Below are 223,494 nucleotides of genomic sequence, written 5' to 3'. Positions count from 1 at the left end.
TTCATAAAATTCAGGCGGCTTTCGATGGTTTTCAGTCGAGTGAGTATCCGAATCCAAACGTGCGGACGCGAATCTGTCCGCACGTCTTTCATTTCAAAATCTCCTTTAACAGTGGAATGTCCAGATAAACTGCTGATCCCGACCTCTTCTGAAACTTCTCTGTTCTCTCACAACGTCCTGGGTCAACAGAGGCTTAAATTTGGAAGTTTTCAGCTCGAAACAGGCCGACGACGGCGGCTCGGAGCGCGGCGCGCCTCCTCCGGCTCCATGGGTTAAAATTTTCACCGAAAACCAGCTGAATTTCTCGAATGGTGTCCACTCGGATGTGCCTTACAGTTTCTGAAAAAATTTGATCAAGCAAAGCGGCAGTCTCTGAGCCATTCCTAAACAATGAAAAAATAGACGGGAGGGGTGGACCACTCCTCACTCAAAGCCTGCCCACAGGCGAATGACGCAACCGACAGGCGTGAAAAAACTCTCGCATCCCCACAAGGGTTCAAGCTTGTCTGATGTAATCGCACGTGATTCAAATCCATATAGTTTTTGAAAAAAATAATAAGGTCGGATACTTTTCTAATAGACCTCTTATATTTTTATTAGGTTATCAAACTTATAAACATTGTTTTCTTTTCTTTCTTTTTAAAACTTTTTTCTTCATACATTTTTTCTTCACATCTTTTCTTTCTTTTGGCTGGAGCTATCCCTGGTCCTTACAGACTCACAGGTCCATAGGGTGGCTGCTTATCTCCGGTTTTGAAGGCATAAAGCTGTTTTGCAGAAATATTTTAATTTTCAAATCATGCTGTTGAGATGTGTTTTCACTGTAAAATGAAAGAGCATACTTTTTCAAAATTGTATAAAGACACCTGATTTTTCTTTTGGATTTGATGTCAAATTAAGAAAAACAAACAAAAAAACATAAAATCCTAACGGTGAGTATTTCTTTTTTTATGCACTGCACTTTATGGATTATTTATCAGTATATTTCTTTTGCTTTGTCTTTGTACAGCTGGACAAATTGGGTGAATGTAGCAGAAGCAGATCTTTATCAGCAACCAACATCTTAAAGTACGAAAGGTGAGAACACGCGGGTTTGACTGGAGCAGGTGTGCGTAGGAGTCGAACAGAGAGCCTCCTCATAGAAAGTTCATGAATAACATGAAAAGCCTGTAAGGTGCATGTAGATGACACACACAGTCAGCTGGAAAAGTCAGCTTGGCACAGGTGCAAACACTCACACACTAGCCAGTCAACAAAATCCTGTGCACACGCGCACGTAGTGGAGTTTGCACATGTTCTGCAGAATCTGTGTGAGTGCACATCTCACGTGTGCAACCACATTTGATTGAACATGAAAAGGAGAGAGATTTGAGAAGTAGATAACAAACGACAGGAGTGATGACAACAACATTGTAGAATAAAGGTCTCAAACTGGTGGTGCAAGGGCCAGACAGGGCCAGAAATTTTGTATTGTATTATGTCACACTTACCATGTATCATTAATAAAATATGGTCTGAGTAAAATGTACTGATAAATAAGGAGCATGGATAGAAAAAGTGGAGGAAGTACTCTGAGGAGCTGATGAACAAAGAAAATAAGAGGGAGACAAGGTTTGATCATGTGAAGAGAGTGAATCATAAAGTGTGACTGATTCAGTTTTCTTTTGTATGTCGAATTAGAAAAGGTGTGCGCTTGTATATTATGGTAAATTGATGTTTCATCTGTGAAATGACAAAGCACACCTGAATATGCCAGACATATTGTTTTTCGGCAGCCAGTCAGACAGCAGAATTTAATTGAATCTTTATTTAACCAGGTTACTCCCATTGAGATCAAGACCTCTTTTACAAGGGAGACCTAGACAATGATAAAGTTTCCAATTCACCTAACCTGCATGTCTTTTAAATGTGGGAGGAAGCCGAAGCACCCGGAGGAAACCCACAAAAACACGAGAACATGCAAACTCCACACAGAAAGACCACAGGTGGGAATTGAACCCATGACCTTCTTGCTGTGAGGCAACAGTACTAACCACTAAGCCACTGTGCTGCCAGAAAGACCTGTTAAGTGGATTTTTCAATTTCAGTAATTGTCAACATTTATAAATTGTACCATCACAAACTAGCTGTGGACTACATTTTCTATAGTGCTTTTCCATCTGATGCAGATGCTCAAAGGGCTTTATAATGATACCTCACACACACATACACACACACTGATGTTAGTGTTCTGCCATGTGAGGCACTCAACTGCACACTGGGAGCAACTTGGGGAATGGCACCGTGGATCCTCTAGACACAACCCTACCTACCATCTACCATCTTCTGAGCCCCCACAATCCCGAAAAGGACACCAGTCTGACACAGGTTACTTCTCCAGCTAAGGCTGGTACCCATTTATAGCTGGGTGGACTAAGACAATACAGGCTAAGTATCTTGTCCAAAGACAAAGACAAGTAGCATGAGCGGGATTCAAAACCAGGTCTATATATTGGCAGGTCAGCTTCTTAACCAATGAGCTACCTGCTCAACGGTGAGGGGGGAGCATGATCTCTGCAATTAACATATATATTTCAATAAACATTACATTTCTCAGCATCCACTGAAATCACACTGCTGATATTTAAAGATACAGTGGGTAGGATTTAGTGCCATCTAGTTGTGAGGTTGCAAATTGCACAATACCATTGCCAGTCATGGTTTTGGCTTCTTTGGAGATGGGAGTTTGTGCTCCCTTGCATTCTCCTGTAATAAGAAATATGTATAATGCTCTATCTCATAAAAATTAGGGGTTTCAAACATGCTAGCCTGCACTAGCAACCAGTAGACAGAGTATATGGGAAAACCACAGATTTGTCTTCTTTTTACTTCAGTCTTCGGGCAGCACTACAAAATGCAAAAAGCAGTATAGGTACGTCAATTTTGGGCTTCTGTATCAATATGGCGGTGCAACATGGTGGCCTCCATGAGGGGGCCCCACTCTCATGTAGATACAAAGAGCTCATTCTGAGCTGATGAAAACATATCAGTTTATTCTAGCAGGTAATTAATCTTATAATAATTGCTGGTACACATCTGTGTGTCTGTCTCTGGACTACTTCTCAGCTGTCACTGGGCCAGTCTGCTCAAAACAGGGGTGGAGCAGTGCAACTTCATTATCATTGCAATCTGCCTGCAAACCTAAAGGTTATTGGGGTCTGAAAAAATAAACAAAACACTTTTTTCCCATAGGACCCCGCTCAACCAAATTTGGTAAGCAGGTTTGGCTCTGTGATGCCAGGTACATGCCTGAATTAGGTTCAGATCGGGCCGGAACCCTAAAAGTTTTTGGGGTCTGAATAAACACAATTTTTTCCTATGGGATCTAGCTTGGCCAGATTTGCTATGCGGTTTCGCCTGGGTGTTGCCAGGTACATCCCTGAATTAGGTCCCGATCGGGCTGGAATCTTGAAAGTCATTGGGGTCAGAAAAATACACCTCATACATTGTATGGTCAAAACACAAACAGTATTTACCCGTAAATCTGGGGTGCTTATCCACAATATCATGAGTGCCAGTTTCTGCCGACTGTGCCAAACATTACTTCTTTCTACATTTTTACAAATCACAGATGTATTTTACAAGAAACTGGTCTGTTTTCACCATTTTTTTTTTTCTTAAGAACACCGGCTGAACCTAATCACAGGTTTCTCCGACTTACACACTAATGAACAGTGGTTCAGAATACTATATTGTATTTATGCTAGTCAATGCCCCTAAATCCTACACACTGTAGCTTTAAACGTTTTTGATATTTGAGTGTTTTGGACATTATATAGCCAGTGTGATCCATCATAAATACCAGATGGTGGCTGAAGTGGCACCTTTGGAGGAGAGAACCAAGCCAGCTGGGTTGTGTTTGAGACCAGGCTGCTGCTCCATCTCATCCAAAACTCTGAGCCACCGGTAACATCAGGACAGGTGGTGTAACCAAAGACAGGACGTACAAAGAAAATAAAGATCCATCAACATCTGGTATATGAGAAAAATAATACAATAATTAATAAATTATAAGTTACAAATCTGTTGAAAACTATGATTTGAAGATGGAAAAAGTCTGTCTGCAGACAGTGGAAGCAGACATCGTTCTGAAACGCCAGCTGCACCTCTCATGGCCTGAGAATCAGAACAGTTCAGCCCACTTTACCCTTACTGTGCTCCACTTTCCGGATGAGCTCTCTTTAGTCCAGTTCCCTGGACTGGTCCTCCCCCTGTTTAATCCACGTCTTCGGGCCATGCCAACAGCACCTCTTTGACGATGACTGGACAGAGCCTAGGCTACGTTAGCCCACTTGTGAACCCAGGTGTGGCTTGTCCAGCTTCAGCCCAAACGATGATGGACCGACTGTGCCGACGCTGTCCGTGGTCCTGGTCTCTTTCAGCCGGATGCAGTCCTCCCTGACACAGGCACGAAGGGACCACCGAGTCAGTGTAATACTCGTATGAATTTGGAGTTGTAGTAGCATAAACAGGCCGACCATGACAGCAGCGCCGGCTTTAAATAAAAAAGTGGATAAACAAAATAGCCACTCCAATGTTGAGCAGAATCACCATGACAACCAGGATAGAGCTGTGGGCCTGCGTGGGAGAGAAGGAGAGGAAGGGGAAATTATCAATAAGGACTCTCTCTTTCTCGCTCGCATACACACACACACACACACACACACACACACACACACACACACACACACAAAAGCTCACATGAATATGTTTTCATACACATGACAGGATTTGATTTGAAAAATAGTCATCATCCCGCTGTTCCACATCTTTTCTGCTGCAGATGCATCACATTATATTTAACACAGTTAGCCTCTCTAAATGCTTTGCTCCAATAGAAATGTGCATCCATTTATTCATCCATCTGTCCATCATGCATCCATCAATCTGTCTCTTCATCCATCACCCAGCTATGCAGCAAGCCATGTGTCTGTGCATTAGCTGTCTATGTACCTGTCTATCCATCATCCATCAATCAAAGCATTCATCTGTCCATCACCCATCTATGCATCCATCAATCTGTCCCTGTATCCATCCATCCATCCATCCATCCATCCATCCATCCATCCATCTGTGCATTATCCATCTAAGTGCCCATCCATTTGTCCATCCAGCACTCTGTCCATCACTGATGTTCCCATCCATCCAGTCATTCCTCTATCTGTCAATCAGTCACTGTCCATCAATCAGTCAGCCATCACTGATCTATGAATCAATCATCCATTTGTCCCTCCATCCATCATCTTTCTATACACCTATCCATCTGTTCATATGTCTGTCCATCATCCATCTTTGCATCCATCAATTTGTGCATCATCCATCTATGTACCCATCCATCTGTCCATCCAGCCATCTACACATCATCCGATTGTTCTGTCTGAGTTATTTTCATTAGTCACTTCCTCCAAACCATCAACATGTCTATTAGACCCCATTCCTAATGCTTCGATCTTAAATATGATCAATCTATCTTTATAGCGCCTTGGGGTGACTGTTTGTTGTGATTTGGCGCTATATAAATAAAATTGATTTGATTTGATTTTGATTTATTAGTTGGCTATGTACCACAGGCTTTTAAGGTGGCAGTAATTAAACCATTACTTAAAAAGCCATCACTTGACCCAGCCGTATCTTAGTTAATTATAGGCCAATCTCCAACCTTCCTTTTCTCTCAAAAATTCTTGAAAGGGTAGTTGTAAAACAGCTAACTGATCATCTGCAGAGGAATGGTCTATTTGAAGAGTTTCAGTCAGGTTTCAGAATTCATCATAGTACAGAAACATCATTAGTGAAGGTTACAAATGATCTTCTTATGGCCTCAGACAGTGGACTCATCTCTGTGCTTGTTCTGTTAGACCTCAGTGCTGCTTTTGATACTGTTGACCATAAAATTTTATTACAGAGATTAGAGCATGCCATAGGTATTAAAGGCACTGTGCTGCTTGGTTTGAATCATATTTATCTAATAGATTACAATTTGTTCATGTAAATGGGGAGTCTTCTTCACGGACTAAGGTTAATTATGGAGTTCCACAAGGTTCTGTGCTAGGACCAATTTTATTCACTTTATACATGCTTCCCTTAGGCAGTATTATTAGAAAGCATTGCTTAAATTTTCATTGTTACGCAGATGATACCCAGCTTTATCTATCCATGAAGCCAGAGGACACACACCAATTGGTTAAACTGCAGGAATGTCTTACAGACATAAAGACATGGATGACCTCTAATTTCCTGCTTTTAAATTCAGATAAATCTGAAGTTATTGTACTTGGCCCCACAAATCTTAGAAACATGGTGTCTAACCAGATCCTTACTCTGGATGGCATTACCCTGACCTCTAGTAATACTGAGAGAAATCTTGATCGTCATTTTTGATCAGGATACGTCCTTCAATGCGCATATTAAGCAAATATGTAGGACTGCTTTTTTGCATTTGCGCAATATCTCTAAAATTAGAAAGGTCTTATGTCAGAGTGATGCTAAAAAGCTAATTCATGCATTTATTTCTTGTAGGCTGGACTATTGTAATTCATTATTATCAGGTTGTCCTAAAAGTACCCTGAAAAGCCTTCAGTTAATTCAAAATGCTGCAGCTAGAGTACTGACAGGGACTAGAAGGAGAGAGCATATCTCACCCATATTGGCCTCTCTTCATTGGCTCCGTTAATTCCAGAATATAATTTAAAATTCTTCTTCTTACTTGTAAGGTTTTGAATAATCAGGTCCCATCTTATCTTAGGGACCTCATACTACCATATCACCCCAATAGAGCGCTTCGCTCTCAGACTGCAGGCTTACTTGTAGTTCCTAGGGTTTGTAAGAGTAGAATGGGAGGCAGAGCCTTCAGCTTTCAGGCTCCTCTCCTGTGCAACCAGCTCCCAATTTGGATCAGGGAGACAGCCACCCTCTCTACTTTTAAGATTAAGCTTAAAACTTTCCTTTTTGAAAAAGCTTATAGTTAGGGCTGGATCAGGTGACCCTGAACCATCCCTTAGTTATGCTGCTATAGACTTAGACTGCTGGGGGGTTCCCATGATGCACTGAGTGTTTCTTTTTATTCACCTCTTTTTGCTCTGTATGCACCACTCTGCATTTAATCATTAGTGATCGATCTCTGCTCCCCTCCACAGCATGTCTTTTTCCTGGTTCTCTCCCTCAGCCCCAACCAGTCCCAGCAGAAGACTGCCCCTCCCTGAGCCTGGTTCTGCTGGAGGTTTCTTCCTGTTAAAAGGGAGTTTTTCCTTCCCACTGTCGCCAAGTGCTTCCTCATAGGGGGTCGTTTTGACCGTTGGGGTTTTTATGTAATTATTGTATGGCTTTTGCCTTACAATATAAAACACCTTGGGGCAACTGTTTGTTGTGATTTGGCGCTATAGAAATAAAATTGATGTGATTTGATTTGATCCAGCTATGCATCCATCCATCTGCCTGTCCATTCATCTGTCCATCTATGCATCCCTCCATCTATCTGCCTATCCATTCAACTATGCATCCATCCATCCATCTGCCTGCCCATTGTCCATTCATCTGTCCATCTATGCATCCATTCTTCCATCTGCCTGTCCCTTCATCTGTCCAGCTATACATCCCTCCATCTATCTGCCTATCCATTCATCTATGCATCCATCCATCCATCTGCCTGTCCATTCATCTGTCCATCTATGCATCCCTCCATCTTTCTGCCTGTCCATTCATCTGTCCAGCTATGCATCCATCCATCCATCCATCTGCCTGTCCATTCATCTGTCCACCTATGCATCCATCCCTCCATCTATCTGCCTGTCTATTCATCTGTCCAGCTATGCATCCATCCATCCATCCATCTGCCTGTCCATTCATCTGTCTATCTAAGCATCCATCCCTCCATCTATCTGCCTGTCTATTCATCTGTCAAGCTATGCATCCATCTATCCATCTGCCTGTCCATTCATCTGTCCTGATCTCCGGGACTACCCTCCCGGAGATCAGGACACTCTACACCAGCCGCTGCCTTAGACGAGTGTACAACACCCTTCGGGACAGTTACCATCCTGCACATGACCTATTCCACCTGTTACCTTCAGGGAGAAGATACAGGTCCACACGTGCTAGAACCTCTAGAATGGCCTGCAGTCTGTATTCCCAGGCCATGAGGCTGCTAAACCTGCAGTCTCTCCCTCCCCTTCCTTCTCTGTCATCGCCCGCCATCACTACACGTCACATCCCACCATTACAATAACTGTGAATTGGTCTTTGCATTGCTGCAGCAGCCACTCGACACTCCCCAACATCCCTGTTTACTGGGACCCCCCCCCCCCCCCCCCCCGTTACATATACGCACTTTACTCTGTTCTACTGTGCACTAAGATGCTGAACTGTCTCTCTGTGCCTTACTTAATAATGAAGGTTTACAAACATATTCATACCCACGAATAAGTTATTATGTCATGAATAAGCTACTATGCCGTTGTTTGAGGCTCCATCGAAATTTCGTGTCATTTATAACTGTTGTTATTATGGCAATGACAATAAAGTATTGAATAAAGTATTGAATTGTCTATCTAAGCATCCATTCATCCATCTGCCTGTCCATTCATCTGTCCATCTATGCATCCATCATCCATCTGCCTGTCCATTCATCTGTCCAGCTATGCATCCATCCATCCATCTGCCTGTCCATTCATCTGTCCATCTATGCATCCATCCATCCATCTGGCTCCCCATTCATCTATCCATCTATGCATCCATTCTTCCATCTGCCTGCCCATTGTCCATTCATCTGTCCATCTATGCATCCCTCCATCTTTCTGCCTGTCCATTCATATGTCCATCTATGCATCCATCATCCATCTGCCTGCCCATTGTCCATTCATCTGTCCATCTATGAATCCCTCCATATTTCTGCCTGTCCATTCATCTGTCCAGCTATGCATCCATCCATCCATCCATCTGCCTGTCCATTCATCTGTCCATCTATGCATCCCTCCATCTATCTGCCTGTCTATTCATCTGTATGTCTGCATGTCATAGGTATTAAAGGCATTGCGCTGCGGTGGTTTGAATCATATTTGTCTAATAGATTACAGTTTGTTCATGTAAATGGGGAATCTTCTTCACAGACTAAAGTTAATTATGGAGTTCCACAAGGTTCTGTGCTAGGACCAATTTTATTCACTTTATACATGCTTCCCTTGGGCAGTATTATTAGACGGTATTGCTTAAATTTTCATTGTTACGCAGATGATACCCAGCTTTATCTATCCATGAAGCCAGAGGATACGCACCAATTAGCTAAACTGCAGGATTGTCTTACAGACATAAAGACATGGATGACCTCTAATTTCCTGCTTTTAAACTCAGATAAAACTGAAGTTATTGTACTTGGCCCCACAAATCTTAGAAGCATGGTGTCTAACCAGATCGTTACTCTGGATGGCATTTCCCTGATCTCTGGTAATACTGTGAGAAATCTTGGAGTTATTTTTGATCAGGATATGTCATTCAAAGCGCATATTAAACAAATATGTAGGACTGCCTTTTTGCATTTACGCAATATCTCTAAAATCAGAAAGGTCTTGTCTCAGAGTGATGCTGAAAAACTAATTCATGCATTTTTTTCCTCTAGGCTGGACTATTGTAATTCATTATTATCAGGTTGTCCTAAAAGTTCCCTAAAAAGCCTTCAGTTGGTTCAGAATGCTGCAGCTAGAGTACTGACGGGGACTAGCAGGAGAGAGCATATCTCACCCGTGTTGGCCTCCCTTCATTGGCTTCCTGTTAATGCTAGAATAGAATTTAAAATTCTTCTTCTTACTTATAAGGTTTTGAATAATCAGGTCCCATCTTATCTTAGGGACCTCATAGTACCATATTACCCCATTAGAGCGCTTCGCTCTCAGACTGCGGGCTTACTTGTAGTTCCTAGGGTTTGTAAGAGTAGAATGGGAGGCAGAGCCTTCAGCTTTCAGGCTCCTCTCCTGTGGAACCAGCTCCCAATTCAGATCAGGGAGACAGATACCCTCTCTACTTTTAAGATTAGGCTTAAAACTTTCCTTTTCGCTAAGGCTTATAGTTAGGGCTGGATCGGGTGACCCTGGACCATCCCTTGGTTATGTTGCTTTAGACGTAGACTGTGTTTCATAATTATTGTATGGCCTTGCCTTGCAATGTGGAGCGCCTTGGGGCAACTGTTTGTTGTGATTTGGCGCTATACAAGAAAAAAGTTGATTGATTGATTGATTGATTGATTGATCTGTCCAGCTATGCATCCATCCATCCATCCATCTGCCTGTCCATTCATCTGTCTAGCTAAGCATCCATTCATCCATCTGCCTGTCCATTCATCTGTCCATCTATGCATCCATCCATCCATCTGCCTGTCCATTCATCTGTCTATCTAAGCATCCATTCATCCATCTGCCTGTCCATTCATCTGTCCATCTATGCATCCATCCATCCATCTTGCTCCCCATTCATCTATCCATCTATGCATCCATTCTTCCATCTGCCTGTCCATTCATCTGTCCAGCTATGCATCCATCCATCCATCTGCCTGTCCATTCATCTGTCCATCTATGCATCCATCCATCCATCTGGCTCCCCATTCATCTATCCATCTATGCATCCATTCTTTCATCTGCCTGCCCATTGTCCATTCATCTGTCCATCTATGCATCCCTCCATCTTTCTGCCTGTCCATTCATATGTCCATCTATGCATCCATCATCCATCTGCCTGCCCATTGTCCATTCATCTGTCCATCTATGCATCCCTCCATATTTCTGCCTGTCCATTCATCTGTCCAGCTATGCATCCATCCGTCCATCTGCCTGTCCATTCATCTGTCCATCTATGCATCCCTCCATCTTTCTGCCTGTCCATTCATCTCTCCAGCAATGCATCCATCCATCCATCCATACATCCATACATACATACATCCATCTGCCTGTCCATTCATCTGTCCATCTATGCATCCCTCCATCTATCTGCCTGTCTATTCATCTGTCCAGCTATGCATCCATCCATCCATCCATCCATCTGCCTGTCCATTCATCTGTCTATCTAAGCATCCATTCATCCATCTGCCTGTCCATTCATCTCTCCATCTATGCATCCACCCATCCATCTGCCTGTCCATTCATCTGTCCATCTATGCATCCACCCATCCATCTTGCTCCCCATTCATCTATCCATCTATGCATCCATTCTTCCATCTGCCTGTCCATTCATATGTCCATCTATGCATCCATCATCCATCTGCCTGTCCATTCATTTGTCCATCTATGCATCCATCCATCCATCCATCCATCCATCCATCTGCCTGTCCAATCCAGTCACTGGGGTCTTCAGCATGACACAGCTGTGTGATGGATCATGCACAGAGAAAAACACCACATGGTGAAAATGTAGCTGGTGTTCCCTCACAATGCAAATTATACTCCTCATCTCTGGACCTCTAAGTAACTGTTCATTTGACATAACCAGTTTTACAGTTTCACGATAAAGTGGTATAGCAAAGGATTTTCTTAAAAAGAAGACCTGAAAGTTAGGTTACAATTTCCCAGAAGGCAGATGGAAGATGCAAACCTAGATTTGATGTGCTGTTGTGTGAAAATCGTTTTTTTTTTTTTTTGGCTCACTCCATTACGAAACTGTGAGTGGCGAATTAAAATGCAAAACTGTACACAATCTGTCCAGTGGCACCCACAGAAGAGTATAACTAATTCAAGGTAGTCTAGGAGTCTTGGTGGCTTCCCTCACTAGTCGTCTTCTTGCATGCACATTCAGTTTTTGGGACCTGCCTACCTGACACAGATTTACCATACAGTACCATATTGTTTGTATTTCTTAATAATTGGTGTAAATAAAGTTCAGGACACATTCAGTCAATTAAAAATGTTTATGTATCCATCCCATGGTTTTACTTATGCAACCCACCATTTTGGCTTTTATTTTGTAATTTAATTCATGTCATGTTGTTGAGATTAGTTTTCACTGTCGGGTTAAAGAGCTTCATTATAGAAATTTGTATATACAGAAACCTGATTCATTTTTATTTTTTAATTTTCTGTCATTTCAAAATTAAAATATGTAATAGGGCACTACTACAACTACTACTACTACTACTACTACTACTACTACTAACCTACTACAGTATGTTTGTATTCTAATCAGCATTTGTCCACCTGCTGACTTTACAAAAATGCTGTTAGTGTTGTCGGTATAAATAAAGGAGGTTGCATCTTTAAGTACATGCATTATTATTATTATGATTACGTCTGCCAAGGATGTAATAAAATCATCTGCGTTTACTTATTTGTCTGTCTGTCTGTCTTTTAGCAAGATTATGTCAAAATTACTAGAGGGATTTTGACAAAAGTTTCACCACAGATAGATATTAGGTCATGGAAGAAGAATCCATTAAATTTTGGAGGTGATCCAGATCCAGATCCGGATTCGGGATCAAGTTACACTTTGTATAGGCTTTGAAGGATTACTGTTTGCAAGATTCTGTCAAAACTACTCCACGGATTTTGACAAAATTTTCAACACAGATACATATTAGGCCATGGAAGACTCCATTAAATTTTGGAGGTAATCTGGATCCGGATCTGGATTCTGGATCAAGATTTCACTGTATATCGGCTTTGAAGAATTACATCAAAACTCCTTCACAGATTCTTACCAGATTTGCACCACAGATAGATATTAGGACACAGAAGACTCCACTGAATGTTGGAGGTGATCTGGATCTGGATTGGCAGACGTCAGAAATCTCTGATTGCTCTTGTTTTTAACATTACTATTATTAGTAATCTAAAATTGATCAACTGATCATTGTAATAATATGCAAATGTGCGTTTTCCTCCTCCACTGTATCTGTGAGGTGTTTCCTCATTATTCATGCTTGTGTCATCATTTCAACTTATAATGCAACTTTGCATGAAACTCACCATATAAACTGGTCTAGACTGATCTGGACGAGGAGACGGTGATGGCGTGCATCTCCTGGTGTGCGATCAGCCACCGCCGCCGTGTGTTTATGGGAGTGTGATAGTATCTGCGTATGTTGTGAACCTGTCTGACACAAAGCTCACGTCTCTGCAGCTGCAAACACACGCAGCCCACCTCCACCCATCCTCCGCCTCCCTGTCACCGACACACGCCCACCGATTGGCCACCGTTGATGCAAGGCATAAGCTGTTCCCTAGCAACAGAGTGATGGTTAACCAATAGGGGGCCTTCTGGTGAGGAAGGGGTGAGTTTGGCAATCTGCTGTTACTAAGGTGCAGAGAGGAACGCCGGGGTGTTCTCGCGCTCTCTCTCCCTGTGTATCAGTGCATGTGCAGGTCTTCATGCAACAGCGGCGGCAGCAGTGACTAAACTACAAAATAACCAACTCCACGCCTTGTGCCAAAGTCATCAAGCATTTGAAGTGGACGGGTCGTGTGAGTGTTAATCAGTCTGCACACAATTCTGCATTCTAATACACTCATTTTGTGGAATCACTTGCTGCTGATTTTCCCAGCGGTTTCATTAGCTAATGCTGCTGGCGCTTTATCACCCAGGATTAATGCGGCTGGTTCGTCCACGGGCCTAAATCAGGACACAGCCAAAAAAATTATATTATAACAGCATAATCCCCTCACATTGCTCATGGTACAAAATCTATTTCTTTCTTTCACAAGGTTAAACCTCGTGTCTGTCTCCCAGGATTATCTTAATATGCAGGATAAAGTTGTGTTATGTCACCAGGGATGGGTTGTATCCCCATGACAGGAACCAGCAAATCCTTTTAGTCAAATCAATGTGTAGCAGAGACATGAAGGATATGATAAATGTTCAACGATATGGTAACACAGTGTGTGTGTGTGTGTGTGTGTGTGTGTGTGTGTGTGTGTGTGTGTGTGTGTGTGGTGTGTGTGTGTGTGTGTGTGTGTGTGTGTGTGTGTGTGTGTGTGTGTGTGTGTGTGTGTGTGTATGTGCGTGTGTAAAAAAAAATTGTGGAAAAACTATGAGGTATTTGAGAATTTTGATACAATTTGTAAATGGGCCGCATTTATTTTGCACTTTTCCATTTGGATCAGAAGCCCAAACTGCTTTACACTGATGCCTCACATTCACACTCACTGATGTCAGGATTCTGCCATATGAGGTGCTCACCACACATCAGGAGCAACGGGGGGGGATTAAAGTAGACCTGCTTTGGACCAAAAGTCACTTATATTTACAGACAAGATCCTTCTGAATGTAGTAAAGTAAATCTGCAAGCCCAGATCTGTCATTCAACGGAGAAATCTTTGTTTAAAAAAATGACAAATTTGTTGGGAAAGTGTAGTGACACGGACCCACAACAGGGGGCATAAATGAACGGACAATAGAGGAAGTTAAATGTGAACACTTTACTGTTGTGAATGACACAACCACACACAGCAGATTATAGAATAAATACAAGTCAATGAATAAAGGTGTCGTGTGGGCAGGCTCGACGATAGGAGACGTCCGTCTGGAGATGAACCGGAACCACACGATTTCCACCGCCACCGAACCTGAAGGATACTGGAGCCGCCAGGTCCCGAAGTCCCCAGGTGGCCACCGTCTCAGCGTGTCAGATCTGGTACTGCTGGCGGAGAGCAAAGACAGTCAAGTGTAGGTGTGTGTACACCCCGTAACAATAACGGTGGGAATTCCACCTCCACCTCTAACACACACTCGTGCAGCGTCTGAGTACCACTTATCTGGTGGGAAGTAGAACAAAACAGTCGCGACCCACGCCGGTCCTCTGGGTAGACAGCTGCAACAAAGTAGCTCTTGCAATCAATCAGTATAGTATGCAGGCAGAGAAAGTTACCTCTCAAAGAAGTACGATATCTCGGCGACGTGGTGGAGGTGTCATCCTGCTTTTATCCAGGGTAAAGTGCAGATGATGGGTGACAGCTGTCATAGTTGATGAATGACAGCTGTCACCTCGGCTGTTCCTGTACAGCGGCAGCGCCCCCTCGTGCCTGAAGCCCGCATTTCAGGCAGGGCGCCCTCTGGTGGTGGGCCAGCAGTACCTCCTCTTCTGGCGGCCCACACAACAAAATTTACAGCTAAAATTTGTCCCTCCACAAAACTGTCATCACATCCAGGACATTGCCGTGACATAAGAGAGAAGACACTATCCCAGCATGCATTACGCCTCGTAGTACCATATTACCCCATTAGAGCGCTTCGCTCTCAGACTGCGGGCTTACTTGTAGTTCCTAGGGTTTGTAAGAGTAGAATGGGAGGCAGAGCCTTCAGCTTTCAGGCTCCTCTCCTGTGGAACCAGCTCCCAATTCAGATCAGGGAGACAGATACCCTCTCTACTTTTAAGATTAGGCTTAAAACTTTCCTTTTCGCTAAGGCTTATAGTTAGGGCTGGATCGGGTGACCCTGGACCATCCCTTGGTTATGTTGCTTTAGACGTAGACTGTGTTTCATAATTATTGTATGGCCTTGCCTTGCAATGTGGAGCGCCTTGGGGCAACTGTTTGTTGTGATTTGGCGCTATACAAGAAAAAAGTTGATTGATTGATTGATTGATTACGCGCACCGGGACGGATATAGCAGTGTAAACTGTCATTTGTGGATTTACGTCAGTTTGCATCTCTTACAAAAGCACCTTTTTATTGTCTTATACGGAAGGATCGACTTTTTTTAAAACTTCATATTGTCTTGCAGTACGTTTGGTGAGTATACATTTCTTTTATTTTTTAGCCTACCGCTGTTTCAAGGTTGTTTATGATTGTTTTGCCTTTAGACGAGATCTATATTCAATCATATTTCAACCATAAAAACAATTATTGGTGAGTTTTATAGTATCTTGCTCTAAGACTGAGTGTTTGTGGACTGGATAAAAATGATATTTTCGGGACTTTTTGCAATGTAAGTAGGATCTGCATGATCAATGCAGCTGCAGTATGAGTGAATGGACGGAGGCACTCCATGCAAGCCAATATTTTATCACAGGGCAGGGCTGCATTAGCCAGCCCGCTCACATGCTGTGCTAGCGAGCGGGCTGGCGCAGAAAGGGTCGGGGAAGAACGTCGCCCGCTGTTGATGTCACTGCTGATCTGAGCATGCAGAGCTGTATCTCGCTTTCATTGCAGCTTACGTTTGCATGTTGAAACCAGGATGTGTACGAGGTCTGTGAGAAAACTAGCCGACCTTTTTATTTTTTTCAAAAACCTTATGGATTTGAATCACGTGTGATTGCATCAGCCAACCTTGAACCTTAGTGCGCATGCGTGAGTTTTGTCCCGCATGTCGGTTGCGTCATTCGCCTGTGAGCAGCCTTTGTATGAGGAGTGGTGCTGTGCACTCGGCAGATTTTTGTTGCAAGGAAAATGGCGGAACGATTGGAGCAACGCCATTGCATCAAATTTTGCCAGAAACTTGGCGACAGCCAAGTGGAAACCATTCGAAAAATAAAGACAGCTTTCGGGGATGAAGCTATGAGCGCCACACAAATTAAGGAGTGGTACAACCGGTTTAAAGATGGACGCGTAACGGTGGAGAGCGAGCCGCGCTCCGGCCGACCATCGACGTGCCGAAATGAGGAGAGCATTTCCAAAGTGAACGCTGTGGTGATGCGGGACCATCGAGTGGCCATCCGAGAAATTGCAGAGGAAGTGGACATTAGTACTTTTTTGGCACATTCCATCATGACAGAAGATTTGGGCACGAAGCGAGTGGCTGCGAAATTCGTGCCGAGGTTGCTGATGGCGGACCAAAAGCACCTCCGTGTTGAAGTCTCACAGGACATGCTGGACTCCATTCACACTGATCCCAGCTTTATGGACACTATTATCACCAGTGATGAGTCCTGGGTGTACGGGTACGACCCGGAAACCAAATTCCAGTCATCACAGTGGAAGCATTCCACGTCGCCACGACCGAAGAAGGCGCGCCAAGTGCGCAGCAATGTGAAGGTAATGCTGACTGTTTTTTTTTTTACTCCTGCGGTGTGGTACACCATGAGTACGCACCACAGGGTCAAACAATAACAAAGGAGTATTACAGGGATGTCCTCCGTCGCCTCCGTAATGCTGTACGGCGCAAGAGACCGGAGTTGTGGGCCACAGGAAATTGGCGCCTCCACCACGACAATGCTCCAGCACATTCCTCGAACTTAATTCAGACTTTTTTGTCTCAAAACCAAACTCCTGTGGTTCCACAGGCTCCATACTCTCCTGACATGGCCCCTTGCGACTTCTGGCTGTTCCCAAAAATTAAAACACCATTAAAAGGAAAGCATTTTGAGACGAGAGAGGACATCATGGCTGCAAGGACGGCGGAGCTGCGCTCCATCCCAAAAGAGGCTTTTTTGGAATGCTTCCAACAGTGGCGACACCGCTGGGAGAAGTGTGTGGAGTCCCAAGGAGACTACTTCGAGGGTGATTAGGTTTCCAACCATCCAGGTAAGCCAGTTTTTTCCCACGGCCAAAGGTCGGATACTTTCCTAACAGACCTCGTATAACAGATAACAGATAACAGATAAAATCAATTTCAATTGAGAAATAGCTAATATTGCATTCACTCAACGCGTGGGATCGGACTGAAGGCACTAGCGCTCTGTCTGCGGCTCGGATGAGCATGCGCAGAATAAGGGGCCCCAGACGGTTAAACATCAAAGCTCAACCTTAGAGACTGGGCTAAGAGTGAGCCATACAAACCACACGAACTTTTCACTGGATGTTGGTAAAAACCCAAATAATCTATACATACAAAGAAATCAACCCATAGATGTACATAATGTCAAATAACAGGAAAAAGTATTGAACACCTTAAGAAAGGGAGGTGCAAAAACACATGGAAAGCCAAGCCACCAGCTGAAATCTATCAGTAATTAGAAAGCAATCCTGCCCTTTGTCAGTGCAAATTAATGTTAGCTTGTTCCATTCCAACCATAAACCGGCCAAGACCAGGTGCTGCTAAGAAGATTGCTGACAGAGGAGTGAAAGGAATTATCAGGAGGATTGTCCAAGAGCCAAGGATCACTTGTGGAGAGCTTCAGAAAGACCTGGAATTAGCAGGTACAATGATTTCAAAGAAAACAATGAGTAATGCACTGAGCCACCATGGGCTGTCTGTACGCCAACATGCAAGACTCCAATGATGAAGAAAAAGCAAAGTTAAAGTTTGCTGCACAACATTCAGACAAGCTTCTGGAATACTGTGAGAATATTGTCTGGACAGTTGAGACCAAAACTGAACTCTTTGGACGTCATAATATACACCACGTTTGGTGATCAAATGGCCCCAAAAACACCAGACCAAGAGGTTTCTGTGAAGGCTCTCAGTTGTCCAGGTGCTTTCCATAGTAGAGAAGCTTGAATCTTCAACTGGACTGTGTAGCTTGACGCGAGGACGTTTCACTTCAAATCACAGAAGCTTCCTCAGCTAAAATTCTTGCTCTGGTAGTCTGACTTCTGTCTTGACCCTTGTAGAGAAGAACAACCAGAAGCCACAAAAGCTGGAGTTTTAAACCTAACCAGACCCCTCCTACCGAGAGGCAGACTGCTATTGGCTAGTGACTAAACAATTGCTTTAATTAGCATCTATTGTGCACTAGTTAGCACCCTCCTAATGACAGGGTAACTGTCCCTCCTAACTATGGGACTGACGGCTCTCCTGACGGCTCTCCCGATGACGTGAATGACTCATTACCATGAACAAAAGCCTGAAACTGCTTTGACCTGAGTACTCCATTGTAAACAGGGGACAAAGCGTGTCTCAGACCCCCTCCCCAGTTAAGGCTGGGTTTCAACTGTCCTTAATCCCCCCAGTTGCATATGAGCAGCTCATATGGCAGAAACCTGACATCGGTGAGTGTGAATGTGAGGCATCAGTGTTTGAGAGAGGGGTGAAGGAGGCATTGTATGTGAAACTTGTATGTATAACTTCTTATTATTACACATAACTTAATTTCTGTACTTATTTGTTTTGGTTTCTTTGCATGTGTGGATTATTTGGGTTGTTACTGACATCTGGTGAAAATTTCATGTCAATAGCACGTTTAGAAATATATTTACAGAGAAAAATGGTAACATGTTTAATGCTTAATTTAACCACTGTAGTGTGTTTCTGTCAGCCCAGTCTCACGTTTTTTTGTTTTTTTATTCGTGCTCCTGTGACAAAATTAGTCACATTTTTGTGACGGAGCTTTTTTTTAACTCATTATCACTAACCCCACCCCCAACCCTAACCTTAACCATAACCTAATCTTACTCCTCCCCCACACCCTAACCATAACCACCCGATCCCCCGCTTCACTTTTAATTTGGTGCAGCCATCATGGAATGAATGAGAATGAATTTGTGCTGCCATGACGAAAATGGGGCGCTTTTCGTCACAATATCATGAACCAATAGATTAATGTATATTTCGTGCTGCTGAAGCACGACTTGCCGTGAGACCAGGTTGGTTTCTGTATGTCTTTGGACAAGATAACTCAAAAACAAATGGACAGATTTCCTTCAAATACAGTGCAAATATAAATTGGACAGATAGCTAGAGGTGATTAGATTTTGGAGCAGTTGATCACAGGTCAAAGGCCAAGGTCCAAAAACATCTTTTTTGTATATATCATCAAACAAGAAGCCCGGATAGATGATCTAAAGCATATACTGACAAGCAAAATATTTGTGATTGATTGTGTGAATGGCTTCATAACAAACTCACACAGAAATCTTATGATGATGTCATACTTAGCCATTTTTAAGCCTTCTACAGGGCCATGGGGGGGACTTTAGGTGGAAGGTGAATGGAAAAAATTAAGGTATCATTGCAAATTCAGGAATTTGCAATGGTACCTGATAATGTGTGTGTGTGGGGGGGGGGCACTGCTTTTGCCTGTAGGCAGCCTTCGTAAGGATCTTCAGGCAAAATCCTGCAATCAATGAAACCATGTGAAAAATTACATTTTTCACCCTTGGGGGTCCCTAGGAGCCTATGTGGATTTGGTCAAAAAGTCCAAATTACTATGTCTAGACAGTCTTTCAGACATTGTCTCTAAAAATGCATGAAACATTTTTTCAGAAAATCATGAGATGGCGCATCGTGCACCACGCTAAAATCTTGATATTATAAACTTTTGTCTAAAGGATGAATAAAAACCAGTCAAGAGTTTTTGTAAACATGAAAGGCTTTTATCTCCTGAAATGATTTAAAATTACCCCCATCAACTCCATGTAATCATAAAAGCATAAAGTGATTAAATTAATTTATGGCTGTGTTGAGGTGAGTCTTCGAGGCAGCACTCACTCACTCGCTCACTGAGGCAGGTTCATAATCTCCTCACATAGTCCCGTGTATCCTGTGACCTGAACCAGAGACCCCCTGAACCGAGTGGTCTGAGATCACTTCCAAACTGTGTGCAGCCAGATTAAATAATAATAAAAAGCCTCAGTGATCCCAGAACAGAACACCAAATCTGTGCCCGACTCGACATCACACGGTGTTTGCAGCAGGATGGTGGAGCAGAGCTGCATCAACCCACAGACTGGATATAGGCCCAACTGCAATTTCAATTTCAATTTATTTAGCTTATATCGCGCCAAATCACAACAAAGTTTCTTCAAGGCACTTCACACAAGTAAGGTCTACCCTTACCAACCCCCAGAGCAAGAACACAGGTGACAGTGGTAAGAAAAAACTCCCTCTGAGGAAGAAACCACAAGCAGACCAGACTCAGAGAGGTGATCCTCTGCTTAGGCCATTCTACCAAAAAGATTTACAATATAGAACACAACACAACAACAATTGATGAGAGTCCATGCAGGCGTCCAGTCCACTAAGTTGGGGGTGAGGTGGTCATCGAGCCGCTTGTTGGATCTGTTCCTGCAGCAGAGTCGGTTCCACATCCGTTACAGAAATCATCTAATCCAGCATGTGGATCCAGCTGCATCTCGGACAAAGAGAAAAAGAAAACAGCATCAATTGGCCAGAAAAACTACACTTAAGGTGTAATTAGAACCTCATAATATGAAGATAACCTCCAGTCTTACGTCCAACTAAAGGCTGCTAATGGCCATATTTCCTCACATATTTAGTCCAAGCTTTCTCAATTCTGCTCCTCAGGACTCTGAGTATTGCATATTTTCCATTTGTCCCTCATCTTCTCAGAGCAGATCAGGTGTGTTCAGCCAATCAACAACTTCCTGAACCCTGGAACACATGTGATTTGGCTCTTGATGTGAAGTTAGAGCAGGAAGAAACTGAAAATCATAATACGTCAAGGCCTGAGAACCAAGACTGGGATCCACTGTTTTGTTTTGTTTTTTACATTTCAGACAAAGTGTGGACAATTTCCTGAGATAGTTTGACTCATGTGGAAAGGTGTCAACCTTCAGCTAAACCCCTGAAGGTGGGACTTGGTCAAGTTCCAAGCAGACCATGGTCAGTAAATAATTTCTTTTGGCTTCTCTCTTTTTGTCCGTAGCAGGTCCAATATCAGAACCAGAAATCTTTTACTGTCATCACGTAGAGTACAAAGAAATAGGTCAGCAGTCTTAACTGTGCATTCAGACACTAAATAAATAAATAAAAATAAAAATAAACACAGCAATACATGTCTATATATATATATGTGTGTGTGTGTGTGTGTGTGTGTGTGTGTGTGTGTGTATGTGTGTGTATGTATATGAGATAGCACGATACGTCACATATTATATTATATTATACATATCATATTATATAGAAACATAAGGCAGACACGTATCCACATGTTGATATGTTGATATGGCACAGGTTTTACACCAGATGCCCTTCCTGACACAGTTCCAGATGTACATGGTGAATAGGGCACAGGTGGCCTTGAATCAGAACCTTCTGTTCTGGTAGCTAGTGCAGTAACTGCTTGCCCCACACTATACTTCATGTACGGTGAAAACACAAATTAAACTAACGGATCCAATATCTGATGTATATGTGACATCTGTCAAAAGTACAGTGCAGACTGAGTCTCGGGTTTACACGGACTACAGACAAGCGTCAGTTAATTTTTTATTTTTTTCTTGGAGCAACTTATGCAAACCCACAACAACATAAAGAGATGTTCAATACACAGTATTTGTTGAAGTACTTGAGGCATTTACATCAGTCTGCCTTATGTTATGTAGTTAACTTGTCAGGAATATATCAGTTGTGTCAAGAGAAAACTCTGATATTAACAGTCTCTTGAATTTCTGACCAGTGAGGAGTCAGTGTCTTCACACATGGATTTTTTTTGGTAGGTTTGGTTCAACTAGACATATTTCCATCTGATAGAAAAGAAGGTAAAGTAAATCCTTTGCAGGCCATGTGGTCATTCGGGCTGGTACTTATCTCTGAAGCAAATAAGAATCTACAACTCCCCCTGGAGGGGACTTTCTTGCGTCGCAGGTTACTTCCCTAGCTGAGGTTGTTACCCATTTACAGCTAGAGGGACAGGGACGATGCAAATGAAGTGTTTTGTCCAAAGTAACAAACAGGTAAGCAGTCATACCTGGAATAGAATCAAGTCCAGCTCCTATGTCACACAGCCCCCTACCCTCCTCTGCTGTGTGAAAGCAAACCAAACCAAAAGTGCAAAGCAGTAACACTTTGAACCTCATTCTATTCTGGTTCCAAACGAACACACTATAGGTACCAGTACCTGTAGTATAGCTACAGTACCAAACGTTTTTGTTATGCCAAACTGGACTTCATGGTTTTCTACAGGCGAAGGTTCCAATCTCAGTCTAGTTCCATTTACATTTCTGAGCCCAGTGGGACATGTGGTAAGTACAAGTGACAACAGACCGCCAGTTGCAAGAATACTGCACTGCATGGTCTATCATTGGATACATCCCTTTTACATCACACATTAGCTGTTTGCTTGCTGTATGCAGATGGTTGGCTACTTCACACCCATCCAAAAAGACAACAATCAATAAAACAATGACACCATGTTCTCATGATGAGGCACAAAATGTTAAGGTGCACTGACACTAGCTGCACGCACTTGCACACATGTCATCATGATGATCCCACCCACTGTGATCCCAGCTGCACGCTGTACTTTGTTCCACCACATGCCACATGATCTATGCTGGATGCTGCGTATATAAAATAATTACTTCGTAGGAGATTAATAATTTATTTCTGCAAGTTGTCTATTGAAAATGGCTCTAATTGATTCCTGAATCACAGAGGACCGCTCTAGCAGCGCCATTCGCACGTGTGCACTGAATGAGCTGGAGAAAGCATTTGGAGCTGACTAAAAAGGTAATTACTTGTCATGTTTACGTTGTCATGGCTTCGTAAAACAGTTGCATGTTCTTTCCTTCTTGTCTGCAGCTGTTAAAGTATGTTTATGATAGATTTAACATTTTGTTATAATCATTCACACGAGCGGCGCTCTGATGCGATCCGCTGATGCGATCTGCTGATGCAACCACTTGCTCTGTTCACATCTTTACTCCACTTGGCGAGCTGCACATCATGTTGGAGAGCAGATTGCACCACATAGCATGACATTTATGTGTGAAGGGTTTTTTGAACATTTCAAAATTCTCTTTGCACAATTACACGCATTGGCGCCCCTCTCACATTCAGTCTGCACCTGTTAAAGACAACTTGATTCTCCTGCCCTACTTGAAATGAATCATGGTAAGGACCCCAATGAAGAGAAACACAAAGTAGGAGGGTTTGAACAGCAGATGAAGACAGGAGTCTGGAATGGTAGCAATGTTTGATAATGTGGAGTCCAAAAACACTCTCAAAAAGGGGGAAAAAACCAGAGGTTGAGAACAATAGCAAGGTCAGCAAAATAGAGTCGGTAAACACAGAGACTTGAAATGTGAGAAAGCAGGGTAGAACCTCATATAATCTGGCAACTATGAGATACCTTCACAGAGCATTTCAGAGGACATCAATCATTTACACTCGGGAGTGTGCAAATATGCAAACATGGAGGTCAACAATCCAGAAGTCAAAACTAAGACAGGGAGATCATCAGAATAAGAGCAGTAAGGGTAAACACGACTAAGTTACACTGAGAGAAACAACTCAGAGTGACTATGAACCAGAGAGGAAAACATTACTGGAGCCAAATCCTAAACCACAATATTACTAAGGTAGGCATTACTGAGGCACAGCAACAGAGAAAAATGTGGGGAGGTCAGGAGTGATATCAAGATGCATGGTGCTTTTTCCGCTGAAACTGGTGGACACACACACCGTAACCAGAACTAGAACTAGTCTCAGTCCAGATCAGGTGTAAGTCTTCCTAGTTCTAGTTGCTGTTGCATTGGAAAATAACCCTCAAGGAAGATGTAAGTGGACAACAGATTAGAGCAACAGTAAGTTTGTAGGAAAAGAAGCTCACAGATGATATTTGGATCAGACTCAAATGAACCCAAACAAGTTTTCACTTGTGCAGCTTTAATTTTTAATTTTGAGTGTGGCTCTTACCGCGTTGCCTTTGATCTGTGAGAGGCTGCGGTCCTGTTGGTCTGGTGTGATGGGGGAGGACCTCAGAGGGGGAGAGAGGGTGAGGTCCCGACGTAAAGGTCGTGAATCCATCTTTTCCCCTGATCGAATGGTGTCCAGCTTGTGCATCGAATCTTTACCCCCCTCCCTCCCATCACGGTTCTTATGCCTTTGTCGCTGCACGTTGTGCAAGCGTGCCTCACTGTGGGCATGTGCATGTGTGTGCCCGTGCCTCTCCTCACCATGCCCATGGGGCTTGCGGGTACTGGAGTCTCTGGGCTGTAAAGGTTTCATCTCCATCTCATAGTTGCTAGTTTTCTCCTCATCCTGCTCCAGTAGCCAGCCTCCCCTGCCGTGCATGCCCTTGTGCCTGGATGTCCAAGTGGCAGCTGAGGAGGACTCTGCCCACCTGTCCCCCCTTGCCTGCCTGTGATTGGATGAACTGTGCTCCCTACACTTGTGATTGGAGGAGCTGTGTTTATGCTCATTTGTCCGGTTTGCTCCTCGTTCACTTGCACCCCCCCCACTTTTTGACAGCATCCCTCTCTGCTTGTCCTCACTCCAGCTATTAGCCTGGGAATGCTCCCCCTTCCCTCCTTCTCCACCTTTTCCTCCCCCACCCGCCTCCATCAACACCTGGATCTCTGTCTGCCCTCCTCTTCCTCCTCCACCTTTCTCACTCCTTTCTCCTCCCTCCTTTCCCCGGTCTCCATGGTCTACGGCGCTCTGTCGGTGGAAGCGGGCGCTCTTGGTGCGCTGGGACGGTCGGGTGGGTGGAGGCGGCGTGTGTGGTGGTGACGATGAAGGAGGACTGAGGTCAGGGGTGGCAGCATCATTAGAGGGGTCATCAGACGCCCCACTCTTTACGTAAAGGTCAGGGCTGTCAGTTGTGCCGGCACTACTTGACACCCCTTCACCCTCCACCTCACTGGACACCTGACGCTTTGGACGCTGTACCTCCATCCCTGAAAAACAATAAGAAGAAAGAAATATATAAGACTAAGGAAGTGGAGTGCGTACGGAGTTAATCCCATTAAGGGCCGTGTCACACCTATCTCACGGAACAGTTATGTCTGACTTGGTTTATGTTTCCACCACCGACAGAACCCATTTGTCTGGCAGACAGAACATGTAAATATTGATGACGTGCGTACACTGTCGCGCGGCCTCTCCCTTCCACACAGAGGCCAAACAGAGTAATTTAACATTTTTTAAATTTTATTTTATTTTTGTCTTGGTGGATCATGGGATTTATTTTCATCGCATGCAGAATGCTGAAGAATCAACTGTGATAAATGCTGACATGAATGAATGAGGCGCTGTGACTCTTTCAGCTTTTAAAATAAGTTAATTTTCTTGTTGTGGCACAAAGCTTCGGCGTTCTCTGGTTCAGGCTGAGAAACGCACAAAACACAGAGAGACCTCTTTAAAAACAGTACATTTATTCAGCCAAGACAAGGAATTAAAGTATTTTCAGATGTCGTTTTCCAAAATCAGGATGATTTATGTGGATACGTTTTCATCAGGCTGTGATGATGAATCCAACTGAAACAAACAGGTCAGATTAAGACTTTATATTTGCTCCATGTGTGAATGGTTTTAATATTTGTAACAGTATGAACTGCTCGCATGAGGACTGCAGCTTTCAGTTGTTCAGCCACTCAATGGACAGCATCGATGGACATATTTCTGCTTATGAGTAACTAACAAGAAGCGTGGCAACAATCACATAACTTACCTACAACTTATGTCCTGCGTATGCAGAACTTATGAGTCATACGCTGGCGGCGTTGAAAATATTGTGCATGCCCAAAATTTTTCGACATAGCTACTCACTGTATTATGATGTATATCAGCATGCTTAAATAAGCTCTTAACATAAACAAAATTTACCCATAACTTATTAGAAGTGCACTAGCGTATGCCAGCGTTTTTAATACGGTCGGCATACGCTGGCTCAAATGTCAAGGTGTGACAGGGGTGTGAAGCCTGAAGCTGTTGCTGGCATTAGACAGTCAACACTAAGTGTTGAGCACCAAACTACCTGGAGTGGGACTAGCTCAATGCAGCTGCAAGGTTAGTTTCTGCTTTCTATTTTCATTAACCTGGAAATACCCTATATATCTGATTTGGAGTAATGCATGATACAGGATTCATGCAGATGCAGCCTACATGAGTAGAAGCATGTTAAACCTCAAAGTCCTTCCTCATCCTGCTTTTAATCATCACTTAAACTGTTTCAGCTGAATTTACAGTTTACTTGTTCTCCTTTAGGCAGCATTTTCTTTCACTAGTTTGGGAGGTCCTTATATTCTGAACTGATTTGTGTATGAAAAATACTACATTATCATCTATGGCCACAAGATGGTAGCGTGTACACATAAGACTAGCTGTTCCTGTATACTGAATGAGGTACTATGATTCACACTCTGGAGCAGAAGGAGGAGGAGGAGGACAAGCAGGAGAAGAAGATTGAGAAGGAGGAGAAGAAGAAGGACAAAGAGAAGGAGAACGAGGAGGAGGAGAAGAAGCAGAAGAAAAGAAAAGCAAAAAGAGGAGGAGAAGAAGAAGGGGAAAGATGAGGAGGAGAACAAAAAGAAGAAGGAGCAGAAGAAGAAGCTCAGAAGGTTGGCAAGGTTAGACTTTACCCATGTGAACCGCTTTGGGGCAGCTTTGTTGTGACTTTGTGCTATGTACGGCGCATTCGGAAAGTATTCACAGCCCTTCACTTTTTCCAGTTTTTATGTTACAATCTAATTCCAAAATGGATGAAATTCTTTTTTTCCCTAAACATTCTACACACAATACCACACAATGACAGTATGAAAAAAGTTTTGAGATTTTTGCAAATTCATAAAAAAAACCCAAGTAAAAAATAACGCGTACATAAGTATTCACAGCCTTTACTGTGAAGCTCAAAACTGAGCTCAGGTGCCTCCTGTTTTCACTGATCATCCTTGAGATGTTTCTACAGCTTCATTGGAGTCCACCTAAGGTAAATTCAGTTGATTGGACATGATTTGGAAAAACACACACCTGTCTACATATAAGGTCCCACAGTTGACAGTCAGAGCACAAACCAAGCATGAAGTCAAAGGAATTGTCTGTAGACCTAAGAGACAGGACTGTCTGGAGGCACAAATCTGGGGAAGGGTACAGAAACATTTCTGCTGCTTTGAAGGTCCCAAAGAGCACAGTAGCCTCCATCATCGGGAAATGGAAGAAGTTCGGATACACCTGGACTCTTCCTAGAGCTGGCCGCACATCTAAACAGAGCGATTGGGGGAGAAGGACTTTAGTCAGGGAGGTGACCAAGAACCTGGTGGTCAATCTGTCAGAGCTCCAGCATTCCTCTGTGGAGAGAGGAGAACCTTCCAGAAGGACAACCATCTCTGCAGCAATCCACCAATCAGGCCTGTATGGTAGAGTGGCCAGATGGAAGCTACTTCTTAGTAAAAGGCACATGGCAGCCCACCTGGAGTTTGACAAAAGGCACCTGAAGGACTCTCAGACCAGGAGAAACAACATTCTCTGGTCTGATGAGACAAGGATTGAACTCTTTGGTGTGAATGCCAGGTGTCATGTTTGGAGGAAACCAGGCACCATCCCTACAGTGAAGAATGGTGGTGGCAGCATCATGCTGTGGGGATGCCCCCTGGACGCCTCGCTGGAGAGAGGTGTTCCGGGCACGTCCCATCGGGAGGAGGCCCCGGGGAAGACCCAGAACACGCTGGAGGGACTACATCTCTCCACTGGCTTGGGAACACCTCGGGTTCCCCCAGAGGAGCTGGTGGAGGTGTGTGTGGATCGGGAGGTCTGGGCGGCTTTGCTTGAGCTGCTGCCCCCGTGACCCGACTCCGGATAAAACAGAAGAAAATGGATGGATGGATGGATGGATGGATGGATGGATGGATGGAAGAAGAAGCAGCAGCTCTGCAGACCCACGGAGCACACCACAGCAGAGCAACCACAGCCACGGAGCACACCACAGCAGAGCAACCACACCCACGATGATGAGTGGGACTGTTTGCTAACTGTCTTCCACACAAACACCGAGATGATGTCCAATGAAATCCTTCTTAGACGTCTCGCTTTCGGCTCCTGTTGCTTAATATAACTAAAAAGAAAATGCAGCAGCAAATCCAACCTGGCAATGTTCCCGTTGCTCTACAGCAAATAAAACACATCCTACGTTAATGCTGGAATCATTTCAGCTCTCGTTGTATGACAAAGAGGACCACAGAGAGCAGACTAGATGGCAACATAACATTCGCTGTCACCTCAGGTGTCTGTGGGAGTGTACAGTGCACACTGCGTGTGCGTGTCTGTGTGGCGTGCTGCATGTTGTCGTGGGATGGCAACCTGCAGCGCTTTACAGCTCTGAGTGATACAAACAGGAACACAAAGCTGGAGGGTGGCTGGCACTGACCTTTATCACAGCACCCCCAACCCTGCACATGCACACATGTATGTGTTTTTCTTCATGCATGTGTGCACATGTGCACGTGTGCATGCATACATACAAATCCCCTTGCGTGTGCGTGTTTGGTGGTGCTGGTGCATGCTCACCGTTTCCTGGGTGCTGGAAGGAAGGAGAGAACTGCTTGGCGGTGACCCTGGCCATGCGACTCTCCTCCTGGGCTTTCTGCGCAGCTCCGACCGCTGCTTCTGCTTTACCCTGCGCGTGAGTCGTCCTAACAGGCACAAGACAATAAGCAGGATATTAGAAATGAATGAAAGGCATCAGAGGGACGATGCACACACTATGCACACCCTGCACACTCTGCACAACATGCACACCTTGCACACCCTGCCCACTCTGCACAGCGTGCACACTCTGCATCGTTCATGTTACTTGCAAGCTTTGAAGTTTGCGTAGAGTTTGATTCCAAAAACCCGTGTTGTTTCTTAGAATCCTCCAACTTTTTGTTGAAAGGCAACACAATGTCCTGTGTTCATTATTCTGTCTCTCCCAAACTGGACTCGTTTAAGTGGAACCTCAGAGAGAACGACTGAAAATCACTGAGACCTCACACTGCATTGAATGAGGAGATATTCTGTGTAGGCGAAAAACACAGAAAATTATAAATGATGACATGAATGATGAAGATGATTGGTATAAATGATGTCATGATGAAGTCATGAACAAACATGACTTCATCATGACATCACGTATACCAATCAATCACAAATAGCTTGTTGAGCAATATAAACGTCAGATCATCTCTAGCTCCATTGGTTGTGGAGATATAGCAGAAAATGTTTTTCTCAACATGTTTTTGTTGACCTTGACCTTTGTCTGATCCTCACCTTTTTTTGGAAGACACACACACAGGACACATTTACTCATGATACAATAGGAAGAACATTCAAAATGTGACAATATCAAAGTGAACGCAATATAAAAAAACATGACCCAAAGTTCTGTGCACAAAACTAAACGAGCTATGAAACCTTCTGCCCCGTAGTTTTAGATTATCATTTAGGTTTACTAATTATTAATTATTACACAGGTCCCCTGAACTCATCTGACTGTTCCTTTTATTCCAATAAAATGGGTTATAAATAAATAAATAAGAGTTAAACACTGCCGTACACTCTCCTCTCAGTATCTTTGATAACCTACTAAAATTCAAACTTCTTTGAAGTTTCATCTTTGTGACATCATGAAGTCATATCTGGGACTATGGATGAGAGGCTACGACTGGTCAACAATCAAGGTCAGAGGTCAAATTTCCAGCCCCATACTAATATACAGGAAATCTGCAGATTTTGTGGAAATTAGTTCAGATATTGTTTATTGCAAACATGATTTTATCAACACACCTAATCATGGTACTTTTCAATCAATCAATCAATCAATTTTTTTATATAGCGCCAAATCACAACAAACAGTTGCCCCAAGGCGCTTTATATTGTAAGGCAAGGCCATATAATAATTATGTAAATCCCCAACGGTCAAAACGACCCCCTGTGAGCAAGCACTTGGCTACAGTGGGAAGGAAAAACTCCCTTTTAACAGGAAGAAACCTCCAGCAGAACCAGGCTCAGGGAGGGACAGTCTTCTGCTGGGACTGGTTGGGGCTGAGGGAGAGAACCAGGAAAAAGACATGCTGTGGAGGGGAGCAGAGATCAATCACTAATGATTAAATGCAGAGTGGTGCATACAGAGCAAAAAGAGAAAGAAACAGTGCATCATGGGAACCCCCCAGCAGTCTACGTCTATAGCAGCATAACTAAGGGATGGTTCAGGGTCACCTGATCCAGCCCTAACTATAAGCTTTAGCAAAAAGGAAAGTTTTAAGCCTAATCTTAAAAGTAGAGAGGGTGTCTGTCTCCTTGATCTGAATTGGGAGCTGGTTCCACAGGAGAGGAGCCTGAAAGCTGAAGGCTCTGCCTCCCATTCTACTCTTACAAACCCTAGGAACTACAAGTAAGCCAGCAGTCTGAGAGCGAAGCGCTCTATTGGGGTGATATGGTACTACGAGGTCCCTAAGATAAGATGGGACCTGATTATTCAAAACCTTATAAGTAAGAAGAAGAATTTTAAATTCTATTCTAGAATTAACAGGAAGCCAATGAAGAGAGGCCATCTGGGTGAGATATGCTCTCTCCTTCTAGTCCCCGTCAGTACTCTAGCTGCAGCATTTTGAATTAACTGAAGGCTTTTTAGGGAACTTTTAGGACAACCTGATAATAATGAATTACAATAGTCCAGCCTAGAGGAAATAAATGCATGAATTAGTTTTTCAGCATCACTCTGAGACAAGACCTTTCTGATTTTAGAGATATTGCGTAAATGCAAAAAAGCAGTCCCACATATTTGTTTAATATGCGCTTTGAATGACATATCCTGATCAAAAATGACTCCAAGATTTCTCACAGTATTACTAAAGGTCAGGGTAATGCCATCCAGAGTAAGGATCTGGTTAGACACCATGTTTCTAAGATTTGTGGGGCCAAGTACAATAACTTCAGTTTTGATCCAACTGGATTACTCATTATTATTCGTCATTTCTTATTGGCAGTACGATGCTGTAACAGCATGCTGAATTACCTCACAGGATGTAATACTTAAGTATTGTCCTTAGAATGTCGAAAAAAGAAACATCCCCTGAAAATGGCTTTGAGTTCTACTCTATTTTTATTATTATTATTATTTGATGAGCTGCCATAAAAATATCCTGACACTGTGAAAGATAAAACAACAACTATACATCAACATGGGCAATGCATCATGACATCACAATGGCATGATGATGTCACAATGATGTCTTTTTGATGTCATACGTTCTTTTGCTTTGAAGCTACTGTTGCACTTCAGTGATTAAATAATGAACTGGTGGACTTGATTTCTTAGCACAAGCTCTATTTTTGACAACCTGACAAGCGAAGGTCAAGGAGGATACATGCAGACTTTAGTATGTTGTTGATAGTAGAGAAGCTTGAATGTTGTTGATGATGACTCAAGGATTCCATCAAGCTGTTTTTCTCCAGCGGCAGTAGCAGGGTACTGTTTTCACTGGGGTGTGCACGACTGTGGACAAGATAACTCAAAAACGGCTGGATGGATTTTCTTCAGACTTGGTGTGAATATTACTTGGCTATCAGTTAAAGGCCATAGGTCAAGGTCAAGGAAAACCTGGTATTTGAAAAAACACCTGTGTATCTCAACATTCATAAAGCTTAGATGGATCAGATGTAGTGGGAATATGACTTGGATAAATATCTAGAGGGGATGAGATCTTGGAGTAGTTTGGTCAAAGCTCAAGGTCAAGGAAAACATGGTCTCTGTACATTTGCATGGATCGCTTCATTCCTTTGTGTGTCTGTTTTTCCGAGGGTCTGCAAACACATCACACACTTGCTCCTGTTCCACCAGCCACATGACTGCACCCCTGAACGACAATGTAGCAGGAACAGATGAAGCAGTGAAGGTGTGAGGCTTTTTCTCTGTTCTGTCTGACCAGAAGTCTGACCTCTGACCTGTAGTCCTCTGACCTCTGTGTCAGATCTTAGTCTTCTGATTTTTTTTTCTTTTGTTTCTTCCTCTGTGAAAAGCTGCTTTTATTATTTTTCCCCTCGTTCTCACTTTCTTTCTTGCATCAAACAGATCTTTCCTCTCATATGCGGCGTTGAACACTGTCTTCCCTGTGTCGCTGACCAGTAACGGTCTTGATGCAGCGCTGCACGTCAATGCTCATTGATTTTTCTGCTCTCTGCTCCGACATGCATGGCGAGAGGACACTGTCTCTGTGCTTCATGGGACATGAAATGAAATAAAGGTAAAAAGATGAATTGATGTGATGGCTTCAGGGTTGTATTTTTTTATTTTATTTTATTTGCAAATTACATTTTATTTCATTTTATTACATATTGCAGCTTTTTAACAGCTTTATACTGTAAAATTTACAGTATTTTCTGCAAAGATATTTATATATTTTTAGTGTATTTTTACAGAACTATTCTGGCAATCACAGCTACCGTTTTTTTTTTGTTTGTTTATTTGTTTTTTGTTTTTTCCAGTAAAACATAATTTTATTTTGTCATTTATTTATATATCTTACAGTGTAAGTATGTTGTGACTATGGACAAATTGGTATTGACTCCTATAGATAAAGCACCTAATGTGTGTGTGTGTGTGTGTGTGTGTGTGTGTGTGTGTGTGTGTGTGTGTGTGTGTGTGTGTGTGTGTGTGTGTGTGTGTGTGTGTGTGTGTGTGTGTGTGTGTGTGTGTAGCGCACAGTAAGTCCCTTTGGCTGCTCCCCTGTTTGCACTCAGTGTCGCCACAGCAAATCCGAGGTGGTGTGGAATAAAAGCATTAATTGTTCTAAATCAATACAATACAGAACATGAAACAATAAAATGGAAAAAAAAAAATCAAAACATATAATAAATATCAACTCTCTTAGGAAACAGTAAAAGTTTGATAGTTTTAGTCCAACTAGACAGAAAGAGCACTTTTATTTAGAGCCGAAAACACCGCGTGGATGTGCTGATTCTAATAGTCTGCTTACTTTTTTCTTTTCTTAATGAAAAACTTTACTCTTTAATAATTACTGTGTTTGTGATTGATGATGGCTTTTTTAATGGACTGATTAAATAAAACTGAAAATAAATAGTATAACTCACACAGATGTGATGATTTTTTTAAAAAAATGCCAGTTTTGTTTATATAATCCAAAAATCATGTGTGAATCTCAAAGATCTTTAAATATAATATGTGTCCTCCATCATCTTCAGAAGAATCACGTTGTAAATAAAGAGGGAGAGGACACGGATGAGGGAGAACACTGACCAACATAAGAACCAACAGGAGGAGAAAGATGGATGTTCAGCAAGAGGACTAAAGGAGGTGAGGAGAGGAAGTGAGGGAGTCCAATCCTGATCTCTAAGCTCCTCCTTCATCTCCGTCATTACGCGGGAGCGGCTAATGACCACGAACACAGCCTTCCGGCTTGGATCTCTGCTCCTCATGTGCTTTTAGCCTCACTGATTAAAGAGGGTCATGGGATTGCACTGAGTGGCTCTGTCCACAGAGTACGATGACTCAGTCATATGTTTATCTGCTGCTAATCACAGGTAATCAAGCACACGTCCAACAACACACACATGCACTGGTAAAGTGCCATTGAGCAGAACACAGCCTCACGGTTCTATCCTGTAGCCGTTGCCGACCTCTAACCTCTCTGGGTCCCGAGTCAGAACGCGGGTGCTGACTCACTCTTGAGATTGTCTTCTTCAGCACCATCGTTTGGTTCCAACAATCTGCAGGATTTATCCTGAGACTGGTTCACCTCTCAGGGCTTCTCTGGCTGATCTGAGACAAAGCCAGTGAGACAGGCAGCGGATGTCCTGAACTACGCCGAATCTGGGTGAGCGGTTTCTGCAGCTCTGTCAGGTGCTGATTCGACCGCACAAATGAGGCAATGAAAGTGAGTCCTCATGAAGTCCCATGACCACTGAAGGTATCTGAAAGCCCTGACTGGCATCAAGATTCTGAACATTACCAAATGTTTCGTGCTACATGTAGTGAAAGAAGAAGTTGGAGGCGGAGGAGGTGATGGCTTTTAACCCAGCGGCTGTGAAGGTGGACGAAGGCTCCAACAGGAAAGACATTCAACGATTTGGAAATGTTCATGAGTTATCTAAAGAATACTGTCTGGAAGTGTTTTTTTCAAAGGTGAAAATAACTGTGTATTTTTTTATTTCAATATATGAAAGCATTATTTGCTGTTGTTTTTTAAATAACTTTCAACATTTTTAAATAGTCTGATTACTTGTACATACAATATGTTAATTTTCCTTTATTTCTGAAAACACATTGAATTCTGTCTTTAAAAATCAGGAGTTGTGATCATTTTAACAGGGACTGCAGATGGCTACAGTCAGGAGGTGGAGGTGGACTGATGGTCTGCTTTGGCAGTCAGGACCAAGGCCAGTTCCACAGTGTGGAGGATTCAGCTACATGCACTCTTGGACTTGCGTTGACCTTAATTTGAAAATTCCTCACATACCCCTACGGGATGACATGCACGCTCCCGTGCTCCCAGAAGATTTGAGAACTGCTGTCCTGCATCCACCTGTGATTCTGGCTGCTGTGCTCCATTTGGATCCCTAGTTGGTGTGATGCTCGTCCCTACACTATATTCAATATGATCATTTTCCTGTCAAAATTCTGCTGTACGTCATCAATCTGTAAAATAAGAATAAAAATAGCTGCAGTTATGGCACCAGAACATGCACTTCTTAAAACAACATGGTCCTCGACACCTCCTCACCCCCACCCCACCACCCGCCCCATCACAAGAGTATCAATATGCATACGGGACTGCAGCTCCAAAGGCAATGAATTTATTCCATTTCTGAGTTCTGAAGTCAAAAATATCACTGCAGAGAAGCTCAGCACACTTGTGTTAACATCAAAAATCAGTTTTTACCCGTCGCTGTCAGCAGGCTCTCATTTACATTCAACGGAGCGCCACCGCTGTCAAAGTCTTCACGGGTCCAGACAGCGGCGCTTTGTTTGGTTCACCCGCACCATAACATCCGTAAGTCTCCTTTCTCCTTCACCTTAATCCTCTTCTCCTTGTGTCATTGATCTCAATTAGAATGTGCAGCTTTAACGCAAGCAGTCAACTTCTCCAACAAATCAGAAAACGCCATCAGAGAATTAGAAAGTTTTTTGTTTTTGTTTTTCATGTTTAATAAATTCAGTGTACTGTAAACTACATTTTTTTCACACAGAATCTACTGTTTTATGATGATATTCTGTGTTTTGTCACTATGGAGCATGTGCACAACATCACTGGAAGAGGTATGGCTTGTGTTTCTCGTTACGTTAGCATTTTAAGTGCTACTGTTATACGACCTTTCAGTGATTCGATTAGATTAGATAGAACTTTATTAATCCCTTGGGAAGACTCCCTCTGGGAAATTGAGGTTCCAGCAACATTGTATAGCAGCACACAGGGTAAAAAGCACACAGAGCGTCAAAAGTGAAAATACTGCTCACTACTGGTTTACTGGCTACTACTGTTCCTGTCCTTCCCGTCCTCTGTCTTCCTGCTACTCCTCCTCCCCCTGAGTGAGGAGGAGTGATGTGGCTGTCCTAAGATCATCAAAGCTTCACACAGTGGTGTTTCCGGTCATTCTGGTACCACAGGCTAGATCTCATGATGTGTACATATATCTTTATATGTGTATAAAGTGAACAGTCCATTTGCAAATGTTATCTGGGTGGAAACAGGCTGGTAGCTTGGACTAGGACACAGGTGGTAGGTCACTATGCAGAAAGGCAGTTGTCTTTCTGCCGCCTAATTCTGTTTTTTTCTCTCTGTGTTCGAGGTGCAGCTCCATCCAGAAATGGGAGTGGGTGTCTTCTTCTGCAGGCCTCCCGTCCTGTGCACCAGCATGGGCTCCTGGAATTTCCTGTATGTTTGTGTTGTCAATTGTGTCTGTAGCATGGCTCAAGCAGAAGGTCACCCCTTTGAGTCCGGTCTGCATGAGGTTTCTTCCTCAATATGATCAGAGGGCATTTTTCCTTACCACTGTTGCCTGTGTGCTTGCTTTAGGGGTTGGTAAGGTTAGACCTCACTTGTGTGATGCGCCTTGAGGCAGCTTTATTGTGATTTGGCACAATATAAATTAAATCAATTGAAATTGAAAGGCAATCTGAAGGGCAACAGCATCCATGAGGGTAGCTGCAAACACAGAGTCCAGAGACACGAGCAGAAGGTCAAAACACTGTTTTAAATCATACCAAACAGACAAGTCAGTAAGTGGCAGGCAAGGATGAAAAAACACAAGGAGCCAGAGTGGGTCGACAACTGGGGAACAAACACAAGCATTGAACTCGAGAGAGCAGGCATGAAAGGGAGACAATCTGGCACTGGAGTGAAAGGATGTGATAGCTCTGAGGGGTCAGATCTGCATAATTTCAACAAGTTGAGACTATGGCCTGCTTCTGTAGTCGTGTCCATAAAAATCCTAGAGGGATATGCTTTCCAAACTTAATACCCATTACTATATTGGATGATGTTTAAATTGAGGATGGCCCAGTGGTTGTTCCGGCAATAGCAAAGATTTCGTGTCTGCTAGCTACAACGCACGTGGAATGTCTCAAACCTAAACCTACTTCTAGGCATCTTATATATGCTACTTAACTCTGGAACCACCCCTAAACCCAAACAGCTCAACTGTCAACCCCACTGAGGTCCTTAGACTGGGTCTCATTAACATAAGATCACTGTCCTCAAAATCACTGTTGATTAATGATCTAATTATTGATCATTATTTAGATATGATTGGGCTATGTGAAACCTGGCCTTAAACCTAAAACTGTCCACCCCTCAAATGAGGCCTGCCCACCAGCATATACATTTAGTCACGTCCCTCATGATGCAAAGCAAGGCAGGGATGTTGCTCTTATTCATAAATATAGGTTTAGCTTATTAGCTGTTGGGGGTTACAAATATAACTCATTTGAGCATCTGATTCTCTGCTCTGCTCAGGATATTACACATTGCCAAGGTCAGAAGAATAAAAATCAGTTGTATTACTTTGTCACTGTATATAGGGCTCCTAGTCCATATTCTGAATTCTTAGATGAATTCGGTGCGTTCATCTCTAACTTGTCAACTAGTGTAGATAACATTCTGATCATTGGTGACTAACGTTCATATAAATGCAAATCATTTATGGAAATTGTGGATGCATTGGGATTTCGACAGTGCATTCGGGATTCGACGCACATTAATGGAAATACCCTGGATCTGGTTCTCGCATGTGGTATTGCTGTCACGAATATATTGACATCATGCCTCTTACATCAGTGGTGTCTGATCACTCACTTATTAAGTTTACAGTTTCGCTGCTGTGTTTAGTGGACCTTATATACAACCTTATATATCATTACGGCGAGGCATCAACTCCTCAACTAAGACTGAACTCAAAGCTAGACTGCCTGATGTCTTAGCTTCAGATTTGACAAATACCCAGTCAGTAGACAGACTTGTGGATAGTTTAAACTCAGTGCTCAAAACTACACTCGACATGATTGCACCACCTGTGTTAAAACCGCGCCCCCCCAAATCACAGTCACCTTGGTTCAATGATTATCTGCGTGACCTCAAGCATAAAGCAAGAGGTCTAGAACGGAAATGGCGTTGTTCAAAATTAGAAGTATTCCACCTTGCGTGGCGTGATGCTATCTTAGACTATAATTAATGCATTATTGGCTACAAAATGGACTTACTACTCTGATTTGATCAACAAAAACAAGTATAACTCAAAGTTCTAGTTGGACAAAGTGGCAACACTTATTCATGGACAACCACCTGTAGTTCGCTCTCCTTTTACAGCACAAGATTTCCTGGATTACTTTGGGAAGAAAATAGAAGACATTAGGTTAAACATATCCCAGCATGCCTTAATCCAGCCACTACACCCTGCTATTGAGGTGGGCGCCATTAGAGAGGTATTACCTAGATTTACAGAATTTGATAGTATCTCTCTAGACATGCTGACGAATCTCGTAATGTCAACAAAAAGCACAACCTGTTTATTTGATCCTATACCAACAAAACTGTTTAAGGACCTGTGGCCCACTCTTTGGTCAAATGTGCTGGAAATTATTAATCTTTCTTTAACTTCTGGATCTGTTCCTAAATGTTGCAAATCTGCAGTGATTAAACCATTACTTAAGAAAAGTAATCTTGACCGTAGTGTATTGAAAAACTATCGGCCGATATCAAATCTATAATTTTTCTCTAAAATTCTGAAAAAAGTGATGTCACGGCAGCTCGTAGACTATCTTACTGAGAATAATCTCTTTGAGCCTGTTATGTGTCGGACGCAGCCCGGAGAACCGACCAGCGTTTGAAGGACCCAATATAAAATAAGCAGAGCACGGTACAAAGGATAACAGAGTTTAATGAACATAACAGTGCTGTGAAAAATATAAAAGTGCACGGTCTGGCGTGGCGGATTTGCGGTGTGCTCCCAGCAGCACAAAACGGTCCGGAGCCAGAACTGGTTCGGACCCAAGGACCCCGCCGACAGCCCCCAGGTGGCCGCGACAAACCGAGTCTGTGAAAGAAGGAATCATTATGTGAGTCCACACTCAACACACAGAGGGACCGCTCAAAGGTGCACAAACAGCAAACACTTCCTGGCTTAATTACTAATCAGCTTCCCACCCTGCAGGCATAGAACATCCAGTTCACAAACTCACTGCAGCGGAAGCTGATTTAAACGACCAACATACAGCTCAATATAATAAGGTGTGAGGGACACCACATTTACTGACTGTATAAATGTTAGTCACAAAATCTAACGTACCTCAGGAAGTGTGCTGACGAGCGTGAGACCTCACCCTCTCCTCTTTCACAGACCATGCATCAAACCTGGACGTTCTCTGCATCCACTGATGATGAGATGGCTCCCGAGACGACGATCTCACCCGTCTGGTCACAAGGTCGAGTCTCTGGCAAATACACACTGTGTACTCCAGTCTTAAATGCCACCATGTTCCAATCCATGTAGATGCACCACAGCTGTGAGTCCTGACGAGCCGCAGGTGATCAGGGTGAGGTCCTGATAAACTCAGCTACACAGCCACTCAGTCCCAAATGCAAGCCACCTGGAAGGAAAAACAAAAGACAGAAACAAAAAGGCAGCCAGGCCCCCCAGCCATACAACAGAGCCACTGCAGTCTGCTTTTAGAAAATATCATTCCACAGAGACAGCTCTCACTAAAGTGATGAATGATCTTCTGCTTACAATGGATTCGGACACCACTACGGTTCTGTTGCTGTTAGATCTCAGTGCTGCATTTGATACAGTGGATCATCATATTCTACTTGATAGGGTGGAAAATCATTTTGGGATTACTGGGAGTGCGCTTGCATGGCTGACGTCATACTTGACCAGTCGTTCTCACTGTGTTTTTGAACAGTAATACTACCTCTAACCTTAGTGACATGAAATTTGGGGTTCCACAGGGGTCTGTCTTAGGCCCCCTGCTTTTCTCACTTTATTTAGCACCCCTTGGGCACATACTGTGGCGTTCTGGGATTACCTTTCACTGCTATGCAGATGATACTCCGTTATACATGCCGATAACTGACAGTAATCTCGTTCACATGAAATCCTTAGAAGATTGCCTTGCAGCAGTGAGAAGTTGGATGTCTAGAAACTTCCTACTTTTAAACTCTGATAAGACTGAAATGATGGTTCTTGGTCCAGTGAGACATCGGCATCAATTTGACCAGTTAACACTCAGCCTAGGCTCGTGTGTCATACGTCACACTGACAAAGTGAGGAACCTTGGGGTAATTTTTGATCCTTCGTTGTCCTTTGGCCTCCATATTAGAAATATTACTAGGACTGCTTTCTTCCACCTGCGAAATATAGCAAAGATTCATCCCATCCTGTCTATGGCTGATCCTGAGACCCTGATCCATGCATTTATCTCTTCCAGATTGGACTACTGCAATGTTCTATTTTCTGGTTTACCGCAATCTAGCATTAGGGGTCTCCAATTGGTTCAAAATGCTGCAGCCAGACTTTTGACACGAAGCAGAAAGTTCGACCACATTACACCCATTTTGGCATCTCTTCACTGGCTTCCTGTCCCATTGAGATCAGATTTTAAGGTTCTGCTACTAACCTATAAAATTATTCATGGACTGGCACCTCCCTACCTAGCTGACCTAATTAAACCTTACGTACCGGCCCGGGCTTTACGTTCTCAGGGTGCAGGACTACTTTGTGTCCCTAAGGTGAATAAGAAGTCTGCGGGTCACAGAGCTTTCTCTTATCGTGCACCTGTTCTGTGGAATGATCTCCCTGCGTCAATAAAACAGTCAGATTCTGTGGAGACTTTCAAGTCCAGACTTAAGACTTATTATTTATTTCTTATTTTTATTTCTTATTCACTTATTTTCCCTTTCATATGACTAGCATGCTGGTACAGTTTTGTTTTACACTTTTTACTCTTTTAATTCATGTTATTAGTAATTGGAGCGGGCTGCGGCCTCAACTTTACCTAAATTCTGGGTCTTTTAGTGAAGTTTAGGGTTAGTGGCCGGCGATCACCTTAGTATTTCTCTGTTTTTGTTGTTGTTTAATGCTGGCAAATTATACAGTATTTTTTGTCTTTCTGATGCCTGATTCTGTTTTTTCTCTCTGTTTAAGGTGCAGCTATATCCAGAGATGGGAGTTGTATTTGTGTTGGCGAGCCTCCTGTCCTGTGCACCAACAGCATTTCTTGTATATTCGTCTGTGAATTGTTCTGTAATTTATGTCTGTATCATGGCCCAAGCAGAGGGTCACCCCTTTGAGTCTGGTCTGCTTGAGGTGTCTTCCTCAGAGGGAGTTTTTCCTTACCACTGTTGCTCTGGGGGTTGGTAAGGTTAGACCTTACCTGTGTGAAGCGCTTTGAGGCAACTCTGTTGTGATTTAGCACTATATAAATTAAAATAAATTGAAAATTGAAATTGAAATTAAAGAGTGTATTACTTCGTTACCCGGGAAATTAGTGTAACAATACAGGGGACAATTTATTAAAGTCAAAACACAAGGTAAACACTAGAAATATAAGAGATGAGAAATGTAGATGAGAAAAAAATACAAATCCAGAGATCGCCCATTCATTGCAAATCTGCCCTTTCCCCTTCTAGCGAGTGTCCTTGGCGACCACCTAGGTTGCTTATGCCTGCAAACTGTCAATATCTTCTGGTCCGTGCATTTTTGCTCAAATATTCATGGAGACATCAAATAACTGAGTAACGAGGAGGTGCCACACCCGAACTCTTCCAACCATTTAGCATGCATGCAGTGCTGTGTAGTGATACATGGCATTAAGGGTGTGTCGAGTCTGATCCATGTCACTGGTTTTACTTGTTTAAAGATGGAATCAGCATGGAGATGTTACCTGGACAGAGCGATCTCGGCCTTCTGTCGGGCGATGTCTGCTGCCTTCTGCGCTCCCTCTACAGCTCGGTCCACCTTCTCCCGGATCTTACTGGCTCGGAGGGGTATCAGGTTTTTCCTTTTCCCGCTCACCAGAATGTTCTGCTTGTACTTCCCTTCTTCTTTTGTGCCATCAGGAAACGTGGTGCAGCCGTAGCCATGACGTTTGTTGCTAAGCCACTCCCCCTCGTACTGCAGCCCGTCGGATCGCCGACTTACACCAAATCCTGTCCGCTTATCGTTCTTCCACTCTCCAGAGTAGGTCTCTGTCGTTGTGGCATCCACGTCATCATCGACCACGACCAGCTCTGCATCTGCATCACCGAGACTGAAATGGTGAAAAGTTCAGATAGACTCAGTGTTACAGTGATAAAAATACGGAGGACAGCTGAAGGAGGAAGTGGACTAAAGACAGTCGTACATTTAAAGACCTTCAACATTCCGATTTGCAGATTAGCACTCTTTCAACCTTCATTTTACTCATCAAATTCAGTGACGTCAGATTTTTGCATTCTCTAAAGTCAGGCCAGAAATCTGTACGGCTCCAACGAGTCCCGCTACAATGAACAGGTGACACATAAGTAAAACCTAATTATGTTCCCAGATGCTCAAAACCGAATCAAGTCTAAAAATCTGTGTACACACAAAACCCACAAATGGTAGATTAACAAAGTTATGTCACCAATGGACACATGATTGAGATTGATTTTGGAAGCTGTTGGTCGGGAGGTTAAAGCAGCGGGCTTGTGACCAGAGTACCCATGGTCTGATTCCCTGTCAGAGAGACAACTCACTAATCCAATGCTAACAATTGTAACACAATGCTAATTTTATCACATAACACGAGATGCTAATGGGCTAACGTTAGCATGATATCTTGCTAATATCACATAATGTGATGCTAACAGGTGTCACCTAACATAAGATGCTAACAGGCCAACATTAGTATGAGCTCAGTGCCTCCGCTGTGACCAACAGGATTTATAATATGCTGAAGAAGGAAAAAATAACATACTAGTGGCAGCTGAGAACCCAAGCGAGGGAGCACCTTAAGACAGTGATTCATGATGGATTTAATTGTTTGGGAGTGTTAGATATATTTGTGTGTTTAATTATTGTTTCTTTCTGTTTTGGTATTAAAGTAGTTATTTACTGAGCATTGTATCCTTAGTTTCATATACTTTTCTCTGTTATCTGCTGGAATGTGCATGTTGAACTGGAACCAATTTCATCACTTAGGACAAAGACATTCAGATAACATTATAAATGATAAATGTCCCGTTATTGCGCGGGTCGGTAGCAGGGGGTGGGACGTCCCTCGAATGCCCACGGGGACCAATAACGGAAGGATTTTGTGAAATAAAGTCCACCTTTGTTACACCCATGGAGTGTTTTATAAAACTGTTTTTATCCATTGTTCTTGGTTCTGAAAGGACGGAGAGAAGTTCTTCAGAAACCAGGCCTGATTTTCATTGTGACTTTGAATAAATTTAAAAGTGCGAAATAGTTTGCGTTTGTACTTTGTGAGGGATAAAATTACAGAAAGAGCCGGGGAAAATAACAGGAGTCTTGAAAACTGACTAGTGCACGCTAACGGGTCGTTGTTACCATTAAAACCCACTAGTGGTGATACAGGTTCACATAATGCTAATGGGCTAACAGTGTGAAATCTAGCTAGCATCACATAGCCCTATGCTAATAAACAGGGATGCACATATCTTGTACTCATGGTGCTCATGTGTGCAAAAAGTGTTGATGCACAACAGACAGAGGGAAACACTTCCTACAATCTGTCATTACTTTCCTCCTATGAAGTGCGTCCTTTGTGTTTTCTGCTGTGCATCACTTATTTTTAGTGTGCACAAGCACCATGAGTACCAGTTATGTGCATGCCTGCTACACTCAACAAAAATATAAACGCAAGACTTTTGGTTTTGCTCACATTTTGTATGAGATGAACTCAAAGATCTAAAACTTTTTCCACATACACAATATCACCATTTCCCTCAAATATTGTTCACAAACCAGTCTAAATCTGTGATAGTGAGCACTTCTTCTTTGCTGAGATAATCCATCCCACCTCACAGGTGTGCCATATCAAGATGCTGATTAGACACCATGATTAGTGCACAGGTGTGCCTTAGACTGCCCACAATAAAAGGCCACTCTGAAAGGTGCAGTTTTATCACACAGCACAATGCCACAGATGTCGCAAGATTTGAGGGAGCGTGCAATTGGCATGCTGACAGCAGGAATGTCAACCAGAGCTGTTGCTCGTGTATTGAATGTTCATTTCTCTACCATAAGCCGTCTCCAAAGGCGTTTCAGAGAATTTGGCAGTACATCCAACCAGCCTCACAACCGCAGACCACGTGTAACCACACCAGCCCAGGACCTCCACATCCAGCATGTTCACCTCCAAGATCGTCTGAGACCAGCCACTCGGACAGCTGCTGAAACAACTGGTTTGCATAACCAAAGAATTTCTGCACAAACTGTCAGAAACCGTCTCAGGGAAGCTCATCTGCATGCTCGTCGTCCTCTTGAGTTCATCTCATACAAAATGGGAGCAAAACCAAAAGTGTTGCGTTTATATTTTGTTGAGTGTAATAAATGTCTCGTAACGTGATGTTAACAGCATTCACATAATGCAAGATGCTAACAAACAAATGCTAGCATGATATCTTGCTAGCATCACATAACATGATGCTAGCAGGCATCACATAATGTAAGATGCTAACAGGTTAAATGTTAGCATGGGCTCGTGCCTCCATTGTGACCATCAGGATTAAAAACATGCTTCAAAAACACATACTTAAAGTTACAACATACATGTTGCCTGAATAAATATCTTTGGAGATGAATTGTGGTATAGATGTCCAACAAATAAACATCAAGACAAAATACTTAGCTGTTCAACAAATCAGTAAAGTGTCCTTTTCAGTTAAGCCACTTCGGCCTGAATTCCAATCCAATTTAAAGACACTTAAGTCGGACAAATCCTTGTTCTCATTTGGTTTGGTCATCTCTGTCCTTGCTTGTCCTCTGCTTTCATCCCTGCACTCGCTTTAGTCCACATCTCATAATCAATCTTAAAGGGACGCTTTGGGCTGAATCCTCCCTAATCAATTGGGAAACAGTCAATAAATTATTATAAATGTTGGGGGACAAGACTTGGTTGAAAATTTGATTTGCAAGAAGACATTCGTAGATTTCGTTGGATCATTTAGTTGCTTTTGTTAAGATGTTTTAATGTTTCCACCTGACATTTGGCAGGACGTGCCCCAACCTGTCCACTCACTGATTCATGGTCCTACCTGATGGTGGAGTTGATATCTGAAGCCGCAGAAGACACCGTACTCATTCCAGCCTCGCTCCTGAATGAGCTCTGTTTGGATCTCTGAGAGGCCAACGAGCTCCTGGACTCTGACTTCCTCAGCTTGAGCCCAGACAGGATGGACCTCCGGAACAGGCCGCCCTTCCTCTTCCCCTTCAGGAGCTCAGCTTCGCTGTGAGCTGTCAGTACGAAGCCTCCGCGAGAACCCGCGGGGCTGCTCCCGCTGCTGCCCGTGCTGCACATGGACACGCTGGTGGTCAGGGTGCCAGGAGCAGAAGGAGGGACTGGATTCACCACCACAGTCCGGTCTAACAACGCAGTGCCATTGCTGTGGTCTGAACCGGAGCGCAGAGAGTTTATGGAGGTGCGGAGCGGGGAACGGATGACGGCCGCCATGCCGTAGGGGACGCTCTGACGAACACCGTAACCGTGCCGCATTCCACCGACCCACTGGCCCTGAAAGGTTCCTACAAAGACATCAAAGACAACTTTTAGGTTTAGTTTCCTGCGTTTACAGAAAAAATACAACAGACAATCCTTGGTTTGTACACGGCACAACGTCGGGATCCGATTATGTTGGTGTTGTGTGTGTGTGTGTATCTGTATAACCTCTAAGGGCAAAGTTGCATTATTGCAGGTATCATGTACAGATCTCTTACAGACACTCAAGCTGGTCTCCCCTGGCCAATTTCTGCTCCCAGTTTGTGCCCCAACTTCAAAAATGAGGAAATCAAGCCCAAAGTATGATAATAGCAGTCAATTCCTGTTTCAAACTATTGTGTACTGATCATAGTATGTATGTATATTATGTTGGCTACACCAGAATACGTACGCGGCCCATGACTTGTGGCAATGCACCCTAATCACTTTCAACAAAGCTAAAATGTTAACCTCTCAAAACCTCTCAGCTCCTGTCACCATGTACTCGTATTCTACCCGCATCATCTCCTTCTATACCACATAGATATCACAGGCGTGAATGAAATGGTAAATGGTAAATGGACTGCATTTATATAGCGCTTTTCCATCTGCATCAGACGCTCAAAGCGCTTTACGCCTCACATTCACTTCGATGTCAGGGTGCTGCCATACAAGACACTCACTACACACCAGGAGCAATAGGGGATTAAAGGCCTTGCCCAAGGGCCCTTAGTGATATTCCAGTCAGGTGGGGATTTGAACCCATGATCTTCTGGACTCAAGCCCAACACCTTAACCACTAGACCATCACCTCCCCAATAGATATCTAGAGCTATCTCTGATATCTATGCTGTTGCCCAGTGACATGCAGAGCCGTGCACGTAGTGGAGCTGACGCATGCCTCGTGGCACCACACACACACACACGCACGATTGTTACCCGGTCCAGTCAGTAAAATTGCTCACCGCTCGCACCAACACAGAAAACAATTTCAGGCTTGAATTGTAGCCTGGCATCAAATAACTGAGCAGCCAAGTCCACATTCAAGCAGAAATTAATTATTTCAAGATGCATAAACAATATAAAACTGAAGAGATCTGTAAAATTTATGTAAAACACATGCATTATCCCGTATGCAGAAATTACATCCAGTTATTTATGTTTTGTGTATCACAATGTGTCTGCAAATCACAGTTTTTTTATGTTTGAAACATTACTGATCGTTCAGTGTTGTGCAACACTACATTTGCCAGAGATTATGTCTGATTTCAGGCTCTAATTGAGTGTCCCTTTATTTTGGCTCCAAAGAAGTCACAATTAGGTGACAAATATCAGCAATGAGAGAAAACACTGGAACAGGATCTCCAAAAAATCCCATGTGACACTGATCTGTATTTCCCCCAACACTGGATTCCAGTGTTCACTTTCAGAACTCTGCATAGTCAGATACGTCCTTGTATTAGTGAAAATTAACCTGGAGGGCTGGGCTCATCACATTTCGCATTCCACCGGGTGCCTGCCTGGACTTCTTCAAAGGAAGAAGCTCAGATGACTTAAAAGGTTACCTGCACTGGTTCACACAGGAAGAACCCACCCCCACCCCTTCTGCATAACCCCAGACGTGGGCTTTGTAAATAAACAAAAACTGACAAACAAGCTCATTTCAAGCTTCATGTAAGTTCAAGCACACCTGCTCCTCATTTCCATCATCCATCCAGCATCCAACAGGTGGCAAACAGGTCGAAAGGATATGAAATAAGAAAAACTAAGTTGCTTTTTGGATTCATCTGCTGCATCAAACCACTAACCATTGTGTGCTTTGTTTTGATGAGGTACCAGATGATACCATTTATTGTTGACGGATGTAACAGAATCAATCGGCATTTATTATTATTTGTCTGTCTGTTAGCAGGATTACGTCAAAACTATTCCACGGATTTTGATGAAATTTCACCACAGATACATATTAGGCCAAAGAAGACTCCATTAATTTTGGAGGTGATCTGGATCTAGATCCAGAATCTGGATCAAGTTTCACTTTATACTTTATACTTTGAAGGATTACGTCAAAGGTACTTTATGGATTCTCACCAAATTTGCACCATATACAGATATTAGGGCCTGGAAGACTCCACTGAATTTTGGAGGTGATCCAGATCCGGATTGGCGGGCGTCAGATATCTGTGATTGCTCTTGTTTTGATATAGTGTTAAGCTGGATGTGATGACTTCATTCATTCATTCTTCACTCATTGCGTTATAAGTAGAAAGATAGCTATTCAGCTGAGATCTTTGCCCTCTTAAGATTATTTGGACTTGTTACTGAAATACAGTGAGAGATCATTTATTTGGGGGTCAAAAGTCAAAAATGGCATTTTTTTTTCTTATTTACAACAGAAATGTGAACATTGATCAAATAAACACAGGCAAGCTGGAGAATTCGATCCCAAAAATGTGCTCTGTGGTCTCAGACATTAGTGAGATCTGAGTAGAGGATGAATATTGATGTTTTAGCCGTTGCCATGGTAACGCTTCAGCTTGTGATAATTGTTTTAATTATGGCCTCTAAAAACGTGATTCTTGCAAATAAACTGAGAGCAAAATGAAAACCAACTGTGACAGCCCTGACAGCCACAGACACACAGCCAGACATGCAAAAGTATCATCAATGAGAATATTTTTATTTCATTTATTTATGTTGACCGAGTCGGGCGGGTGAATATTTTGGATCAGGTCACCTTGACACCGGAGTGTCATACTGAGACTCCAATAGGAGCTCTGCTCCTTTCTGAGATATTATGTGTGGAATTTTGATCATGATAATAATAAAGTCAAGCAGTGTGGAGTGGGCGTGGCTTTTGTTATTGACCCACCCACTCTTGTTCATTCATGTTTCTGTTCTTCTCTCCGGCCTCTCTGCTGTACACTCCTTACATGAAAAGTGGGCCACGTGAGAGCGTGTGTGCGTTTCTGTCATTCCCACACACACACACACGTGTTCCAGTAGGAGTGGATCTGCTCCATCCCGCCCGCCTGTACCTCTGATGTAACAGCACTCTGATTCATTCTGTAGCGTGCACATTCACACTGACCAAACTACATGACCATATAAGGACTGCAGCCGCATCCTCCAGACCAACCTCAAATGCCCACAACCGTCTCCCTGGTGGGCTCTAGTGTCACGAAGTGCTGAATGAAGCAGATCTCGTAATCTAGTCTGTTATTTACATTCATTCAAAGACTGCCAAACACACGCACACACACACACGCACACACATGCACGCCGCCTCTTGTCCTCCTGCACAAACAAACTAAAGTGGCTTCAAAGACAGCAAGTCAGCACATCTGCTCAGGACTTTGTAATCATGTCAGAGCACATCTGTGCCACCATGTGACCATATGATCAAAGCAAACACAAACACACGTGCACCAGCGATATATAAAATCTGGAAGGAACGTGTTTCTCGGGATTTTCCCAATAATTTCTCCAAGACTAATGATTCGACATATTATAACAGATAAATTATATCAGAGATCATAAAGTACATTTATTATCAACTTATGTTTCACGAGTACTACAACTAAAGAAACCTAAATAAATTTCCTGAAATACATATTTTAAGTCTTTTTATTTGGGTGTACTTTAGCTAGATTACAGTGAATTTAGCTTCAATTCATTGGCTTTCAGTTCATTTGAGGTAAGACTTTAAAGTTTTATTGTTTACTTATAAAAATTTAAATGGACCAGCACACTCCTCGCTTGTCGACCTGATGTACTGACCCCTGCTCTGTGCTCTCAGAATGCCGGACTGTCATGTGTTCCAAAGGTAAAGAAAAAGTCAGCAGGTCACAGAGGTTTGTTTTGTGGAACAACCTGCCAGCAGAGAGAAGACACGCCTGTTCTCACAGACATACAACTAATAATCAATAAATAATAATAATAATGTATAAATATCAATGGATTGGTGAATCAAATACAGTATGTATTTTTTTTTTAGTCTAATTCATTTTCTGGGGTTATCTGTTTGAAATTGAGAGTAACTGATTTTACAACCCCAAATCAGAAAAAAGATGATAGGGATTTTTTTTTTTTTTTTTTAATAAAGGCAGTGATTCTTACATTTACTTTGACTTTTATTTCAATACAGAAGGCATCAACCCAAAATAATTCATGGTTTGTGTGGCCATTATGAGTAACCATACTGCAAGGAGACACGTGAGGGAAGTCACCAAGACAACTCTGAAGGAGTTACAGTATAGGCTTCTGTAGCTGTGCTGCATTACCACTCATAGAGGTTCAGGATGACTTGGTACAGAGGAGGATGCTCTTAAAAAGAACATGTGAAATTTCAGCTCTAGTTTGCCAGAAGACACATGAAAAACCCGAGCCTAGATTTGATGTTTGATCCTGTTTTGTAATCCTTCTCTCCTCCAACCCAACATGAAGATGTGAACGGGGATGTAACAGGAAAATGTTGCACCATTCCCAGTTTCTCCACTCACATCCACAGAAGCCTAGAACTCCTTTAGAAATGCCTGGGTGGCTTCCCTCACCAGTCTCCTTCCAGCATGTGATCACTCTGTTTTTGAGACCTGTCTGCGTGACACAGATTTACTGTATAGGACCACACTGTTTGTATCACTCAATGAAGTTCAAGACCTATTCAGTGACTTCAGTGGATTCATCACTTGACTTGTTAGTTACAAATAAATGGCTGTAAAAGCGATGATTCAATTCTCCTATTTAGAATAAATTGCCCCCTCCCAACTTTTGTAATGTGTTTCAGGTCTTAAATTCTGCAGTGGATATATATTAACATATGAAATGAAGTTGACCAAAGAAAACATGACATATCTTGGGTTCATACTGTATGCAATGAAATACAAGTCGAAATAAAAGATCACTGCTGTTTCTTTATTTATTTTGTATTTATTTATTTTTGCATTTTCCATATTATTCCAGCTTTTTATTTGGGGCTATACAACATAAGTTTTGTTTTTATCTCACTTCGACTTCAGCAACATGGATGTATTTTTTTTTTTTGTTAAAACACTTTGAACAAATAAAGCACTGTTATGATTATTATTACATATTATTATTATTATTCTATGTACAGGATACTGTTTCTTTCAGTAATAAAATATAACCATCAGATCACTATTTCTACCATAAAACCATCACACCTTGTTTGGAAAAAAATAAACAAAGAGAATAAGCCTCGACCTTTGCCCTTGTGGTCTAACTTATATTCCAGTCAGATTTCAGTGTTTCCTATAAATTGCTCTGAGCTACAGTGCAGCTGTGGAGAAAGAGTTAACATGAAAAGATCAAAGCGGCGGAAACATCAGAGAGCCACAGCGATCTGATCACGAGCCAACCTCCAGGCTGAATTCATAATTACGTCTTTAACAAATGTGCGCATCTGTTCCGTTTCTAGGTTAAAATCTGTTTGTGTTCGATCCGTCTGTATTTCACTGTCAGGGAACAACAAGCCTGAAAATTCTGATGATTTTACTCCACTGCCCCTGTTGTTGTTCTTATTGTTACAGAATGAGAGCAATACATTTACATCTTCTATGACGAGGCTTCGCTTTTTTTTTGTTTTGTTTTACAGAATATAAGAAACTACTTTATCCAATCCAATACAGCTTTATTTATGTAGCACTTTAAAATCACCCACAGGGTCCAAAGTGCTGTACAATAAGACAATAAAATACATAAAAAATAACTCAATAAATACATTAAAATACAAAATGCATTTAAAATGCACACAGCTCACAGGCATAGCATTTCACTTAGTTTTAAAAGCCAATAAAAAGAGATGAGTTTTTAAAAGTGATTTCAAATGCATAAGTGATGAAGCCTGTTTAATACGCACTGACTTTATGACTCAAATGATTAACTTCTGATTCACAGCAGTGATACTTAAAAATATGAGTAAAACTGAGTTAAAACAGGTTTGTTTTCAAATGATTAATATAATATTTCTCCATGTGAATGATGTGGAGGGTTTGCAACAAAGCTGCTTTTTTAAAATAGAGATTAATCTAATGGGGAAAGGTGTGAACCTTCACTTCACAAACACACTTTAGCAATGACCCCCCTCCCCACACACACAAACAAAATTACAACTTCACAATCTCACATATGGTGCATCCGGAAAGTATTCATAGCACTTCAGTCCCCTCAAAATTCTACTCACAACATCCCATAATGACAACATGAAAAAAGTTAAAAAATTTTTTTTGCAAATTTAGTAAAAATTGTAAAGACTAATAAATCACATGTACATAAGTATTCACAGCCTTTGCTCAATACTTTGTTGATGCACCTTTGGCAGCAATTACAGCCTCAAGTCTTCTTGAATATGATGCCACAAGCTTGGTGCACCTATCTTTGGGCAGTTTGATCCATTCCTCTGTGCAGCACCTCAAGCTCCATCAGGTTGGATGGACAGCGTCGGTGCACAGACATTTTTAGATCTCTCCAGAGATGCTCAATCAGATTCAGGTCTGGGCTCTGGCTGGGTCACTCAAGGACATTCACAGAATTGTCCTGAAGCCACTCCTTTGATATCTTGGCTGTGTGTTTAGGGTCATTGTCCTGCTGAAAGATGAACCGTCGCCCCAGTCTGAGGTCAAGAGCGCTCTGGAGCAGGTTTTCATCCAGGATGTCTCTGTACATTGCTGCATTCATCTTTCCCTCAATCCTGACTAGTGTCCCAGTTCCTGCTGCTGAAAAACATCCCCACAGCATGATGCTGCCACCACCATGCTTCACTGTAGGGATGGTGCCTGGTTTCTTCCAAACATGACGCCAGAGTTCAATCTTTGTCTCATCAGACCAGAGAATTTTGTTTCACCTGGTCTGAGAGTCCTTCGAGTACCTTTTGTCAAACTCCAGGTGGACTGCCATGTGCCTTTTACTAAGGAGCAGTGTTGCTACAGTTACTTTGAAAAAGTAATCCAATTACTGATTACTGATTACTCCGATCACTGATTGGTTAATTCATTATACGCGTCTCCCCCTCCCCCCATGTCTTCTTCCCACATGGATTCACCCCTGACTTGCTGTTTGAGCAGGAAGAATGGATAACATTTATTTATGCAGAAAACATGACCAGATTGACAGGTAAGAAGTTTTATCAGCATTTTTATGTCATGTTGTCCTTTAGGTGCATTTCGGTGGGAAAAAAAAGCGTTAGCATTTGCACATCGCAGATCAGCTGTTTTTAACAAGGACACACAGAATGGCACAGAGTTTTAGGGCCCTGTCCCACTGGGGAGAGGATTAATTGCGCATGAATTGAGTACACAAATTGTGGGCGTTCATTGTCGTCGACAACAAAAATGGCCAAAAATGACAAATGTCCCAGTATGAATTATGGATATATTAATAATATATAGCGAATATATGATGAACACGGTTATATCACGATTGTATAATGCATGTAGTGAGGAAACGGATCCGACGCATCGCGATCATCACGGCAGTATTATGGATGTATTGTGAATGCATCGCGCCCGTGTTTGCATGTGCACGGCATCTGCATTGCCGTCATAAATGAAGCACACTCGGGCCATCGGCATCACTATTCACACCAACAATACAGGCTCTGGAGCAAGTACTGGACTTGGACAAGTTGACTGGAGTAAAGAAGCAGTGAACAGGGCGAGTGGTGACATCGGCGGATCACATCAGAGCGCAGCTCGTCTGAACGATTATAGCAAGTTAAATCTGTTATAAACATAGGAATAAATACTGTAACAGCTGCAGACGAAGGAAAAAAACACGCAACTGTTTTATCAAGCTGTGACAATGTAAACAAGTCAAATAATTACCTTTTTAGACGGCTCAAAATGCTTTCTGCAGCTGGAGCTGTTCTTGTGCACGTGCATGCGTGCACGAACGGCTCCAGCTGCAGTTTCCTCTGTGATTCAGGAGGTGATTAGAGCTGTTTTCAACAGCCAATTTGCAGAATAAAATGATTAATCCGCCACTAAATAATTATTTTATATATGCAGCATCCAGCGCAGAGCGCGTAGCAGCCGACAGAACAAAGAACGGCTTCCAGCTGTGAACACAGCGCATCTGATTTGCATCCACCACAAATAAAATGCAAAGCAGATGTAATAAAAACACTTTATTTGTGGCTGCATGCAGTCGCTACAACTTATTTTAGTCCGTGATGTGGACATGATGGACACGCAAAATATCCGTTTTACACACTGTCCCAGTCCGCTGCCAAGCCGCAAATCCCTGTCAGTTGCGGATATCAGCAGATGATGGCGAATATACAGCAAATAGACTGAGTATGTACTGTGTATGTATGGAGTATGTATGGAGTATGTAAGGCGGATGTCATCCGCAGCCAAAATTTTGTGCAGCTCAAAAATTCTGGCAACGGAAAAACGTGTCTCTGCGGATAATTGCGGACGTGTGCGGGTGTCGGCCGACTCATACAAGCATGTTTCACGCATATTGTGGATATTAAGCGAATATGAGCCAATTTTGTGCGCAATCCATATGCAAATCCTCCTAAACGCCAGTGGGACAGGGCCCTTAAAGAAGAAAAAAAAGCGGAAATGCATTACTAAGTAACGCGTTACTGACATCTGTCAGGTTTCAGCCTGGATCTGGGGTTTTGATCCCATTTTTGCCTCCTCTCTTTTTCTCATTGTCTGCTCCAGCTTTGATTTATTAGTTGTTTTTGGTCATTTGTTTATTTTCTGTGCTGTTTTGCTCTGTCACTTTGTTTCTTTGTTACTTTTAATACTGTTGCCATCGTTTAGCTCCATTCTAGTTTGTTCTACTAGGTCATGTTTTCATTGTTTATCATCAGTTGATCACTGGTTTATTTTGTTCATCTCATTTCTGATTTTATCAGTTATGTTGTAGTATCGGATTTTGTTTTCTGTTTACAATTTTGTCTTTATTTGTTTGTTTTGCCATCTGTGTTGTGTGGGCCGCTGAAGAGGAGGTACTGCTGGCCCACCACCACCAGATGGCGCCTTGCTTGGAGTGCGGGCTTCAAGCACGAGAGGGCGCCGGAACCAGTGGAGTGACAGCTGTCACATCATCACCACCAGCTGTCACTCATCTACGTCAACCTCCATAAAAGCTGGACTGCAACTCCACCTCCCCGCCGAGAAATCATCTACCATACAGGTAATTTCTCTGCTTAAACTGAACAAGAGTCTGATCTCATTTACAGCCGTTTTCCTGTGACGTGTCCTTGTCTGCTGTATTGGCGTTTGGTGTGGACTACGACGGCTTCGCCTCACACCCCAACCAGATAAGTGGTTTCACAAGGAGCTGTACGAGTGTGTGATTGGAGGTGGAGGTTCTCCCTCCTAACTGAACACAGACTGTGGGATTACTGAGTGTGCGTACTCACACTCATCAAACTGTTTCTGTTCTCTGCCAGCAGTACCGGGTCTGACTGCTGAAGACGGTGGCCACCTGGGGCGCAGGGCTTGGCGGCTCCGGTGTTCTTCAGATCCGTTGGTGGTGGAAGCTGTGTGGGTTCCGGCTCTTCTATCACCAGACGTCTTCTATCTTTGAGCCTGCCACACGCCACCTTGTGTATGATTGACATTCCGCACTATTGTTATTGTCTGTACTTCATTGTGTGCTTCACAACATTAAATTGTTACTTTTTGGCTTATCCATTGTCCGTTCTTTAACGCCCCCTGTTGTGGGTCCGTGTCACAACACCTTCCCAACAGGATTTCTCGGCCAGCGTCATGGATCCCGAGGGGCGTCAACCAGCGCTTGAACAGCCAATGGAAGAGCGAGGTGCACAGGCGCCAGCAGGAGGCGTGTTAGGTGAGCTGCAGCACATCTTAACCGCCTTTACTGCTCGGTTGGACTTAGTTACCGAGCAGAGCATTATTCTCAATCGAAGGATGGAGGCTCTCACCGCCCAGGTGGAAGCGCATGCTCAGGGCGCTGCTGCAGCACCTCCTCCTGCTGACCGAATGCCAGAGACAGACATTCCACTGGTCATTCAACGAACCCCCCCACCTTCCCCTGAAGCATACATAAGCCCTCCGGAGCCGTACGGAGGCTGTGTGGAGACGTGCGCGGACTTCTTGATGCAGTGCTCGCTCATCTTTTCACAGCGTCCCGTCATGTACGCGTCAGACGCTAGCCGGGTGGCTTACGTTATAAATCTGCTTCAAGGAGAGGCACGCGCCTGGGCTACGGCGCTCTGAGAGCAGAATTCACGGCTCCTAACGAATTACACTGAGTTTGTGAGGGAGTTCCGACAGGTGTTCGACCACCCTCATAGAGGCGAGACCACTTCAAGCGTGCTGCTGTCGATACGACAGGGGTGTCGGAGCGCAGCGAAGTATGCAGTCGACTTCCGCATCGTGGCAGCGCGAGCCGGCTGGAATGCTGTTGCGCTCCGCGCTGCCTTTGTAAACGGACTGTCTCTGGTCCTTACGGAGCACCTGGTGGCGAAGGACGAGCCGCGGGATTTAGACAGGCTTATCGACCTGGTTATACGGTTAGACAACCGATTAACAGAACACCGACGGGAGCAAGGCGAAGGGCGTGGTCAGGCACAAGCCGTCCCTCTTCCTCCTGGGTCCGAAAAGGAGCCGACTTCCCCACGCTCCACAGCCAGGGCTCTCCACGTGACGACAGCTCCCCCTGCTGACGTTGCTATGGAAACGAGCAGGGCCAAAAAGCGATCAGATCAGAGACAAAGGAGGCTGATCCGTGGAGAGTGTTTTCTCTGCAGCTCAACCGAGCACATACAGAGAGAGTGCCCCAAACGGTCAAAACAGCAGCACTCGTCCTTAGAGACTGGGCTAAGGGTGGGTCACAATACCCACGCGGGGAAACCCCGAAAATCTGCACGTATCCCGTCACGATCCTGAGTGGGGATCTAACCCTCACGCCCCAGCACTGGTGGACACGGGGTCGCAGGGGAATCTGCTGGACAGCAGATGGGCAAAGGAGGTTGGGCTCCCTCTGGTGGCCTTACCGTCACCATTGTCGGTGCGGGCACTAGATGGCACCCTTCTTCCACTAATCACACACAGACACAGCCCGTGACTTTGGTTGTTTCTGGAAATCACAGGGAGGAGATTGTGTTTTATGTAACACCTTCTACCTCCCGAGTGATTTTGGGTTTTCCATGGGTTTGAAACACAATCCCCAGATTGATTGGCCGTCTGGGGGTTGTGGTTCAGTGGAGCGAAACCTGCCACCGGGAGTGTTTAGGATCCTCGGTTCCAACCCGGTGTGACAGCTAAGGAGGAGGTTTTAGTCCCCCCCAATCTGGCAGCGGTGCCAGCCGAGTACCATGACCTTGCTGACGTCTTCAGCAAGGATCTGGCACTCACGCTGCCCCCACACCATCCGTACGATTGTGCCATTGATTTGATACCGGGCGCTGAGTACCCGTCCAGCAGCTGTACAACCTCTCACGTCCTGAACGCGAACCAATGGAGACCGACATCCGGACTCGTTAGCTGCCGGTTGATCCGGAACTCCTCCTCCCCGATGGGTGCTGGTTTCTTTTTGTGGCAAGAAGGACGGCGGACATCGTCCATGCATTGATTACAGAGGGGCTGAACGAGATCACGGTTCGCAACCGATACCCGTTACCTCTGTTGGATTCAGTGTTTACGCCCTTGCATGGAGCCCAAATTTTTACAAAATTGGATCTTAGGAATGCTTATCACCTGGTTCGGATCCGGGAGGGAGACGAGTGGAAGACGGCATTTAACACCCCGTTAGGTCACTTTGAGTACCTGGTCATGCCGTTCGGCCTCACCAATGCGCTCGCGACATTCCAAGCGTTTGGTTAGGACGTCTGCGGGACTTCCTGCATCGGTTTGTCTCGTATATCTAGACGATATACTCATCTTTTCTCCGGATCCTGAGACCCATGTCAAGCATGTACGTCAGGTCCTACAGCGGTTGTTGGAGAACCGGCTGTTTGTGAAGGGTGAGAAGTGCGAGTTTCACCGCTCTTCTTTGTCCTTCCTGGGGTTCATAATCTCCCCCAACTCCGTCGCCCCTGATCCGGCCAAGGTTGCAGCGGTGAGAGATTGGCCCCAACCAACAAACTGTAGGAACAGTTCATTAAGGGCTACAGTCAGGTAGTTAGCTCCCTGACAGCCCTGACCTCCACTAAGGTCCCCTTCACCTAGTCGGATCGGTGCGAGGCCGCGTTTAGGGAGTTGAAGCGCCGGTTCTCGTCTGCACCAGTTCTGGTGCAGCCCGATCCTACTCGCCAGTTCACAGTGGAAGTGGATGCCTCTGACTCAGGGATAGGAGCCCGTGCTGTCCCAGAGCGGGGAGTCCGATAAGGTCCTCCACCCTTGTGCCTATTTTTCCCGCAGGTTGACCCGGGCTGAGAGGAATTATGACGTCGGCAATCGGGAACTCATAGCGGTGAAGGAGGCTCTTGAAGAGTGGAGACACCTGTTGGAGGGAGCGACGGTGCCCTTCACGGTTTTCACGGACCATCGGAACCTGGAGTACATCCGTACTGCCAAGCGGTTGAACCCCAGGCAAGCCCGCTGGTCACTGTTCTTCGGGCGCTTTGACTTCCAGATTACATACCGCCCCGGGACCAAGAACCAACGATTGGATGCCCTGTCCCGGGTGCATGAAGAGGAGGCCAAGGCAGAGTTGTCAGACCCCACAGAGACCATCATCCCCGAGTCCACTGTCGTGGCCGCCCTCACCTGGGACGTGGAGAAGACCGTCCGGGAGGCCCTGACACGGAACCCGGACCCGGGGACCGGCCCGAAGAACAAACTGTACGTCCCACCGGAAGCCAGAGCTGCCGTTTTTGTTGGGAAAGTGTAGGTACACGGACCCACAACAGGGGGCGCAAATGAACGGACAATGGAGTAGGTCAAATAACAACACTTTACTGTTGTGAATGTGCACAACAAATACAACAGATTACAACAATAGGAAAAAAGTCAATTCACAAAGGTGTCGTGTGGGCAGGCTCGAAGATAGGAGACGCCTGTCCAAAGCAGAACCGGAACCACACGATTTCCTCCGCCACCAGACCCCGGGAATACTGGAGCCGCCAAGTCCCGAACTCCCAGGTGGCCACTGCCTCCGCGTGTCGGACCTGGTACTGCTGGCGAGGAGCAAAAAAGCAATTAAATGAGGGCGCGTGTGCACCCAGGAATCCGTACGGCAGGAAAGCTACCTCCACCTCTCATTGGAAAAGTAGTCTACACTACAACGCACAAAGTTACAACAGAATACTGTCAACAGTCAGCTGAGGTACGTTACCTTCCAGGTAGAACGATATCTCGGCAAAGAGGTGGAGATGACGTCTTGCTGATATACCGATGCTGATCAGATGAGTGGTGACAGCTGTCATAGGTGATGAGTGTCAGCTGTCACCCCGGCTGTTCCTGTGAGGTGGCAGTGCCCTCTGGTGCCTGGAGCCCACACTCCAGGCAGGGTGCCCTCTGGTGGTGGTGGGCCAGCAGTACCTCCTCTTCAGCGGCCCACACAACAGTTTTGGACTTCTGCCATGGTTCCAAGCTCTCCTGTCATCCCGGGGTGCGCAGGACCATGGCAGTAGTCCAGCAGCGTTTCTGGTGGGCGTCTATGGAGGCCGACGTCTGGGACTATGTCCAGGCCTGTACCACCTGTGCAAGGGGCAAGGCTGACCACAAGAGGACCTCAGGACTCCTCCAGCCCCTACCGGTGCCTCACCGCCCCTGGTCCCATATCGGCCTGGACTTTGTCACGGGCCTCCCGCCGTCCCAGGGCAACACCACCATTCTCACGATAGTGGACCGGTTCTCCAAGGCGGCCCACTTCGTGGCCCTCCCGAAGCTCCCTACAGCCCAGGAGACAGCAGACCTCCTGGTCCACCACATCGTGCGTCTGCATGGGATACCAGTGGACATCGTCTCAGACCGTGGCCCTCAGTTCTCCTCTCAGGTCTGGAGGAGTTTCTGCAGGGAACTGGGGGCCACCGTGAGTCTCTCGTCTGGGTATCACCCTCAGACAAACAGACAGGCAGGGCAGGCCAACCAGGAGCTGGAGCAGGCCCTCCGTTGTGTTACCTCCGCGCACCCAACGGCCTGGAGCACCCATCTGGCCTGGATCGAGTACGCCCACAACAGCCAAGTGTCGTCAGCCACCGGCCTCTCCCCGTTTGAGGTGTGTTTGGGGTTCCAGCCCCCATTGTTTCCACTTGTGGAGGGAGAGGTCGGTGTGCCCTCGGTCCAGGCCCACCTCAGGAGGTGCCGCCGGGTGTGGCGGACCGCCCGTTCTGCCCTGTTGAAGGCCCGGACGAGGGCCAAGGTCCATGCAGACCGCCGGCGTTCCCCGGCCCCTGCATACCAGCCCGGGCAGGAGGTGTGGTTGTCAACAAAGGACATCCCACTTCAGGTAGACTCTCAGAAACTGAAGGACAGGTATATCGGGACCGTTTTCCATCACAAGGTCCTCAGCCCGGCCGCAGTGAAACTACGGCTACCAGCTTCACTGCGGATCCATCCTGTCTTTCACGTGTCACGAATCAAGCCTTACCACACCTCACCACTCTGCACCCCTGGACCTGCACCGCCCCCTGCCCGGATCATCGACGGGGAGCCGGCATGGACCGTGCGCCGGCTCCTGGATGTCCGTCGCAAGGGTCAGGGGTTCCAGTATCTGGTGGACTGGGAGGGGTATGGCCCCGAGGAACGCTCCTGGGTGAAAAGGAGCTTCATCCTGGACCCGGCCCTCCTGGCCGACTTCTACGCCCGGCACCCGGACAAACCTGGTCGGGCGCCAGGAGGCGCCTGTTGAGGGGGGGGTCCTGTTGTGTGGGCCGCTGAAGAGGAGGTACTGCTGGCCCACCACCACCAGATGGCGCCCTGCTTGGAGTGCGGGCTTCAAGCACGAGAGGGCGCCGGAACCAGTGGAGTGACACCTGTCACATCATCACCACCAGCTGTCACTCATCTACGTCAACCTCCATAAAAGCCAGACTGCAACTCTACCTCCCCGCCGAGAAATCATCTACCATACAGGTAATTTCTCTGCTTAAACTGAACAAGAGTCTGATCTCATTTACAGCCATTTTCCTGTGACGTGTCCTTGTCTGCTGTATTGGCGTTTGGTGTGGACTGCGACGGCTTCGCCCCACACCCCAACCAGATAAGTGGTTTCACAAGGAGCTGTACGAGTGTGTGATTGGAGGTGGAGGTTCTCCCTCCTAACTGAACACAGACTGTGGGATTACTGAGTGTGCGTACTCACACTCATCAAACTGTTTCTGTTCTCTGCCAGCAGTACCGGGTCTGACTGCTGAAGACAGTGGCCACCTGGGGCGCAGGGCTTGGCGGCTCCGGTGTTCTTCAGATCCGTTGGTGGTGGAAGCTGTGTGGGTTCCGGCTCTTCTATCACCAGACGTCTTCTATCTTCGAGCCTGCCACACACCACCTTGTGTATGATTGACATTCTGCACTATTGTTATTGTCTGTACTTCGTTGTGCGCTTCACAACATTAAATTGTTACTTTTTGGCTTATCCATTGTCCGTTCTTTAATGCCCCCTGTTGTGGGTCCGTGTCACGACACCTTCCCAACAATCTGGTTATCTTTACTTCAGTCATAAGCCAGTTCCAGTCTAGTTTTGTCTTAGTATTTATTTTCTTGTTATTCTCTGATCAGTTCCCATGTAGCTTTTCTTCTTTATTTGTTATCTGATGCTTCGCTTTTAAGTTCTCATGTTCATGCTCTGATCTGGTTCTGTTCATAGTCCTCGGTTTCTGTTTGACCTTTGTTCTGTTTTCCCTCAATTCCATTTGTTTGTGTTCTCACTCCATGTCACTGGACCTGCCTCGTGTCTTTGTCTCTCACTGTCATTCTGTCTGTTTAGTGTATTCATCCACTCACGCTCTTTACTCTGGCTCACGCGTCGTTGCATCTTACATCACTCCACTTTGTGTTGTCTCCACTGCACTATCTTGCGCCTGCTTCCCTCATCTATGTTTCATCCAGCCACACCTCCTTCCAGAATGTTCCCCACACCTGTCTAGTTCCTCTGATCACCTCCACCCTTATTTAAGCAGCTTCAGTTCACCACTTCCCTGCCAGTTCGTCGCACGTTTTGTCGTCGTTCTAGCCCTTATCACAGCCTTGTTTTAACCAGGTTTGATTGCCTGCCCGTATTTTGACTTTGCTCATTTTTTGTACTTTTTCTGTCTTGCCTTTGAACTCCTCCATGCCGTGTACCTGAAACCTGCTTGTTTTGTTGGACCACGCCTTAGCATTACGTCTGTCTGTAGCTCCGCTCGCTGACTGATACATTGTGTACCGAATCCTTGCTAGTTTTTTGATAAAGCCTTTTCTACTAACCCTACGTTCTGTCTGTTAGTCAGCATTTGAGGTCCAACCATCTTCTGTGCCACGCCACCCTCGCATCATGACAGCATCACTGCTAAGGAGTGGCTTCCGTCTGGCCACTCTACCATATAGGCCTGATTGGTGGATTGCTGCAGAGATGGTTGTTCAGGAAGGTTCTCCTCTCTCCACAGCCGAATGCTGGAGCTCTGACAGAGTGACTCTGTCAGAGCTCCAGCATTTGTCGCTCTGACAGAGTGACTATCGGTCACTCTGTCAGAGCGACCACCTGCGAAAGTGTGACCACCTGTGAAATATAGCGAAGATTCGTCCCATCTGTTTATGGCTGATGCTGAGACTCTGATTCATGGGTTTATCTCTTCTAGATTGGACTACTGCAATGTTCTATTTTTTGGTTTACCACAGTCCAGCATTAGGCTCTTCAGTTGGTTGAAAATGCTGTAGCCAGACCTTTGACACGAAGCAGAAAGTTCGACCACATTACACCCATTTTTGCGTCTCTTCACTGGCTTCCTGTCCCAGTGAGATCAGATTTAAGGTTCTGCTACTAACCTATAAAATTATTCATGAACTGGCACCTCCCTACCTAGCTGATCTAATTAAACCTTACGTACCGGCCCAGGCTTTACGTTGTCAGGGTGCAGGACTACTTTGTGTCCCTAGGGTGAATAAGAAGTCTACGGGTCACAGAGCTTTCTCTTATCGTGCCCCTGTTCTGGGAATGATCTCCCTGCGTCATAAAACAGTCAGATTCTGGGGAGACTTTCAAGTCCAGATCAAGACGCACTTATTTTCCCTTTCATATGGTTAGCATACTGGTACAGTTTTGTTTTACACTTTTTACTCTTTTAAATTCATTTTCTTAGTAATTGGAGTGTGCCGCGCCTCAACTTTACCTAAATTCTGGGTCTTTTAGTGAAGTTTAGGGTTAGTGGCCAGCGATCACCTTAGTATTCTCTGTTTTCTTGTGGTTTAATGCTGACAAATTATACAGTATTTTTTTGTCTTCTGATGACTGGTTTCGTTTTTTTTCTCCTGTTTAAGGTGCAGCTCCATCCAGAGATGGACATTGTATTTGTGCGGAGACCCTTGTCTGTCCTGCACCAACAATATTTCCTGTATATTCGTTTTGTGAATTGTTCTGTAAATTGTTCTGTAATTTAAGTTTGTATCATGGCTCAAACAGAGGGTCACCCCTTTGAGTCTGGTCTGCTTGAGGTTTCTTCCCCAGAGGGAGTTTTTCCTTACCACTGTTGCTCTGGGGGTTGGTAAGGTCAGACCTTACTTGTGTGAAGCGCCTTGAGGCAACTCTGTTGTGATTTGGTGCTATATAATAAATCGGGTTCTTGGTCACCTGTGTAATCCAGATCAGATCCATATCAAACTTTGTCAGGTGATAGTGTCAGTCTGCACCTTACTTTTAAATATGAGAGTGATTGGGGCACGTTTGATTAAGATATAATGTTAAATATAAATTAAATGGGTTTTCAATTAAATTTAAATGCCCACAAAATCTGTAATCTGGATCAGATCCGGATCAAACTTTATCAGTCAATAAAGGATACCATCCTACATAATGGTATCCAATATGAAAGAAATGTGATCTTTTTTTGACAGAGTTATGAATTTTTGAATATTAATTAAATGATTAAAGGATAGGGATGTCTCCAATTTTCCAAGATTTTTCTTGACTTTGCTGTTGACCTTGTAAAGTGAATCAGTTCTTGCCTATCAGGATATAAATCTTCAGTAAAAATTTCATAACGATACATGAAAAATTGTTGTTCACAAACAAACAAACAAACAAACACTGGCAGAGGTAATAACAAAATGCGAAAATATACATAGCTAGATTAAGAAATAATCAATGAAATAAATAAATAAATAAACCTACTCAGCTCTGCAAACCAGCTAAAGTAAACAGAGGCGCACAACGCACTTTATTGAAGTCCTCTTGGTGTTAACAGTGTCATCGTGTTGTTGCGATGAGCAGCACCTCTGTGTTTTTGGGAGCATCGTGTGAATTTGCAGCACACGTGTTTTCAAAGTGAATCATTGTTCTGTGCTGCAGGTTATATTCGCTCTCGTTCTCTGTGTCTGCAAGAGTTTTGTCAACTTGTAACACCTTTTTTTCCAATTCAACTTGCTCTTGTTGAATTGGTGATGGACAACAGACTTCCCAGATAGATATTTGGAGTTTTTGTGTGAAAGCTTCACTAATCCAAATTTTGAACTGCTCCCATTACATAAGATAATGCCTGCAAAGGACACAGCGTACGAGCATCCAGCTCGAGAGAGAGAAAAAAAACTAGGCGCCAAAGCAAAATGTCCAGCAATAATAAATATTTCACAATAATCAAAAGGCTTCCAAAGTGACACGGAGGAGGTGGATTTTCTTTGTCCCACTCAGAGGTTGAGTGTCCTTTGATATGAGCTAAAAATATGTAAATGGTTTTGAATGTTTTCTTTATAATCTGCTGCGTGTTGTGAAGCCGCGCTTATCGTGTAAGAAACCAATAAATGGCAGAGACAAGAACACCACAGAACCCAAACACATCCGGATGGAAGAAAAACATCCAAGTCATACACAGATGGAAGGACAGACAGGTAACAGACAGACACACTGACGCCCAGTCAAAACAAGTGAAGAGAGAAAAGTCTGTAAACCTCTGCCTGCCTAAATCACTGTTTGGGACCGTTATCCATTTAAGAGATTTTGTTTGGCCCTTTTCCCGTCTGAGGCTTCCAGATTTCCATTTGGGGATTATTTATCTGCTAAAATTTTCCAGAGAAACGACTCGTGATAACATAGTGTCATGCATTCGCCCCGAACGTTTGAAAATGTCCACACGAGTACCTTTTCAGTTCTAATAACCTCATGATACTGCAGTTCATTTATTTTTATAAAATCTAAACTACTGACAAAATATTAACAGACTGTTATCTTTTATGTTTTTTACTCCCAAAATGAACTGTGCTTAAATGATGGAGTATATATATATATATATACAGTAGTGTTCAGAATAATAGTAGTGCTATGTGATTAAAAAGATTAATCCAGGTTTTGAGTATATATCTTGTTACATGGGAACAATGTACCAGTAGATTCAGTAGATTCTCACAAATCCAACAAGACCAAGCATTCATGATATGCACACTCTTAAGGCTATGAAATTGGGCTATTAGTAAAAAAAAGTAGAAAAGGGGGTGTTCACAATAATAGTAACATCTGCTGTTGACGCTACAAACTCAAAACTATTTTGTTCAAACTACTTTTTAGCAATCCTGTGAATCACTAAACTAGTATTTAGTTGTATAACCACAGTTTTTCATGATTTCTTCACATCTGGGAGGCATTCATTTTGTTGGTTTGGAACCAAGATTTTTCTTGTTTACTAGTGTGCTTGGGGTCATTGTCTTGTTGAAACACCCATTTCAAGGGCATGTCCTCTTCAGCATAAGGCAACATGACCTCTTCAAGTATTTTGACATATCCAAACTGATCCATGATACCTGGTATGCGATATATAGGCCCAACACCATAGTAGGAGAAACATGCCCATATCATGATGCTTGCACCACCATGCTTCACTGTCTTCACTGTGAACTGTGGCTTGAATTTCCACACTCAACACACAGAGGGACCGCTCAAAGGTGCACAAACAGCAAACACTTCCTGGCTTAATTACTAATCAGCTTCCCACCCTGCAGGCATAGAACATCCAGTTCACAAACTCACTGCAGCGGAAGCTGATTTAAACGACCAACATACAGCTCAATATAATAAGGTGTGAGGGACACCACATTTACTGACTGTATAAATGTTAGTCACAAAATCTAACGTACCTCAGGAAGTGTGCTGACGAGCGTGAGACCTCACCCTCTCCTCTTTCACAGACCATGCATCAAACCTGGACGTTCTCTGCATCCACTGATGATGAGATGGCTCCCGAGACGACGATCTCACCCGTCTGGTCACAAGGTCGAGTCTCTGGCAAATACACACTGTGTACTCCAGTCTTAAATGCCACCATGTTCCAATCCATGTAGATGCACCACAGCTGTGAGTCCTGACGAGCCGCAGGTGATCAGGGTGAGGTCCTGATAAACTCAGCTACACAGCCACTCAGTCCCAAATGCAAGCCACTGGAAGGAAAAACAAAAGACAGAAACAAAAGGCAGCCAGGCCCCCAGCCATACAACAAGCCACTGCAGTCTGCTTTTAGAAAATATCATTCCACAGAGACAGCTCTCACTAAAGTGATGAATGATCTTCTGCTTACAATGGATTCGGACACCACTACGGTTCTGTTGCTGTTAGATCTCAGTGCTGCATTTGATACAGTGGATCATCATATTCTACTTGATAGGGTGGAAAATCATTTTGGGATTACTGGGAGTGCGCTTGCATGGCTGACGTCATACTTGACCAGTCGTTCTCACTGTGTTTTTGAACAGTAATACTACCTCTAACCTTAGTGACATGAAATTTGGGGTTCCACAGGGGTCTGTCTTAGGCCCCCTGCTTTTCTCACTTTATTTAGCACCCCTTGGGCACATACTGTGGCGTTCTGGGATTACCTTTCACTGCTATGCAGATGATACTCCGTTATACATGCCGATAACTGACAGTAATCTCGTTCACATGAAATCCTTAGAAGATTGCCTTGCAGCAGTGAGAAGTTGGATGTCTAGAAACTTCCTACTTTTAAACTCTGATAAGACTGAAATGATGGTTCTTGGTCCAGTGAGACATCGGCATCAATTTGACCAGTTAACACTCAGCCTAGGCTCGTGTGTCATACGTCACACTGACAAAGTGAGGAACCTTGGGGTAATTTTGATCCTTCGTTGTCCTTTGGCCTCCATATTAGAAATATTACTAGGACTGCTTTCTTCCACCTGCGAAATATAGCAAAGATTCATCCCATCCTGTCTATGGCTGATCCTGAGACCCTGATCCATGCATTTATCTCTTCCAGATTGGACTACTGCAATGTTCTATTTTCTGGTTTACCGCAATCTAGCATTAGGGGTCTCCAATTGGTTCAAAATGCTGCAGCCAGACTTTTGACACGAAGCAGAAAGTTCGACCACATTACACCCATTTTGGCATCTCTTCACTGGCTTCCTGTCCCATTGAGATCAGATTTTAAGGTTCTGCTACTAACCTATAAAATTATTCATGGACTGGCACCTCCCTACCTAGCTGACCTAATTAAACCTTACGTACCGGCCCGGGCTTTACGTTCTCAGGGTGCAGGACTACTTTGTGTCCCTAAGGTGAATAAGAAGTCTGCGGGTCACAGAGCTTTCTCTTATCGTGCACCTGTGTGGAATGATCTCCCTGCGTCAATAAAACAGTCAGATTCTGTGGAGACTTTCAAGTCCAGACTTAAGACTTATTATTTATTTCTTATTTTTATTTCTTATTCACTTATTTTCCCTTTCATATGACTAGCATGCTGGTACAGTTTTGTTTTACACTTTTTACTCTTTTAATTCATGTTATTAGTAATTGGAGCGGGCTGCGGCCTCAACTTTACCTAAATTCTGGGTCTTTTAGTGAAGTTTAGGGTTAGTGGCCGGCGATCACCTTAGTATTTCTCTGTTTTTGTTGTTGTTTAATGCTGGCAAATTATACAGTATTTTTTGTCTTTCTGATGCCTGATTCTGTTTTTTCTCTCTGTTTAAGGTGCAGCTATATCCAGAGATGGGAGTTGTATTTGTGTTGGCGAGCCTCCTGTCCTGTGCACCAACAGCATTTCTTGTATATTCGTCTGTGAATTGTTCTGTAATTTATGTCTGTATCATGGCCCAAGCAGAGGTCACCCCTTTGAGTCTGGTCTGCTTGAGGTGTCTTCCTCAGGGGAGTTTTTCCTTACCACTGTTGCTCTGGGGGTTGGTAAGGTTAGACCTTACCTGTGTGAAGTGCTTTGAGGCAACTCTGTTGTGATTTAGCACTATATAAATTAAAATAAATTGAAAATTGAAATTGAAATTAAAGAGTGTATTACTTCGTTACCCGGGAAATTAGTGTAACAATACAGGGGACAATTTATTAAAGTCAAAACACAAGGTAAACACTAGAAATATAAGAGATGAGAAATGTAGATGAGAAAAAAATACAAATCCAGAGATCGCCCATTCATTGCAAATCTGCCCTTTCCCCTTCTAGCGAGTGTCCTTGGCGACCACCTAGGTTGCTTATGCCTGCAAACTGTCAATATCTTCTGGTCCGTGCATTTTTGCTCAAATATTCATGGAGACATCAAATAACTGAGTAACGAGGAGGTGCCACACCCGAACTCTTCCAACCATTTAGCATGCATGCAGTGCTGTGTAGTGATACATGGCATTAAGGGTGTGTCGAGTCTGATCCATGTCACTGGTTTTACTTGTTTAAAGATGGAATCAGCATGGAGATGTTACCTGGACAGAGCGATCTCGGCCTTCTGTCGGGCGATGTCTGCTGCCTTCTGCGCTCCCTCTACAGCTCGTCCACCTTCTCCCGGATCTTACTGGCTCGGAGGGGTATCAGGTTTTTCCTTTTCCCGCTCACCAGAATGTTCTGCTTGTACTTCCCTTCTTCTTTTGTGCCATCAGGAAACGTGGTGCAGCCGTAGCCATGACGTTTGTTGCTAAGCCACTCCCCCTCGTACTGCAGCCCGTCGGATCGCCGACTTACACCAAATCCTGTCCGCTTATCGTTCTTCCACTCTCCAGAGTAGGTCTCTGTCGTTGTGGCATCCACGTCATCATCGACCACGACCAGCTCTGCATCTGCATCACCGAGACTGAAATGGTGAAAAGTTCAGATAGACTCAGTGTTACAGTGATAAAATACGGAGGACAGCTGAAGGAGGAAGTGGACTAAAGACAGTCGTACATTTAAAGACCTTCAACATTCCGATTTGCAGATTAGCACTCTTTCAACCTTCATTTTACTCATCAAATTCAGTGACGTCAGATTTTTGCATTCTCTAAAGTCAGGCCAGAAATCTGTACGGCTCCAACGAGTCCCGCTACAATGAACAGGTGACACATAAGTAAAACCTAATTATGTTCCCAGATGCTCAAAACCGAATCAAGTCTAAAAATCTGTGTACACACAAAACCCACAAATGGTAGATTAACAAAGTTATGTCACCAATGGACACATGATTGAGATTGATTTTGGAAGCTGTTGGTCGGGAGGTTAAAGCAGCGGGCTTGTGACCAGAGTACCCATGGTCTGATTCCCTGTCAGAGAGACAACTCACTAATCCAATGCTAACAATTGTAACACAATGCTAATTTTATCACATAACACGAGATGCTAATGGGCTAACGTTAGCATGATATCTTGCTAATATCACATAATGTGATGCTAACAGGTGTCACCTAACATAAGATGCTAACAGGCCAACATTAGTATGAGCTCAGTGCCTCCGCTGTGACCAACAGGATTTATAATATGCTGAAGAAGGAAAAAATAACATACTAGTGGCAGCTGAGAACCCAAGCGAGGGAGCACCTTAAGACAGTGATTCATGATGGATTTAATTGTTTGGGAGTGTTAGATATGTGTGTTTAATTATTGTTTTCTTTCTGTTTTGGTATTAAAGTAGTTATTTTACTGAGCATTGTATCCTTAGTTTCATATACTTTTCTCTGTTATCTGCTGGAATGTGCATGTTGAACTGGAACCAATTTCATCACTTAGGACAAAGACATTCAGATAACATTATAAATGATAAATGTCCCGTTATTGCGCGGGTCGGTAGCAGGGGGTGGGACGTCCCTCGAATGCCCACGGGGACCAATAACGGAAGGATTTTGTGAAATAAAGTCCACCTTTGTTACACCCATGGAGTGTTTTAAAACTGTTTTTATCCATTGTTCTTGGTTCTGAAAGGACGGAGAGAAGTTCTTCAGAAACCAGGCCTGATTTTCATTGTGACTTTGAATAAATTTAAAAGTGCGAAATAGTTTGCGTTTGTACTTTGTGAGGGATAAAATTACAGAAAGAGCCGGGGAAAATAACAGGAGTCTTGAAAACTGACTAGTGCACGCTAACGGGTCGTTGTTACCATTAAAACCCACTAGTGGTGATACAGGTTCACATAATGCTAATGGGCTAACAGTGTGAAATCTAGCTAGCATCACATAGCCCTATGCTAATAAACAGGGATGCACATATCTTGTACTCATGGTGCTCATGTGTGCAAAAAGTGTTGATGCACAACAGACAGAGGGAAACACTTCCTACAATCTGTCATTACTTTCCTCCTATGAAGTGCGTCCTTTGTGTTTTCTGCTGTGCATCACTTATTTTTAGTGTGCACAAGCACCATGAGTACCAGTTATGTGCATGCCTGCTACACTCAACAAAAATATAAACGCAAGACTTTTGGTTTTGCTCACATTTTGTATGAGATGAACTCAAAGATCTAAAACTTTTTCCACATACACAATATCACCATTTCCCTCAAATATTGTTCACAAACCAGTCTAAATCTGTGATAGTGAGCACTTCTTCTTTGCTGAGATAATCCATCCCACCTCACAGGTGTGCCATATCAAGATGCTGATTAGACACCATGATTAGTGCACAGGTGTGCCTTAGACTGCCCACAATAAAAGGCCACTCTGAAAGGTGCAGTTTTATCACACAGCACAATGCCACAGATGTCGCAAGATTTGAGGGAGCGTGCAATTGGCATGCTGACAGCAGGAATGTCAACCAGAGCTGTTGCTCGTGTATTGAATGTTCATTTCTCTACCATAAGCCGTCTCCAAAGGCGTTTCAGAGAATTTGGCAGTACATCCAACCAGCCTCACAACCGCAGACCACGTGTAACCACACCAGCCCAGGACCTCCACATCCAGCATGTTCACCTCCAAGATCGTCTGAGACCAGCCACTCGGACAGCTGCTGAAACAACTGGTTTGCATAACCAAAGAATTTCTGCACAAACTGTCAGAAACCGTCTCAGGGAAGCTCATCTGCATGCTCGTCGTCCTCTTGAGTTCATCTCATACAAAATGGGAGCAAAACCAAAAGTGTTGCGTTTATATTTTTGTTGAGTGTAATAAATGTCTCGTAACGTGATGTTAACAGCATTCACATAATGCAAGATGCTAACAAACAAATGCTAGCATGATATCTTGCTAGCATCACATAACATGATGCTAGCAGGCATCACATAATGTAAGATGCTAACAGGTTAAATGTTAGCATGGGCTCGTGCCTCCATTGTGACCATCAGGATTAAAAACATGCTTCAAAAACACATACTTAAAGTTACAACATACATGTTGCCTGAATAAATATCTTTGGAGATGAATTGTGGTATAGATGTCCAACAAATAAACATCAAGACAAAATACTTAGCTGTTCAACAAATCAGTAAAGTGTCCTTTTCAGTTAAGCCACTTCGGCCTGAATTCCAATCCAATTTAAAGACACTTAAGTCGGACAAATCCTTGTTCTCATTTGGTTTTGGTCATCTCTGTCCTTGCTTGTCCTCTGCTTTCATCCCTGCACTCGCTTTAGTCACATCTCATAATCAATCTTAAAGGGACGCTTTGGCTGAATCCTCCCTAATCAATTGGGAAACAGTCAATAAATTATTATAAATGTTGGGGGACAAGACTTGGTTGAAAATTTGATTTGCAAGAAGACATTCGTAGATTTCGTTGGATCATTTAGTTGCTTTTGTTAAGATGTTTTAATGTTTCCACCTGACATTTGGCAGGACGTGCCCCAACCTGTCCACTCACTGATTCATGGTCCTACCTGATGGTGGAGTTGATATCTGAAGCCGCAGAAGACACTACTCTCCTGAATGAGCTCTGTTTGGATCTCTGAGAGGCCAACGAGCTCCTGGACTCTGACTTCCTCAGCTTGAGCCCAGACAGGATGGACCTCCGGAACAGGCCGCCCTTCCTCTTCCCCTTCAGGAGCTCAGCTTCGCTGTGAGCTGTCAGTACGAAGCCTCCGCGAGACACCGCGGGGCTGCTCCCGCTGCTGCCCGTGCTGCACATGGACACGCTGGTGGTCAGGGTGCCAGGAGCAGAAGGAGGGACTGGATTCACCACCACAGTCCGGTCTAACAACGCAGTGCCATTGCTGTGGTCTGAACCGGAGCGCAGAGAGTTTATGGAGGTGCGGAGCGGGGAACGGATGACGGCCGCCATGCCGTAGGGGACGCTCTGACGAACACCGTAACCGTGCCGCATTCCACCGACCCACTGGCCCTGAAAGGTTCCTACAAAGACATCAAAGACAACTTTTAGGTTTAGTTTCCTGCGTTTACAGAAAAAATACAACAGACAATCCTTGGTTTGTACACGGCACAACGTCGGGATCCGATTATGTTGGTGTTGTGTGTGTGTGTGTATCTGTATAACCTCTAAGGGCAAAGTTGCATTATTGCAGGTATCATGTACAGATCTCTTACAGACACTCAAGCTGGTCTCCCCTGGCCAATTTCTGCTCCCAGTTTGTGCCCCAACTTCAAAAATGAGGAAATCAAGCCCAAAGTATGATAATAGCAGTCAATTCCTGTTTCAAACTATTGTGTACTGATCATAGTATGTATGTATATTATGTTGGCTACACCAGAATACGTACGCGGCCCATGACTTGTGGCAATGCACCCTAATCACTTTTCAACAAAGCTAAAATGTTAACCTCTCAAAACCTCTCAGCTCCTGTCACCATGTACTCGTATTCTACCCGCATCATCTCCTTCTATACCACATAGATATCACAGGCGTGAATGAAATGGTAAATGGTAAATGGACTGCATTTATATAGCGCTTTTCCATCTGCATCAGACGCTCAAAGCGCTTTACGCCTCACATTCACTTCGATGTCAGGGTGCTGCCATACAAGACACTCACTACACACCAGGAGCAATAGGGGATTAAAGGCCTTGCCCAAGGGCCCTTAGTGATATTCCAGTCAGGTGGGGATTTGAACCCATGATCTTCTGGACTCAAGCCCAACACCTTAACCACTAGACCATCACCTCCCCAATAGATATCTAGAGCTATCTCTGATATCTATGCTGTTGCCAGTGACATGCAGAGCCGTGCACGTAGTGGAGCTGACGCATGCCTCGTGGCACCACACACACACACACGCACGATTGTTACCCGGTCCAGTCAGTAAAATTGCTCACCGCTCGCACCAACACAGAAAACAATTTCAGGCTTGAATTGTAGCCTGGCATCAAAATAACTGAGCAGCCAAGTCCACATTCAAGCAGAAATTAATTATTTCAAGATGCATAAACAATATAAAACTGAAGAGATCTGTAAAATTTATGTAAAACACATGCATTATCCCGTATGCAGAAATTACATCCAGTTATTTATGTTTTGTGTATCACAATGTGTCTGCAAATCACAGTTTTTTTATGTTTGAAACATTACTGATCGTTCAGTGTTGTGCAACACTACATTTGCCAGAGATTATGTCTGATTTCAGGCTCTAATTGAGTGTCCCTTTTATTTTGGCTCCAAAGAAGTCACAATTAGGTGACAAATATCAGCAATGAGAGAAAACACTGGAACAGGATCTCCAAAAAATCCCATGTGACACTGATCTGTATTTCCCCAACACTGGATTCCAGTGTTCACTTTCAGAACTCTGCATAGTCAGATACGTCCTTGTATTAGTGAAAATTAACCTGGAGGGCTGGGCTCATCACATTTCGCATTCCACCGGGTGCCTGCCTGGACTTCTTCAAAGGAAGAAGCTCAGATGACTTAAAAGGTTACCTGCACTGGTTCACACAGGAAGAACCCACCCCCACCCCTTCTGCATAACCCCAGACGTGGGCTTTGTAAATAAACAAAACTGACAAACAAGCTCATTTCAAGCTTCATGTAAGTTCAAGCACACCTGCTCCTCATTTCCATCATCCATCCAGCATCCAACAGGTGGCAAACAGGTCGAAAGGATATGAAATAAGAAAAACTAAGTTGCTTTTTGGATTCATCTGCTGCATCAAACCACTAACCATTGTGTGCTTTGTTTTGATGAGGTACCAGATGATACCATTTATTGTTGACGGATGTAACAGAATCAATCGGCATTTATTTATTTATTTGTCTGTCTGTTAGCAGGATTACGTCAAAACTATTCCACGGATTTTGATGAAATTTTCACCACAGATACATATTAGGCCAAAGAAGACTCCATTAATTTTGGAGGTGATCTGGATCTAGATCCAGAATCTGGATCAAGTTTCACTTTATACTTTATACTTTGAAGGATTACGTCAAAGGTACTTTATGGATTCTCACCAAATTTGCACCATATACAGATATTAGGGCCTGGAAGACTCCACTGAATTTTGGAGGTGATCCAGATCCGGATTGGCGGGCGTCAGATATCTGTGATTGCTCTTGTTTTGATATAGTGTTAAGCTGGATGTGATGACTTCATTCATTCATTCTTCACTCATTGCGTTATAAGTAGAAAGATAGCTATTCAGCTGAGATCTTTGCCCTCTTAAGATTATTTGGACTTGTTACTGAAATACAGTGAGAGATCATTTATTTGGGGGTCAAAAGTCAAAAATGGCATTTTTTTTTCTTATTTACAACAGAAATGTGAACATTGATCAAATAAACACAGGCAAGCTGGAGAATTCGATCCCAAAAATGTGCTCTGTGGTCTCAGACATTAGTGAGATCTGAGTAGAGGATGAATATTGATGTTTTTAGCCGTTGCCATGGTAACGCTTCAGCTTGTGATAAATTGTTTTAATTATGGCCTCTAAAAACGTGATTCTTGCAAATAAACTGAGAGCAAAATGAAAACCAACTGTGACAGCCCTGACAGCCACAGACACACAGCCAGACATGCAAAAGTATCATCAATGAGAATATTTTTATTTCATTTTATTTATGTTGACCGAGTCGGGCGGGTGAATATTTTGGATCAGGTCACCTTGACACCGGAGTGTCATACTGAGACTCCCAATAGGAGCTCTGCTCCTTTCTGAGATATTATGTGTGGAATTTTGATCATGATAATAATAAAGTCAAGCAGTGTGGAGTGGGCGTGGCTTTTTGTTATTGACCCACCCACTCTTGTTCATTCATGTTTCTGTTCTTCTCTCCGGCCTCTCTGCTGTACACTCCTTACATGAAAAGTGGGCCACGTGAGAGCGTGTGTGCGTTTCTGTCATTCCCACACACACACACACGTGTTCCAGTAGGAGTGGATCTGCTCCATCCCGCCCGCCTGTACCTCTGATGTAACAGCACTCTGATTCATTCTGTAGCGTGCACATTCACACTGACCAAACTACATGACCATAAGGACTGCAGCCGCATCCTCCAGACCAACCTCAAATGCCCACAACCGTCTCCCTGGTGGGCTCTAGTGTCACGAAGTGCTGAATGAAGCAGATCTCGTAATCTAGTCTGTTATTTACATTCATTCAAAGACTGCCAAACACACGCACACACACACACGCACACACATGCACGCCGCCTCTTGTCCTCCTGCACAAACAAACTAAAGTGGCTTCAAAGACAGCAAGTCAGCACATCTGCTCAGGACTTTGTAATCATGTCAGAGCACATCTGTGCCACCATGTGACCATATGATCAAAGCAAACACAAACACACGTGCACCAGCGATATATAAAATCTGGAAGGAACGTGTTTCTCGGGATTTTCCCAATAATTTCTCCAAGACTAATGATTCGACATATTATAACAGATAAATTATATCAGAGATCATAAAGTACATTTTATTTATCAACTTATGTTTCACGAGTACTACAACTAAAGAAACCTAAATAAATTTCCTGAAATACATATTTTAAGTCTTTTTATTTGGGTGTACTTTAGCTAGATTACAGTGAATTTAGCTTCAATTCATTGGCTTTCAGTTCATTTGAGGTAAGACTTTAAAGTTTTATTGTTTACTTATAAAAATTTAAATGGACCAGCACACTCCTCGCTTGTCGACCTGATGTACTGACCCCTGCTCTGTGCTCTCAGAATGCCGGACTGTCATGTGTTCCAAAGGTAAAGAAAAAGTCAGCAGGTCACAGAGGTTTGTTTTGTGGAACAACCTGCCAGCAGAGAGAAGACACGCCTGTTCTCACAGACATACAACTAATAAATAAATAATAATAATAATGTATAAATATCAATGGATTGGTGAATCAAATACAGTATGTATTTTTTTTTTAGTCTAATTCATTTTCTGGGGTTATCTGTTTGAAATTGAGAGTAACTGATTTTACAACCCCAAATCAGAAAAAAGATGATAGGGATTTTTTTTTTTTTTTTAATAAAGGCAGTGATTCTTACATTTACTTTGACTTTTATTTCAATACAGAAGGCATCAACCCAAAATAATTCATGGTTTGTGTGGCCATTATGAGTAACCATACTGCAAGGAGACACGTGAGGGAAGTCACCAAGACAACTCTGAAGGAGTTACAGTATAGGCTTCTGTAGCTGTGCTGCATTACCACTCATAGAGGTTCAGGATGACTTGGTACAGAGGAGGATGCTCTTAAAAAGAACATGTGAAATTTCAGCTCTAGTTTGCCAGAAGACACATGAAAAACCCGAGCCTAGATTTGATGTTTGATCCTGTTTTGTAATCCTTCTCTCCTCCAACCCAACATGAAGATGTGAACGGGGATGTAACAGGAAAATGTTGCACCATTCCCAGTTTCTCCACTCACATCCACAGAAGCCTAGAACTCCTTTAGAAATGCCTGGGTGGCTTCCCTCACCAGTCTCCTTCCAGCATGTGATCACTCTGTTTTTGAGACCTGTCTGCGTGACACAGATTTACTGTATAGGACCACACTGTTTGTATCACTCAATGAAGTTCAAGACCTATTCAGTGACTTCAGTGGATTCATCACTTGACTTGTTAGTTACAAATAAATGGCTGTAAAAGCGATGATTCAATTCTCCTATTTAGAATAAATTGCCCCCTCCCAACTTTTGTAATGTGTTTCAGGTCTTAAATTCTGCAGTGGATATATTAACATATGAAATGAAGTTGACCAAAGAAAACATGACATATCTTGGGTTCATACTGTATGCAATGAAATACAAGTCGAAATAAAGATCACTGTTTCTTTATTTATTTTGTATTTATTTATTTTTGCATTTTCCATATTATTCCAGCTTTTTATTTGGGGCTATACAACATAAGTTTTGTTTTTATCTCACTTCGACTTCAGCAACATGGATGTATTTTTTTTTTGTTAAAACACTTTGAACAAATAAAGCACTGTTATGATTATTATTACATATTATTATTATTATTCTATGTACAGGATACTGTTTCTTTCAGTAATAAAATATAACCATCAGATCACTATTTCTACCATAAAACCATCACACCTTTGTTTGGAAAAAATAAACAAAGAGAATAAAGCCTCGACCTTTGCCCTTGTGGTCTAACTTATATTCCAGTCAGATTTCAGTGTTTCCTATAAATTGCTCTGAGCTACAGTGCAGCTGTGGAGAAAGAGTTAACATGAAAAGATCAAAGCGGCGGAAACATCAGAGAGCCACAGCGATCTGATCACGAGCCAACCTCCAGGCTGAATTCATAATTACGTCTTTAACAAATGTGCGCATCTGTTCCGTTTCTAGGTTAAAATCTGTTTGTGTTCGATCCGTCTGTATTTCACTGTCAGGGAACAACAAGCCTGAAAATTCTGATGATTTTACTCCACTGCCCCTGTTGTTGTTCTTATTGTTACAGAATGAGAGCAATACATTTACATCTTCTATGACGAGGCTTCGCTTTTTTTTTGTTTGTTTTACAGAATATAAGAAACTACTTATCCAATCCAATACAGCTTTATGTAGCACTTTAAAATCACCCACAGGGTCCAAAGTGCTGTAAAAGACAATAAAATACATAAAAATAACTCAATAAATACATTAAAATACAAAATGCATTTAAAATGCACACAGCTCACAGGCATAGCATTTCACTTAGTTTTAAAAGCCAATAAAAAGAGATGAGTTTTAAAAGTGATTTCAAATGCATAAGTGATGAAGCCTGTTTAATACGCACTGACTTTATGACTCAAATGATTAACTTCTGATTCACAGCAGTGATACTTAAAAATATGAGTAAAACTGAGTTAAAGCAGCTTTGTTTTCAAATGATTAATATATATTCTCCATGTGAATGATGTGAGGGTTTGCAACAAAGCTGCTTTTTTAAAATAGAGATCTAATGGGGAAAGGTGTGAACCTTCACTTCACAAAACACTTTAGCAATGACCCCTCCCCCCACACACAAACAAAATTACAACTTCACAATCTCACATATGGTGCATCCGGAAGTATTCATAGCACTTCAGTCCCCTCAAAATTCTACTCACAACACCCATAATGACAACATGAAAAAAGTTAAAAATTTTTTTGCAAATTTAGTAAAAATTGTAAAGATAATAAATCACATGTACATAAGTATTCACCGAGTTGCTCAATACTTTGTTGATGCATTGGCAGCATTACAGCAAGTCTTCTTGAATATGATGCCACAAGCTTGGTGCAACTATCTTTGGGCAGTTTGCCATTCCTCTGTCAGCACCTCAAGCTCCATCAGGTTGGATGGACAGCGGTCGGTGCACAGACATTTTAGATCTCTCCAGAGATGCTCAATCAGATTCAGGTCTGGGCTCTGGCTGGGTCACTCAAGGACATTCACAGAATTGTCCTGAAGCCACTCCTTTGATATCTTGGCTGTGTGTTTAGGGTCATTGTCCTGCTGAAAGATGAACCGTCGCCCCAGTCTGAGGTCAAGAGCGCTCTGGAGCAGGTTTTCATCCAGGATGTCTCTGTACATTGCTGCATTCATCTTTCCCTCAACTGACTAGTGTCCCAGTTCCTGCTGCTGAAAAACATCCCCACAGCATGATGCTGCCACCACCATGCTTCACTGTAGGGATGGTGCCTGGTTTCTTCCAAACATGACGCCAGAGTTCAATCTTTGTCTCATCAGACCAGAGAATTTTGTTTCACCTGGTCTGAGGTCCTTCGAGTACCTTTTGTCAAACTCCAGGTGGCTGCCATGTGCCTTTTACTAAGGAGCAGTGTTGCTACAGTTACTTTGAAAAAGTAATCCAATTACTGATTACTGATTACTCCGATCACTGATTGGTTAATTCATTATACGCGTCTCCCCCTCCCCCCATGTCTTCTTCCCACATGGATTCACCCCTGACTTGCTGTTTGAGCAGGAAGAATGGATAACATTTATTTATGCAGAAAACATGACCAGATTGACAGGTAAGAAGTTTTATCAGCATTTTTATGTCATGTTGTCCTTTAGGTGCATTTCGGTGGGAAAAAAAAAGCGTTAGCATTTGCACATCGCAGATCAGCTGTTTTTAACAAGGACACACAGAATGGCACAGAGTTTTAGGGCCCTGTCCCATTGGGAGGAGGATTAATTGCGCATGAATTGAGTACACAAATTGTGGGCGTTCATTGTCGTCGACAACAAAAATGGCCAAAAATGACAAATGTCCCAGTATGAATTATGGATATATTAATAATATATAGCGAATATGATGAACACGGTTATATCACGGTTGTATAATGCATGTAGTGAGGAAACGGATCCGACGCATCGCGATCATCACGGCAGTATTATGGATGTATTGTGAATGCATCGCGCCCGTGTTTGCATGTGCACGGCATCTGCATTGCCGTCATAAATGAAGCACACTCGGGCCATCGGCATCACTATTCACACCAACAATACAGGCTCTGGAGCAAGTACTGGACTTGGACAAGTTGACTGGAGTAAAGAAGCAGTGAACAGGGCGAGTGGTGACATCGGCGGATCACATCAGAGCGCAGCTCGTCTGAACGATTATAGCAAGTTAAATCTGTTATAAACATAGGAATAAATACTGTAACAGCTGCAGACGAAGGAAAAAACACGCAACTGTTTTATCAAGCTGTGACAATGTAAACAAGTCAAATAATTACCTTTTTAGACGGCTCAAAATGCTTTCTGCAGCTGGAGCTGTTCTTGTGCACGTGCATGCGTGCACAACGGCTCCAGCTGCAGTTTCCTCTGTGATTCAGGAGGTGATTAGAGCTGTTTTCAACAGCCAATTTGCAGAATAAAATGATTAATCCGCCACTAAATAATTATTTATATATGCAGCATCCAGCGCAGAGCGCGTAGCAGCCGACAGAACAAAGAACGGCTTCCAGCTGTGAACACAGCGCATCTGATTTGCATCCACCACAAATAAAATGCAAAGCAGATGTAATAAAAACACTTTATTTGTGGCTGCATGCAGTCGCTACAACTTATTTTAGTCCGTGATGTGGACATGATGGACACGCAAAATATCCGTTTTACACACTGTCCCAGTCCGCTGCCAAGCCGCAAATCCCTGTCAGTTGCGGATATCAGCAGATGATGGCGAATATACAGCAAATAGACTGAGTATGTACTGTGTATGTATGGAGTATGTATGGAGTATGTAAGGCGGATGTCATCCGCAGCCAAAATTTTGTGCAGCTCAAAAATTCTGGCAACGGAAAAACGTGTCTCTGCGGATAATTGCGGACGTGTGCGGGTGTCGGCCGACTCATACAAGCATGTTTCACGCATATTGTGGATATTAAGCGAATATGAGCCAATTTTGTGCGCAATCCATATGCAAATCCTCCTAAACGCCAGTGGGACAGGGCCCTTAAAGAAGAAAAAAAGCGGAAATGCATTACTAAGTAACGCGTTACTGACATCTGTCAGGTTTCAGCCTGGATCTGGGGTTTTGATCCCATTTTTGCCTCCTCTTTTTCTCATTGTCTGCTCCAGCTTTGATTATTAGTTGTTTTTGGTCATTTGTTTATTTTCTGTGCTGTTTGCTCTGTCACTTTGTTTCTTTGTTACTTTTAATACTGTTGCCATCGTTTAGCTCCATTCTAGTTTGTTTACTAGGTTGTTTCATTGTTTATCATCAGTTGATCACTGGTTTATTTTGTTCATCTCATTTCTGATTTTATCAGTTATGTTGTAGTATCGGATTTTGTTTTCTGTTTACAATTTGTCTTTATTTGTTTGTTTTGCCATCTGTGTTGTGTGGGCCGCTGAAGAGGAGGTACTGCTGGCCCACCACCACCAGATGGCGCCTTGCTTGGAGTGCGGGCTTCAAGCACGAGAGGGCGCCGGAACCAGTGGAGTGACAGCTGTCACATCATCACCACCAGCTGTCACTCATCTACGTCAACCTCCATAAAAGCTGGACTGCAACTCCACCTCCCCGCCGAGAAATCATCTACCATACAGGTAATTTCTCTGCTTAAACTGAACAAGAGTCTGATCTCATTTACAGCCGTTTCCTGTGACGTGTCCTTGTCTGCTGTATTGGCGTTTGGTGTGGACTACGACGGCTTCGCCTCACACCCAACCAGATAAGTGGTTTCACAAGGAGCTGTACGAGTGGTGATTGGAGGTGGAGGTTCTCCCTCCTAACTGAACACAGACTGTGGGATTACTGAGTGTGCGTACTCACACTCATCAAACTGTTTCTGTTCTCTGCCAGCAGTACCGGGTCTGACTGCTGAAGACGGTGGCCACCTGGGGCGCAGGGCTTGGCGGCTCCGGTGTTCTTCAGATCCGTTGGTGGTGGAAGCTGTGTGGGTTCCGGCTCTTCTATCACCAGACGTCTTCTATCTTGAGCCTGCCACACGCCACCTTGTGTATGATTGACATTCCGCACTATTGTTATTGTCTGTACTTCATTGTGTGCTTCACAACATTAAATTGTTACTTTTTGGCTTATCCATTGTCCGTTCTTTAACGCCCCCTGTTGGGGTCCGTGTCACAACACCTTCCCAACAGGATTCTCGGCCAGCGTCATGGATCCCGAGGGGCGTCAACCAGCGCTTGAACAGCCAATGGAAGAGCGAGGTGCACAGGCGCCAGCAGGAGGCGTGTTAGGTGAGCTGCAGCACATCTTAACCGCCTTTACTGCTCGGTTGGACTTAGTTACCGAGCAGAGCATTATTCTCAATCGAAGGATGGAGGCTCTCACCGCCCAGGTGGAAGCGCATGCTCAGGGCGTGCTGCAGCACCTCCTCCTGCTGACCGAATGCCAGAGACAGACATTCCACTGGTCATTCAACGAACCCCCCCACCTTCCCCTGAAGCATACATAAGCCCTCCGGAGCCGTACGGAGGCTGTGTGGAGACGTGCGCGGACTTCTTGATGCAGTGCTCGCTCATCTTTTCACAGCGTCCCGTCATGTACGCGTCAGACGCTAGCCGGGTGGCTTACGTTATAAATCTGCTTCAAGGGAGGCACGCGCCTGGGCTACGGCGCTCTGAGAGAATTCACGGCTCCTAACGAATTACACTGAGTTTGTGAGGGAGTTCCGACAGGTGTTCGACCACCCTCATAGAGGCGAGACCACTTCAAGCGTGCTGCTGTCGATACGACAGGGGTGTCGGAGCGCAGCGAAGTATGCAGTCGACTTCCGCATCGTGGCAGCGCGAGCCGGCTGGAATGCTGTTGCGCTCCGCGCTGCCTTTGTAAACGGACTGTCTCTGGTCCTTACGGAGCACCTGGTGGCGAAGGACGAGCCGCGGGATTTAGACAGGCTTATCGACCTGGTTATACGGTTAGACAACCGATTAACAGAACACCGACGGGAGCAAGGCGAAGGGCGTGGTCAGGCACAAGCCGTCCCTCTTCCTCCTGGGTCCGAAAAGGAGCCGACTTCCCCACGCTCCACAGCCAGGGCTCTCCACGTGACGACAGCTCCCCCTGCTGACGTTGCTATGGAAACGAGCAGGGCCAAAAAGCGATCAGATCAGAGACAAAGGAGGCTGATCCGTGGAGAGTGTTTTCTCTGCAGCTCAACCGAGCACATACAGAGAGAGTGCCCCAAACGGTCAAAACAGCAGCACTCGTCCTTAGAGACTGGGCTAAGGGTGGGTCACAATACCCACGCGGGGAAACCCCGAAAATCTGCACGTATCCCAGTCACGATCCTGAGTGGGGATCTAACCCTTCACGCCCCAGCACTGGTGGACACGGGGTCGCAGGGGAATCTGCTGGACAGCAGATGGGCAAAGGAGGTTGGGCTCCCTCTGGTGGCCTTACCGTCACCATTGTCGGTGCGGGCACTAGATGGCACCCTTCTTCCACTAATCACACACCAGACACAGCCCGTGACTTTGGTTGTTTCTGGAAATCACAGGGAGGAGATTGTGTTTTATGTAACACCTTCTACCTCCCGAGTGATTTTGGGTTTTCCATGGGTGTTGAAACACAATCCCCAGATTGATTGGCCGTCTGGGGTTGTGGTTCAGTGGAGCGAAACCTGCCACCGGGAGTGTTTAGGATCCTCGGTTCCACCCGGTGTGACAGCTAAGGAGGAGGTTTTAGTCCCCCCCAATCTGGCAGCGGTGCCAGCCGAGTACCATGACCTTGCTGACGTCTTCAGCAAGGATCTGGCACTCACGCTGCCCCCACACCATCCGTACGATTGTGCCATTGATTTGATACCGGGCGCTGAGTACCCGTCCAGCAGGCTGTACAACCTCTCACGTCCGGAACGCGAACCAATGGAGACCTACATCCGGGACTCGTTAGCTGCCGGGTTGATCCGGAACTCCTCCTCCCCGATGGGTGCTGGTTTCTTTTTTGTGGGCAAGAAGGACGGCGGACTCCGTCCATGCATTGATTACAGAGGGCTGAACGAGATCACGGTTCGCAACCGATACCCGTTACCTCTGTTGGATTCAGTGTTTACGCCCTTGCATGGAGCCCAAATTTTTACAAAATTGGATCTTAGGAATGCTTATCACCTGGTTCGGATCCGGGAGGGAGACGAGTGGAAGACGGCATTTAACACCCCGTTAGGTCACTTTGAGTACCTGGTCATGCCGTTCGGCCTCACCAATGCGCTCGCGACATTCCAAGCGTTGGTTAATGACGTCTTGCGGGACTTCCTGCATCGGTTTGTCTTCGTATATCTAGACGATATACTCATCTTTTCTCCGGATCCTGAGACCCATGTCAAGCATGTAGTCAGGTCCTACAGCGGTTGTTGGAGAACGGGTTTGTGAAGGGTGAGAAGTGCGAGTTTCACGCTCTTCTTTGTCCTTCCTGGGGTTCATAATCTCCCCCAACTCCGCCCCTGATCCGGCCAAGGTTGCAGCGGTGAGAGATTGGCCCCAACCAACAAACTGTAGGAACAGTTCATTAAGGGCTACAGTCAGGTAGTTAGCTCCCTGACAGCCCTGACCTCCACTAAGGTCCCCTTCACCTAGTCGGATCGGTGCGAGGCCGCGTTTAGGGAGTTGAAGCGCCGGTTCTCGTCTGCACCAGTTCTGGTGCAGCCCGATCCTACTCGCCAGTTCACAGTGGAAGTGGATGCCTCTGACTCAGGGATAGGAGCCGTGCTGTCCCAGAGCGGGGAGTCCGATAAGGTCCTCCACCCTTGTGCCTATTTTTCCCGCAGGTTGACCCGGGCTGAGAGGAATTATGACGTCGGCAATCGGGAACTCATAGCGGTGAAGGAGGCTCTTGAAGAGTGGAGACACCTGTTGGAGGGAGCGACGGTGCCCTTCACGGTTTTCACGGACCATCGGAACCTGGAGTACATCCGTACGCCAAGCGGTTGAACCCCAGGCAAGCCCGCTGGTCACTTCTTCGGGCGCTTTGACTTCCAGATTACATACCGCCCCGGGACCAAGAACCAACGATTGGATGCCCTGTCCCGGGTGCATGAAGAGGAGGCCAAGGCAGAGTTGTCAGACCCCACAGAGACCATCATCCCCGAGTCCACTGTCGTGGCCGCCCTCACCTGGGACGTGGAGAAGACCGTCGGGAGGCCCTGACACGGAACCCGGACCCGGGGACCGGCCCGAAGAACAAACTGTACGTCCCACCGGAAGCCAGAGCTGCCGTTTTTGTTGGGAAAGTGTAGGTACACGGACCCACAACAGGGGGCGCAAAATGAACGGACAATGGAGTAGGTCAAATAACAACACTTTACTGTTGTGAATGTGCACAACAAATACAACAGATTACAACAATAGGAAAAAAGTCAATTCACAAAGGTGTCATGTGGGCAGGCTCGAAGATAGGAGACGCCTGTCCAAAGCAGAACCGGACCACACGATTTCCTCCGCCACCAGAACCCCGGGAATACTGGAGCCCGCCAAGTCCCGAACTCCCAGGTGGCCACTGCCTCCGCGTGTCGGACCTGGTACTGCTGGCGAGGAGCAAAAAGCAATTAATGAGGGCGCGTGTGCACCCAGGAATCCGTACGGCAGGAAAGCTACCTCCACCTCTCATTGGAAAAGTAGTCTACACTACAACGCACAAAGTTCCAACAGAATACTGTCAACAGTCAGCTGAGGTACTTACCTTCCGGTAGAACGATATTCGGCAAAGAGGTGGAGATGACGTCTTGCTGATATACCGATGCTGATCAGATGAGTGGTGACAGCTGTACTAGGTGATGAGTGTCAGCTGTCACCCCGGCTGTTCCTGTGAGGTGGCAGTGCCCTCTGGTGCCTGGAGCCCACACTCCAGGCAGGGTGCCCTCTGGTGGTGGTGGGCCAGCAGTACCTCCTCTTCAGCGGCCCACACAACAGTTTTGGACTTCTGCCATGGTTCCAAGCTCTCCTTCATCACCGGGGTGCGCAGGACCATGGCAGTAGTCCAGCAGCGTTTCTGGTGGGCGTCTATGAGAGGCCGACGTCGGGGACTATGTCCAGGCCTTTACCCACTGTGCAAGGGCAAGGCTGACCACAAGAGGACCTCAGGACTCCTCCAGCCCCTACCGGTGCCTCACCGCCCCTGGTCCCATATCGGCCTGGACTTTGTCACGGGCCTCCCGCCGCCCAGGGCAACACCACCATTCTCACGATAGTGGACCCGGTTCGCCCAAGGCGGCCCACTTCGTGGCCCTCCCGAAGCTCCCTACAGCCCAGGAGGACAGCAGACTCCTGGTCCACACATCGTGCGTTCTGCATGGGATACCATTGGACATCGTCATCAGACCGTGGCCCTCAGTTCTCCTCTCGGTTCTGGAGGAGTTTCTGCAGGGAACTGGGGGCCACCGTGAGTCTCTCGTCTGGGTATCACCCCAGACAAACAGACAGGCAGGGCAGGCCAACCAGGAGCTGGAGCAGGCCCTCCGTTGTGTTCCCTCCGCGCACCCAACGGCCTGGAGCACCCATCTGGGCCTGGCTCGAGTACGCCCACAACAGCAAGTGTCGTCAGCCACCGGCCTCTCCCGTTTGAGGTGTGTTTGGGGTTCCAGCCCACATTGTTTTCCACTTGTGGAGGGAGAGAGGCAGGTAGTGCCCGGTCCAGGCCCACCTCAGGAGGTGCCGCCGGGTTGTGGCGGACCGCCCGTTCTGCCCTGTAAGGCCCGGACGAGGGCCAAGGTCCATGCAGACCGCCGGCGTTCCCCGGCCCCTGCATACCCAGCCCGGGCAGGAGGTGTGGTTGTCAACAAAGGACATCCCACTTCAGGTAGACTCTCAGAAACTGAAGGACAGGTATATCGGACCGTTTCCATCACCAAGGTCCTCAGCCCGGCAGCAGTGAAACTACGGCTACCAGCTTCACTGCGGATCCATCCTGTCTTTCACGTGTCCACGAATCAAGCCTTACCACACCTCACACATCTGCACCCCTGGACCTGCACCGCCCCCTGCCCGGATCATCGACGGGGAGCCGGCATGGTACCGTTGCGCCGGCTCCTGGATGTCCGTCGCAAGGGTCAGGGGTTCCAGTATCTGGTGGACTGGGAGGGGTATGGCCCCGAGGAACGCTCCTGGGTGAAAAGGAGCTTCATCCTGGACCCGGCCCTCCTGGCCGACTTCTACGCCCGGCACCCGACAAACCTGTCGGGCGCCAGGAGGGCGCCTGTTGAGGGGGGGGTCCTGTTGTGTGGGCCGCTGAAGAGGAGGTACTGCTGGCCCACCACCACCAGATGGCGCCTGCTTGGAGTGCGGGCTTCAAGCACGAGAGGGCGCCGGAACCAGTGGAGTGACACCTGTCACATCATCACCACCAGCTGTCACTCATCTACGTCAACCCTCCATAAAAGCCAGACTGCAACTCTACCTCCCCGCCGAGAATCATCTACCATACAGGTAATTTCTCTGCTAAACTGAACAAGAGTCTGATCTCATTTACAGCCATTTTCCGTGACGGTCCTTGTCTGCTGTATTGGCGTTTGGTGTGGACTGCGACGGCTTTCGCCCCACCACCCCCAACCAGAATAAGTGGTTTCACAGGAGCTGTCACGAGTGTGTGATTGGAGGTGGAGGTTCTCCCTCCTAACTGAACACAGACTGTGGGATTTACTGAGTGTGCGTACTCACACTCATCAAACTGTTTCTGTTCTCTGCCAGCAGTACCGGGTCTGACTGCTGAAGACAGTGGCCACCTGGGGCGCAGGGCTTGGCGGCTCCGGTGTCTTCAGATCCGTTGTTGGTGGAAGCTGTGTGGGTTCCGGCTCTTCTTATCACCAGACGTCTTCTATCTTCGAGCCTGCCACACACCACCTTGTGTATGATTGACATTCTGCACTATTGTTATTGTCTGTACTTCGTTGTGCGCTTCACAACATTAAATTGTTACTTTTTTGGCTTATCCATTGTCCGTTCTTTAATGCCCCCTGTTGTGGGTCCGTGTCACGACACCTTCCCAACAATCTGGTTATCTTTACTTCAGTCATAAGCCAGTTCCAGTCTAGTTTTGTCTTAGTATTTATTTTCTTGTTATTCTCTGATCAGTTCCCATGTAGCTTTTCTTCTTTATTTGTTATCTGATGCTTCGCTTTTAAGTTCTCATGTTCATGCTCTGATCTGGTTCTGTTCATAGTCCTCGGTTTCTGTTTGACCTTTGTTCTGTTTTCCCTCAATTCCATTTGTTTGTGTTCTCACTCCATGTCACTGGACCTGCCTCGTGTCTTTGTCTCTCACTGTCATTCTGTCTGTTTAGTGTATTCATCCACTCACGCTCTTTACTCTGGCTCACGCGTCGTTGCATCTTACATCACTCCACTTTGTGTTGTCTCCACTGCACTATCTTGCGCCTGCTTCCCTCATCTATGTTTCATCCAGCCACACCTCCTTCCAGAATGTTCCCCACACCTGTCTAGTTCCTCTGATCACCTCCACCCTTATTTAAGCAGCTTCAGTTCACCACTTCCCTGCCAGTTCGTCGCACGTTTTGTCGTCGTTCTAGCCCTTATCACAGCCTTGTTTTAACCAGGTTTGATTGCCTGCCCGTATTTTGACTTTGCTCATTTTTGTACTTGTTTCTGTCTTGCCTTTGAACTCCTCCATGCCGTGTACCTGAAACCTGCTTGTTTTGTTGGACCACGCCTTAGCATTACGTCTGTCTGTAGCTCCGCCTCGCTGACTGATACATTGTGTACCGAATCCTTGCTAGTTTTTTGATAAAGCCTTTTCTACTAACCCTACGTTCTGTCTGTTAGTCAGCATTTGAGTCCAACCATCTTCTGTGCCACGCCACCTCGCATCATGACAGCATCACTGCTAAGGAGTGGCTTCCGTCTGGCCACTCTACCATATAGGCCTGATTGGTGGATTGCTGCAGAGATGGTTGTTCAGGAAGGTTCTCCTCTCTCCACAGCCGAATGCTGGAGCTCTGACAGAGTGACTCTGTCAGAGCTCCAGCATTTGTCGCTCTGACAGAGTGACTATCGGTCACTCTGTCAGAGCGACCACCTGCGAAAGTGTGACCACCTGTGAAATATAGCGAAGATTCGTCCCATCCTGTTTATGGCTGATGCTGAGACTCTGATTCATGTGTTTATCTCTTCTAGATTGGACTACTGCAATGTTCTATTTTTTGGTTTACCACAGTCCAGCATTAGGGCTCTTCAGTTGGTTGAAAATGCTGTAGCCAGACCTTTGACACGAAGCAGAAAGTTCGACCACATTACACCCATTTTTGCGTCTCTTCACTGGCTTCCTGTCCCAGTGAGATCAGATTTTAAGGTTCTGCTACTAACCTATAAAATTATTCATGAACTGGCACCTCCCTACCTAGCTGATCTAATTAAACCTTACGTACCGGCCCAGGCTTTACGTTGTCAGGGTGCAGGACTACTTTGTGTCCCTAGGGTGAATAAGAAGTCTACGGGTCACAGAGCTTTCTCTTATCGTGCCCCTGTTCTGTGGAATGATCTCCCTGCGTCAATAAAACAGTCAGATTCTGTGGAGACTTTCAAGTCCAGACTCAAGACGCACTTATTTTCCCTTTCATATGGTTAGCATACTGGTACAGTTTTGTTTTACACTTTTTACTCTTTTAATTCATTTTCTTAGTAATTGGAGTGTGCCGCGGCCTCAACTTTACCTAAATTCTGGGTCTTTTAGTGAAGTTTAGGGTTAGTGGCCAGCGATCACCTTAGTATTTCTCTGTTTTCTTGTTGTTTAATGCTGACAAATTATACAGTATTTTTTTGTCTTTCTGATGACTGGTTCTGTTTTTTCTCTCTGTTTAAGGTGCAGCTCCATCCAGAGATGGGAATTGTATTTGTGCTGGAGACCTTCCTGTCCTGTGCACCAACAATATTTCCTGTATATTCGTTTTGTGAATTGTTCTGTAAATTGTTCTGTAATTTAAGTTTGTATCATGGCTCAAACAGAGGGTCACCCCTTTGAGTCTGGTCTGCTTGAGGTTTCTTCCCCAGAGGGAGTTTTTCCTTACCACTGTTGCTCTGGGGGTTGGTAAGGTCAGACCTTACTTGTGTGAAGCGCCTTGAGGCAACTCTGTTGTGATTTGGTGCTATATAATAAATCGGGTTCTTGGTCACCTGTGTAATCCAGATCAGATCCATATCAAACTTTGTCAGGTGATAGTGTCAGTCTGCACCTTACTTTTAAATATGAGAGTGATTGGGGCACGTTTGATTAAGATATAATGTTAAATATAAATTAAATGGGTTTTCAATTAAATTTAAATGCCCACAAAATCTGTAATCTGGATCAGATCCGGATCAAACTTTATCAGTCAATAAAGGATACCATCCTACATAATGGTATCCAATATGAAAGAAATGTGATCTTTTTTTGACAGAGTTATGAATTTTTGAATATAATTAAATGATTAAAGGATAGGGATGTCTCCAATTTTCCAAGATTTTTCTTGACTTTGCTGTTGACCTTGTAAAGTGAATCAGTTCTTGCCTATCAGGATATAAATCTTCAGTAAAAATTTCATAACGATACATGAAAAATTGTTGTTCACAAACAAACAAACAAACAAACACTGGCAGAGGTAATAACAAAATGCGAAAATATACATAGCTAGATTAAGAAATAATCAATGAAATAAATAAATAAATAAACCTACTCAGCTCTGCAAACCAGCTAAAGTAAACAGAGGCGCACAACGCACTTTATTGAAGTCCTCTTGGTGTTAACAGTGTCATCGTGTTGTTGCGATGAGCAGCACCTCTGTGTTTTTGGGAGCATCGTGTGAATTTGCAGCACACGTGTTTTCAAAGTGAATCATTGTTCTGTGCTGCAGGTTATATTCGCTCTCGTTCTCTGTGTCTGCAAGAGTTTTGTCAACTTGTAACACCTTTTTTTCCAATTCAACTTGCTCTTGTTGAATTGGTGATGGACAACAGACTTCCCAGATAGATATTTGGAGTTTTTGTGTGAAAGCTTCACTAATCCAAATTTTGAACTGCTCCCATTACATAAGATAATGCCTGCAAAGGACACAGCGTACGAGCATCCAGCTCGAGAGAGAGAAAAAAAACTAGGCGCCAAAGCAAAATGTCCAGCAATAATAAATATTTCACAATAATCAAAAGGCTTCCAAAGTGACACGGAGGAGGTGGATTTTCTTTGTCCCACTCAGAGGTTGAGTGTCCTTTGATATGAGCTAAAAATATGTAAATGGTTTTGAATGTTTTCTTTATAATCTGCTGCGTGTTGTGAAGCCGCGCTTATCGTGTAAGAAACCAATAAATGGCAGAGACAAGAACACCACAGAACCCAAACACATCCGGATGGAAGAAAAACATCCAAGTCATACACAGATGGAAGGACAGACAGGTAACAGACAGACACACTGACGCCCAGTCAAAACAAGTGAAGAGAGAAAAGTCTGTAAACCTCTGCCTGCCTAAATCACTGTTTGGGACCGTTATCCATTTAAGAGATTTTGTTTGGCCCTTTTCCCGTCTGAGGCTTCCAGATTTCCATTTGGGGATTATTTATCTGCTAAAATTTTCCAGAGAAACGACTCGTGATAACATAGTGTCATGCATTCGCCCCGAACGTTTGAAAATGTCCACACGAGTACCTTTTCAGTTCTAATAACCTCATGATACTGCAGTTCATTTATTTTTATAAAATCTAAACTACTGACAAATATTAACAGACTGTTATCTTTTATGTTTTTTACTCCCAAAATGAACTGTGCTTAAATGATGGAGTATATATATATATATATACAGTAGTGTTCAGAATAATAGTAGTGCTATGTGATTAAAAAGATTAATCCAGGTTTTGAGTATATATCTTATTGTTACATGGGAAACAATGTACCAGTAGATTCAGTAGATTCTCACAAATCCAACAAGACCAAGCATTCATGATATGCACACTCTTAAGGCTATGAAATTGGGCTATTAGTAAAAAAAAGTAGAAAAGGGGGTGTTCACAATAATAGTAACATCTGCTGTTGACGCTACAAACTCAAAACTATTTTGTTCAAACTACTTTTTTAGCAATCCTGTGAATCACTAAACTAGTATTTAGTTGTATAACCACAGTTTTTCATGATTTCTTCACATCTGGGAGGCATTCATTTTGTTGGTTTGGAACCAAGATTTTTCTTGTTTACTAGTGTGCTTGGGGTCATTGTCTTGTTGAAACACCCATTTCAAGGGCATGTCCTCTTCAGCATAAGGCAACATGACCTCTTCAAGTATTTTGACATATCCAAACTGATCCATGATACCTGGTATGCGATATATAGGCCCAACACCATAGTAGGAGAAACATGCCCATATCATGATGCTTGCACCACCATGCTTCACTGTCTTCACTGTGAACTGTGGCTTGAATTCAGAGTTTGGGGGTTGTCTCACAAACTGTCTGCGGCCCTTGGGCCCAAAAGGAACAATTTTACTCTCATCAGTCCACAAAATATTCCTCCATTTCTCTTTAGGCCAGTTGATGTGTTCTTTGGCAAATTGTAACCTCTTCTGCACATGTCTTTTATTTAACAGAGGGACTTCACACAGGCGTCTTCTAACTGTCACAGCACTTACAGGTAACTCCAGACTGTCTTTGATCATCCTGGAGCTGATCAATGGGTGAGCCTTTGCCATTCTGGTTATTCTTCTATCCATTTTGATGGTTGTTTTCTGTTTTCTTCCACGCGTCTGTTTTTTTTTTTTTTTTTTGTCCATTTTAAAGCATTGGAGATCATTGTGATGTACAGCCTAGAATTTTTTGCACCTGTGTATAGGTTTTCCCCTCTCCAATCAACTTTTTAATCAAACTACGCTGTTCTTCTGAACAATGTCCTGAACGACCCATTTTCCTCAGGCTTTCAAAGAGAAAAGCATGTTCAACAGGTGCTGGCTTCATCCTTAAATAGGGGACACCTGATTCACACCTGTTTGTTCCACAAAACTGATGAACTCACTGACTGAATGCCACACTACTCTTATTGTGAACACCCCCTTTTCTACTTTTTTTTTTACTAATAGCCCAATTTCATAGTCTTAAGAGTGTGCATATCATGAATGCTTGGTCTTGTTGGATTTGTGAGAATCTACTGAATCTACTGGTACCTTGTTTCCCATGTAAAAATAAGAAATATACTCAAACCTGGATTAATCTTTTTAGTCACATAGCACTACTATTATTCTGAACACTGCTGTATATATATTATATATAAATTATGGCTCCCTTATATTAAAATGCCTAAAATTATGTCCTTTAATCTCACAGTGAAGTTAAAAATCTCTAAAACCTGACATAAATAAAATAAATATATAAAAACCAAAATAACAGGATTCTCATAAGTGGGTGATTCTTTAACTATGGGCACTATTGGCCTTGTAAATGTAATTTCCACCACACCATTGCCTTACAATATAAAGTGCCTTGGGGCAACAGTTTGTTGTGATTTGGCGCTATATACATGTGCTCTGATGTCACTGTTTATCTCCATAGAAACTACCCAAACAATCTTTCATACAAACTGTTTAGGGACATTACAGTGTTGTGGTGGAAATTACGGCAATAGTGTGGGACAACTACATTTTGTTAAAAAAAAATCACAACAGTTGTATGACATTGAATACCCCAATTATGTTTTGATTATTTTATTGATATGTTATTCAGAGATATTTTAAAACATTTTTATCATTGAAGATCAAAAGTCTGGGTGTGGGACAAGCACAAAACGGCAATATTTGCATATAATGATGCTGAAAAAAGGTGAAAAAGTCATCATAGACTACTAGAACAAATTTCTTAACACACTTTCATTGTAAAGATAACTATAAAAGTGTGAAATTTCCACTTTTTTCTGTTTTTCATACAATATGATCAAAGGACATAAGTGCCCGTAGTCTAAGAATCACCCAAGTATGTGTGCCCTTTATTATAAGACAACAAAATCATCAATTTGCAGACAGTTTCCTTTACACAAGTCAGAGATGGAAACATGAACTTTTTCAACTGACTAAATATGTCTTGGACTTCATCTCCATAAGAAATACAAACAGTGTGATACTGTATGTTGACTCTGTCATGAGTAGACAGCTTTCAACAAAAACGGAGTGCCCGGGCAACAAGGAGACGGGTGAGGGAAGCCACCAAGATACCCATTTCAACTCCGTGTCGTGGGTTGCGTTTTGGCTCTGGTCCTGTTTGGTCAAATGTTATGAATCATTATGAATGAAATCGTTATTTCTGGTCATTTTAACTCTGAGCTATTTGGTGATATTTACATCCGCCAAGGACGTAATAAAATCACTGGTGTTTATTTATTTGTCTGTCTGTTAGCAGGATTATGTCAAAACTACTGCATGGATTTTGACAAAAGTTTTACCACGTATACATATTAAGCCATGGAAGAACCCATTAAATTTTGGAGGTGATCTGGATGCGGATCTGGATTCTGGATCAAGTTTCACTTTATACAGGCTTTGAAGGATTACTGTTTGTAGAATTACGTCAAAACTACTGCACGGATTTTGATGAAATTTTCAGCACAGATACGTACATATTAGGCCATGGAAGACTCCACTGAATTTTGTAGGTGATCCAGATCAGGTTCTGGATTGTGAATCAAGATTCACTTTATATAGGCTTTGAAGGATTACGTCAAAACTACTTCATGGATTCCCACCAAATCTGCACCACATATAGATATTAAGGCATGGAAGACTCCACGGAATTTTGGAGGTGATCCGGATCCAGATTGGTGGATGTCAGAAATCTCTGTTTGCTCTTGTTATTTGTGCTCTTATTTTGACATTCTCCCTCTGTTCACTCTAGTTAGTTTAACGTCCGGGTTTTTGCCTTCCACGTTTGCGTGTTCCCACACTTTTGTGTTTACTTGATCAGCATCCTTTATAACTACATTATGTTTTCCTGCCAGACTGCATTAGGTGCTGCCCTGCTCTCTACCGTTCCCTGTTACTTGTTTTGTGTTATTGCTTTTGTCTTAATATATTTTATACTCGGTAGTATTTTAATCTAACTCTTAATGTTTCAGTAAAAGGCACAGGGGTTGCAAATTAGCCTTGGCTGGAAACCTTCATGCATGACATACATTTTATTATTTACTTTATATGAAATAAAGACCTTTGCTGTCGTTACAGAATCCCAGAACTTATCTCCTATTTTTGCTCTGGTTACAGTGTTTTTTACTCCACATTGTTGACCACATTGTTGTCTTTGACACTCTGAAGGAGTTATAGGTGTATGTCGCTAACGTTGGTGAGACTGAAAAAGTGTACTTTTTTATCTGTTGCATAAACAGTTATATAACTTCATGGTGCAGTGGAACACAAAAGTATTTTCTTAAAAGTAATACATGAAATTTCAGTTACACTTTGCCAGAAGGCACATGGGAGACTTGAGTGTAGATTTCATCTGAATCCTTCCAACAAATTTCACCTCAGCATCAGTGATCTACTGAGTATAAACCAGCTCCCAGCAGAAGAATCATCACTGAAAAACATACTACAACCAATTGTAAAGGCCAAGGCAAGAGGGACAAGGGCAAAAAAAGACGACTCTGCAGCCAAACGACTGTATACTTTTTCAGCCTGATCTCCTCTCCAACAGTTAACCACTGAAAAACATCCCTGCATCAGTAGAGAAGCTTGAATCTTCGACTGGCCTGGGAATTTTAGCTGAGGAAGCTTCTGCGATTTGAAGCAAAACGTCCTCGCGTCAAGCAAACCCAGTCCAGTTGAAGATTCAAACTTCTCTACTATGGAAACCACCTGGACAACTGAGAGCCTACACAGAAACATTCCTGCATCAGATGTTTGCGTTTGAATCCCTCCATCTACTCCAAGTCTCTCAAATAAAACAAAGAAGCACAACTTCACCAAACACCAACACTCCCCACCAGCGCCACAGCAGTCTTTACAGCACCCACATCACTGTTAATTAAATACTCAATCACAAAGGTACCTGGAAATTATCAAATGCATCTTCAAAAGCACCAAGGCAACAATCCTCAAAACCATTACACACAGCTGGGTCTACTTTATAAAACCTACAAAGGCCAATAATTAATTCCATATGTATCATGACAATTTTTAAACTACAACCTTTCTAAATTTAAACACTAGAATAGACCTGAAGACAGCTATTTAAAAAGTGAAGGACAGGGACATCTGGAGAGCTTGTGACCCAGGAGGTGACATTAAACTGAAAGGGTAAGTACAGTACAAAGCTTGGCATACTTATCCAGCCTCCAGATTGCAGTTTAAATATATTAATATATTTATAAATTCACCATCTTCCACTGAAAGGTCCACTCCACTCACAAGCCCGAGAGATAAGAAATGCAATAGATTTCTTAAATATTGTACAAAATGCAAGTCAGAATGAAAGCGACTGGTGTTGCCAAATTATAGGATTATACTTGCATAATCCCCACAGATAAATCCACTCCAATCTATCTGAAATTCCCCCCTAAATAAAAATGCTAAATATATATATTTCAGTAAATTGATTCAATTGAATTAATGAAGTACATAAAATCTTACAAAAAACTCAGCCACATGGGGTGTACAGCCAGAGTGCCCGTGCCAAGCCTGGATAAATGATGAGGATTGCGTCAGGAAGGGCATCCAGCGTAAAATAAGATAATCCAACCATGCAGAGTACAAATCAAATTTCCATACTGGCTCGGTCAAGGCCCGGGTTAACAACAACCACCGCTGTTGCCCAGCAGGGTGCTGACAGAAGTTGGGCTACTGCTGGGTGAAGAAGAAGAAGAGAACGTGTCTACTGACAGCTGGAGAAAAGGAAAACTAAAAGGATGGAAATGAGAGTCAGAACTTTGAATGTTGGCAGTCTGACTGGTAAAGGGAGAGAGCTGGCTGATATGATGGAGAGGAGAAAGATACATAATGTGCATGCAAGAAACCAAGTGGAAGGGAAGTAAGAGCAGGAGCATAGGCAGGGGGTTCAAGTTGTTGTATCATGGTGAGGATAGGAAGAGAAATTATGCTGGGGTCATTTTAAAGGAAGAGTATGTTAAGAGTGTGTTGGAAGTTAGGCGAGTGTCTGACAGGGTGATGAGTGTGAAGATGGAAATTGAAGGGTTGATGATGAATATCATCAGTACCTATGCCACACAAGTAGGTTGCAAGATGATGGAGAAAGTAGTTTTCTGGAGTGTGTTAGATGAGGTGGTAGAGAGTGAACCCAAGCATGAAAGAGAGGTGATAGGAGCGACTTCAATGGGCATGTTGGTGAAGGGAACAGAGGTGATGATGAAGTAATGGGTAGATACGGTATCAAGGACAGGAATGTGGAAGGATAGATAGTAGTTAATTTTGAAAAAAGAATGTCTGTGTTGAGCACCTACTTTAAGAAAAGGGAGGAGCACAGGGTGACATATAAGAGTGGAGTAAGACGCCCACAGGTGGACTACATTCTGTGTCGAAGATTCAAGCTAAAAGAAATTAGAGACTGTAAGGTGTTGGCAGGAGAGAGTGTAGCTAGACAGCATAGAATGGTGGTTTGTAGGATGGACAAACCACCATCTCTAGGGAGGACATGCAGGTGGTTGGTGTAAATTAAAAAGTGTAAACACAGTTGTTTGACAATAAATGGCTTCACACAACCACTAAACACACACACACACACACACTCATCTTCAACCGCTTAGTCCAATTAAGGGTTGTGGGGACTGGAGCCTATCCCAGCAGTCATAGAGCGCGAGGCAGGGTACACCCAGGACAGGACACCAGTCTGTCACAACCACTAAACATGAGTGGAAAAAAGTTTCTGTATTATCATTCATATTCTCTGAAAAATGGCCCCAAAAAAAATCATAAATTCTGCCAGGGTATGTAAACTTTTGAGCACAACTTTATCTTAAAGTTGCTGCAGTTAAAAAGCTCGTAGATGGACAATGGGCTTGAGCCGACAGCCCACCGTGAGGTGAGCTGCCGTCTGCCATTCCAGCCCCTGCCTCTCGGCACTGCCACAATGCTCTTAGTTGAGTGTCCCGCGGGGACTGAAGCACTTGCTTTGAAAGAGTGTTCAAACCAGGCCAGGTCACCTGACTCCGGTTCTATTTTGTGGGTTTTCTTCTCTGAACTGGGGCCATGATTAAGTGGGATGGCCGGGGGGCACTTGTATTGTGCTGGCGCTGCTAGTGGTGAAATTCTTGTGCTGGTCTTGCGGACCGCAGGACGGACAAAAGCAAAAACATTTTGTAAGAATGTTTTCATTAATCAAGAACGAATGTCGGAGGTTTGAAGATAATCAGGTATTGTAGTAGTTCCGAACATAAGGGCCCCTTCACACATAGTGCGAAGTTTGGACACTTAGTGCGCATGATGCAGGAATCGTGTGCAAACCGTGTATGTCGTCCCTGCCTCCAACGCCTCGTGCACTTGTTGCTACAACTATTTGCGCACACAAGCACCTGAAGGACAAAGTGTGTGCTGTGTGAACCCATCACACCCTCTCGCGGCAGGTGTCGGACAAATTCCAAGTGACATGCACAAACATCTAACACCGCTCGCATGGCACTTAGAAAATGTGTGGCCAGTCACACTCTTGGCACGATAACAGACTGCAGACAATCACTGTCGTGCTGGCAGTGAAATTTGTCGAAGTCGCACATGAGCGTGACTTAGGTCTGTGCACTAAACTGACAGGAGGGTGTGTCCTCCTACTGAAGCGGCTATGGATCTGGACATTCCAGCTGGACACCACGTACTGTGTTTGGACAGACATGGACACTGTGACACATGTGTGTCTCTTTGCTGTTATCAAGTGGACATAAATAAAAACATATATCACTGTGGCAACGTGCTGCAGCAAGCGAGCGCACGCACGGCGTGCACATGGACAGGCTGCTCCCAGGTTGAAACGGACCGTCAGATTAGAACACGCAGCAGGCAATCTCACTGTCACGTCACCTGCGTGAGCTCTATTCCACATGACGCTGTGTCCTGCGGTGCGTCATCCACAAGACACACACACACGGCCGGTTGGAGACGCACCAGCAGAAGTGGACATGAATGAGACAAGTGAACTGCTTCTCATTCATGTCATTTCATGACTGTATGTCTGTGACCATGGGTCATTTACAGATGAACAGATGGACCGTATTTGTATTGCTCGCTTGATAATGCGGTGTTTTTATATGGTATGTTGTTGTTGTTGTTCATTCGGCTGCTACCGTTATTGTTCGGGGTTGCCACAGCGGCTACAGCCAGATCCGCATTGGTAATTGGCGTAAGTTTTACACCGGCTGCCCTTCCTGACCCAACTGACCCAGAAACACACACAGCTGCTGGTGTTCCAAAGAGGTCTCCCATCCAAGTACTAACCAGATCCTACTCTGCTTAGCTTCTGAGATCTGATGGAATCAGGCTGACACAGAGCAGACAGGCTGCTTGTTTTTATATGGTATGTGATTTACATTTTTTTTTGTAATACTTCTATGTCCTTCTTGATATGAGGCAGCTTCCTGCAGCTTTCAAAGAACAGCTCCATATCTCAGTGGTAAAGTTTCTGACTGGCAATCAGAGCTTTTGGACGGAGAGGGTCCAGTGGGTCATATGTTTTTTTTGTTTGTTTTTTTTTTTCCCTACATAAGCGGTGTGATGTGGTCCCACAGGTACCGGCTGGTTTTTTATATTTCCTCCACATAAATGGCGTGATGTGCCGCAGCTGGCACCGGGTTCGTGCACACCTGCCCATCGGCGCGATGTTTCGTGGTGCGCTAATTTCGAAATGTTTTGCGCTGTTTTGCCGTTTTCGTCCAAATGCCATTCAAACTTCGCACTATGTGTGAAGGGGCCCTAAACTATGCCAACTAGTGATCTGTCGGCCTTATTCCGATGACCTGACGGGCAGTGTCTGGGAAAACCAAAGTCTTTGGGTTCTGGGGGTAGACAGAAGGGCACCACCAGGACTGGAGGACTCGACACGGGAAACCTCACCCGGCCCCGACACGGAAAGGATTTTCTGATTAGTAGCTCTTTCTGATTCTGTGGGTGGTGGGGGCATGGCCATTTTAATTGGTGGAGCGAATTATCTGGCTAATTCTGATAACGAAGGAGACTCCGGCATGCTAACTAGTTATATGGGCCCGTGCAGTCGGCATCAACTTCTTAGAGGGACAAGTGGTGTTCAGCCACAAGAGATTGAGCAATAACATCTCCAATTGTGACAGTAGTGAATAAGAAAGCAGTCACGCAAACTCCAGCTGTATTGTTTAAGCCTGCAGCAAACCGTGATGTTTGGTACTACTATAGGCTTTCCCAGGCATGCGCACTCGTAATCGCGAGATGGCTTATTGTGAGCAACCGGATTTATAATGTGCTAAAAAAAATCCATAATTGCAGTGGTTGAGGACTTCAGTGAGGGGAGAGCTTTAAATCAGTGATTCACGATCGATTTAATCATTCACGTTTTGAAAACTCATTAACATCACATCACATAACGGCAGTTACAGTGAGGAAAATAAGTACCGTATTTTCCGGACTATAAGTCGCACTTTTTTACATGTTTTGGCAGGGGGTACGACCTATACTCCAGTGCGACTTATAAATGAAAAATATACCGGTAGATTCTCAATTAATTTACCGTAATAAAACAATTTTACGTGACAGAGTCGCTCTAAGATTTAAAATGGCCGGAAATGCAATGCATCATGGGCACTGTAGTATGGCAGCCGTCCTATAGGTCACGCTGGTCGCGATAACCAATCAGAGAACAGAACATTGGACGCGTATTCCTCACTTCACCCAGACAATGATTGTGAAACAGCGTGTGAAGCAGACGAACACGGTGCTATTCCGGGAGGGCTAACAAAACAGCTTCAAACCCTTGGATATCAGTGTGAGCAGAGTTGATGCTCAGAGCTGTGTGGGAGCACTGGGTGAGCAACGGCGGAGGGATTAGCATCTGCACTTGGAAGGAGCTGGCTTCGACACCACAGGGAGGTCATGAGCTGCGCAGGTAGGTGCTGCATGGTTCGGCTCGCAATGTGGTCCGCAAAATGCAAACATATCCATAGGTAAAATGCAGCTCACAAGAGGGTGCTCAAGGCTTGTGTGACTGTTCCTGCGACTTCTGACTACCATAGAAAAATAGAAATTTCAACATTACTGATAACTTAACAAGACAATGGAGAAGGCCAGAAAAAAATGCCACCAAAAAGAAAAGGATACTCTGCAGATTACAAGTTGCGACTGGTGAAATATGCATCCGAAAACGGTAAATGATCAGCAGAGAGAGAGTTTGGAGTGAGTGAGAAACTTGTGAGTGACTGGAGGAAAGCAGAGGTTACTCTAACCCCATGAAAAAAACAAAAAAAGCTAATCGCGGGCTAAAAGCTAGACGGCCACAGCTAGAGGAACGAGTCCGCACATGGGTGCTCGAACAATGTGCAGATATTATCATCATAATATCATAATATTATCATCTGAACTTTCATGTTAAGTTAACATACCTGTATGTCCATGCGACTTATACTCCAGTGCGACTTATCTATGGTTTATTTTTCTTTATAATGGATAAAGTGGCTGGTGCGACTTATACTCCGGTGCGACTTATAGTCCGGAAAATACGGTATTTGAACACCCTGCGATTTTGCAAGTTCTCCCACTTAGAAATTATGGAGGGGTCTGAAATTTTCATCTTAGGTTCATGTCCACTGTGAGAGACATAATCTAAAAAAAAAAAAAATCCAGAAATCACAATGTATGATATTTTAATAATTTGTATGTTACTGCTGCAAATAAGTATTTGAACACCTGTGAAAATCAATGTTAATATTTGGTACAGTAGCCTTTGTTTGCAATTACAGAGGTGAAACGTTTCCTGTAGTTTTTCCACCAGGTTTTCACAGACTGTAGCAGGGATTTTGGTCCACTCCTCCATACAGATCTTCTCCAAATCTTTCAGGTTTGGAGTTTTAGCTCCCTCCAAAGATTTTCTATTGAGTTCAGGTCTGGAGACTGGCCAGGCCACTCCAGGACCTTGAAATGCTTCTTACGGAGCCCCTCCTTAGTTGCCCTGGCTGTGTGTTTGAATTCAATGTCAAAGCTGGGAAGACCCAGCCATGACCCATTTTCAATGCTCTTACTGAGGGAAGGAGGCTGTTTGCCAAAATCTCGCAATACATGACCCCATCCATCCTCCCTTCAATACGGTGCAGTCGTCCTGTCCCCTTTGCAGAAGAGCACCCCCAGAGTATGATGTTTCCAACCCCCTGCTTCACGGTTGAGATTGTTTTCTTGGGGTTGTTCTCATCCTCTAAACATGGTAAGTGTTGTGTGTTGGGGGGTTTGACTGGATGTTTTTGTGTTGTTTTCTTTTTTTTGCTCTCCAGGTGGTATGCAAACTGGTTTTTGTTTGTGGAGAAGCTGCTGGCAGAAGAATCCTTCACCCTCATCAACATTATTGGCTGCACTTGTGGAGGATGTTCATGTGCAGGCCTAATGACTCGCAGCACCTGTGGATGATGCTCACGTGCAGACTTAAAGACTTTCAGCTGAAGCAGATAATGAGATGGCGTTCTGCATTTAAGCCATGAGTGATTCAAGCAGAATTGCCGGGAACTCGACCTTGTGACGTTCGTTTGTGAGACGCTGAGGACCGCGCCTGGGTATGACACATCGTGCCTGTGAAGGAGGACGGGTGAGGGACACATGCTGTCAGCAAACATCAGAGGTGAAAGATTGTCTGAATAAGTGTTAATAGTAATTTGGTATTTTGTTATGCCGTATATTTCAACAGTGATGAGAATTGTGCAGCTCGCTTCTCACGGCCGTGGCGTGCGGACTGATGATCCTCCACCTGTTGTGAGAAGCTGCTCACTTACATAAAGCTTAAATTCAGACCTGAATGTGTTGCTGATAGTGTGTGCCTTTGAAGGATATTAGTTGTAGCTGTTGACTTACCTCACCTCTTCTATCCTTCACAGACTCAGTTTGTCGTGTCCACCTGGGGGGTGTTTGGCAGCGAATTTGAGTCCAGAAGCGCCGGGCTTCGATCCCTTTGGGCGCTGGAGAGCGCGCCGTCCTTCACTCCACCAGACAAACCATATATTATGTTGTACACAATTATTGCACAGAAAGGGAAATAAATGTTTTGTTTTTGGAACCGCTTTCTGGTTATTTAGCGCTGGGTTCAGTCAGACGCAGGTCCGCTCCTCAACCCGCGTCTGCACATAACAGTAAGTGGAGTTGATTCCAAAAAGCTCTATTCTGGTCTCATCTGACCACATGATCTTCTCCCATGCCTCCTCTGGATCATCCAGATGGTCACTGGTCAACTTCAAATGGGCCTGGACATGTGCTGGCTTGAGTAGGGGGACCTTGCTGCCCTGCAGGATTTTAAACCATGACAGCATCATGTGTTACTAATGTAATCTTTCTGACTGTGGTCCCAGCTCTCTTCAGGTCACTGACCAGGTCCTCCTGTGTAGTTCTGAGCTTTCTCAGAATCATCCTTACCCCACAAAGTAAGATCTTGCATGGAATCCCAGACCGAGGGAGATTGACAGTCATCTTGTGTTTCTTCCACTTTCTAATAAATAATCATAACAGTTGTTGTCTTCTACCAAGCTGCTTGCCTGTTGTCCTGTAGTCCATCCCAGCCTTGTGCAGGTCTACAGTTTTGTCCCTGGTGTCCTTAGACAGCTCTTTGGTCTTGGCTATGGTGGACAGGATGGAGTGTGATTGACTGAGTGTGTGAACAGGTGTCTTTTATACAGGTAACAAGTTCAAACAGGTGCAATTAATACAGGTAAAGACACTGAAGCTCCACCGGGCCCACAGAGCACAACATCGGAGAAGAGGCAGACGAGGAAGGATACACCAGCGTCTTCGCCGAAGAGGTAACAGACTACCGCTGCCGGGTATGATCCTATGCAATGTGTGGTCTCTGAGGAATAAGATGGAGGCGCTTCGTACCAATGTTGACTGTGCCACACAGGATAAGATTTTCGATAAATGTTATGGTAACATTAAGAACACCTACAGGGCCAGAGCAAAGCCTCCTCTGTCTCATTCAGATCACAACACAATACACCTGATCCCAACTTACAAGACTGTCCTTAAGAGCAGCAAGCCACAAATCAAGACCGTGTCTGTCTGGTCTCGTGATAACAGAGAGGCTTTAAAGGGGTCTTTCCTCTGCACAGATTGGGACATTTTTCATACAGTGAACATCGATGAGGCTACGGATACTATAACAGACTACATACAGTTTAGCACTGACTGTGTGGTTACCAAAAAGGATATTATTATGTATCCAAACAACAAACCTTACGTAACCAAAGAAGTTAAAGACTGTATCAACCGCAAAAAAATGGCTTAAGAATCATGACTGGATGGGATTAAAAACTGTGCAAAAAGAACTGAATCGGATGCTTAGGCATGCAAGGAAGAGGCACAAGGACAACATCAAGCAGAATTTTGCCTCAATGTACTCTAAAAAACTTTGAGATTCGATGAAAATGGCAGCTAACATGACAGCAAAAAGGAAAAGCTTTGTAACAGATGATGAACGGAAAAAAGCAAATGAGCTCAAGAAACTCAGGATTTTTCTTTGGATTGTGCTAACTTTAACTTCTGTTGTTATGAATTACTTAGAAAAATATAATGTGTCTATTTTAAAGTCAGAGACAAATTCCGATATAGATCCTCTGCAGTTTGCTTATAGGAGAGGGCGGGGCACAGACGATGCCATTAATGGCATCACTCACTTGTCACTAAAACACCTTGAAGACCCAAAGGTTTACACACGTCTTTTATTGATTTTAGTTATGCTTTTAACACATTACAGCCTCATTTACTGATCCAAAAACTAATTCACCTGTCAGTAAACCCTGTAATTATAAAATGGTTTTATTCTTTTTTAACAGACAGAATTCAAATTGTCAGAGTTGACAACACCATCTCTGATTCTAAAAAACATCAGTACTGGCGTACCTCAGGGCTGTGTCAGTTTCCCTGTCCTTTTTACTCTTTATACTAATGATTGCATGAGCCACTTTCATGGAAACCATGTTTTTAAGTTTTATGATGACACTGTCATCCTCAGTATGCTTCACAAAGACTCAGATCCATCACTGTACTTTAAGGAGGTGCAGTCTTTTGTCCACTGGTGTGATGCTACTTTTCTTACCATAAATGTAAGGAAAACTGAGGAGATGATAATTGATCCTCGTTCTATTGGTGATCATACCCCTCTGGTAATTCATGATGAAGAAATCAGTCAGGTCAGCTTTTACAGGTATCTAGGCATTTACTTAGATAACCAGTTTAGATGGGAACACATGTCAATCATTTATACTCCCGTTTACAGCAGAGGTTATATTTTCTGCGCAGACTCAAGGTGTTTGGGGTTGATCGGAACATCTTGCTTCTGTTTTATCAGGCTGTTTTGGAAAGCATTATCCGGTATGGGATGTCATCTTGGTAATCTCTCTGTCCAGTTAAAATCTAAGCTTGCTAGTCTGGTGAAGACTGCCATGAAAGTTGCAATCCATGTATGAACAGTCTGTTCTCAAAGAAGCAGAGTGAGCTTTGTCAGATCCCACATCCTCTACCCCAAGTATGAACTCCTACCGTCTGGTAGGCAATACAGAGTCCCTCAGTGTAGACTGAATCACTTTAAGTACTCATTCGTGCCCATGTCAATTAGAGTCTTAAATAATGGTTCCTGAGATAGGTAGTAGGATTGTGCATTAATGTCATGGTGGCATTGCTATTCAGTGTTATTTATTCATTGTCACTATATTGTAAGCATTTTCCTTTTAACCATCTGTGTGAGACTGCTGTGCAATATGGGTTATGTGCAATTTAAATATGTGTATTAGGGATATGTGCAATATGCATGAATCATCTGTGGGAGACTGCTGTGCAAAAGGGGTATGTGCAATTTAGATATGTGTATTAGGGATATGTGCAATATGCATGAATCATCTGTGGGAGACTGCTGTGCAAAAGGGGTATGTGCAATTTAGATATGTGTATTAGGGATATGTGCAATATGCATGATTCATCTGTGTGAGACTGCTGTGCAGTAGGGTTTTGTGCAATTTAGATATGTGTATAAGGGATATGTGCAATATGCATGAATCATCTGTGTGAGAGTGCTGTGCAATAGGGTTATGTGCAATTTAGATATGTGTATTAGGGATATGTGCAATATTGATGAATCATCTGTGGGAGACTGCTGTGCAAAAGGGGTTGTGTGCAATATTGGTGTATGTATAAAGTTATGTGCAATATACAGGAGCTATGTAACTATGCCACGACAGTTTTATCTGTGCAGCTCTTGGAGTCCAAGACAAATTTCCCGGAGGGGACAATAAAGTGCATTGTATCGTATAACGTGATGCTAATGTGCCAATAGAACATAACATGATGTCAATGGGCTAATGTTAGCATGAGCTCAGTGCCACCACTGTGAACAACAAGAATTATAAGGTGTTTTAAAAAACACCTTAAAGCAGTGATTTACTGTGGATTCAATCGTTCACATCTTGAAAACTCACTAACATCACATAATGTGATGTGAACATTAGCAATTAAACTCACTCATGCCATAACATGAAGCTAACTAATATTAGCATGAGCTGCCTCCAATGTGAGCATCAGGAATGATAATCTGCTTAAAAGCATTCATAGAGTTACAATTTTGCTTTGAAAATCGTAGTGCACACATCTTACACATTGTCTGAAAAAAAAGAAACTCTAACGGGTTTAATGATGAGATTAATAATTGTTGTTTTAATCTGATGTTCCTATAGGCTCACTGCACATTTTACTGTAAAGTACAGCTGCTGTGTTTATGCAAAGATAAAGTGAATTTATTATGTCAGGTTATATAACACAGTCAGAGCCAGAGTCACTCCACACTCGTAGCTCTTATTTAGCAACTCGGCAATGTGTGTCAACACTGGACTTAGAGAAGGACAAGAGAGCAATGAAGCCGCTGAGGTTTCTTGGAAAACAAATACAAAAACGTCTGACATTTGCATCAGCAGCTCTGGGAGGGAGAGAACATTAATACCCCACTATAACACTACCTGTGTGTTTTCTTAGACAAGACACTTCATCTGCATTGTCCCAGTCCACCCAGCTGTAAACGGGTACCAGCCTCAGCTAAGCAACCTGTGTTGGACTGGCGTCTGATCTAGAGGAAGTCACAGAGTCTCATCAGCTTCATGCTATCATACCAGGCTGTAAACATGTTTCTTTCTGCTCTAAACCTGGACATTTCTTATGGGAATGTCCTCTGTTCTGGAACCAGCCTCAAGGGACCAGTCAAGGAATCTCAATAGTCATGGACGTTTACTACTTCTTGTTGTTGTAATCGTCCGCTGTGTACGTCATAAGTGGGGTGACTACGCTGTCCCATTTCAAAGGCTGCTTATGAAGCAGCCGACATCTACAGTCAACTTTCTGTCTCAAAGGAAGGACACATCAGGTGGATCTTTCACATCCCAAACAATCCCTTGAGTCATTGTGCGGTTGTTAAATACATTTTTTTTAAATCATACGTTTTGGCTCCATATGTGCAAGTGTCAATAAGTAATATTTATAAGTAAGGCATAAATAAGTACTGTAAATTGATACCTAAGCTACAGGTCATGCCCACTATGCTAGCTCGGTGTGCAGCTGTCAAGGTCGCCAGCTGACAGTCGGTTGGGGTGGGGAAACGTAATGTCACAACAACAAAATGGTCAAGACCATCTCATTACAGAATGGTTTGTTCCGGCCTCTGCTGTGTCCGAAGGGCTGAAGCCTGAAGAGTCTCCCGGGACACAGACGCAACTCGTCCCAGCAGGATAAAAGTTGGACTACCCACAAGAAGACATGGGTCTGATTGCTGCTCACGCTACCCATCTGTGTCCTTGGACAAGACACTTCATCTACATCATCCCAGTCCACCCAGCACTGCATGGGTAGCAGCCTGGAGTTCGTGGCCTTCACTGGGATTTTGGGTCACTTCCTGGACATTGGACACATGTGGTTCCACATTATCACTGAAGACACAGCAGCTCAAGCAGTGGTAATCTTTGTCAGTGCTGCACACGGCGGTATCATCTCCCCTGTGGGGTATCACCTCTCCAGTGATTGCTGGAGCCGCTTGTTGCTGCAGTTTTCATATCAACACTTTGCTCACCATCATTTTGTGCAGGTAGCTGAGCTGGTAATCGTTCAGCTTTGCTCTTCTTCTTAGTAAACACCATTAGCCTGGAAGGCCAAGTCAGCCAATCACAGCCCAACAGAGCCACCCGGGCAGCCAATCGCAGCAAGAAACACAGGGTCCCTCGTGACACGGTGACCTGCTGCACGTCGGCAAGCATTGCTACGGAAACCCTACTGTACTATGTGGAAATGCAGTGGAGCAAGGGAGGAAAGAGAGAGAGCGAAAGAGAGAGAGGTGAGAGCTGACAGTCTGACCTACTGACCTCAAATCAGGAATCTGGACTGATCAGATTGTCACCTTTAATCTCAGACAGCTCGGCATCACATGTCCACAATAACCGACTGGAACTAAAGTGTCAAAAGGGGAGCACGGAACATGAGTTTGGAACCTGTTATCACTGTGATTTGACTGGGGGGGTGGGGGCGTTGACCATGGGTCAGGTGGAGGAGAGGGTCATCTATTAAGCTCTCAGGTCAGTGGGTCAAAGCCCACTTTATCACATCGGCCTCCTTGGTCAAACCTCAGACTGAGCAGACAGCTGAGCGGACAGGATTTGGCCGACGAACACGTGGACATGGGTTTGAATCCCAGTCATGTTAGATACCTGTAACACACTTCACCTGCACCATCCACTCAGCTTGATATTGGCACTCGCTGGGGAAGTAACCTACATGTCAGTGGCACCACTCCCCCACCCCCCCAAAACTCCCTATCCGGCGGTACCGTAGACTCTCATCGGCATCATGCTACGGAATCTGCCCAACAGAGGCATCAACGGGCCTCAGGGCCAGTTTAGGACTTAAATAAGTCAGCAGGCGTAGGATGGCACCTTGACATCACAGCAGTCATCAGTGGTTCCCAAGCCTGGGCCGTAGGACCCCTGCACCTGCACATTTTTCATCTCTGCCACAAACTGGTTAGCTCATTCAGGTGTGCTCAGCCATTCAATGAGCTAATCTGCTTCCTGCAGGACGTGGCGATATGGAAAATCGACAGGTTCGGGCGCCACGATATGAGTCACTTTGGCAAGTGTAATTTCCTTTTGGCTTCTACTGTTCTGCATGTAGATTTGTTTTTACACCGGATGTCCTTGCAAAAACAACCCCAGATATCCGTGGAGAATAAGACATCCATGGTTGTGAACTGGGCCCCTTCTGTTTTGGAAATAAGCTCACTAACCGCTTGCACCACCGTAACTCACTGCTTTGTCAGTGAAATAAATAAATAAAAATGATAACAGCTATTTAAAATTGACTTTCACCAAGCAGGATATGTTCTTGTTGGCCTTTTGGCAGAATTAAACCTGAAACTCCTCAAAAGACCTTGCTCTTAGTATTACATCACGGGTCACTTTTGTCCTCAGCTTTCATGCAAACAAACATCCTTCTGGGTTTAGAAGCTGCATTGGTAATGTTTGTAAGCACAGACATTCAAAATGTTAATTTTGTCTTTATTCCTCTGTGAGTGGGCAAATCAGTGATAGCAGGGTATACGTGGACGGTCCCAGGTCAAGTTCAAGGAAATCACAATCCAAAAAAAAACCCAAAACCTTTTTGTATATATATGAAGAACTAAGAAGCCTAGATGGACCAAACCTGGTGGGAATACTCCTTGGATAAATATATAGATGTGATTCAATTTTGGAGTAGGTTCATCAAAGGTCAAGGAAAACATCATCCCAAAAAAAAAACCCTTTTGTGTATATCTCAACAATTAAGAAGCCGAAATGGATGATCTAAAGCATGGCTTGATCAGCAAAATATTTGTGACTGATATGAATGACTTTATAACAAAGTCACATAGATGTCATAGAGTTAAAAACACCATTACACATGTATGTATATTTACTGGTACATTTATATTGTGGTGTATAGAGTTTGTAGGGTATATGTCAGCCCTCTGATGCCTTTTATTGTTTTTGTTAATGTATTTTTCAATTTGAAAACACTTCATATATTTCAATTGAAAGTGCTACATAAACAGTGCTACATAGCTGTCCCTCCTAACGATGGGACTGACACCTCTGACCAGGGACCATCGTGGGTACCCACATATTGTGAGGGCTTTCCGGACAAGTTGTTGTTCTGGTCATAGGATAAAGTGCAGAAGTCCCAGAGAACAAAGAGACCAGACAGACAGGAGATGGAGTAGGTGGAAAAACTACAATCTTCAGACAGCACAAAATCCCAGTTTACTTTAAACCTGTTAACACCTTGAGACAGAAATTAGTTCACCCTAAGGACAGGATCCCTAGTTACAAACAGAGCAATGTAGTGTATTCTATCAGATGTCAGGAAAACTGTAACAAACAAAAAATAGGTGAGATTAAGCAGCCGTTGCACAAAAGGCTATACGAGCACTGCAGAGGGGGCGCCAGTAGACCTCAGTCTGCAGTTCATCTCCACTTTAAAGACACGAACCACACCTTTGAGGACAAGGAAATTAAAATCTTAGCCAGAGAAAGGAAATGGTTTGAGAGAGGAGTGAAGGAAGCTTTGTATGTGAAACAGTTGAAACCCAGCCTTAACCAGGGAGGGGGTCCGAGACACGCTTTGTCCCCTGTTTACAATGGGGTACTCAGGTCTAAGCAGTTTCAGTCTTTTGTTCATGGTAATGAGTCATTCACGTCATCAGGAGACGCGTCAGGAGAGCCGTCAGGAGAGGCATCAGTAGCCAATAGCAGTCTGCCTCTCAGTAGGAGGGTCTGGTTAGGTTTAATACTCCAGCTTTTGTGGCTTCTGTTTGTTCTTCTCTACAAGGGTCAAGACAGAAGTCAGACTACCAGAGCAGGAATTTTTAGCTGAGGAAGCTTCTGTGATTTGAAGCGAAACGTCCTCGCGTCAAGCAACCCAGTCCAGTTGAAGATTCAAACTTCTCTGCTATAGAAACCACCTGGACAACTGAAAGTCTTCACAGGAATAAGTCCAGTCCTGTTACTGCCAGGGTCTTCAAATTCACAGGGAACATTCTTGGGACACAGACCTGGGACAAGTTAAAAATGGGTAACCCTGACCTATTCTAAGGCGTCAAAAGGTCACATTCTTTCTACCCACTCCTTCATCGATTACATGCTCATAGGGCCGAGGGTATTTTAGCATTGCCTTAATATTTTTTGAACATATCTTCGCTAGCGCTGAGGAGGACTGTAACTAGGCTAATCTCCGCTGTACACAGTGTGTGGGCTCCAGTACGCAGAGCTGCAGGATATATTTTTTGGTGTACTCATCATTTAGCTGCATGTTTTTTTCTTCATGTAATGTCATCATCCTCGCGCATTTCCAACCAGTTGTCATTTACTGTAATCATAATTTAATGAATTCATAATCAGCCGGCTGACCATCTTTCTGTTAATCATTTATACTGATCTGTTCACCCATCAGTCTATCTGTTGATCCGTCTCTCCCTCTGTCTGTCTATCCCATCTGTCCTGTTGCTCCCACCCACCAAGTCTTGGTCTTGCCATTTAAACCGGTCTGCCGTGTGTATCATAGCGAGCTGTGTGGTCCAATGGCTTTGTAAAGCAGCGTGCTCGTTGTAGAGTTACGTAACAGCACTAACTGCTACAGTCAGCTCTGCTGCTCAACTCGGGTGTGCTCATTTTTTGCCTCACACACGAACCCCATGTCATCACCACCATCATCATCATCACCGTCATCATAATTGTCATAATCATGACCATTATCATCATAGTCATCACCGTCATCATCATCATCACATCATCATAATCATCACCGTCATCATCATCATCATCATCTTCATCATCATCACCTTCATCATAAATCATCATCATCATCATCATCACCTTCATCATCATCAGTCATTATCATCACATCATCATAATTGTCATAATCATGACCATTACATCATAATCATCACTGTCATCACCATCACCTTCATCACCACCATCATCATCATCACATCATCATAATCATCACCGTCATCATCATCACCATCATCATCGTCATCATCACAGTCATCATCATCGTCATCATCATAATTGTCATAATCATGACCATTATCATCATAATCATCACCATCATCATCATCATAACATCATCATAATCATAACTGTCATCATCATCACCATCATCATCTTCATCGTCATCATCATAAATCATCATCATCATCACCATCATCAGTCATTATCATCATCATCATAATCGTCATAATCATGACCATTACCATCATAATCATCACTGTCATCACCATCACCTTCATCACCATTATCATCATCATCACCTTCATCACCACCATCATCATCATCACAGTCATCGTAAATCACCATCCTCATCATCACCTTCATCATCATCATCATCATAATTGTCATAATCATGACCATTATCATCATAGTCATCACCGTCATCATCATCATCACATCATCATAATCATAACCGTCATCATCATCATCACCACCTTCATCATCTTCATCATCATCACCTTCATCATAAATCATCATCATCATCATCATCACCTTCATCATCATCAGTCATTATCATCACATCATCATAATTGTCATAATCATGACCATTACATCATAATCATCACTGTCATCACCATCACCTTCATCACCACCATCATCATCATCACATCATCATAATCATCACCGTCATCATCATCACCATCATCATCGTCATCATCATAACTGTCATAATCATGACCATTATCATCATAATCATCACCATCATCATCATCATAACATCATCATAATCATAACTGTCATCATCATCACCATCATCATCTTCATCGTCATCATCATAAATCATCATCACCTTCATCATCATCACCATCATCAGTCATTATCATCATCATCATAATCGTCATAATCATGACCATTACCATCATAATCATCACTGTCATCACCATCACCTTCATCACCATTATCATCATCATCACCTTCATCACCACCATCATCATCATCACAGTCATCGTAAATCACCATCCTCATCATCACCTTCATCATCATCATCATCACTTCCTGTTCCGGAGCACAGCGGTGTTTTTCTGTATCTGATAAATCTGTGCAGTTAGATTGATCTAGTTATCTAGATTACGATTTGTTTCCCAGTGTAATCTTTACGTGCCTTAACTAAAGCACTCCTTCTGCTGAATCACCTATAAATTATTTACACATTATTCACTTTGCGTGTTTTTAGGAATCCGCTAGCTTAGCGTAGCTACAAGCTCTTAGCCGATTTAGCATGGCAGCTTCTCCTGTCTCTCCTGCACTTTTCTGCTCTGGGTGTGAAATGTTTAGTTATTCCTCGGCCTCCTTTAGCTGTAACGGTACTTGTAATAAGTGTAGCTTATTCATAGCTTTGGAGGCCAGGCTGGGCGAATTGGAGACTCGGCTCCGCACCGTGGAAAATTCTACAGCTAGCCAGGCCCCTGTAGTCGGTGCGGACCAAGGTAGCTTAGCCGCCGTTAGTTACCCCCTGGCAGATCCCGAGCAGCCGGGAAAGCAGGCCGACTGGGTGACTGTGAGGAGGAAGCGTAGTTCTAAACAGAAGCCCTGTGTACACCGCCAACCCGTTCACATTTGTAACCATTTTTCCCCACTCGACGACACACCCGCCGAGGATCAAACTCTGGTTATTGGCGACTCTGTTTTGAGAAATGTGAAGTTAGCGACACCAGCAACCATAGTCAATTGTCTTCCGGGGGCCAGAGCAGGCGACATCGAAGGAAATTTGAAACTGCTGGCTAAGGCTAAGCGTAAATTTGGTAAGATTGTAATTCACGTCGGCAGTAATGACACCCGGTTACGCCAATCGGAGGTCACTAAAATTAACATTAAATCGGTGTGTAACTTTGCAAAAACAATGTCGGACTCTGTAGTTTTCTCTGGGCCCCTCCCCAATCAGACCGGGAGTGACATGTTTAGCCGCATGTTCTCCTTGAATTGCTTGCTGTCTGAGTGGTGTCCAAAAAATGAGGTGGGCTTCATAGATAATTGGCAAAGCTTCTGGGGAAAACCTGGTCTTGTTAGGAGAGACGGCATCCATCCCACTTTGGATGGAGCAGCTCTCATTTCTAGAAATCTGGCCAATTTTCTTAAATCCTCCAAACCGTGACTATCCAGGGTTGGGACCAGGAAGCAGGGTTGGGACCAGGAAGCAGAGTTGTAGTCTTACACACCTCTCTGCAGCTTCTCTCCCCCTGCCATCCCCTCATTACCCCATCCCGGTAGAGACGGTGCCTGGTCCCAGACCACCAATAACCAGCAAAAATCTATTTAAGCATAAAAATTCAAAAAGAAAAAATAATATAGCACCTTCAACTGCACCACAGACTAAAACAGTTAAATGTGGTCTATTAAACATTAGGTCTCTCTCTTCTAAGTCCCTGTTGGTAAATGATATAATAATTGATCAACATATTGATTTATTCTGCCTTACAGAAACCTGGTTACAGCAGGATGAATATGTTAGTTTAAATGAGTCAACACCCCCGAGTCACACTAACTGTCAGAATGCTCGTAGCACGGGCCGGGGCGGAGGATTAGCAGCAATCTTCCATTCCAGCTTATTAATTAATCAAAAACCCAGACAGAGCTTTAATTCATTTGAAAGCTTGACTCTTAGTCTTGTCCATCCAAATTGGAAGTCCCAAAAACCAGTTTTATTTGTTATTATCTATCGTCCACCTGGTCGTTACTGTGAGTTTCTCTGTGAATTTTCAGACCTTTTGTCTGACTTAGTGCTTAGCTCAGATAAGATAATTATAGTGGGCGATTTTAACATCCACACAGATGCTGAGAATGACAGCCTCAACACTGCATTTAATCTATTATTAGACTCTATTGGCTTTGCTCAAAATGTAAATGAGTCCACCCACCACTTTAATCATATCTTAGATCTTGTTCTGACTTATGGTATGGAAATAGAAGACTTAACAGTATTCCCTGAAAACTCCCTTCTGTCTGATCATTTCTTAATAACATTTACATTTACTCTGATGGACTACCCAGCAGTGGGGAATAAGTTTCATTACACTAGAAGTCTTTCAGAAAGCACTGTAACTAGGTTTAAGGATATGATTCCTTCTCTATGTTCTCTAATGCCATATACCAACACAGTGCAGAGTAGCTACCTAAACTCTGTAAGTGAGATACAGTATCTCGTCAATAGTTTTACATCCTCATTGAAGACAACTTTGGATGCTGTAGCTCCTCTGAAAAAGAGAGCTTTAAATCAGAAGTGCCTGACTCCGTGGTATAACTCACAAACTCGTAGCTTAAAGCAGATAACCCGTAAGTTGGAGAGGAAATGGCGTCTCACTAATTTAGAAGATCTTCACTTAGCCTGGAAAAAGAGTCTGTTGTTCTATAAAAAAGCCCTCCGTAAAGCTAGGACATCTTTCTACTCATCACTAATTGAAGAAAATAAGAACAACCCCAGGTTTCTTTTCAGCACTGTAGCCAGGCTGACAAAGAGTCAGAGCTCTATTGAGCTGAGTATTCCATTAACTTTAACTAGTAATGACTTCATGACTTTCTTTGCTAACAAAATTTTAACTATTAGAGAAAAAATTACTCATAACCATCCCAAAGACGTATTGTTATCTTTGGCTGCTTTCAGTGATGCCGGTATTTGGTTAGACTCTTTCTCTCTGATTGTTCTGTCTGAGTTATTTTCATTAGTTACTTCATCCAAACCATCAACATGTTTATTAGACCCCATTCCTACCAGGCTGCTCAAGGAAGCCCTACCATTATTTAATGCTTCGATCTTAAATATGATCAATCTATCTTTGTTAGTTGGCTATGTACCACAGGCTTTTAAGGTGGCAGTAATTAAACCATTACTTAAAAAGCCATCACTTGACCCAGCTATCTTAGCTAATTATAGGCCAATCTCCAACCTTCCTTTTCTCTCAAAAATTCTTGAAAGGGTAGTTGTAAAACAGCTAACTGATCATCTGCAGAGGAATGGTCTATTTGAAGAGTTTCAGTCAGGTTTTAGAATTCATCATAGCACAGAAACAGCATTAGTGAAGGTTACAAATGATCTTCTTATGGCCTCGGACAGTGGACTCATCTCTGTGCTTGTTCTGTTAGACCTCAGTGCTGCTTTTGATACTGTTGACCATAAAATTTTATTACAGAGATTAGAGCATGCCACAGGTATTAAAGGCACTGCGCTGCGGTGGTTTGAATCATATTTGTCTAATAGATTACAATTTGTTCATGTAAATGGGGAATCTTCTTCACAGACTAAAGTTAATTATGGAGTTCCACAAGGTTCTGTGCTAGGACCAATTTTATTGACTTTATACATGCTTCCCTTAGGTAGTATTATTAGACGGTATTGCTTAAATTTTCATTGTTACGCAGATGATACCCAGCTTTATCTATCCATGAAGCCAGAGGACACACGCCAATTAACTAAACTGCAGGATTGTCTTACAGACATAAAGACATGGATGACCTCTAATTTCCTGCTTTTAAACTCAGATAAAACTGAAGTTATTGTACTTGGCCCCACAAATCTTAGAAACATGGTGTCTAACCAGATCCTTACTCTGGATGGCATTACCCTGACCTCTAGTAATACTGTGAGAAATCTTGGAGTCATTTTTGATCAGGATATGTCATTCAAAGCACATATTAAACAAATATGTAGGACTGCTTTTTTGCATTTACGCAATATCTCTAAAATCAGAAAGGTCTTGTCTCAGAGTGATGCTGAAAAACTAATTCATGCATTTATTTCCTCTAGGCTGGACTATTGTAATTCATTATTATCAGGTTGTCCTAAAAGTTCCCTAAAAAGCCTTCAGTTAATTCAAAATGCTGCAGCTAGAGTACTGATGGGGACTAGAAGGAGAGAGCATATCTCACCCATATTGGCCTCTCTTCATTGGCTTCCTGTTAATTCTAGAATAGAATTTAAAATTCTTCTTCTTACTTATAAGGTTTTGAATAATCAGGTCCCATCTTATCTTAGGGACCTCGTAGTACCATATCACCCCAATAGAGCGCTTCGCTCTCAGACTGCAGGCTTACTTGTAGTTCCTAGGGTTTGTAAGAGTAGAATGGGAGGCAGAGCCTTCAGCTTTCAGGCTCCTCTCCTGTGGAACCAGCTCCCAATTCAGATCAGGGAGACAGACACCCTCTCTACTTTTAAGATTAGGCTTAAAACTTTCCTTTTTGCTAAAGCTTATAGTTAGGGCTGGATCAGGTGACCCTGAACCATCCCTTAGTTATGCTGCTATAGACGTAGACTGCTGGGGGGTTCCCATGATGCACTGTGTCGCGGCTCGTCTTTAGTCTTCTCAGGATGTCGTCTTTTAGATAACACAAACTAATTGCAAGTGATATGCTAGAAAATGACACAACACTTTAGAATAATTCAGCCTTAAGCAAGATAAAATGCACAGAGTTTTTAAGTTTATTTAAGCCTTCGACACAAAGCTTAGACAAACTGAGTCCTCTAGAGAGACTGAATAGGTGACAACCGCGCTCATCTATTTATTGGAGACCCGCGGGCATCGCTCCTCCTTCGACTTTTTTATTTATTTCATTCCCAAGACATGGTTTTCTATTGGAAGCGTCCTCTAGTGACCCCTAAGCAGGTGTTAGGCCATTATTTCAATGTGACAAACGCTCCCATTAAAACGTGAAGGATTTACAACTGATTTTTTTAAAAGACCTTCAGCCACAGGTGCAGCTGGCCTGAGGCCCCCTCCGCACGTGGCCTCAGCCACACGTGCAGCTGGCCTGAGGCCCCTGCACGTGGCCTGCGGGAAAGCACCTAAAAGGCCTTGGAAAGCCCCTGACAGACTGAATGACTAATAGAGCCCTTTTTTTGGGTTGAACACCTGCTAGTTCAACCAGAGGACATACAGTTCGGATCAGGACACTTGATAGTTCATCACAGTTCAAATATGGACCTAAAAATTCTTCTACAACTGTTTCTTTCTCTTTTTGCTCTGTATGCACCACTCTGCATTTAATCATTAGTGATTGATCTCTGCTCCCCTCCACAACATGTCTTCTTCCTGGTTCTCTCCCTCAGCCCCAACCAGTCCCAGCAGAAGACTGCCCCTCCCTGAGCCTGGTTCTGCTGGAGGTTTCTTCCTGTTAAAAGGGAGTTTTTCCTTCCCACTGTAGCCAAGTGCTTGCTCACAGGGGGTCGTTTTGACCGTTGGGGTTTTACATAATTATTGTATGGCCTTGCCTTACAATATAAAGCGCCTTGGGGCAACTGTTTGTTGTGATTTGGTGCTATATAAAAAAATTGATTGATTGATTGATCATAATCGTCATAATCATGACCATTACCATCATAATCATCACTGTCATCATCATCACCTTCATCACCACAATCATCATCATCACCGTCATCGTAAATCATCACCATCATCATCATCATCATCACCGTCATCATCACCTTCATCATCATCACCATCACCGTCATCATCATCACCGTCATCATCATCACCATCATCACGTCATAATCATCATTATAATTATCATCGTCATCATCAGCACGGGGAGGTGGTTAAGGCGTTGGGCTTGAGACCAGAAGATCCCGTCCATCCATCCATTTTCTTCCGCTTTATCCGGAGTCGGCTCGCGGGGGCAGCAGCTCAAGCAAAGCCGCCGAGACCTCCCAATCCACACACACCTCCCCCAGCTCCTCTGGGGGAACCCCAAGGCGTTCCCAAACCAGCCGAGAGATGTAATCCTTCCAGCGTGTCCTGGGTCTTCCCCGGGGCCTCCTCCCAATGGGACGTGCCCGGAACACCTCTCCAGCGAGGCGTCCAGAGGGCATCCGGAAAAGATGCCAGAGCCACCTCAACTGACTCCTTTCGACGTGGAGGAGCAGCGGCTCGACTCCGAGCTCCTCCCGAGTGACCGAGCTCCTCACCCTATCTCTAAGGGAGCGCCCAGCCACCCTGCGGAGGAAACTCATCTCAGCCGCTTGTACCCGCGATCTCGTTCTTTCGGTCATGAGCCAAATCTCATGACCATAGGTGAGAATCGGAACGTAGATCGATCGGTAAATCGAGAGCTCTGCCCCCCTACTCAGCTCTCTCTTCACCATGATGGTCCGATACAGCACCGCATCACTGCAGACGCTGCACCGATCCGTCTAATGATCTCACGCTCCATCCGTCCCTCACTCGTGAACAAGACCCCGAGATACTTAAACTCCTCCACTTGAGGCAAGGACACTCCACCGACCTGAAGAGGGCAAAGCACCTTTTTCCGGTCGAGAACCATGGCCTCGGATTTGGAGGTGCTGAGTTTCATCCCGGACGCCTCACACTCGGCTGCAAACCACCCCAGTGCACGCTGAAGGTCCTGATTTGACGAAGCCAACAGAACCACATCGTCCGCAAACAGCAGAGACGAGATTCTGTGGTTCCCAAACAATTGGATCCGCTGGGAGGGGAGGAAGCTGGTCAGACCTGGCAGGCCCAAACGTATCGTGAGGGTCTGCTGGGAACGACTGGCGGAACCCTCTGTCAGGGAGGTCTTCAACTCCCACCTCCGGGAGAGCTTCTCCCAGATCCCGGGGGAGGTTGGAGACATGGAGTCCGAGTGGACCATGTTCTCCACCTCCATTGTTGATGCGGCCGCTCGTAGCTGTGGTCGCAAGGTCTCTGGTGCCTGTCGCGGCGGCAATCCCTAAACCCGGTGGTGGACACCGGAAGTAAGGGATGCCATCAAGCTGAAGAAGGAGTCCTACTTATCTTTGTTGGTAGTGGGACCCCAGATGCAGCTGACAGGTACCGGCAGGCCAAGCGTGCCGCAGCCCGTGCGGTCGCAGAGGCAAAAACTCGGGTCTGGGAGGAGTTCGGGGTGGCTATGGAGGAGGACTATCGGTCGACCTCGAAAAGATTCTGGCAAACCGTCCGACGCCTCAGGAGGTGGAAGCAGCTCTCCACCGGCACTGTTTACTGTGCGGGTGGGGAGCTGTTGACCCTGACTGGGGATGTTGTTGGACGGTGGAAGGAGTACTTCGAGGATCTCCTCAATCCCATCGTCACGTCTTCCGAAGAGGAAGCAGAGACTGGGGACCCAGAGGCGGACTCATCCTTTACCCAGGCAGAAGTCACCGAGGTGGTTAGAAAGCTCCTCGGTGGCAAGGCTCCTGGGGTGGATGAAATCCGTCCTGAGTAATGTTGTGGGACTGTCTTGGCTGACACGCCTCTGCCACATCGTGTGGCGATCGGGGACAGTGCCTCTGGATTGGCAGACCGGGGTGGTGGTCCCTCTGTTTAAGAAGGGGGACCGGAGGGTGTGTTCCAACTATAGGGGGATCACACTCCTCAGCCTCCCCGGTAAGGTCTATTCCAGAATACTGGAGAGGAGAATTCGACCGATGGTCGAACCTCGGATTCAGGAGGAGCAGTGTGGTTTTTGTCCTGGTCGCAGCACACTGGACCAGCTCTACACGCTCCATCGGGTGCTCGAGGGTTCATGGGAGTTCGCAGTCCACATGTGTTTTGTGGATCTGGAGACAAGTTAAAAATGGGTAACCCTGACCTATTCTAAGGCGTCAAAAGGTCACATTCTTTCTACCCACTCCTTCATCGATTACATGCTCATAGGGCCGAGGGTATTTTAGCATTGCCTTAATATTTTTTGAACATATCTTCGCTAGCGCTGAGGAGGACTGTAACTAGGCTAATCTCCGCTGTACACAGTGTGTGGGCTCCAGTACGCAGAGCTGCAGGATATATTTTTTGGTGTACTCATCATTTAGCTGCATGTTTTTTTCTTCATGTAATGTCATCATCCTCGCGCATTTCCAACCAGTTGTCATTTACTGTAATCATAATTTAATGAATTCATAATCAGCCGGCTGACCATCTTTCTGTTAATCATTTATACTGATCTGTTCACCCATCAGTCTATCTGTTGATCCGTCTCTCCCTCTGTCTGTCTATCCCATCTGTCCTGTTGCTCCCACCCACCAAGTCTTGGTCTTGCCATTTAAACCGGTCTGCCGTGTGTATCATAGCGAGCTGTGTGGTCCAATGGCTTTGTAAAGCAGCGTGCTCGTTGTAGAGTTACGTAACAGCACTAACTGCTACAGTCAGCTCTGCTGCTCAACTCGGGTGTGCTCATTTTTTGCCTCACACACGAACCCCATGTCATCACCACCATCATCATCATCACCGTCATCATAATTGTCATAATCATGACCATTATCATCATAGTCATCACCGTCATCATCATCATCACATCATCATAATCATCACCGTCATCATCATCATCATCATCTTCATCATCATCACCTTCATCATAAATCATCATCATCATCATCATCACCTTCATCATCATCAGTCATTATCATCACATCATCATAATTGTCATAATCATGACCATTACATCATAATCATCACTGTCATCACCATCACCTTCATCACCACCATCATCATCATCACATCATCATAATCATCACCGTCATCATCATCACCATCATCATCGTCATCATCACAGTCATCATCATCGTCATCATCATAATTGTCATAATCATGACCATTATCATCATAATCATCACCATCATCATCATCATAACATCATCATAATCATAACTGTCATCATCATCACCATCATCATCTTCATCGTCATCATCATAAATCATCATCATCATCACCATCATCAGTCATTATCATCATCATCATAATCGTCATAATCATGACCATTACCATCATAATCATCACTGTCATCACCATCACCTTCATCACCATTATCATCATCATCACCTTCATCACCACCATCATCATCATCACAGTCATCGTAAATCACCATCCTCATCATCACCTTCATCATCATCATCATCATAATTGTCATAATCATGACCATTATCATCATAGTCATCACCGTCATCATCATCATCACATCATCATAATCATAACCGTCATCATCATCATCACCACCTTCATCATCTTCATCATCATCACCTTCATCATAAATCATCATCATCATCATCATCACCTTCATCATCATCAGTCATTATCATCACATCATCATAATTGTCATAATCATGACCATTACATCATAATCATCACTGTCATCACCATCACCTTCATCACCACCATCATCATCATCACATCATCATAATCATCACCGTCATCATCATCACCATCATCATCGTCATCATCATAACTGTCATAATCATGACCATTATCATCATAATCATCACCATCATCATCATCATAACATCATCATAATCATAACTGTCATCATCATCACCATCATCATCTTCATCGTCATCATCATAAATCATCATCACCTTCATCATCATCACCATCATCAGTCATTATCATCATCATCATAATCGTCATAATCATGACCATTACCATCATAATCATCACTGTCATCACCATCACCTTCATCACCATTATCATCATCATCACCTTCATCACCACCATCATCATCATCACAGTCATCGTAAATCACCATCCTCATCATCACCTTCATCATCATCATCATCACTTCCTGTTCCGGAGCACAGCGGTGTTTTTCTGTATCTGATAAATCTGTGCAGTTAGATTGATCTAGTTATCTAGATTACGATTTGTTTCCCAGTGTAATCTTTACGTGCCTTAACTAAAGCACTCCTTCTGCTGAATCACCTATAAATTATTTACACATTATTCACTTTGCGTGTTTTTAGGAATCCGCTAGCTTAGCGTAGCTACAAGCTCTTAGCCGATTTAGCATGGCAGCTTCTCCTGTCTCTCCTGCACTTTTCTGCTCTGGGTGTGAAATGTTTAGTTATTCCTCGGCCTCCTTTAGCTGTAACGGTACTTGTAATAAGTGTAGCTTATTCATAGCTTTGGAGGCCAGGCTGGGCGAATTGGAGACTCGGCTCCGCACCGTGGAAAATTCTACAGCTAGCCAGGCCCCTGTAGTCGGTGCGGACCAAGGTAGCTTAGCCGCCGTTAGTTACCCCCTGGCAGATCCCGAGCAGCCGGGAAAGCAGGCCGACTGGGTGACTGTGAGGAGGAAGCGTAGTTCTAAACAGAAGCCCTGTGTACACCGCCAACCCGTTCACATTTGTAACCATTTTTCCCCACTCGACGACACACCCGCCGAGGATCAAACTCTGGTTATTGGCGACTCTGTTTTGAGAAATGTGAAGTTAGCGACACCAGCAACCATAGTCAATTGTCTTCCGGGGGCCAGAGCAGGCGACATCGAAGGAAATTTGAAACTGCTGGCTAAGGCTAAGCGTAAATTTGGTAAGATTGTAATTCACGTCGGCAGTAATGACACCCGGTTACGCCAATCGGAGGTCACTAAAATTAACATTAAATCGGTGTGTAACTTTGCAAAAACAATGTCGGACTCTGTAGTTTTCTCTGGGCCCCTCCCCAATCAGACCGGGAGTGACATGTTTAGCCGCATGTTCTCCTTGAATTGCTTGCTGTCTGAGTGGTGTCCAAAAAATGAGGTGGGCTTCATAGATAATTGGCAAAGCTTCTGGGGAAAACCTGGTCTTGTTAGGAGAGACGGCATCCATCCCACTTTGGATGGAGCAGCTCTCATTTCTAGAAATCTGGCCAATTTTCTTAAATCCTCCAAACCGTGACTATCCAGGGTTGGGACCAGGAAGCAGGGTTGGGACCAGGAAGCAGAGTTGTAGTCTTACACACCTCTCTGCAGCTTCTCTCCCCCTGCCATCCCCTCATTACCCCATCCCGGTAGAGACGGTGCCTGGTCCCAGACCACCAATAACCAGCAAAAATCTATTTAAGCATAAAAATTCAAAAAGAAAAAATAATATAGCACCTTCAACTGCACCACAGACTAAAACAGTTAAATGTGGTCTATTAAACATTAGGTCTCTCTCTTCTAAGTCCCTGTTGGTAAATGATATAATAATTGATCAACATATTGATTTATTCTGCCTTACAGAAACCTGGTTACAGCAGGATGAATATGTTAGTTTAAATGAGTCAACACCCCCGAGTCACACTAACTGTCAGAATGCTCGTAGCACGGGCCGGGGCGGAGGATTAGCAGCAATCTTCCATTCCAGCTTATTAATTAATCAAAAACCCAGACAGAGCTTTAATTCATTTGAAAGCTTGACTCTTAGTCTTGTCCATCCAAATTGGAAGTCCCAAAAACCAGTTTTATTTGTTATTATCTATCGTCCACCTGGTCGTTACTGTGAGTTTCTCTGTGAATTTTCAGACCTTTTGTCTGACTTAGTGCTTAGCTCAGATAAGATAATTATAGTGGGCGATTTTAACATCCACACAGATGCTGAGAATGACAGCCTCAACACTGCATTTAATCTATTATTAGACTCTATTGGCTTTGCTCAAAATGTAAATGAGTCCACCCACCACTTTAATCATATCTTAGATCTTGTTCTGACTTATGGTATGGAAATAGAAGACTTAACAGTATTCCCTGAAAACTCCCTTCTGTCTGATCATTTCTTAATAACATTTACATTTACTCTGATGGACTACCCAGCAGTGGGGAATAAGTTTCATTACACTAGAAGTCTTTCAGAAAGCACTGTAACTAGGTTTAAGGATATGATTCCTTCTCTATGTTCTCTAATGCCATATACCAACACAGTGCAGAGTAGCTACCTAAACTCTGTAAGTGAGATACAGTATCTCGTCAATAGTTTTACATCCTCATTGAAGACAACTTTGGATGCTGTAGCTCCTCTGAAAAAGAGAGCTTTAAATCAGAAGTGCCTGACTCCGTGGTATAACTCACAAACTCGTAGCTTAAAGCAGATAACCCGTAAGTTGGAGAGGAAATGGCGTCTCACTAATTTAGAAGATCTTCACTTAGCCTGGAAAAAGAGTCTGTTGTTCTATAAAAAAGCCCTCCGTAAAGCTAGGACATCTTTCTACTCATCACTAATTGAAGAAAATAAGAACAACCCCAGGTTTCTTTTCAGCACTGTAGCCAGGCTGACAAAGAGTCAGAGCTCTATTGAGCTGAGTATTCCATTAACTTTAACTAGTAATGACTTCATGACTTTCTTTGCTAACAAAATTTTAACTATTAGAGAAAAAATTACTCATAACCATCCCAAAGACGTATTGTTATCTTTGGCTGCTTTCAGTGATGCCGGTATTTGGTTAGACTCTTTCTCTCTGATTGTTCTGTCTGAGTTATTTTCATTAGTTACTTCATCCAAACCATCAACATGTTTATTAGACCCCATTCCTACCAGGCTGCTCAAGGAAGCCCTACCATTATTTAATGCTTCGATCTTAAATATGATCAATCTATCTTTGTTAGTTGGCTATGTACCACAGGCTTTTAAGGTGGCAGTAATTAAACCATTACTTAAAAAGCCATCACTTGACCCAGCTATCTTAGCTAATTATAGGCCAATCTCCAACCTTCCTTTTCTCTCAAAAATTCTTGAAAGGGTAGTTGTAAAACAGCTAACTGATCATCTGCAGAGGAATGGTCTATTTGAAGAGTTTCAGTCAGGTTTTAGAATTCATCATAGCACAGAAACAGCATTAGTGAAGGTTACAAATGATCTTCTTATGGCCTCGGACAGTGGACTCATCTCTGTGCTTGTTCTGTTAGACCTCAGTGCTGCTTTTGATACTGTTGACCATAAAATTTTATTACAGAGATTAGAGCATGCCACAGGTATTAAAGGCACTGCGCTGCGGTGGTTTGAATCATATTTGTCTAATAGATTACAATTTGTTCATGTAAATGGGGAATCTTCTTCACAGACTAAAGTTAATTATGGAGTTCCACAAGGTTCTGTGCTAGGACCAATTTTATTGACTTTATACATGCTTCCCTTAGGTAGTATTATTAGACGGTATTGCTTAAATTTTCATTGTTACGCAGATGATACCCAGCTTTATCTATCCATGAAGCCAGAGGACACACGCCAATTAACTAAACTGCAGGATTGTCTTACAGACATAAAGACATGGATGACCTCTAATTTCCTGCTTTTAAACTCAGATAAAACTGAAGTTATTGTACTTGGCCCCACAAATCTTAGAAACATGGTGTCTAACCAGATCCTTACTCTGGATGGCATTACCCTGACCTCTAGTAATACTGTGAGAAATCTTGGAGTCATTTTTGATCAGGATATGTCATTCAAAGCACATATTAAACAAATATGTAGGACTGCTTTTTTGCATTTACGCAATATCTCTAAAATCAGAAAGGTCTTGTCTCAGAGTGATGCTGAAAAACTAATTCATGCATTTATTTCCTCTAGGCTGGACTATTGTAATTCATTATTATCAGGTTGTCCTAAAAGTTCCCTAAAAAGCCTTCAGTTAATTCAAAATGCTGCAGCTAGAGTACTGATGGGGACTAGAAGGAGAGAGCATATCTCACCCATATTGGCCTCTCTTCATTGGCTTCCTGTTAATTCTAGAATAGAATTTAAAATTCTTCTTCTTACTTATAAGGTTTTGAATAATCAGGTCCCATCTTATCTTAGGGACCTCGTAGTACCATATCACCCCAATAGAGCGCTTCGCTCTCAGACTGCAGGCTTACTTGTAGTTCCTAGGGTTTGTAAGAGTAGAATGGGAGGCAGAGCCTTCAGCTTTCAGGCTCCTCTCCTGTGGAACCAGCTCCCAATTCAGATCAGGGAGACAGACACCCTCTCTACTTTTAAGATTAGGCTTAAAACTTTCCTTTTTGCTAAAGCTTATAGTTAGGGCTGGATCAGGTGACCCTGAACCATCCCTTAGTTATGCTGCTATAGACGTAGACTGCTGGGGGGTTCCCATGATGCACTGTGTCGCGGCTCGTCTTTAGTCTTCTCAGGATGTCGTCTTTTAGATAACACAAACTAATTGCAAGTGATATGCTAGAAAATGACACAACACTTTAGAATAATTCAGCCTTAAGCAAGATAAAATGCACAGAGTTTTTAAGTTTATTTAAGCCTTCGACACAAAGCTTAGACAAACTGAGTCCTCTAGAGAGACTGAATAGGTGACAACCGCGCTCATCTATTTATTGGAGACCCGCGGGCATCGCTCCTCCTTCGACTTTTTTATTTATTTCATTCCCAAGACATGGTTTTCTATTGGAAGCGTCCTCTAGTGACCCCTAAGCAGGTGTTAGGCCATTATTTCAATGTGACAAACGCTCCCATTAAAACGTGAAGGATTTACAACTGATTTTTTTAAAAGACCTTCAGCCACAGGTGCAGCTGGCCTGAGGCCCCCTCCGCACGTGGCCTCAGCCACACGTGCAGCTGGCCTGAGGCCCCTGCACGTGGCCTGCGGGAAAGCACCTAAAAGGCCTTGGAAAGCCCCTGACAGACTGAATGACTAATAGAGCCCTTTTTTTGGGTTGAACACCTGCTAGTTCAACCAGAGGACATACAGTTCGGATCAGGACACTTGATAGTTCATCACAGTTCAAATATGGACCTAAAAATTCTTCTACAACTGTTTCTTTCTCTTTTTGCTCTGTATGCACCACTCTGCATTTAATCATTAGTGATTGATCTCTGCTCCCCTCCACAACATGTCTTCTTCCTGGTTCTCTCCCTCAGCCCCAACCAGTCCCAGCAGAAGACTGCCCCTCCCTGAGCCTGGTTCTGCTGGAGGTTTCTTCCTGTTAAAAGGGAGTTTTTCCTTCCCACTGTAGCCAAGTGCTTGCTCACAGGGGGTCGTTTTGACCGTTGGGGTTTTACATAATTATTGTATGGCCTTGCCTTACAATATAAAGCGCCTTGGGGCAACTGTTTGTTGTGATTTGGTGCTATATAAAAAAATTGATTGATTGATTGATCATAATCGTCATAATCATGACCATTACCATCATAATCATCACTGTCATCATCATCACCTTCATCACCACAATCATCATCATCACCGTCATCGTAAATCATCACCATCATCATCATCATCATCACCGTCATCATCACCTTCATCATCATCACCATCACCGTCATCATCATCACCGTCATCATCATCACCATCATCACGTCATAATCATCATTATAATTATCATCGTCATCATCAGCACGGGGAGGTGGTTAAGGCGTTGGGCTTGAGACCAGAAGATCCCGTCCATCCATCCATTTTCTTCCGCTTTATCCGGAGTCGGCTCGCGGGGGCAGCAGCTCAAGCAAAGCCGCCGAGACCTCCCAATCCACACACACCTCCCCCAGCTCCTCTGGGGGAACCCCAAGGCGTTCCCAAACCAGCCGAGAGATGTAATCCTTCCAGCGTGTCCTGGGTCTTCCCCGGGGCCTCCTCCCAATGGGACGTGCCCGGAACACCTCTCCAGCGAGGCGTCCAGAGGGCATCCGGAAAAGATGCCAGAGCCACCTCAACTGACTCCTTTCGACGTGGAGGAGCAGCGGCTCGACTCCGAGCTCCTCCCGAGTGACCGAGCTCCTCACCCTATCTCTAAGGGAGCGCCCAGCCACCCTGCGGAGGAAACTCATCTCAGCCGCTTGTACCCGCGATCTCGTTCTTTCGGTCATGAGCCAAATCTCATGACCATAGGTGAGAATCGGAACGTAGATCGATCGGTAAATCGAGAGCTCTGCCCCCCTACTCAGCTCTCTCTTCACCATGATGGTCCGATACAGCACCGCATCACTGCAGACGCTGCACCGATCCGTCTAATGATCTCACGCTCCATCCGTCCCTCACTCGTGAACAAGACCCCGAGATACTTAAACTCCTCCACTTGAGGCAAGGACACTCCACCGACCTGAAGAGGGCAAAGCACCTTTTTCCGGTCGAGAACCATGGCCTCGGATTTGGAGGTGCTGAGTTTCATCCCGGACGCCTCACACTCGGCTGCAAACCACCCCAGTGCACGCTGAAGGTCCTGATTTGACGAAGCCAACAGAACCACATCGTCCGCAAACAGCAGAGACGAGATTCTGTGGTTCCCAAACAATTGGATCCGCTGGGAGGGGAGGAAGCTGGTCAGACCTGGCAGGCCCAAACGTATCGTGAGGGTCTGCTGGGAACGACTGGCGGAACCCTCTGTCAGGGAGGTCTTCAACTCCCACCTCCGGGAGAGCTTCTCCCAGATCCCGGGGGAGGTTGGAGACATGGAGTCCGAGTGGACCATGTTCTCCACCTCCATTGTTGATGCGGCCGCTCGTAGCTGTGGTCGCAAGGTCTCTGGTGCCTGTCGCGGCGGCAATCCCTAAACCCGGTGGTGGACACCGGAAGTAAGGGATGCCATCAAGCTGAAGAAGGAGTCCTACTTATCTTTGTTGGTAGTGGGACCCCAGATGCAGCTGACAGGTACCGGCAGGCCAAGCGTGCCGCAGCCCGTGCGGTCGCAGAGGCAAAAACTCGGGTCTGGGAGGAGTTCGGGGTGGCTATGGAGGAGGACTATCGGTCGACCTCGAAAAGATTCTGGCAAACCGTCCGACGCCTCAGGAGGTGGAAGCAGCTCTCCACCGGCACTGTTTACTGTGCGGGTGGGGAGCTGTTGACCCTGACTGGGGATGTTGTTGGACGGTGGAAGGAGTACTTCGAGGATCTCCTCAATCCCATCGTCACGTCTTCCGAAGAGGAAGCAGAGACTGGGGACCCAGAGGCGGACTCATCCTTTACCCAGGCAGAAGTCACCGAGGTGGTTAGAAAGCTCCTCGGTGGCAAGGCTCCTGGGGTGGATGAAATCCGTCCTGAGTACCTTAAGTCTCTGGATGTTGTGGGACTGTCTTGGCTGACACGCCTCTGCCACATCGTGTGGCGATCGGGGACAGTGCCTCTGGATTGGCAGACCGGGGTGGTGGTCCCTCTGTTTAAGAAGGGGGACCGGAGGGTGTGTTCCAACTATAGGGGGATCACACTCCTCAGCCTCCCCGGTAAGGTCTATTCCAGAATACTGGAGAGGAGAATTCGACCGATGGTCGAACCTCGGATTCAGGAGGAGCAGTGTGGTTTTTGTCCTGGTCGCAGCACACTGGACCAGCTCTACACGCTCCATCGGGTGCTCGAGGGTTCATGGGAGTTCGCAGTCCACATGTGTTTTGTGGATCTGGAGAAGGTGTTCGACCGTGTCCCTCGGCGCACCCTGTGGGGAGTGCTCCGGGAGTATGGGGTCCGGGGTCCTTTGCTAAGGGCTATCCGGTCCCTGTACGACCGCAGCAGGAGCTTGGTTCGCACTGCCGGTAGTAAGTCAAACCTGTTTTCAGTGCACGTTGGTCTCCGCCAGGGCTGCCCTTTGTCACCGGTTCTGTTCATTATTTTTATGGACAGAATTTCTAGGCGCAGCCAGGGTGTAGAGGGGGTCTGGTTTGAGACCAGAAGATCCTCGGTTCAAATCCCAGCTTGACCATAAAATCACTAAGGGCCCTTGGGCAAGGTCCTTAATCCCCTAGTTGCTCCCGGTGTGTAGTGAGTACCTTGTATGGCAGCACCCTCACATCGGGTTGAATGTGAAGCATTATTGTAAAGCACTTTGAGCATCTGATGCAGATGGAAAAGTGCTATATACAGTAAATGCAGTCCATTTACCACCATCATCGTCATCCCCATCATCACCATCATCTTCGTCATCATCATCATCATCGTTGTCATCATCATCATCACCATCATCAGTCATTACCATCATCATCACCATCATCATCATCCCCACCATCACAGTCATCATCACCATCATCGTCATCCTCATCATCACCATCATTATCATCATCACCATCATCGTCATCCTCATCATCACCATCATCAGTCATTACCATCATCACCATTGTCATCCTCATCATCCCCATCATCATTGTCATCCTCATCATCACCATCATCATTGTCATCCTCATCACCATCATCCCCATCATCACAGTCATCATCACCATCATCGTCATCCTCATCATCACCATCATCAGTCATCCTCATCATCACCATCATCAGTCATTACCATCATCACTGTCATCCTCATCATCACCATTACCATTGTCATCCTCATCATCCCCATCATCATCTTCGTCCCCATCATCACAGTCATCATCACCATCATCATTGTCATCCTCATCACCATCATCCCCATCATCACAGTCATCATCACCATCATCGTCATCCTCATCATCACCATCATCATTGTCATCCTCATCATCACCATCATCATTGTCATCCTCATCATCACCATCATCAGTCATTACCATCATCGTCACCATCATCACTGTCATCCTCATCATCACCATCATCATTGTCATCCTCATCACCATCATCGTCAACATCACCGTCATCATCATCAGCTGCAGCAAGTTCAGTTTCACTGTGGGATTATATTTGCATGTTCACTCAAAGAAAGGTTTCTCTTTTGGTGTCGCCAACGCAAATTTATGCTGGATGTCTTTCCTGACGCAACCCCAGATCTATAAAGAGCAGTCGAGGATGGGTTTGGACCCAGCACCTTCTTGCTGTAAAGCCTCTTTCCTTGAATTTCACTCAAAATTATTATTAAATTTCTATTAAACTTTTTAACAGACTGTCATATATGAGTGAGTTGGTTCAGCCATACATGCCGGCACAGGTTTTGCGGTTGCAAGGGGGGCAGTTTGATGTCTGTTCCAAAGGTAAGGAAGAAAACAGCAGGAGTGTAAGTTTTTTCTGTTCATGCACCATGACTGTGGAACACTCTGCCTGCTGAGGTTAAGCAGTCGAGTTCAATAAAGGTTTGTAAGATGACTGAAGACTCATTTATTCTCAATGGTGGGCGACTTGTGTCTTCCTGTTTTAAAATTTTGTCTCAGATTTACACTTTTTCAAAGTTTTTGATGTTATACAACACTAATAATAATCCCAATAGTCACAGGACTTGAGGCGGGGCACACCCTGGACAGGACGCCAGTCTGTCGCAGGGCCACATATAGACAAACACGCACACCTACGGACAGTTTTAAAGTTTCCAGTCCACCTAACCTGCATGTCTTTGGATGTGGGAGGAAGCCGGAGCACCCGGAGGAAACCCACACAAACATGGGGAGAACACGCAAACTCCACAGAAAGGCCACAGGTGGGAATCGATCCCATGAACGTCTTGCTGTGAGGCAACAGTGCTAACCATTAAACCACCGTGCTGCTCCTACTTTAATAATAATCATCATCATAAATTATAATGATGATCATTAAATGACTAATCCACTAAAGGATGTGGCTCTAAAATACATGATGTATTTATTTACAGTATTTGAAAGGTGGCGTTATCATTATGTTATTGATCAAACAGGGCTATACTTTTTTTTCTATTTTTTTTTTTAATAATTCAGTTGTTTTTATGAAGTAAAATGGACAAAAATACACGGCACAATAATGCAGTAAATCAAAACTTGTTTTATTGTTGGTCAATTGCTTAAATTGGTTGCCAAATTCACAGGTTTAATTCTTTTTTTTTTTAAATCACAATGGTGCACTGAACAAAGGTTGTTGGTTTTACAAAGTTTAAACATGCACATCGGATGCTCATGATAACAATGTGTCCCTCTGGCATCATTTTCCTATGTAGCTAAATGAGCCAAGAAAACGATGTTATTTGGAAATGTTTTAATTATGTGTAACTGATGTACATATTTAAATAATGAAATTTTAAAAAAATCATGCTGCTGCTTTTTTCCAGGGTAAACATCTGCACTTTCTTTCCGCATTGCCAGGGGGCGCTACAACAATATCTTCACCTCCCATAATCAAATTTATCATGCTAAATAATGAAACTATTTGATTATGGCATAGTTGCCCTAAAATATAAACTTTTGAAAGTTTTTAAAGATGTAAGTGATCCTGGCTGACCGTGCCAAACACTGGAGTCAAACTTAAATTCTCTGCACTCACGACTACTGTGAAAATAACAACAGATGTATGCACAAATGCCAAAAGTCAAAACTGTAACCCTGTTTATTTAAAGTAAAATCATCTAACTTGTTTGTGAACTAATTCTACTCAAAGAACTTACATTTAAGCAATATTTTACTTGCTAGGAATTTAACTCATCAAGCTAGTTTTTGAGCCAGCTACATGCTAATTGGACAGACTGCTAGCTAACTTCAGCGCACTAAGTTAGACAGCTAGCTAGCTTGATTACTACCCAAACAATTTAACATTTATTTGAAAGAAGAGTGTTTATACTGACAATAATTTTACATCATTGTTTTTATTTGTAACCCTGTACATGTCAGTCACACCGCTAGTTGAGAGCTTGCTCCATTTTGGAGAATTTACTTGTAAAATGTACAAAAGGGCTATATTTACACCAAATTAAAATTCACAATAAAATACGTATTGTCACAAATGTCAGCTCCTCCCAACAACTCGTGACACATTCATGCAACTGTGGAATAACATAAGAATATTATACACATATTTGTATGTGTATTTGTAGATTTGTGAATATTTTTTTTTACCATATTTTCTGGAGCATTAAATGTTTTTTGTTTGTTTTTTTACTAGTTTGAGAGGTCCTGCACTGAAAAAAAACAAACAAAACCTACACATTTCTTATTAATAATAATGACTATTTATACAGGACTTCCTCAGGAATCAAAGGATTAAACCAAAACTAATAAAAAAATAAATGCCAATAATGAAAAAGTACACAAAAATAATGAATAAAAATCTCACATTAAAGAGCTGATAATACAGAAAAAGAGAAAATACGGGAAGTACTATCCTTGTCCATCAGGAGTTGTAACAGGAAGGACATTCAGAGTAAAAGTTGTCCCACATGAGGATCCTAGATCCACTGTGGCAACCTGGAGCAAACAGGAGACACCAAAGAAAAAAAAAGTGCATAACACCAACACTTCTTCATAATTATCTTAATTAAATAATAATAATAATATTCTCAATAATTTAACCACAACTCTGTATTTATTGTAGTGTTTCTCAAACTTTTACAGACCAAGAACCACTTAACCAACAAAAAAGAAAAAAAATCTGGCAGACCACAGAACTCCCCCAAAATCACTAAAACAATAATAATTTCAATACGAGTTGAGTTAATATTGAAAATAAGTCATATACGAGGTCTGTCCATAAAGTATAGGTCCTTTTTTTTTTTCAAAAACTATATGGATTTCATTCATATGTTTTTACGTCAGACATGCTTGAACCCTCGTGCGCATGCGTGAGTTTTTCCACGCCTGTCGGTGACGTCATTCGCCTGTGAGCACTCCTTGTGGGAGGAGTCATCCAGCCCCTCGTCGGAATTCCTTTGTCTGAGAAGTTGCTGAGAGACTGGCGCTTTGTTTGATCAAAATTTTTTCTAAACCTGTGAGACACATCAAAGTGGACATGGTTCGAAAAATTAAGCTGGTTTTCAGTGAAAATTTTAACGGCTGATGAGAGATTTTGAGGTGATACTGTCGCTTTAAGGACTTCCCACGGTGCGAGACTGTTCTCGCGGCGTCCTGGATCAATAGAGCCTGAAATGTGGAGGTTTTCAGCTTGAAACAGGCTGATGACGGCGCCTGAGAGCGCTGCACGACGTCTCGCACCGTGGGAAGTCCTTAAAGCGACAGTATCACCTCAAAATCTCTCATCAGCCGTTACAATTTTCACTGAAAACCAGCTTAATTTTTCGAACCGTGTCCACTTCGATGTGTCTCACAGATTTAGAAAAAATTTTGATCAAACAAAGCGCCAGTCTCTCAGCAACTTCTCAGACAAAGGAATTCCGACGAGGGGCTGGACGACTCCTCCCACAAGGAGTGCTCACAGGCGAATGACGTCACCGACAGGCGTGGAAAAACTCACGCATGCGCACGAGGGTTCAGGCATGTCTGACGTAAAAACATATGAATGAAATCCATATAGTTTTTGAAAAAAATTAAAAGGACCTATACTTTATGGACAGACCTCGTATATTAAGCTTGGGACTCCGGCAAGGGCAGTCGCATCTCTTCCTCTCTCCTCTCCTTCTGTGTTTTTCTCTATCTCTGCCCCAACCTTCAAAAGTTCTAAATTCACCAGACTGTGTATTCTTCGAACTATATTTGGAATAACCATGGAATTGATCAGCTGGTCTCTCAACGCTACTGACACCATTTTTTTCAACAAGGAATCAGGGCTGAGGTCAGATGGAACCTATCCTGCGGGCTATGTTGTCGACACCTGGGAGAATTGGCGTGTCACGTGCTTGGCACCACTCTCCGTGGAAGACGTTGAGAATTTATTCTTATTTGCCTTTATGGTAGGAGGTCTTTGCTGCTTGAATTATGCGGTGCCCTGACCTACTTTAAAATTGGCAAGACGGCTGCTACCAAAACCACAATCCCACATCTCTCCGTCATGATTAACGAGGTGGCTAATGCGATACAATCTCAGACTGCATTAACTTTTTAACTTAAATGCAAGTGGAAACCATCTCGGAGCAATTTGTCTGCCCTGCAAAGGAACTGATGTTGGAGACCAGTGAATATTCACAATTGAATCTGGACAGTTAAAGAGAGGTCGTACTGGAATTCTGTGTCTCTCTGCCTAACCCAAACATGGTAGCCTTATCAGCTACTAAAGGTCAAAATGCCCCACTGTTTGACTCCAGAAGGAATTCAACAGCCTTGGTGAAGCATTTGGCTCCCTCTCCACTTGCCCTCCCCTACAGACTCTATGCACACATGGACAGAGACTGATATGAACTCATCTGCACACATGACGCATGTCCCCCACCCCTACCCTTCCTTTGTGTTCCTGTCCCCACCCCAGCCTCCGCTCTGCCACTCCAGGAGGTCGCGCTGCACAGCTGCAGTGCCCCACCCCAAGCTCGGCTGTGCAGGGTCTGCTGCGGCCTACACTCACTTTGCCTCAATTTGGATGACGGACTACTTCAAAGTTTAGCGTCCATAAACAAATCAAATGTATATGTGCGGTTGTTTTAATTCTGGTGTGTGCCATTATTACGTTCAACCAGTAATAATTGTGGATTAATTGCTGTATTTCTGAGGTAACTGGGTGTGAAGATAATTTCATTGCACTTGTTGTAATGACAATAAATCATTCATATGATTCTATCTATGAGACTTTGGAGTTCTTGCAAAACTGCCCGAGAAACACTTTTGAGTACAGTAAAACTTGCCTAAACCATCACTGTATAAACCAGATATTCACATTCACCAGACAAAAGCAAAAGTCCCAAAGCTTTTATGTGATTTTCCATATAATAAACACCATATATAATGGATTTTGCATAACGGATTTTCGCTCACGTCAGACAAAATGTTCTGTTTGACTGCAATGTATTTCCATTAAAAACCCCTCGCATGTACAGGACACAACAATCTGGATGTGCCCAATAACAGTGATACGAAATGAAGTTCAGCACTGACAGTCGCCGATTTGAGGAAAGTAGGAACCAAGGCCGGTGATTATTAACAAAATGCTACTTGCCACCTGCACTGTAATACGGTGTTAAGTTTCAATCAATCAATCAATCAATTTTATTTATATAGCGCCAAATCACAACAAACAGTTGCCCCAAGGCGCTTTATATTGTAAGGCAAGGCCATACAATAATTACGTAAAAACCCCAAAGGTCAAAACGACCCCCTGTGAGCGAGCACTTGGCGACAGGGTTCACATATTCCTGGGCGTGGAAAACCAGACACCCCCCATAAAGAAATCCCTGTAGCCTGACACGCACCTGCTAAATGACAGAGACTGCAATCACTTTGATTTCTCTTTTCTGGTTTCACTTGTTCCTCTCCCTTCATATTTTAATAGTTTTTTCAGTGCACCCACCGAATACATTTCGATCATGGATGAAATATGTTTAGCAGAAAAGTCCACAAACGTAACCAACTTTACAACACAGAGTTGGAAAAAGACACGGAAATGACCCGCAATTCATGGAGAGAAATTGTACACATTACCTTTGGTTTGGAGGTTGATGATTGTTTATATTTATGATATGATTTTTACATAATTATTGTATGGCCTTGCCTTACAATATAAGGCGCCTTGGGGCAACTGTTTGTTGTGATTTGGCGCTATATAAAAAAAAATTGATTGATTGATTGATTGTATAAAGAAGCTCATTGAGGGACAAATTTACCCAGAAAAGGCTGCTGTTCCTGTGGTAAATTACATAAAGATGCAACTGAGAACTTTAAAAGTGTCATGTACATGTCAACGTCATTGCATGGCCACAGAGTGGCAGAAGTATAAATCAGGCTTTAGGATTTTAAAGTACCACTCCTCAGTGGACTTAAGGTGCCTTGAAACTTGCATGAATTTGATCCCTGCACTGGCACGTAATTTGGCATGCCAATGAGCAAACTCTTCATAAACTCTCTTGTTGTAAACTGCTTGTGAACTGTGTGCAAAGTACACTCAACAAAAATATAAACGCAACACTTTTGGTTTTGCTCCCATTTTGTATGAGATGAACTCAAAGATCTAAAACTTTTTCCACATACACAATATCACCATTTCCCTCAAATATTGTTCACAAACCAGTCTAAATCTGTGATAGTGAGCACTTCTCCTTTGCTGAGATAATCCATCCCACCTCACAGGTGTGCCATATCAAAATGCTGATTAGACACCATGATTTTGCGTGTTTTTAGGAATCCGCTAGCTTAGCATAGCTACTAGCTCTTAGCCGATTTAGCATGGCGGCTTCTCCTGTCTCTCCCGCACTTTTCTGCTCTGGGTGTGAAATGTTTAGTTATTCCTCGGCCTCCTTTAGCAGTAACAGTAATAATTGTAGCTTATTCGTAGCTTTGGAGGCCAGGCTGGGCGAATTGGAGACTCGGCTCCGCACCGTGGAAAATTCTACAGCTAGCCAGGCCCCTGTAGTCGGTGTGGACCAAGGTAGCTTAGCCGCCGTTAGTTACCCCCTGGCAGATCCCGAACAGCCGGGAAAGCAGGCTGACTGGGTGACTGTGAGGAGGAAGCGTAGCCCTAAACAGAAGCCCCGTGTACACCGCCAACCCGTTCACATCTCTAACCGTTTTTCCCCACTCGACGACACACCCGCCGAGGATCAAACTCTGGTTATTGGCGACTCTATGGATGACCTCTAATTTCCTGCTTTTAAACTCAGATAAAACTGAAGTTATTGTACTTGGCCCCACAAATCTTAGAAGCATGGTGTCTAACCAGATCGTTACTCTGGATGGCATTTCCCTGATCTCTAGTAATATTGTGAGAAATCTTGGAGTCATTTTTGATCAGGATATGTCATTCAAAGCGCATATTAAACAAATATGTAGGACTGCCTTTTTGCATTTACGCAATATCTCTAAAATCAGAAAGGTCTTGTCTCAGAGTGATGCTGAAAAACTAATTCATGCATTTATTTCCTCTAGGCTGGACTATTGTAATTCATTATTATCAGGTTGTCCTAAAAGTTCCCTAAAAAGCCTTCAGTTGGTTCAGAATGCTGCAGCTAGAGTACTGACGGGGACTAGCAGGAGAGAGCATATCTCACCCGTGTTGGCCTCTCTTCATTGGCTTCCTGTTAATTCTAGAATAGAATTTAAAATTCTTCTTCTTACTTATAAGGTTTTGAATAATCAGGTCCCATCTTATCTTAGGGACCTCGTAGTACCATATTACCCCATTAGAGCGCTTCGTTCTCAGACTGCGGGCTTACTTGTAGTTCCTAGGGTTTGTAAGAGTAGAACGGGAGGCAGAGCCTTCAGCTTTCAGGCTCCTCTCCTGTGGAACCAGCTCCCAATTCAGATCAGGGAGACAGATACCCTCTCTACTTTTAAGATTAGGCTTAAAACTTTCCTTTTCGCTAAGGCTTATAGTTAGGGCTGGATCGGGTGACCCTGGACCATCCCTTGGTTATGCTGCTTTAGACGTAGATTGTGGGGGGGTTCCCATGATGCACTGTTTCTTTCTCTTTTTGCTCCGTATGCATCACTCTGCATTTAATAATTAGTGATCGATCTCTGCCCCCTTCACGGCATGTCTTTATCCTGTTTTTTTCCCTCAGCCCCAACCAGTCTCAGCAGAAGACTGCCCCTCCCTGAGCCTGGTTCTGCTGGAGGTTTCTTCCTGTTAAAAGGGAGTTTTTCCTTCCCACTGTTGCCAAGTGCTTGCTCATAGGGGGTCGTTTTGACCGTTGGGGTTTTTTATAATTATTGTATGGCCTTGCCTTACAATATGGAGCGCCTTGGGGCAACTGTTTGTTGTGATTTGGCGCTATATAAGAAAAAAGTTGATTGATTGAGTTGATTGACTCTGTTTTGCGAAATGTGAAGTTAGCGACACCAGCAACCATAGTCAACTGTCTTCCGGGGGCCAGAGTAGGCGACATTGAAGGAAATTTGAAACTGCTGGCTAAGGCTAAGTGTAAATTTGGTAAGATTGTAATTCACGTCGGCAGTAATGACACCCGGTTACGCCAATCGGAGGTCACTAAAATTAACATTAAATCGGTGTGTAACTTTGCAAAAACAATGTCGGACTCTGTAGTTTTCTCTGGGCCCCTCCCCAATCAGACCGGGAGTGACATGTTTAGCCGCATGTTCTCCTTGAATTGCTGGCTGTCTGAGTGGTGTCCAAAAAATGAGGTGGGCTTCATAGATAATTGGCAAAGCTTCTGAGGAAAACCTGGTCTTGTTAGGAGAGACGGCATCCATCCCACTTTGGATGGAGCAGCTCTCATTTCTAGAAATCTGGCCAATTTTCTTAAATCCTCCAAACCGTGACTATCCAGGGTTGGGACCAGGAAGCAGAGTTGTAGTCTTACACACCTCTCTGCAGCTTCTCTCCCCCTGCCATCCCCTCATTACCCCATCCCGGTAGAGACGGTGCCTGCTCCCAGACTACCAATAACCAGCAAAAATCTATTTAAGCATAAAATTCAAAAAGAAAAATAATATAGCACCTTCAACTGCACCACAGACTAAAACAGTTAAATGTGGTCTATTAAACATTAGGTCTCTCTCTTCTAAGTCCCTGTTGGTAAATTATATAATAATTGATCAACATATTGATTTATTCTGCCTTACAGAAACCTGGTTACAGCAGGATGAATATGTTAGTTTAAATGAGTCAACACCCCCGAGTCACACTAACTGTCAGAATGCTCGTAGCACGGGCCGGGGCGGAGGATTAGCAGCAATCTTCCATTCCAGCTTATTAATTAATCAAAAACCCAGACAGAGCTTTAATTCATTTGAAAGCTTGACTCTTAGTCTTGTCCATCCAAATTGGAAGTCCCAAAAACCAGTTTTATTTGTTATTATCTATCGTCCACCTGGTCGTTACTGTGAGTTTCTCTGTGAATTTTCAGACCTTTTGTCTGACTTAGTGCTTAGCTCAGATAAGATAATTATAGTGGGCGATTTTAACATCCACACAGATGCTGAGAATGACAGCCTCAACACTGCATTTAATCTATTATTAGTGTTATGTGTCGGACGCAGCCCGGAGAACCGACCAGCGTTTGAAGAACCCAGTATAAAATAAGCAGAGCACGGTACAAAGGATAACAGAGTTTAATAAACATAACAGTGATGTGAAAAAATACAAACAAATAAGTGCGCGGTCTGGCGTGGCGGATTTGCGGTGTGCTCCCAGCAGCACAAAACGGTCCGGAGCCAGAACCAGTTCGGACCCCGCCGACACCCCCCAGGTGGCCGCGACAAACCGAGTCTCAGGAAGTGTGCTGACGAGCGTGAGACCTCACCCCCTCCTCTTTCACAGACCATGCATCAAACCTGGACGTTCTCTGCATCCACTGATGATGAGATGGCTCTTGAGACGACGATCTCACCCGTCTGGTCACAAGGTCGAGTCTCTGGCAAATACACACTGTATACTCCAGTCTTAAATGCCACCATGTTCCAATCCATATAGATGCACCACAGCTGTGAGTCCTGACGAGCCGCAGGTGATCAGGGTGAGGTCCTGATAACCTCAGCAACACAGCCACTCAGTCCCAAATGCAAGCCACCTGGAAGGAAAACCAAAAGACAGAAACAAAAAGGCAGCCAGGCCCCCCCAGCCATACAACAATTAGACTCTATTGGCTTTGCTCAAAAAGTAAATGAGTCCACCCACCACTTTAATCATATCTTAGATCTTGTTCTGACTTATGGTATGGAAATAGAAGACTTAACAGTATTCCCTGAAAACTCCCTTCTGTCTGATCATTTCTTAATAACATTTACATTTACTCTGATGGACTACCCAGCAGTGGGGAATAAGTTTCATTACACTAGAAGTCTTTCAGAAAGCGCTGTAACTAGGTTTAAGGATATGATTCCTTCTTTATGTTCTCTAATGCCATATACCAACACAGTGCAGAGTAGCTACCTAAACTCTGTAAGTGAGATCTCGTCAATAGTTTTACATCCTCATTGAAGACAACTTTGGATGCTGTAGCTCCTCTAAAAAAGAGAGCTTTAAATCAGAAGTGCCTGACTCCGTGGTATAACTCACAAACTCGTAGCTTAAAGCAGATAACCCGTAAGTTGGAGAGGAAATGGCGTCTCACTAATTTAGAAGATCTTCACTTAGCCTGGAAAAAGAGTCTGTTGCTCTATAAAAAAGCCCTCTGTAAAGCTAGGACATCTTTCTACTCATCACTAATTGAAGAAAATAAGAACAACCCCAGGTTTCTTTTCAGCACTGTAGCCAGGCTGACAAAGAGTCAGAGCTCTATTGAGCTGAGTATTCCATTAACTTTAACTAGTAATGACTTCATGACTTTCTTTGCTAACAAAATTTTAACTATTAGAGAAAAAATTACTCATAACCATCCCAAAGACGTATCGTTATCTTTGGCTGCTTTCAGTGATGCCGGTATTTGGTTAGACTCTTTCTCTCCGATTGTTCTGTCTGAGTTATTTTCATTAGTTACTTCATCCAAACCATCAACATGTTTATTAGACCCCATTCCTACCAGGCTGCTCAAGGAAGCCCTACCATTATTTAATGCTTCGATCTTAAATATGATCAATCTATCTTTGTTAGTTGGCTATGTACCACAGGCTTTTAAGGTGAAAATTTTAATTACAGAGATTAGAGCATGCCATAGGTATTAAAGGCACTGCGCTGCGGTGGTTTGAATCATATTTGTCTAATAGATTACAATTTGTTCATGTAAATGGGGAATCTTCTTCACAGACTAAAGTTAATTATGGAGTTCCACAAGGTTCTGTGCTAGGACCAATTTTATTCACTTTATACATGCTTCCCTTAGGCAGTATTATTAGACGGTATTGCTTAAATTTTCATTGTTACGCAGATGATACCCAGCTTTATCTATCCATGAAGCCAGAGGACACACACCAATTAGCTAAACTGCAGGATTGTCTTACAGACATAAAGACATGGATGACCTCTAATTTCCTGCTTTTAAACTCAGATAAAACTGAAGTTATTGTACTTGGCCCCACAAATCTTAGAAACATGGTGTCTAACCAGATCCTTACTGTGGATGGCATTACCCTGACCTTTAGTAATACTGTGAGAAATCTTGGAGTCATTTTTGATCAGGATATGTCATTCAAAGCACATATTAAACAAATATGTAGGACTGCTTTTTTGCATTTACGCAATATCTCTAAATCAGAAAGGTCTTGTCTCAGAGTGATGCTGAAAAACTAATTCATGCATTTATTTCCTCTAGGCTGGACTATTGTAATTCATTATTATCAGGTTGTCCTAAAAGTTCCCTAAAAAGCCTTCAGTTAATTCAAAATGCTGCAGCTAGAGTACTGACGGGGACTAGAAGGAGAGAGCATATCTCACCCATATTGGCCTCTCTTCATTGGCTTCCTGTTAATTCTAGAATAGAATTTAAAATTCTTCTTCTTACTTATAAGGTTTTGAATAATCAGGTCCCATCTTATCTTAGGGACCTCGTAGTACCATATCACCCCAATAGAGCGCTTCGCTCTCAGACTGCAGGCTTACTTGTAGTTCCTAGGGTTTGTAAGAGTAGAATGGGAGGCAGAGCCTTCAGCTTTCAGGCTCCTCTCCTGTGGAACCAGCTCCCAATTCAGATCAGGGAGACAGACACCCTCTCTACTTTTAAGATTAGGCTTAAAACTTTCCTTTTTGCTAAAGCTTATAGTTAGGGCTGGATCAGGTGACCCTGAACCATCCCTTAGTTATGCTGCTATAGACGTAGACTGCTGGGGGGTTCCCATGATGCACTGTTTCTTTCTCTTTTTGCTCTGTATGCACCACTCTGCATTTAATCATTAGTGATCGATCTCTGCTCCCCTCCACAGCATGTCTTTTTCCTGGTTCTCTCCCTCAGCCCCAACCAGTCCTAGCAGAAGACTGCCCCTCCCTGAGCCTGGTTCTGCTGGAGGTTTCTTCCTGTTAAAAGGGAGTTTTTCCTTCCCACTGTAGCCAAGTGCTTGCTCACAGGGGGTCGTTGTGACCGTTGGGGTTTTACATAATTATTGTATGGCCTTGCCTTACAATATAAAGCACCTTGGGGCAACTGTTTGTTGTGATTTGGCGCTATATAAAAAAATTGATTGATTGATTGATTAGTGCACAGGTGTGCCTTAGACTGCCCACAATAAAAGGCCACTCTGAAAGGTGCAGTTTTATCACAGAGCACAATGCCACAGATGTCGCAAGATTTGAGGGAGCACGCAGTTGGCATGCTGACAGCAGGAATGTCAACCAGAGCTGTTGCTTGTGTATTGAATGTTCATTTCTCTACCATAAGCCGTCTCCAAAGTCGTTTCAGAGAATTTGGCAGTACATCCAACCAGCCTCACAACCTCAGACCACGTGTAACCACACCAGCCCAGGACCTCCACATCCAGCATGTTCACCTCCAAGATCGTCTGAGACCAGCCACTCGGACAGCTGCTGAAACAATCAGTTTGCATAACCAAAGAATTTCTGCACAAACTGTCAGAAACCGTCTCAGGGAAGCTCATCTGCATGCTCGTCGTCCTCATCGGGGTCTCAACCTGACTCCAGTTCGTCATCGTAACCGACTTGAGTGGGAAAATGCTCACATTCGCTGGCGTTTAGCACGTTGGAGAGGTGTTCTCTTCACGGATGAATCCCGGTTCACACTGTTCAGGGCAGATGGCAGACAGCGTGTGTGGCGTCGTGTGGGTGAGCGGTTTTCTGATGTCAATGTTGTGGATCGAGTGGCCCATGGTGGCGGTGGGGTTATAGTATGGGCAGGCGTCTGTTATGGACGAAGAACACAGGTGCATTTTATTGATGGCATTTTGAATGCACAGAGATACCGTGACAAGATCCTGAGGCCCATTGTTGTGCCATACATCCAAGAACATCACCTCATGTTGCAGCAGGATAATGCACGGCCCCATGTTGCAAGGATCTGTACACAATTCTTGGAAGCTGAAAATGTCCCAGTTCTTGCATGGCCGGCATACTCACCGGACATGTCACCCATTGAGCATGTTTGGGATGCTCTGGACCGGCGTATACGACAGCATGTACCAGTTCCTGCCAATATCCAGCAACTTCGCACAGCCATTGAAGAGGAGTGGACCAACATTCCACAGGCCACAATTGACAACCTGATCAACTCTATGCATGAGGCAAATGGTGGTCACACCAGATACTGACTGGTATCCCCCCCCCAATAAAACAAAACTGCACCTTTCAGAGTGGCCTTTTATTGTGGGCAGTCTAAGGCACACCTGTGCACTAATCATGGTGTCTAATCAGCATCTTGATATGGCACACCTGTGAGGTGGGATGGATTATCTCAGCAAAGGAGAAGTGCTCACTATCACAGATTTAGACTGGTTTGTGAACAATATTTGAGGGAAATGGTGATATTGTGTATGTGGAAAAAGTTTTAGATCTTTGAGTTCATCTCATACAAAATGGGAGCAAAACCAAAAGTGTTGCGTTTATATTTTTGTTGAGTGTAGATTTTGAAATGTTCAAAATTTCTGGCATGCATAAATTTCATGCCACTTGCGTGAAGTAGCCGTGAACATTACATAACCTATTTTCCAACACTACGTATCACTGCACGTCAATGCAAGCACAATTTACGCAAGTTACAACAAATTTACACATTGGCACACAAGATTCGGTGCCAGTGCAGAGATCAAATTCATGCAAGTGTCAAGGTGCGCACCATCTAATGGTATGACACGCATTGACATGATGCAGTGGAGAGGCAAAACTTGTGCAAGTGTCAAGGTGCCTTTAGAAAAAAGAGTGACTTGAGCAAATATAATCTTTTTAATGTGCATCATGCCCTGCGCTTGTTTAAGGCAGGTGTTTATTTTGTTTCAGATGAAGTTTTGACCCGGTCATTAAATGAGGCAGGTTCCGATTCAAAGTCAGGAGTTTAATCAAGGAAATACGTAGGCCTAATTGGACCTGGGGATTTCCCGTAGCTCGTTAGGTGTCTCCTGGCTGTAACTAATCCATTGCATACATATAATGGATTTTGTCCGTTTTATACATATAACGGATGTGATTAGAATGGGCAAAATTTGCTGGTTCACCTGAATCCATTATATGCAAGTTTTATTGTATATAAATTTAAAATCAGATTTTCTACCAATAGGCTCACAGACCAGAAGGGGTTGCTCACGGACCACCAATGGCCTGCAAACCACTGTTTGAGAAACTCTGATTTATAGTCATCTGAAAATCCAGTTGTACTTTTTGCTTATTTTTTTGCCCAAGACTCAAAAAAGCATCTTAATTTTCTCAGAATGTGATAATTAGACATTAATGTCCCAGAATCACTGCAAACAGTACATCTTTTTTACTGCTGTGCTTTTGATTAATTATTAAACAGTGTATTGCAACGTTTGCTGCAGAGAGTCACTCTGAACCGGTTTGACTAAAACACTTTTTTGTTCAGGACCTTTTTCCTGGTGAGTCATTGAGCTTCTCTAACCCTTTACTGATCCCTGAAGACCATGTGGCCTGAATTTCAGGCCTGCAAACACAGTGTGTACTCAGGTTAGGTGGAGGAAAAGTTTCAGCGGAGAAAGCGAAAAGAGAGTGTCCTCAAAAAACCTCCACCCCCAACCCTGCCTGCACGTGCATCAAAAAGGGCGTGGCGAGACCGGAGAAGACCCCAGGATGGACTCCTAACACTATTTATCTGCCGTCTCCCACTCACTGCTGTCACCGGCATTTGTTGGCTGTCAGTCACTCTAATGGTCACACAAGATGGCTTCATTGAAGATGGGTGTCGACCACTTTCAGCTGCCACAGCGTGACGATCACAACTTGCTTCACACGTGCTCTCATTCACACACAACCCCACCAGAAGACACAGCCAGCCTCCTTACCTCCATCAGAGTATGTCTCTGTCCCGTATCCGTCTTGCAGCCCGTTGTTCCAGGTCCCTTCATACTTCCCGCTCGTCCCCGTGCTCTCTCGTATGCCGTACCTCCCCTTAAAGCCGTGCGTCCACTCACCCTTGTACACCCAACGGCCTTTGTTCTCCACGCCCATTCCGTGTCTTTTGCCCTGAGCCCAGGTGCCCTGGTAGGTGTTCCCACTTGGCCAAGTGTAAACGCCCAAAAGTTCAAAGCCATGGGCCCAGGACCCACAGTACTCCCCTTGGCCCTTGGGCCCCGTGCAGATCCCATGGCCGTGCGCTTTGCCTTCCTCCCACCCGCCGCAGTATGACCCCCCATCGTCAAAGTTGAACCTGCCGCCAGTGGACATGCATGAAACAGGTCCTGGCAATTTCCCTGAAGTCTCAACAAAAAGAAAAAGAAAAAAAAAAGAAAATGAAATAGAAATAAAGAAGGACAGGGTGGTGCTAAACTAATCGCTGAGTGGAGGCTGAATTTCAGGCTTGGGGAGGTCAGGGGTGAGAGCAGAGGCTGAATTTCGGGCTTGGGGAGGTCAGGGGTGAGGGGCAGGTGGAGACAACCCCTACAGAAATCACCCAACACCAGTTCTACTCTACTTTAACTTAGGGAAAAGGAAGGAGGAAGGCGAAGAACAAAGTAGCAGACCCTCAAAGAGGGCGTTGGGTGTCCTGTTGCAGTGGGAGAGGATCCTGGTTCACACCATCCTCCTGCCGAGCTGTTTGCGTAGCATCAACTACCACTTCTCAGCTCCTCAGTGGTGGATGCAGGTGAGACAGGAGGAGCGTGGGCCCAGAGCTGCCATCATCCTCTCACAGCAGGATAGATTTTAAACCACAACTCCTCCACTTACTCCTCCTTTTCAGCTGCCTCCTACCTGATGATGCCTCCTCCTCCTCCCTGGGGTGTTAAAGCTCATATTCTCCTAGGAGACAATCCTCCGGCATGGAAGCCAACCTCCGGCAAACAGATCAGCATCCAACCTACAGGAAAAAAAAATAAAGAAAGACTCCTCCAAAGATGGTGCACGACCACTCCGGACTCTCCAGTACTCCTTTCGTCTTCAAAGTATATTCTCGATAATACCACCCAAAAAAATTAAACTCTGCAGCCGACTGAGGCTTCATGGGTCCACCATCATCTTCTTCATGTACCTTCATCACCACCCAAAGAAGCGTGAAGAGGGAGAGACAGAAAACGGGGAAAAGACATCAGGAAATCTTGGCGTGTGTGTTTTTTTTTCTCCTCGTCTGTGCTGTGATGCTGGAGAGCAGCAATGCAGTCTACTACCTTATGCACACACACACCACACACACACCACACAGCACCACAGACACATAACACCACACACACACACACACACACACACACAAGCACACAGTGAAAATAAGTAAATTGGTGAATGTCTCCTCCTCTGTACCCCCCTCTCTCTCTCTCAGGCTGTTTTTTAGGTCTTTAATCCACTGCGTCCATAAGTTGGTTTATCTTCTGCACGGCTCGCCTTCAGGTTGTCTCCGTGATGAAATAACATCCGTCTATATGATCCTGTTATGTTCTGTGCTCTTCAACATCTCCATGTTTCCCTGTGGAGCACTGGCTGACGCACACCTACGCTGATCTTCCAATCTCATCTCCTCTCTCTCTCTTCAGAAAATCTCCTCATTACAGAGGACTGTTCCAATGCAGCCATCCAACCCCCCCTTCTCCAGCTCAATAGCACAATCCAGCTCTTAAAGAGACACACGGCACACAGACTTCCGCGCTCACCTGTGGATTTTTTACCCTTCATGTGCATAACTTGAAGTGTCACTGTCGCCTCAAACCTTCTCTGAGACCAGGTAGTCCTTGTCCGCAAAACCTCAAAGCACCTGGAAAGGGGTGGATTGTCCCATCTGGTTCCCGGGCAGAGTTACTGTCCTAAGTGAAGGAGTTGAAGCATCCCGGGGTGTTATTCACGAGTGGGGGGTAATGGCCCGGTCAAATTGTTGAGAAAAGGTGGATGAATGATCCTGCACTTTTCCCATCACCAAAAGGCTGCAATCAAAGCGCAAAAAGGAACGAAACAAAACCGAAGCCAACGAAAGAAAAACGAAGCGAATGTCGACTTTGATGCTTTAAACAAAATCAAAATGAACTATTTACAATAACGTGACTGACGGCAGGTATGAGATCGAGCACAGCCAGACCTGTACTGATGCCCACAGCACTTGCAGGGGTGAGGTTTGGTTGTCTTGACAACAGGTGAGAGATGTTTGTCTTCACAACAATAACGTGTGCGCACACGCAAGCCGGCCACAAACAGCTGGAATCCGCATAATAGTTAAAGTAGTTGATAAAATGGTTCTTGCAGCTATTGTTTCTGTATGATAATGTCGCTTTTCGTCCCCACACGGATGAGTCATCAGCAATACAAGGACGTTATGTTCAGCCCGTCGGAGCTTTAGTTATTGATCTCTTCAGATATCATCAACATTCACTCGCATAAGACGTCGGATTTGGGAGGTTGAAGTTGGAAGACAGTCAAATGATGACGAACCTTCAAGACAGACAGCAAAATGAAACACAGATAGATTGAGGTTGTCGGTGGGATTCCTAACATTTTCAACAGTTTGAAACTTCTGATTAAGTGCCGGCTACAGGAACGAGCTGGACGATGCCTCTGAAAGTCAATGTTTCTTGATTTTTTGTTTCATTTTGGCTTGGTGTCCTTCGTTAGAGCCATGTGACCGGGGCTTAAGGTGGAGTGTCAGATCTATAGGCAAATTGGGCGGCATCTGATGTTTTGTGGCTGCTGTTACTGGACTATTGTGGGTGATGAAAGAGCTTCGCCTTCTGGCTCAGCTCTCAATTCACATGTCCATCCTTTTTCTCATCTATGGTTGTGAACTTTGGTAATGACCAAAGCAATCAGGTCTGGATACAAGAGGCAGGACGTGTGTTTTCCTCCGTTGAGTATCTGGGCTTACACTCCCACACAGGGTGACAAGTTTTGACTATCCGGGAGAGATTGGGGAGTAGAGCCTCAACTTCTTTGAATCGAAAGGAGCCAGCTGAGGTGGTTACAGTATCTGGCGAGGATGGTCCCCTGGTCATCTCCTTAGGCATGTCCAACTGGGCGAGGCACCCATCGAAGGCCCAGGACACGATGGAAGGGATTATATTTCCCAGCTGTCTTCAGATCGCCTCAAGATCCCAGAGAATTACAGGCAGTTGGCTGAGGATAAGGAAGTGTGGGCTGCTGCTGCATGGTCTACTGCCACTGTGACTCTGACCCAGGATAAATGGCAGAAAATGAATGAATCATTCAAAGTACTCAGATCCAAGCCTGGATTCGGAGTCCGTTGATGCCAACAGAAGTCCAAGACACATTAAAAGGCTCAAGGATGATTGAATAGAAATCCATGTGGAACACTACAACCCTGGCAAAACTGGTATTCAGGGTTCCCCCATGATTTTTAATGAACAGAACAGGTATAAATAAAGACAAGTATGAAGCATAAGCACACGGTTGCATACTGACCGCTAAGCACGAGCCACGTATCGAGTTCAGTAAATATGTTGTCGCAGGGTGATTCTAGTAGTGCTATGTACTAAAAAGATTAATCCAGGTTTTGAGATTATTTCTTATTGTTACATGGGAAACAAGGTACCATTAGATTCAGTAGATTCTCACAATCCACAGACCAAGCATTCATGATATGCACACTCTTAAAGCTATGAAATTGGGCTATTAGTAAAAAAAAAAAAGTAGAAAAGGGGGTGTTCACAATGGTAAATGGACTGCATTTATATAGCGCTTTTCCATTTGCATCAGACGCTCAAAGCGCTTTACAATTATGCCTCACATTCACCCCGCTGTCAGGGTGCTGCCATACAAGGCGCTCACTACACACCGGGCGCAATAAGGGATTAAAGGCCTTGCCCAAGGGCCCTGAGTGATTTTCCAGTCAGGCAGGGATTTGAACCCATGATCTTCTGGACTCAAGCACAACACCTTAACCACTAGACCATCACCTCCCCTCCCCCACAATAATAGCAGCATCTGCTGACGCTACAAACTCAAAACTATTATGTTCAAACTGCTTTTTTAGCAATCCTGTGAATCACTAAACTAGTATTTAGTTGTATAACCACAGTTTTTCATGATTTCTTCCCATCTGCGAGGCATTCATTTTATTGGTTTGGAACCAAGATTTTGCATGTTTACTAGTGTGCTTGGGGTCATTGTCTTGTTGAAACACCCATTTCAAGGGCATGTCCTTTTCAGCATAAGGCAACGTGACCTCTTCAAGTATTTTGACATATCCAAACTGATCCATGATACCTGGTATGCGATATACAGTAGTGTTCAGAATAATATGCAGCAATGCCGCATGGCGTTGCTGTGCGCCATGCGGCACCGCCGCAACGTGCGATGCCTCCACTCTTCTTTCGATGACAAAAACTCCTGTAACAGTGGAATGTGGCGTTCATTTCCAACTGGACGCTGTGTTTTATCCCGGACGTCGTGTGACTAGCACAGGAATTGTGAAAAGACGTGGACATCAGCACTTTTTCGGCACATTGAGACAGACGTGCAGAGGAATTCCACGCGTCGCGACGGTGCCGCATGGCGCACAGCAACGCCGTGATGAAGCCTCACGGGACATGTTCTGGCATGTCCAGGCACATCCACAATTTCTCGGATAATCACTCGATGGAAAAACCACCGACAGCTGTCTGAACGCCATCTCAAAGCCGTCCTGTGAGACCAAAACGGAGGTGGTTTTGTCTCGCTCCAGTAGCGAATCCATCGTGACGTGCGAAGCCTCCGCTCGGCTTTCCATGACAATATCTCTTGTTAAAAGTGAAATCTGACGGAAAATGGTTGATGTCCAGCTCTTGTGATAACCAGAGAAATGGCACACGATGGTCACGGATCCAGACAGCCATCCGTTTAGAAATGAAATGGTTGTTCACCCTGTCGATGGCGGCTTCGGAGCGCGGCGCACCCCACAGCCGCTGGGGGCCGTCCTTAAAGTGACAGTAACATTCCTTATTCTCTACCAAGCCCGTAACATTTTCACCAAAAGCCAGATAAATTTTTCTAATGGTTTCCAGCTGCCAGTCTCTAACAGTTTCTGAAAAAATTCTGATGGAAAAAAGCCCAAATCATTCCGCCATTTCCTGACAATGAAAATCCGACGAGGGGGCTGGACCACTCCTCACTCAAAGCCTGCTCACAGGCGAATGACGTAACCGACAGGCGTGGAAAAACTCACGCATGCGCACGAGGGTTCAAGCTTGTCTGACGCAATCACACGTGATTCAAATCCATATGGTTTTTGAAAAAAATAATAAGGTCGGATACTTTTCTAATAGACTTCGTAAATGTAGCCTGGGTACAGTTTAGCAAGCCAAGCCTTCTGGACTGGAGCACCAACAATTATAAAATCATAGCCAGGTTATATATTTTGGGTGAGGCCAGACTACAGTATACCTCTGTAGTCCAGATTATACCCCCTTGTGGCATTTATGTTAAACTTGGGTATACTTTAGCAAATCGAGGTGTTAAACCAGCTAGCAACACCAGCAGTTACAAAATCATACCTTTTATATTAAGCTTTGACCAGACTATATACCCTTGTAGTCCAGATTATATTCCCTTGTTGGGTTTGGCAGTGTAGAGCAGGTAGCTCAGTGGATAAGCAGCTGGCTTGCCGATATGAACACGTGGGTTCAAATACCACTCTTGGTACCCGTGTCCTTGGACAAGACACTTAATCTGCATTGTTTTAGTCCACCCACCTATAAAAATGGGTACCAGCTTGGCTGGTGAAGTGAATGTGAAGCACTGCTGTAAAGCACTTTAAGCATCTGTCAGTTGGAAAGCACTATAGAAATATACTTGTCCTTACAACTTTTATAAAACTGGGTATAGTTTGGCAAAGTTGGGGTGTTAATCTGGCCTTTAACACCAGAAATTATAAAATAATACCTTGAGGTATATTTTGGCCTTGGCCAGACTATATTTATTTAGTCTGGCCGAGTCTGGTCTACATTTAGTCCGTATTACAACCACTTGTGATCTTCATAAATCTGCATTTCCTTGTCTGCTGTTAAAATGTTAAAAACATGCAACTGCAACACAGAAGATCAACATCAGTGTATAGTCAGTCTTTTCTCTCATCCCTCCACTTCAGGTCACAAAGACCCATCATCTCCCCTTCCCATGTTGTCAGTTTCCTGTCCATCATCGCCCTGCAGTCATCCCATTGCTATTTGCTGTCTGAGATCTCTAAACCAATTCCAGGGTAGATTACGGTCATAAACTCACAGTGTGGCTGGGATTAAGGCTCAAACCTCTTCACGCACAGGTAGTAGAAAGAGGTACAGGCGGTGGATAGGTGGTCGGATGAATGAGAGGACAGTGACAAGGAGGAGCGGTTAACCTGATTTACTGACCATAACAAAGGGATTAGTGTTGGATTATGAGTATCTTACCTGCGCTCACAAATCCTTTGTGACATCAGTGAAACAGAACTAATTACAGCTCAGAGCCACTGACACCATTATTCATAACGCTGACTTGTCCAACTGAGACGTGCAGAGCACCTGATACTCAGCACAGGCAGGAAGACAGTGCAAGTGGATGTCAGACACACATACAACTGCAGATAACTATAGTTTTCATTTTAATAAGTTTTTAGAAGCACTTGCAAAAATATACAAGACTAAACCTGTTAGCAAAATTCTATTGTACCTGCACTAATGGCAAATATCCACTAGGTGGAGATATTGCTCCATTTCAAGAACCATGAGTGCAGGCTACAACAAGGGACACGTTGCTTAAGCCAGAGGTTCTCAATCCGTTCCTCAATGACCCCTGACCCTGCGCATTTTCCATCTCTCCCTGCTCTGCCACAAGCTGATTTGCTAATTCAGGTGTCTGTTAGGAGTTGATTGGCTGTGCACCTGAATTAGCAAATTAGCAAACGGACCTCCCCATTTGAAACCAGGGGCTGCGGCCCACACTTGAAAACCGCTGCACTAAATAATACACTGCCTAAGATCGCCTTCAATTGCATGTAACAACTATATCGTCACTTCTTCTTTTCACCATCTGGTTTGTGCAGAAACTGAGGTCTGCTAACAGGATTAATGAGCTCAGGGTGCGTCTTCAAACCATGAGATGCAAGAAGAGCATCTGAATCAGATTCAGTGATCTGACTTCAGCACCGAGCCTGAAAAAACATTTAGATAAAAATACCTGCTTAAAACTGATGCAGCGCGCGGGCGCGGGCACGGGCACACACACACACACACACACACACACACACACACACACACACACACACACGGTTGACGTAGTTCTGACGATTACACACCGAGCGCCTTCACGTCAGCAGCACAGCCAAAAAAAAAAAAAACTCTGGTTATTTATAAAAATCTTTTTCTGTATCAGAGTTAAATAATAGTAAGTGGGGAGACTGAGTAAGGGGGGGGGGGGGGGGGGACGAAAGGGGGAGAGGAGCTGTGAAGGAGTCGTGAACCAGACAAATTCATCTCCCTCTATTATTCATAACCCTCATCCCTCATTCAGCATACTGATGGAGGATAAAATAGGTCACCGAGTGACAGGTTGGAGCCCACATGGTGACTGATGTTCTCCCCGACACTCCTTCCTTTCCTGTGTGCCTCCCTCCCTCACCTTTCCATCCTGCTGTCCTAACTCCCACCTGTTTTCCTCTCTTGCACGTCCCCCTCATCTTTTGACGACTGCTGTCCATCCGCAGCTGCACACCTCCTTCCCCTCCTCAATCCTCCTCTGCGAGCAAGGAGGAGGAAAGTCAAGGAAATGCGCTGCTCCTAACCGCCTGTAGGGGGCACACCAACAACCACATCTAAAAGGTTAATGAGAAAGAATCAGGCAAAACACAATAAACACTTTTATCCACGTTTTTACTGTCGTCAAGCTGCTGTCAATCAAATGATTAATATATATCTTTTTTTTATTTTCCTCCTGTTCTGCAATTTGTGTGTCAGACCGAGTGCACACCATCATATACAATATGACAATACGTACTTTTAAATGGTGAATGCAGTTTAGACAGAGGATTTAAAATACAGAATTTTAAATATGCTGAGAAATAAATGCAAATTAACAAATTTTGTATAACCTGATTTGTTAAAAAAAAAAGCCCAAAGTTATTGAATAATAAACCAAAACTCTTTCATATAGTGGAATAAAAAATATTTTAAAAAGTCATAAAATGACAATTATTGGCATACTTTACTGTAAATCATTAAGGCGCCCCCTCTTTTTTGTCAAGTCAGGAGATGAATACATGAACATTTCCAAGTCACTGAACATGTCTTTGACTTCATTTCCATCAATCATTCAGAAATACAAACAGTACAGTATTTTACAGTAAATCTGCCTGGAAGAGGAGCTTCTCAAAAACTGAGTGACTGTAAGAAGGAGACATGTGAGGAAAGCCACCAAGAGATCCATGACAACTCTGCAGGAATTCTAGGCCTCTGGCTGTGATGGATGGATGGTTGGTTGATAAGATAGATATAAAATGGTAATAATTTGCTATGTTAAAAGATTTCAAGGTTTTTAATATTTTGTTTTGTTTTTTTCAAAGACAAATGCTGATTGTAATAGATATTGAGGGTATTTGACTTAACATTTGTGTTTGAACCAACAGGAAGAAAAAAAACAAAACAGTAATTGTGATGTTTTATAAATTAAATAATACATTTTATTTTTTATTAAATGTATTCATTTATTAAGTGATCTTATTTTTAAGTATTTTTTGTGAGATTTGTTTAGAAAATCAATTTTATTTTGTTTGAAACATCAGAAATTAAAATTGCACTAATTGTGATGGATAATATTTGTTTTTATAGTCATTTATTTATATTTAATTAATTTATTTCTTATTTTTACTAAGATATTTTTGATGTGGATAAAAAATCTAATTTAAATGTTGTTATTGATATTAAATATAATTTCAGATCCACTTTTAATATGTGCTTAACAATTCATAGAATAAGTTATTTTTCAGTCACAATTTGTCTGTAGCTCATTCTGTTAAAACAACAAACAATATGAGACTGTTGTACCGTGAACTCAGAATCGCGATTTGAGTGCATCCGTACATCCTACTGAACATGGTGCAATTCTGTCTGCTGCATCTCGTTATGCAGGTTCATGGTCACGGCGGACTGAAGAAGGTACCACCGGTATGTTTGCAGCTACACAGTGGAACTGAGATATGAAAGGAGAACCCGACTGAACGTAGATGCAGTATGAGGTCAAACCCACTTTCATCGATGTGCATCACAGCGCGCTCAGTTTGAACCTTGTACATACGGTGGGAAAATCTTTGAAGAGTTGTTGATGAAACAAGTGATTTTCGGTCATTGTAGCATTCATCTTCTTTAAAGAATACTGAGATTTTCAAAAATCTTCTTCCATTGCAAACCTTTGACATACTTTTATAATCATTGCATTTCCAGCACAGAGGTTTGGTTAAATTATACTCCAGGATGGATGTGCTTTGGCTCTTTTTGCACATCAATGGTACCAGAGCATTACATCATCCAACTGTGTCCTCTCGCTCCAGGTTCTGTGATGAAAGCATCATAATATCGACACAGGATTCAAACAGCTGCTTCACGTCATCTTCTTATAACTCGTTTGTTTTTGTGTATGTAAATATTAGCAATTCAGCGATCTTTGCATATTTTCCCTGGAAAATATGCAATATGGAGGTGAACTTCAGCTTCACCTCCAGTGAAGCTGAAGATTGCTGCTGATCCATTTTCAGCAGAAATATTTCTGCTGCACTGCTGTGTGTGGAAACGTTACACTCAAAAGTGCATCACGAAACGTCAGCGATGATTCAGATTAAAATACTGATCCACGTATTTCAAACAGGTCAACACCTCAAACCTGGTGGTTTAAATTTGTCTTATACTGAGGCTTATTTATTGAAAATGTATAAAATCAATACAACTGAAGTGATCTGAGTTATAAATAGTTCACATTATCACATTTCTTTGACTGGAAAATCCACCTGCATTTTGCAAATTAAATCCACGTTCCCACGTACGAGTATGATGCACACGTCCACGCACACATCACACTGTTGCTGTGTCCCACTAACTGGTCTTCATAGAAGACTTTCGCCATGGCGACGGCCACTTGCGCCACCATTTTTGTTCTTGGCGTCAGGCCCCATGTTGGCACGTGCAACTTCCGATCAGTGCTGCTCCGTACGCCGCCTGGTAATCAGTCACCGCTTCTCCCTCCTGAACCTCAGGGTGTTCGCTTTCGTCTGTAAAGTCCAAAGTCAGGGACACCTGTTAAAGTTGAATGTAACACTTTAAGCATGATGCAAAAATTTACAGAGGCTACAGACAAGACAAACTCAGATTGACCTTTTTGTTGTGAATCAATTACCGTATTTTCTGGAGTGTAAGTCACACCTGTTAAAATCTGCCTTTTGAAGAGGAGAGTCACAGCAGACCATAAACCCTGATTTATGCTTCTACAACTCAGTAACTCAGTGGCTACGCAATGACACTGACGTGGGTGTGACCCTTTTGCAGTTCTCCATCACGTAGGTGGGTGATTCTTAGACTACGGGCACTTATTATGTCCTTTGATCATATTGTATGAAAAACAGAAAAAAGGGGAAATTTCACACTTTTATAGTATCTTTACAATGAAGTGTGTTAAGAAATTTGTTCTAGTAGTCTATGATGACTTTTTCACCTTTTTTCAGCATCATTATGTGCAAATATTGCCGTTTTGTGCTTGTCCCACACCCAGACTTTTGATCTTCAATGATAAAAATGAATGGTAAAGAAATGTTTTTTCTAATGTTTTAAAATATCTCTGAATAAAATATCAGTAAAATAATCAAAACATAATTGGGGTATTCAATGTCATACAACTGTTGTGATTTTTTTTAAACAAAATGTAGATGTCCCACACTATTGCCATAATTTCCACCACAACACTGTAATGTCCTTTAAAACAGTTTGAGTTTCACTCAATTCTGAGGAAAAAATTATGGAATCACCCTGTAAATTTTCATCCCCAAAACTAACACCTGCATCAAATCAGATTCTGCTCATTAGTCTGCATCTAAAAAGGAAGTGATCACACCTTGGAGAGCTGTTGCACCAAGTGGACTGACATGAATCATGGCTCCAACACGAGAGATGTCAATTGAAACAAAGGAGAGGATTATCAACTCTTAAAGAGGGTAAATCATCACGCAAAGTTGCAAAGATGTTGGTTGTTCACAGTCAGCTGTCTAAACCTCTGGACCAAATACAAACAACATGGGAAGGTTGTTAAAGGCAAACATACTGGTAGACCAAGGAAGACATCAAAGCGTCAAGACAGAAAACTTAAAGCAATATGTCCTCAAAAATCGAAAATGCACAACAAAACAAATGAGGAACGAATGGGAGGAAACTGGAGTCACGTCTGTGACCGAACTGTAAGAAACCGCCTAAAGGAAATGGGATTACATACAGAAAAGCTAAATGAAAGCCATCATTAACACCTAAACAGAAAAAAAACAGGTTACAATGGGCTAAGGAAAAGCAATCGTGGACTGTGGATGACTGGATGAAAGTCATATTCAGTGATGAATCTCGAATCTGCATTGGGCAAGGTGATGATGCTGGAACTTTTGTTTGGTGCCGTTCTAATGAGATTTATAAAGATGACTGCCTGAAGAGAACATGTACATTTCCACAGTCATTGATGATATGGGGCTGCATGTCAAGTAAAGGCACTGGGGAGATGGCTGTCATTACATCAATAAATGCACAAGTTTACGTTGATATTTTGGACACTTTTCTTATCCCATCAATTGAAAGGATGTTTGGGGATGATGAAATCATTTTTCAAGATGATAATGCATCTTGCCATAGAGCAAAAACTGTGAAAACATTCCTTGCAAAAAGACACATAGGGTCAATGTCATGGCCTGCAAATAGTCCAGATCTTAATCCAATTGAAAATCTTTGGTGGAAGTTGAAGAAAATGGTCCACGACAAGGCTCCAACCTGCAAAGCTGATCTGGCAACAGCAATCAGAGAAAGTTGGAGCCAGATTGATGAAGAGTACTGTTTGTCACTCATTAAGTCCATGCCTCAGAGACTGCAAGCTGTTATAAAAGCCAGAGGTGGTGCAACAAAATACTAGTGATGTGTTGGAGCGTTCTTTTGTTTTTCATGATTCCATAATTTTTTCCTCAGAATTGAGTGATTCCATATTTTTTTTCCATCTGCTTGGTCTAAAAAAGTAACCGTCACTGACTGCCACAATTATTTTTCCTGATTTCGTATAGTGTTTCTTAAAGCCAGAAAGTTGCCATTTGAAATGACTTTAGTTTTGTGTCATGTCTGTGATCTGCTTTTTTTCTACAAAATTAAACAACTGAATGAACATCCTCCGAGGCCGGTATTTCCATAATTTTTGCCAGGGGTTGTACTTCATCAACCTCCAAACCAACGATACATGCAATTTTCCCTCCATGACTTGAGCATCGTTGTAGTTTTTCAACTCTGTGTTGTAAAGGAGGTCATATTTGCAGACTTTTCTGCCACACATTCCTCTATTTAATTCATGATCGAAATGTAATCAGCATGTGCACTGCAAAAACTTTTAGAACAGAGAGGAGAGGAAGGAGTGAAACCAGAAAAGTGACCATTCACAGCCCTTGCAGCCTTAGTCATTTCGACCTCTAGTTTCATTTTTTGGGAGATGCACGTCACATATTTTTTCGGAATCATCAGCTCTTTAATTTCAGATTTGTGTGCATTGTTGCAGTGTTCTTTTTATTGTTGTCATTTATTCTTTTATTATTGGAGTTTATTTTGTTTAGGGTTTTGATTCCTGTGAAAGTCCGATATAATTAGGCATTATAATTATAATTATTATTATCATCAACAACAAATTCAGTAGATAAGTTGCAGTGGAATATAAGTCCCAAACTACAAAAAAAGGTGACTTGTCCTCCTGAAAATGGGGTATTCTTTTATTGGCATAAGTATTCAGTTGTGCGGACTGTTCATCCATTAATGTTGGTTTTTATTTTCACATGGAGTGCAAACATGACCAGGAAACATATACCACATTTGGGGAGCAATCACTTTGGTGAGTACCAGGAATTTTTTGAAACCAGGAGCTACGCAATTCAGAAATAGGCTATTTTTTTAGTGAATTTCAGTGTTTCCACCAACAAAAGTACGGATTTTGCTAAAATAAATAAATAAATAAATAAATTAAAAATTCAGCAAAGAAGAATTGTGAACAGTGCTGAGATAAATCCCACAAAAACACAAATCAAAATCTATGAAGTACGAAAGGAGAATCATTTTAGGTGAATTTCACACTTTACACACACACACACACACACACACACACACACACACACACACACACACACACACACACACACACATATATTGCACAAATTTGCAAATTTTGCAATATGATGAACCAAACACAATTATAAGAATCAAAATATGTTAAGTGAAGGAGAAGAAGAATTTTTAGATGATATTTGCACATTTCACCCCAAAAAAGTCCACCCATTGAATTAGAAAAAGGATTTTCCATGAATTGTGGATGGATGGCGGACGCTTTACCGTAACATTACCTCACCAAACTCTTGGTCTGTACGGGCTACAAAAAAAAAAAAAAAAAAAAAGAGGCTAAACTGGACAGGTGGTGTGGGGGAGGATAATATGTGCAGGAAAATATTCATCGTGCAGCAAAAATTAAATAAATAATTTTTTATATATACATATGAAACAATAAAAAAACAAGCAAATATTTAATTTAATAAAAATTTCAATTTTAATAAATAAATAAATAAAATTCTATGGGTTTTTCCCTCCCTGTATATGAGGGTGTCAGAAGAACTTTGGTCAGGAAGACACACAAACAAAACTTGAGCCCTTTTTTATGAGTGACTGCACCAGGAGATGAAAAAGTACTGGGCCACATTCAAATCAAGGTGGAAAAAGAAAATCTGTTATGGATTGTTCATGTTACTTTTAGCTCAGCTTTGTGTCACTTCAGCCTATAATGTGGATGCAGCCACAGAGGTGACTGTACAGTGCAGCATGTTCTGATATTATGGATGACATATATGAGTAATAGTTCTGTTGCTGATGCTGGGTTTTAGGCAATGGAAAATGTGGCACACTGTGAATTTAAAAAACATGAAAGACCTTCTCTGTCTCTGTATCTTAAATTGCATGAAGCCATAAAAATGGAAAAAAAAAGGCGGATTGGAAATTTCTTGCCTTCTTCATCCTCACTTTCCTCTTCTGACTCCTCTTCCTCCCCTTCAGCTCCTTTGAGCTCCTCCTCCTCCTCATTGTCCTCAGAATCTGACTCTTCCAGCCACTCCTGTGTCTCTGAAGGGAGACAACAATGAACACACTTCAAACTGACTTCCATCTGATCCAATCCACGGACCGTATTCCCCAAGATACGCAACTCGTATCTAAGTATCAATCTGGGTATCACACTGCAGAACGGACCTGGATCATCATATCAGTCAGTGGTTTTCAAGCTGTGAGCGCCAGAGTTCTTCAATGGTAGACGAATCCACAATCCGGAAATGGCATAAACAAATCTGCCAAATGGTGAAATGAAACTCTGCAAATTAGCATTGCTATGGACGCAACATGTTTTGGTACTGGTAGCGCCGCCATTCCCACTTTCAATTGATCCTTTCGATCCCTGAAGGGCGCGAACCGTGGAGACCTGCTTTGTGAGTATTCCTACTGTTGTGATTAGCTTATCTGAGTATTTTAAAGTAAAAAATATGTTAAAAACCTAAATTTCACAGTACAAAAATCCTAAATTGGTCTTTTTTTCACAAAGAAAGGCCAGAAAAGCCGTGTGACACTCGCAGCTGTGATTCGCATTATTTTCAATTATGCCAAAAACTGTATGTGCAACTGATCTTTAATTCAAAAGACAAATATGCCTGCTACAATTTCAGTTTTTTATTTACATTTTATTGCTCCAAAAGACCAAACAGAAGCACTGTGATAAACTACTAACAGTGTTTCTTCAATAATTTGTAAATGGTAATTGGACTGCATTTATATAGCGCTTTTTCATCTGCATCAGACACTCAAAGCGCTTTACAATTATGCCTCACATTCACCCCAATGTGAGGGTGCGGCCATACATGGCGCTCATTTGTCTTTTATTTGTAAGTTTCAACTGTAATTTAAATCTCAAGGAATATGGAGACTATAGCATAGAGGGTGAAGGGCTAAAAACATTTTTCTTTACATTATTACAAAATTGTTGTAAAAAAAAAGAATTGACAATTGTGAAGTAGCCTATCATTACTTTGAAGTTCTGCAACAATTATTCAATTTTAAATTATAGTTTGATGATATATGCACAGATAGTGAAGAGCTTCACTCATTAATGTCAGCAACATCGAGTATATTAACTCATATTATGTATGTTTATTTAGTACATTAGAAATCCCATTGCTCACAATGGAGACAGCTCATGCTAATGTTAACACATTAGCATAGTGTTATGAAACAGCAGTGGGTTTTCATACTAATGGTAGCTTGTTAGCGTCACATTATGTGATGTTAGGGAGTTTTAATACCAAGTATACCTCTGGTTATGAGCTTTCTTGCTAAAGTTAGCCCATTAGCATTGTGCCAGCATCACTAATGGGCTGTTAGCATGTATGTATTCTAGTATGTATTTCAGCACAATATGAATCCCATTGCTTACAATGGAAGAACTCAGCTCACGCTAATGTTAGGTGTGATTTTGGCACCTTGCATCGTACTTAAGGCCAATTATCTGCTATGATAACCAACAGAATGGTCGTCATAGTGCCCCACAGTTCTTGAAATGGAATATCTCACCTGGTGGACATTAACCATTAATGCTTGTACAACAGAATTTCGCCAAGAGCTCTACTACAACACACTATATAATAATAAACTGTAATTTTACTAAAATAAGGAAAGTGCTACAACAGAATGACAACATTTACCAATTAAAAACTGCAACTGGATAAATTACAAAACATTTTGAAGCCTCTTAGAACATGTTTCTCAGTATTTTCCCAATAATTGCTCAAGGATATTGTAATGTTCTATTTTCAGGGTTACTGCAGTCCACCATTAGGGGTCTTCAGTTGGTTCAGAACGCTGCTGCCAGACTTTTGACACAAAGCAGAAGATTTGAACATATCATGCCCAGTTTGGCATCGTTACACTGGCTCCCTGTCTCTGTGAGAGCAGATTTTAAGGTTTTGTTATTGACTTATAAGGTTGTTCATGGATTGGCGCCATCTTATCTGGCTGATCTGGTGGAACTCTATGTCCCGGCCCGGGCTTTGCGGTCACAGGATGCGGGACTTTTCTGTGTTCCCAGGGTGAAGAAGAAGTCAGCAGGTCAAAGAGCCTTTTCGTATCGTGCACCCACCCTGTGGAACAGTCTTCCTGCGACCGTGAGGCAGTCGGAGTCCGTGGACATTTTTAAGTCAAGACTGACAACCTATTTTTATTCTCTTTCTTATGAATTGTTTTTATTTTTATCCGTTTTATTCTTTTACTTCTGTTTTTATTTATGTATTTGAATTTTTTTTATTCATTTTTAATTATTTATTAAATTTGATGTTGAATTGTTTTATGTAAGGCGCCTTGAGACGGCTTTTGCTGTGATTTGGCGCATTATAAGCTAATTAAATTAAATTAAATTAAGGAAAGACTAATTATGCAACAGATTACAACCAAATTTATTGGCTGTGATTATAATAAAGTAATTTTTATTCATTAATTCATGTTTCATAAATACAACCCCAATTCCAATGAAGTTGGGAAGTTGTGCAAAATGTAATTAAAAACAGAATACAATGATTTGCAAATCCTCTTCAACCTATATTCAATTGAATACACCACAAAGACAAGATATTTAATGTTCAAACTGATAAACTTTATTGTTTTTGTGCAAATATTTGCTCATTTTGAAATGGATGCCTGCAACATGTTTCAAAAAAGCTGGGACAGTGGTATGTTTACCACTGTGTTACACCACCTTTCCTTCTAACAACACTCAATAAGCGTTTGAGAACTGAGGACACTAATTGTTGAAGCTTTGTAGGTGGAATTCTTTCCCATTCTTGCTTGATGTATGACTTCAGTTGTCAACAGTCCGGGGTCTCCGTTGTCGTATTTTGCGCTTCATAATGCGTCACACATTTTCAGTGGGCGACAGGTCTGGACTGCAGGCAGGCCAGTCTAGTACCCGCACTCTTTTACTACAAAGCCACACTGTTGTAACGTGCAGAATGTGTCTTGGCATTGTCTTGCTGAAATAAGCAGGGACGTCCCTGAAAAAGACGTTGCTTGGATGGCAGCATGTGTTGCTCCAAAACCTGGATGTACCTTTCAGCATTGATGGTGCCATCACAGATGTGTAAGTTGCCCATGTCATGGGCACTAACACACCCCCATACCATCACAGATGCTGGCTTTTGAACTTAGCGCTGGTAACAATCTGGATGGTCTTTTTCCTCTTTTGTCCGGAGGACACAACGTCCATGATTTCCAAAAACAATTTGAAATGTGGACTCATCAGACCACAGCACATTTTTCCACTTTGTGTCTGTCCATTTCAAATGAGCTCAGGCCCAGAGAAGGGATTGAAGGTCACGGGCATTCAATGTTGGTTTTCGGCCTTGCTGCTTACGTGTAGAAAGTTCTCCAGATTCTCTGAATCTTCTGATTATATTATGGACTGTAGATGATGGAATCCCTAAATTGAATTGCAATTGAACGTTGAGAAACATTGTTCTTAAACTGTTGGACTATTTTTTCACGCAGTTATTCATAAAGTGGTCATCCTCGCCCCATCTTTGGTTTTGAATGGACGGCTGAGCCTTTTGGGGATGATCCTGTTATACCCAATCATGACACTCACCTGTTTCCAGCTAACATGTTCACCTGTGGAATGTTCTAAACAGGTCTTCTTTGGGCTTCTTTCCCAATCTTTTGTTGCCCCTGTCCCAGCTTTTTTGAAATTTGTTGCAGGCATCCATTTCAAAATGAGCAAATATTTGCACAAAAACAAAAAATTCGATCAGTTTGAAAATTAAATATCTTGTCTTTGTGGTGTATTCAATTGAATATAGGTTGAATAGGATTTGAAGATCATTGTATTCTGTTTTTATTTACATTTTACACAACATCCCAAATTCATTGGAACTGGGGTTGTACTATAAGAAAAAAACATAATAAAATAGTTAACTATTGTTATTTTGGAGAGTTCAAATATTAAGATTAAGATTTCTATAATAAGATAATCAGCACTGTTTGCAAACACCACATGTGCAAAGCTAGTGGACCATTTGCCACTCACTTGGATCCATTTCAACCAGAACCTCCCAGCGGTCCATCTTGTGGAGGTCCAAACAGTAGAGATCATTCAGCGTGAACTGCCGGTCGCCCACCTCAAACATTCCCCCATACAGGAACAGCTTCCCCTGACGCACTGCTGCCATGGCGCTCGACCTCGGACACGGCTCCACCAGGGGCGCCAAAGCTGATACTGAGAGGAAGGAACCAGATATGTGAACATGGAACCAGTAGCTTCAATGGGAATCTGAACTTGAATGAGAAAAAAGTGAATGTGACTATTCAGGATCACTTCCAAGGAATTTAGTCACAGCTCTCAATGCAAACATCTCGAAGACCAAACAAAACATCTGATAGACTAAAACCAAAAGGACTGAAGACCAATTAAAAAGTCTGATCAATTAAAACCAAAAGGTCAAAAGGCCAAACAAAAAGTCTGATAGACTAAAACCAAAAACCCAGAAGACCAAACAAAAAGTCTGATAGACTAAAACCAAAAGTCAAGAAGGCTAAACAAAAAGTCTGAGACTAAAATCTAAATGCCAGAAGACCAAACAAAATGTCTGATAGACTAAAACCAAAAGTCCAGAAAACCAAACAAAAAGTCTGATAGACTAAAGCCAAAAGGCCAGAAGACCAAACAAAAAGTCTAATAGACTAAAACCAAAAGCCAAGACCAAAAAAGTCTGATTAAAACCAAAAGTCCAGAAGACCAAACAAAAGTCTGACAGACTAAAACCTAAAGGCCAGAAGAAGAAAGAAAAAGTCTGATAGACAAAACCAAAAGGACCGAAGGCCAAGCAAAACATCTGATAGAATAAAACCAAAAGGTCAGAAGGCCAAATAAAATGTCTGATAGACTAAAACCAAAAGGCCAGAAGACAAAAAGTCTGATAGACTAAAACCAAAAATCCAGAAGACCAAACAAAAACTGAGAGACTAAAACCAAAAGACCAAACAAAAAGTCTGTTAAACTAAAACCAAAAATCCAGAAGACCAAACAAAAAGTCTGATAGACTAAAACAAACAAAAAGTCTGATAGACTAAAACAAACAAAAAGTCTGATAGACTAAAACCAAAAGGCCAGAAGACCAAACAAAAACTCTGATAGACTAAAACAAAAAGTCCAGAAGGCCAAACAAAAAGTCTTATAGACTAAAACCAAAAGGCCAGAAGACCAAGCAAAAAGTCTGATAGACAAAAACCAAAAATCCAGAAGACCAAACAAAAACTCTAACAGACTAAAACCAAAAAACCAAACTAAAAGTCTGTTAGACTAAAGCCAAAAGTCCAGAAGGCCAAACAAAAACTTTGATACACTAAAACCAAAAGTCCAGAAGACCAAACAAAAACTCTTAGATTAAAACCAATAGTCCAGAAGGCCAAACAAAAAGTCTGATACACTAAAACCAGAAGTCCAGCAGACCAAACAAAAAGTCTGATGGACTAAATCCAAAAGGCCAGAAGACCAAACAAAAACTCAGACTAAAACCAAAAGACCAAACAAAAAGTCTGTTAAACTAAAACCAAAAGTCCAGAAGGCCAAACAAAAAGTCTGATAGATGAAAACCAAAAGTCCAGAAGGCCAGACAAAAAGTCTGACAGACTAAAATCTAAAGGCCAGAAGACCAAACAAAAAGGCTGATAGACTAAAATCAAAAGTCCAGAATGCCAAACAAAAAGTCTGTTAGACTAAAACCAAAAGGCCAGAAGGCCAAACAAAAAGTCTGATAGACCAAACCAAAAGGCCAGAAGGCCAAACAAAAAGTCTGATAGACTAAAACCAAAAGGCCAGAAGGCCAAACAAAAAGTCTGATAGACTAAAACCAAAAGTCCAAACAAAAAGTCTTACAGACTATAACCAAAAGTCCAGAAGGCCAAACAGTCTGATAGACAAACCAAAAGTCCAAACAAAATTTGATTGACTAAACCAAAAGTCCAGAAGACAAAAAAGTCTGATAGATCAAATCAAATGTCTATAAGACCCAACAAAAAGTGTGTTAGACTAAAACCAAAAGTCCAGAAGGCCAAACAAAAGTCTGTTAGACTAAACCAAAAGTCCAGAAGGCCAAACAAAAAGTCTGATAGACTAAAACCAAAAGTCCAGAAGGCCAAACAAAAAGTCTGTTAGACTAAAACCAAAAGGCCAGAAGGCCAAACAAAAAGTCTGTTAGACTAAAACCAAAAGTCCAGAAGGCCAAACAAAAAGTTTGATAGACTAAAACCAAAAGTCCAGAAGGCCAAACAGTCTGACAGACAAACCAAAAGTCCAAACAAATTTGACTGACTAAACCAAAAGTCCAGAAGACAAAAAAAAGTCTGATAGATCAATTCAAATGTCTATAAGACCCAACAAAAACTCTGACAAACTCAACCAAAAGTGCAGGAGATCAAACAAAATGTGTGACAAACAAACCAAAAATCCAAAATTCCAAACAAAAAGTGAGTTCAATCCCAATCGCTGACCTTTCATCCGTATCACTCGCATTTGATCCTAATCTTAGATCCTGATAGATGAGCCTTGAGGCCGATCACTCATTTCTGATACAAATTTTACATCCTGATTTCTGATCGCCCAACTTTGATCCCAATCACTGATCTTTGATCCTAACAGCTGAGCTCTGAACTTGAATGCTCATCTTTGTTCAAAATCTTAGATCATGAAAGCAGAACTTTGATCCTGATTACCATCTTTCATCTGAAACTTGGCTCTTGATGTCTGCACTTTGATCCAGATCACTCATCTTTGATCTTAATCATAAATCCTGATATCTGATCTATCATCCTAATCTTACATCCTGACCGCTTGAACCTTAAGCCTGATCACACATCTTTAATCCTAATAGTCGATCCTGATATCTGATCTTGGACCCTAATCTTAATCTGATAATCGACATCAATCTGACATGGAAAGACTAATAGCTGAGCTTCGATCCCTATCACTCATGTTTGATCCTAATCACTGATGCCGATAGCTGAGCCTTAAGCCAATCACACCTCAATGATCCTAATTTTAGATCTTAACAGCTGAACTTAGATCCTGATCACTCATCTTGGATACTAACCTCATATCCTGATATACAAGATTTGAACCTGATTACTCATCTTTGATCCTAACATTACATCCTAATATCTGATCATTGATCCTCATCAACTTGATCTTGATTACGCATCTTTGACCCTAATATGGACATCCTAATATCTGAGCTCTAATGCCGATCACTCATCTTTGATCCTAATCTTAGAAAAAACTAAAAGCACCAAATACACCACCTGGCTGAATAAATACAGGCTGTAACACAAGAATGAAAACATCATTGTCCCTATTTTCTAGAATTTGGTTTATCTTTGGTTGTGTGCATCTTAATCTTGCCATTGTTGTCATCTTCGTCGTCCTCCTCCTCCTCTTCCTCCTGCTGGACTGCATGAATCACCTCCTTGATGGTCATCATGGTGCCATCTTCCATCACAATTTCTTTGATGATTTCAGTAGGACCTTGAGGAGCAGTGTCCTCCTCCTCCCCCTTGTCTGCTCCTTCTCCCTCAGCTCCACCCTTTACCCTCCGCCGTCTCTTCTTCTCAGTCTTGTTACCCTGAACAGACAGAAAGAAAATAATAATTCTAGTTATTATTATTCAGAGTTTTCCAGGCAGAGGCTGAAACACAGAGGTGGTCAGAAAACACAAACTTTCACTATAAAACTATAAAAGGAGGGGGATTTGAGAAGATGTACATCTGGGAAGGTTTATCTGCTCAATGATCAATCATGCAACTCTGAGCACAGCGCATGGGAATATTCAGGAATTCAAAAGTCTGTCCAACAAATCTCAACTTGGACTTTGACCAAATCAAATGGATAAGTTTCTAAGTCTGATATGGAGTGACATGTTCTCTTTCTGAGCAGGAAATACCTTCCAAAGCCACCTGTTCAACCTGAACAAACATCATAACGCTGGTTTCGGGGTTTTGAAAGAAATACCATCTCAGTGAGACAATCTGGATTTTCCGGTCTATCTTCTGTCATTATCTGTTTGTTTTGGTACTGGAGGTTTCTCAAATGTGCTTTTGCTCCAAAGTGCCTTCACCGCTCAGCTCATCAGTTTCCTGCAGTTGCATAACAGCTCCTTTAGGGGGAGCTCGCCACCGGCTGTTAATCTTCATGGGAAATTACTGTTTGAAGCTCTTGCATTTTTATACGGATAAATTAATCAGCTTTGTAATTTAAAAATAGCCTTAAAAAATAAAGCACAAATGTATAAGCAAGTGAAAATTCTTAGAAATGTGGCTCAGAGTAAATCAAAATAAACACAATTCTGTAATCCAGTGAAATGTGGAGGTGGGCGTCTTAAATTGGAAAACAACAAGCTGTATATCAGTGAAGGTTACAGTATAATAATGAGGAAAAGCCAACTGAAAAAAAAAAAAAAAAAAAAAAATATATATATATATATATATATATATATATATATATATTTTTTTTTTTTCTTTTTCTTTTGGTACTTTTACTTGCACCCATTTTTGTTTTTGCATATCAAGCACACATTCATACTCCTGCCTGTGACACCATTATTTCTCAATTTTAACACATTAACATTTGATCTCTGTCAATTGTGGTAATCTCTTGAGTCAATTTAACATACTGGGCCTGATTTTACAAAAGGTTTGTATGTGTACAAATGTGTACAAGCTCTATAACACCTGGAAAAATATCTACTAACACACCATATTCAATCAATCAATCAACATTTATTTATAAAGCACTTTATAACACCGACTGGTGTCCAAAGTGCTTAACATTAAAAACACAAATTTACAAAAATAAAGCACATATAAAATAACATTTTAAAACAACACATAAAAAAGAACATAAAAATAACAGAACATGTCACCTCCCCACTAAGTGTTAAAAGCCAGTTTAAATAAATAAGTCTTTAACTTAGATTTAAAAAGTGCTAGGTCATGAATTGTACGTAACTCAAGAGGTAGCTCATTCCACAGTCTGGGGCCAGCTACCACGAAAGCATGATCACCCCAGCGTTTATATCTTGACCTTGGAACATCTAAGTAAAGCTGGCCAGACGGCCTTAATGTCCTACTGTAGGTGCGCAAAGTTAAAATTTCAGACAAGTAGGGAGGTGCAAGGCCATAAATAGCTTTAAAAACAAACATTAAAATTTTAAAATCAATTCTAAAACGAACTGGAAGCCAGTGGAGTGAGTACAGGACGGGTGTAATATGCTCACGTCTAAAAGTGTTTGTTAAAAGACGAGCAGCAGCATTCTGCACCAATTGGAGACGTGCAAGAGATGACTGATTAATGTCCGAATAAAGTGCATTACAATAATCAAGTCTGGAGCTGATGAAAGCATGAATGGCCGTCTCAAGATCACGTCTACTGAGAAAGTGCTTTATTTTAGCCAAAAGGCGAAGTTGGAAAAAACTAGCTTGTGACAACAGAATTTATCTGTTGATCGAACCTCAAACAGCTGTCAAATATCACTCCCAAATTCTTGACAGCTGGTTTTACATAGTTAGCCAAAGCACCAAAATTTGGTGTTACCACATTTGGTTTGCCAGAGCGCTCAAACACCATGATCTCAGTTTTACCATCATTCAGGTAAAGGAAGTTTTGGGACAGCCACTGCTTTACATCACGAATACAATTAAATAATGATGACAAAGCATCACTCCCATTAGTCCTCACAGGCAGATAGATTTGCAGATCATCTGCATAACAGGTTGTGCTGGGTTATAATTGACCCCAATTGTTGTGTGTTGGGGGGGGTTTGGCTGGACAAGGTTGGGTTGTTTTGTGTTTATTTTCCTTCCCAGATGATTTGGGGCTGTTCTCTGAGGAAAATGTGCTGCAGAAGAGTCTCTCTCCTCTGTTACGATGATTGGCTGCACCTGTTGCATTCTCGTGCGGCTCTCTATCAGGACAATCCACGACACCTGTGATGTTCACGTGCAGATCTGAGGACTTCCAGCTGGTACCAATGTAGTGATGAAGAACTACATTTAAACCAGCAGTGAGTTGGATAAGACTGCCGGAGAATACGACCTTGTGACGACCGTGTGGGGACGCTGAGGGCCATTTCAGAGTCTGACATTGCGCCTGTGAAGGAGGACGAGGGTGAGAGGCAAACGTTGTCAGCACACGACAGAGGTGAATATTCTGAAAAGTTTATCCGTGAATGTAAATTGGCGTTTATACGCAGCTATAAGTAATTATTGGTGGAAATTGTTTGGTGTGCTCCTCACGGCAGTGGTGTGCGGATTAATGATCCTCCACTAGCTGTGAGCAGCAGCCTCTTTGAACTAAGTTTGAAACCAGACCTAAACGTGTAGCTGATAAGTTTGCCTCTAAACAATATTTCGTAGTAATAAGTGTTAAATAATCTCATCTCTGTTCCTCCTTCACAGAGTACAGTCTGGGAAAGTCAAAGTGTTGGCGGAACTCCTGAGTCCTGAACGTTCGGACTCCGACTGTTGAGACGCTGATAGAGCGCGCCGCCTTTTCACCTTACCAGAACTTTAATTATTTAGTATTTCATGTATAGCACAAAGGGAGAAAAATAAATGTGTTTTCTTTTTGGAACTGCTTCTGATTATTTCATGCTGGGTTCAGTCAGATACTGGACCGCTCCTCAATCCGCGTCTTATCCATAACACCAATGGCAGAATGTACAAAGACAAAAAGAATTGGCCCAAGGACAGAACCCTGCGGCACTCCACAAGACAGATGAACAGTTGATGAGGAGAGGTCCCCAATCATGACAGAAAAGCTCCTTTCAGCCAAATATGATTTAACCACTTAAGTGCAGTACCATGAATGCCAATAAAATGTTCTAACCGGGAAACAAGTACTGTGTGATCCACAGTATCAAAGGCTGCTGTGAGGTCCAACAGAACCAGCACAGTAGGATTCCCTGCATCCACCGACAAAGTGATGTCATTATGAACTTTTAAAAGTGCTGACTCAGTGCTGTGTCGTGATCTAAACCCAGATTGGAATTTTTCAAGGATGAGATTGTCTTCTAAAAATGATTATAACTGTAAAAAAGACAACCTTTTCTAAAACCTTAGATAGAAATGGCAGATGAGACACAGGTCTAAAATTAGATAAATTAAATTAGATAAAATAGATATTAACAGCGCACAGTGAGAACACTACACATATAGTCCATTTAACACATCTAACTTAATGAGTATGCAATTTGGGGTGTGCCTATGCGAGTGCGTAAAACTACTTTAGGTAAACAAGCGAATATACGAATTTAGCATATGTAATCCAATGCATCATAGTCAAATTGAAATTTAGCAGGTTTTGTTAGTGTCTGTATTTTGCACATATAAAATCAGGGTTGTAACTGTGTTATGAAATTGCAGACATGCATAAATCAGATTCTAAGCCATTTCCTCTGAGCTGTTTGGGATATGCATTTCTTTATTTTCAGCCTACAATATTCTTTAACACAGAAACCAGCATAATTAAACATTAATTTATAGCGACTGCACACGGCAGATGACATCAGTCAGCATACTTAAACACTGTAGACAGCAACAAACACACAAAAATAATTCTCAATCTGTGTCATGCTGCCCACTTATGTGCAGCATCCATTTTGGTGAGGAAAAAAAAAAAAAACTTTTCCGATTCAAAATCACTCCAGTATTATTCTGCCCTTAGTAGGATGCAGCAGTTTTCTAGCTTGGCAGATAGTTCTGGAGGAAATCACTGAATAAATGAACAAACTGAAAATATGGTTTGACCAAAGCAAATTGTCATTAAACTTAAAACAAAACTAATGTTATTTGAGAACTACAGAACAAATGAGCAAGTACAAATACAGATCGATGGGGTGTAACCTGAAGGGGTTAATGAAATGTTCAAAATAAACCTTTAAATAAATAGTTAAACAGTAAACATCCAGGAGTCACCTAGCACTGGTACCACAGTCTCTTATACAAAGAGACTGGTAGCGTGTTTTTGAAAACATGGCTGTGATTGGTCCATCTGATACGTCGGCTGCTATTGGCTATCACGCCACGCTCTGTGATTGGCTGTGGCGTAACCGCCAATAATGTAAGTTGGTTCCACTCCTCCAGAGACTGCAGTACCAGTGCTACGTTGTAACAAAGGCTGCAGCCAATCAGAGAGCGGTGTGTCTCAGCCAATCAGCAAAATGTCAGAATGCTGACTAAAAGTCACGTAACCAAATAACCCGATACCAACTCCTTTGCATTGGCTGGAGGAGTGGAACCAACTTAGGAGTCACCAGGCAAGGTTGAGATGTTCACTGTGAGGATCACTGTGAAACTACAGCTTAATGCTAACTTTAACATTGAAAATGCCATAGACATGCTAACGCATTAGCATCGTTCCCGTTTTTAAGTTATAAAATCTATCAACTGTTTCAGAAGACCAGAACAGGTCAGTTTAACATAAAAGGGTAAGTATTACTCACAGACATATTCTCTTTATGGTTTAGTGGGGAAAAATGAAGAGAACGCGAAATAAAAACCAACAGCTTTGCTTCAAGGGCCCCTTGCTGCCCAACAAGATGCCTGATGGAAAAAAGTGGAAATCCACCAAAAAGCAGACATTTTTCATCCCTGTAACAATATCTGAGCTTGCCACAGTATGCAACACAAGAAACAGAGTCTATTTACATCAGGGTGACTTAAGTGAATAAAATCAAGAACATCTTTAGCCATAGGAGGAGCTTTTCACTGCAGCGGTGCCGAATCCATGTTTGTGCCACACACCTTGCATCTCATCATGTTTGATTTTGGTAAATGTTCAATAAATGACATTTTCATGGGGAACTCTTTAACTACTCTGGCCATTGTATATCAAATTGTGACAGCTCACTACAACAAGCTCATAATTCCTAGAAAAAGCCCCATGGAGGTTCTTCACTCGTGCACACTCGCGGCACCCCCTTGAGACCCTTGTAAAGGCCCGGTCACACGGCATATGACGATTCCTGAATGAAAGGAAAAAAGTCACAAATCGTTGAGAACAGGTAGACGAATGAGCTTTAACACTGAAAAGCCTGGGAATCAAGAGTGCAAAACGGACAAAAGAGGAACAAAACAAAACCGAAGCTAACATTGATCTCGACGCTTTAAACAAAATGCAGCTGGAGCCACTGCTGGAGCAGTGTGTGTCTGCATCTCTGCGTTCCAGGACTCGGCGCTGGGATGGAGCTCAGCTGCAAACAGAAGTGCACAATCCAACCCACTGTGGAGATCTGTGCATGTCAGTGAATCCACCTGCTGTGGTTCCTCGTCCAGAACAAAAGAGGGATCATCTCCTTCATCTGAATCCTCACTGTCTGGTTCAGACTCTGACGACACGCTGCACGCTCCAATTAAAAACACAAACAAATGAAGCGCTTGCTCAACATTCATAAGACACCTCATTTTTACAAAAAAAAACACACCACACTAACCACACACGCGAAATTCGCCACCAAAATAATACACACTGCAAACACGTCAAATATTTCTCATTCATTCATTCCTTCATCTTCTATCGCTTAGTCCAATTAAGGGTCGCGGGGGGCTGGAGCAGTCACAGGGCGTGAGGCGGGGTACACCCAGGACAGGACACCAGTCCGTCGCAGGGCCACAAACAGACAAACAAACACAGACACACCCACACGCACACCTAAGGACAATTTAAAGATTCCAATCCACCTAACCCGCACGTCTTTGGATGTGGGCGGAAACACAGGGAGAACATGCAAACTCCACACAGAAAGGCCACGGGAATTGAACCCACTGTGAAGCAACAGTGCTAACCACTAAGCTACCGTGCCGCCAATTATTATAGAAATATTTCTCAAATCTCTCAAACACCAAAACTTTAATCGCTGTCTGTACACCTGAAATGCATGCGTACGAGAGAGAGAGATAGCACTGTCTCTCTCTCTCTCTGCCTTTTTTTTTTAAACCCTGCTGTTTCTGATCATCTCAGTGCCACGGAAACAAATGAGGCTGATCGCGTTCCTGCAAAGCCCCCCTGCTGCGAACAAATATGCAGTGATCAAGGATCACTTCCTCAAAACTTCTGAACTGTCAGACGCTGAAAGCGCCAGCATGCTTTTCTCTTTGCACAGGCTAGAGGACAGCCAGCTTTTCATGGACAGTTCATGGACAGAATACTGCAGCTCCAGCCGAACCTTTTTGTGCAGCAACTCTCTCCTCATGTGCGCACGGCGCTGTAACAACACCCACGGATCACAAACTGCTGTGCGTTGGCGGAGGAGGCCGAAAAATTATTCCTGGCACGCCAGCACAGCAGCCACATTATACACAGCGGCAGAAGCCCCACGCCACACACTAGCACCCCCCCCGGGGGAGCTGCAGCTCTCCTCCACTGCAGCGCTCACAAACCGGCTTCTGTACTGTGTGAAAACATTCAGCTGGTTGAACGAAGTCAAACTAAATGCTAACATTACAAAGACTAAGCAAACAATAAAAAAAACGTCAAGAGCTAGAGCAGAACAAAATACGGTTGAATTGAGGTTTTCGGCGGCATTCGTTCCGATTTTTCGACAGTTTAAAAAGCCTGACAAAGCGCCAGCTGCAGGAACGATGCTGCATGAAGGTTAAACAATGCCAACAAAAGTCAACGAAAGACAAGATTTCTTGTTTTGTTTGGGCTTCATTGTCCTTCGTTAAGTGCCATGTGACCAGGCCATAAGGAAGGCATGTGCAACTCACCACAACATCTGGAAGCAACCTGCTATTATCGTCAATCAGTGCGCCTCCAATTGTGAAACATCTGACCGCTACTTTCCAGCCTACCCTGAGTATGCCGGGGAACCAGCGGTTCTTCACTGTGTCGTAAAGGTAGAGGTCATTGTAAAAGTCGCCTTCTAATGTCTCCTCTTCCTCCTCATCACAGACGCCACCAAACAGCACAGCTCGACCCATTTGGCCGACAGCCAGTGAGAAGCCGGAGCGAGGAGGGGGCTTGTTACCAGACGGATTCACCCTGGACCACAACCACTTCTCTGGAAGCCAAACAAACAGGAGTCAGAAAAAGGTAAAGATGGCAGCTGAATTATTTGTACTAAAAAGATGTTTTATTGTACCTTGGTCACCTTTACCCTCTCTCTTCAAAAGGAACATGTCAGAGTGTATGGTTCCCTTCTCCACATCCTTCTTGACTCTCTATTAATACAAACACAACTCATTTTAAAACAGAAAGAAACATATCATCAATGCATCATTTGCTTCTGCAAATGTAACTGCAGTGTCAGATCTCTGGTGCTCGCACCACTTTAGAGTATCCACCATAGATGATGACGCCTGAGGCATCAGGAGTGGAGGTCATCTGACAGGCAGAGCGTGGCGAGGGGGCAGAACCAGATGGAGAGAGGCGGGACCAAGAGAAGGTATCCAAGGAAAATGAGTAGACGTCACTGTAATAGATGAAATCCCTGCAAGGGGAGGGAAAAAAAATGGAAAAACTGTCATCAAACTCACAAAATGGTCCACATACTTCCAGATAAAAGTACTCACATGGAATCAATCACCGGTACCTCTGTTCACCAGGAACGAAGAATCTGTTTTTAAAAACATAAATTTCTAACTTTTACCTACTTTAAGATAAGGGAGGAGTACAGGGTCACGTAAGAGTCGAGGAAGGTACACACAGGTGGACTACATTGTGTGTAGCAGATGCAAGCTTAAAGAATTTATAGACTGTAGGGCGTAGAGGTGAAGTAGAAGAGTCACATCTCAATAAAGGATCAGATGGTGGAAGCTGAAAAAAGAAGACTGCTATGTGAAATTCAGTGAGCAGGTGAGACAGGCACTGGATGGATAGGAAACAATTTTGGACAAGTGGAAAAAGTACTGCAGATGTGGGGAGGGAGACAGCTAGGAAGGTACTGGGTGTGTCATCTGGATAGTGGAAGGAAGACAAGGAGACATGGTGGTGGAACAAAGATGTTCAGGAAAGCATAAGGAGAAAGAGGCTGCCAAAAAAAAAAAAAAAAATTGGGATAGTCAGAGAGATGAAGAAAGTAGACAGGAGAAAGGCGAAAAGAGAAGTGGCAAAAGCTGTGAAAAAGGCATTTAGGGAGCTGTACAAGAAGCTGAACAGTAAGGAAGGAGAATAGGATTTGTACTAATTGGCCAAAGGGAAAGAGCTGGAAAGGATCTGCAGCGGGTTAGGGTGGTAAAAGATGTTCATGGTAATGTGCTGACAAGTGAGGAGAGTGTGTTGAGAAGGTGGAGGGAATATTTTGAGGAGCTGATGAATGAAGAAAATAAGGGAGACAAAAGGCTGGATGATGTGGAGAGAGTAAATCAGAAAGTACAAGGGATTAGTAAGGATGAAGTGAGGGCAGCTATGAAAAGGATGAAGAGTGTAAAGGCAGCTGATCTAGATAACATTCCAGTGGAGGCATGGAAATCTCTTGGAAAGATGGCAGTGGAGTTTCTAACCAGATTGTTTAACAAAATCTTGGAACATGAGAGGATGCCTGAGGAGTAGAGACAAAGTGTGCTGGTTCCTATTTTTAAGAACAAAGGTGATGTGCAGAGCTGCAGTAACTACAGAGGCATAAAGCTGATCAACCGTAGCATGAAGTTAAGGGAAAGAGTAGTAGAAGCTAGGTTTAGAAAACAGGTGAAGCTCTGTAAGCAGCAATATGGTTTCATGCCAAGAAAGAGCATCACAGATACAATGTTTGCTCTGAGAATACTGATGGAGAAGTATAGAGAAGGCCAGAAGGAGTTACATTGTGTGTTTGTGGATTTAAAGAAAGCTTATGACAGGGTGCCAAGAGTTGTGGTGTTGCATGAGGAAGTGTGGAGTGGTAGAGAAGTATGTTAGGGTAGTGCAGGACATATACAAGGACAGTGTGACAGCAGTGAAATGCGCAGCAGGAATGTCAGATTCATTCAAGGTGGAGGTGGGATTACACCAAGGACCAGCTCTGAGTCCTTTCTTGTTCGCAGTGGTGATGGACAAGTTGAAGGATCAGATCAGACAGGAGTCTCCATGGACTATGATGTTTGCAGATGACATTGTGATCTGTAGTAAGAGTAATGAGAAGACTGAGTCTATCCTGAAAATGTGGAGATACGCTCTGTAGAGAAGGGGAATGAAAGACAGTAGGAGCAAGACTGAGTACACGTGTGTGAGAGGGAGCCCAGTGGAATAGTGCAGTTACAAGGAGTAGAAGTGGTGAAAGTAGATGAGTTTAAATACTTGGGGTCAACTGTCCAAAGTAATGGAAAATGTGGTAGAGAGGTGAAGAAGAGAGTGCAGGCAGGGTGGAGTGGGTGGAGAAAGGTGGGAGGAGTGATTTGTGACTGAAGAATATCTGCAAGAGTGAAGGGGAAAGTTTAAGACAGTAGTGAGATCAGCTATGGTGGACTGTCTCTAGACAGTGGCACTAACAAAAAGACAGGAGGCAGAGCTGGAGGTGTTGCGATTCTCTTTGGGAGTGACAAGAATGGACATATCAGAGGGACAGCTCAGGTGAGACAGCTTGGAGACAAAGTCAAAGAATTTGAGATGGTGTGGACATGTGCAGAGGAGGGACCCAGGGTATATAGGGAGAATGATGCTGAGGATGGCGCCACCAGGCAGGAAGAGAAGAGGGAGGACAAAGAGGAGGTCTATGGATGTGCTGTGGAAGGACATGCAGGTGGATGGAGAAAGAGAGGAAGTTACAGAGTACAGAGCAAGATGGAAACAACTGATCTGCTGTGCTGCCCCCTAATGGGAGCAACTGAAAGAAGAAGAAGAAATTTTCTAACTTTTATCTTTCAAAATTCAACTCAAAACATGATATATGAAATTTTTGTGCCTGGGTATCATTCTGTCATTGTTCGAATTGTAGAATGACTCAATTTTTAGTTTTATGTTCACGTTCAGTCTCGTCTTCTCAGGTAGCATTTTCTGATTAAATAACAAATATATTGTTAACTATAATCAATTATTAACTAAATTATTTCCTTTTTTGTTTTCTAGTCTTGGCATTTGGTAGGGTGGTTTCATCCTGTGAAACAGGTGTACTGTTAAATTATGTTTGTTTAAATGATTTTTTGGGGGGGGGGTTTGGTCCAAACGTTTTGAATTTTTGTGTGACATTTTAAAATGCTGCAATTTAATATTCTTTGTTTTTTGTATACTTTATTCAATAGGTTTTTATTTATTTTAAATATTGTTGTTATGGTCATTTTAAAGTATTGCATTGTATGTGATTTATATGTCGTATGCCAGTAAAAAAGTCTAATAAACTAAACAACATACCTGAATGAACAAACTGGACAACATCTGTACTGAAGGTCTGTTTATACAATCCCAATTCCAATGAAGATGGAACGTTGTGTGGAATGCAAATAAAAACAGAATGCAGTGATTTGCAAATCCTGTGTGGAATGCAAATAAAAACAGAATGCAATGATTTGCAAATCCTCTTCAACCTTTATTCAACTGAATACAGGTTGAGTGTCATGATTTGGTATAACAGGAATTTAGGAATTCCATCATCTACAGTCCATAACATAATCAGAAGATTCAGAGAATCTGGAGAACTTTTTACACGTAAGCGGCAAGGACGAAAACCAACACTGAATGCCCGTGACCTTCGATCACTCAGGTGGCACTGCATTAAAAACCGACATCATCGTGTAAAGGATCTTACCGCATGGGCTCAGGAACACTTCAGAAAATCACTGTCAGTTAACACAGTTCGTCACTACATCTACAAGTTAAAACTCTACCATGCAAAGTGAAAGCCATACATCAACAACATCCAGAAACGCCGCCACCTTCTCTGGGCCCGAGCTCATTTGAAATGGACAGATGCAAAGTGGAAAAGTGTGCTGTGGTCTGATGAGTCCACATTTCAAATTGTTTTTGCAAATCATGGACGTTGTGTCCTCTGGACAAAAGAGGAAAAAGACCATGCAGATTGTTACCAGCACAAAGTTTAAAAGCCAGCATCTGTGATGGGGGTGTGTTAGTGCCCATGGCATGGACAACTTACACATCTGTGATGGCACCATCAATGCTGAAAGGTACATCCAGGTTTTGGAGCAACACATGCTGCCATCCAAGCAACGTCTTTTTCAGGGACGTCCCTGCTTATTTCAACAAGACAATGCCAAGACACATTCTGCATGTGTTACAACAGCGTGGCTTCGTAGTAAAAGAGTGCAGGTACTAGACTGGCCTGCCTGCAGTGCAGACCTGTCACCCATTAAAAATGTATGGCGCATTATGAAGTGCAAAATACGACAACGGAGACCCCGGACTGTTGAACAACTGAAGTCGAACAACAAGCAAGAATGTGAAAGAATTCCACGTACAAAGCTTCAACAATTAGTGTCCTAAGTTCCCAAACGCTTACTGAGTGTTGTTAGAAGGAAAGGTGATGTAACACAGTGGTAAACATACCACTGTCCCAGCGTTGCAGGCAACCATTTCAAAATGAGCAAATATTTGCATAAAACCAATAACGTTTATCAGTTTGAACATTAAATATCTTGTCTTTGTGGTGTATTCAGTTGAATATAGGTTGAAGAGGATTTGCAAATCATTGTATTCTGATTTTATTTACATTTTACACAATGTCCCAACTTCAATGGAATTGTACGTGTAGTATGTGTCAAATATGAGGTTATAGTCTGCACTAACCCATAATGCCCTGGCCAAAGGGTTCTAGTACCCCAACCTTTGACCCCAAAATCATAGGCTTCTTGGGGTCACCACATCTAACACAAATACCAAGTTCAGTGACAATCAGGCAGTTAAAAAAGAAACTACTGCACTCGCAAGATTTTTTACAAAGTATGCTCCAGTGACACTGACCTTTGACCCCAAAACCAATAGGCTTCTTGGTGTCACTACGCCGAGTGTATATACCACATTTGGTGACAATCAGGCCGGTACAACTGGAGTAATCCCATTTGCAAGTGAAATGATGCATTACTGACTGACTGCCGGCACTCACTGATGTCTCACTCATTGGCTGAGTCGTGGGAAAAGTCCAATTATCTTCGCTTTATGAAATCATACTGTTATTTTCCTTACTGCACATCTTCATATGGACCCGAAAAAGTTGGACCTTCATTTTCCTGCAAAGACATCAGCATGGACTCCATCCAGTGACCTTGTGACACCTTAAGCTCCTCCCAAGTGTCTTCAAAGCTTGAGGACCCAGAAATACAAATGCAACACATGTAGATACATTTCTGACGGCCAAGTCTAAGACGTCGTTTAAAGCCTGAGTCTTCGTCAAAAACCACCATTTAAAGGGGAAATGGTTTGATTTTACTGATCTCCATGGAGATGCACTTGCTTTTTGTAACACCCACTTTAATATAATTAAGAAGAGGCTGTTCATCCAAAAGAGACATCAAGGAAATGAGTTATCTGTCCAACATCCTCTGAATTTAACATATAAACGTCCCTTGCAGAGGACTCTGTGACTACCTGGTGCTCTCGTGGAAACCTCCAAACACCAGCAGTTGTCTCTTGCTGAGGACCATCCTGTGTCCGCTGCGACCAGATGGACCGCCAGGTGCCCTGAAAAAAAAAAAAAAAACAGAACAAAAATTCCTACCTTTTACTCTCAATGAACAGAAGCAACAAAAATCCACAATGCTTAACGTGTAAGAAAGCACACAATTTCAACGTAATCCTTTAATATATATATATATATATATATATTTATATATATATATATATATGAAATGTAATATTGAATGTTATATGTAGCCTAATGTACAATATAATATGCAATACAATATGTAATTTTATATGCAATATATGTAATGTACAATGTATTGTAATATGTATTTAATGTATAATGTAATATATAGTGTAATAAGTAACGTAATATGTACTGTAATGTAATAACTACTTTATGTAGGGTGATATGGAATGCAGGATATAATGTAATATACAATAACAGCAACTGCACCAACACCACCCCCCACCCCTCCAAACAGACACACACCCCAGGCACTGCCCAGGTACTCTGCAGGTTGTCTATTAACTAGTACTTTTCTACCTCCCCTCACATCCTTGTGTTTAACAGTATATCCATCACCACGTCCAACCATCCACCGTGCACGTACTTGATGTTCTCCCAAGTGTTTGCAGCCAGGTGCAGCACCCAAAGGTCCTTGTAGTGGTAAAACTGTTCCCCGTTCGGCGAAGCAAACTCTCCCCCAAAAACCCAGAGTTGACCCCCACCCTGAGGAACTACGACCGCCTTGAAGGAGAGAGGCAAGGAAGGAAGGATAATTAGACTAAGGACAGGACAAGAGCTTCAGATATAAATGGTTCTCTCGCAACAAGCCATCAGGACAAAATACATCGCAAAGACACCGAACTGTAGCTAAAAATAAGAACCACAACAAAAACCACACATCTGCCAGTCGATGAATGAAGACAGTAGTCTGACTTTTGATTATATAATATGGGATTTTACATTTCGCTAATGCAAATGAGATCAGTGACGGAGGTCTGGGGTGATGTACCTGGTGAGAGCATCGTGGAGGAGGAGGGTTGGGGATTTCGGATTTGACCCAACTGCTCTTCTTTATGTTGAAGAAAAACAGATCGTTGTACAAATACGTCTGCAGGAAAGGAAACAATATGAAGCAGAAGAAGAAGTATTTATATGAATGAACGTTCAGAAGCTTCACTTTATAAACATTTGACATATAATTCACCTTCCATCCTTCTGACAAGCGATTGTTTGTGTTTGGACTGTGGAAGGAAACAGTACCGTCCTACTTTGCTTTCCTTCAAATATGCACAAAGTCTGTTTCTGATGGATGCTGCATGTGGTAAAACCTTCTGACCTGTAAGTCAGTAAGGTAGCGTTTTCGACATAAATACTCTTTTCATCTCATCACTTTTTCTTCTTGCTCACACAGATTGTGCAGGTGCGTAGCCAGAGGAGCAAAGGGACAGTACAAATAGCATAATACCTGAAATGTTTAATTAATATTACTCTTTCCTAGTGTTGTAAGTGGGATTGATGAGGCATATTAAAAAATGTTTACTTGTTTTATCTTTCCTATATAACAAAACCAGGATGTGAAGCAACCCCCGCCCCCAAGCAATGTCTAACCTACAGCATAACTGGGTCCCCATTTTGGGCTCTAGGTTTAAAATCAGGTCACCTGGGATTTGGGAAGTCATAAATATAAAAATGATTAAAGCTCTTGGGGGTCAGTAATCTTATCAAAAAGATATGTAGGGTTTCAAGTCAATTTGGAATAGGGTAAATTCCAAAGAAAATGTAAAAATATAAATACTAATAGAACAGACATAAAGCATTATAACTGAAGTACTAAATAGCTGGGTAACACTAACATTTATGCGTGTATTTAAAGAAAATTTATATTAGCAGCGTTAAGCACATTGGTGTATCGATAATGTGAAAAGTATGGAATATTGGAGATCCAACGATACTCACTGTATCAGGTTTTGAAAACAATATAGAGTATTAGGTAGTAATTCTTGACTACCTTCTGTCCATTGAAGAATTCTCCTCCAAACAGAATGAGCTCATCTTTCTCAGGATGGGCAGATAGAGATGCATTCAATCTGAAACACACCAGGACAAAAATCGAGGTTGGGACGTGTCTTACTATCACAGAAACCAGATGTATCACCCCCGTGCTTCACCTTGGAGACGGCGGAGGACAAGTAGTCTCTATAACCTGGGTTTTCTTTGCATCCAGACTCTGAAACTCAGCAATAAGAGCCTCCAAATCCTCCTGAGAACAGAGAGTGAGATAAGGAAGGAAGAAAGACAAGAAACAGAAATATTTTATTTGTAGTTCTATTGTCAGGTCCATAAGTATTTAGACAATAACACAACATTTTAAAATCTGACTCTATACATGGCCACAATGATGAAACCAAACAATCAATGTGTTCTGACAGTGGTAAGTTTTACCTTTTAGGGTTTAAAAAAATGTTGCAAGAATGTTCAAGAAGTTATGAAATAGAGCTGTTTTATACACAGTCTTTCTTTAGTCACAGGCTATAAGTAAACAGACAAACAATAAAAAATTTGGTAAATGTGTCTGGACTCTGAAGTTCTCAAAATCTGACTGCAAGGAGACTAGTGAGGGAAGCCACCAAGACACCCAGACAATCCTGAAGTTGAGTTATAGTTTTCTGTGGCTATGATTGCAGAAATTGTGCATCGTGCAAACTTTAGTCTGTTGCGTCACAGTTATATGGTTTTATTTTGCAGCACTGCAGAACAGAGAAGGATTTCTTTAAAAGAACATAGGACATTTCAACTGCAGTTCACCAGATGCCAAAGAGACTCAAGCCTAGATTTTATCCGGGTTTTTTGTGGGAAAAAAATCCTTCTTTGCTGCACTCCATGAAGTGTTGGCCAGTGATGCACCAGATACAAGTTGCAATATGTAGTTTCTCCAATCACAGCCACAGAAGCCTGTATATGCTTCAGAGTTGTCTGCCTGTCTTGGTGGCTTCCCTCACTAGCCTCCTCCTTGGAAGATCACTCATACAGCACTGTCCTGTCTGTTGTAATGCCTAGAAATGACGTCCAAGACATACTCAGTGATTTAGAAATGTTCATGTATCCATCCACTGACTGATTTAAAGAAAATTGGCTGCAAAAGTGATGATTTCTATTAATAATAATCCTTATACTTAGTTTGCCCAATTATGTTTGGCCTCTGAAAGTGGAGGAACTGTGTATAAAATGACTGTAATTCCTAAATGTTTAATGTGATATAAACCCCTTGAAATAAAATCCAACAACTTGTTACTTGAAACATATATATATATATATATGAAATATATAAACTGAATTCATGTTGTTTAAACTTGCACTGTGCTTACAGTAAACTACGCAGCGAATTAGTCACAAAAATCACTTTTAGAGACTTTAATTTCCTTAGTTAAAACAAACACAGACAAGGAAGGTTTACGGACCATTCATAGACAAGGACCATTCCAAGACATACCAACGACAATTCATTATTAAAACACAGCCCTGTCACAGGTGATGGCCAGGTGATGACTGGACTGGTTTATGGCAGGTGCTGCAGGGATATTCCATGGTGTTAACTTCAGCTCCATACTGATTTTTATGTCTGGTGCAGCTCTCTTTTTATATGTGACACTTCCTTTAACACAGGTATGATCTATCAGTGGTATGAGTTCACCATAGACATTACAAAGAGTAGGCTAGATGCCGCATTGACAGCTACTACTTATTGGCACTGTGGCGTCTACTCTTTATACTGTCTATGGTTCGTATTTTAATATTCATATTGGGATTTACAGTAATAGAATATTCTGTTATAGCCTAGATTGTCAACAGGTATTTTGCAAACACTGTAAACACACACATTATACATATATACAGAACACGAATATATGATAGAGAAGCAGATAGTGGCAGTAGTCAACAATTTTAGTCATTTGAAGAGACAATATATGATTAGGCTATAAATAAATAAATAAATATAGACAGACAGACAGAGTATTGTTCAGAATAATAGTAGTGCTATGTGACTAAAAAGATTAATCCAGGTTTTGAGTATATATCTTATTGTTACATGGGAAACAAGGTACCAGTAGATTCTCACAAATCCAACAAGACCAAGCATTCATGATATGCACACTCTTAAGGCTATGAAATTGGGCTATTAGTAAAAAAAAGTAGAAAAGGGGATGTTCACAATAATAGTAGCATCTGCTGTTGACGCTACAAACTCAAAACTATTATGTTCAAACTGCTTTTTTAGCAATCCTGTGAATCACTAAACTAGTATTTAGCTGTATAACCACAGTTTTTCATGATTTCTTCACATCTGCGAGGCATTAATTTTGTTGGTTTGGAACCAAGAATTTACTCGTTTACTAGTGTGCTTGGGGTCATTGTCTTGTTGAAACACCCATTTCAAGGGCATGTCCTCTTCTGCATAACGCAACATGACCTCTTCAAGTATTTTGACATATCCAAAACAATCCATGATACCTGGTATGCGATATATAGGCCCAACACTATAGTAGGAGAAACATGCCCATATCATGATGCTTGCACCACCATGCTTCACTGTCTTCACTGTGAACTGTGGCTTGAATTCAGAGTTTGGGGGTCGTCTCACAAACTGTCTGCGGCCCTTGGACCCAAAAAGAACAATTTTACTCTCATCAGTCCACAAAATATTCCTCCATTTCTCTTTAGGCCAGTTGATATGTACTTTGGCAAATTGTAACCTCTTCTGCACATGTCTTTTAATTAACAAAGGGACTTTGCGGGGGATTCTTGCAAATAAATTAACTTCACACAGGCGTCTTCTAACTGTCACAGCACTTACAGGTAACTCCAGACTGTCTTTGATCATCCTGGAGCTGATCAATGGGTGAGCCTTTGCCATTCTGGTTATTCTTCTATCCATTTTGATGGTTGTTTTCTGTTTTCTTCCACACATCTCTGGTTTTTTGTCCATTTTAAAGCACTGGAGATCATTGTAGATGAACAGCCTACAATTTTTTCCACCTGTGTATAAGTTTTCCCCTCTCCAATCAACTTTTTAATCAAATTACGCTGTTCTTCTGAACAATGTCTTGAACGTCCCATTTTCCTCAGGTTTTCAAAGAGAAAAGCATGTTCAACAGGTGCTGGCTTCATCCTTAAATAGGGGACACCTGATTCACACCTGTTTGTTCCACAAAACTGACAAACTCACTGACTGAATGCCACACTACTATTATTGTGAACACCCCCTTTCTACTTTTTGTTTTTTTTACTAATAGCCCAATTTCATTCAGTGTGTGCATATCATGAATGCTTGGTCTTTGGAATTGTGAGAATCCACTGAATCTACTGGTACCTTGTTTCCCATGTAACAATAAGAAATATACTCAAAACCTGGATTAATCTTTATAGCATTACTATTATTCTGAACACTACTGTAGATAGATAGCTAAACAAAATGATGACTAATGAATACATTATATTTCTATATAAAACATAACAGACATAAGTTATAACGCAGATGTGACACTAACTTAACACAGGTGTGATCTCTCAAAAGTATGACTTGACGTCGTTCAGTAAATCTGTCTATGAATGGTCTTTTTTTTGTCTATGAATTTTGCACATTGTCTATAAATCGTCTTTTTTTGTTTGTTTTTTTTTTTATGAATTTTGCACACTGTGTCTATGAACTGTCCGGTTACCATGAGGAAAAGAACTATTTTTTTACCTCTTCTCGTTTCGATCTTTTGGAAACTTTTTTTTCCATTTTTGCCGCCGTCTTGTCCGCTCCCTTCACTTTCTTCTCTTTCTTACCTTTTTTACCCATAGCTGTTATAACGGCCTAACAAGAAATAATCAAATTTACTCTCTTAATATTAATTTTTGCCAAACTCACATGCCAGCTATTTTTTTTTTTCTCCGCCAGGGGAATCACTTCCGGCAATAAACGTAACGCGACCACTGTTGAAACTGCGCCATCTGACGTTCGGGAGGTTGACATGCATGTTGGAGCCTTGCAGCCTAAATACTCAAAATAAATAAAATGTTCCACAGAAATGAAGATGTTCGTGTTATTTAGTCCCTGTCGAACGATTGACCGGACTAAATATTTAGTTTATTTTGTTCATGTAAGTAATAAAGTTTTTTTTTTGGGGGGGGGGGGTTGTGGAAATTCTTTACGTATTAAAGACTAGATTAAAGATTATTAAAGATTACGTATTATGCATTTTTTTTGCTAACTCAAAATGAGGCATACTTAGGCGTTGCAATGGAAGAAGTACAACAAGTTTAGCTGCATTTTCTCTGTGTTGATTTTTTTTTTTTTTATGGAGGCTTCAGGTGTGACACCAGAGGGATGTCCTGATTCCTGATCACATCTGGTGAGCAGAAACTATCTGAAGGTGAACAGCCTGGAATGATGAAATAAAAGAACACATTCTTTGACTGACAGGTTGAGCTGCAGGTGACGATGCTTCATCCTTTTTAAATCACGTGCATAAACTGTGAAAATTATGTCCAAGTAGCTCTAGAACAATACCTAAAAATGGATCCGGTTCATCCTGGATGTTTTTTTGTTTGTTTGTTTTTTATATATATATATAGAGAGAGAGAGAGAGAGAGAGAGTGGATGGATAGCTTCCATCTAAACAGGGGGGAGACCTGTGAGATGGACTCAGAAGCTGTTCTGTGTATCTCATCTCTCATCTGTGACCTGGCACCAAATAAATAATGGACAGACAGACAGATGGATGGATGGATGAATTACAGCGGTGCAGATGGATGGATGGATGAATTACAGCGGTGCAGATGGATGGATGGATGGATGGATGAATTACAGCAGTGCAGATGGATGGATGGATGAATTACAGCGGTGCAGATGGATGGATGGATGAATTACAGCGGTGCAGATGGATGGATGGATGGATGGATGAATTACAGCAGTGCAGATGGATGGATGGATGGATGGATGGATGAATTACAGCAGTGCAGATGGATGGATGGATGAATTACAGCGGTGCAGATGGATGGATGGATGGATGGATGAATTACAGCAGTGCAGATGGATGGATGGATGAATTACAGCAGTGCAGATGGATGGATGGATGGATGGATGGATGAATTACAGCAGTGCAGATGGATGGATGGATGAATTACAGCGGTGCAGATGGATGGATGGATGGATGGATGAATTACAGCAGTGCAGATGGATGGATGGATGGATGGATGAATTACAGCAGTGCAGATGGATGGATGGATGGATGGATGAATTACAGCAGTGCAGATGGATGGATGGATGAATTACAGCGGTGCAGATGGATGGATGGATGGATGGATGAATTACAGCAGTGCAGATGGATGGATGGATGGATGGATGAATTACAGCAGTGCAGATGGATGGATGGATGAATTACAGCGGTGCAGATGGATGGATGGATGGATGGATGAATTACAGCAGTGCAGATGGATGGATGGTGCATCTACCTGCACATAATCAGGTGTGTTCAAGCTGGTTTGAGTAGACCGGGTAGACAAGCAAAACATGTGTAAGACATTTTTAGATGGCTCTTGGTTTTTCTGAGGAGGAAAATCAAACACGTCATCTCTTCCCTGACAAAATCTCCATCCCTCTGAAAAATCATGTCAATCCCTTTGTTCTGTTTTTGAAATGTGGACACAAACAGGCAGCAGAAATCACCAAATCTCCAGCCTCCTCCATCGATTTATGGGAAAAGTCTGTTAGGTCTCAGCTGGTTTGAGAAGAACAGCACCCTCAGAGCGAGATGTCTTCATATCTAATGATTTTACATCTGTTTACACACCGTGTTGACGTATGAATGAGTCACAGTCATTGATCAGCCGGTTGCAGCCATCTGCCAACGTATGAATATATTGTTCTCTATTCTCAGCGTCGGAAACACAAAGACCGTGTGAGCGACAACCTGACGACAGTCTGTGTGGACAAGGAAAGATTTATATTGATCTATTCACTGAGGCAACAACACAAATACATACGCACACGTGATTCAAATCCATCAGGTTTTTGAAAAAAATAAAAATGTCCCATACTTTTCTAACAGACCTTGTACATTGATTTTTTATATATATATATATAATAATAAGCAGCTTTTTAAATATGAAAAGTCTGAGCACGTAGACAGGTTCATGTCTGTCTGCTCTCATCTACATTTGTTATGTGTCGACACGGGTTGAGGAGCGGACCTGCGTCAGACGGAACCCAGCGCTACAAATAACCAGAAAAGCGGTTCCAAAAACAATTTATTTATTTCACCCGCTGGTGCATAAAAAGTGTAAAAACAGAAATAGCGTCCTTCTGGTGGAGTGAAGGCTGGCACGCTCTCCAGCGCCCAAAAGGATCGAAGCCCGGCGCTCCTGGACCCACTACCACCGCCAAACACCCCCCAGGTGGACACGACAAACCGACTCTCTGCGAAGCACAGAAGAGGTGAGGTAAGTTAGCAGTTACAACTAATATCCTTCAAAAGACACACACTATCAGCAACACATGCAGGTCTGTATTTTAAGCCTTATGCAAATGAGCAGCTTCTCACAACAGGTGGAGGACCACTTGTCCGCATGCCACAGCAGTGAGAAGCGAGCTGCACAATCCTCATCACAATTCCAGTATACTGCGTAACAAAATACCAAGTTACTATCAACAATTAGTCAAACACTTAATCACCTTTGATGTGTGCTGACAGCATGTGTCCCTCACCCTTCCTTGCTTCATGGGCTCGATGTGTCAAACCCAGGCACGGTCCTCAGCGTCTCACAAACGAACATCACAAGGTCGAGTTCCCGGCAGTTCTGCTTGAATCACACATGACTTAAATGCAGAACGCCATCCAATTATCTGCTTCAGCTGAAAGTCTTTAAGGTTGCATGTGAGCACCATTCACAGGTGCTGCACATGATGTTGATGAGGGTGAAGGATTCTTCAGCCAGCACCTTCTCCACAGACAAATCAGCTCTCATGCCACCTGGAGAGCAAAGAAAAGAAAAGAACACCAAAATATCCAGCCACACCCCCCAACACACAACAGTACCCCCCCTTTAACGGGAAGCCTCCCGGCGACCGAACAGACCAGGACCGAGAACAGCACCTCCCTCCGGGGTCCTCGTCAGGAAGCAGACAGCACCACGCTCCTAAGGTCCACCACAGACAGCAGGACAGGGCACCGCAGCTGGAAGGCCGGCTGGCATCAACAAAAGCCCCAAAACATTCCCCAGTACAATCCAACACACAGAAAAAAAAACACAAAACCCACCCAAAACCTCCCCAGGGGACCGTCCCATCAAACCCCGGGAAGAAAAGAAAAACTCTCAAACGCAAAAACCCAACACAGCCCCACAAACACAATACAAACATAAATGCATAAAAGAAAAATAACAAACAACCCCCCCAGAACGACTTGCAGAAGGCCTTTACCGACCTCCAGAAGGCCTTTACCGCCAGTTCCAGGAGGAACAGCCAGAACCAGAATCCCACAAAGGTCCCCAGGTATACATGGAGCAAACGGCGCCCCCCAGAGGACCGTACCATCAACCCCAGGAGGTACCCTCCCCACAACCCCGGAACCCCAGACCCGGCCACACTTGGCTAGTTGGCCCCAAGCCAATTCCCCCCCCCAGAGGACCGTCCCATCAACCCTGGAGGTGGAACCCGGAAGGAAACAGAACAAAATCAAAAGTCAACCCCCGGAGGACTACCAAAAACAACCCCGGGGGGATATAAAACGACCGCAAACCCTGTTACCTTCCACGGCACCCTGAAAGATCCCAGGTCCCTCCCAGAGCCCCTCGGCGGCTCAATTTTGGCGAACGGCTCAAAACAGTAAGCCGGGGAAGGGAACAGGAAAAACTAACCCAGCCCCAACCCCAAAACGCAGCGGAGAACCGGAAATACGTCCGGTGCCCCAACTCGACCATACCCCAGCCTCTCGGGAGGGGTGGAACTACCGAAATGGCGAACGGCAACAGATCGGCCCACCCCTCCGACTGAGGTATGTCTCCGCTGCACCACACCCCGGCAACACCAATGATGAACGGTACAAAGGCTCACCGAGGCTGGAGTGGAACCGGGCCCTAACCAAACCAAGAAAAACGCGCCTAACACCCCCCCCCCCAGGTGCAGAGGTCTTCTGAGAACGCTCAGCGTGACCAACCTGCACCACCCCACAACCCACAAGACAAACGGTCTTGGGGCAAGTGAGGTTGGGGTTAGGGATGTAGGGAAATAAAAAACAACAAAATAAAACGACCCAACAACCCAAACAGAAAATACCTAAAAACACATAAAAAATTAACGATTAAGTGAGCCCAGACGGGCTTCTATCCGCCTAACATTCACTCCACCAGACACGCCTCTGACTCCCTAAACAAATTATAACCCCTATTTAAAGAAAACAAAACATTAACCCGTACTAGATTTTTTTTTTTTTTTTTTTTTTTGTGTGTGATTTTGCCTGTCCCAGAACACCTGGAGATACGTCACCATTATTTTTCTTGACGCTTATATGTCGGGGCAATACAGTGATCTCCGTTCGTCCGAGCTGCATGGGCTCGTCAGCAAGAGGAGCCAGAGGTCCCGTCGGAAGAGCCTCAGTGGGGCGAAGAAGAGGCGGCCCAGATTTGTGTCGGGGAAAGCCCCAAGACGAAAAACCCGCTCTGATGGCCGCCCTCTCTCGCGTCCACGCTCCTTCATCCGATCATCTAGACGAATCACCAGCGATATTAGCTCATCTAAATCGTTTGGCTCGTCACGGACTGCCGGCTCGTCTTTTAATGACTCATTTAACCCATCTACAAACATTCCTCGTAAAGCTGCGGCGCTCCAACCTGACTGAGCAGAAACCAGAGAACATTGCATCACCGCACAAGGCTCCGGACAACAAATAATCGGTTCGGACGCCGAATCTCTGGGTGACGGAGTTATCTGCACTAGTATCGATGGTGCCGCAGCTGGAGCAGCAGGAAGTGGAACGGCTTGCGCTGCAAGCTCCGTAACACGGGCGTCTGTTTGTTTAATTTGGTTTGCGAGATGCTGTAATTGCTCCCATATTTTCTCCAAGTGTTCTTGAACTTTTTCGGCAAAAGGAACCGCCTCTGCCGCTGGGTCCATTATGGAATGGCAGGGAACTACTGTTATGTGTCGACGCGGGTTGAGGAGCGGACCTGCGTCAGACGGAACCCAGCGCTACAAATAACCAGAAAAGCGGTTCCACAAACAATATATTTATTTCACCCGCTGGTGCATAAAAAGTGTAAAAAGAGAAATAGCGTCCTTCTGGTGGAGTGAAGGCTGGCACGCTCTCCAGCGCCCAAAAGGATCGAAGCCTGGCGCTCCCGGACCCACTACCACCGCCAAACACCCCCCAGGTGGACACGACAAACCGACTCTCTGCGAAGCATAGAAGAGGTGAGGTAAGTTAGCAGTTACAACTAATATCCTTCAAAAGACACACACTATCAGCAACACATGCAGGTCTGTATTTTAAGCCTTATGCAAATGAGCAGCTTCTCACAACAGGTGGAGGATCACTTGTCCGCATGCCACAGCAGTGAGAAGCGAGCTGCACAATCCTCATCACAATTCAAGTATACTGCGTAACAAAATACCAAGTTACTATCAACAATTAGTCAAACACTTAATCACCTCTGATGTGTGCTGACAGCATGTGTCCCTCACCCTTCCTTGCTTCATGGGCTCGATGTGTCAAACCCAGGCGCGGTCCTCAGCGTCTCACAAACGAACATCACAAGGTCGAGTTCCCGGCAGTTCTGCTTGAATCACACATGACTTAAATGCAGAACGCCATCCAATTATCTGCTTCAGCTGAAAGTCTTTAAGGTTGCATGTGAGCACCATTCACAGGTGCTGCACATGATGTTGATGAGGGTGAACACACAACAACATTCTCTTCTTACAAACAACTGATCTTTAGTTTCTTTAAACCCAAAACCTCTCATTGCAATGTTTCAGAAGGACGTGTGTGTGTGTGTGTGTGTGTGTGTGTGTGTGTGTGTGTGTGTGTGTGTGTGTGTGTGTGTGTGTGTGTGTGTGTGTGTGTGTGTGTGTGTGTGTGTGTGTGTGTGTGTAAAATCTCCCAGAAGTTCTTCCAGTACTGGGCGGGTCTGTTCTTGTGTTAGTGTTATCCCCTTTCGGCTGGACGTACACCCTGGATGGGTCACTGGATAACAGGTCATTTATTTTCCTCTGCTTCTCTGGTGCGTCTCTTCAGCCTTTGTTTGGAAGCTTCCAGGCCCTCACTTATGGACATCTTCTTGTCCTTCTTATCCATCCAGGACCCGTCTCTCATGATGCCTTCCTGTACCTCTGTTAGTCGGCTAACATGCTCCGAGGGTTTTTCTGGATTCGGGCTTCCAATCATCTTCTCCGTGGAGGGCTCTCCTTTTAGAGGGGTATTCCTGATCTTAACCCCAGTGTGTCAAGGATTACAGTGGCCTATATGAGAGCTGTGGCTGTCCGCTTTAGTCAGGACACAAGCTCAGTTGTTCACGACGTCTTAACCTCTTAAACCCTCGAGTCCCCAAATTTGGGGCCTTGCCCTGTTTTGGAACTTTTGAACACTCATAACTAATCAGTGCTGATACCAACATACACTTATTACACATCAAAATGTCAAGCAAAGTCTCCTCTACAAAAGTATCCACTTCAATCACATATCAACTAACCACAGCTGAAACGCCAAGCAAATAAAGACATAAACTGGAATTCATTTTTTTGAAAATAAAAAACCCTCATTTACTCCTACCAAGTATTATTTACTTTCATTTGTTTGCATCCACAACATCCCTTAGGATCTGTCTTTTTTCTGATCCAAACTAAAGCCATGTGTTGGAGTTCACTCCGGTGAACGAAAGGGTCGCGTCCCTACGCCTTCGGGTCGGGGACAGGTCTCTCACCGTTGTCTCGGCCTACAGGCCGAGCAGCAGTGCAGAGTACCCGACCTTCCTGGAGTCCCTGGGAGGGGTACTAGATAGCGCTCCGACTGGGGACTCCATTGTTCTGCTGGGGGATTTCAACGCCCACGTGGGCGGCGACAGTGAGACCTGGAGGGGGGTGATCGGGAAGCACGGCCTCCCCGATCTGAACCCGAGTGGTGTTCAATTGTTGGACTTCTGTGCTAGTCACAGTTTGTCCATCATGAACACCAGGTTCGAGCACAAGGGTGTCCACTCGAGTGAAGAGAGAGGCAGAGCTGTCAACCGATCACCACCTGGTGGTGAGTTGGATCCGCTGGGAGGGGAGGAAGCTGGTCAGACCTGGCAGGCCCAAACGTATCATGAGGGTCTGCTGGGAACGACTGGCGGAACCCTCTGTCAGCGAGGTCTTCAACTCCCACCTCCGGGAGAGCTTCTCCCAGATCCCGGGGGAGGTTGGAGACCATGTTCTCCACCTCCATTGTCGATGCGGCCGCTCGTAGCTGTGGTTGCAAGGTCTCTGGTGCCTGTTGCGGCGGCAATCCCCGAACCCGGTGGTGGACACTGGAATAAGGGATGCCGTCAAGCTGATGAAGGAGTCCTACTTATCTTTGTTGGTAGGTGGGACCCCAGAGGCAGCTGACAGGTACCGGCAGGCCAAGCATGCCGCAGCCCGTGCGGTCGCAGAGGCAAAAACTTGGGTCTGGGAGGAGTTTGGGGAGGCTATGGAGGAGGACTATTGGTCGGCCTCAAAGAGATTCTGGCAAACCGTCTGACGCCTCAGGAGGCGGAAGCAGCTCTCCACCAGCACTGTTTACGGTGCGGGTGGGGAGCTGTTGACCCTGACTGGGGATGTTGTCGGGCGGTGGAAGGAGTACTTCGAGGATCTCATCAATCCCATCGTCATGTCTTCCGAAGAGGAAGCAGAGACTGGGGACTCAGAGGCGGACTCATCCATTACCCAGGCCGAAGTCACCGAGCTGGTTAGAAAGCTCCTCGGTGGCAAGGCTCCTGGGGTGGATGAAGTCCGTCCTGAGTACCTTAAGTCTCTGGATGTTGTGGGACTGTCTTGGCTGACACGCCTCTGCAACATCGCGTGGCGATCAGGGACAGTGCCTCTGGATTGGCAGACCGGGGTGGTGGTCCCTCTGTTTAAGATGGGGGACCGGAGGGTGTGTTCCAACTATAGGGGGATCACACTCCTCAGGCCTGCCTGGTAAGGTCTATTCCAGAGTACTGGAGAGGAGAATTCGACCGATGGTCAAACCTCGGATTCAGGAGGAGCAGTGTGGTTTTCATCCTGGTCGGGGCACACTGGACCAGCTCTACACGCTCCATCGGGTGCTCGAGGGTTCATGGGAGTTCGCCCAACCAGTCCACATGTGTTTTGTGGATCTGGAGAATGCGTTCGACCGTGTGGGGCACCCTGTGGGGAGTGCTCCGGGAGTACCGGGTCCGGGGTCCTTTGCTAAGGGCTATCCGGTCCCTGTACGACCACAGCAGGAGCTTGGTTCGCATTGCCGGTAGTAAGTCAAACCTGTTTCCAGTGCACGTTGGCCTCCGCCAGGGCTGCACTTTGTCACCGGTTCTGTTCATTATTTTTATGGACAGAATTTCTAGGCGCAGCCAGGGTGTAGAGGGGGTCTGGTTTGGGAACCACAGAATCTCGTCTCTGCTGTTTGCAGACAATGTGGTTCTGTTGGCTTTGTCAAATCAGGACCTTCTGCGTGCACTGGAGCAGTTTGCAGCCGAGTGTTAAGCGTCTGGGATGAAAATCAGCACCTCCAAATCCGAGGCCATGGTTCTCGACCGGAAAAAGGTGCTTTGCCCTCTTCAGGTCAGTGGAGTGTCCTTGCCTCAAGTGGAGGAGTTTAAGTAACCCGGGGTCTTGTTCACGAGTGAGGGACGGATGGAGCGTGAGATCGATAGACGGATCGGTGCAGCATCTGCAGTGATGCGGTCGCTGTATCGGACCGTCGTGGTGAAGAGAGAGCTGAGTAGGGGGGCAAAGCTCTTGATTTACCGATCGATCTACGTTCCGATCCTCACCTATGGTCATGAGATTTGGCTCATGACCGAAAGAACGAAATCGCGAGTACAAGCGGCCGAGATGAGTTTCCTCTGCAGGGTGGCTGGGCGCTTCCTTAGAGATAAGGTGAGGAGCTCGGTCACTCGGGAGGAGCTCAGAGTCAAGCCTCTGCTCCTCCACATCGAAAGGAGTCAGATGAGGTGGCTCGGGCATCTTTTCCGGATGCCCCCTGGACGCCTCGCTGGAGAGGTTTTCCGGGCACGTCCCATTGTGAGGAGGCCCCGGGGAAGACCCAGGACACGCTGGAGGGACTACATCTCTCGGCTGGCTTGGGAACGCCTTGGGGTTCCCCCGGAGGAGCTGGGGGAGGTGTGTGTGGATTGGGAGGTCTGGGCGGCTTTGCTTGAGCTGCTGCCCCCGCGACCCGACTCCGGATAAAGCAGAAGAAAATGGATGGATGGATGGATGAGACCACGTTTTATTTTTTATTTAGCACTCACAATGTTACTGTGTGTGCACAAGGTATAATTATTTGCCACATGTGATTAGTTCGTGTGCTCCTGATTGTGCACACAGAGAAAAATGGAGCACATTGCAAGTTCTACCAGGAAGACCCTGATTTCAAGCTTTTGTTCAGGTTTTCCCAATGAGTAACAGCAATACCTCTAATCAGAAGCAGCTGGTCCACAAGTTAGTGATCTACCTCAACCAGTCAGAAACATCAAAGCCATTTAAAGCTCTCAATCCTATCTTGCTGATTGCAGTCACTGAACAGGACTCTTCCACCCTGCCACCACTGCTCGCTCCCTGTTGCTGGTCCGGACTACACTCTCCTTTACCCTGCTGTTGTCGATTGGTCCGTGTGTGCACACTTGTGGGTACACTCTGTTCCTGCCTTCTTCTTCTCCTGTAGTTTTTCACCAAGTTTTCACACACTGCAGCAGGGATTTTGGTCCACTCCTCCATACAGATCTTCTCCAAGTCTTTCAGGTTTGGAGTTTCAGCTCCCTCCAAAGATTTTCTATTGAGTTCAGGTCTGGAGACTGGCCAGGCCACTCCAGGACCTTGAAATGCTTCTTATGGAGCCCCTCCTTAGTTGCCCTGGCTGTGTGTTTGGGGTCATTGTCATGCTGAAGACCCAGCCATGACCCATCTTCAATACTTTTACTGCAGGAAGGAGGTTGTTTGCCAAAATCTCGCAATAAATGACCCCATCCATCCTCCCTTCAATACGGTGCAGTCATCGTGTCCCCTTTGCAGAAGAGCACCCCCAGAGTATTATGTTTCCACCCCCATGCTTCAAGGTTGGGATGGTTTTCTTGGGGTTGTTCTCATCCTTTAAACATGGTAAGTGGAGTTGATTCCAGAAAGCTCTATTCTGGTCTCATCTGACCACATGACCTTCTCCCATGCCTCCTTTGGATCATTCAGATGGTCACTGGTGAACTTCAAACGGGCCTGGACATGTGCTGGCTTAAGCAGGGGGACCTTGCTGCCCTGCAGGATTTTAAACCATGACAGCATCATGTGTTACCAGGCTTTGGGAGTAACGGAATACATGTAACGGCATTATGTAATTAGTGTTGTGTGGGCCGCTGAAGAGGAGGTATTGCTGGCCCACCACCACCAGATGGCGCCCTGCTTGAAGTGCGGTCTTCAAGCACGAGAGGGCGCCGGAGCCACTGGGAGTGACAGCTGTCACTCATCATCAGGACCAGCTGTCACTCAGTCAACTCATCACCATCACCATAAAGGCCGGACTGCAACTCCACCTCCTCGCCGAGAAATCAGCTACCTTGGAGGTAATTTCTCTGCTGACTTACAACATTGAGTAATAATCTGAACTTCTTTGCAGCCGTTTTCCTGTGGTGCTGCCTTATCTGTGGGATTGGCGTTTGGTGTGATCAGCGACGGCTTCGCTTCACACCCCAACCAAATAAGTGGTTAGACAGGAGCTGCACGAGTGTGTGACGGGAGGTGGAGGTGCTCCCTCCCAAAAGAACACAGACTGTGGGATTACTGAGTGTGCGTACTCACACTCACCTGTGCTGTTTCTGTTCTCTGCCAGCAGTACCAGGTCTGACAGCTGGAGACGGTGACCACCTGGGGACCCAGGACTTGGCGGCTCCGGTGTTCTTCAGATCCGTTGGCGGTGAGGGCCGTGTGGGATCCGGCTCGGTTCTGGACGGGCGTCTCCTATCCTCAAGCCTGCCCACACGTCACCCAACGTGTAATTGACTATAGTCCCAAACTGATTGTTGTCTGTATTCCGTTGTGCACAATTTACAACATTAAATTGGCTTATCCATTGCCCGTTCTTTTACGCCCCCTGTTGTGGGTCCGTGTTCCTACACTTTCACAACAATTAGGATACAAAAAAAGGTAACTGTATTCTGTTACAGTTACAGAAAAAAAAGACGTATTCAGATTACAGGTATACGAGGGCTGTCAGTAAATCAACGGTCCTTTTTATTTTTTTCAAAAACTATATGGATTTCATTCATATGTTTTTACGTCAGACATGCTTGAACCCTCGTGCGCATGCGTGAGTTTTTCCACGCCTGTCGGTGATGTCATTCGCCTGTGAGCACTCCTTGTGGGAGGAGTCGTCCAGCCCCTCGTCGGAATTCCTTTGTCTGAGAAGTTGCTGAGAGACTGGCGCGTTGTTTGATCAAACTTTTTTCTAAACCTGTGAGACACATCGAAGTGGACACGGTTCGAAAAATTAAGCTGGTTTTCAGTGAAAATTTTAACGGCTGATGAGAGATTTTGAGGTGATTCTGTCGCTTTAAGGACTTCCCACGGTGCGAGACGTCGCTCAGCGCTCTCAGGCGGCGTCATCAGCCTGTTTCAAGCTTAAAACCTCCATATTTCAGGCTCTATTGATCCAGGACGTCGTGAGAGAACAGAGAAGTTTCAGAAGAAGTCGGTTTCAGCATTTTATCTGGATATTCCACTGTTAAAGGAGATTTTTTTAATGAAAGACGTGCAGGCGGATCCGCGCGTCGGGACGCAGCCGACGAGGTGCAGCGGCACAGGAAAAACACCTCCGTGTTGATAATCATTTGTAAAATCCAGGCGGCTTTTGATGGCTTTCAGTGGAGTGAGTATATGAGAAATTGTTTAACAGGCAGGACATGTTCCAACTTGTCCTTAAGGCTTTCAACAGAGGTGTTTTTCCTGTGGCGGAGCGTCGCGGCGGCTGCGTCCCGACGCGCGGACCCGTCCGCACGTCTTTCATTAAAAAAATCTCCTTTAACAGTGGAATATCCGGATAAAATGCTGAAACCGACTTCTTCTGAAACTTCTCCGTTCTCTCACGACGTCCTGGATCAATAGAACCTGAAATGTGGAGGTTTTCAGCTTGAACAGGCTGACGACGGCGGCTGAGAGCGCTGCGCGACGTCTCGCACCATGGTAAGTCCTTAAAGCGACAGTATCACCTCAAAATCTCTCATCAGCCGTTAAAATTTTCACTGAAAACCAGCTTAATTTTTCGAACCGTGTCCACTTCGATGTGTCTCACAGGTTTAGAAAAAATTTTGATCAAACAAAGCGCCAGTCTCTCAGCAACTTCTCAGACAAAGGAATTCCGACGAGGGGCTGGACGACTCCTCCCACAAGGAGTGCTCACAGGCGAATGACGTCACCGACAGGCGTGGAAACACTCACGCATGCGCACGAGGGTTCAAGCATGTCTGACGTAAAAACATATGAATGAAATCCATATAGTTTTTGAAAAACATAAAAAGGACCGTTACTTTATTGACAGACCTCGTATTTAGTAAAAATGGGGATTAGTTTGCAGGATTACAATTTTAAGGCATTTTATGATATTATCTGTATATAATATTTTTTTTTCTTTGAAACGTGAACATCCCTTCATGGACAGCGACATGACGTCTCCTAACCGGTCAAAATATTGATGAAGTACCCGGATGTTAATGCATTATCAATGGAGATTCGCGACTGAACACACTCAGAAAAATGCTCGCAAAATACGTGTTAAAATGCCAGTTTGACCTGGATATCGAGCTAGTAAAATTAAATTAGATTAAATTATGTCAGGAAAGTATTACTAAACTTAACTCGGACACACACACATTCCCAAATATTAGTGTTGAAAGTTACATGGATCTGCTTTGTTCAAGCTGCTGAGCTGAGGCGTCCTGCTGCAGCTGCTGTTCAACGCAGCTCCTAAAACCATTACAATACATTTATATATATTACATTTTTACACAGTTATCCTTTATTGACCGAGTTTCATTCATGAAGTCAGTGGTGTGTGTGCACATCTCTATGTGTGGGTGTGAGTGTGAGCGGCACAGCACGGGTCATTATAATCTCATTATTTTAAAGTGCAAATTAAAAAAAATCCCCAGTCTCATCGGACAATTTTAATCACTAATGACAAGTATTTTAACTAGACATTGGTGTAGCAGTGGAAAATATCAACTAGACATAAGTGAAGAGTTAATGGTCCGGGTCATCGGGCGACACAGCAGGAAACATACAGCTGTTTATCATCCAAATATCACGGACAAAGTGACAAGAAGAACCAAAACCACTTACTTATGGAAGGAAATATTGTCTCCCTTGTTCCTCCGTTTGTGGCTTTGCCAACATGCGCAGCTTTCCGGCGTATTCCACCTGTTTCTTGAACTTCTATGCACGCAAATCACTAACTTGCCCGGAATTAAAATGGCGATCACGCCTCCTTACTGACAGGATTTACTTAATGGTTTTAATTATGCTGTTGTTCTTATTTTGAAAGTTCAATAAGTGGACTGATATGTTAAACAAGGTTTTGTGTGTGCGTGTGTGTGTGTGTGTGTGTGTGTGTGTGTTAGAATAACCTAAGCAGTGGGTCACCCCTTTGAGTCTGGTCTGCTTGAGGTTTCTTCATCAAATCATCACCCACTGTTGCCTGTGTTCTTGCTCTAGGGGTTATTAAGGTTTGACCTTATTGTGTGAAGTGCCTTGAGGCAGCTTTGTTGTGATTTGGTGCTATATAAATGAAATAAATTGAAATTGAAAAATTCATCTCTTGTTTGGTTATTAGTAATGGCCGTGAACAAAAATTACTTCAGGTGCTATTGTTGCCACCTAGTGTTATGGAGCAATGTGGCATGTGAACTTTTTTGCTTATTATTTTAAAAAGTTTGCCACCTTTTGGGAGCCCCCTAGTGGCCTGGGCTGTTGCTGCCTTGCCTGTTGGCAAGCAGTGCTTCTGCTCACACACATATGGAAGTCCAGTGTGTGTGTGTGTGTGTGTGTGCGTGCATGCGCATGCATGTGCGTGTGTGAGTCCTTCTCTGTTGTTATACAGCATCGCTGAAGTTTTCAACATGTCCAAAGTGCTGTGACGTGGTCTGAACTCAACAAAATGTACGTTCCTCCTTTACAAACAAGTCGTGCGTGGGGACGTTTGCGGCGTCAGAGCAGCTCTGATGATAGAAATGTGCAAGAGTGGGACAAACAGAAGGCAAACGCAAATACCTTATGGCAAATCAGAGAATGAAATGTAGAGAAATACTGTGTACTTTGTAAGCAGGATAGAAGTAGCGGGTGAGTTAGGTGGAGTAAAAAATTTAACTCTTGCACAGTTTGTTGACCTGTGATATACATAAATAAATGTATACACACTTACTGCCTCTACTGGTGGTTGGCTCTCACTGCGGTATTGTATCACTTCCTGTTCCGGAGCACAGCGGTGTTTTTCTGTATCTGTTAGCTGTTTAATCTGCTCAGTTAGATTGATCTAGTTATCTAGATTACGATTTGTTTCCCAGTGTAATCTTTACGTGCCTTAACTAAAGCACTCCTTCTGCTGAATCACCTCTAAATTATTTACACATTATTCACTTTGCGTGTTTTTAGGAATCCGCTAGCTTAGCGCAGCTACTAGCTCTTAGCCGATTTAGCATGGCGGCTTCTCCTGTCTCTCCCGCACTTTTCTGCTCTGGGTGTGAAATGTTTAGTTATTCCTCGGCCTCCTTTAGCAGTAACGGTACTTGTAATAAGTGTAGCTTATTCGTAGCTTTGGAGGCCAGGCTGGGCGAATTGGAGACTCGGCTCCGCACCGTGGAAAATTCTACAGCTAGCCAGCCCCTGTAGTCGGTGCGGACCAAGGTAGCTTAGCCGCCGTTAGTTACCCCCTGGCAGATCCCGAGCAGCCGGGAAAGCAGGCCGACTGGGTGACTGTGAGGAGGAAGCGTAGCCCTAAACAGAAGCCCCGTGTACACCGCCAACCCGTTCACATCTCTAACCGTTTTTCCCCACTCGACAACACACCCGCCGAGGATCAAACTCTGGTTATTGGCGACTCTGTTTTGAGAAATGTGAAGTTAGCGACACCAGCAACCATAGTCAATTGTCTTCCGGGGGCCAGAGCAGGCGACATTGAAGGAAATTTGAAACTGCTGGCTAAGGCTAAGTGTAAATTTGGTAAGATTGTAATTCACGTCGGCAGTAATGACACCCGGTTACGCCAATCGGAGGTCACTAAAATTAACATTAAATCGGTGTGTAACTTTGCAAAAACAATGTCGGACTCTGTAGTTTTCTCTGGGCCCCTCCCCAATCAGACCGGGAGTGACATGTTTAGCCGCATGTTCTCCTTGAATTGCTGGCTGTCTGAGTGGTGTCCAAAAAAATGAGGTGGGCTTCATAGATAATTGGCAAAGCTTCTGGGGAAAACCTGGTCTTGTTAGGAGAGACGGCATCCATCCCACTTTAGAGGGAGCAGCTCTCATTTCTAGAAATCTGGCCAATTTTCTTAAATCCTCCAAACCGTGACTATCCAGGTTTGGGACCAGGAAGCACAGTTGTAGTCTCACACACCTCTCTGCAGCTTCTCTCCCCCTGCCATCCCCTCATTACCCCATCCCCGTAGAGACGGTGCCTGCTCCCAGACCACCAATAACCAGCAAAAATCTATTTAAGCATAAAAATTCAAAAAGAAAAAATAATATAGCACCTTCAACTGCACCACAGACTAAAACAGTTAAATGTGGTCTATTAAACATTAGGTCTCTCTCTTCTAAGTCCCTGTTGGTAAATGATATAATAATTGATCAACATATTGATTTATTCTGCCTTACAGAAACCTGGTTACAGCAGGATGAATATGTTAGTTTAAATGAGTCAACACCCCCGAGTCACACTAACTGTCAGAATGCTCGTAGCACGGGCCGAGGCGGAGGATTAGCAGCAATCTTCCATTCCAGCTTATTAATTAATCAAAAACCCAGACAGAGCTTTAATTCATTTGAAAGCTTGACTCTTAGTCTTGTCCATCCAAATTGGAAGTCCCAAAAACCAGTTTTATTTGTTATTATCTATCGTCCACCTGGTCGTTACTGTGAGTTTCTCTGTGAATTTTCAGACCTTTTGTCTGACTTAGTGCTTAGCTCAGATAAGATAATTATAGTGGGTGATTTTAACATCCACACAGATGCTGAGAATGACAGCCTCAACACTGCATTTAATCTATTATTAGACTCTATTGGCTTTGCTCAAAAAGTAAATGAGTCCACCCACCACTTTAATTATATCTTAGATCTTGTTCTGACTTATGGTATGGAAATAGAAGACTTAACAGTATTCCCTGAAAACTCCCTTCTGTCTGATCATTTCTTAATAACATTTACATTTACTCTGATGGACTACCCAGCAGTGGGGAATAAGTTTCATTACACTAGAAGTCTTTCAGAAAGCGCTGTAACTAGGTTTAAGGATATGATTCCTTCTTTATGTTCTCTAATGCCATATACCAACACAGTGCAGAGTAGCTACCTAAACTCTGTAAGTGAGATAGAGTATCTCGTCAATAGTTTTACATCCTCATTGAAGACAACTTTGGATGCTGTAGCTCCTCTGAAAAAGAGAGCTTTAAATCAGAAGTGCCTGACTCCGTGGTATAACTCACAAACTCGTAGCTTAAAGCAGATAACCCATAATTTGGAGAGGAAATGGCGTCTCACTAATTTAGAAGATCTTCACTTAGCCTGGAAAAAGAGTCTGTTGCTCTATAAAAAAGCCCTCCGTAAAGCTAGGACATCTTTCTACTCATCACTAATTGAAGAAAATAAGAACAACCCCAGGTTTCTTTTCAGCACTGTAGCCAGGCTGACAAAGAGTCAGAGCTCTATTGAGCTGAGTATTCCATTAACTTTAACTAGTAATGACTTCATGACTTTCTTTGCTAACAAAATTTTAACTATTAGAGAAAAAATTACTCATAACCATCCCAAAGACGTATCGTTATCTTTGGCTGCTTTCAGTGATGCCGGTATTTGGTTAGACTCTTTCTCTCCGATTGTTCTGTCTGAGTTATTTTCATTAGTTACTTCATCCAAACCATCAACATGTTTATTAGACCCCATTCCTACCAGGCTGCTCAAGGAAGCCCTACCATTATTTAATGCTTCGATCTTAATATGATCAATCTATCTTTGTTAGTTGGCTATGTACCACAGGTTTTTAAGGTGGCAGTAATTAAACCATTACTTAAAAGCCATCACTTGACCCAGCTATCTTAGCTAATTATAGGCCAATCTCCAACCTTCCTTTTCTCTCAAAAATTCTTGAAAGGGTAGTTGTAAAACAGCTAACTGATCATCTGCAGAGGAATGGTCTATTTGAAGAGTTTCAGTCAGGTTTTAGAATTCATCATAGTACAGAAACAGCATTAGTGAAGGTTACAAATGATCTTCTTATGGCCTCGGACAGTGGACTCATCTCTGTGCTTGTTCTGTTAGACCTCAGTGCTGCTTTTGATACTGTTGACCATAAAATTTTATTACAGAGATTAGAGCATGCCATAGGTATTAAAGGCACTACGCTGCGGTGGTTTGAATCATATTTGTCTAATAGATTACAATTTGTTCATGTAAATGGGGAATCTTCTTCACAGACTAAAGTTAATTATGGAGTTCCACAAGGTTCTGTGCTAGGACCAATTTTACTCACTTTATACATGCTTCCCTTAGGCAGTATTATTAGACGGTATTGCTTAAATTTTCATTGTTACGCAGATGATACCCAGCTTTATCTATCCATGAAGCCAGAGGACACACACCAATTAGCTAAACTGCAGGATTGTCTTACAGACATAAAGACATGGATGACCTCTAATTTCCTGCTTTTAAACTCAGATAAAACAGAAGTTATTGTACTTGGCCCCACAAATCTTAGAAACATGGTGTCTAACCAGATCCTTACTCTGGATGGCATTACCCTGACCTCTAGTAATACTATGAGAAATCTTGGAGTCATTTTTGATCAGGATATGTCATTCAAAGCGCATATTAAACAAATATGTAGGACTGCTTTTTTGCATTTACGCAATATCTCTAAAATCAGAAAGGTTTTGTCTCAGAGTGATGCTGAAAAACTAATTCATGCATTTATTTCCTCTAGGCTGGACTATTGTAATTCATTATTATCAGGTGGTCCTAAAAGTTCCCTAAAAAGCCTTCAGTTAATTCAAAATGCTGCAGCTAGAGTACTGACGGGGACTAGAAGGAGAGAGCATATCTCACCCATATTGGCCTCTCTTCATTGGCTTCCTGTTAATTCTAGAATAGAATTTAAAATTCTTCTTCTTACTTATAAGGTTTTGAATAATCAGGTCCCATCTTATCTTAGGGACCTCGTAGTACCATATCACCCCAATAGAGCGCTTCGCTCTCAGACTGCAGGCTTACTTGTAGTTCCTAGGGTTTGTAAGAGTAGAATGGGAGGCAGAGCCTTCAGCTTTCAGGCTCCTCTCCTGTGGAACCAGCTCCCAATTCAGATCAGGGAGACAGACACCCTCTCTACTTTTAAGATTAGGCTTAAAACTTTCCTTTTTGCTAAAGCTTATAGTTAGGGCTGGATCAGGTGACCCTGAACCATCCCTTAGTTATGCTGCTATAGACGTAGACTGCTGGGGGGTTCCCATGATGCACTGTTTCTTTCTCTTTTTGCTCTGTATGCACCACTCTGCATTTAATCATTAGTGATCGATCTCTGCTCCCCTCCACAGCATGTCTTTTTCCTGGTTCTCTCCCTAAGCAGAAGACTGCCCCTCCCTGAGCCTGGTTCTGCTGGAGGTTTCTTCCTGTTAAAAGGGAGTTTTTCCTTCCCACTGTAGCCAAGTGCTTGCTCACAGGGGGTCGTTTTGACCGTTGGGGTTTTACATAATTATTGTATGGCCTTGCCTTACAATATAAAGCGCCTTGGGGCAACTGTTTGTTGTGATTTGGCGCTATATAAAAAAATTGATTGATTGATTGATCCCGGTGAGTAATCTTCAAAGAATTGGACAGGAAGTGGACTTCAAAGTTTAGATATTGTATTGTAAAGAGTTGTTTCACTGATACAGAGAAATCATCTCAGCAGAATAAACCTATATGGAAAAGATATACAGAAATTTTATAAAGTTTGTACCTGTTCTATCTGGAACTTGTAAGTAATACATGTGACAGTCAAACCAGATATAAGATCCTTAGTAAATTTGAACAATATGTGACTTATATAAATTGGGAACTTACAAGAACAATATATGACAGTAATTCCACATACAGAATCCTTAGTAGATATGTGTAATATCAAACTGAGACGTATAAGCACAACACATGCCAAATATAAAGTTTATTACTGGAACCGATGTAACTTCTTGTAAGTTTTTTCTGTTTCTTTTCCACAACCTACCTTTTGTTCCTTCAGTCTAAGCCACCCCCATGTGGGTGGTCCTTAACCTGGTTTGAATCAGTGTCTATGTGAGATGGCTGCAAAGTGAGATGAAAATAGGCGGCTGTCTGTTCATGTTGCATTCATGGTTGTTATGTTACTTGTAGTGTGTGTTTATGTATGTAGTGTAGTGCCACGAGTGTTCCATCATGCTGATTGGTTTTATCAATTAAACATCTATAAAAAAAAATCAGATGGTTTTATCAGTTAGACAGTTGTAAAAAGATGAGATAGTTTTACCAAATACAAGGACATTTTGTGTGTCAGCCGTCTTGAAAAGCAGTTAGGTTAAGATCAGATAGTTACAAGGACATTTTGGATGTGTGTCAGCCATCTTGTGTTATGCATCATGGAACACTCTTACAATAACTAGTTTATTGGACAGAAACGAGGTAATTGGATCAGTTTCCTGAAGGACATCAGATGTAATTTTCAGTCTTCAGCTCGGTGAGATAAAAAGCAACAGGAACGTCCCCTCTGGACAAACAGATGAAGACAGAAAGTTGACCTTGAGTCCTTCAGTGGGTCAATGTCTGTGCATCAGTTGTGCCCTCGGCTCTGCACCATTACAGACTGCATGTTCACCACCAAAGCTGCAGGACGACCATAATGGAACCAAACACTCGGATCACAGCCAGTGATGGCTGCTGTTATCTGCACACAAACAGGTGCATTGGACACACACGTGCACATGTGTGTGCATGCACTGACAACCTGATATTATTCTGCTGCTCAGAAACAAACCAACTCTCACATCTACCCACAGACACATTTTTGCCACAGTCAGTTTTCCACTGCGGTTTGTTTCATTGACTTTTATGTCCTTCAGATTCGTCGCTCTGTCATGTGATAACGACTCCGCAAAGTGGATCAGAGCGGCGGGTTCAGACTAGAGGTGGGCGGATCAATCCTAATATTGATAATATCGATACCAATGCTGGTATTGATATTGAACGATCCTCGTGTAAAAAGATCGATACTCAAGCTTTTTTTCTCTCCCACGCGCACTGACTGCTGCGCACGCAGATTCATCAAAGTCTCCTCTCTGTCTGTAAGAGCAGCGCTGCGCTGTGTCACACAACACGGAGCAGCGCACCCTTTAATTGTGGTTTGTCAGTCCTCTACCTCAGGAGATTTTAAGTTGTGTTGAGTGATATTTTTTAAACAAAAATGTTGATTGTGATAATAAAGTATTTTGTTGTCACATACAATGTTTGGCGAAATTCTATCCTAAGTCTTTTGGATCCTTTGGATCTATGAAGCTTAAATATGAAAAAGTATCGGTATCAGTATTGATATCAGCGATACTGGGCCTGTATTTACTTGGTGTCGGATCAATACCAAAATTCCCGGTATCACCCACCTCTAGTTCAGACGCAGACATCCTGGATCTGCCATGTCATAAGAACATCAAAAATCCTCTTTTTTTTTTTCTTTTTTTTTTTTACAGGGCAAAAATTTGAATGAATGAATTGTGTGAATCGGCACACAAATCAACAATAACTTCTTCTTTGTCTTTCAGCTGTTCTTTCAGCTGTTCCCGTTAGGGTTCGCCACAGCAGATCAATCGTTTCCATCTCACCCTGTCCTCTGTATCTTCCTCTGTCACACCAACCACCTGCATGTCCTCCCTCAGCACATCCATGAACCTCCTCTTTGGTCTCCCTCTTCTCCTCCTGCCTGGTGGCTCCATCCTCAGCATCCTTCTCCCTATATACCCTGGGTCCCTCCTCTGCACATGTCCAAACCATCTCAATCTCGCCTCTCTGACTTTGTCTCCAAACCGTCCCACCTGAGCTGTCCCTCTGATATGTTCCTTCCTAATCTTGTCCATTCTTGTCACTCCCAAAGAGAATCTCAACATCTTCAGCTCTGCCTCCTGTCTTTTTTTTAGTGCCACTGTCTCTAAACCATACAACATAGCTGGTCTCACTACTGTTTTGTAAACTTTCCCCTTCACTCTTGCTGATTTTCTTCGGTCACAAATCACTCCTGCCACCTTTCTCCACCCACTCCACCCTGCCTGCACTCTCTTCTTCACCTCTCTACCACACTCTCCATTACTTTGAACAGTTGACCCCAAATATTTAAACTCATCTACTTTCACCACTTCTACTCCTTGTAACTGCACGATTCCACTGGGCTCCCTCCCGTTCATGCACATGTGTTCAGTCTTGTTTTTACTGACTTTCATTCCCTTTCTCTCCAAAGCATATCTCAACCTCTCCAGACTAGACTCAACTTGCTCTCTACTCTCACTACAGATCACAATGTCATCTGCAAACATCATAGTCCATGGGGACTCCCGTCTGATCTCATCTGTCCTCATCACCACTGCAAACAAGAAAGGACTCAGAGCTGATCCTTGGTGTAATCCCACCTCCACCTTGAATGAGTCTGTCATTCCGACTGCGCATCTCACCGCTGTCACACTATTCTTGTACATGTCCTGCACTACCCTAACATACTTCTCTGCCACTCCAGACTTCCTCATACAATACCACAACTCTTCTCTTGTCACCCTATCATAAGCTTTTTCTAAGTCCACAAACACACAATGTAACGCTTTCTGGCCTTCTCTGTACTTCTCCAACAGTATTCTCAGAGCAAACATTGCATCTGTAGTGCTCTTTCTTGGCATGAAACCATATTGCTGCTCACAGATCTTCACCTGTTTTCTAAGCCTAGCTTCTACTACTCTTTCCCATAACTTCATGCTGTGGCTGATCAGCTTTATGCCTCTGTAGTTACTGCAGCTCTGCACATCACCCTTGTTCTTGAAAATAGGAACCAGCACACTTCGTCTCCACTCCTCAGGCATCCTCTCACTTTCCAAGATTTTATTAAACAATCTGGTTAGAAACTCTACTGCCATCTCTCCTAGACATTTCCATGCCTCCACTGGAATGTCATCTGGACCAACTGCCTTTCCACTCTTCATCCTCTTCATAGCAGCCCTCACTTCTTCCTTGCTAATCTCTTTTACTTCCTGATTTACTCTCACCACATTATCCAGCCTTTTCTCTTGCTCATTTTCTTTATTCATCAGCTCTTCAAAATATTCCCTCCACCTTCTCAGCACACACTCTTCACTTGTCAGCACATTACCATGTGCATCTTTTACCACCCTAACCTACTGCACATCCTTTCCAGCTCTGTCCCTTTGTCTGGCCAATCGGTACAAGTCCTTTTCTCCTTCCTTACTATTCAACTTCTTGTACAGCTCGCAATATGCCTTTTCCTTTGCTTTTGCCACTTCTCTTCTCGCCTTACGCCGCATCTCCTTGTACTCCTGTCTACTTTCTTCATCTCTCCGACTATCCCAAAACCTTTTCGCCAACCTCTTTCTCCTTATGCTTTCCTGCATCTCTTCATTCCACCACCAAGTCTCCTTGTCTTCCTTCCACTGTCCAGATGTCATACCCAGTACTGTCCTAGCTGTCTCCCTCACCACTTCTGCAGTACTTTTCCAGTTGTCCAAAATTGCTTCCCCTCCAACTAGTGCTTCTCTCACCCGCTCGCTAAATTTCACACACCAGTCTTCCTCCTTCAGCTTCCACCATCTGATCCTTTGTTGAGCTCTCACTCTCTTCTTTTTCTTTACCTCTAAAGTCATCCTACAAACAACCATCCTATGCTGTCTAACGACACTCTCTCCTGCCACCACCTTACAGTCTGTGATTTCTTTTAGCTTGCATCTCCTATAAAGAATGTAGTCCACCTGTGTGCACCTTCCTCCACTCTTATATGTCACCCTGTGCGCCTCCCTTTTCTTAAAGTAGGTATTCACCACAGCCATTTCCATCCTTTTTGCAAAATCAACTACCATCTGTCCTTCCCCATTCCTATCCTTGATACCATATCTACCCATTACTTCCTCATCACCTCTGTTCCCTTCACCAACATGCCATTGAAGTCTGCTCCTATCATCACTCTTTCATGCTTGGGCACACTCTCCACCACCTCATCTAACACACTCCAGAAATTTTCTTTCTCCTTCATCTCACAACCTACCTGTGGGGCATATGCACTGATGATATTCACCATCACCACTTCAATTTCCAACTTCACACTCATCACCCTGTCAGACACTCGCTTAACCTCCAACACTTTTAACATACTCTTCCTTTAAAATGACCCCAACACCATTTCTCTTCCTGTCCTCACCATGGTACAACAACTTGTACCCACCGCCGATGCTCCTGCTTTTACTTCTTTTCCACTTGGTCTCTTGCACACACAATATGTCTACCTTTCTCCTCTCCATCATATCAGCCAGCTCTCTCCCTTTACCAGTCATACTACCAACATTCAAAGTCCCCACTCTCATTTCCACCCTTCTAGTTTTCTTCTTCTCCCGCTGTTTGTGGCAATGTTTTCCTCCTCTTCTTCGTCGTCTTCGCCCAGCAGTAGCCCAATTTCCACCGGCACCCTGTTGGGCAATAGCACCGCTGGCGGACTTTGTTAACCCGGGCCGCGACCGATCCGGTATGGGAATTCGATTCTTAGTCTGCATAGTTGGGTTGGCTTGTTTTACACCGGATGCCCTTCCTGACGCAACCCTCCTTATTTATCCGGGCTTGGGACCGGCACTCAGAATGTACTGGCTGCACACCCCATGTGGCTGAGTTACAAATCAACAATAACAAAAACTCAAAACAAAACAACTCAACAATGAACCCGTTTGACCGAAAGGGTGAGAGCAGAAACACAGCTTATAAATACATAAATACCCAGCCCTTATACTACTATAAAAATATATATATACACACATATAGCTACCTACATGCACACATAAACACAGATACAATACACACACACATACACAAACACATAACAACAAATACCAAAAAAATGCATGCAAAATTAATCAATGAACTAAAATTTCACATTTCTAACATTTACAAATGCCTTTTTTTTTTTTATGAATTTTCACTTTCAAGTTGAAATAGTCACATCATGCGTTAGATGGAAACAAAAGCTGCTCAAATGTGCAGCAAGGTCTTGACTGTTTATTCATTTGAGAAGTTAACTTTTGGTTAAAATAAGATGAGTCTAAAAATGTCCCTTGACCTTATGGCCAACTTACTTGTTGATGACCAATCAATCACAAATATTTTGTTGATCAACGTATACTTTGGATCATCCATTGAGGAAGGTGATTTTCCAGACCATGTTTTTCTTGATCTTTGACCAAACTGCTCCAAGATCTAAGCACCTCTAGATATCCATTCAAGTAATGTTCCCACCCACTTTGAAGGAAATTCATCCATCCATTTTTGAGTTCCCTTACACAGACACACACCACTGAAAACAATAACCTTGTGTTTCCACTTCGCCAACAGGCAGGGTAATAAAATGATGACAGCATTTAGAAATGAAAAATTTAGTCTTTTATTAACATACTTCATTAAAAAAAAACATACATTCATTCAGAATATTCATTACTTGTAGCAAAGCAGGTCAGAACATCATCAGCTGCCCCCTGCCCTCTCTGGACGACAACGCCACCTCCCTGTGGCCGCAGACGAGCACAGAAAATCTGCTCGGATCAGCCGCATTCGGGTCAGGGTCTCTTCTGCCTCCTACCCTCTGGCAAAAGATTCATAAGCAACAGAATGAACAGGTGTGACCCCCACCCCATGGGTTCCTAATCCAAAGATGAATCCAACCAACTGCAATAGTCATACTTACCACTGTCATGTCTTCACTCACATGGTCATATATATATATATATATAATTTTAATTCCAATATGTTTTATTTTATAAGTGTCTTATTCTTGTACTGGAAGAGCGATGCTTTCTCTAATTTCGTTGTATGCCCAGTGTACAATAACAATAAACAGCTAGTCTATTCTATTCAACCCTCACAGACAGTAAAGACTGTTTCTGGAAAGGAAGAGAAAATCAGAGCTCACAGGTGTGAACGTTCCCTCAGGCCTTCACGCTGCTCTCTGGTTTCTTCTCACACTCCAACAGAGTGTGAGAAAAAGAAGGAAAAACAAGCTCAGAGGTCAGCTGGAAGGATTGTACATAAAGAAAACATCTAATCTTTACTTCAAATGCTGAAATTCATGGGGTTTTTTTATATGTTGTGAAATTTTTATTTAATTTTTAATTTAATTTAATTTTTAATTTAAATCCCTTTCTTTAACATTGAACAAATGCTCAAAAATTCATAACTCTGTCAAAAAAGAGCAAATTTCTTTCATATTTGAGATCAGTATGGAAGATGGTATCCCTTAATCACCTGACAAAGTTTAATCCAGATCTGCTCCGGATTGTGGATTTTGTGGCCATTTAAATTTAACATTGAAAACCTCATTTAATGTATATTTTACATTATATCTTAATCAAACGTGACCCAATCACTCTCATATTTGAAGGTGAGGTGCAGACTGGCACTCACTATCACCTGACAAAGTCTGATCTGGATCTGATCCAGAATGTGGATTTTGTGGCCATTTAAATTTAACACCGAAAATCCCATTTAATGTATATTTTACATTATATCTTAATCAAACATGCCCCAATCATTCTTATATTTGAAAGTGAGGTGCAGACTGGCACTCACTATCACCTGACAAAGTTTGATCTGGATCTGATCCGGATTGTGGATTTTGTGGACATTTGAATTTAACACCGAAAATCCCATTTAGTGTATATTTTACATTATATCTTAATCAAATGTGCCCCAATCACTCTTATATTTGAAAGTGAGGTGCAAACTGACACTTTAACCTGATAAAGTTTGATCTGGATCTGATCTGGATTGTGGATTTTGTGGCCATTTAAATTCAACATTGAAAACCCCATTTAATGTATATTTTACATTATATCTTAATCAAACGTGACCCAATCACTCTCATATTTGAAGGTGAGGTGCAGACTGACACTATCACCTGACAAAGTTTGATCCGGATCTGGAATGTGGATTTTGTGGACATTTGAATTTAATATGGCAAACACATTTGGTGTACATTTTGCATCATATCTCAATCAGAAGTGCTTCTGTCACTCTCATTTGTGACAGTGACGTGCAGACTGGCACTCTCAATGAACAGACTAAGTTTGATCCATATCTGATTCGTATTGCAGATTTAGCAGATAGATTTTAACATTGAAATCCCCTTTTGATCTATATTTTGTATTATATTTTAACTTATGAAAAGTCACTTCTTTAATTAAAAAAAAAGAAGCAACAGGATGATGACCATGGTGGAGGTTTGCGCTCTACGAGTGTGGCGCTCCAGTTCTCCATGGGAACAATAAGATCATTTCCATGGTTTCTCCTCTCCCATGTTCTTATCAAACCGTTGACCTCGCTCCGTGCAGTCAAATCACAAACGCGTTTCAAGACAAACTCAGATTAAAAAGACAAACATTGATTCTGCACACAAGTGTAGAATAAACGTCATGAGCACCAAACACTTCCCAGGATTGTGTCCAGGTACTGGCAGGAACAGAAGCAGGAAACATGATTTCTGAAGGGATTTCAGCCTTTAAATGAGGATGCAGGAAGTCACAAGAGGTCAAAAGGTCATGAAAAGTTCAGTGTGCAGGGGGAGTGCGTGTGTTGGGGGGGTAAGGTGGCTGCTTTCTTTCTTCCCACTTACAGTAATTCCAACATTCCATTGTGTTTTTACACAGCGGAATGAAAGGTCATTTAAGAGTCACAAAACAGAACATAGACAAACCAAAGTGATATTCACTGAAAGTTCAAAGATATCAGGTCACTGCAGTGCAGAACGCCAGTCTGTTGCAGGGCCACAAACAGACAAACAAACACAGACACACGCACACCTACGGACAATTTAAAGATTCCAATCCACCTAACCCGCATGTCTTTGGATGTGGGAGGAAACCGGAGCACCCAGAGGAAACCCACGCAAACACGGGGAGAACATGGAAACTCCACACAGAAAGGCCACGGGAATCGAACCCACGACCTTCTCGCTGTGAGGCAACAGTGCTAACCACTAATCCACCGTGCTGCCCTAAATACATAAGTACAAATTTAAATTAAAAAATGTTGCTTCGCCTTCACCTGATTTAATTTTGTAATTTTGTTGATTTTTCATTCATCTGTGCGTCAACCCAAAACCCAATTTCAAACATTCTGACTCCAACACAATAAGTAAATGTCACGTTTTTGTTTCATTAATCAATGAGCAAATTAAAAGCTTTGCTTTCAACAAGCTGTTGTGAAAGTGTAGGTACACGGACCCACAACAGGGGGCGCAATGAACGGACAATAGAGAAAGGTGAAATAACAAGTTTTACTGTTGTGAACAGGGCACAACCAATACAACAATTAATACTTTAGAGTTGTAAGTCGAAATCTGCTGGTGTTGTGTGGGCAGGCTCGAAGGTAGGAGACGTCCGTCCCAGTCGAACCGGAACCACCCAGATTTCCTCTGCCACCGAAAACCAGGAGTACTGGAACCGCCAAGTCCCGAATTCCCAGGTGGCCACTGCCTTCGCTCGTCGGATCCGGTACTGCTGGCGGGAAAGAGCACAAACACACAGGTATGGATGCGACAGCACCCAGTAGACGGAGAGGGGAGAAGCCGCCTCCACCTCTTGTAATAATGAAGCAGGAAGGTGAGTACTTATCCAAGCAAGGTGCTTTCTGTAATCAGCTGTCCTGAAATGGTTTAGCAAGGTTTATCAGAGTCCTCAATATATATACTAGCAAAGAAGGTTACCTTAATCTCAAGGCGATATCTCGGCACTGAGGTGGAGACGCTGTCCTGCTGATATACTCCGTCCTGAGTGCAGTCAGCTGTGTCTAGTAATGGGTGACAGCTGTCACCCTGACAGCCTTCGTCGGCGGCAGCGCCCTCTGGTGCCTGGAGCCCGCACTCCAGGCAGGGCGCCCTCTGGTGGTGGTGGGCCAGCAGTACCTCCTCTTCAGCGGCCCACACAACAGGACCCCCCCCTCAACGGGCGCCTCCTGGCGCACGGCCGGGCTTGTCCGGATGGGGTCGGTAGAAGTCGGCCAGGAGGGCCGGGTCCAGGATGAAGCCCTTCTTCACCCAGGAGCGCTCCTCGGGGCCGTACCCCTCCCAGTCCACCAGGTACTGAAAACCCCGGCCCATTCGACGGACATCGAGGAGCCGGCGCACGGTCCAAGCCGGTTCCCCGTCGATGATCCGGGCAGGAGGTGGTGCCGGACCCGGGGTGCAGAGGGGTGAGGTGTGATGGGGCTTTATCCGGGAGACGTGGAATACTGGGTGTATCCGCAGTGAGGCCGGAAGCTGAAGCCTCACTGCGGCGGGATTGATGACTTTGACAACCTTGAAGGGACCGATGTACCGTTCTTGGAGCTTGGGGGAGTCCACTTGAAGGGGAATGTCCTTGGTGGACAACCACACTGCCTGCCCAGGACGGTACGTGGGGGCCGGGGCCCGCCGCCGGTCTGCATGTTTCTTCGCCCTCGTCCGGGCCTTCAACAAAGCAGAGCGGGCAGCACGCCACACCCGACGGCACTTCCGTAGGTGGGCCTGGACCGAGGGCACACCGACCTCTCCCTCGACCACCGGAAACAAGGGGGGCTGATACCCCAAGCACACCTCAAACGGGGAGAGGCCGGTGGCTGATGACACTTGGCTGTTGTGGGCGTACTCGATCCAGGCCAGGTGGGTACTCCAGGCCGTCGGGTGCGCGGCTGTCACACAGCGTAGTGTCTGCTCCAGTTCTTGGTTGGCCCGCTCTGCTTGCCCGTTGGTCTGGGGGTGGTACCCGGACGAAAGGCTGACCGAGGCCCCCAGTTCCCGGCAGAAGCTCCTCCAGACATGTGAGGTGAACTGGGGACCGCGATCGGAGACGATGTCTGATGGTATGCCATGCAGACGGACGACGTGGTGGACCAGGAGGTCCGCTGTCTCCTGGGCCGTAGGGAGCTTCGGGAGGGCCACGAAGTGGGCCGCCTTGGAGAAACGGTCCACTATCGTGAAGACGACGGTGTTTCCCTGGGACGGCGGGAGACCCGTGACGAAGTCCAGGCCGATATGGGACCAGGGGCGATGAGGCACGGGCAGTGGCTGTAGCTGCCCTGAGGTCTTCTGATGATTGGCCTTGCCCCTGGCACAGGTGGTACAAGCCTGGACGTAGTCCCGGACGTCGGTCTCCAGGGATGCCCACCAGAAGCGTTGCCGGACGACTGCCACGGTCCTTCGCACCCCTGGGTGACAGGAGAGCTTAGAACCGTGACAGAAGTCTAGGACTGCGGCCCTGGCCTCTGGTGGGACGTATAGTTTGTTCTTTGGTCCGTCTCCGGGGTCCGGGACACGGGTCAGGGCCTCCCGGACGGTCTTCTCCACGTCCCAGGTGAGGGCGGCCACGATAGCGGACTCCGGGATGATGGGATCCGGGGGATCCGACGGTTCCGTTCTGACCTCCTCTTCGTGCACCCGGGACAATGCATCCGATCGCTGGTTCTTGGTCCCGGGGCGGTAGGTAATCCGGAAGTCAAAACGGCCAAAGAACAATGACCAGCGGGCTTGCCTGGGGTTCAGACGCTTAGCGGTCCTGATGTACTCCAGGTTCCGATGGTCAGTGAAAACCGTGAATGGCACGGCTGTTCCCTCCAACAGATGTCTCCACTCTTCGAGGGCCTCTTTCACAGCAAGGAGTTCCCGATTGCCGACGTCATAATTCCGTTCAGCGGGGGTCAACCTGCGAGAAAAATAGGCACACGGGTGAAGGACCTTATCGGTCCTCCCGCTTTGGGAGAGCACCGCTCCTATCCCTGAGTCCGAGGCATCCACTTCAACCACTAACTGGCGGCTAGGATCGGGCTGCACCAGAACTGGTGCAGACGAGAAGCGCCGTTTCAACTCCTTGAACGCGGCCTCGCACCGGTCCGACCAGGTGAAGGGAACTTTTGGAGAGGTCAGGGCTGTCAGGGGGCTAACTACCTGACTGTAGCCCTTGATGAACCTCCTGTAGAAATTAGCGAAGCCGAGGAACTGTTGCAGCTTCCTACGGCTAGTGGGTTGGGGCCAATCTCTCACCGCCGCAACCTTGGCCGGATCCGGGGCGACGGAGTTAGAGGAGATGATAAACCCCAGGAAGGACAAAGAAGTGCGGTGGAACTCACACTTCTCGCCCTTCACAAACAGACGGTTCTCCAACAACCGCTGCAGGACCTGACGGACATGCCGGACATGAGTCTCAGGATCCGGGGAAAAGATGAGTATATCGTCTAGATACACGAAGACGAACCGGTGCAGGAAGTCCCGCAAGACATCGTTTACCAACGCTTGGAAGGTCGCGGGAGCATTAGTGAGACCGAACGGCATGACCAGGTACTCAAAATGACCTAAGGGGGTGTTGAATGCCGTCTTCCACTCGTCTCCCTTCCGAATCCGAACCAAATGATACGCATTCCTAAGATCCAGCTTGGTGAACATCTTGGCTCCATGCAGGGGGGTGAACACCGAATCTAACAAGGGCAACGGGTATCGATTGCGAACCGTGATCTCGTTCAACCCCCTATAATCAATGCATGGACGAAGCCCGCCATCCTTTTTACCCACAAAAAAGAAACCTGCGCCCATCGGTGAGGTGGAATTCCGGATCAACCCGGCAGCTAAAGAGTCCCGGATGTAGGTCTCCATGGATTCGCGTTCCGGCCGTGAGAGGTTGTACAGCCTACTGGACGGAAACTCACTGCCTGGAACCAAATCAATGGCACAATCATACGGGCGGTGGGGAGGTAGCGTGAGGGCCAGATCCTTGCTGAACACGTCAGCGAGGTCATGGTACTCCGCTGGCACCGCCTTCAGATTGGGCGGGACTCGGACCTCCTCCTTAGCTTGGGAGCCAGGAGGAACCGAGGAACCGAGACACTCCCGATGGCAGGTTTCGCTCCACTGTACCACTACCCCGGACGGCCAATCAATCCGGGGATTGTGCTTCAGCATCCATGGAAACCCTAAAACCACACGGGAGGTGGCCTGAGTCACGAAGAACTCGATCACCTCCCGGTGGTTACCTGACACCACCAGAGTTACTGGAGGTGTCTTGTGCGTGATTGGTGGGAGTAGGGAGCCATCTAGTGCCCGAACCTGCACAGGCGAGGTAAGAGCCACCAGAGGGAGCCCTATCTCCCTGGCCCATCTGCTGTCAAGCAGATTCCCCTCAGAGCCCGTGTCCACCAGTGCTGGGGCTTTCAGGGTTGAATCCTCATATAGGATCGTGACTGGGAGTCGTGTAGCAATGTGGGTGTGTCCCACGTGCATGTTTTGGCCCACCCCTGGCCCAGTCTCTAGGGGCGGGCGTCGGTGTTTAACCGCTCGGGGCAATCGTTTGCCATATGCTCACTCGAGCCACAAACATAACAAGCTCCGTGGGCCCGCCTCCTTTGTGCTTCAGGTGCCCTAAATGTTGCCCTGCTCGTGTCCATAGCTTCGACAGCAGGGGGAGCCGTAAGCGCACGGAGCGCCGGAACAGAGGAGCGTGGGGACGGCGGAACTCGATCGGACCCGGAAGGGAGAGGGACGACCCGTGCCTGGCCACGCCCTTCGCCTCGCTCCCGGCGACGTTCCTCTAACCGGTTGTCAAGCCGTATGACCAGATCAATGAGCCCGTCTAAATCCCGCGGTTCGTCTTTAGCCACCAGGTGCTCTTTTAGGACCAGAGACAATCCATTTACAAAGGCAGCGCGGAGGGCAGTGCTATTCCAGCCGGATCTCGCTGCCGCGATGCGGAAGGCGACTGCATAGGCAGCTGCGCTCCGACGTCCCTGTCGTATGGACAGTAATGCGGTTGAAGCGGACTCTCCTCTGTTGGGATGATCGAACACCGTTCTGAGCTCCCGTACAAACCCGTCGTATGACTGAAGGAGCCGTGAGCTCTGTTCCCAGAGCGCTGTAGCCCAAGCGCGTGCCTCCCCGCGAAGCAGGTTGATTACATAAGCTACCCTGCTAGCATCAGCTGCGTACATCACGGGACGCTGAGCGAAGACGAGCGAACATTGCATAAGGAAGTCCGCGCACGTCTCCACACAGCCGTCGTACGGTTCTGGAGGGCTTATGTATGCTTCAGGGGACGGAGGAAGGGGCCGTTGAACAACCAGTGGAACGTCATTCTCACACGCAGGGTCCTCGGGAGGGAGAGCCGCAGCGGCGCCCGGAGGGCGCGCTTCCATTTGTGCGGCGAGAGCCTCCACCCTGCGGTTTAGGAGAACGTGCTGCTCGGTCATAAAATCGATCCGAGTGGTGAAAGCGGTGAGGATCCGCTGCAACTCACCGATTACCCCTCCCGAAGCCGCCGCTGCGCCCTGTTCTTCCATTGGCCGTTCAACAGCCGGTTGACGCCCCTCGGGATCCATGACGCTGGCCGAGATATCCTGTTGTGAAAGTGTAGGTACACGGACCCACAACAGGGGGCGCAATGAACGGACAATAGAGAAAGGTGAAATAACAAGTTTTACTGTTGTGAACAGGGCACAACCAATACAACAATTAATACTTTAGAGTTGTAAGTCGAAATCTGCTGGTGTTGTGTGGGCAGGCTCGGAGGTAGGAGACGTCCGTCCCAGTCGAACCGGAACCACCCAGATTTCCTCTGCCACCGAAAACCAGGAGTACTGGAACCGCCAAGTCCCGAATTCCCAGGTGGCCACTGCCTTCGCTCGTCGGATCCGGTACTGCTGGCGGGAAAGAGCACAAACACACAGGTATGGATGCGACAGCACCCAGTAGACGGAGAGGGGAGAAGCCGCCTCCACCTCTTGTAATAATGAAGCAGGAAGGTGAGTACTTATCCAAGCAAGGTGCTTTCTGTAATCAGCTGTCCTGAAATGGTTTAGCAAGGTTTATCAGAGTCCTCAATATATATACTAGCAAAGAAGGTTACCTTAATCTCAAGGCGATATCTCGGCACTGAGGTGGAGACGCTGTCCTGCTGATATACTCCGTCCTGAGTGCAGTCAGCTGTGTCTAGTAATGGGTGACAGCTGTCACCCTGACAGCCTTCGTCGGCGGCAGCGCCCTCTGGTGCCTGGAGCCCGCACTCCAGGCAGGGCGCCCTCTGGTGGTGGTGGGCCAGCAGTACCTCCTCTTCAGCGGCCCACACAACACAAGCAAAATGTTTGTAAAAAACAGACAAAAGAATGCAATTTTTCTATAAAATGCAGAAAAAACACCTGAATGCATAAAAGGTGAGACATCATTTGTTTTACTCATTTATATTTAGCATTAAAAAAAAGGCTTTAGGCACATGATGTGCACCTAAAACTGACACAGTACAGAATATATGTGGACAGATTGGTAAAAACTAACTAACTAAATAAATAATAAAATACTATTTTTAAAAGCCAAATAAAGCAGCTTGTTGTCAATGCAGAATTTGTGTAACACACATCACTTTTTTGTATTACACAATTTATTCTTATACTTTGAAGTTGCATATCGCCTAAAAAAACAATTACAACTTGATTTGTAAACACACAGACACATACAGAAAAAATGAAGCCCAACACAAAGGTGGAAAATAAAATCAGTTTATTTATAAAGCATTTTTGACAACATGCCATGTAAACAATGTAGAACTACCAACAATAAACACGTAGCCTAAAAATAAATAAATAAGGACTCTACAGTTCTATTTATGTTAGTTTCCCCATGGACTGGAGTGTTAGAAAGGTTAGACTTAGTCCCAGCATCATCTCCATGGCAACCACTCCATGCCTGTGATCACGTCTCCATGGAAACAACGCTGCAGCAGTAACTAGTAATTTTTGGTCAACTGTCAGGGTCAAAGTTAATGACAACTTTCTGACTAACATTTTCTTAAACCATTTGTATGTGAAAAAAAGAAGAAAACAAATAAAGGGAAAAAAAAGATAAATAAAAATTACCCATTTGAGCTTTAATGACTTCATGCTGTGCCTCAGCCGGTATCGGCTCTGACAAATAAAATAATAATAAATCCCTCCTCTTTCACGTTTTTTCGATTTTCCATTTCACCGTTTGACCTTTTTCTCCAACGTATAGAAACACACAGACTCGGTAAAATACACACACACAAAATCTAATAATAATAAAAAATAACCCAGTGAGTGATGGACGAAATGTTTGAATCTCAACAAATGTCTCTGCTATCACAAAATCTCAACAAAACCAAACTTTTAGCATTTCTAAGAAATATGTGGGACGATACCGAGAAACCCGTTCAAAATTAACGCAGCCCACGTTTTCATCACTCAGTGTTGTAACATATGATGACGAAAACAGGTGTAATTGTTTTTCACAAAATACTTACAAAAACGTTTTTGCATTTACAGACATTAAAACATATAACCAGTGTTACCCAGTTAACTATTAAAACATATAACCAGTGTTACCTAGTCAACTATTAAAACAAATGTGTTACCCAGTTAACTATTAAAACATATAACCAGTGTTACCTAGTCAGCTATTAAAACAAATGTGTTACCCAGTTAACCATCTATATTATAAGCACTCACCCAACACGTCTCTAATAAAGTGGCAAGTGAGGACATATTTAACCAAACCATCAGTTAGTCAATGACAAATGAATCAATACGTATTTTAACAATCAAATCCTTCACCGAAAGAAAAATATGGACTTGTTCCAGGTTCATATGATATCAGCAGTTGATAATCTCTTTTAATAAAATGGTTTTTAAAATGTTTTTCCACCACACAATGTCAGACATTATTTTTATTGTCTTTAAATCTGAAATGTCTTAAATTGGCTTTAAAATGGCTAAATTACAGATAATCTGGTTGTAAGTGCACTCCGAAGATAAACGGCTTCAAAATACTTAAAATAGGTTTAAAAAAGAGAAACAAAATACACACACACAAATCAAGAATTGTTGGGCCAACTTTAAAAAGTGCTTCAATTGATAACACACAAGTTATTAAATCACTTTAAATCATATTTGTCCAGACTTGTTAATTTAGACAAACCTCTTTCATTCAACAGTCACCAAAAGAAGCCATTACTTTTCCAGTATTGACATTAGCTGCTTGATAACTGATACTAAACAGGTTTAAACTGATGCTGAACTCATTTAACCAGGTTTAAAGGAGCTACATTTCAAATAAAGCATTTCTGTAATTTGGACCATTGTTTCCATTAAGTTCCAGTCTGACCATCATGTTGGCGTTTTCTTTCATTTATTTTCTGGCATTCTGCGGACTACTTAATTTATGACTTAACTAACGATTGTCAAAATAAACAACTTCAAGTGTTGGATGCAGCCATGTTGAATACCACCTGTGATGTCATTCATTCTGTTTTTTGCTTGTATTTTAATGTGCACACGCCTCGTGTGCGACACTACCAGAGTGTGACGCGGCAGTGTTGTCCAGTGTGTAGTCGGAAATGTTTTCAGTGTGAGATACTTCATGGTGCTCAAGGAGCCGGGTTCAGTAAGTCAAGATTAATAAATGCTAATCCTCCAATAGGATCACGAACAACTAACCAGCAACAACATCGCCAGCAGGTTAACGACGACAAAGAAAACAAACTAATAATACAACATTTCCTGCACAACAAGCCGAGCGAACAGCAGAAAAGACACAAAGGTGTTTGAAGATTTAAGG

General features: G+C 43.7%; 2 protein-coding genes, 1 long non-coding RNA gene and 1 pseudogene across 5 annotated transcripts; 1 reads left to right on the top strand and 3 right to left on the bottom strand.

Moving 5' to 3' along the window:
* Nucleotides 1–4,498: 4,498 nt before the first annotated feature.
* On the bottom strand, nt 4,499–146,706 carry jph3 (junctophilin 3). Of its 2 annotated transcripts, XM_034177247.1 has the most exons (8): nt 146,185–146,706; nt 72,166–72,338; nt 59,407–59,435; nt 45,291–45,533; nt 41,936–42,301; nt 29,068–29,192; nt 24,481–25,463; nt 4,499–4,617 (listed from the first exon to the last, which is right to left on the bottom strand). In XM_034177247.1, the coding sequence occupies exons 1-8, from the start codon at nt 146,564–146,566 to the stop codon at nt 4,537–4,539; spliced, it is 2,382 nt and encodes a 793-aa protein (XP_034033138.1). In that variant the 5' UTR covers nt 146,567–146,706; the 3' UTR covers nt 4,499–4,536. The 2 variants fall into 2 exon arrangements, with proteins under 2 accessions (XP_034033138.1, XP_034033139.1); XM_034177248.1 differs by lacking the exons at nt 45,291–45,533; nt 59,407–59,435 and having other exon boundaries at nt 71,867–72,338.
* LOC117516420 lies at nt 99,144–99,262 on the bottom strand (annotated as a pseudogene).
* LOC117516304 lies at nt 146,482–146,823 on the top strand. Its single transcript, XR_004562358.1, has 2 exons — nt 146,482–146,707; nt 146,749–146,823. It is a non-coding gene; the product is annotated as an uncharacterized LOC117516304 (long non-coding RNA).
* A 9,355-nt stretch (nt 146,824–156,178) lies between these two features.
* On the bottom strand, nt 156,179–187,109 carry klhdc4 (kelch domain containing 4). 2 transcript variants are annotated; one of them, XM_034177245.1, is made up of 13 exons: nt 186,907–187,109; nt 183,332–183,423; nt 183,172–183,250; nt 182,173–182,271; nt 181,768–181,904; nt 181,121–181,213; nt 175,940–176,102; nt 175,755–175,833; nt 175,465–175,673; nt 168,020–168,239; nt 164,651–164,839; nt 160,543–160,656; nt 156,179–156,542 (listed from the first exon to the last, which is right to left on the bottom strand). In XM_034177245.1, exons 1-13 carry the CDS (start codon nt 187,003–187,005, stop codon nt 156,436–156,438), a joined length of 1,680 nt encoding a protein of 559 aa, XP_034033136.1. In that variant the 5' UTR covers nt 187,006–187,109; the 3' UTR covers nt 156,179–156,435. The 2 variants fall into 2 exon arrangements, with proteins under 2 accessions (XP_034033136.1, XP_034033137.1); XM_034177246.1 differs by having other exon boundaries at nt 175,764–175,833.
* Nucleotides 187,110–223,494: the final 36,385 nt, after the last annotated feature.

The sequence above is a fragment of the Thalassophryne amazonica genome, chromosome 8 (genome assembly GCF_902500255.1).
Source record: "Thalassophryne amazonica chromosome 8, fThaAma1.1, whole genome shotgun sequence".
Classification (NCBI taxonomy): domain Eukaryota; kingdom Metazoa; phylum Chordata; class Actinopteri; order Batrachoidiformes; family Batrachoididae; genus Thalassophryne; species Thalassophryne amazonica.
Note: the sequence above shows the minus strand (reverse complement) of the source record. Positions and strands in the feature narration are given on the sequence as shown.

Coding starts and splice junctions, on each gene's coding strand:
- jph3 (XM_034177248.1), bottom strand. CDS start 146,566: ATGTCCACTGGCGGCAGGTTCAACTTTGACGATGGGGGGTCATACTGC. Junction 72,339..146,184: donor AGAGACATACTCTGATGGAG/GTAAGGAGGCTG, acceptor ATGTCTTTGTAG/GAACCTTTCAGGGCCAGTGG. Junction 29,193..41,935: donor GCCGAGATCGCTCTGTCCAG/GTAACATCTCCA, acceptor TGTGCCTGTTAG/GACGACTCACGCGCAGGGTA.
- klhdc4 (XM_034177245.1), bottom strand. CDS start 187,005: ATGGGTAAAAAAGGTAAGAAAGAGAAGAAAGTGAAGGGAGCGGACAAG. Junction 181,905..182,172: donor CTCCACGATGCTCTCACCAG/GTACATCACCCC, acceptor CTCTCCTTCAAG/GCGGTCGTAGTTCCTCAGGG. Junction 160,657..164,650: donor TCTGGTTGAAATGGATCCAA/GTGAGTGGCAAA, acceptor GTCTCCCTTCAG/AGACACAGGAGTGGCTGGAA.